This window comes from Globicephala melas, chromosome 12, assembly GCF_963455315.2.
Source record: "Globicephala melas chromosome 12, mGloMel1.2, whole genome shotgun sequence".
Classification (NCBI taxonomy): domain Eukaryota; kingdom Metazoa; phylum Chordata; class Mammalia; order Artiodactyla; family Delphinidae; genus Globicephala; species Globicephala melas.
The window spans coordinates 9,806,551-10,082,500 of record NC_083325.1 but is presented as its reverse complement, the minus strand read 5'-3'; the positions used below and the strand labels follow the sequence as shown (position 1 = coordinate 10,082,500).

The 275,950-nt window shown below is 48.7% G+C and overlaps 8 protein-coding genes, 1 long non-coding RNA gene and 1 other non-coding gene across 21 annotated transcripts; 4 read left to right on the top strand and 6 right to left on the bottom strand.

The window, feature by feature from the left end:
• Nucleotides 1-2,778: 2,778 nt before the first annotated feature.
• Nucleotides 2,779-5,079, bottom strand: DUSP2 (dual specificity phosphatase 2). Its single transcript, XM_030838959.3, has 4 exons — nt 4,599-5,079; nt 4,399-4,511; nt 3,729-3,948; nt 2,779-3,611 (listed from the first exon to the last, which is right to left on the bottom strand). Exons 1-4 carry the CDS (start codon nt 4,984-4,986, stop codon nt 3,397-3,399), a joined length of 936 nt encoding a protein of 311 aa, XP_030694819.1. The 5' UTR covers nt 4,987-5,079; the 3' UTR covers nt 2,779-3,396.
• A 27,412-nt stretch (nt 5,080-32,491) lies between these two features.
• Nucleotides 32,492-55,819, bottom strand: STARD7 (StAR related lipid transfer domain containing 7). The gene is made up of 8 exons (XM_030838957.2): nt 55,053-55,819; nt 44,902-45,110; nt 44,531-44,580; nt 43,182-43,292; nt 43,019-43,101; nt 42,490-42,589; nt 36,642-36,726; nt 32,492-35,815 (listed from the first exon to the last, which is right to left on the bottom strand). The coding sequence occupies exons 1-8, from the start codon at nt 55,376-55,378 to the stop codon at nt 35,631-35,633; spliced, it is 1,149 nt and encodes a 382-aa protein (XP_030694817.1). The 5' UTR covers nt 55,379-55,819; the 3' UTR covers nt 32,492-35,630.
• Nucleotides 55,820-67,525: 11,706 nt separating this feature from the next.
• Nucleotides 67,526-80,163, bottom strand: TMEM127 (transmembrane protein 127). The gene is made up of 4 exons (XM_030838958.2): nt 80,016-80,163; nt 79,276-79,593; nt 70,942-71,106; nt 67,526-69,930 (listed from the first exon to the last, which is right to left on the bottom strand). Exons 2-4 carry the CDS (start codon nt 79,517-79,519, stop codon nt 69,623-69,625), a joined length of 717 nt encoding a protein of 238 aa, XP_030694818.1. The 5' UTR covers nt 79,520-79,593; nt 80,016-80,163; the 3' UTR covers nt 67,526-69,622.
• A 164-nt stretch (nt 80,164-80,327) lies between these two features.
• On the top strand, nt 80,328-86,592 carry CIAO1 (cytosolic iron-sulfur assembly component 1). The gene is made up of 7 exons (XM_030838956.3): nt 80,328-80,618; nt 81,196-81,344; nt 81,508-81,619; nt 81,728-81,816; nt 82,059-82,260; nt 82,906-82,993; nt 83,887-86,592. The coding sequence occupies exons 1-7, from the start codon at nt 80,480-80,482 to the stop codon at nt 84,125-84,127; spliced, it is 1,020 nt and encodes a 339-aa protein (XP_030694816.1). The 5' UTR covers nt 80,328-80,479; the 3' UTR covers nt 84,128-86,592.
• Nucleotides 86,593-87,464: 872 nt separating this feature from the next.
• On the bottom strand, nt 87,465-114,351 carry SNRNP200 (small nuclear ribonucleoprotein U5 subunit 200). The gene is made up of 45 exons (XM_030838955.2): nt 114,211-114,351; nt 113,524-113,687; nt 111,892-112,063; nt 110,725-110,917; nt 109,612-109,667; nt 108,324-108,422; nt 107,766-107,918; nt 107,561-107,660; nt 107,261-107,397; nt 106,590-106,673; nt 106,325-106,498; nt 105,899-106,036; nt 105,514-105,669; nt 104,778-104,948; nt 103,110-103,303; nt 102,768-102,891; nt 101,622-101,771; nt 101,275-101,385; nt 100,583-100,714; nt 100,225-100,413; nt 99,669-99,866; nt 99,116-99,268; nt 98,923-99,003; nt 98,494-98,577; nt 97,736-97,842; nt 97,311-97,429; nt 96,868-97,022; nt 96,564-96,753; nt 96,225-96,398; nt 95,093-95,253; nt 94,555-94,782; nt 94,026-94,217; nt 93,757-93,935; nt 93,413-93,564; nt 92,464-92,572; nt 91,807-91,915; nt 91,106-91,295; nt 90,844-91,008; nt 90,489-90,610; nt 90,068-90,211; nt 89,804-89,980; nt 89,364-89,524; nt 89,200-89,281; nt 87,997-88,089; nt 87,465-87,899 (listed from the first exon to the last, which is right to left on the bottom strand). Exons 1-45 carry the CDS (start codon nt 114,253-114,255, stop codon nt 87,756-87,758), a joined length of 6,411 nt encoding a protein of 2,136 aa, XP_030694815.1. The 5' UTR covers nt 114,256-114,351; the 3' UTR covers nt 87,465-87,755.
• A 76-nt stretch (nt 114,352-114,427) lies between these two features.
• On the top strand, nt 114,428-133,756 carry LOC115843161 (uncharacterized). Its single transcript, XR_004035630.3, has 3 exons — nt 114,428-115,284; nt 128,347-128,440; nt 128,934-133,756. It is a non-coding gene; the product is annotated as an uncharacterized lncRNA (long non-coding RNA).
• Nucleotides 119,221-119,293, bottom strand: TRNAR-CCU (transfer RNA arginine (anticodon CCU)). Its single transcript has one exon. It is a non-coding gene; the product is annotated as a tRNA-Arg (tRNA).
• Nucleotides 133,757-134,492: 736 nt separating the features above from the next.
• ITPRIPL1 (ITPRIP like 1) lies at nt 134,493-140,292 on the top strand. Of its 4 annotated transcripts, none has more exons than XM_030838952.2 (3): nt 134,493-134,739; nt 134,908-135,010; nt 135,908-140,292. In XM_030838952.2, exon 3 carries the CDS (start codon nt 135,910-135,912, stop codon nt 137,518-137,520), a length of 1,611 nt encoding a protein of 536 aa, XP_030694812.2. In that variant the 5' UTR covers nt 134,493-134,739; nt 134,908-135,010; nt 135,908-135,909; the 3' UTR covers nt 137,521-140,292. The 4 variants fall into 4 exon arrangements, with proteins under 4 accessions (XP_030694812.2, XP_030694811.2, XP_030694810.2 ...); XM_030838951.3 differs by having other exon boundaries at nt 135,862-140,291; XM_030838950.3 differs by lacking the exon at nt 134,908-135,010 and having other exon boundaries at nt 135,862-140,291.
• Nucleotides 140,293-143,037: 2,745 nt separating this feature from the next.
• Nucleotides 143,038-178,835, top strand: NCAPH (non-SMC condensin I complex subunit H). 2 transcript variants are annotated; one of them, XM_060309805.1, is made up of 18 exons: nt 143,038-143,093; nt 148,933-149,152; nt 149,295-149,385; nt 150,086-150,178; nt 150,501-150,639; nt 151,116-151,240; nt 161,507-161,696; nt 162,779-162,870; nt 163,626-163,849; nt 167,377-167,525; nt 168,154-168,260; nt 168,611-168,733; nt 171,183-171,293; nt 172,731-172,904; nt 173,871-173,984; nt 175,208-175,296; nt 175,796-175,871; nt 178,350-178,835. In XM_060309805.1, exons 1-18 carry the CDS (start codon nt 143,075-143,077, stop codon nt 178,407-178,409), a joined length of 2,196 nt encoding a protein of 731 aa, XP_060165788.1. In that variant the 5' UTR covers nt 143,038-143,074; the 3' UTR covers nt 178,410-178,835. The 2 variants fall into 2 exon arrangements, with proteins under 2 accessions (XP_060165788.1, XP_030694806.2); XM_030838946.2 differs by lacking the exon at nt 178,350-178,835 and having other exon boundaries at nt 143,071-143,093; nt 148,909-149,152; nt 175,796-175,961.
• Nucleotides 170,075-261,670, bottom strand: NEURL3 (neuralized E3 ubiquitin protein ligase 3). 8 transcript variants are annotated; one of them, XR_009566292.1, is made up of 7 exons: nt 261,576-261,650; nt 257,350-257,483; nt 252,763-253,248; nt 251,719-251,790; nt 216,460-216,637; nt 179,932-180,100; nt 178,486-178,606 (listed from the first exon to the last, which is right to left on the bottom strand). XR_009566292.1 is itself a non-coding variant. In XM_060309808.1 (6 exons), the coding sequence occupies exons 2-5, from the start codon at nt 257,462-257,464 to the stop codon at nt 216,498-216,500; spliced, it is 813 nt and encodes a 270-aa protein (XP_060165791.1). In that variant the 5' UTR covers nt 257,465-257,483; nt 261,576-261,651; the 3' UTR covers nt 170,075-170,179; nt 216,460-216,497. The 8 variants fall into 8 exon arrangements, 7 of the variants coding, with proteins under 7 accessions (XP_060165791.1, XP_030694808.2, XP_060165793.1 ...); XM_060309808.1 differs by lacking the exons at nt 178,486-178,606; nt 179,932-180,100 and adding an exon at nt 170,075-170,179 and having other exon boundaries at nt 261,576-261,651; XM_030838948.2 differs by lacking the exons at nt 178,486-178,606; nt 179,932-180,100 and adding an exon at nt 173,929-174,063.
• Between the last annotated feature and the right edge of the window lie 14,280 nt (nt 261,671-275,950).

Below are 275,950 nucleotides of genomic sequence, written 5' to 3'. Positions count from 1 at the left end.
CGGCGTTTTAGCCCCATTTCCCAGGTGCAGGAATTAAAGCTCCTTACCCATATTCCCCCTCCTCTGTACCCCTTGGCCTCTCAAAAGGCCCATCTTCGGAGCCTGGTCACCAAGGGCCCCCCTGGATTTAAATCCTGGAGTTGAAGGATTTGGGGACACCCTCCCCACCAACGTCCAGTGAAGGGAAATGACAGAGCTGAGGTCGCTCGGCGTCTTGCCCTGGCTGGAATCCACTGTTTCTCAAAAGGTAGGGGTCAGAATCATGGGGAGAACGTGATGAAGACAGGTGGCCCAGCTGCCCAGGCAGGGTGTGAACATTCGTAGGGATGGACAGAGCTGACTGCTTCGGATGAGTGCTCGGTAAACAATCATAGTCACCCTGCCCGGGTAGAGAAACAGATTCGTGGTTAAGAAAGCCAGTTGGTCTTGAGGGCGTTGTGCTCGGTGAAACGAGCCAATCACAACCGGACAATGGTGTAGGAGTCCACTTACATGGGGTATCTGGAGAAGTCAGATTCAGAGGCAGATGGTGGAGCAGTGGTTGCCAGGAGCTGAAGGAGGGGGAAACGGGGAGTTGTTGTCTAACGGGTACAGTTTCAATTCTGCAAGATGGAAAAGTTCTGGAGATCTGTTTCACGATAATGTGAGTGAACACGCTTAACGTTATTGAAGTGCACACTTAAAAATGGTACATTTTGTTACATCTTTTTTACCACAATTTTTAAAATGTTAATAAATAAATTTAAAAGGAAGGGAGGAAGGGAAAGAAACGCAGTTTGCTTGAAAGGCCAACTTAAAAACACGGAGAGGGGAGGGTGCAGTATGGTGGGGTGGAGACAGGATGCAATGAGGCAGGGGTGAGGGGCCATGGACAGCGGCCTCAGCCACCAGTCCTGTTTCGTGTGAGAAGTAGCTGGGGCGCGGGAAGGCTCCGATAACTCAGGGCCCCAGAGGCCCCCCACCCTCCCCGAGCTGGGTGTGGGCCTTGTGGACAGGTCCAAACAGACCCACTCAGGGCCTGCAGAAGCCCTGATAACAACCCCTAGCTCTGCTCAGTCCCCGCCAGGGAGCACCTCACACACCCCCAGAGTAGAGGGAACGAGGCACAGCGGGCAGGCTTTGTCCCTCGTTCGGCCCTGTGGAGTGGGCACCTGCCAGACTCTGGGCACAGGGCCAAGCAGACCACGGGCCCTGCCCTCACCAGCGTCCAGGCAACTACGCACCTGAAAACCTTCGCTTCTCGGACCTTCAGTAACTAACATTTCCTGGGCTAAGCCTTTACCTGGATTGACTGGAGTAACCCTCAACACCACCCTAAGAGGTGGGAGCTAATGACAAAACCCCATTTTACAGACAAGGAAACTAAGACACAGAGAGGCAAAGCAAGACAGGCCCCCTGACTGTCAAACTACACTGCCCTCCTAAGGCGCGCCCTGCCGGGCGCTCAGAACACCCGCAGCAACAGTCGCCATTCTGCAGGGGGGACGCCTGCACCGAGTTTGGAAGGACGAAACAGAGTTAGCCAGATGACACTCCGAGTGGCTGGAGCATCCGAGTGGAGGCTGATGCAGGACCTGCCCACGCTGAGCTGTCCTCAAGGGCCTCAGCACGCCCTGCTCTCGGGCAAATCACAGCACCCCCTTTCCAGCACCGTCCACTTCTGGCTCAGACTGGGCCCATGTCTCATCGGCGGTCCACGCTGGCCACGTAACCAATGTTCAGTGAAGACGTGGTAGTTGATGGGTGTGAAAAACGACTAAGCCCATCCCAGGTGACCTGTCCTCCATACCAGACACCAGGCCACATGCTTTCTGGGGACAGGAAGGAGCTCTGGATCAGGGGTTGCCATGACCCCCGGCAGGGAAAGGCATTCTGAGGCCTGGGGACCCAGCCCGGAGGTGTGGGAGAAGAGGTGACAGGCTGCACTGCCCCAACACGGGCGCACGTTACACACAGCCCAGGGAAGCCACACGCACAGGCACACGCAGACATGCAGGCATGTAGGAACATCTGGGACACATAGGTGTGTGCAGGCCAAGAATAGACACCCACGCCCAGAGGAAGAGCCACACATGTGGCTGCACACACACACGCACACGCACACGCACACGCACACACATCCATCCACATGTTCCAAAAAGGAAGTGGGGTCTAACCAGGGCAGTGCTGAGTCCAGCTCTGAATGGTAAACACAGTCTTCTCCCCCACAGGACCAAAGATGTTAACTGGAATAAGGCTGGAGCCAGCCTCCCAGAAACCATCACTTTCAGCTCTGGAGACAGAAGGCTGCCTAGGAAAGGACACCAGCACAGGGAGGACTGGGCTGTGCGGCGAGGTCACCCCTGCACCTTCCTCCTTCCATTTCCCAGACCCCACCACACAAGGGAAGGGAAGGTCTGATTAAGAAACAGCTTTGGGGGACTTCCCTGGTGGCACAGTGGTTAGGAATCCGCCTGCCAATGTAGGGGACACGGGTCCGAGCCCTGGTCCGGGAGGATCCCACATGCTGCGGAACAGCTAAGCCCGTGCGGCACAACTGCTGAAGCCCGCACGACTAGAACCCATGCTCTGCAACAAGAGAAGCCACCGCAATGAGAAGCCCGCACACCACAACAAAGAGTAGTCCCCACTCACCGCAACTAGAGAAAGCCCGCGCGCAGCAACGAAGACCCAACGCAGCCAAAAATAAATAAATAAACTTATCAAAAAGAGAAAAGAAACAGCTTTTGAGCACTTCCCCAGGCACTGACTTGAGGTCAGACACTTGAGAAGTTGTTTCTTAAACAAAACAATATTTTATTGACACATCCTCAATGTTCTGTATAAATATAAAGTGCTAAGTTTCCCACCCCCGCCCACGGGGCTGGGAGGAAGTGGGGGAGGGAGTGTTAAATGTCAGTTGAACACAAATAACTTTCCAGCGCCAACACAGGCGTGAAACGCTCACGTACACACGCAAGCGAGAGGTCCAGACACAGCACCGCATCCCTTCCCCGAGCGCCACACAGGGCTCCTGGTTGTCACAGCTTGTTCCTTAGAGCCCTCGGCTGTCAAGGGCTCCAACATGGTGATAGGACCAGCGGGAGTCGTGGGTGTAGAGTCCAGTTGGTTTCTGTCAGAGGACAGGGGAGGACGGAAGCAGACACGCCCTCCATCCTCCTTCCGGAATGAGGAATGAGGGTCGGCCCTCAAACCCCCAGCAGAAGAGCACCAGGTGAGAAAGTCCAGCATCGCTGCACCCAGCGTGCCCACCTGGGGGCTTTCTGAACTCCAAGGAAGGGGCAGATCTCCCTGAGGGGAGGGGGACAGTGGGGAACTGGGGCCCCCACTGTCCCCAGGAATCAGGCAGCTCTGTGTGCCTCTGCCCTGGGGGAGCGAGCATGGTGGGACCCAGCCTCAGTGACAGAGCACCTGAGTCTCAAACTGCAGCAGCTGCCCCATGAAACCGAAGTTGGGGGAGATGACTCCCCGGCGTTGCTTAACAAAGTCGAAGGCCTCGTCCAGCCTCACGCGGTGGCTCTGTATCAGGTACGCCAGGCAGATGGTGGCGGAGCGCGAGATGCCCGCCTGGCAGTGCACCAGCACCCGGCCTCCGCTGTTCTTCACCGAGTCTGCAAGGGAAATGGGAGAGGGGGGTCAGACAGGAAGGTGGGCAGGGAAGGAGACAGGTGCCCCAGCCCCTTCCCCTGGAGCTCCAACAGGTCCTGGGGCTGAGGCCCGCCTCTTACCAATGAAGCCAATGGCCTCCTGGAACCAGGCGCTGATCTCCACCATCTGGCTGTCCTCCACCGGGATGCTCTTGTAGCGCAACAGGCCCTCAAAGTGGTTGGGGCAACTGGCTGAGACGTTGAGGACGGCTGTGATGCCGCAAGCCTGCAGCCCCTGCAGGTCCGACGAGTGGCTGCAGCTGCCCAGGTACAGGTAGGGCAAGATCTCCACAGGGCCACCCTGCACGGGAAGGGGGAGGGACAGTGGTGAGGTCTCAGCCCAAGCCTGAAGGGCTTGAACACCAGCGGGACAGAGACAGGGCAGACTGGCCCAGGCAAGAGGAGCTCTTAGCCAGGGATCCCTGTCTAAGGATCAGACTCCGGAATACCAGGAGGACCCAAGGGGACATATGGAGATACACACACAAAGATACACACATTCCCCTCAAACCCCCAAATTTTGCTGCTCACAGGACTTACGCAGACTCACAGAGATGCACACCAGCAATGCACGCCAGGCACACACAAAGGTGTGCTCCCATTTGGGGGCGGAAACACACACACACACACACACACACACCCTTAGGTGACCGTGGACATGGACAGACTCTTACATCCACAAATGGCAGACTCTTTCCCCAGAGGCGCCTACCCTGCATGACACTGACAAGGAGCCCTGATCTCAACTCACCTGGTCATACGAGGGAACCCTGGGGTCGGAGCGGCTGCTTTCGGGTGGCATCGCGGGGCCGGGGGACTCAGAGCACAGATCGGGGCAGCAGGCTTGAAAGCTGTCGAAGCCTCCTGCAAGGAGGACCAAGACACGGTTAGCCGGGAGGGCCCGGCGCGGGTCGGGGACGGGACGGGGGACGAGGGCGGGCCGGCGCTCACCCAGCAGGAAGCACACGGCGGTGGGTCCGGCGTCGGTCTCGTGCAGCAGCGCGGCAAGCAGAGCGTGGGCCGGGCCGTCGGGCTGGATCTCTGCCACCGAGGCGCTGCCCTCGTCCAGCACCACGGCCCGCGCCAGGTCCCCGCGGGCCAGGCGCGCCCGCAGCGCGCGGTCAGGCAGCAGGCAGGCGAGGGCGGCGGCGGGGGCGCCGCGCGCGCGGCGGCGCAGCAGCGCGTTCCAGGGCACCGGCCGCGCGGCGCGCACGTGGCGGCGGCAGAAGGCCAGGAAGGGGCGACAGTCGAGCAGCAGCGTGCGCTCAGCCTCCCGCGGCTCCCGCAGCAGCGCGCCCAGCGCCGTGCAGTCCAACTCTTGCGCCGCCTCCAGCCCCATGTCTGCCGGCCCCGGGCAGCCTCCTCTCCCCTATTCCCGCACCTCTTCCTCTCCTTCCCCCTCTCCCCGCGAGCGCTCCGGACTCCCGCGGCGGCCGCGCTACCCGAACCGTCTGTTCCGGCCGCCCTCTCCAGCGCTAGGGCTTAAGTAGCCGTAGGACGGCCTCCCGGGTCACCATACATGGGCAAAGCAGGAAGGCGCCGGCACCGCCCCCGCGGCCTCACGCGGGGCGCAGGCTGGGCGGGCCCGTGGCTGGGACCGGTTTGGGGGAGGGGGTGCACTGGGAGAGGAACCCGGGCACCAGCTCCGAAGGGAAGGTGTTTGCCCAAACGCCCCCCTCCCGCCTTTGCGCCCCAGGACTCTTCCTGAGTGCTCTCACCCCTGGACCTGCTTCGCGCCGCTTGGTCCTCGGGCACCCGGCTACTCGGATAGATACACGTCCGCATCCCCGGAGACCTCGGAGCCCGTGGTGCCCCTCGCCCCGCTTGCTCTCCCTTTTCCCTGTTCCCTTAACCTCCCAGGGTTTCCCCCCTCCTAGGAATCTGCTACAACAAAAATTGACTTCTGTCTGTTGCCACGGATGATTTCCGCACTGGAAGATGGGGAGCCGTGCTTTGATGTACCTTTTCTCTTCTGCTTAGAGACCCTGGGCCAGAGGGGCTTTATTTCCCCTCCCCCTCCCCCGTTTCATGGCTGAGACCAGCACTCGGGGTTTTGCAGCTGCTCAGTGACCAAGCTAGGCCAGAACGTTGTCCTCTGAGCCCAAGACCCTAAGCGCTGTCATGAGGAGGACCTCTGGGCCTTGGCATGGGGGGAGGCAGGGGGCCTGTGACGACTTTCCAGTTATTAGCGGGACAAGGCTTCTTCCCCCGGAGCTGAGGGAAACCCCAGGGGCCCAGAGTGAAGCACTTCCCCAAGTCGCAGGCCAGCTCTGAAGGGGAACTCTGCTGACGCTGCTGGGCTCTCCCTGGGGCCTTGTGGGAATTTCAGGAGCCTCACCAAGGGGAAGAGGGAGAAGAACTACCAGAATCTGCCTCCCCCACTCTCTCCGCCCACCACTCCCCGCCCCCCCCCCCAGTCCTCCCTAGGCCTGCAGCGGAGCCCCTGGACAGCAGGGACCCAGGACTGGACTGGAGCAAGGCGATGAGCAGTAAGACTGGGAAGCTAGTTAATCCACATCCCTTCTGCCTGCCCCCAACTCAGCTGCCAGCCCTGGGGCCGGATGTGGTGAGCCCCAGGTGTGTGTGGGGGGGATCTGGGCCCCTGCACGGGGGCAAGAGATGTTGGCAGCTGAACTCCTCCAAAGCAGGGACATTCAGGTACGTGGGGACAGTGCCCTGGAGTGGGAGCCACCCCCATCCCCACCTTAGCTGCATGGGATTTCAGAACCCAACCCCCAAGGCCCCCACTCCCCTGAGTCACTACTCTATGCCCTTTGTAAGACCCTTCCAGCCCTACTGCAGACCCCTAGGTCCAGACTGTCTTGGAGGGCTACCACTAGGACCCATCGTGGACCCCCAAGCCCTGCACTTGGATTGTAAACTGTAAACTGTTCCCCGTAGTGTGTTGATGTGTATGTGTGTTGGAGCATCATCTGTTGATGGAGACAGAGCTGGTAGCTTGTGTGTGCTGCGAAGGAGAGGGGATGCGGGGGATAGAAGCCGCAAGGACTCCAAAGAGTCCTGGGGCAGTTCACCCTCTCAGGCCTCAGTGTTCCCACCTATAAGATGGGAGTGTATAATAGACCAACTGCTCACCTACACTGGTTCCGAGGCTCTGAGGCTGTGGCAGTGCCCAGACACCTGCAATGTTCCATCCCTCCCTCCCAGGCCAGTCTGGAGGCTGATGCGGCAGAGCCCACAACAGAGCCGAGGAGTCTGGGCCACAGATCCCAGCGACTGATACGGGCCCTCATCGTTGGCATCAGCCCGGCAAATGACTTAATGGCTGACTCCAGGGGTAAATTACAGACCACACGAAAGGATAGCAGGTCCAGTCTTGCTGACCCATGGGGCTGGTGTCACCTGCTCTGCTGGGAGACATGGGCTTCCAGCTCCACGGGGAGGAGCAGAGAGGACTGGCCAGCTGGGATCCTAGCTCAGGGGTGAAATTCAGTCCAGCTGCGTAGGGGCTGCAGACCCTGGACTCCCACACCGGGCTGAGCCTCTTCCCCTCCTGGGGAGAATGGCGTGCACCTTGCAGTCCCACGTGGGAGTGGGAGTGTGTTGGCAAAGGTTTGCGCTAGCGACACAGTGCCCAGTTGCCCTGCCCAGAGCTCTGGCCAGGACCCGTGATTTCCGCCCAAGGTGACTACATGTATGTACCCCCATCAATGCCACTGGCTTTGGGGTGTCCCCTTTTCAGCTCTGGAACACAGGCTCAAGGAGGCCTGACTTAGCCATGAAGGAGGGGCTCCCCTCAGCCTCTCTCCCCTATTCCCAAACTAGGGAAGCGCCCACCCTCATAACTGGGTGAAAGCCCAAGCTCGGGGTAAGGAGAGAGTGGGAAGAAGATGGAACCCAAGTCCCACCCCCACTTCTCCTCTGACTAAAGATGCCCCCACCCTTGGTGAGTCATGGCCCCGGGATGTCTCTCCCCCTCTGCCACCTCCTCAAGGACCATCGTTTCCCAGCAGAGACGAGGCAGGGGTCGGGACACATGGGTGGAGAAACGGGTGAGAAGGGGTCTCCGTTGCACTGGCTGCCCCACAGGTCGCAGGTCCCGGAGGGATGACCCTCTTCACTAGGTGGTAAAGGGACAGCAGGGGCCGGGGATGGGGGGATGGTACCATACTCGGGTTTTGGGGGGCTTTGTCTCCCTGGCCTGGCTGTTACAGAGCCGACACTATCAAGCAAGTTTGGGGCTCAGCTTTTTTTTTTTAATTAAAATACCCAACTGGAACAAATGATGATTCTGTGTCATTCTTGCTTGTAACCATCTATTCTGATGGCTGTTTACGTGTCACTAGCCTCCTGCCTTTGGGTTTCCGGGTCTTTCCCTGCCCCCACCCGGCCCCCAGCCCCATGCAGAGCGACTTCCCTTCCACAGAAGCCCAAAGCGTTGTGTTGTGTTCTTGTGTTGTCCTCCCTCCTCCTTCCAAACCCATACCCCAAGCAGATGCTCCGGGGAGAGAGGAAGGAATGAATGGTGTGACTATGATCCTTAGGTCAAGGCAGGTGTGAAGGTGAGGGTGACAAGTGACAACCACCCCCAGCCCGCCTGAGCCGTGAGTCAGGATGACGTCAGGCTTCCTGTGCCAGGCCTCTGCCCAAGTGGCATGGTGGCCACTCCCACAGGCTCCTGCCAGGCGGGGACAGTGACTCCATGCTCTGCGAAGACGGCCCTGTCCAGCACAGCGGGGAAGGCGGGGAGGGCCGGTAAAGGAGAGTCCCCTTAGGCAGCCACCTCAGCAAGGCAGACTCAGAAGTGGCCACATGTGGCTGAGGGGGCTGGCGTCTGTCCCCACACGCATGTGTCCCATCACTGGGGCAGCCTTGCTGAGGACCCTCTCCTGGACACGATGGATACATGAAGAATAAAGTCTCCTAGAGAACAGACTGTGGTTGCCAATGGGCGGGGGGATGGGGAGGGATGAACTGGGAGTTTGGGATTAGCAGATGCAGACTCATATAAAGAATGGATAAACAGCAAGGTCCTACTGCATAGCACAGGGAACTATATTCAATATCCTGGGATAAACCATAACGGAAAAGAATATGAAAAGGAATGTGTGTGTGTGTGTGTGTGTGTGTGTGTGTGTGTGTGTATAACTGAATCACTTTGCTGTACAGCAGAAATTAACACAACATTGTAAATCAACTATACTTTGATAAAATAAATTTTAAAAAAAAGAAGAAGAAAGTCTCCATTTGGGGCTGGTGTGGCTTTCATGCCTCTCAAATACTCGCTTTTCCTCATTTTTAAAAAAATATTTATTTATTTGGCTGCGTAGGGTCTTAGTTGCGGCACACGGGATCTTTCGTTGCAGCACGCGGCCTCCTCTCTAGTTGTGGTGCGTGGGGTCCAGAGCACGCAGGCTCAGTAGTTGCACCACGTGGGCTCTCCAGTTGTGGCGCACGGGCTTAGTTGCCCCGTGGCATGTGGGATCTTAGTTCCCTAACCAGGAATCGAACCCACGTCCCCTGCATTAGAAGGCTGATTCTTACCCACTGCACCGCCAGGGAAGTCCCTGCTTTTCCTTGTTTTAACAAAGGCTCTGCACCTTCTCTAAGCATCCACACCCAGGTCACACATTCTTTTCTATATTTACTCACTTACCCGGCCCTTCATTCAAAAAATATATGCTGAGTACCTGTTATATGTCAGGTACTGTTCTGGGTTCTGGAGATACAGCAATAAATCACAAACCACTGCCCTCGGGTAGCTGATGTCACTGTTTGAATATTAATTTGGGGGACCATCTTGTACTCATGGTTATTCACCTAGAGTAATGATATAGTTTCCTTTAAAAATAAATTTTAGGTTTGTGAAAACTGAGTTGGATGGTACAGATGGTACCCAAAGATGTTAAAAAGTGTGATGCACGAAGTAGACGCCAGAGCCTTTGCTCAGGAGGGCAGCCCTGTGGTCCCTTCCAGCTTTGGTGTGATGTGCTTCTGTGGGGTCTGGTTTTCTCTCCTGCCACAGTCTCCCATCAAGAAAGGAGGCTGAGCATCGACATACGAATGGATAAAGAAGATATGGTACATATATACAATGGAATATTATTCAGCCATAAAAAGGAACAAAATTGAGTCATTTGTAGAGACGTGGTTGGACCTAGACAGTGTCATACAGAGTGAAGTAAGTCAGAAAGAGAAAAACAAATACCGTATATTAATGCATATATGTGGAATCTAGCAAAACGGTACAGATGAACCAGTTTGCAGGGCAGAAATAGAGACACAGATGTAGAGAACAAACGTATGGACACTAAGCAGGGGAAAGTGGGGGGGGATGAACTGGGAGATTGGGATTGACATGTATACACTAATATGTAAAAAACAGATAATAAGAACCTGCTGTATAAAAAGAAATAAATAGAATAAAATTCTAAATAATTTTAACTTAAAAAAAAAAAGGAAGAAAAGAAAGGAGGCTGAGGCAGAGGGGAGAGGTGGCCACAGCCCTGAGGAAGGGCATCTGGGAGAGCCCAACCCATTCCAAGGCCAGACATGGCTCTGCTTGTTGGGGTCCCTGCCTGCTCCATGGGCGTGTCCATCAAGGGGAGCTGGGTTTGGCTGCACCCCTAGATGTGCCTGGGGTTGCAGCTAGAGGAGACCCCGCCTCCCTGGTCTCTTCCCCTGTCAGGCACCCACTCCCAGCACACCCCTGGCCCCCAACCCATGGCCACCGCCGCAATTAAACTGGTCCCGTTCCCACCTGTCGGCCAGAGATGCCCTTGGCTTGGGCCCAGGTAGCCAAGAAGGGGAGAGGTTAAGTTGCTAAGGAAGAGCTCTGTCACTAGTGGTAACGATTGGGCAAGTGGTGTGGGATTCTCAGAAATGTGACCACACCGCGGTCACAGGGCTTCCCCACAGCCTGAAGTGGGTGCAGTGTGAGGGGTAGTAAGGGGACTTCGAGGCCCAGAGGATCCAGAGACTACTCCTTCCCACCCCATCACCCCTGACACCTTTACCTCCATCAAAGACCAGGCTGGACCACTCCCCTGAAGACCAGCAATACCATGAACAGTGGGGCAATGGCAACACTGGTGCGCATCAGGGAGCCATGGGGGCTCCGGAGCCACATTGCCTTGGCTCAAACACAGCTGGGCTGCTTCCTTGCTGTGTGGCCTTGGGCAAGTGATTTAACCTCTCTGTGCCTTCTTAAACAATAGCAATTACTAGCACTATGCTAGGTGTCTTCTAGGCATTACTGCCTCTAAGCTTCAGGGCTTGGGGGCGGCATCGTTACCCTCACTTTGCAGATGGGGAAACCGAGGCCTAAAGGGGTTACAGGTGGCTGAACCAAGGCCACCCAGCCTGTAAATGGGAACACTGGGTTTGGAACCTGGGCTTCAACCACTAGATTGCCCTGTGTCTGGGCCCATTTGTGTCTGCATCCACCCCTCCACCAGCGCACACCTCCTGCCAGGTCTCGTCTCTCTTTATCATGACAACCACACAACTAACACTCATCAGCACTCGCCCTGTGCCTGGCCCTGTTCTAAGATCTTTACAGGAGTGACTGCATTTAAACTGCAACGAGCCCTAAGGGGTGGGAATGATTGGTACCCCAAATACAAATGGGGAAACCCAGGCACCAAGGGGCTAACTGACTTAACCCAAACTGTCACAGTTAGTAGGTGGTAGAGCCAGAGTTTGAACTCACAATTTTGTGTCCCTCCTGCCTCTGGAATCCAGGTCCCCACCCCACCTGCCCAGGCTCTTCCCATCCACCTTCCACCCTCACCCAAGCCCTCCTATCTCTGTGCTGGGCTCTGGCCACGCAGGCTGTGCTCTCACGGGACCTTGCTATTTTTAGGTCATCAGTGCTGTCTCCTCAGCTCAGCTACAGACTCCTTGGGGATGCACAGGCCATGGGGAAGCACAGAGCACAGCTCACGGTGGGAGACCGATGATGCATCTCTGGAGATGTGGTGACTTGTCCCCATGCCCTCAGCTAACCGTCAAACAGGAAGTTGATTACAGTTGAAAACCCACAACGTTGGACAAAGGTCAATGTCAGGATGGGGCCCTGCCGCACCCTTCACCCCCAACTTGCCCTGCTCCAGGGCAGAAGAGATGCCCTCAGGTCCCCAGAGCAGAGGATGGTTCCAGAGAGTAAACATGCCAGCATGTGAGGGGAAGAGCCCCCTTGTAACTTGTGCAGGGAGCTAGGTGTCCTGGGTTCAAGAGCGAGCTCTGTCATATAAGGGGGAGGGGGGTGGGAGAGGGTTGGATTGGGAGTTTGGGATTAGCAGATGCAAACTGGTATATACAGAAAGGATAAACAACAAGGTCTTACTGTATAGCACAGGGAACTATATTCAATATCCTATGATAAACCATAATGGAAAAGAATATGAAGAAGAATGTATATATGTGTAACGGAATCTCTTTGCTGTACAGCAGTAATTAACATAACATTGCAACTCAACTATACTTCAATTTTAAAAAATTAAATAAAAAACAAATAAATAAAAGGCATTCTTCACTAAAAAAAAAAAAAGGGCGAGCTCTGCCAGCACAGCTCAGAGGCCCTGGGCTCACTGAGTGCCGCTGGCTTCCCTCGGGTCCCAGCACTCATACGTTCACTGGGTATTCAGAACCAGGCTCCCTTCTGGGGGCTAGGGCTGCACCACGAACAGGACAGATCAGTTTTCTGCCCTCATGGGGCTGACCTTCCAGTGGGGAAACAGAAACTAGACCGGTAAATTTAAATAATAAATTTAAAATTTAATAATAAAACTTATTATTAAATAATAGAAATTAAAATAATAAACTAAAATAATAATAAATGTTAATAAATTTAATAAATAATGGGGGGAGGAGAGAAATAGGTGAGGGAGATTAAGAGGTACAAACTTTCAGTTGCAAAATATATGAGTCACGGGGATGAAGTGAACAGTGTGAGGAACACAGTCAATAATTTGGTAACATCCTTGTAGGGCGACAGATCGTAACTAGACTAGGGTGGTGATCCTTTTGAAATGCAGAGCAATATGGAATCACTCTATTGTGTAAGAGGAACGAACAGCATGTTGTAGTTCAATCATACTTCCAAAAAAATCACACGAACGAACGCACAGAAAAGTAGATCAGATTTGTGGTTACCAGACGTGGGGAGTTGGCAGGGGAGGGGATGAAGACAGTCAAAAAGTACAAGCTGCCAGTTATAAGGTAAATAAGCGCTAGGGACGTAACCTCCAACATGATAAATGTAGTTAACGCTGCTGCATGTTATACACGCAAGTTGTTAGGAGAGTAAGTCCTGAGTTCTCCTCACAAGGAGAAAATATATTTTCTCTGTTTCTCTAGTTTTGTATCTATATAAGATGATGGATAGTCACCAAACTCACTGTGGTCATCTTTTCCCGATGTATGTAAGTCAGATCATGAGGGTGTACGCTGTAAACGTATACAGTGCTGTATGTCAGTTATGTGTCTATAAAACTGGAAGGAAAAAAAAAAAGAGCTAATATCATATAAGGGTAGGTGCTGTGGATATAGCCCCAGAGGGGAAAGAGATAGAGCAGGGGGAGGCCTCTGGGGGGAGTTGCCTTGTAACTTGAGGGATGAGAAGGGGTCGGTCAGGAAGGGGGCAGGGAAGAGCCGGCCAAGCCAGCAAGTGGAGGTACGGGGAGAGGGGAGGGACAAAGGCCCTGGGGTGGGACAAGCTGGCAGGCCCCAAGACTTGCTGGGCGGATGACTGGAGAGACAGGTCCCAGCAGCCTCACAGCCAGCTCCTGTTGGGTCTAGTCGGCCTGTGTGAGTCTGACTTGATTAAAAGGACAATAGGAATCCTTGGAGGGTCTTGATTAAGTGGGGCAACCCAACCAGAAGAGCCCCTCCAGCTGTGGGTGGAGAATGGCTTGTGGCCACAGGGAGGTCAGGGGACCGTGACTGCACAGCGGTGGCAGGGAAAGTGGAGGTGGAATCCAGGGTCAGGTGTGGGGAGAAGGGACAGGAATTATGGACAGAGCAGAGGAGGGCCCCCGGCTTTGGGCTGACTAGGAGAATGAGGAGGCCCAAGCCTTCCTCCCCTCCCTCCTGCCCCTGGCCCTGCCTGGGCACCCACTCCACGCGACCGGGGACTCAGGAGCCGGCGAGGGATGCCGGCTGCTGCGTGCACTCCCGCCACCCCACAACTTGGTTTTACAACTGGAAGAGGGACATTGTGAGGGCAAAGAGCAGAGAATTGAAGTTGCCCACCACGGGGCCACAGCCAGAGAGGAGCTGTGGGCCGAGGCTGGGGTCAGAGCAGCACAGATGGCTGGGGGTCAGAAGCCAGAGAGGAAATGCCCGGAAAGGATTAGGGAGGATTAGGCCTGCACATCGGATTATGCTGCCCTTGAACAGCTCCTGATAAAGCTGAAGCCATCACAGCTCAGAGTCGCCCTGGAGGTCCACAGGCACGTATAGACACACACACACACACTCACACCCCATCCTTGTGCACGCGTTGTCACACACGTTTGAACACATGTTCAAAGCCAAGCCCCTTCCCATCACCCATGGACACTTGCACATGCCACTGGGAAGTGGCTTCCCCAGCCCCAGGACAGCCCGCAGAAGCCCCTCCACGAGCGGTCCTGCCCCAGTGGCTCCAGGGGCCAATCCACAGACCTACCGCATCGTCTCACAGACACCCACCTGCCTGTGCTGCCCGCCAACCTTCACACCTGACCGCCCCCCACAAGACATGCCCCTGCCCACCGGCGCCGCGCCCTGTTTAACACGGAACACCGGTCCGGTCTGGATACAAGTGCCCAGGATCATTTCTCACTCAGTTCAGATGTGACAGTCCCCTTCCCTGTCTGGCTGCCCCACCCTGTCTGCGCTGCCACAGAAAAAAGCTGGCTCTCCTACTGGCAAGGGTCCAAGCGGGGCGATTCCTCCTCTGGAGCCGCACACACACACACACACACACACACACACTCACACACATTCACACACACATTCACTCTCACACACATTCACACTCACACACACATTCACACACAACTTGCAAGGTGGTCCCATCATCAGTGCTGTTCTTTGGCGGGGATGTCACCTTGAGATTAAACAAGACAGCCCGTATTAGTGGTAAGTGCCCCGCTGGGTATCAGGCACTGTGCTAGATGTCCCAGGGACACTTCACTATGAGCTGGGCTTTGTGTCATCCCTACCAACGCAATCCCTTGGAGCCCATCCACTGCCCCAAGTCAGGAACCCTGGCTCCAGGGAAAGGGCGGCCCAGCCAGAGCTGCCCAAGGAGCCAGGCCGCGTCCTCAGCAGACCCTTCTCGAGCATCCCATCCAGGAAAGGTTCTCCCTGCTGCCCCTGCTCCTTTCTGGAGTGTAACTCTCGCCAGCATGACTCACACACAGCCAGGCCTGGGCAAGGAGTGCCTGCCTCAGTTCCCCCAGGGGCAGGGGCAGGGGCAGGGGCAGGGGCAGGCCTCCAATTTAGTCTGAGACAGGAAAGGCCCCTGGAGGCCAGGCCAGGCAGAGGAAGTAGCGACCTAGGCCCAGCTTCCCAGAGCCTGCAGGGGCCAGGCACGGCCAGATGCCCAGTGTTCCTGCCATCATGCGGCTGCAAGATCACCTGGCAGTGGGGAGGGCAGGAGGCCAGAACGAGGCCACAGGCCCCAGGGTGCAGCTCCAAAGACGATAGTAATTAGGCCAGGAATCCAGGCAGCTGGAGCTTCCCCACTGCTGGTCTGGTTGCTGAGGGCGAGGGAGGGACGCCAGGGACACAGGAGGGCCAGGGAGGATGTACTGTCCCTGCCTGGACCCCATAGAAGGACCCACAGAAGCACAGGGGCGGTGCCCCGGGGAGGCATCTCGTGTAGTGTCCAGAAGGGCCTGCAGCTGGGAAGCCACCTGCCCCTCTTCCTTCTCTCTCGGCTCCCTTCACCCATGCTCGGGCTTTCTCCTCTCAGGCGGGTCTCCTCTACTCCTCCCCCCTCCCCCCTCCCCCTCCCCTCCCCTTCTCCCCCTCCCCTCCCCTTCTCCCCCCTCCCCCTCCTTCTCCCCCTCCCCCTCCCCTTCTCCCCCTCCCCCCCTCCCCTTCTCCCTTCCCCTCCTCCCTCAGCCCCTCTCTCCTCCCCGCCTCTTCAGGCTGCTTCCCATCTTCAGTCTTTTTACTAAATATACCGCTTCTGGCAGAGATGGCCAAGGGAGGTGGATGGGGTAGTGAGCTGAGGCAGAGCCCCTGGTCCTGGCAGCCTGGCCCCAATCTCAGCGGGTGACCCTGGGCAAGCCCCTCCCCCCAGGACTGTAGCCTCTTCGTGTGGACAGGAAGGGCTGGGGCCCCTGATGGCAGCGCCTGCCTGGGTGTGGAGCCCACCTCTCCCTGCACAGAGACCATGTGCGGTGACGGGCCAGACCCCACTCCTGGGCCTGGCCTTGAGGGCTCACCATGACCCCATCCCACTCTGCATCCCCACTTCCAAACTCTGCTCTTGCTGTTCCCTGTCCCCAGATCGCTGACACCACCTTCTCCAGGAAAACTTCCCCGTGCCCTAACCCAGCCCCTGCTGATTTCTCCTCGTGCCAGGGTCTCTGGGAGCACCCTCCATCCTGCCCTGTGGCTCCACACCCATTCCAGAACCAGCACAGGTGCCTCTCCAGCCTGGGACACACACCTTGTAGGCAGAGGCGGGTGCGCAGCCTCGGCCAGAGCAGGAGCTCAGCCACCACTCCCTGGGCACCAGCGTCCACCCCAAGCTCAGCCCCAGCCAGGCCTACGCTCAGCCTGAGGCACTTGTCCATTAAGGCAGAAGGGGTGAGAGGAAACCAGCACCATGAGGGACCAAGGTCAGAATGCAGAACTTTCCCCGCCCCCCCATAGGGTAGTTGCCCCAGAGCCTTTTCCCTCTGGGCACTGAAGCCCCTCCTTGAGGCAGGGGGATGGCAAACATGACCTAGACAGGATCCGGCACAGGATGCTCACCAGTAGAGCACGGTTTTTGGTAGTTCCCCAGGCCCCAGAAGTACACTTCCCTGCCCCTTCTCCACCCACCAGGCCCCTCTGCCCAGGCCTCAGACTCCAGACCAGAATGTCCACTTTGCTGATGGGCCCCACTGGGAGCCACCCAGAAGCTCTCCCACATTCCCCAGGTCCTGGAGGCCAGACCGGCGCTTGATACGTCTGGTGCCTGCCTTCTGCAGCCCCACTCGAGAGCCCAGGGGCTTCCTTGACTCTCTGTTCAGCAGCCCCAGGCATCTGGGCATTGCCTCATTCTGGCTGAAAGCAAGAACCACTTGGTGGGGACCTTCCCCCTGGTGGTCCAGTGGTTAGGTCTCCGCGCTTCCACTGCAGGGGGCCTGGGTTCATCCCTGGTCGGGGAGCTAAGATCCTGCAAGCGGCGTGGCACGGCCAAAAAAAAAAAACCACTTGGCAATGTTTTCAAACTCACACTTCTTGTGACCTACCATGTGCTAACTAGCCACATTTCATCACATCCTTATCAGTTTTATGTCACTTTAAGAGACAGGAATTACTCATTCTCCCTGTTTTGCAGATGAAAAAACTGAGGCTCAAAGGTTTTCTCCAGTGTGCTCGGGCTGGGACGCCAGCCCTTTCTTTCCCCACAAAGTCCCTGTGCTCTGTGCATTGGCCCTGCCACTCCAAAAACAGCCAAGGTGTGCCTGGGCCCCAACACCCCGACCCACGGCCTGCAGGAGATACTCCCCGGGGATGGGAGCAGGCCTGATGCACTGTCTTTCCCCGTGGCCCCTGGCAGCCTCTGATCTTGTGGACAGCAGGCACTCCCCTTACCCACCCGAAGGGAGCAGGATCTCACATGTGATTACAAATGAGAGGGGCCAGATTCCATCCTCCAGGGGCTGGGGAACCGCCTCCACCTTGGCTCAGAGAGGAGCCCACCTCACCTCTGCCTCCAGGAAGCCCCCTTGGTAACCCTAGGGGAGAGCTGACTCCCTCTCAGGAGCACTGCTGAGCCCCCAGGGCCTGCTGCCCACTGGAGAACCCCCCTCCCCACACGCAGCTGTCGCCGGCCCACTGCCCTCTCTGCCTACCGGTGCCACTGGGCATAAGGCCGGGGTCAGGGAAGCTGGGGCGACATGACTCACCACGCCTGCCCACCGCCCGCCCGCACAGAGGGGCTGCCCAGCAGCACTCACTGGGAAGGGGAAGACACCCGCCCTGCTGCGTTGGCGGGACCTCACAAAGTGCAGAGTCCTGCCTGCCTTTCCCTTGCCCAGTCCCCACCCCAGGGATTTTCATCAGATGAGGAAACAGAGGCCCAGAGAGGGGAAGTGAGTCCTGCAAGGCCAAGTCCACAGCAGGCGGCCGGTGGGGAGGACCATCCTGTTCCGGCAGCCCAGAGCATCACTCCTTCCCGCCCATGCCTTTGCAGAACTCTCCTGCGCCAGGGCCAACTGCAGAGCCCCATGAGCCTCCCACAAAGGGCCCCATTCCTGACCACAGAGGTGCCCCGTACCAGAGCCAAGCTGGGCCATGGGCTGTGGACAGCTGATAGCCAGGGCTCCTGCGGGGGAGGGGCAGGTCTCAGAGGAGCCGCCAGGCTCATCCTCAATGAAATCCCACCTCCCCATCCAGAGCTCCAGGGGCTGAAAGAGCAGCCGTGGACGGAATGGGCACTGGAGCATCCAGAGACGTGGGGTGGCTGAATGGGTCTGGGGGGCACGGGGCAAGGCAGTGTCCAGCTGCCTGAAAGCCCTGAGGCAAGGCCAGCCTGCAGGGGGCCAGGGCTGCTCCCCTAGACTGGGTCTAGCGGGCATGACAGATCCCAGTGGGGAAGAGGTCCTGCAGGCCCAGTTAACAAATGAAATAGAAACTGCTCACACACCAACAATGGCACTGACACCTTCCCCTTCCCAGTGCGAGCCCTGCTGGGCATCCCCCTGCGGGCAGGCTGGTGAGTCACGTCACCCCAGCTTCAGCCGCCTCCTGGGAAAGGGCCCTGGTCTGGCTATTGTGGGAATTGAATGAGCGGCCATCCAGGAAAGCATTTTGGAAATTATGAAGGGCTGTCCCTGTGTAATAATGTAAATAAGTACGGAACAGCAGGCTCATGAGTGTGGCAAAGTGGGCTGGCCTCCTAGGCCACCCTTCCCTCTGCTCTGGCTCCCTTCACTTCAGGGAAGTTGCAGTCACTTCTGCTTATACCCCTATGGCCAGAGCGTGGTCACCTGGCCACACCTAACTGCCAGGAAGGCTTTGGGTTATCCTGGGCAGCCGTGGGCCTAGCCAACACCCCAGTCTCCACCACACCAAGAAGGCTGGTCAAAAACCTGATACCGTTTAACACTCATCCAAGATAACAGGAAATTCTTAGAACAATAGAAACAGAAAAATGCAAGTCTTCTTAACTCCAGCAAACATCATACTGAATAGTGACACTCTGGGATCATCTCCATGAAGGAGGAACAGGACAAGCGAGCCCCCCAGGACAGCCGCTGTGCCATGTTCTGGGGGTCCTGCCCTTTCAATGGAACAAGAAAGAGATGTAGGGAATTCCCTGGCAGTCCAATGGTTAAGACTCCACAGTTCCACTGCAGGAGGCCCGGGTTTGATCCCTGGTCAGGGAACCAGATCCCGCATGCCGCAGCTAAGAGCCCTAAGAGCCCCAAAATCCCGCGGGCCACAACTAAGACCCAGAGCAGCCAAATAAATAAATAAATATTAAAAAAAAAAAAAAAGAAGAAGAACAGAGAGGGGAGACCCGTCTCACTTGATAGAAAAATAAACTACAAAAGTCTAGTGGTTTTAGGCTTCCCTGGTGGTGCAGTGGTTGAGAGTCCGCCTGCCGATGCAGGGGACACGGGTTCGTGCCCCGGTCCGAGAAGATCCCACATGCCGCGGAGCGGCTGGTCCCGTGAGCCATGGCCGCTGAGCCTGCGCGTCCGGAGCCTGTGCTCCGCAATGGGAGAGGCCACAACAGTGAGAGGCCTGCGTACCGCAAAAAAAAAAAAAAAAAGTCTAGTGGTTTTCAAAGAGTGGTTCTGGTATAGTAATATACAAATGGATCAGTGAAATCTATTAGAAATCCAAACACCCAGTAATGATAAAGGCAGCATTTCAAACCAACAGAGTGAAGATCGGACTCTTCAATATACAACAAGAGTAGAACTGGCTGTCCAAGTAAAAAAAAATTTTTGATCCATATCTCATACCATCCACAAAAATACATTCCACATGGAATAAATCATTCAAAATACTACCGAAATATAAAAGTCTTAGGGAAAATATACACCATATAACTTTATAACTTTGGGGTAAAAAAGCCTGAAGCAAAATGCAGAACACAAAAGCCACATATGAAAATACTGAAAGATTTCACCTCATCAATTAAAATTTTCTCTACACTCAAACTCACCATAAATGAAGGTAAGGAGCAAGTAGCAGACATGGAGAAAATATTTGAAAAACAAATAACGAATAAAAGGTTATTATTCATTCATCCATCCATTCATTCATTCATAGATTAATTAGGGGGCCTACTATGTGCCCAGCGCTGTCCCGGTGCTGGAAACGTTAGCATGAACAAACGACAAAACCCCTGCCCTCCTGGTTCTGACATTCTAACAGGGCAGGGAGGGACAGGCAATGAAGAAATAAACATATAATATGTTGGATGCCAATCATGGAAAAAAATAAAACAGGGAAGGAGGAGGGGGAGTGTGCGGAAGGCAAACAAAGATGTGAGGCCGTCCACAAATGAGTAAGAAAAAATCAAAGAACAGCTACACAGAATTCACGGACCAAGAAATGTAAATAGGGCTTCCCTGGTGGCGCAGTGGTTAAGAATCCGCCTGCCAGTGCAGGGTACATGGGTTCGAGCCCTGGTCCGGGAAGATCCCACATGCCGCAGAGCAACTAAACCCGTACACCACAACTTGCTCTCTAGAGCCCACGCTCCGCAACAATAGATGCCACCGCAATGAGAAGCCTGCGCACCGCAACGAAGAGTAGCCCCTGCTCACCGCAACTAGAGAAAAGCCTGCGTGCAGCAACGAAGATCCAACGCAGCCAAAAATAAATTAATTAAATTTAAAAAAAAAAAAGAAACACAGCTGTCCAGGAAGCATGCGAAACTCATGCTCTCCCCACTGAAGGGATGCCAGGGGTTTATTCGCCCATCAGGTTGGCAAACATTCAGTGCTGAGAGGGTTGTGTAGATGAATAACCTTGTATCTTTTTGGTGGGAGTGTAAGTTGGTATCCTTCTTCAGAGGGCCACTGCGCAGGACCTATCCAAATGTGGGAAGCACATGCCCTTTGACTCCACAATCCCTATTCTGGGTATCACTCTGGAAAGAGAGAATTATACAAAGATTCCCAGTGCAGCATTGTCCATACCGGGGGAAATGGGATACACAGTTTGTATAGTTCCCCTAAGAACTTTTGAAAAGACCTTTTGAAAAGACCACACTGATGCAAAACAAGCTCCAAGACAAGGGGGAAAAAGGTGAGTTGCAAATGAAGGTCGTGCGGTATGATGCCATTTCTATAAAAAAGAAAGTTCTGTATTCTGTATAAACATAAATATGTATGAAACACTCTAGGAGAGAAAAATCTGGTTGCAAACCAAGGAAAAGCGTTGAACCACCAGGAGGTTGATGTTGAGTTGGCGAGAGCCTCAGGGGTGACGCCACCACGGCTGGGCCGGGGAGAGACTTCTGGGGGAAGGTGGGAAGGGGGGTTGCGCTGACTAGGAAAGAGAATGCTGGTGGTAATGCCGGTGAGTGGCCAGGCCAGAGGGGAGATTGCAGGCCCTGAGCAGGCTAAGCAGGTGGGCTCTGGCCAGGTGGGCCAAAAGAAGCCCCTAGTGACACTGAACCATGCACCTTAGGCCAGGTGTCCCCTCAGCACCCTGTGCTGGCTGACCCTGAGTGGGATGCCTTTACCCGGGCTTCAAGACTCCCCTTAGGTCTCGCTTCCTTCAGGAAGCCTTCCCAGATCCTCCGGCTGAAACCAGGGCCTCTCCCAGGGCCTCCCAGAGCCCTGGCTCACTTCTGCCCTCCCAATACTTGGGCCTCCCTGAAGTCAGGCAGCGGGCCCTGGCAGTTTCACTTTCCCTGCTTCTGGCTCGGGCTTGGCCCAGGCAGGTCCTCCATCGGTGTGGGCTGGGTGGATGAGTGAACTGTTCTCCCTGTTCTTCCTTCATTTTTGCTTTCACCCTTGAGTACCAGGCCTCCCTGGGGGAGCTGGGGGCCCTTGTTATAAGACTGAATCCCCATCCTTCCAAAAGGCCACAATCCTGTGCTTCTCTCACCCGGTCCCCCAGCCGAGGAGTCAGACTCTGCCTGTCAGGGAGCCAGGTGGGTGGGGGGAGGCCAGGATGTGACGACTGCCACGCAGCCCAGGGTCTTTTTCCGTGATCAGAACACGCTGTACCAGGTGGCCGCCTTCGCTGGGAGCCGCCTTGTTCTCACGGCCCCCTCTCTGCTCACATCCTGTTTCCACCCCACTGACACCCAGGGCCCCAAGCCCTGGGCCCCCAGCCCCGCCTCCTGGGTTTTCACATTGCCTTTCCTGGGTCGCTGCTCTAGGGGCACCGGCCTCTTCTTTTCAACCCCCGGGGGTGTGAAGGATTTTACACCTGAGTCTGCTGTCCTGAAGGGACAGTCTTACCATGTCAAATGTGGCTCAGCTGAGGCCAGCGCCCAGATCGGGGGGAAGGAGCGTGTGACCTTGGGCCAGGCCCTTAAACGACCCAAGCCCCGCTTTCCTCAGCTTCCAAGTGGGAATCCAAGGGGGTGGCCTCCCCAGTAAAAGGCAGTAACAAAGGCACCCACAGCAGGGCCTGGGAGGCCCTTGAGAATCTAAGTCAGGGCGAAGAGAGCCCAAGTCTTGTCTCCCCCGGGACAGGGGCCTCGTCCATCACACCCACCCTGCACGCACTTGTCACACAATATTTGTTATTTTCCTAGCTGTCCCAGACATCTATTCACACTGTAGAAAACACAGAACAGGGAATTCCCTGGGTGTCCAGTGATTAGGACTCCGCACACCCACTGCCGAGGGCCTGGGTTCCATCCCTGGTTGGGGAACTAAGATCCCACAAGCTGCGTGGTGTGGCCAAAAACAACAAAAAGAAAAATTTTTTAAAAGAAAAAAAAAACCCAACAACATAGAACAAACAGAAAAGAAGGGAGAAGACCAAAAAAAAACGGGAGAAGACAGTAAAACACTGCCCATACCCACCTTGGTTCATTCTTGCGGTCCCTTCCACCCTCTGTGTGAGCCCTTGGCAAGGCTCTCAGTGAGAAGGGGCAGGAAGGGGAATCCATTACTGAAAACAAGGCCCGGTGGGGAGCCCTGGGCGGTGTGCACGGCCCCTCCTCAGGCAGCACGGAGGGACCCGACCCCCCTCCCCTCCCCTCCCCCTTCCTACCCCCGAGCCAGTCCCACCAGCCCCTCCAGGGGCCCCTGCAGTCTCCCCTCATCAATGTCTCCCACTCCAGGGTGGGCCCACGGGAGGCCAGTCCTGACTGGGGACCAGCACTGAACATCCTGCGTGGACAAGCCCTCCGCTGCCAGGTGCCCAGAGCCCGCCCTTCACCCCCCACCCCCGGCCCCCCGAACCTCCACAGTCGGGAGATCCACGTGACTCCGTGACTCAGTGCAGACAAGGAAACGTCACCTCTGGGCTGAGGTGGCACTTTCCAGTCTTGCTCTCTTCCTCTGCCTCTTTCTGATGGAGAGGATGCTCTCCAGGCAGTGCCGCTGCACGGGGGAGGTCTGCGAGGAGCTCAGCATCCCCGCCACCGTGTTAGGAGGTTGGCATCTCCTGACCAGCCCAGCAGTCTGCCTCAGCGGGCAAGCTCCACATCTGCTTCCACTGGGACAAACCCACTCTTGGTGGCCCTGGTCCCCTGCCCCCTCAACTTCCAGGTCATGGCTGGGTCTATCCAATCCCCCTGCTTCCTGCCACCCACCACCATCCTGGGGTGAAGGGGGTCTCACATGCCTGGCCTGAGGGCTGCGCCTTCAGGACAACCCAGCCTTCCCCATGTGGAAGTGCAGCTGCCGCTGGGCCTGACTCTGACTGCCCTCGTCCTAAGAGCCTCCTCCGCCATCAGTCTACTCTGGTCTGTGCCACCTCCAAGAAAGGTGAGAGGGTGGAGGAAAGTCCCCCCATCACATTCAGGCGCTGAGTTACTGCCCAGCAGGAACCAAAGACCCTCGCTGCTGCCCTCAGCACTTCATGCCTACCAGGTCCATTCCAGCCCTCGCCAAGCCCTGAACACCCTTCCCTCCCGGCCCTTCCAACTCTGACACCTGGAAAGCCCTAATGTCCTCTCGATCCAGCTCTCGGCCCTGGCAGCTAAGTGCTGCTGGAGAAAACCACCCCCAGGTCAGACTCAGGGGTCCCCTGATCCCCGTGCCCCTCTCCTGATCCTCGGCTGCCTCACTGCCATGCTAGCGACGTTTAGCACCTAGCGTTGGGAAACCAGGCTGGAAAATGTAAGGTTGGATCCCTATTCACAGCACTTACCTAACAGAGTAAATATCTACATGTAAAAGGTAAAAGTCTAAAGCTAAGAGATGAGTCTGTAAGACACATCTTTTTTACTCTGAGGGAGTAAAGGTTTTAAAAGTACAGACTGTAGTTGAAAAAATGATGGATTCAATCACATAAAAATGAAAGCTCTCGGGACTTCCCTGGCGGTCCAGTGGTTAGGACTCAGTGCTTTCACTGCAGTGGGCCCGGGGTTCCATCCCTGGTCAGGGAACTAAGATCCTGCAAGCTGCGTGGTGCAGCCAGAAAAGAAACAAGAAACAAACCAGATCTCTGTTCAATAAACAACAACTTAGACTTACCACATGGGGGATAGGTTGGGAGAAAATGTTTGCAATGTCTAAAACTGACAATGGTTATTGTATATATATTATATTTAATATCATAAATAAAATAAACTATTAAGGAATTCTAATTTAGCATTTACAAGGAATTTTTGTAAATCAAGGAGAAAAACAGACAAATTACAGAAAAATACTAATAGAGAAGTGGATATAGCCATAATCAGCAACTCATATAAGGGAAATCTGAACAGTTAACAAGTCTGTGAAGAAATACTTAAACTCCTTAGCAATTAGAGAAATCAAAAATAAAACTATGGGCCACAACTACTGAGCCCGCATGCCCTGGAGCCCACGAGCCACAACTAGAGAAGCCTGTGCACCACAGTGAGGAGCCCGTGTACTGCAATGAAGATCCCACGTGCTGCAACTAAGACCTGACGCAGCCAAATAAATAAATAAAACTATGAGGCATCCTTTTACACCATTCAGCTTGGCAAAAAATAAATAAAAATCAAAAGTCAAAGTCAGATAATACCAAATGTTGAGAAGGATGTAGGGAAAACAATGTGGCAGGATTGAGTCAAAAATATATCCCGAATTAGCAAAGTCTCTATGTATCTTTACTCTTAAAAAAAAGAAATGCACAAAAAGACCCCCAAAACTAGAAAACCATCCCTATAACAGGTGTAGGATAGGGTGGGATAGGGTGAGGAGGAGAGAAAAAGCAGGGGAAGAAGGGGAATGACACTCCCATTCTGCCTCATATGAAATATGAAATAACATGCAGTGTGGGTTGATATGTAATAATACAGAACAAAAAATAACTGGAAATATACTCAATGTCAAACATGACTCATACCTCACACCATACATAAAAGTTAACTTGAGCAGATCACAATCCTAAATGTAAAAACCTAAAACTATAAACTATCTAGAAGAAAACATAGGGGAGGGGCTTCCCTGGTGGCGCAGTGGTTAAGAATCTGCCTGCCAATTTAGGGGACACGGGTTTGAGTCCTGGTCCAGGAAGATCCCACATGCCACGGAGCAACTAAGCCCGTCCGCCACAACTACTGAGCCTGCACTCTAGAGCCCATGAGCCACAACTACTGAGCCTACATGCCACAACTACTGAAGCCCACGAGCCTAGAGCCCATGCTCCACAAGAGAAGCCACCACAATGAGAAGCCTGCACACAGCAACAAAGAGTAGCCCCCGCTCGCCACAACTAGAGAAAGCCCGCATGCAGCAACGAAGACCCAACATAGCCAAAAAATACATAAATAAAATTTTTAAAAATAGAAAACATAGGGGAAAAGCTTTGCATCCTTGAGTTAGGCAAAGGTTTCTTAAAACACAAAAGCACAAAACATAAAAGAAAAAATTGATAAGCTAGATTTCATCAAAATTATAAACTTGTGCTCTTTAAAAGATGCCATTTAAAAGATGCCACACACACACACACACAAAAGGCCAGACAAGGAGAAAATATTCCCAACAAATATATCAGAGAGAGGACTTGCATCTAAAATATATGAATATACAACTCAACAATTAAATGACAAATAACCCAATTTAAAATGAACAGAGGTTTTGAACAGATATTCCTCCAAAGGAGATATACAAATGGCCAATAAGCATATGAAAAGATGCTCAAAATCATTAGTCATTGGGGTGATGCCAATCAAAACCACAGTGAGATACCACACCACACCCACTGGGATGACTAGAATTAAAAGACAATAACAAGTGTTGTTCAGAACGTGCAGAAATTGGAACCCCCATAATTTACTAGTGGGGATGTAAAATGGTGCAGCTGCTTTGGAAAACAATTTGGCGTTTCTCAAAAAGTTAAACATAGAGTTACCAGGCTTCCCTGGTGGCACAGTGGTTAAAGAAGAAGCCCGCGCACTGCAATGAAGAGCAGCCCCTGCTCGCCGCAACTAGAGAAAGCCCGCGTAGCAACGAAGACCCAATGCAGCCAAAAATAAAATAAAATAAATACATTTTTAAAAAATCATTAAAAAAAGACCTCTTACAGTGTAATAAGACAAACAACCCAATAAAAAAGGAGCAAATGATTTCAAATGACACTTCATAGAAGAAGATTCTTGAATGCCAATAAGCACATATAGATACTAAATATTATTAGTCATTAGAAGGGACTTCCCTGGTGGTCCAGTGGTTAAGAACCCACACTCCCAATGCAGAGGGACCGGGTTCGCTCCCTGGTTGTGGAATTAAGATCCCGCATCCCGCATGTTGCGGCCATAAATAAATAAATAAATAAATAAATATCATTAGTCATTAGGGAAATGCAAATTAAAAGTATAATGAGAAGACTGGCCATAACAAGTTTTGGCAAGGAGTTGGAGAAACTGGAACACTCATACACTGCTGGTGGGGATATAAAATATTACAACAATTTTGGCAATGGTTTGGTGGTTACCTAAGAATATGTAAACATGCAGCTACAATACAACTAAGCCATTCCTCTTCCAGGTATTTACCAAAAAAAACCCCCAAAACTCAGAAACATATTCACACAAAGACTTGTACATAAATGTTTATAGCAGCTCTATTTATAATAGCAAAAAAACTGGGAGCAATACAAATGCCCCTCAATAGGTGAATATATTTTACGAAATGTAAAATAGATAGCTAGTGGGAAGCAGCTGCATAGCACAGGGAGATCAGCTCAGTGCTTTGTGACCACCTAGAGGGGTGGGATAGGGAGAGTGGGACGGAGAGAGACACAAGAGGGAAGAGATATGGGGACATACGTATATGTATAACTGATTCACTTTGCTATGAAGCAGAAACTAGCACACAATTGTAAAGCAATTATACTCCAATAAAGATGTTAAATAAAAAAAAAAGTCAGGGTGTGGTAATATAAGCCCATTATTTAGAGACCTGGAGGAAAATACCAGTATCATGCCCTTTGAGAGGCAGCCTGGCTGTTCCTGGGTGGGTGGGCGGGCGGGCGGGGGGCGGGGGGAAGTAATAGGAGAGAGGTTTTTGCAACAAACTTTGTAAGAACTATTTGGCTTTTTAGATATGCAAACCACCTACGTGTTCATTGATGGATAAATGGATAAAGAAGATGTGGTATATTTATACAATGGATTATTATAATTCAGCCATTATTCATATTATTCAGCCGTAAAAAAAATGAACTCCTGCCATTTGCAACACGAATTGACTTTGAAGGTATTATGCTAGGTGAAATAAGTCAGATGGAGAAAGACAAATACCGTGTGATTTCACTCGTACAATGGAATCTACAATGGAATCTAAAAAAAACGTAAAACAATAACAAACTCATAGATAACAGAGAACAGATTACTGATTATCAGAGGTGGGGGGTTGGGAGGTGGAGAAATGGGCAAAGGGATCAAGTGTATGGTGAGGGATTATTCTGTAGTGTATACAGATGTTGAACTGCAATGCTGTACACCTGAAACTTATATAATAAACATTTTAAAAGCAAAAAAAAAGAATTATTTGACTTTTTAAACTGTGTACATGAATGCTTAGATAAAACTGCACAAAATTATGTAGAGATGCAAGTAAGTAGGAAAAAGACACTGAATCTCTAACTTGTAAGGATTCTAGATAATTTTTCTTTATATTTTTATGTATAAAATAGATTTATTACCTTTTTAGTCTCATAGGTATTACTTTGGAAAATAAAAGAGTATGAAGGCAAAATCCAAAGGAGTGTCAAGAATGTTCTCAGTGGAGGGGGGTGGGCAGGAGGGATACATTGGGAGACTGGGATGGACATATACACACTACTATATATAAAATAGATAACTAATAAGAACCTACTGTATGGCACAGGGAACTCTACTCAGTACTCTGTAATGACCTATATGGATATATATAGGTCATTAAAAAAGAGTGGATATAAGTATATGTATCACTGACTCACTCAACTATACTCCAGTTAGAAAACAAATTTGGGACTTCCCAGGCGGGCCAGTGGTTAAGACTCCATGCTTCCACTGCAGGGGCTGTGGGTTCGATCCCTGGTTGGGAACTAAGATCCTGCATGCTGTGTGGCACAGCCAAAAAGAAAAAAAAAATTGTAAATCAAGTATACTTCAATTAAAAAGCAAAACCAAAAAGAAACTAAAGAAGCTTTTGAAGAAAAGTCATATTATGTAAAAATTAATAATAATCCAGGAATAAAATCCCAATTTATTTTTAAAAAAAAAAAAAGGTCTCAGTGATGCATCAGCACGACACTGGTTTAAATATGTCCCAGACCATCTGTTGGTCTTGTGAATGGAGTCCCACTCACACCAGCTGCCCTGCCCCTGCCACACAGAACGGGCCACAGAGAACTGGCCACACAGAACAGACCACACAGAACAGGCCCACCGTTGGTTCTCAGTGCTGAGCTGTTTAATTCTGTCCACTCCCATGCCGTCTGCCCAGCTGCTTCACAATTCTCTTCAAAGTCACAGGCACATAGTGGGCGTTCAGTAATTCCTTGCTGAATATCACCACATCCTGCCTTCTTTCTAGGCACAGAAATACAGCCATCGGACAAGCATTATAACAGGAAATGCAGGAATGATAGCTGGAGGATGGAACATCAAACAGCGGGGTCCTCCACTTGGCCTGCCAGCCCTGGCTGGGTCTGGAGAAGCCAACCCTCCTCCTAGCTTGGGACTGGTATTGGCCCCTCAGAGCAGGAAGCCTGGAGGGCAGCAAAGTGGAGCTCTCTCCTCATCCACACCTGTCTCTCCCAGGCGCACACTCCGGCCCAGGCTGGGGCCTGCAAACCTCCACTTGCCCTTGGCCTCCTCTTCCCACCAACCAACACCACACACCCACACAGGCTGTGGTCGTCTGACCCACTTCCTCTCTCGTTTATTCATAGGTCTTGATGCCAGTGCAGGCTTTGAGGGAGGGATGGTGGTGCCCAAGGAGACCGCAGTGAACCATTGGTTTCAATGAGCTGTGAAGTCTTCCAGCACTCACAGGCGGCCTGAGAAATGGCTCCCAGCGGGCAGTGCAGCCCTGCCCCCTGCTGCTGCCACAGTGAAGTTCAGGACAGGTGAGCCAGGCCAGGCAGGGAAGTCGTTCTGGACTCCATGAGGGGTTATTGCTTTTGAAAAGTCATTCTGAAATGGAGTTCTCTGCGATCTCTCCTTGTTACGGGTTGAATTGTGTCCCCTCAAAACTCCTATGTTGAAGTCCTTACCCCCCAACACCACGGAATGTGGCCTTATTTGGAAATAGTGCCATTGAGATGTCATTAGGTTAAGATGAGGTTATACTGGAATAGAATGGGCTTGTCACCAATATGACCAGTGTCCTTACAAAAAGTGGAAATCTGGACATAGACACATGCACAGAGGGAGAATGCCACGTGAGCGTGAAGGCAGAGGTGAGGGGATGCATCTAGAAGCCAAGGGAAGCCAAGGATGGTGCCAACCACCAGAAGCTGGGGGAGGCCAACCCTGCTGACACCTTGATCTCAGACTTCCGGCCTCCAGGACTGGGAAGATGACACATTTCTGTTGCTCAAGCCACTCAGTTTGTGGTACTTTGTTATGGCAGCCCTAGCAAACTAGAATATCTCCTGGCATTTTTGCCTTTTTAACTGAGTCCAGAGTCTTTGAAGTGATGCACTTAAAGTTGTAGGTGTGTCTTAGCTGTAAATTGGCAAAGCCTACCAGCTGCCCCCATTTCCGTTCTCTCCTTCTTCCTCAGCAAAATGACCTCTGAATTTTTTTTTTTTTTTTTGGCTGCGCTGCACGGCTTGCAGGATTTTAGTTCCCCGACCAGGGATCGAACCCGGGCCCTGGCAGTGAAAGTGCCGAGTCCTAACCACTGGACCACCAGGGAATTCCTGATCTCTGAATTTTTACTGGGTACATGGCTGCTCAAAGTATAGTCTACTTCTCAGCAGCTGGGTGTGGTCTTTGGCCTAAGTTCTGGTCCCTGTGGTTTTAAGCAGCAATGATGTGCCACTCTGGGAAGGATCCTCAAGGGGAGAGACATTCTTTTCCCCTTTCTCCTTCCCACTGGCAGAGCACAGACGTGATGGCTGGAGGGGAAGCAGGCCCCACCGGGCACAGAGCAGACACAGGTCCCGTCTTCACGATGCTCACCTGCCAGAGAAGAGTCAAGTGTAGTCCTGGGCTCCACCTTTTAGGAAGAGCACTGACAAACTATAATATATCTAGAATTATAACACAATGCTTGGGTCTCACCCCAGAGATTCTGATGTAACTGAATCCACCTCTGTGTGATGAGGGCAGGACATGACTGTAGGAGCCTGAGTCTGGGACGACCACGGGGCCACCGTGCCAGCCCTGGACCGGCTACATTCAGGAAAGAACATCAACGTTAGTCTTGTTTAGGCCATATTGTGGGTTTCTGTCCCTCAAGGATGAACATAATCCTAACTCATGTTAGAGCAGAGAGTTTTAAGACATGATAAACAGCAGAGTTTTAAGATACGCTAAAATGCATTAACCATAAAAACACCCAAACATTAATTACTACTTTCAAACATCCACCTTACCTTTTTAGGTATGGTGAGGCTCTTTAAAAATAGATGATAAGGGACTTCCCTGGTGGCGCAGTGGTTAAGAATCCGCCTGCCAATGCAAGGGACACGGGTTCGAGCCCTGGTCCGGGAAGGTCCCACATGCCGCGGAGCAACGAAGCCCTTATGCCACAACTACTGAAGCCCGTGTGCCTAGAGCCTGTGCTCCGCAACAAGAGAAGCCACCGCAATGAGAAGCCCGTGCACCGCAACGAAGAATAGCCCCCACTCGCCCCAACTAGAGAAAGCCCGCGCAGCAACGAAGACCCAACCCAGCCAAAAATAAATAAAAAATAAATTTATCAAAAAACAATAGACGTTAGGTCATTTATAAGTTATCTGTCTGAAAAAAATTTTAAATGCATTTGTAGACCAGAATCAACCAGAATGAGGTTATTAAAGCAACTGTGACAGTGTGTGGCCTGGGAGTCCCTTTGGAATGATGCTCTATCAAGTACTACTGAGGTCTGTAAAAACAGGCACATTTTACATCAAAATCACTTCCATCCAGAGGTTATAGTTTAATTTTTTAGATATTTTTCAAGCTTATTTATTAGAAATCAGAGTTCTCAAATTTTATGAAGCATATTTTCATTTTGAAAAGAATTTCCTAGACTCCCCTTGTGGCTCTGTGGTTAAGAATCCGCCTGCCAATGCAGGGGACAGGGGTTCGAGCCCGGTCCGGGAAGATCCCACATGCTGCGGAGCAACTAAGCCCGTACGCCACAACTGCTGAGCCTGCGTGCCACAACTACTTAAGGGGAGTTTGCTAGAGTCATATAGGGGGCAACGGGAAATTTTAATATGGACTGAATTATTAGATATTATGACATTGTTTATCTGTGTGCTAATGGCATTGTGGTTACACAGAATATCCCTATTATAAGAAAGCATGCTCGGGGACTTCCCTGGCAGTCCAGGGGTTAGGACTTCGTGCTTTCACTGCAGGGGGCATGGGTTTGACCCCTGGTCAGGGAACTAAGATCCCGCATACTGCATGGCGCAGGGGGGGGGAAAAAGCATGTTTCAGTATTTAGGGGTGAAATATGTTTGCAACTTAGTTTCAAATGGTCATGAAAAAGTGTATTAATCTAATTAGGCCACCATAACAAAATACCACAGACTAAGTGGCTTAAGCAACAGAAATTTATTTCTCACAGTTCCGGAGGCTGAACATCCAAGATCGAGATGCTAGTCGATTCCATTTCCTGGTGAGAGCTCTCTCTGGCTTTCCAACCTCTGTGTCCTCACACGGTGGAGAGGGAGAACAAGCCTCTGGCAGCTCTTCGTATAAGGGCACTAATTCCATAATGGGGACCCACCCTCATGACCTCATCTAAACCTATCACGTTCCAAAGGCCACATCTCCACCATCACGTTGGAGTTAGGGCCCCAGCATATGAATTTTAGGACACAGTCCAGTCATAGCAAAGTGTAGACAGAGAGGAAGATAAAGCCTTTGTTAACAACCAGCAAAGGTACAGAAAGGGTATATAAGGTTTTTTTTTATTACTCTTTCAACTTTTCTATATGTATGAAATTGTTCAAAATAAAAAGTTGGAGGATTTTTGAAGCTGCTGGTAACATAAAGCCTTGGAAAAGCTGTCACATGAGCACCGTCTTCAAGAATATGAAGCACTAGGGCTTCCCTGGTGGCGCAGTGGTTGACAGTCCGCCTACCGATGCAGGGGACACGGATTCGTGCCCCGGTCCGGGAAGATCCCTCATGCAGCGGAGCGGCTGGGCCCGTGAGCCATGGCCGCTGAGCCTGCGCGTCCGGAGCCTGTGCTCCGCAATGGGAGAGGCCACAACAGTGAGAGGCCCGTGTACGGGAAAAAAAAAAGAATACGAAGCGCTATCCCATGGGAGAGTTTTCAGTGTTGCTCCAAGGACAGGGCTTGACCCATCGGTAGACAGTATGAGGCCCACTTGGTCTCAACGTAAAGAACGTTCTGAAAGCCGGAGCTATCCGCCAACAGAAATGCTGCTCAGTCAAGAACTCAGCTGCTTCTCCGTGGAAGTGTTCACGCAGAGCCTGGAGAATGGCAGGGGTGCTGAGCAGAGGCCTCCACAGCAGGCTGAAGGCCAGTGCGACCAACTCTCTAAATGTGAGGCTACACAGGGACTTCCCTAGTGGTCCAGTGGTTAAGACTCCGTGCTCCCTATGCAGGGGGCCTGGGTTCAATCTCTGGTCGGTGAGCTAGATCCCTCATGCATGCTGCGACTAAGACCCACACAGCCAAATAAATATTCAAAAAACCAAAACAAAACAAAGAAACAAATGTAAGACTATACACACACACGTGCACCCGCAGCATACGACCTCTGACAAGTAGTCTTCCAGCACAGATTTCTTTCCAGAGATTATCTGAGAGCACTGTGGAGGAAAGAGCTGTCGTAGTTTGGATGGGCATCCGTGTTCACCTCTTGTCTCCCACAGGCAAAAATTACACAGAAACTCAAAATTCATGCTATGCTCAGTGTCTCTAACGCATCAATCACCTTGGCACAAATCCACATTCCAGCAGAACTGCCTGTGTGACCTAACCATGCCCTGGGTTTCGCGCTCACCACCCTCCCTCTCCAGCCCCCGGACTCCAGCCCCGGGCCCGAGTCCCCTCCTCTCCTCACTCCCTCCCAGCAAAGCTCTAACTCTGTTTCCTCCAAGTCAATCCTTCTTTTAAAGCAAAGGGTGTGGGTTACTAGGAGATCAAGACAAAGAAGCACAAACAGGTGGTTTGTTTTCAGTTGCCAAACTGGTCACCTGGAAAGGGCTTACAGTCTAGACAAGGTAGTGAGCGGTGTGTCAGTTACCGCCAAGAAAGACCAAGCCCTGCCACTTCCAAGTGCCAACTCTATGAGCAGAAACACACTTCAACTTTATGATCAGGAAGAAATAATAAGCCCAGTATGCAAGATTTCCCCACCAACATCTGTCCAAAGACACACTCTTTCATACCAATCTTTTTATTCACACATTTGATAAAAATGTCACAGGAGTGAAATCATTACAATGACATAAGCAATTGTATAGACCAACCCCAAGTGCAGAGTCAAATTGCCAAAAAGCATATGGGCAACGCCCAGCCCCTTATCACATGTGCACTCACACCACTCACCCACGCCACCCACGTCCCAACAATCACAGGCACTAACTTCCAACGTAACCGTAACTGAGGGACTCTTCCTGGTCTGTCAGGCCCTGGGGATGAGGAGAGAGACACTATCAACGAAAGGAAGCTGGGACTGCCGGATGCATCTCCCTGCTCTGCCAACGACGCAGAGAACGCAAGACTTGAAACACCGGGGCAGGCATTTCCTTGGCACAGTACTTAGGCAACAGAAAGGTCGAGGGGCTTAAAGTTCGTCTCAGGTTTAGCTCCCCTTTCAACAACGCAAAAGGGTAGCGAGTGGGGTGGGGAGCAATCTGGTCATTCAAATTCTAAGAAATAAGGGGAGGGAGGAGGATTTGAAAGCTGCTCCCGATTCTCCAGTCAGACTGATCCCATCTGGTTGTGACTTTATCTGAACAGCGTAGTTTGCTCTTATTTTAGCTTAGAAAAGGAGGAAAAGCTTCTCAGAGGGACAAGAGGGTCACATAAACCACATCCCCCTCTATATTAGCACTTGGGACAAACTTCCATCTAGTTGTTCACACAGCTTGTCTACAGCTCTGAGAGCTCCAAGGGAGGCGCCCAATCCCCACTCCTCTGCCTTTAGCCTTCCAGGACAGGCAAGTGCTGAGCATCCAGTCAAACCTGAAGTGTGAAAAATAACGCCTCAATCAAAATGGTGTTTTCTATACAGACTATGGAAAAATCCTATTCAACTCCCCAATTCCCACTGTTTAACACAAAGGTTAAAAAAAAAATAAACAGAGCTAAAGTGTAATGTGTCGAGCATCTCCACTGATCCCATCAAAAACACTGATGATACAGAGAGCCACCGTCTCCCAGTGTTCTTGGTAATCGGCCTGCGGGAGGAGGCAACGACCCAGATGAATACAGCACACGAATACAGAAGAACTGGTCAACTCAAAGGAAACTGCTCTGGGTAGAGGGAGTCAATGGGGTGTGGATGGGAGGCCAAGAGTGATATTTCTTGGTACAAACTTTATGTCCCTAAAGACAGGAGAAGGTGAGGACGAGGCACTTACACTGCCAAGCAACAGTTCACACCACTCAACACCAGGACTGCAACCAGAGCACTCCCCACTATCCCTCACTGAAGACGCAACCGTCCAGGTGGTCCAGCTGGACCTTCAGAACCGAAGGAAACCCAGAGTGCTGCAGAACCGAGGCTGAGAATGGAATGTGGGCAGAGGAAGTAAAAGATGTTGTCCCCTCTGGCCTGAGGTGAGAGGCTTGTTCCAGATCAGCTCAGCGAAACACCAAATTTCCAAATGCTTGGCCTGAGAATATGACGATGCCCCCTCGGACGCCTCCTTCTTCTGTTTTAATAAACAGCAGTAGGGCTCTGAACAGACCGGACACCAGGATTGAATTATCTTGCACTGGTGGTTACAGCAGACACCTTCAAATACACGTCCTGTTTATTCTGCAACAGAGTGAGTGATAAGACACGGAGACAGGGCTAGAAGCAGCCTGTCCCTACTTATCTGAAAGTCCTTCAGGCGTACTCAATCCGGGCAGGGCCACAGCTACCCTCACTCTTCCGCTCAGAAGATGGGGCGGTGGCCTTGGCTTCACTACCCACTTCCAGAGGCTTAGACGAGATATAGTCCTTTACTTTGATCTCCATGTTCTTGGCTTTCAGAGTGGCCATGTGCAGCTTCTCCAGGAAATCTGGCATGCCTGTTGGGAGAGAGGGAAATCTGGGTAGACTGACACACAAACCAACAGTAGGCTCAAAATTAGAAGGGCCTATCTCTTTCCTGATAAGGAGCCAATGCCTCCTTATAGAGATCACAGATGGACTGAGAGACAACCAAAACTTTTAGGGAGTGAAAACAACCCCTGACCTCTGAGATCCTTTGAAAAGGGGTACTGATCAGGCCACATAAATCCCCAAAGGCTCTCTTACGTGATCAAAATATCATTTATCAGTGGCACAGCGTAAATATCTTCCAATTTTGTTTAGAGAAATGTCAAACGGAAATACCTAAACTCCTCTCCATTCTCCCCCTGAGGTGTAAGAAGCCGCCTACAGAGAACCAGAAGAAAGAAAATCACGTGAGGCTGCTTTTAAGGCAAGAGATTGGAAGGGAAAGATGCAGTCACAGCAGTGATGTGTAGCCTCCGTTATGGTGAAAGGGTGGTGAAAGGGAGAAAGGGTGGTGGCCCCCTTTCTCCAGGTGACTGTCCTATAACCACATTTTCTATGCCAGATTTATGGCTTTCAACACGAAAAAGAAAAATGTTAAATGCATTAATGTACACAGTCCATATTAAGCAAATGTTCTTCAGCTTGCCTCTGGGCATAAGTTCCTTTTTGGGTTTCCAGAATTCTTACCCCTCCAAACCGCAGCTGGAGGCTTTACTACCTTCAAGGTAGTATTCAACAATGAACTCGGAAGGGCTCCAGTGAGACAAGTACTAATCTCCTTGAAGCCACCAAGAAGCTAGAGAAAAACAAAATGTTCAGCCCAGGTCCAGGCCCTGTACACAAGCGCCCACTCACCACTGGAAACCATCCAACTAACGCAGTAGCGAGGAAACACTGTCTGGGGATTGTCACTGTACGTCAGCAAGTAGTCAAAGCCATTCTGGAAAAGAAAAACAGCAAAGATGAAGGTACCTGAACTACCCCCACAGCCTCCGTATCCAGTACCACAGAATAACCAAGATCTGACTCTGAGGCGGAGAGTGGCAGTTTTCCGCTGTGAGCAAAAGAGAGTGAACACTGAAGACCTGAGAGGTTACCATCTCACGAGGTTGGCCCTGGCTGGTGTCTGGGAACTTGGCTCCAGTCAACAGTTAAGTGCTAAGGGTGGCTCCCTGTGTCTCCTCTGCGCAAACAATGCACTTCATACTGAGCACCTGCTTTCCTCCTGGGGGTCTGGGATTTTAGGACACGCTAGGCAGAGGGCGTTCATGTGACCAGCCCCCAGTACAAATCTTGGGCGCTGAGTCTCTACTGGGCTTCCCTGGGTAGAAACATCGCACGCATGTTGCAGCTGGGAGAGGATGTGCTCCGTGGGCCCTCACGGGAGGGAAAGCATGGGGAGACTGCAGTGGGTTCCTCCAGACCCCGCCTGTGTCTTCCCCTTTTGATCCAGCTGTGCATCTTTCCATCACTTAATAAATCTCAGGCATGAGTAAAACTATAAGCTGAGTCCTGCGCGTCCTTTTACTCGATCTTCGAATGGGGTGTGGTCCTGAGGACCCCAACACATACCCCCAATGTTTAAATATCTTAATCTTTACCAAAATGATATGAACTCTACTACTATTACTGCTAACAGCAAACATGTATACAGTACTTAACCACGTGTCAGGAACTGCTTCAACCCCTCACAACGATCCTATAATAGAGGCACCAATATCTCCCATTTTACAGATGAGGAAACTGAGCACAAAGAGGTTAAGGGACTTTGCCCAAGGTCACCCACATACTCAACGAGAGCCAACATGAACCCAGAATTCTGACCACAGGGCCCATGCACCCATTCTCTCTGGCTCAACCTCTCATTGGTACAGTGAAGGACAGGGATTTAAGAGATTTACAGGTGTCCCGATCCCAGGAGAGGTCTGAACCAATTATGCTCCACCCAAAGGGGTAAGAGATCATCCACTACTGCTTATATGGAAAAAAAAGAAGTCAGAACTGAAAACAGTGGTTACCTACAGGAAGAAGGAAGGAACTGGGTAGATGGAACAGGGATATAAGCAAATCACTCTATTTCTTATTTTACATATTTGACTTTGAAAACACAATTTTTTTTATTATTTAATAAAACAAAATTATATTTAAAAAGCAGTTATCTAAAAATCAAAAGTAGACAACAAAGAACCTATGAACTGAGTTGATAGGAAAAACCACGAAGAGAGGACCTATTTCAAGTGACCTTAAAACTCAACATTTTGGGGACTTCCCTGGTGGTCCAGTGGTAAAGAATCCGCCTTACAATGCAGGAGACACAGGTTTGATCCCTGGTCAGGGAACTAAGATCCCACATGCCACAGTGCAACTAAGCCCGTGCACCACAACTAGGGAGCTAGCGCGCCTCAAACTAGAGAGCCTGCGTGCTGCAAAGTACAGAGCTCACGTGCTCTGGACCCCACATGCCACAACTAGAGAAGAGAAAAACCCACACGCCATAACAAAAGATCCCGTGTGCCGCAACAAAGATCCCACGTGCCACAACTAAGGCCCGATGTAGCCAAATATAAATAAAATAAATCTTTAAAAAAAAAAAAGCCTCAACATTTTGCACAGTGCATACATATCCTAAAGACAACAAGACATATACCCTACAGTCCTAAATTTTGAGTTAAAAGTACTCGTGTGCACTTAGGATGTATCTTTAAAACAAACAAACAAACCTTCTGAAAAGGCCTAAAAACAGAGTAGGCCCAGAGCTCTGAGAACTCCTAGAAGCCAAACTGTGGTATTTAAATGACATTTCCTTAGAAGGAACCAGGGCTCCCAGAAGAAATGCTCATTTCCAGGTTTACACCTAAAAATATACAAGGTGAACCTGGAACATCTTATAACACCAGAAACCAGGCGAGTCCTGAGGTCAAGTCAAAAGGACTCCAGGCAGTAAGAAGAGGCTCCTAAAGACCCAAAATGGGACACTTTGAACACCGGTAAGAGTAACTGGGAACGGACTGAAACCAGCCAAGTATGTGTAAATTTGTGAGTTTCTAATGGCATTTCTTAAAAAAAAAAAAAACTTTACCTTTGAAGGACTGCTAGCTGAAAGAACCAATTCATTATTTTAAAAACTAGTAAATGAAGGAAACAAATCAAGCATTTCTTACTTCCCTTTCCTCTGTGAACTATGGGAAACCAAATAGTTAATGAGGAAATTTTCCCTTAAAGTATGTCACCTAATAAATGGAAATAAATGAAAGAATGGAGGATTTACACAATTAATATTTTGTTAACCTCTAATGAAATAGTGGATCTGAGCAATAATCATTAATCACTTCCAAATTCACAAAGAAAGGGACAATCAGACATTATTTCCTTCTAATAAAGTGGTCTTGCCCCAAACAACCTGAATCTGTTCAAGCCTCTAGATCTAAGCACCCATATATAGGAAACACAGGAGACAGAGAAACGTGTTAAGTGACACTATGGACACTATAGGAATATAACCAGCAAGATCCAGGACAAAGAACCTGCTTCTTCAATAAATACAATTGCAAGGGAAAAAAAGGAGGGAGGGACTTCCCTGGTGGTCCAGTGGTTAAGACTTCACCTTCCAATGCAGGGGGCCTGGCTTCGATCCCTGATTGGGAAACTAGATCCCACATGCATGCCGCAACTAAAGATCCTGCATGCTGCAACAAAGGTCCCGTGTGCCGCAACTAAGACCCAGCGCAGCCAAAATAAATTTTTTAAAAAGGAGGAAGAACTCAAGAGATAGATACAAAGCTACAGACAGTATGAACCCATTTCAATGTCTGGATCTTATCCAAATCCTGATTCAAATAAACCAACTACAAAAAAATACATGGACGATCAGGAAAATCTGAACACTACAGATATTTGATATTATGGAATACGATATTATGTTTTCAAAAATCTCTTTTCTTTTTGAGATAAATACTGAAATTTCTATAGAAGAATTCTTCTTTGGTTCTTCTATAGCAAAACTAGAATCTGCTTCAAAATAATCAGGGGAGTGGGAAAGGGAACAGAAAGAGTACAGATAAAACAAGTTTGGTCATTGTCAGAGCTGGGGATGAATACAAAGGGTTCATTCATTATACTCTCTACTTCTTTATCTTTTGTCTACATCTCAAATTTTCCATAAAAACTAGGGAGTTCCCTGTTGCCTAGGAGTTAGGATTCCGGGCTTTCACTGTCATGGCCCGGGTTCAATCCCTGGTCAGGGAACTGAGATCCTGCAAGCCATGCGGCGAGGCCACAAAAAACAAACAAACAAAAAACCTAACAAAACACCATACCTCGGACCAAGGATCTACTTTCCATCTGGCAAACCCAAACTCAGCTGCCTGGTTTTCAAGTACCCTCTGCACATGGTCAAGGTAATTACCACTCCTCCCTAAACTCTGCCCTCCTTTTCAAGCAGTGAGTCAGTCTCTCAACATCCACGGCTCATTCCTATCTTTGTCTTTGGTTGAATCGTGTCTTCTACTTCCAGGGTCCTTCCTGTTTTCCTCTATCCACAGTCTGCCTTTTTATAAGAACCAACTCAAGTCTCACCTTTCTCTTAAGAGCTTGCCACGATATGCTAAAAGACTTACAGATAATTCATACTGCTCCCCCATGCCAGCTGAAAGAAGTTATTTTCTGGGTGCAACACACACTGCTAGGTGCCAAACTCTGCCTTAGCTGTTTCATGGTCAGGGTTTCTAAAGGCAGTAATGCTGGGACTCAAGTCACTTTTTTTTCAAATAGGAAATACACAGACAAAGTTCAAATTTCAAAAGCAACATAAAGGAAAAGAGTGAGGTACAATTCTAATTCCCACCGTCCCCAGCCAGGCTCCCCTTCCTAGAAGCAGCTAGCTACCGACAGCAGCCTTCTTGTCTAGCTGCTAAAGCAAGGACTTTAAAACATTTTTTAACTGTATTTACAACACACTGTAAATACTCCTTTTTACACTGTAACCAAGTTCTCTCTCACTCTCTCTCTCACACACACACTTGTATATACTTATGTAATCAAACAAAAGTTTCATGAAATATGCTTACACTCAGTTTCCATTCTATTTATTCCTTTTCTCTTTAAGCACTAAATTAATTTTGTCTTCCACTAGTGGGCAGCAATGCGTGGTTTGAAAAATACTGCTCTAAACAAAAAATAGAAAAAAAAAATACTGCTCTAGGGCTTCCCCGGTGGCGCAGTGGTTAAGAATCTGCCTGCCAATGCAGGGGACACGGGTTTGAGGCCTGGTCCGGGAAGACCCCACATGCCGCGGAGCAACTAAGCCCGTGCGCCACAACTACTGCAGCCCGTGCTCTAGAGCCTGTGCTCCACAACAAGAGAAGCCACTGCAATGAGAAGCCCGCACACCGCAACAAAGAGTAGCCCCTGCTCGTCGCAACTAGAGAAAGCTCGCATGCAGCAACGAAGAGCCAATATAGCCAAATAAATAAATAAATAAAATATTTTTTAAAAAAAAAGAAAAAAGAAAAATACTGCTCTCAAAATGGTACCGAAGTCAACACACATCTCCCAGTAAAACAAGAGCAAAACATCACACTGACTGAGGCGAACCACCATTTATGTCACTCTTAAAGTCCCACTATAGGTGGTATAGACAAAACAACCTGCTGGAAACAACAAAACCATGGTAAGAGAACAGTCGTACAGCTCTAAAACAAACAAAAGTGATGGGTAGAAACAAAGCCATTATAAAGTAAATAAAACTAAAAGCAGCAACCACTGTAATCAGTATGTGTACTCACCAGAGATTTGGCCAAAAACATGAAAGTAAAACACCACACTAAGTGGAAGAAGATATTCTTCTCAAAGGAAGGTCATAAAATTTTAAAGAAGGCAGGACTTCTCTGGTGGCGCAGTGGCTAAGAATCCACCTGCCAGTGCAGGGGACACGGGTTCGAGCCCTGGTCCAGGAAGATCCCACATGCCATGAAGCAACTAAGCCTGTGCGCCACAACTACTGAGCCTGCGCTCTAGAGCCCGTGAGCCACAACTACTGAAGCCCATGCGCCCAGAGCCCATGCTCCGCAACAAGAGAAGCCACCACAATGAGAAGCCCGTGCACTGCAACGAAGAGTAGCCCCCGCTCGCAGTAACTAGAGAAAGCCTGCACGCAGCAACGAAGACCCAGAGCAGCCTAAATAAATTTAAAAAATTTAAAAAGTAAAAATTGTTTTAAAGAAGGCAGAGAGCATTAGTCTAACTCTCTCATTTTACAGACAAGGAAAGAGGAGCCCAGAAAGGTGGTTAAGTGTTCTGCCCACTGTGGGGAAATTTTGATGGAAACGGTGCTCGCTCTGGTTCCTCAATGCCGCTAATGACCGGCCGATGAGTCAGGGGCTGTCGTCTTCTGCTAACTGTCCCTCAGGTAACGGGAGCCATGGGTCATCACTACGTTGTCTCGGGAGGTCTCCCAGGTACACCACTCTACAGCAGGGGTCCCGAAGTGGGGTTCCCAGGCCAGCGGCAGCAGCCTCACCTGGGAACTTCTCAAAACATGCAAATTCTCAGGCCGCAGCCCAGCACTGTTTTAACAAGCTCCAGCGGAGTGTGGTGCAAGTCAAGTGTGAGAACGACTGCGCCCTCCCCAGTTCAGATCAAAGGCATTCCTTGAGAAAATTCATAAGCCGCTAACACATCACCTCTCGGATGATGCAGAACTCACCTCATCAAATGACTTGTGGGGACGGATAACCATTTGGGATTCATATGATCTGACCCTTACAAATTCCGGAGACTCTGGCACACTAGGGTGCTCCACGGCCCTGGGAGGGAGAGAAGTGAGGGAAACTCTAAGTAATGTCTACATACAGAACAGCATGGGAGCTAAAGTTAAGAGGAAAATCTAAAAGGCAGCCTCTAATTTTTTAAATACATCAGAAAAGTCACAAAGATGAATGAGTATAAACTAGGTACTAAAAACAGTGAGTTAAGTTGGTGATTCCTGGCTCACTAGGCTTTTTGTTGAGGAAGAGAGCATTTCTTTTTTTAATTATCAACATTAAGGAACTAAAGGATTAGTTTAATGAAAAGCCTGTATCCCTTCAATCCTCAGAGATAGTCACCAGTCCCAGCCCACTCACGTTCTAGCTGGGATGCATAGGGCCCGGGCTTGACTCATAAGGCAAACTCCCATCACACATGCATAAATGAAGGACAAGCTAAAGGAACCCAGCAGCAGCCACCACACATACCGTGACACCAACACCATCACGTTGTTTTCCTCATCCACACTATACCGCCGAACATAAACATAATCCCGTGAGTACATTGGATACTAAAGAAAAGGAGGGGCAGGATTAGTGCTCTGCCTCACACGGACATGATAAACGTAAAAGCGGAGGTGAAAATACTCACAGGAAAATGGGTTACCCAGTGAAGAACCTCAGAACCACTAACCACATCCCTCTCGATCACTTCCAGCTTGATCACCAGGGCGTCCCACTTCTTTCTATACTCTGTATCCAGCTGCGGAAACAGAACAGACCATAAAGACCCAAGAGATCCAAAACAAAGCTGCAGGAGACTTCTCCAGATGCTTGGGCCTCTGACCCAAGAATCTTCTGCAACAGTGACCCGACCTAAAAGGCAGTGCCAAAGTGTCAAAGACACGGCTGTGTTTACTATAGACGAGTCTTTTAAAATCCCTTCCTGTAGGCCAATCCCATTACCTTGAAAATGAATCTTAACAAGAAAAAGACAAGTGTAAGAAAAAAATATTGTAATAGACATGTCTGGGGAAAATACAGTAGTCAGTGAGATAAATGTGTATGGGTGAAACGATTCTAAAAAGTTTTAAACAGACAGAAAGTCCAAAAGTATGAGCAGACACCTCACAGAAACACAAGCTGCGTATTTTTAAAAATATGTAGCATCACTAGTAACTACGGAATTTCAAAGTAAGACATATATCATACATATCCAAACCAACAAAAACTCAATACAGATTGACAAAATTCAGTGCTTAGGGGAAAGCATGCACTTGCGTATTAGTAGTGTGTGTTATAACCATCAAACTCAAAGTCCAGTAAAACATGAAAACTCCAGGAAGGAAAAAAAATTTTTTTGTAGAACTCTGGGTAATCCCACCTCCCCTTTCATACATTTCCCCACAAGGAGGAACAGAGTCTTTAAACACATACTCTTCATCTTTATCAAATAAACACCTTCACTGTAGATAAGTTCCAGATTGCTAAATCCTGACTGCATCTGTACTGAAGGAGAAAATGCCATAGAGGACATCGTTGGGCCAGTAGGTAAAACTGGAATACAAAGATTCTGTAAGTGCTGCATCAGTTAAATTTATACTGACTTTGATAATGGTACCATGGCTAGCTAGGAGAATATGTCTAGTTTTAGGAAATATACACTGAAGCATTTTGGAATAAAGGGTATGTAACTTACCCTTAAATTAAGAAAAAAACCCTATAAAGCCATATAAAATATATTCAAGCACTCAAATCCATTCCTCTATTTGATCTTCCCAACAGCCCTGTAAAGGGTAGACCTGGCCTCATCCCTACTGGACAAACAAGTTATAAATCAAAGGTTTACCCAGAGGTCATTTGACGTGAAATGAGGGGTAGAGAAATAGACAGATGGATTGAAGCCAATGTCTTCTGAGTCAGAGAAATTACTCATGTGGACGATGGCAAGTGGACTTCTAGGCTTAGTGGCTCCAGATCTGGGCAGAAAAATGTACTCACCTGAACATTGAAGAACTGCCGAGGTGTCACATCTGTGTAGGTTCCAAAAACTAGAATGACAGGGAAGAATAAGGGATGTTTGCCAGACTCTCGTCACTTAACTGCATTTCAGTTGTAGAGTAATGACTGACAGATCTTAAAGGCAGATTCAGAAACTAGAAGTCATATTGGGGCGGCAAAGTAAGACAAAGGTAACCTGTAGCAAAGTGTAGCAAAGACATGGAGACTCTTGTCATCTGGGAGAGGAAAAACAACAAACAGGGCAATTTTCCCAAGAAACCCCCAGAACGGAAGAGTTTAGAGAGCATAGGAACACAGTGCTGTGCACCTGCCAGCATGAACACTCTTACCAGCAGCCAAGCTGGGCTCACCTCTGTACTGGTAAAGGGGGGTGCCTGTAATGGGGCGCCGCCACAGCTTGAAGTGTTTCTTATCCATCACCATTTCCCACGGTTGCTCTTTGCCTCCTGAATCTTCATCCCTTTCTGTTGGGGATTTTGGTTCTGGAGGGTGGTGGTCAACTCCAGAGCTCCGAAACGTACTTGACATTTCCTCCAACCGTTTCATCTCATCAATGGATCTGGAGAGAAAAACAACAGGCATGGTGCAATGGTTGGAGTCTGCCCTGTGAATTGCAATGGCCACACAAAGACTTGTACAGAACGGTGTGGCTTTAAAACAGTATAAAGTGTAGGGAATAAAAATACGAGTTCCTGAGTCTGAATCCCAGTCCAATATTCATCAACTAGAATATTAAACAACTTAACTAATCCCTATTTCTTAATCTGTAAAATGGGGATAATAATAGTACCTACGTCAAAGGTTGATTATAAAAATTAAAAAAATTTACCTGTAAAGTGCTTAACACCAGGCATATAATTAGCCCTCAAATGTTAACTATTACAATTTATGACTATGAAATGTCATTTGATACCTTTTGTCCGTTTTTTATTGGGTTGTCTTCCTATCACATTATAAGAGTATTTATATATATTTTCCTCCTCTCTTTTAAAGAGATAATTCACATAAGAATCATCCTTTTACTGTATACAAATCAGTGCTTTTTAGTATAGTCCCAAGGTTGTACAGCCATCACCACTAATTCCAGAACACTGTCATCATCTCCAAAAGAAACCTATACTCATCAGCAGTTAACTCCTCATAGCCCCTGATAACTACTAACCTACTTTCTGTCTCTCTGAGCTTGCCTATTCGGAAATTTCATATAAATGGAATATTACAAAATATGGTCTCTTGGATCTGGCTTTTTTCACTTAGCATATTTACAAGGTTCATTCACGCTATACTTTATTCCTTTTATGACTGAATAATATTCCATTGTATGGATGTATCACATTTTGTCTATCCATTCATCAGGTGATGGACATTCAGGTGGTTTCTACTTTATGGCTATTATGAATAACACTGCTATTAATATTTGCATACAACTTTTGTATAGACATAAGCTTTCAGTTTTCTTGGGTAGATTCCTAGGAGTGGACTTGCTGGGTCATGGAAACTCTGTTTAACTTTTTAAGGAAGTGCCAAGTTATTTTCCAAAGCAGCTGTTCCATTTCTATATTCACACCAACAATGTATGAGGGTTCCAACTGCTTCACATCGTTGCCAACACTTGTTATTGTCCCATCTTTTCCAGCAATCCTAGTGGGTGTGAAGTGGTATCTCATTGTGTTCTTCCATTTGTATTCCCCTAATAATGACTATTGACATTGAGCATATTTTTATGTGCTTATGGGCCATTTGTGTATCTTCTTTGGAGAAAGATCTACTGAAATCTTTGTTTTAAATTGGGTTGTCTTTTTACTGTCAAATTTTAAGAGTTCTTTATACATTCTGAATACTAGTCTCTTAACAAATACACAATTTATAAATATTTTCTCTGACTCTGTGGGTCATCCTTCCACTTTCTTGATAGTAAACTTTGATGCACAGAAGTTTTCAATTCTTTTTCTGGCCGCGCCGCGCTGCATGTGGGATGTTAGTTCCCCGACCAGGGATCGAACCTGCATCAGAAGCACAGAGTCTTAACTACTGGGCCACCAGGGAAGTCCCCATAAGTTTTCAATTTTGATGAAGTTAATCTATTTTTTCTTTGATTGTTCAATTTTTTGGTGTTATATCTAAGAAACCAGTGCCTAATCCAGTATCAAAAGAACTTATGCCTATGCTTTCTTTTAAGAGTTTTAGGTTACATTTAGGTCTTTGGTCCATTTTAACTTTGTGTATGGTTTGAGGTAGGGGTGTAAATTCACTATTTTGCATGTGCACCTCCAGTTGTCCCAGCACCATTTGTTGAAGACTATTCTTTCCCCATTGAATTGTCTTGCCACTTTTGTTGAAACTCAAATCGACCACAAAGCTAAGAGTTTATTTCTAAACTCTAAGTTTAATTCCTACAATTTATATATCTATCCTTATGCCAGTACCATTATCATCTTAAGTACTGTAGCTTTGTAGTAAATTCTAAAATTGGAAAGGGTGAGTCCTTCAACTCTGTCCTCCTTTTTCAAGATTGTTTTGACTATTCTGGGTCTTTCATTTCCATGTAAGTATCCTAAGGAATCCACAGGAACTTACTGGAGCTAATAAAGGAGTTCAGCAAGCTTGCAGGATATAAGATCAATTTACAAAAATCGTATTTCTATACAGTAGCAATGAACAATCTGAAAATAAAATTGAGAAAACAATTCTATTTATCATAGCATCAAAAAGAATAAAATAATAAGGAATAAATTTACAAAAGAAGTTGGGCTTCCCTGGTGGCGCAGTAGTTGAGAGTCCGCCTGCTGGTGCAGGGGACACGGGTTCGTGCCCCGGTCCGGTAGGATCCCGCGTGCCGTGGAGTGGCTGGGCCCGTGGGCCATGGCCACTGGGCCTGCGCGTCCGGAGACTGTGCTCCGCAGCGGGACAGGCCACAGCAGTGAGAGGCCCGTGTACAGCAAAAAAAAAAAAAAAAAAAAAAAGAAGTGAAAGACACACTAAAAACTACCAAAAGATCACTGAAAGAAATTTTAAAAGACATAAATGGAAAGATATATTGTGTTCATGGGTTGAAGGCCTTGATATTGTTGAGATGGCAAAACTACCCAAAGTGATCTATAAATTCAACATAATAATTTCTATCAAAATCATAGACTATTTTGTGGAAACTGACCAGCTGATCCCTAGGTAAACAACAAGGGCCTACTGTATAGCACCAGAAACTATACTCAATATCTTGTAATAACCTGTAATGGGAAAGAATCTGAAAAAGAACACACTACTGTATATAAAACAGGTAAACAACAAGGACCTACGGTATATAATCCTTTTTATGTGTTGCTGAATTCAGTTTGTTAGTATTTTGTTCAGAACGGCATAAAGCCTAGAAACATTCAAAACAATACCATATGTCAAAGTATGTGTCATTATATATCATTTAGGGATGTATACATATGTATAAAGACACAGATGGTAATGAAATATAATAAATTGGGATAGTCTGGGGGACAGAGGATATTTCATTGTAAAAGGGTCCAGAGGAGGCTTTAATTGTATTTACAACATTTTAGTTCTTAAATATAACTGTATTTGTAACATTCATGTTTTTCTTTAAACCTTTTTATATATCTGAAACATTAAAAAAAAAATTTTTTTTAAACATGGTTTGTTTTCCCCTTAACCTGGTAGGATGAATTGGGAGATTGGGATTGACATATATACACTAATATGTATAAAATAGATAATTAATAAGAATCAGCTGTATAAAAAATAAATAAAATTCAAAAGAGATGTGGTATGTATATATGATGGAATATTACTTAGCCATAAAAAAGGATGAAATAATGCCATCTGCAGCAACATGGATGGACCTAGAGATTGTCATATTGAGTGAAGTAAGTCAGACACACATAAATATGATATCGCTTATATGTGGAATCTAAAAAAATGGTACAAGTGAACTTATTTACAAAACAGAAATAGAGTCACAGATGTAAAAAACAAACTTATGGTTGCCAAGGGGGTAAGGGGGGGGAGGGATAAATTGGGAGACTGGGAATGACATATACACACTACTATATATAAAATAGATAACTAATAAGAATCTACTGTATAACACAGGGAACTCTACTCAATACTCTAATGACTTATATGGGAAAAGAATCTAAAAGAGTGGATATATGTATAGGTATAACTGATCCACTTTGCTGTGCAGCAGAAACTAACACAACATTGTAAATCACCTATACTCCAATAAAAATGTTTTTAAAAAGCAAAAAAACAAAAAAACATGGTTTGTTTTCCCTTTAACCTTTTTTTTTTTTTTGGCTGCGTTGGGTCTTTGTTGCTGTGCGTGGGCTTTCTCTAGTTGCGGTGAGTGGGGGCTACTCTTTGTTGCGGTGCGTGGGCTTCTTATTGCGGTGGCTTCTCTTGTTGCAGAGCACAGGCTCTAGGTGCACAGGCTTCAGTAGTTGTGGAGAGCAGCCTCAGTAGTTGTGGCACACGGGCTTAGTTACTCTGCAGCATGTGGGATCCTCCCCAACCAGGACTCAAACCCGTGTCCCCTGCACTGGCAGGCGGATTCTTAACACTGCGCCTCCAGGGAAGCCCCTCCCCTTAACCTTTAAACAGCAGTTAGGAAAGCAAGATTGCTGGCTGACTATGTCACTTCTGCAATTCAAGACTGAAGACACCACCTACTGATACATTCTGTCTGAAAGGCCCTTTCATGCCTTTTTAACCCTCAAAAACCCCACAAGGGTCAAGGTTAACTCCCAGGCAGTTAACCATATACATTTACTTTTATTCCTCTACAGAAACATATCACACAATATTATAATTAATCTATCTTTATATCTGCCACCCTTACTAAACTATGAATTCCCTAAAGGCCCAGAATCAGTCTTTTTCATATTTTTATGTCCAGCTCCTAGCAAGTACCTGGTAAACATTACATGCTCAACAAATGTTCACAGTATAAACTGAGTAAATAAATATGGAAGTAGGCCTTAATAATTCAAATTCTTATTAAAAGATTACATTAACACATTGCTTTAAAAGCCAAAAATTCAAAGTTATACTGGTAACCCAAGATTAAAAGTTTAGAGCAATCCAAAGCAATGGTGAGTGTAGAGATCTGTGTTCTAGTCCTGGCTCTGCCAACTAGCGGTGTGATCTTACGCAAGTCATTTTACCTGCAAAGCCTCCCTTGTTCCACCTGTAAGGTGAGGACATTATTTCTCGAAGGTTTCTATTAGCTCTAAAATTCCAATTCTCTGAATTTTAAACTTTGGAATTAAATGAAAATATTTATATACAGGGACATTTGCTGTTTTCACTGCCTGGAATCTTTTCCTACTTGAAGAGAATCCCCAAATAGGTGAGATGCAGCCCCCATCTCAACCCCTAGCAGTTAGCACATGACTCCTAATTAAAGTGAGGTGAATCAGAGACTTCTGGTAGAGGCTTTGAATCTTGAGGAAATAATACAAGGCACAGGACCTTTTAGATTTTTCTCAGTGATCTTGAGGCAGTTGAGAATCCAGCAGTGCAACAGATCTATGGGAAACAATACCAGCAACACTGCCCAAAGAAGAGCATTCCTGTACCAGTAGCAGGCCTTGGCTGTTCTCTTGGCCAACCTGTACTCTGGCCTTCTTGTCAACGCTCTGAATGACCTAACACCTTTTTGGCTTAACTTAACCAATATCAGTTTCTTTGTTTTCAACCAATAACCATAGCCAGTACAATTTATACTGATGTTCTGATGAAAAATGTTTAACCATTTTTTTTTTAAGTTTCAGTTTGAATTAACGTTACAGAACAAGATTGACTGCTACCATTGCAAAAACCATATAGAAATAGGGAAGGAAATTTAGAGTAGGCAATAAGATCTTGCAGAGGAGAAAGTAAAGTCACAGCTTTGCTCCAAGAACAACAATGCAGGCATCATGTGGAACCAATCATGGCACTTTTGAGGACTAGTAAAGCACCCTTCAATAAAAATTAAGCTGGACTTTTGAATATCCTTATCACATAATGAAGAGGGGCAGGAACGTCGTACGTCTTATGAAAAACACATCAGAGGCCCATAAAATTATATAGTAATATGGTTTTAAGAAAATTAAACTATATGACTACAGGCAGTATTTTTAACGGCCTTCTAAGACTCAAGGTGGTACAGAGCTTCTGACTCACTGCTTAATCAGCCTCTCCTATAGGATTAAAGGTCACTAGGTGGCCTTGATTAAACATGAGACTAAGTCCCTAGGGAGGACAGCAATGTCTTGTGAAGGTATGACACTCATTCTTTGAACAGCACAACATGAATGCTAGAGTAAGACTGCATCATGGAAATGATCGTTATGTCTCAGGTTCGAGAATCTCGGAAGGGTCTCAACTTCTAATTGTTGACATGACAGACATCATTAGCACACAGGTGCACAATCACTATCATATATGTAGAGGAAGGAGAAACCTCTCACCGTGTTATCTCCTTAGCCTGCTGTGCCAAACCTTATTTGGAAGGGATGGGTGTCTAAACCTTGGTATCTAAGAGACTTAAGTAATAAGAAGGGAGAAAAGAAGGACAAAAAAGATTATTCCCAAGATAGTAACAGAACCAGATTAGTAAGAGGATCAAAGAAAGAAAGTCAATGCTTTCCTTTCTTCAAAACTAAAATCATTTCAACATTTGAGAAAGACGGGACTGAGAACCATGGAAATTGAGGGCATAAAACCATGAAAACAGAAATATAAGCATAATCATATTTGGCTCATCTATAGGGGGTCCTGCCCTAAGTGGAGAGCTTGATAAAAGGCTCCTAAAATGACTCAAATGAAGCCATTCCTGTAATCGGTAACTTCAGTAAGAGGCTGCCTTGTTTCAATGATGCCCTCTCAAATTCCCAATTATTGTCAAAGTTAGAGACCTTTAAGTACAACTGTCATGGGACTTACCTAAAAGACATCAATTAGTTCATTGCAATTCTGAGCGTAGTTCTGATTATCTAAGAAGGTCTAACAGTAAAAACATCCTTAAGTGACAGTGGCGCAAAAAAAAAAAATTCCTTTAAGCCAAAAGGACTTTTTGTTGATTTATCTAATTAACAGCACATTGAAAAGTTAAAAGACCAAAATGGGAAAATGGCTAATTTTCTTTATGAAACTTTACTGGCACTTATTTACTCAAATTTCTAGAGCAATGAACTGTAACTTTTTTAAAAAAGGGGAGGGAGATTAATAGAACATTTTCCCCTAGGCTCTCATATTTCTTAACTTCCTTCTCCTTTTTGTTCCTGTAATTTTTCTTAATGTCCCAAATCAATAAAAACTTAACTACTGGGACTTCCCTGGTGGCACAGTGGTTAAGAATCTGCCTGCCAATGCAGGGGACACAGGTTCAAGTCCTGGTCCGGGAAGATCCCACATGCCACGGAGCAACTAAGCCCATGCACCACAACTACTGAGCCTGCGCGCCACCACTACTGAGCCCACGTGCCACAACTACTGAATCCCACGTACCTAGAGCCCGTGCTCCACAATAAGAGAAGCCACCGCAATGAGAAGGCTGCACACCGCAAGGAAGAGTAGCCCCCGCTCGCCACAACTAGAAAGACGGCGCGCAGCAACGAAGACCCAACGCAGCCAAAAATAAATAAATAAATAATTTATTTATTTATTTTAAAAAACTTACTACTGTATTTTTCCATAAGATTTGACCTGAGCTCACAGAATGCCAGCTAGCACCAAAAATAATGATTAAAAGTTATATTTTGTCTGATCATTTAATTAAAGCCTATCAGGTAATAACACTAAGCATTAAAAGACCTGATCTCTACACCTGGCCTATCAGTGAGTCAGTCACTTTGTACAAGTTACTTCTTTTCTCTAATTTTCTTGCTGATTCTCGATTAATGAGTTCCTATTTGTTAAGATGTTCTTAAGCACGAGAGAATAGAAAGCAAGGGTTTTTCTTTGTCCTTCTGAACAGAAACTCTACTAACATAAGAAAAAACACACACCACTTCAAGGCACACATTCAAAGAGACATCCTCACACCCCATCACTGTTTGACCAAGACAGCAATGTCTGAATTAGTCTGTACCAGGACAAGTTGGTACAGAAGCAGCACAGAAGAGCCAAAGGCTGTGATTTAGGGGCCATGGGACAATCACGCTCTTCTTCCGTTAACAATGAAAGAAATGCACATGTCCCGCGGCACACTCAACTGTGCTCCATTATGGAAGCTACCCAAAATCATCTCACTAGAACAAACAAAATCTAACATCCTCTAAGCTAGCTATGACAACCTCAGCGTCCTTTAAAGCAAACAGAATACTTAAACACCAAGCCAAAAAAAGTTAACCTATACCCAGAATACCTTATTCAATAAAACACTAGGAATTCCCTGGCGGTCCAGTGACTAGGACTCCATGCTTTCACTGCCGAGGGCATGGGTTCGATCCCTGGTCAGAAAACTGAGATCCAAAACTGAGATCCAGCAAGCTGCGCACGGTGACCCCCCGCAAAATAAATAAATTAGTTAAAAATAAAATATAAACATGACAAGCTATGAGAACAGACCTATGAAGTCACTGTACAAGCAAGATACAGCTGACAGCATATTATTTGCCTCCCTATCAAAATAACATTTAAAAAAATCCTCAGAATGGACTTGATCAAATTTTAAGTACATGACTGAATTCAAGCATGAACTGGACATGTGGTGTTAAATGAGGGCCTTTACTGGAACAACTCTGCAGAGGGTCAAAAAAGGCACCTTAAGTGTTCTTACTGGCCTTCCTCTAAGCTCCTGAAATTCCCAAATGGGTTATCGCAGCTTACCTCTTTAGGAGTTGGATTAGAACCAAGTGCTTCAACTGTCTGATTTCTTTCCGCTACAGTGGGTAATGACTACGGACTCAAGTGTTTACCACATCTATCTCCTATTGTTTTTTCCCCTCTAGCTCCTGCAAATGGGAGACCTACTAAACAGAGGCTCTAGGACGTATGGTTGACAAAAATACATGGAGAAAGACGAAGAACGACATCTATCACCTAGGCCCCAACGCTATTCAACTCCCACCCCCAAAACATCTTCCCTGTCTTTGGCACCCAGGGGCCCTTTCCTGGTCTTTCTCCTCTTCCCCAAACAGATCCAACTGGGAATATTCCCGTCAAACTTCACCACTGTGGAACATGGGTATTTCATCGTCAAAAACAGAATGAAAAGTCAAATAGCTAACTGGTAATTTCTCAATTTAAAAGTTTCCTTCCCGTACATTCTTTTATTTCTCACACCTGAGAACACCATTAGAACAAATGGACAAGTAGCAAAAGAACACTAACAGAAACTAGGCAAACTACCTATCATGCTTTGATATCTTAATTTTTTTGTGAGTAAGGTTGTTTGTGGTTATGATTTTAAATTGCATTTGTAAAATAGTCATCTTTCCTGCTAGGAAAAGTATTACCAGCTCTTAAGATACACTTGCATTTACTCACAACGCACAATGTTACACTAATAGCTGCCTGGCATCTGGGTGCTACACTTCCATACATGTCATTGTGGTAACTTTACTGAAAAACTTCCATTTTTAACCTAACCAAAAATGTGGAATAAAAGAAGAAACAGTTAGAACAAATAGACTTGTGTGGAATTTATCTGGTGTAGGGGACTATCCTAGGTTCTTGCAATCAGTTTCAGAGTTTAGGAAGCAGAGTACGTGTGTGGAGAGAGAACACAATTTAAGAATATCTGTTAAAAAGAAAATACAGCGACAACGTAAAGCAAGACCTAAATCAAGGTTTCCCATGATACTACGTGACAACTGTAAGGGCTCAGTTTAGAACCACAGGTTAACAAATTCAGTCAATGGTACTGCACTTTTTTCACACAGAGGTTTTTGATGATGACAGCGTGATTTCAGAGCCTAATAAAACAGTACTTCCAGAGCTCTAGTGGAAGTAGCAAAAAACTGACCTAATTCTTCCAGGTTAAAATGTCTGGGCTACTGGTTTGTCCCAGGAGGGCAAAATCGCTTCCAGCCTCCTAATTCTGCCATGAGTCACAATGACAAGAGCTCTCTGGGCATTTCAAACGAAATCCCATTCGGAATGAAGTGATTTTGTAAATTGCACAAGTATACCCTCAGGTCAAGTTTAAAACCTGTCTGGAACTTGCACCTTTCTGGATATGTTAAAGATTACGTGAACGATGGCCTACTTCAATACCCATTTTCCACAATGCTACTTCTTTAGTGGCATGCGCCCCAAAGTCTCCCTCCTCCACTAACCTACACTTGCATTTATTTCTAACTCGACAAATCAAGTTAACACACAGAGGCAATGAAGAAACGTGCTTTGCTACGACAGGATCAAGCTACTTGCATCGTCACTTCCAGTGCCACCGGGTCAACGGGAGACACCGCCAAGGCAGGCCCCAGGGTACAACGTTCCCACCTCCCCACCCCACCGCCTCCACCCCAGGGAACAGGCGCGACCTCGCCGCCGAGCCCACCTCTGCAACTCCTCCTCCTGGATCCTCTCCTCGTCCCACGCGAACACGCCGGCGAGCGCCGCCATCAAGGCAGAGGCATGGCCTGGGCGTCCGCGCAGCCGGCGCCAGAGGCGACCAAGGAGGATGCGACGCGAGTTCTCCGAGTAGAGGCGGCCGTAGAGCTGCGCGATCTGCTGCGCCCGCCGCACGCGCAGGCCCGTCACGAAGCGGCACTGATTGGCCAGCAGGGCGAGCAGGCCCCCGCCCCGCGCCCCCGCGCGCCCGGTCGCCGCCGCGCCCACCAGCAGCCAGGCAGCCAGGCCGACCGGCGGCCTCCGGGGAAACATGCTGCCCGCACGCCCCGCCGGGCCCAGATGCTCTCTGAACCCGGCCGCGTGCCCGGACGCGAGCGAGGCCTCGCTCAAGGGGTGAAAGGAACGAGCCCGGGAGGGCGCAGGCGACCTCCTGCCGAGCCCCCCTAGTTGGCCGGCCCCGAAGTCGTCTGACGCTCTAACAGGTTCTTCATCTCTCGGCAGCAACCGCTGAGGAAGTCTCCTTTAGGGGAGAGAGTCGGCCATGGCACCGGCCGCGGAGGGCGAGCCCGCGACCGCTGCAGGAGGTGCTCCGCGGTTCCGGCCGGACAGCCCTGTCGGGTCCCTGCCTCCTCGGCGTCCTCAGGCCGGCGCCAGGGACCTTGGTACAGAGCGCGCGGGAAGCGGCGAGGCTGGCGGCGAGCTCCCCAGCGTTCGGCGTCCGCCACATGCGCTGCCAGCTTGCAACCTATTCCGGTCTCTGCCGCCCGGCCCTGATTGGGCGCGGCCCGGACTCCCGGTGCTGATTGGCGATGCCAAGTGCCCGTCACCGCCCCTTCGCGCGGCGCGCCGGGACCTGTAGCTAGCAAGGTAGGTGGCGCGGCGGCCAGAGTTAGTCAAGGGCGCCTGGGAGGTTGGTCGGTGGACCCAGCCGACGCCGCCATCTTCCGGCCCCCCCCGACCCTGCCCTGTGAGGGGGCACGGCCAGGTGCCTGTTAGACCTCTTCGTGGTGCTCGCTCAGTTGTTCTGAGAGGTCTGCGACCGTCGTCTGGTTGACTGATTTGAGACTAGGGTGGGACGGGGTCTCGGCACTGCGTCTGCGGAACGCTGGGAGTATCCAGTTTGGGGAGTCGGAGGCGGGACAGTGTAGACGCCTTTGGTGAGTGGAGACCCTGCCGAGGCCTGGCGGCCGCTGCCCTCAAAAACCTTCCTCGGCTTCCCCGCTGGCTTTCCCGCAAGCGCCCGGCGCGCCGAGACCACCTCCGAGGCTCGGAGCCTGAGCACTCGGCCTGTCTCTGGGAAGCCTCGACGCGAGAGTGGGCCGGTGTGGCATCCTTAGAGCCCAGGACACTTTCCAGAGAGCTACGTGGGCAGGTGACCCGTCGCAGTCTGGAAATGCGGTAGCCCTTTGGTTAAAGGGACAGCAGAATGGAGTTGTTTGGGGCAGATGCCCCTGGTCGTGTAGTAGCTGTCCTTCTCTCTTTGACCCAAAGGTGGCAGCTTGAGAAGGTAAACAGGTTTCCTAAAACCTACTTTGCACCACCCATGAACAACCTAGCTAAATGATCTTGAAGGGCATTAACTTACTATTCTGTGCCCAACCTCATTAAAATGAAATGCCTGGAGGTCCACTAGGAAGACCTTACGCGAAATTTGTTTCCTTACTTTTTTTAAACTTACACTAAGTGCCTTATTGACAGACAAAATACTGTAAAAGGAAGTCTTCACGTGAGAGCCTGTGCTCATCCCACGGCAGTGCGTTTATAAACTTTACTCTTAATGTACCTGTTTGAGCAATTTTATATGTTCTTAATAAAAGATGTTTCAAAAAAAATGCTTTACTGGGAACTGAAATTTAGATCTCTCCAGACTGTCTGATTTTACTCTGGGATTGGTATTGATGTTTATTTTCCCTTGAAATAAGGAGAAATGTATATAACAGAAAATAGTATTTGCTGCTTTTCTCAATGATGGTAGGATGGCCGGAACGGGGTGTGAGGGTGTATGGTAAGGCCACTCAAGATGGCTGTTCTCTTGCTCTCTGTACATCCCCTGCCCAACCAGTGCTTGTTCACCTACACCCTACTGACTTGATTGACCTTCCTACTTACTTGCCCCAGGCCCCAGCTAATGATAGCTTTTCAAAAGGATGGTCAGGGGCGTGCCCCTCTGCTGGTTTCCCTGGTAACTAATGAGCCAACCTGATGTCATTTCCCCTGTAACTGGAAATCTCCCCTTCCCCTTGGGAGCAAAGACTGCCACCATGTCCTGCCCATATGCGCCGCACATGGTGGGGTGTTGCTCCAGGACCTTGCTTCAGACGTGTAAGTTCCCCCCATCCATTAAACCATTGATGTCTCTTGCTGACTCCAGGCTCTTTCTTGGGTCTTGAAGCTTGGCAAGCACAGGCCTTGTAGGCCCGCGGGGTGCAGCCCAACACAGGGGAAAAGTTGAATTTTCCTACAGTCCTGCTTCCTTTGATTTAAAGGAGCTTAGCACTTCTGCTTGTTCCTTTTTTGTTTTCTGTTTTTGTTTTGTTCTGTTTACCAAAATGAATTCTCAGGTACTCCAGCTGAGCCCCTCTAATCCCCCCATTTTTCCGCATCTCCATTGCTTCTTTCCCCTCAGTACATAAACACAATCAAGTTCATCCTCAAAAGAGCTTTGGGAAGAAAAGAGGCCTTTAACTCTTCCTCTTTCCAGTTACCACCCCGTTATCGTTCCTTTTACAGCTATAATTTTTTCAAAAGATGACATAAACATGCTTGCTGTCTCCATTTCTGTACCTACCTATAAATTCCGCTTTAGAATTTTCAAAATCCATTTCTTCTACACCATTCTCTCTACCACTTGGTTGTTCACACCCTAACAGTACACTCTAGCCTAACTTCTCTTCCAATCCATTATCAACAAACTTTGTTTTGTTTGTGTAACCCCAGAACAATGTTGAGAAACTTTATTCTCTTTGTATATTTTTGAGTTGATCCAAAATTCTTCATCATGGGCTTGTCTTATATAAGTTGGGTTCTGCCTATTAGACCCACCAAAACATAAAGTTGAGTAGGCCCAACAATAATCTATAGTAAGAAGTGGTACATCCAGAATTGGGATGAGCAGGGCCAAGGGCACAGTAAGCCACACAAGCAGATGGCCTAGACATCCATGTCACCTAGCATTTATGCACTGATGCCTCTCCCTCAGCTCACACCTGTGGCTGCATAGGAGATTGGGTCCCTTTATGACCAGCTGACAAAGGAGGAAAAAAAGCAAAGCTTGATTTGCTCATAGGTCAAAGTGGTGTGTGGGTGCAAGCTGAAAATGAACTGCGGCTGCACTAGAGCCCCACCCTAGGGTGATCTTGAAAGACAATGGCAAGGGAAATTCTCCCAATGAATAAATCCTCTCACACTTTGTGTGAACAGAAATGTAGGCAAGGCTGGAGTATATATGGACTCAGGGCACTAGCAGATGGCTTGGCTGGTGGCTCAGGAGCCTGGGAGGAGAAAGAAGATGAAGGACACAGAGGTCTGGGATAGAGGGATGGGAATGGATTATGTGTTTGGGCAAAGGAGTGTGCAGATGCCCACCAGAGAGCACCTACCGTGAAAGAGGTACTAAACAACCAAGTAGGAAGAATGACTCACCAGTTGATATCGGCCAGATGCTATGAGCCACCTCAGTACTAGCAATGAATGGAGTAGCCACGGTGGCAGGGTGAGAACAACACACGGACCCAAGAGCATGGGCTCCCCTTCACAAAGGGTGATGTAGCTACTGCCACTGCTGAATGTCCAGTCTGCCAGCAATGAAACCAGTGCTGAGCCCCCAAAATGGCAGTATGCCCATAGACAACAGCCAGCCACTCGATGACAAGTTGACTGCATTGGATACCTTCCATCCTGGAAACGGCAGCAACTTCTTTTGATTGGAGTCGCTGCGTTCCGGGTACGGTTTGCCTTTTTTGCCTGCCGGGCCTCAGCCAGCACCACTATCTTGAGTGTTTACTGAGTGTCTGACACATTGACACAGGGTCCCACATAACATCGAATCAGACCAAAGGGCCCATTGCACATCAAAGGAGGTGTGACAGTGGCACATGACCATGGAATCCACTGGCCCTACCACATTCTGTACCATCCAAAAGACGCCAGCCTGAACAGAGAGAAGGAGTAGCCTGTGAAGGCACAGCTGAGGTGCCAGCACAGAGATGCTACCAGCTAAGGATGGGCATCATCTCCAGAACACGGTTTATACTCTATCAACAATCAAGAGACTTCCCTGACAGTCCAGGGGTTAAGACTTCACCTTCCAATGCAGTGGGTGCGGGTTTGACCCCTGGTCGGGGAGCTGAGATCTCACATTACCTCATGGCCAAAACAAAAAAAAAGAAACCAAAACATAAAACAGAAGCAATATTGTAACAAATTCAATGAAGATTTTTAAAATGGTCCACATCAAAAAAATCTTAAAAAAAAAAATCAGTATGGTGCTATGTCCCAATAGGAAGAATAAATAGGTCCAGGAACCAAGGGGTGGAAGTAGGAGTGGCTCCATTTACCATTAATCCCAGTGATCCCATTGGGGTATTTACATCACCACAACTCTGAGCTTTGAGGGTTCCCAAAGAGGAAATATTTCCATCCAGAGATGCAGCATAAGTCCCATTGGACTCATTCACAGTTGCCACCAGGCACTTTTGAGCCAAGGGACCAGGAGGCAAGCAGGAGTCACCATCCTGGCAGCAACAACTGACCCTGATCCTCAGAAGAGCCAGGCTGCAGTTTCACAATGGGAGCAAAAAGGAAGATGTGTGGCAAGCAGACGATCCAGCTGGGTGTCTCTCTGTTACACCCTTGCTCGCTTTCGATGGTAAATAGACCGAGTGCAGCAGCCATGACCTAAAAGGGGCGTGGTGACCAGGGACTCTGCAGAGGTGCTTCCTGCGGGTGAGAAGAGTCGAAACCGATAGTAGAGGGAGGTGATGAGTATCAGTTGGGGCCTCAAGACCAGCTGCAGTGGTGGAGGCTATGGTTCATCCCATTAACCATCAGTTTCCCCCCAGAAAAAGCAAAGTTGCTCCCAGAACTTATACAAAGAAGTGGATCTGAGTGGCATAAGAAGTAGCAGACACCAGGATATGCAACCCAGGTGGACCTTCATGACAGAAGGGCTTCTGCCCCTTGCTTCTGGGAGTATTGCTGGAAGACAGCCCTCAGTCATCAGCCCTCTTCAGGAATTGAGTTTCCTCACCCAAAGCCACAGCCTCCTCTCTGGGGACAGCATGCATCCAATGACCGGCTGAAGCTGCGGTGTAAAGGCCTGGTCCCCTCACCCCAACTCAGGACAAGTCAGAAGGCCGTCCCAGTTTCAGAACTCTCTGTGGGGTCAGCTGAGGCCTTTGTCAAGACTACTTGGCACCTCACCTTCTCCATCTGACCAAGCCTGCTTCCTTCCCTTCCTCCATAGGTGTGGAACCTGAGAGCACCCCCAATACCACATGCTCATCTCCATGGCCAAGTCTGCTGCCCAGGGAACCCAGCCTGAATCAGGCTCTGTCATCGAGCTCAATAGAGTATGCCTGCCCACAGAGCTGGTACTGGGAGTTAGGTCACGGGCCCGCTCTCTGCCTGGAAAGTGCTAGGGGCACTGCACACTCCCACCTCCAGCTGTCCTTCTCTGGTGCCCCTTAGCACATGCCCTTGCCCTCCATTCTGCCCTTCCTTAGGGCCTGCAGGTTCCAGGTCCTGAACTGGACATCATCTCTCCCAGTTTCGGAATCTGGCAGAGAGATACGAAGCACCTCTTTATTGGCTTAGCGATGGCATGTATAGAAACCATTTCTCAGGCATTACACCTGAGGACAGGCATTCCCCAGAGGGTTAAATGGACCCATTGTAAGTGAATTAGGGTCAGCTTTGATGCCTATGCCTTAGTCCCTTTTTCCCAAAACTTGGAAAGTAATTTGCTTGAGTCTGACACGACCCCTGGGCTCCAACTGTCAGGACAAAAGATAGCAGTAATTGCCTTCTCGTCCCTTCACAAGGGTGTGTAAACCCAAAGCTCTATCCATCTGTTATTCAGAATGGCAAGTGTTTACCATAGTCATCCACTTATTCACGAGTATGTGAAACCTCTTCATAGCAGGCAATTTCCTCCTACATCCTAACCTAAAAACAATTCATGGAAGCATCTGTTTTTGTCCTCAAGGATGGGGCTGTATGTGTTACTGCAAGACCTAAGACACCTCAGATCAACTCTTCCCAGAACTAGATCAAAATCCCGGGTGAGAATCGTGTTCAGGCAGCCTCCACCAACCCCACTTCTGGAGCAAGGCTTCCCTGCCTCATGTAGGCAAGAATTGCACCTGTTTTCCCAACTGGACAGTGGAGGGCCCGGAGCCCACAGGGTGAAGTGGTACATGACTCCTATTGCTTCCTTCCTTCCCTGCAGTCAGTGCTTTTCTGACTCGGCTCAGGTTACTCTCATCTTCAGCCTGGCCCAGTTCACAGTGGGAAGAAGCCCAGCAGCAGGGGCTGTGCACCTGGCAATGGACCACTCACTGCAGTGTAGGACTGGGATAGGATCTTTGGGTACAGAGACGCACAACCATGTACAAGCAAGTCAAGACCCAAGTACCAGGGTCTAGAGGTGCTGCACTAGAGCAGCCCAGCCAGGAGGCAAGCGTGAGGGCAGTCATTAGGGCCATGAGACAAAGGGGCAACTAGAAACTGCACCTAAGAGTGTTGGCCTGAAGCCTCTCCAGTCCCTTCTGCTTGGGACCCAGGTAGACCCATCTTAAATGCCACCTTCCATAAGGCCATTTCCACCTTTGGAAACCTTACCCGTTTCCTTCCACATGCAAGGAATTCCACTAGGTGTAATACTCCTGTCCTCTCTATACCCCTCTTTATTTACTTTGTCTCAAGGAAAGTAGAAGGTGACCATTCTGGTGGCGGTGTGCGGGGACTGGTCACGCATAGGCCAACGCCACCCCTCCACTCCTCAGTCCTCTTGGGACTGAGCTGCCTGCAGGGTACAGAATCCCACTGTTCTTGCCGAGGTGGGCTCTACCTCCACAGGGGTCAGGGGTCAGGGGAGGCCTTCTCTGGTCTCACGTTGCCACGACTGGGTGGGTTAATCGGCGTCACTATGGGATTTGTATTAGCAGCCCACTTAGCGAACAGACCTAAAACTATGTCCACCAACCCAGCCTCTCTACCAATAATCAAGGGGATGTTTTGGCCTCTGTGGCAACTCCTTTATTTCTCAGACCCTTAAAGAGACCTTAGAACAGCTTTCCTGACCCCTTCAATCTTGCCCTTCTCTGAATTCCCATTGCACTTCTTGGCGTATCTCTAGAGTGACCTTCCATTATTTGGGTAACTATCTTATTTCCTTCCCTTCCCAGCTGAGAAGATCGAAGAGAAGACACTGGAGATCAGCTGAGACAGAGAAGAAAGAAGGGAGTAACTTGAGGAGACAGACCTGGAAACAAACAATGAGGAGGCCATGTCATGAGTGTGCTAATGGGGGTGTTAGACAAGGCTCTGTCAGGGGCGCCAGCGAGGGGAGCCCCGACCCTGCGGGGGAGGGGAAAGCTTCACAAGCCCGGCATCCTCTCTGTTTCTGGGAAACACTGTCTCAGCTGCTCAGCCTCCGTTTTCCCTTCTTTCAGTGAAAGTACTTTGATTTCCTTTTCATGGAACCACACCTCCCATGCCCACTCCCTCCTCTCATCCGAGTGATTCTATTCCCAGCATGGGGGTGGTTGACAATGACCCTAGACCAAGCCGGTCAGGGCATCCGGTCCCCGTAACCGCAGGGACTCATTCAGGAACAAGGTCAGTCCCAAGTTGGTCAAATCAGAGTGAACCCTGGGACATTTGTAAACTTCAGGGAAAGAGAGCTTGCTCTGTTTTCAGTTGAAATTAGTGCTCTGAGGAAGGCCTGAAGCTAAGTAGCCCCTGTATCACCATTAGGGAAGAGCCTGGCTGGGAAACGGAGCCAGCTTCCAGGAGTGGAGCTGAAAGAGTGAAGTGGTCAGGGGGCACCTGTGGAGCTCCTGAATTCACTGCATTACTTGACTTTTCTGGTCCTAAGCCAGTAAATTCCTTTCTTGCATGACCAATTTGTGTTTTTAGTCATTTTTCAACTTAGGTAAGATCAGAAAAGAGGTTTCAACATAAAGAAGGAAAACAAGTGTTGGCGAGAAAATGGAGAAATTGGAAACCTCGTACATTGCTGATAGGAACATAAAATTAGAGTCACCATGACCCAGCAATTCCTCTCTTACACATATACCCAGGAGGACTGAAAACATATGTTCACACAAAGACAAAAATGTTCATGGCTGGGACTTCGCTGGCAGTCCAGTGGTTAAGACTCCGCGCTTCCACTGCTGGGGCACGGGTTCAATCCCTGGTTGGGAACTAAGATCCCGCATGTCATGCGGTGCAGCCAAAAAAAAAAGAAATGTTCATGGCAGCATTATTCACAATAGCCAAAAAGCAGAAACAGCATACGTGTCCATCACCTGATGAATGGATAAACAAGATGTGGTATATACCTATTGTGGAATTTTAGCCATAAAAATCAATGGAGGACTGATACGTATTACAACGTGGATGAGCCTTGAAAACATCTTGCTAAGTGATAGAAGCCAGATACAAAATGCCACGTAGTCCATTTAAAGGAAATGCCCAGAATAGGCAAATGAATTGAGACAGAAGGTAGGTTAGTGGCTGTAAGGGGCTGGGGCAGGGACAGGAATGGGGAGTGACTGCTGAGGGGCACAGGGTTCTCTGGGGGGTGAGAAAAATGTTCTGGAATTAGTGGCGATGGCTGCCCAACCTTGTGAATATATTAAAATCCACTGAATTATACTTCACAAGGGTGCATTTCATGGTAGGTGAATTATATCTTAACAAAAATAAATGTGACAAAATGTTAACAGTTGGTAAATCTAGCTGAGAGGTATATGGGAATTCATTGTCCCATTCTTGCAACTTTTTAGCAAGTACAAATTTTTTTCAAAACGAAGTTATTTTTTAAATGCTTAAAATAGGGGCTTCCCTGGTGGTCCAGTGGTTAAGAATCCGCCTTCCAACACAGGGCGTGCGGGTTCGCTCCCTGGTCGGGGGAACTAAGATCCCACATGCCGCAGGGCAACTAAGCCCGCGCGCCATAACTAGAGAGCCCATGCACCTCAACTACTGAGCCCGTGTGCCGCAATGAAAGATCCTGCGTGGCGCAACTAAGACCCGATGCAGCCAAATAAATAAATATATATATTTTTTAAATGCTTAAAATAAATTCAAAGTCATTCCTTCTTGATCCCTCAGAGTGGATCTGGAGGGTGGGATCCCCCTCTCAGGTAGTTGGAGATTAGGGATGGCAGGAACTTTAAAGTCATCCAGGTCAGCCCCTCATTTACAGATGAGGAAACCGAGTCCCAGAGAGCAGTGCCTTTTAAAGGTCACACCTTGTTGGTAACTATCTCCTCACACGTTTCAGATTGCTATTCCATCCTTTTCTCTAGAGCTGTTTACTTTTCTCCCCATCTTTCATCGACGTAGAATGCTTACCTGGACTCTCTCCAAATTCTCAACATCTTTCTGAAGTACGTAGGTCCAAGGTTGGGGGAGACGTATGTTAGCTACTGAACATGTGGTGAAGAAGGCATCACTCCAAGATCAGAAGAAATTTCAGTTCTGAGGAATTAATGCAAAAACGTACCCTAATGCTGGCACGTGGCATCAGCCCCGCTGCCTTCTGCTCATGCGCTGGGGCCTGCTCCCTCCCCATCCCACTGGGCTGACTTCCAGATGGAGATGGCGGGGTGGGGGGGGTGGGACTGGGTTTATGTGAGTGGTTCCCCCAAACAGCCAGGATGCCTGCAGGCAGTGTCTTCAGGGGTGCCAAGCACCACTCAAGAGAAGCACTGAGCTCAAAGCAGAAAAGAACAAAGACGGGAAAGTCAGAAGCTGGGTGGGCCCGGGAATGGAGGTGGAAGAAAGGGGCAAGTGTAAGAGAGAAGGAAAAGACACAATTCCTGAGGACAGGGCCAGGGTAATCAAGGCCCAGTTTGCCTGTCAGAAGGTGGGCAAGCCTGATTTCAAGGCCCAGACCTGTTCCAAGAAAGATAGGACACACGGAGCTTCTGTAAGAGAGCAGAGCTGGTTGGTGGCCACATGTCCATTGTCACAGTGAGGAAGGCTGAGGGGGAGATTACAGGCATCCCATCTCCACCTCATAGGCTCATGCCAGCAAGGATCTCTGACTGGTGTAGGCCTCGCCCTCACGCTCACACATCCCAACCAACACTGGTGACGCCATCTCTGAATCCAAGACCCCGTGTGTGACCATCCATGTCCCCGGTGACAGGATGAAGCTCCAAGTCCTTGGCCACAGTTTAGGGAAAGGGACATGATCTCAGCTGGGCAGAAGAGACCCATCCTGGTCCTTAAACGAGAGGTTAGTGTCAGCCTGGGGCTGCCGGGGGCCATCTTCACCACCTTTGGAGAGAGACTGCCTGACCAAGGAGCAGAGCCGAGAGACGGAGAGAAATCACGCCTTCACGTCATTGTTTGAGTCCCAAGATCTAGCCAAGTCACCTGTTCAGTTATGGGAACCAGTAAATTCCATTTAATTAAGATGGCTCTGTGTTACGAGTTCCGTATCTTGCAATTGTGTTCTGACAATAACTTTGACATTCCAGACCCACATAGGCTGGGTCCACCCACCTAATCACGCCCCTCCAGTGGGTGTCATCACTGCTCAAAACACCAGCTCGGTGTTCCCTAAAGCCCGTCCCTTTCCACTGACAACATTGTTCTCTCAGGAAAGCCATTCTTCAAGGCCCATATTAAGTGTCTCCATCTCCATGAAGCCTTCCTGTCTCAAGGCTGAGCCTACAGTCTCAAGGGGCTGCCTTCCTGACAGCTGGATCGGAAGGTCCTTTGTGGGGACAGAGCTTTGTGACCCATTAATTTAGTGGCTGAGAGCGTGGACAGCTGTGGGCGAGATGTCAGCTGAAAAGATTCTCTAGTGATCTTGAGAAAACTGCTCTCCCCCAAGACACAACCACCTCTTCCTCTGTTCCCCAAGGTTCTCCCCCTGCTGCCCTTCACATCCCGAGTCTTCTCATGCGTGTGGCCCACTAGGCCTGCGGCTCTGGCTCCGCCTCGCATCGCATGATGGGTCAGCAGGAACTGGGGCTCCTGGGTTCCCTACTCGGTCACCTGGCTGAGACTCCAGGCGCTGGGGGCCAACTGGGCCTGCTCTTCAGGGCCCGGGCCTCCACCCTACTTCCCACCTGTCCCCCACTCCACACACCCTCAGACTCTTCCACTGGACACCAGGCTGACCCTCCTTCACAGTCACCAGTCATTCAAATAAACCCTCCTTTCTCTTCTCAAAATCCCTCCAGGGCTTTCCACTGCTTTTAGTTCCTCAAATGGGGGCCCCCCTTGCCTTTCTCGCCTCTTCTCTCACCACGTCCTGGCCGCCAGATGTGCTTCTGTTCTTGCTTTCCCTCAGCAGGAATTCCCCCCACCCTACTTCCAAACACCTTCTTACACTAAGCTGCCTCGTCCAGGAAGCCTCTCATAATCCCTGAGGTAGGAACCAGCCTCCCCGTTGGGCGCAGCACTTTTCCCAGCTGTCCAGTAGACCACTTACTTCGCTCTACCTTTCCGTGGTCGAGTCCACCTCCCGGGCTAAGAATATGAAATCTTTGGAGACAGGGCCCCTGAAGGTCATCACATTTCTCTCACGGTGCCTAAGCGGTGCTTTGTACACAAGGCGCCTTTCGTAAATGTCTGAAATGAGAGAGCGAACCCATTCCCAGCTCCCGAGAAAGACACGTATTCTTCCTGGGAATAAAAACAGAAACCCAAGTGGGCTGCTCCTCCAGGGGAGCCCTGAGCTCTTTCACTGTGATGCACACTGGGGCCCAGCGTGTCGGCTGAAGGTGTGAATGGACGAAGGGGACGTGGGTAACCGCTGGAGGCGTTGACGTTACACTCCTGGAGCCGTTTGCACTCACATACCTCTCCCTGGAAGTCAGTGGTCATTTCCCGTGGCTTCAAAAGGAAGTGCAGCTTCTTCTGCAAGTCCTGGCCCTGCAGAAGTCTACTTCTCTCCGCACAAGGGCTGGAGTTCAGAAGCCACGCTCTCTCCTGCAGCTCACAGGATGCAGAGGGAAGAGCTCAGGGTCTGAAATCAAGGACTTGGGCGGAGCCACCTATGGCTCCCAGCCTTGGGACCTCCGTGCGGAAGTTGTCAGGATTAGGAGGGTCATTTAGGTGCAGATGCCTTGCATGCAGCAGGCACACTCAAGTCCCTTCTAACTTTTTAAAAATTACGTTCACACTTCCTCAATTTCTCCTGCCTCTCTAAGAGGAAGGGAACGAACCAACTCAGGGAAGCTGCGACAGAAAAAGGACAGGGAGCCATTGGCATTTACATTCTTATTTGTGGTTTCGGGTTTTTTTGTTTTGTTTTGCTTTTAATTTTTTTTTTCTAGAAAATAAAAGGAACACAACCAAGGGAGTTTATATGACAAACTATCAGTGTCAGGAGGGCAGGGGAAAAGAGAAAGAAAGCCCAGAGGCGTGGGTAGCTAATAAAAAGTGGGTTCCGAACCACGCGGAACGGTCCACAGGGTCATGTCTGGGTCCTCATGAGACGACCGGTCACTTTGGCATGCGTGTTCGGTGCCCGGTCTCCTGGTCCGCCTGCTCAGAACCCCAGGGTCAGAGAGAGCTGGCTGCACCCTGGAAATCTGCCAAACTCAGACTTTACAGCAAGTCAAGACTTAATTTAGCTCCTCGGCTTTGTGCTCAGGTATCACACGGCAGTCTTTCTTGCCTAAAAGAAGAGTCTAGAAGAGTGTGAGAGTCACCATGGGACACACTTTGGCATCGCAGTGAACCCCACGTGGCCGCTCACTCAGGCGCAGACATGGCCTACACCACCAAAACAGGCGTCTGTCCAGACATCCTCAGGCAGTCTGGCCAAAGAAGGACAAGGGACATGACGGTCCCCGTCTAGCCACAGGTCAACAATGGTGTCTGTGCTCCAGTCTTACTCTATCGCCTGTGAAGGACACGGGGATCCATCTGCTTTTCGGCTTAACACTGGACACCGATTCCAAAGAAGCTTGGCCATTTGGATCCGCACCGTAGGTCTCTCCGGTTTCTCCCACTTTATGCCCCATATCTCAGGGCAGAAAATTCAGCCGATCCAGAGCCACGTGTGGCCAACAGAACGGCCAGAGCGATGGCCGGGCAAGAAAGCGCCGGCAGCACACTGTGAGACCAGAGTACATTCAAGAAGGGTCCCTGTGGACCGTACATTCAGCTCACAGTCTAGGGGACACACTGAGCCTGAAGGGCACAGCCAGGGCAGCTCGCCTGACAGGGGGTTCTGACACCTCATGCAGCAGGGCCCCCCTGGTCACAGTTCCTACGTGGAGAGCGGTGGGCTCGCTGGCCTGCTGCAGCCCCTGTTCCTGCACGGAGGCCAGGTTACGCCTCAGTGCCGCGGTCCTGAGGAGCACCACGCTGGCCAGCCAGCCAGGCCGATGTGGCTCTGGGTTCCACAGGAAGGCCGCAGGGAGCCGTGGTCACTGGGAGGAGGGGGCAAGGGAGGAGGGCTGCATTCTGCCAGGAGGGATTCGGGGAGGAACTACCAGGGGCTGGAGGGGTCTGCGGGCCCCAAACATGGCAGGGCCAGAAGGGACGGGATAAATAGCTGAAGGACGACAATGACAGTCTTGTCGCTAGTTTAAAAAGAGAGTATTGGTGTTGTTGCTCAGTTTTGTTTTTCCCTTTTAAAACCACTCACATTTTAAAAGGTGACAGGGCTGGGGAGATTTGGCCCCCTTCACACTGATCCTTTCCGGGGGGCCTCAGGCTCACGCCAGGGCGCCGGCCACCAGGCAGGCACGGGTCAGGGAGAGCACGTGCTCTGCTTCCCAGCAGCCACCCCTTCTCCCTGCAGAACCAGAACACACGTGACAGGCAGTCCAAAGACTAAAGTGCAGAGAATTCCACAGAGCGGGCAGCCCGGTACTGGGCACTCCCAGAAGGGGCAGGGGCAGGGCTCAGCCCAGAGCTACGCTGTGGGGCACATGTGGACAGCTATGAGGCGAGCCCGCAGGGCACGGTCCCCTTTCCCTTGGGCCCCGTGGACGCCTCTTCTAGCGGGGACCGTCCACTGTCAACAGCTCCCCAAGGAAAGTCTCAGTCTCAGAGATAGGGCCCACGAAGGGGGAAAACGTGTACGACCATCCCTGGTTGGTAATGACGAGTGACTGTGGAACGAGAGGGGGGTGGAAAGAAGGGAAACAGTGCCATTATCTAAAACCAGTGAACCCCAGGTTTTGAGAGCGGGGATCCATGAACAAACGCTAAAGGCAGAGTCTCTCCCGGGGAAGGTTGGTGAAGACGGTCAGGATCCTCCCGGTGAGGCCCGCTGGGGAAAGGAGCACCTCTGGGTGTGGAGGGCGCTGCAGAGCGGGGAGGGCTGCCAAGGAGGAGGGCCCACGGCTGGCACTAGGGCGTGTAGGCCGGGGGCGGCTGGAACTGGTTGATGACCTCGTACTCTGCCGGGTAAGGCTCGTTCTCCTCCATCTCCGAGAGCAGCTCCAGCGCCTGCTCCTCTTCCTCCGTGGGGTAGTGGCGCAGGAGGTTGGCTGCCGTGGCCAGGATTGAGGCCCCGCCCGCGCCTGCCACCAGGTAGAAGCTAACAGCGAAGGTGACATAAACCTGGGAGCCGTGGTACTTCTTATGTTGCTGCTGCTGGGCCAGGATGAGTTCGGAAGCCCAGTAAGAAAAACCGATGACGGTGGCACACTGCAGGACTGGGGGACAGAGGGACAGCAGAGAAAGGGGGTTAGCAGGCACCCCGCAGCCGGGATGCTTGAGGAATCAACTGCAGTCTCTCTACCCAAACCCCATTTTCAGAGAACCTGCCCGGCCCCAGACACTGCAAGGGGGAGCTCTTGTGGCTGAGGCGGGAGACAGAGGCCTGACCCCACCCGGGCCAACTAGATTCTCTCTGTCTTAAGAATTTGGAATTGGGGACTTCCCTGTGGTCCAGAGGTTAAGACTCTGCACTCCCAATGCAGGGGGCCCGGGTTCGATCCCTGGTCAGGGAACTAGATCCCGTGTGCCACAACTAAAGATCCCGCATGCCGCAACTAAAGATTCCACATGCCAGAACTAAAGATCCTGCCTGTGGCAATGAAGATCCCACGTGCCACAACTAGGACCCGGTGCAGCCAAATAAATAAATATTAAAAAAAAAAAAAAGAATTTGGAATTGGGATACTAGGGCCGCTAGAAGTCATTGGGTGCTTCGAGCGGAATAGACAAGGTCGTGCAGTTTGGGAGCTGGAGTTGCTGATACCCTAGGTCAAATCAACACAGCAGCCCCATCACGAGGGAGGAGAGAAGCCTCGTATGAGCAGAGAAGCCTGGCCTGCAGGGAAGCGGGAGCGGGGGAGAGAGAATCTGAGACCATGTACTCCAGGGAGACACAGGGAGACACTGTAGTTCCTCCCTTGCTCCTTCCAGGCCCATGAGCCTGGCTGAGCTTCACATCCTGTTCTTAGAGAGCCATGATGTCAATCCTAACAATATTCCCTCCCTACAGCTCAGCCGAGTGGGTCTGTGGTCCTGGCGGGCATACGTGCAAATGACGGAAGCCAGCTGCTCTCACACGCCAGCGCTCTGCGAAAGGCTAGAGCTGAAATGAGCGTCGGGAACAGGGTCTGCTCACGACACCCCTTCGCCCCCACCTGCAACTCCAGACAGGATGCCGCCCCCGCCCTGTGGCAGTTCCTCCCCGACTGGGAGTAGCCCGAGCTTACCTGTGAGGATGTGGGCGAAGGCATAGCGACGGGTGATCTTCAGGGCTGGATGCTTGGGCCCGAAGACATCCAGAAGGAAGGCGGAGAGACTACACAGGATGCCCAGGAAGCAGAAGGCGGCGATGACCCGCAGGAGCAGGACTGTCTGGGGATTCATGCAGAAATCTGTAGGGGGAGGAGCAGATCCTCAGGCTCCCAGGCAGCACCCTGGGGCAGGAAGCCCCCCCTCCACCACAGGCCGGCGAGCCAGGGGAGGACTGGAGGGGGGCGTGGTCTCAGCTCCCGCTCCCAGTGGGGCTGCAGAGGGGGTGGAGGAGCCTCCCTATTCAAAGACAGGACCCCTGGGTCACTGCTCCCGTGTGCCTCGAGTCCTTCCTCGCTTTCCAACAAGACTAGTCCAAGTGCAGGGCTCCACTTCAGTGTGCGGTTGACCCTTGAACAGCATGGGTTTGAACGGTGAGGGCCCACTTATGTGTGGACTTCTTTTTCAGTAGTAAACACTACGGTACTACACGATCGGGGTTGGTTAAGTCTGCAACGTGGAACCACGGATCCGGAGGGCCAACTATAAATTACACAAATTATACACAGATTTTCAACTGCTGGGAGGGTCAGCATCCCTAACCCCATTGTCGTTCAAGGGTTAACTGTACTTGCCACGCTCTCCTAACCATTTTTAAGGATCCTGACAATTAATCAGACATGTTAACCCATTCTGCTAAAGCATGCTTTGGGCTGGCAGGAAAAGCCAAAGGGACGAAGGCCAGAGGCCCATTCAAGTCCATGCTCTATCCAGTCACTCACTCACAGCCCTTTTGTTCAAAAAGAAGCTGAAGCAGTTTAGAGAACCTTGTAATGACAAGAGAGGACTAAATAGATGGGGAAAGCTGGTAGACTGGACCTCCACATTTATCTTTGCTCCCTCCCGAACCCTACTAAAACAAAAGAAAAAAAATTAAGACATAAACCCACACAAAGAGAAGAAGGGCAAAACAAAATTCTGGAAACTGGGAAGTAACGGGACTCAGAACTAGAACTGACTTGAGAGAATAGATAAACTGAAGTATAAGCCGGAAATGGGAAAAGGTAAGAAGCAGCTAGGTTTACACCACAAAAGCCTGAAAGGCTCAGAAACTGACAGCCCCAAATACCTTCTAAAATGAGGGCAAAGCCATTGGGGGGTGCTCGCTCTACCAGAATGAGGGAATGATCCAAGAAAAAGGAAGATACTAAAACAGGAGACCCAACATTCAAAGAGTAAAGAGCCCCCAGGGTCATAGTGAACGATACCAGGAGGACAGCTACACACCAGATCCCATCAAGCAACCTACATTTCCCTCTAGGACTTTAATACCATTCTTTCCTTTTTTCTTTTTTCTTTTTTTTATTCCATCTAGACCACACTGTCAGCTCCCTTTGATATCTACGCAAACTGCCACAGTTCTAGAAACACACAGACAGAATAAAGGCTGGTCCAAAAAGATACCATTTTAAGCTTTGATAAAAAGTAGGAAATGGGCCTTAACTTCCTCTATTCAGCCACTGGCAAGTTCTTCTTTTATTTGGGCCATGGGTCACCAAGTGACTTGGGAAAATTTGAAAAGGGCTGGCAAGACTTACACTGTAGGCTCCTTTCCCGAGTTTTTTTTTTTTTGGAGGTGGGGAACCACAAGCTTTATTGGCTGAAAGTTCTCCTCAGGAGCCTGGCCTGCTGGGCTTTCCTGAGTTTTGATCTCAGGCTGAGAGGCTGTTGGACGGTGGTTATCACTCTCTCGTGCACAGGAGAATCCCCAGGGTGCTGGTTGAGAGCATGTTCCCAAGCTCCAGAGATTCTGAGCTCTTGGTCTGGAGCAGGGCCTAGGAATCTGGATTTTTACCAGCAGCGCAGGGGGCCTAAGCCTTACACCCCAAGAAACACTGATCCTGGACCTAGAGGGAGATGAACTGATGAAGAAGAGTCCGAAAACCTGGGGAGGGCACCTGAGATCAACAAAGCAGCCTCAAACCAGCCGACGTTGATCGGCATCATGGCGTCCTGGACAGAGGGCGCAGCCTCCCACGCGGAAAAACCAGACCAGATATGCAGAGGCCCCGGGCCTTTGTGACAGCGTGCACTCCCTACCGCCTCAGGCTCAGAATTCACCAGGCAGATGTTGCCTGGGCCCACACATGATTCATACGCTTTGATCTGGCTTCAGAGCTACCTGTCACTCTCTTGTCAGCTAACCATCTGTTTTGGGGCCCAATCATCCAGCCTGAGGGATCGCCTGCTGCTAGCAGGCTTGCCTGTGCATTAGCTCTGCCAGCAACCAGGTCCAGCCTCCATTTAATCCGGCCCTGCGGGCCTGAAGGGGTCTAGAAACCCAAAGGGCCTCTCTGAAACCAAAGCTCCTGGAGACGGGGGCTGTTTCCTGGCTGCATTCTGAATATTGCTGAAAGCTCTCTGAGACAGTTCTTCTGGGGTCCACGTGGCACGTGGCAGGGATGGGGCAGGACGAAAGTGTTCTTCTAGTGCTTCCAAGAATAACCTGCGAGTGGCAGGGTATAGGGGCTTACATCACACTCCGCTCTGCAGCAGGCCGTGTTCAGATTCCTCCAGCATTACTCAACGTGACCAGGACCTCTGAGTGATGCTTTAATTGTAGTACTTAAAGTCAACTCAGTGTTGTTTATTTTTAATTAATTAATTTATTCATTTATTTAATTTTTGGCTGCATTGGGTCTTCACTGCTGCATGTGGGTTTTCTCTAGTTGCTGAGAGCGGGGGCTACTCTTTGTTGCGGTGCACGGGCTTCTCATTGCGGTGGCTTCTCTTGTTGCAGAGCATGGGCTCTAGGTGCGCGGGCCTCAGTAGTTGTGGCACGCGGGCTCAGTATTTGTGGCTCACGGGCTCTAGAGCACAGGCTCAGTAGTTGTGGCACGCGGGCATTAGTTGCTCCATGGCATGTGGGATCTTCCCGGGCCAGGGCTCGAACCCGTGCCCCCTGCGTCGGCAGGCGGATTCTTAACCACTGCACCACCAGGGAAGCCCTCAACTCCGTTTTAATTTAGCAACTAGTTTTAACTGAAAAATGTAACACACAGGGCTTCAACGATACTATCTTTGGCTGCATAAGTGAGTATAGGATGTTCACTTGATTATCATCCTTTAAAACGTACATCCGCTGGATACACTTCTACGTGTCTTATGTTTCAGAATACACTTATCTTAGGAATAAGGAGGACTTGCACAGATGTCCAGCTGCCCCTCCCAAGAGACAAACATTGTTGGTAGTTTTTTGTGTGCCCCTCCAGGTATTCCTGCTTGTGCACGCAGATGGGGCAAACGTCATCTTAGTTAAGCCTCACTCCACTCTGGGGGATTCATCACATGGTTCAGATGAGGAATTGGAGCCTCCAGGAGGTTAAGTGACTTCCTGCAGGTCACACGGCACAGAGCTAGACTCCAAATCCGGGTCAGGCTCCCTTGCATCGTGAGTTAGCCGTTTAGCACCAGGGTTAGCCGTTTTAATTTTTCCTCGCTGGAGCTAATCAATCAAATCCTAAAGAGCTGTATTTGAATGAAAGGTCAAAGGTGGCTATGAATGCTGGCAGAGCCATCGCCAGTGCCAGCAGCTGCTGAGCTCACTAAGGGAACAGCTGGAAGCATGAAATCTCTTCTAGGCAGAAAAGGTTTGGGTCGTTAAGCAAACCTTAAAAGGTTTGAAAGGAACTCATACTGGGAATTACTGGGCAAAACCTGCTGGGTGTGGTCTAAGCTTCTGCAGTCCTCAGAGTCTGGCTCTGAAAAGCAGAAGTCACTGGATTTGGCACCCAATCCTAGCTCTCCCACAGATTGTATGTCACCTTGAGCAAGTCACTGAATGCCCTTGGCCTCTGCGCTCACCCTGTCAAAGGGAAGCTATAACACATGCCCCGCCTGCACAGGGGTGCGTGGGGAGGGTCAAAGCACAAAGTGCTGGGGATGAGCCGCCCCACTCCCTCTGCGCTGGGCGGCCACAGCAGTGTCTCTTCTCTGGCGTGCCTTTCCTCCTTACACCGAAACTGCTCCGTCCACACACGTCAGCCAGTGTGGGCCAAAGGAGGAGCCCACTAATGCCAGACTGAGGACCTGTGCCACCAGGGTGACGATGCAGTACAGAGAAGGGGCTTTGGACCCACAATTCAAACAGGTTTTGTTTCTACGTGACGCCTTCTGCCTTTCTCTACTCCAAAGCTCTGAGCAAACCTTCAGGCTCAGCGGGGAAGCCAAGTGGGGACTTTCCTTGGAGTGGTGCTAAGAGATACCCCAGGAGCCTGCCCTACATCCCTCAGCGGTCTCAGAGCACACAGGGAAGACAGGCAGCGTTATCCCTGACACGCTTAGAACCCAGCTCAGACTCTCCTGGGGTCGGGATCTCAATGTCCCTTTCTTTCCTCCCTGTCAGACATCAGTATGGCAGGGAGGGCAATGAATATCTGCTCCATTGAGAGGGCTGCCAAAGAGAAGCAAAATCCTCAGATGTTACATGTGTGTTACTTTATTTGTGGAGAGAAATGGCACATGGAGCAGGGTCCTAATTTTAAACTCAAACCAGTGGTGCAGGGAACTCCCTGGTGGTCCAGTGGTTAGGACTCTGTGCTGCACTGCTGGGGGCCCAGGTTTGATCCCTGGTCGGGGAACTAGGATCCCACAAGCCGTGTGGCACAAACAAATAAACAAACAAAAATTGTTTAAAAAAAAACAAAACAGTGGTGCACCCACTACACTCCAGTAAGACAGAATACATCCTACCCCCCAGTTGTGCTGTGTGGCCTGTTTATTTTGGTAACTATTGCTTGACTGTTCCCTCCAGTCACTGGGGAAGAGGGCAGCTGCTGTGTAACAGGATCCCAAGGAGCTGACTTTGCCCAAGGTCATTGGTAAGTCACTGGGCTGGATTTGTTTTGAAGGCCCTGGCTCTTCCTGTCTACCTGCCCATGGCTCTCACCCCTCCTGACCCAAAGAGGCTGCAGGCAGGACGCTTCAAGTGGCTTCTGGCCAGTTCCCTTCTGTCCCGTGTCCTATTTCCCCCCTCACTGGAGTCCCTGAGTCAGAGGCACGTCCCCGGGGGCCCCAGTCCTTCCAGCACCCACCTGCGCAGCCACTGCCCGGTGTGACTTTTTTTTCCAACCGAGGCTTCTGACACAAGACTCGAAGAGGGCCCTCCAGTGCCTGGCTGGGTCATCCCACAGATACCAATGGTCCTAGCCCAGCTGCCTCTGAGGACAGGCCCCACGGGATTGGGAAATGCCAGCTGCATCGGTCACCACCCCTCAGACACTCCGGCCCTTCCTGGAAGGCCCTTGATCTTCCTGTGGCTTGCTGTCAACCGTGATTCCCCTGACTTCACATCCTAAACTCCCTCATTCTCCAGAGATGCTTCCTGAGGCTGTGGTCCCTGCTGCCCTTTGCTGGGCACGCTTGAGAGGCAGAGAGGGACTGGGGCTCAGAAGGAGTGATTCTCTGGGCTCCCCTGCTGGGGGCCACTATCGGTCTGGGCACATCTCTGCCCGCACCCCGGGCCCAGACTGAAGAAGAGCTTTGTGAGGAGCAGGGGAGTGGCAGAGTTCTGGTGGATCTTTTAAGCCAACGGCATTTGTTAAAGCCTTCAAGGGCTCTGGGAATGACAGCGGGAGGATGAGTGGCTTTGCCTCAGCTCACCAACGTAAGGTGATGAGGAATAAAAAGGCGCAGCTTTGCCTAGGCTTGTGATGAAAACTCAGCTAGAATGGGGAAATAAGAGGCCTGGGACAGCTCTGATGGAAGGAGAAAGCAGCTCAGTGTGCGCTAAGGTACAGTGGTGAGCGTGGAGTCCACACCACTCAGATCAGCTGTGTGTCCCTGAGCAAGTGACCTGACCTCCCTGAGCCCGAGACGTGTGTGTGTGTGTTGGGGCGGGGGGTGGGGTGATGACAGTCCCTACCAAATAAAGATGTTGTTTAGGAGACACTACAGCCAGGCGTGAAGTGGGTTTACACAATGCCTGGCACTCAGGCAGGGGGCCAAGAAATGGGAAGACACCGTCCCAAAGCCTGCTGGCCCTGGCCGCTCCCTGTCGCCTGCAGAGACCTGGCAGAGTCTGTTCTCCCTCTGGAAGCATCTACAGGCACCGGATCTGTACCCCATAGCTCTGCTCCCTCCTGAGATGGGGAATATCCCAGGCTTCCATGCTAGGGTATCTGCCAGGCCCTGAGGCTCAGTACAATCCCACAGAATAGCGTACATCTGAAGGCCCACTGGGCACCGAAAAGCCAACTGGTACAAAGAAGAAGAAGAGAAACAGGGACCTTTGGATTCCTCGCCTTCTTCTGTGGTAGCTCATGAGGTAGCACTGTCAACTCCTTTATTAATGGACACCAAGCGTTCCCAGCTTGTAATGGCCAAGAAGATGGCCAAGGAAAACCAGGCCGAAACTATTCATGGGTTAAGATTCCTAAACACACGAGCAGGCATAATGTAAAGGTGAAGGCAACGTGCTTTAGAAAACACAAAACCTGGCTTGGATAATTTCTCAGAAGAGGTAAATGTATGTGTAAACAAAGGAGAACTGCACCAAGAATTTATTCTTACTTTTGACATGGCTTTGACAAGGATGCACGCCAGAGTGGACTGAACGATCGTGAGATCATTCCTTATGACGGCTGAAGTAAAGCAAAGGTTAAAAAACATAAACGAGACAGCGTCACTTTAAACTGGAGTCAACGGTGAGGTACACTCAGCTATGCCACTCCCAGCTGTGTGGCCCTGGAGAGATCACTTCACCTCTCTGAGACACCAGTTTCCTGGACCTTTGGAATGAGGACACGGGATCAGACGGCCCCTCCCCTCATGGCATGAATTTTAAGAGCCTCCCTAGGAATGAAATGAAATGGAGAAGCATCGTGAACTCTCTCCCAGTTTGGAAATGACACCAAGCCCTTGAAACACTGACCATCAGGGGATCGATCAACTGCCACGGTCTGGGTGAAGCGGTGGAAAGGTGGCAGCTGTTCCTCAAAAAAAGGCAAGTACAGGGGAACACGCTAAGGGAAAAACCATTCAACTCAAGCTTGATGGGCTTTCTGTCACCAGCTACACGCCACAGAAAAAGCTGCACGTCACACGGCCTCCATCGTGTGGATAACTTTGCTCGTAATGAGCCAACGCAGAGAAAGCGATCATCAAGGTGAAATCTAGAAACAAACCAGAAGCCCCCTACCTGCTCTCTACAAAATCATCCTAAAGCTTCAAAGACTCAAGAGAAATGCAAAACAGCAAAAGAACTCTCAGCGAAAGACAAGATTAGGCCACAAGGATACGGCTTTTCAGCCACAACCTGCATAAGTGGTATATATGATCCAAGTTCTCCAAAGGAAAACTTGACCTTTTCACCAAATCCCAGAGCCTGAATCCGTAAAAAGGCAACGTGAAGATATCTAACAGGACGGGCTTCTGATACATGGGGCAGTAAACATCTGGAATGAATTACAGCCAGGGAGTGGCACAGGGAGAAAGCATTCACGAATGGTTCAAAAGGCCTTGCGGGTAATGAACTCCGCTGTTACTAAGGGCTGTTTGGAATCCACTGACCATTTTCCCTGTAAAAGCCAGGCAGTGCCATCCTGACCCCCACACCACACAGCCTTTACCCTTCATTACTACAGACAGGGTGGGCAGGATGAGCTACAGGCCTCCCCTGGGTCCAGTAAAGACCACGGTCCCTTTCCCCTTTCCTCTGCCTCCCTGGCTGAGAAGCAGGATGACGAACAAAGCAAACTTACCTCATTCGGGCACACTTGTGAGGGTTCCAAGAACCAAATTCCTATTGTTTTACTGAGGGTGGCAATGGAACTGACTTCTGGTTATTGAAAATACCATAGACTCCCTTTGTCTCTAACAACAATCAAATTACTGTACAACTCAAAAACATCTTTTAAACTCTAGCCATATTTAAAAGTTCCTTTTTCTCCATCAATCAGGCTGTCCCAAAGAAACCTTCCTGTATCCCAGAGGCTCCTCAGAAGGAGACAGCTGATTGTGATGCCTAGCACCCTTATCTTCTCTCCATATACGGCGCCCTTCGCCCGGCAGACGCCTAAAATAGCAGTCCAGATTAGCATGGCGTTGAGGAGTGGGTGCTTGGCTGAATAACATTAGAATTAATGAGGGGCTGGACCCCAAACAGAGCCACCTGGTGGGCATGAACACCAGGCACGAATGGGGCTGTTTCCTTCAACCAAGTGCCTGCCCCAGGCTATCTCAGCTCCAGCCGGCACCCTACCGAGGAGGCCCTGTCGTCCAGAAAGAAGAGGGCCGGCGCGCAGCGCCCTCACCTTTCAGCAGGTCCGGGTGCACGGAGCCCAGCACGTCGGAGACCCCCAGCTCCTGGCGGGAACAGGTGCCTCCGTGGATGTGCAGCCAGGCAGGCTCGGCGAGGGCAGTGCACAGCGCGGTGATGGACAGGGCACCCGGCAGGGCCGAGGCCAGGCTACGCTCCGGCTGCTTGGGCAGAGCGCTGCCTCCCGGGTTCCTCCGCCGGCGCCCGCCAGGCAGCCCTGCGCCTCCGGGGGCGTACATGCCCGGGGCCGCCCGCCGTCGCTCCGCGGTCGCTGCTGGTCGCCGCCGACCTCCGCCGAGCGCACAGAGCCTGCCTGTCCGGGGGGAGGAGAGCAACGCGCTGGGTTCGCAGAGGTGAGGCTGGCGCAAGGCTGTCAGGGCCGACACCGGAGGATGGGGGTGGGACCGAGGGCAGAGCAGAGACAGGAGAGCTGCAGAGGTTCGGGGGGCGGGGACAGGGTCCCTGGAGTGGGGCTGCGGAGGTGCAGGATGATGACCCGGAGAGGGCTGGGGGCCCGCTGGATCTTGGCAGAGCAGAGTGGGGAGAGGGGCTGGGGCGGAGTTATCTGTTAGTGGTGGAAGAGAGACCCGGCCTAGGAGTCTTGGCCAGAGGGTGCCGAGGGGCGGAGGACCAGGCTGGGCCGCAGGGATCGGGGACCCAGGATCTGGGAACAGCGATCTGGGGTGCGACCTGTGTCCAGAGAGGACCCACCCCTCACCGACTCCTGATCCTCACCGGTCAGCAGGCCTCAGTGCCGGGATGGCGTCGCTCCGTCCCGTCACGGGCTCCTCAGCTGCCACGGTCCGAGCGATCCCAGGCCACAAACCCGCAACGCCCGAACCAACCCGGGCACGATCCACTTCCGGCTTCCTCCACCTCTGCCCCCGCCTCCTCCGGCTCCCCGCCCCGTCCCCCGCGCGCGACACAGCCCGGGCGCGTCGCCGGCTCCCTGCGCAAGGCCTCACGGGACTTGTAGTTTCAGGCAGTCCCGTGATGCTTTCCGATGGGGGTGGGGGGCTGTGGGGGAGGGGGGAGTGAAAGGCCGACTACAACTCCCAGAGGGCAGCACGGCAGAAGCCGCGGGTGCTTTAGTTCCAAGGAGGACCCCGGCCCTCAGGAGGAAGAGGATTTGCCTGGTGGGAGCCGCAGTCGGCGCGGCTGGCTCTGCTCACCTCTGCCTTCTCCTGAGCCGGGCAGCCATGAAGGACTCGCTGGTGCTGCTTGGCCGTATCCTGGCGCACCCGGACTCCCGCTGCTGGTTCCTGGCCTGGAACCCCGCGGGAACCTTGCTGGCCTCGTGCGGGGGCGACCGGAGTGTCCGCATCTGGGGCAGGGAGGGTAAGGCCCGGCTGCGCGACCGCTGCCGCCGAGGGGTCTACGTGCGCTTGGTGTGGGTGCCAGGCTCGGGGAGTGCGCAGCCTGCGGGGCAGGCATACCCTGGACGGGGGTCGCAGGCCAAGGGAGAGGGTGGAGGGGCCTCCTTAGCCACTCTGAGAAAGCTTTTCTGGCAAAGGAGTCGACAAATACTAGAAGCTAAAATGTCAATAGGCTGAAACTGTTGAGGGAATTGTGATAGTTGCTGAGGTAGGAAAATGCAGAGAGAAGAAGGAAAGTAGCCTGCAGAGTAATTTGCTATAGATGATGAAGTTTAAATTTTATCCCAAGGGCGTTTGGGCGCTATTGACAGTTTTAAATTGGGAGGGTGACTCCTTCGATTTGACTTAGAAGGATGCCTCCAGAGGAAGTGGAGTCAATTAATATACTGACTTTCTGAAAGCATGTTATTAAACACACCCACTGAGCTTTGCCCCCCAGCTTGGCTCCAATACTGGTCCCCATTACCCAATGGCATTGATATGCTTCAGCACTTTCTCGTGCACCCAGCTCCAGAGCCTGGCCTGTCCTCTGCTTTTAGGTGACAGCTGGATCTGCAAATCTGTCCTTTGTGAAGGCCACCAGCGCACCGTGCGGAAGGTGGCCTGGTCTCCCTGTGGGAATTACCTGGCCTCTGCCAGCTTTGATGCTACCACTTGCATTTGGAAGAAGAAGAATGATGACTTTGAGGTAACCGGGCTGGATGGGACCAGGATTGTTGCCTGTTCCCTGCCCCCCCAGCCAGGGCTGGTTGAGGAACATGAGCCAGCCTGGGCCAGTGGGGCTGTGCCCATGAGAAGGACCGCAGGGGTCTTAGCTGCTGCTGATTCTTGTCCCTCTTCCCGGTTCACAGTGTGTAACCACTCTGGAGGGCCATGAAAATGAGGTCAAGTCGGTAGCCTGGGCCCCATCTGGCAACCTCCTTGCCACCTGCAGCCGAGATAAGAGTGTGTGGGTCTGGGAAGGTGAGTCCAGGTCCCTCCAGATGCAGTTGGGAACCTGCCACCAGATCTCCCCCTGTGTCCCTGACAGGGTCGGTCAGCTCAAGGACTCCTTTCTTTTCTCTTGCACAGTTGATGAAGAAGACGAGTATGAATGTGTTAGTGTCCTCAACTCTCACACACAGGATGTCAAGCATGTGGTTTGGCACCCGAGCCAGGAGGTGAGAGTCAGATATCTTGGTGGGAAGGAATTCTGATGTGGAGGGTTGTATCCAGCCTTCTTCTGCTCTTCTGCCTCAACCTGGCTTTTCCAGGGATCTCGATCTGTGACCCAGACACATCAATCCCTTTATAAAAGCAGACCCCTGGGACTCTCCTGTCCTGGGAGGGAGAAATGTTGGAACCACAGACACTTCTTGGGCCCTACAGACATGTGCTGTGTTTTCCCTGGCCTCTCCCACAGCTGTTAGCCTCTGCCAGCTATGACGACACAGTGAAGCTCTACCGGGAGGAAGAGGATGACTGGGTATGCTGTGCCACCCTCGAAGGCCACGAATCCACCGTGTGGAGCTTGGCCTTTGACCCCAGTGGCCAGCGCCTGGCCTCTTGCAGTGATGACCGTACCGTGCGCATCTGGCACCAGTATCTACCGGGCAATGAGCAAGGTGAGGGCCCAGCCTGGGAGCTAAGGAAGACCCATCTCTCACGAGGCTTAGTCTACTGAGGGGCTGAGACACACAGATGAGTCCCAGGAGACTGGGGTAGAAAGGCAGGTGTGCCACCAGAGGCCTCCAGGTATCGTGCCGAAAGAGTCGGGAGCGTCTGAGGAAGGGGGGCCATTTCATCTGGACTTGAAAGAGTGTGCGGGATTTTAACACGAGAAGAGAATTCTAGGTGCAGACAACACGAGCAAAGGCATTGAAGGTAAAGACAGCCTAGACTTATGCCAGGAACAGTGACTCGTGTCGTTGGAGCATAAGCATAAAGGGTTTGGAGAGAAATGAGGTGGGTTGGGCTGGCTGGTGGGCGGCCTTGAAAGGCAGGCTAACCCATCAGACGTAGTCGGCAGCAAAAGGGTTTTGAGGAACAGGACATACGCTTCTCAGAATTCTGCTGTAAAAATGCCAGTCTGGCTGCAGTGTGTAAGGCAGATCAGTGAGGACAGAGACAGAGCAATGAAGATGAGGCCTCATGACTGAGGGTGGGCTGGGGCGCAGCAAATTAGGGTCTCCTCTGGGGCGGGTTAGATACTCTCCTGAGATGCCCAGGACACGGACATGCCTGAGGCTCAAGAGAAGTCTGTCATGCAGGGGTGGCGTGCAGCGGCTCTGACCCTAGCTGGAAATGTATCTGCACCTTGTCAGGCTTCCACTCCAGGACCATTTACGATGTCGCTTGGTAAGACCTCCCCACCGCCTCCACCCTGCCACCCCAACCATTGGAGAGGTTTTAGAGAAGTCAGAAGCCTGTGCTGCTCCCTTTCACCTTTGGGAATACATGGGGATAGAGAGCAGCCACCCTCGGGTCTTCAGATCAGGCCAGACTGTCTCCATGCTGGCTCAGAGCTGGCCGGTCTGGGGTACGCAGGAGCGGGGAGAGGCTTAGACCCAGGCCTGCACCTGTGATAAGATTCCAGGCTATGAAGGCAGCTCCAGCCTTTGGGGGTCACACAGCATCATACCATCCAGAAATATTTATTCTTGAAACTGTGGATTCATGGCTGGAGAATCCAGCCATGAATCCACAGGGCCGTTTCTACCCTTATGGGGTCTAGAAAAACGACACCATTCATATAGGAGAGTCGATGAGAGGGCAGTTCTGGCCCTGAAAATCTATCCCTTGGAAATAATCCTAAATAATGGAAAAACCTGATGTGCATCTAAGTTTTATTTATATTGGCAAACATTTGGGAATAGCAAATATGGACTCAAGAAAAAGTATGGTAGAATTCAGTGGCCTATCGTATCACTTTTTAAAAAATGGTCAAAGAATACTTTATGACAGGGAAACTGCTTATTCCAAGTGAGAAAAGTACAATTCAGAGTTATTTGTAGTTTTTTAGGTTAATTGTATTGGAGGAAAACCTAGATGGCAGCCCTTGAAGCTTGGGGTGATGTTTGTGGCTACATATTTGTTAGGGAGGCTCTTCGATAAGACACTTACAGCTGAGGCCTGAAGTTTGGGACGGGAGCAGGCCAGGGGGACTATAGAACCCATCCCTCCTACCTGATTTGCCAGGTTGGGGAGGGAGGAGCCACCTGCATACTCACTGATGCACATGTTCACCCCAGGTGTCAGCTGACAGGGGCCCTGGCTACCGCCTGTGGGGATGATGCCATCCGAGTATTTGAGGAGGATCCCGGCTCAGATCTGCAGCAGCCCACCTTCTCCGTGACGGCCCACGTGCCTCAGGCCCATTCCCAGGATGTCAACTGTGTGGCCTGGAATCCCAAGGAGCGGGGGCTCCTGGCCTCCTGCAGTGACGATGGAGAGTTGGCCTTCTGGAAATATCAGCCGTCTGAAGGCCTCTGAGCCACCTTGACTTTGGACAGAATCATGGTTCCCCAGAAAATGTCACAAGACTTTCCCAGCCCCTGAGAGGACCCAGAGGAGCATCCCTGACCTTCCTTTAACTTGGCCCTCCTCCATGCAGACTTGGGTAGAAGTGCAGGCCACAGAACTACTCACTCCTTCCCGTCCTTTGACACGGAGTCCTTGGTAAAGAGCTACAGAACATCAGTCTATTGTACTTAAGCCAGATTTTGCTTGCTTTAGGGCACAGTGTTAAATTTGGGGGTGGTGGTGAGTATACTATTTATAATCATCATATCTATATGTAGGAGGGATATATCTCAGCCCTTTCTGAAACTGTAAGCTTTATGGAAATAATCCATCTGAGTCCCAAGTCCTGTTTTGTAAGGACATTCACAATCTAAAAGAATTCCATGGTGAGTCCTTTTCTGAAGTAGGTCCTGCTTTCTCGATTTCTGGGCAAACCCTTGCATTTAAGACATTCAGTCAATACTGAAGGAAATTTTTTTTTTTTTTTTTTTTTTTGGCTGTGTTGGGTCTTCGTTGCTGCGGGTGGGCTTTCTCTAGTTGCGGCGAGCGGGGGGCTACTCTTTGTTGCGGTGAGCAGATTTCTCATTGCAGTGGCTTCTCTTGTTGGGGAGCACGGGTTCTAGGCGCGCGGGCTTCAGTTGTGGCACGCGGGCTCAGTAGTTGTGGCTCGCGGGCTCTAATACGCAGGCTCAGTAGTTGTGGCGGGCTTAGTTGCTCCATGGCATGTGGGATCTTCCCGGACCAGGGCTCGAACCCGTGTCCGCTGCATTGGCCGGCGGATTCTTAATCACTGCACCACCAGGGAAGGCCTGAAGGAAATTTTTTGATGTAGGTTGGTTTAGAGTGAGAAACACCTCTGCTTTCCCTTTGAAACCCTTAACGTTAACCTTCTGTGCTATGTGCTGTGATGACAGCTGGGAAGTGCTGAGAAATAAATGGGGAGGACATGACCCCTAGAAGGGAGAGTTATTGGTGGCCACAGGGCATGCATTCTCAGTGGGGATGAAAACTGGATCTTGGGTGAGGGGCAAAAAAAAATCTTAGAGACAGTAATTTGTGGCCCTCAGAAGGACCACGGTATGTAAACATGCTGTGGTCTGTCGTATTAGATTTTCATGGTGGGGGTGAGGAGTAAAAAGATGCCGATTCAGGCCCCTTAAGGCAATGATGATGAAAAAATGGTAGAGAAACACTGGCGCAGGTAGTCAGCGCTTTAGTCTCACGTTATCCTCTGACAGGCACTTCCAAGTGGGTTTTGACTTGAGGCCTGTCTTCAAGCCCACAGCCTTCACTTGATTTTTTACACCACAGAAATCATGACCTTAGATTTTGAAGACAGCTGGGGCAGTACCTAGAGCAGTGGTTCTCAAGATGTGGTCTGCCAGTCACTGGAAATTCCTAGATTTTTTCAGCAATTGGTGCCTGGGCAGGAAGCAAGGCAATGGCACCAACTACTACAGTCGTGTCTCCATGCCTAGGTCTCACAGTGAAAAAATTGCCAACTTCCCTGAGAAATGTCCTCAACAGAACTAATAAGAGATAAATTGTATTAAATCTGGACCCTTGAGCATACAGCTCATGTTCTGCAATGACGGGAAGCACACACGAGCACTCCTGCGCACTGAGGTGTGGCTGTCTTGAGGAAAAGCAGTTGTGCAACACAACTGTGTTGTTCATGGCATAACCATTTCTACTTGAAAGAACGAGCAAATTATGGTATTTAGACTTGGCTATTTGGGAGACATTTTCCGGAAAACGAACGGAATGAGCCTTTCACTTCAAGGGAAACTGATAGTGTTGCCAATGATAAAAGCTTTCAAGCGAAACTTAGAATCTTTGAAAACTTGTATTGCCGCCATGAGCTTGACACGTTCTCAATGCTTAGACTTTTCTGAGGGGACTGGTGGTGATAAGAACAAACGTGATCTGTATGATGAAATGTATTGACATTTGGAAGATTTGCATAATTCAGTGAATGAGCATTTTCCAAATGCCTAATGCATGATGTTATAAAATCAGTCATGGGTAAGACTCATTAAAAGTGTAAGGCCAGTGGGTTTTAATGTAAGAGTATAAAAAGCTCATTGATAAGGTTTCAGATCCACATTGCCTTTAAGAAACTGCCACCTGTGGAGTGGTGACGTAGCATCACATAGACTCAATTACCTGAGAAGCCTATTTAAAAACTTTTTCCAACTTCATATCTGTGTGAATTCAGCTTTACGTCAGCACAACACACAACAGGTTGTGGAAGCAGCTATGAGAATCCAACTGTCTTCTATTAAGCCAGACATGAAAGAGATCTGCAAAAATGTAAAATGCCACTCTTCTCCCTGGATTTGTTTTGGAAGTTGTTTTTCATAAAAAGTTAACATAAGTTACTGTTGTTTTAAAATGCATTTACTATAGTAAATAAACATCAATGGCTATAACCCAGATAATAAAGGCTGTTTGGGGCTCTTAATTTTTTGTAGTGTAAAGGGGTCCTGAGACTAAATTTGAAAACTGCTAACCTAGGGAAATTACCCTTCAGAATCATTTTCTAATTTTATGCACACTTATTTCTAAAAAAACCAGAAGGCAAGAATTTGAGAAAAACATTTGTAGATCTGGATCTTAAAATCGGTTTAAGCACCCAGTTGGTGCTGCCTCATTATGGGATGGGACACTGCTGGTCTTGAGAAAGTTCTAACCTGTTGATCTCTCCAGCAAAGTTAGTTCCTGCAGTAGGGCAGATACAGAGGAAGGGACCAAAGGCACAAGCCTGACTGAACAGAAGCTACCAACACTGTTCCCTCTGCGCTGACTGAAATGGTGCAGGCGGCAGCCCAACTGAAGAGCAGCCTCGTCCTCTAGAAGTGCTCACTGTGAGCAAGTTCACTGGCTGAAAAAAATAATCCTTAGGTTGGAGAAACGAAACTTTTTTTTTTTGGCTGCATTGGGTCTTCGTTGCTGTGCACAGGCTTCCTCTAGTTGCGGTGACTGGGAGCTACTCTCTGTTGTGGCGCGCGGGCTTCCCATCGCGGTGGCTTCTCTACTTGCGGAGCACAGGCTCTAGGTGCATGGGCTTCAGTAGTTGTGGCTCGTGAGCTGTAGAGCGCAGGCTCAGTAGTTGTGGCTTGCAGGCTCTAGAGCGCAGGCTCAGTAGTTGTGGCGCATGGACTTAGTTGCTCTGCGGCATGTGGTATCTTCCCGGACCAGGGCTTGAACCCGTGTCCCCTGCACCAGCAGGCAGATTCTGAACCAATGTACCACCAGGGAAGTCCGAGAAAGGAAACTTTTAATCTGGAATCACTGCAAAGACAAATGGTTTCTCCAAATCATTTTATTAGAATGTGTTACTCAAAAGGAACTGCAAAGAACATGCCTAAAAATGGTGTACACAGTTTATGCTTGACACCTGCAGACACTAGATCCGAAGTTTGGATGGCAAGGGAGCCGGAGGGGAAAGTAGTAGGGTGGGCTGGGACCACGGCGGCACTGGCTGGCCAGACCTCACACAGACAGACCAGGCCTCCAAGACTGAGGTCCCATGACAGCGTACATGTACCAAACTCAGGTTCAACTCTTCTCTCTGCAAGAGCAAAGGCCTCTGGACTCAGTCTGAGTCACTGTCTGTCTCAGCTTCTTTCACATCCACGCTGAATTTGTACTCCTGGTCACATCCCATGTAAGCGTCGCTCATGAAGTACAGAGTGTAGTTGTGGGCGCCAGTGGCCGGGGCCACAAAGTCGAGCTTCACCTGGAGAGAGCAGGCAAAACTCAGGGCCAGCTCAGACACAGGAAGAGCTCTCAGCCTGCCCCGTCTCACAGCACACGGGGGCCACGGACACACTCACCTTGGCCTTCTGCTGCAGGGTCAGCCTCTTGATGGAAATGAGGCTGTTCGACTTGGCATCTCCGATCACCACCCACCAGCCCTCTTCACGTTTCTGTAGTGACCAAAAGCCAACAAAGTCAGCACATAAAATTTGATGATCATGACACCAAGAGAAAAGTTACAAAAGTAAGAAACCAGAAACCAGAAAGAAAGCTTTCTAAAACTTCTTCCCAAACTACAATTGGATATACCTAAGATTTTAAACTGCCTGAGGTGTCTCACATGAATCTTTAAGTAGGCAGATGAACTCATTTGTTGGTTCTGCCTCATTTCCTTGTCCCAAAGTACCTTCTCCCATTTAGTACCTGACACTAAATCCAAGATTCCACTATTAGACATCTAGTCTTTGGGGCCTCGCAGCTTTGAGTTCCTCAGAGACCCTTTTAAATAAAAGGCATATATGCCGGAGGAGAAAAACACATTAACATGGAGGTGAGCCTGCCAGCAGAGAGGATCCAAAGTAGGCCTTGTATCTACCAAGAATCCCCCTCTGCTGGCCGCTCCACTGTCAGAAAACCCAAGCATTCCACTTTAAAGCACTCTTTCCTCAGAGCCTATTAAACGAATAGTTCGTAAACTTAAAACATTACAGTGTATCTGGTTTCTCCTTTCAGCCTTCAATTATTCTCCCATATAAGGGATCAGATTTCCTTTTTGGTGGTAAAGAACCAAGCACTGGAAGCAGAGTAAGTAGCTGTGAGAAACGAGAGCGAAGAAACACCAACTAGAAAAGCCCAACTGTCCTGGAGACCTTGGTTTTTTTTTTGGCCAAGTGACACGTGGGATCTTAGTTCCCCAATCAGGGATCAAACCCGTGCCCGCCCCCTGCATTGGTAGCAGAGAGTCTTAACCACTGGACCGCCAGGGAAGTCCCCCTGGAGCCATTTAGAGTTAAAGATAAATGCTGCTTCACAGCCACGGACCTCAACAACTGCGTGACTGGGGCGTTCAATAACGACCAGTCACCTAAATTGCCTTAAAGCAAAACACCACCAAAAACTCCCACAGAAAACACCCATGGCCCCAAGACTAATCCTCAGGCTTGTGGCTTCATTATTACTCTAAATTTCCTCCGTCAGTGACTATGCACCCTTATAGCCCAGCCTCTAGCCAGTCGGTAGGGCCTCAAGTGGACCCCTGGGAAGCCACGCCCAGGACGCACCTGTGGGAAGAGAGGCGCAATCACGGGGCCTGTGACTTCCTCCTCTCGCTCCAGCTGCACCAGCACCACAACCGGCCCGCCACTGTGGGGAGAAACGCAGGTTGCACGTCACAGCTGTGCCCAGCAAGGACCCGGGGCGGGGCACCTGGCCCTCTCTGGCTCACCTGCGGATGCTGTCCTTGTCCACCACCTCGTAGGACAGCTCGATGTTGGGGTAGCGGTTACAGAAGCGGGCCACGTCTGCGATCTGGCTATCGGACAGCTGAAGCAATGCGTTGCGCTCTTCATCCTCCATCTCCATGATGTCAAAAACGCTCTCCACCCCCTGCAGTGGGTGTCAGAGGTCAGGGAAGAAGAGAGAATGCACACTAGCAGCAGAGGAAAGTGGCTCCAAAGAGCGGCTACTTTTACTTCCTAAGCCATCAGATCATCTAAAGAAGACACGGCTTCAGAAAGAACATGGCCCACAACCGTCAGGCTCTCTAGCAGCTCCACGGCTAACACCTCCAGAGAGGCCAGAATGAGAAGGCTCCCCTCCACAACCGCCCCCAGTGCAAGACGCTCGGCTCCCAGCCTCAGCCACCCGGGTCCAGGCCCGGCTCACCTTGTCTGTGCAACGTTTGATGTGCTCTGAGGTGAAGTGTGGCAGCTGTTTCAGGTATGAGTCCTTGGACCACATAGCTTGGGTGACCATCTGGGCCAGCTCCATGGCTGCCAGAGCTGGGCTGAGCCACCCGTTGCTGGAGAGGACATCCACACAGGCCTGGATGAGCCGGATGGCCTGAACAGGGACAGGAGAGCAAGAGCAGGCAGGGTTGGAACTGCTGCTTCACAGGCCACACGGGCTTCCCCCCGCCCCCCTCGATACCTTGCTAAGGATCTCCTCTGTATCCGACTGCAGCTCAGCACTCAGCTGCATGCGGGACAGGTGAGCCTGCAGAAGCAGGTTGGTCTTGACGTGCGGGTCATTGAACTTAGGGTTATTCAACTTGTGGGGGACCTTCTGGGCCAACTGGAAAGTGGAAGAAAAAGAGCCGATGATGAAGAGGTGACCCTACCTGAGACCTATTCTCAGGCAGCACCTATCCCAGTCTCACAACCCTTCAAGACTCAGAGGGGTGGCTGGGTGCCTGGGGGGTGGGGTGGGGCTGAGACGTGTGGAGGTGCGTGAGGGACGTCGGGGCAGGAGGGGTCGGTGTCTTCCTGTGGTGACCGGGCATCGCGTGCTCTGGGCACACGGGCCAAGTTTCAGCTCCGAGGAAGTTCTCCTGAAGCTGAGGTGCCCTCACCTGCCGCAGGAGGTTGTCTTCATGGTGCCGGATGGGAATGTTCTCATACTCGGCCGCATTCGAGATGATCTCAATAAGCCCTCGCACCTTGGTCTTGGCATTCAGGGACATGCTGAAGAGCTCTGAGAGAGGTAGGGAAGGAGATTTGAGAGCAGTCAAAGCAGGCAGAAAAGGAGCAGAGAGGAGAGAGTTAACTCCTGGGCTACCCCAGCTCCACCCTGTGATGCGTGCCTCTGACAAACACCAGATGGGGCACTGGAAGCATCATCATCTCTCATCCACCATGGGCTGCAGACCCTGCCTGAGATCCCTCTAGCTCAGGCTCTGCACAGACCCAGCCCCTGCTGGCCCTCACCAATGGTGGTGTAGTTGATGTAATAGTAGGCAGCGATCATGCCCAGGTTCAGAGGCGCCACGTCCATCTCGTCCTCAATGCTGATGCACTTGGACTGCTCCAGGTCACTCAGGGTTTGTTCCACGAGCTCCGACAAGTGGTCAGACAGGTGACGATGGGAGATGCCTGTGAAGGTGACAGCCAAGTGGGGAGTCACAGGGAGATGGCGAGCAAGGGCTGTGAAAACCGCAAAAGGATAAGGTTATGTTCCAAAGCCACTGACCCTGCAGGTTGTAATAATTGGGGTTCTGTGTCATGCGGCGGTACAGAAAGGTCCAGGTGAGGTAGTCCACGGCGTCCTGCTTGTTCTCAATGGTCTTGGTGACAATCTCAGCATTGAAGTGGTCATGCATACAGTGGTCCAGGTGAGACTCTACTGGCAAAGGCTCATATAAGAACTTTTTGAAGAAATCCTATGGGAAAGAAGATAATAGAGAGTCAATGACAATATGGTCACAGAGATAGATCAAGGGGAAAAAAAAGCCAAGGGAAAACGCGGCCCCTATGTGACAGACAGACACAGCTAATCAAAATAGAAGAAACCAGTTGCACAGACAAGGTGAGCTGGGTCTGGACCTGGAGAGTTGGGTGTGTATGCCTGTTCCCACTGGCATCACTGGTTATTTCTACAGCAGAGACAGGGGGTACCCCAAGTCCCACATGCTGAGCAAAGCATGAGGGAAGATGGAACCAGCCAGAGCGAGAAGACGTCAACGCACAGAGTCAACAGCAGTAGCAAAAACCAAAGGCTACAAAATTCTACGCAGCCAAGAGGCTTGTTACAAAAGCAACATGGAAGATAAAAGAGGCAGAAGTTGACAGACAGAATGTAAAAAAATAAGTAAACACATCTATCGAAAGAGAAACTAAAGAATCTGTTCTGAGGCCCAGGATCAAAAGACAGTGCAAGAGGCCCAGGCTGACCTTTTTGGAGCCCTGGCACATGATGACGCAGCGCCCCTCGTCATCCTGCAAAGGGCGGTTGGCGTGTCCCACCATCTGCAGCACGTCGTAGATGGGGTAATCCACGTACCTAGAGACAGGAGGGGAGAGGAGGCAAAGCCACAGCAACAGACACTCAGGAAGCTGACTCCCTAAATGTCAAAGAATAAAGTGCAAACACGGGGAGACGTGGGCCAATCACAGCAAAACTCTGTTTACGAGTTCCCACGCTCAGGCACTAGTTTCACGTATCATCTATACATCACTTTAGTTTTCAAGTGTAAGAGTCATTACTTTGTTGCTCAGTGTCCTTGAACCAAAGCTATTAACCCATCTGATGCCAACAGCCAAATAACTCCCCATTAAAGGATCTAATATGTAAGGCAGGCTTCCAAACTTTACAGCTATATAGTTCATAAGTAATGAAGTCACCCGACTCAAATCCAAATCTAGAAGCAAGTTCAGACATTAAAAATAAGTCCATATAAATAAAACCCTGGCTGGGGTGGAATCTCGGCTAGCTGTTTATTTCCCTAACATCTTTTCTTCACAATAGTGAACTTCTGGATTTGCAGGTATTACGTTCATCTTAGGAAGGAAGGTCCCGCTAACACAGAGCAAGTGCACGGCTGTACTCACGCGTGGATCTTGCCGTTGTAGTACTGGGTATCCATGATGATCACCAGGTGGGCGGCCACATTCATGCCCCAGCAGAGACTCCGAGAAGCCACCACCACCTGGATAGCCCCTGAGCAGCAGAAGGGAGGAGACTAAGCACAGGGCTCCCTGGCTGAGGCAGGACGTGCTGCCTCCTGGGCAGGTAGTGGCTTATCTTGTGCTACATTTCAGAACTCAGAGCAAAGGTTTAATGACTAAAGGGCTAACTCGGTACTACAGGAGGTGGCTCTATGTCACTGTTGCTCTGCTGGGGGGGCTACCCTGGAGGAAACGAGGTAATCCTGGAACAGAATCCCAAGCCCAGGGAAAGCTAGGCTCACACTCCTGCCTGACAGATAGGCCTTGCTGGCTGGAAAGTGCTAAGGCTGACTCAGCCACGGGCTGGCTCAGTACATGGTAGCAAAATCGAGCTCTGAAGGTGCCACAAACCAGACAGATTCAGGGGTCAAAGGGTGACAGTAATGATTCTGGCAGGAGCATCTCCACTGCAGCTCCACTAAGCACTGTCAAAATAATACTCTGCGTGAAATGCCTGACGTCAACAAGGGACAGAGGCACACAGCCACCCAAGGGAAACAGGGGCCCAAACACTTTGCTGAGCCTGGAATCCGTAGAAAACCAGGTCTAGTGGCCAAATGTCCTGGTCTGAAAAACCAGGTTCTGAAAGAGCACAACCTTATGTGCCTGCCTGCTTTCTTATCTAGAAAGTAGGGGTAATATCTGTCCCACCTTCACCACAAGGGTACTGAAATCAAATGAGGTAACAGACAAAATAATCTGGTAAGTATCAATATTTTGAAAATGACCAATGTGCTGTAAAGAAATATCACCCACGCCCAGAAGTTCAACACATGCCCCCGTGACACCTCTGGATCTAGTCTCACTCTGCGCCTCAAGGCTTGCTCTCTACCTGAGCTGAAGAGCTGCTCCACCAGGCGCCGCTCCATGGGGCTGAGCCCCTCGTGCAGGTAGCCCACCCCGTTTAGCAGCGTCTCCTTGAGCGTGCTGTCACTCAGCTTCTCCAGGTAGGGGATCAGGTCCTTCTCCGTGCAATGCAGGAACCTGGGCGGCATGAGCACTGACTCAGCCCGGAGCGCTTCCACCCCCCAGAGACCCTTCCAGCTGTGCGTCGCCCAGTCCCGAGCCAGGCGGGGGCCACCCCACCCTTGTGAACAGAACACCCGGCAGGAGGCCGGTCTCACTTGAGCCAACCCTCACCTCCCCACGGGCCCCCGGGAGCCAGGCCCCGCCCACCTCTGCCGCTGGATGTCGGCCGCACACGTGGTGAGGATGTCGATGGCGGTGAGGCGCGTCTGCTTGCGAGATGGAACGAAGACAATGACGGGCTTCTTGGGCGAGTGCTTGGTGATGGCGTGGTACACAGGCTTGGCCATGGACAGCAGGCGAGTCTGCGTGTGGCTAATGTTGAAGCCCTGGAGACCGAGGAGGAAGAAAGGAGGTTACAAACCCAGGGAGCCCAGGACGTCATGAGGCCACGTGGGAACGGGAAGAGCGGGTCCCACCTGGATGTGCAGCTCCAAGGGCACGGGGCGCACGTTCGGGTGGAAGTTGAAGGTGGAGGTGGCGCTGCACCCCAGCCAGTGGGCCACGTCCTTTGCGTTCGAGAGCGAGGAGCTGAGGGCCACGATGCGAATGGGCCTCTCGATCTGGGAGGAGATGTAGCGCATCCGGGAGCAGATCACCTCCAGCACGGGCTGAAAAGGGGTGGGAGTCACTGCAGGCCCGGCGCTCCATCCTCAGCCCTGAGCTACCTTCGTGTGGAGCCCAACAACCTCGAGATGATCTCCTAACTCTTCCTTGTGATTAGGGGCTCTCCCGTCTTTGGGTCCACCTCCTCCACAGCCAATCTCCACTAAGCAATGGTACTCTCCAAGAAAACTACAGAAAAGTCTCAGATCATCCTTTCAGAATAAGGTGATGGGCAGAATCCTCTTGGGAGAAGCCCTAGTCTCTGGCCCTCACCTAAGGCCCAAGGCCAAGGCTACTCTGCTGGTCCCAGCCCCGCTCCTATGCTGCAAGGTCAAGCCATACCCCATTCTCGCCCCCGATAAGGTGGACCTCATCCACCACAAAGAGGTTGATGTTCTGGACATTCTTGCGCTGCTTCCACCGCCGGGAAAGGATGTCCCACTTCTCGGGGGTGCTGATGATGATGTTGCCTTTGCCCAGAAGCTTCAGGTCTGTGCTGGTCTCCCCCGTCAGGAGCACCACCTTCTTGTTGAGCCTATCCTGGAACTTCTCGTACCAGTCCATGTACACCTGGCAGGCGGGCAGCGGGAGGGCAGAAAAACATCAGGCCACGTCAGGCTTCAGTTCATGAATTATGAGAAAAACATGGGAAGCCAAACACAGAGGCCTGTCGCCCTGGAGATCTCAAGCTAAATACTTCATAATCACACACCAACCTATAAGTGACCGGAGAGCTTCCCTTTAGTATACGACTGCGGAAATGGCCACCAGCAGGCAAACAGTCTTGCCCCAGTTGGCTCTGCAAATTTCAGGGCTCAGAAAACCTTGATGTGGACTCAGAGATGAAAACAGTTTCTGGGAAAATTCACACGTGACACACCTGCTCCGCCAGAGCCTCCATGGGGGTGATGTAGACACAGCGCCCCTCCGAGTTCTGCAGCAGCATCCGCAGGATGGCGAACTCCGCACAGATGGTCTTCCCGCTGCCCGTGGGGGCCCCCACAAACACGTTGTCATCGCTGTTGTACACGGTGTTAAACACTGAGAAGCGACAGAGAGGCAGCGTGAACACGGAGAGACTCGGACGCACAGGAAACTCAGCCAGTCAGCCCAGAATGGCAACCATGAGAGGTGATAGCACACGGCCCCCAGCTGCAGTCGGGCCTGCGACATCTCTCCCCTTCATCCGCTCCTTCCCACACAAGAGGAGGAAAAGGGACCAAGATCAAGAGTTCAGGGCCCCTGGAGATTTGCGGGAGGACAACAGAAGCAAAGGAGGTCAGGGCTCCCTCCTTGCTTCTCAGGGACAGGATGCCGAACCAAGGGGAACTGCCTCCCCTCCTCTGCCCCTCCAACCCTCTCCTCTGTTTCCTGGAAAGAGTCAAGTACACAGAGAAGGTAAAAAGCCTAATACGTAAGCCCTGGCATCCAGACTGGGTTAAAATCAAGTTCTACTATTTATTAGCTGGTTCAATTGGGGTGCCTCTCCCTGCCTCGGTTTCCTCATCTGTAGAACAGGACACTGATGGTAGTATCTCAAATGGTAAATCCCTGTTTGCTGGTATCTCAAAAAACAGGATTATGGAAGGAATGAAAGAGAAAACACTTGGGGTGCACCCAGCCCAGAGTACTTAAAACATGGGGCGTGCTCTGCGAACACAGCTGTCATTTACAGCAATGAAGGCAGAGGAGGCCTCGGTCAACGCTGCACACTCTGGTTCAATACTGGAGCCTCCTGAGCCTGAGAAATGACAGTGCACCGTGATAGTAAGACGTGCTCTACCAACCCTCCTCAGGGAGACGTGCAAAGAAGTGAAGCAAATCTGATAGTAACCAAGGGCTTCTGAGAACGGAAAACGTCCTGGCTGCTCCAACAGTTGGCACTGATGAGCTCCCACTCCTGCCAAGCACCTGAGGGCCCTCCTCCCCCTCCTCCTGCAGAACCTACCTGTCTCCCGGGGACCTTAAAAGGCCTCCAAAGGAACCGCCCACCTGGAAATGGAAACACCTACCCTGGGTCTGGATGGGGTTGAAGAAAGGAAATTTATCTTGGTAAAGGCTCTCAAAGGCACTGTTTCTCAGGGCAGACACGGGCAAGGGCTGCAGGTCCAGAAGCTCGGTTGGGGGTGGGTACTTCTCTGGTAGGATCAGGTGCCGGAAAGAGACAGGCAGTTGGGTCTCACAAGCTGCCAGAAAAGAAACGGGAAGGGCAGTCAGCACACTGGGAACCCCAAGGCAGCATACACAGCACTCTCCCCAACCAAGTCTGGCCCAGTACAAGGGGCAAGACACTCATCTAACTGCCCCGGGAGGACCTGGCCCAGGGGACCCTGCGGAGGAGACGCACTCACAGAGCCAGCGGTCAGACACCACACGGATGAAGTACTGAGGGGGCAGCGGTTCAAAGACAGGCACGAAGAACGTAATGAGGTGCTCGTCCTGCGCATACTTGGCCTTGAGTAGGAAGTACTCGTGGTGCAGGATCACCTCGCTGTCCACATCCTCCACCAGAATCCAGAACGCCTCTGAGGAACCATGGACCTGCCCACAGGGGCACAAGTGACAGGAGCATGAGCTGGCGGTAACTCAGCCCTCCAATCCCGTTCTCCTCAAGACCCCTCTGAAACCAGGCCCCTGCGCCTCACACAGCCTGACCTTTTCATCCCACTGGAAGTCAGGTGTGATGGTCAGCTCCACCTTCAGCGTGGAGCGCGTGATAGGCTGCAGATGCACCGACAACTCCAGCTTGGGGAACAGGTGGACGTATTTGTGGATGGTCTTCCCCATCTTGGGCATGCGGATAAGCTCCCCTACGAGGACACAAGAGAGCACGGGGCTGCAGCCCAGCCTGCCTGCAAACGCAGCCCTGAGGGCCACCAAGGGGAACAGGCGGATTCCACTCCAGAAGGGCAGGCTCTTCCCTCCACTCTCAGTGGGCCCAGAAGATTCAAAGCCCCGAGACCAAGAGCAAGCCTACTGCTAGTGGGACAAGACAAGCGAGCGCAGGATGTCAGGGCACGAGGCCTAGGAACTGGAAAGCAGGCAGGCTTAGGGAGACATCTGAGCTGTGCGGATGAGCAGGATGGCTTCCCACGCACCTATCTCATTGTGATTCAGGTCATACAGACGCTCAAAAGGGAAGTTTTTCTTCTCGATCTTCTTCACTACTTCCTCAGGGAGTTTCCGGAACTGGCGCAGAGGACACATGGACTGCCACCTGTCCAGGAAGGAAACAGAGCTATCAGTCCCTTGTGCGGAGCCTGGAACCAACTGCCGTCCTCACGGCTTCCAACGGATGAGCTGTGACCCACAGAACACGAATGCTGAAGACAGACATTTCCAACTATGCCACCCTCCCCGACTCCTCAGCTGCACCCCAAAGGGCCTGCCCCCTTCTCAACTTTCACCCAGCTGCATATTTCACACATCAGGGCGAGATCTGATGCGCTCTAAGGCTTTCCCACCACACCCTCGGCCCGGGGACCCCCACCCTGTGACCAGCTTCCAGCTCACTGGGCCTTACATGCGTTTGTCAATCATCTTGCAGAGGTTCAGGGTCTTGTCTGTAAGCTGCGCCCAGCCTCGGTTCAGGACAATTTCAAAGATGGCACGCATCAACCGGCCAGCCGACTGGGGAAAGATGAAGCATTCCCCCTGTCAAGTCCACACTGTCCCCAGACCTAATAATGCAGCCACCCGACACAGGGTTTAATTACCTCAAGCTCTGACACGACCAGCTACACCAACTCAAAACCCAAGTCCCTCTGTCATGACCCACCCCCACCCCCAGCAGACGCTGGCTGATGCAGGACAGTCAGAGAAATGCAGCTAGAGCTCCGCGCCCAGCATTGTAACCTTCCACTCACTGCCTGGTCTTAAGGCTTTTGACTCATTTAGCATTTAGAGTCCTAGCAAAAGTAAGGGTGTTAGTGACTTGCCCTGAGAAAAAGACAAAGAGTAGTTATTAAAGCCTTTTGCCATTTCTGGGTGTATTTAGGAGTCCAGCAGCCATAATGGGAAGTCCCTCTCCACAGGGAAGCAGACACCGTGTCTTGCGATCTCCAGATGGAGCCTCCCCAGCATCTCTGTAAAGGCCTCACCTTCCCACGTGCTCAAGATCAGTAAAACAGAGCGGCCATACCACACGCGCACCAGCCAACAAGGCACCTGGGGCACAACTCAGCATTCCTTCTCCCTCACTAGTGTCAGGCCTACTTTTTACCAGACACACACAGAACACGGGATGGGAACTTATCAGGGGTGGCACAACCCTGCCCTCACCTGGGTAACATATACCATGTCGGCCATCAACGCAAAGCCCTCCAATTTCAGTTGCGAGATGAAAGCTTGGAGAAGCACATTGATCTGGAAAAAAGTAAAATCAGCCAGAAGGAGGCCGATCACTGATTGAACCATCCGAAAAAGTGAATACATTTCTGCTCTGGGCAACCATGCCAGGTAAGACCTTCTAGAGCTCTTGATTTGCAGACATTAAATAATCGTTACTCCATGTAAAAAAGAACATGTGAGAAGGATGCAGAAACTCGGAGAACTGAGCAGATTACCAAGAACAAACCCAAACTCAAGGGTCATCTTTTATTTTTATTTATTTTATCTTTTTATTTTTTAAATTCTTTTCTAAGGTTCATCTTTTAGAAGATCAGGAAAACCACCTGACCCTTACCCCAAGCAGAGAGGAGCTGGGCTCACCTTCGCACTGGGTTCCTCAATGCTCTCCTTTACAGGGATGGGCACCCTCTCCAGCAACTTCTGCAGCTCCAGCTTCTCCTCCTGCCACAAGAAGGAAACAAGTCAAGAAAAAGCCAGGAGGCCAAGGAGAGAACCAACCAGTGACGTGGCAGTGGGTACCAACTTCCAGTTCCAACACGCTGAGTGGACTCACTTCTCTCACAGTGATGTTCTTGAACTCTGAGGACAAGGAGAAGACTCTGAAAAGCTCAATCTCACTCAGGGTGGGCTTTAGCAGCTGGTTGTAGGTCTGTACCGTATCATTGGTGATGTAGTAGTGGCTGGCTATACGACCGAGTTCTGTCACCTACAAAGAAGGAAGACTCAATCCAAAGCTGATCATTAACAAGCGGCAACCTCTCACTGTGGACAAGAGGTGCCCACCGAGTGAACACACAGCAATACAAGTGCCTGGCCCAAGCACAGGAAGGATGGCCCAATAAACTGACCTATAGTGTGACTTGATGCCCACACAGACAAGAGAGCTAGATCAGCTGCCACAGCTCAAGATACGGAAAGGAAGCACCATCAGGTTTTACACTATTTTAGAAGTTCCTAGGTTCAAAGGGCACAGTCCAATGCCACTTGTTTTTCTGCTGTTCCAAGCAGTGGGCAATTAGGCAGTACTTGAATCAAGACAGTGATCTGAAAAATTGTCTCCTGGGGCTACAACTTCTGCAGGGACCTCTGTCCCTCAGCCCACTCACCTGGAAGTTGCCCGTCTTCTTGTCGTACTTGACCAGATTGTTCTTATCCAGCATCAAGGCAGCAGTATGAACCAGATCCAGTCGGCGCTGGTCCAGCAGGGGATCTCCCTTGAGGTCATCATGAGAGATGCCATAGAGGGTTGGGGATCGGAGCATTCGGATATACAGGTAGGCGTAGCCCAGCCAGTTCACTGCATCCTGTAAGAAACAGATCATGGGCCTTAGCATGCAGAGCTGATGTCCAAGTGAAAAGCTCCCACAGAGCACTTAGATGTTAATTCCCAACTATGACGATACGTATTATACTGTCTTGTGAACGTTTATAATATTTCATTATTAAGAAAACAGAGTCCTTTCTAAGATTTTGGCAACAAGGGAAATTGTCAGCCAGAGACCCAAGAAGGCTGAGAGCCTGCTTACACTGAGAGACGTGGGGCCCAGGGCTGGAGGACCCCGGTGCTGAGGCCCACAGCACAATGACCGAGACCACCTCACTCCTGGCACCCTGGCCTCTCTGGAGAAGATAAGAGGCGCCAAGGACAGAGCCCTCCCCTACCTTTGCGTTCTGGACGTTCCCCAGCACGATTTCCGCGTTGAGCATGTCAGGCAGCTTTGATACCATCTGGCTCTCAATAGGAAGCTGCTGATTGAGGAGGGACAGGTAGTACTGCAGCTCCCCATGAGAAGTGATGAGTATGCCTTCGCCCTTGGTGTCATACTGAGGTCTTCCTGCTCGTCCCAGCATCTATAGGTCAGAGAGAGCAACCAAGACGGCTATGGCCACAGAGCTCCTGGGTTTGATTCCAGGCTTCTACATTATGGAACCTCGCCTTCCATCTGCCATCTTTTGGACCTCCTGTGTATAAAACACAGCATGCTTTTCCCCACTGAGAATAAACTCAAAAGCTCCATACCTGCAGGATGTCCAGTGCCCCCAGCTCTGTCCAGCGCCCCTTCTCTGGACTGTACACCTGGGTGCCTTTGATGATGACGGTATGCGCGGGGAGATTCACACCCCAAGCCAGGGTTGCCGTGGAAACTAAAACCTACAGAGGCAAGGCATGGTAATAAGGAAAACGGACGTTACCACCATGGATTACTATCCTCAACTTCTCCAGGCAACTGGCCTCAGAGCTTCTAGCAGCATCAAGGTGGGTCCCATACTTGCCAACGTAACACCAGAATAAAGAGGAAAGGAGTCCTTGGGTTCCTCATCTCTTCGAGAATCAACATTTCAAGGTTCTAGAGACACTTAAGAGACAGATATGCAGACCTATATGAATCAACTTAGGGTTACTAAACAAGTCAAGGTATGGGCTCTCCTGAGACAGGGAATGAACAAGGTCCTGACCTATGTCTGACAATATCTGGAGTCACCAACATGCTTGCTCTGCTGGGCTTCTCAGGTGCTTTCCTGAACTCACTCATCTTCCCGCATGCAGGATGTGAAGAGATGGGAGAGGTGGTATGACACTACACTGACTGTACCTACCCAACCCTCCGACCTGGTTTACCTGAGCCTGAAACAACGAAGTACCAGGCACAAACATACGGCACAACCTCCGATGTTTCCCATCTTCTCCATCTGTGCTTTGCCCACCCTCACCTGAATGTGTTTATCAGCAAAAAGATCCTCTACGAGTGTCCGGTCAACTCTGGTCATGCCCGCGTGATGAATAGCAAAGCCATAGGGCAGGAGATCCTTCAGCTCCAGGTTCTGGGAAACAGAAGAGAACAGGTGATGAGGTGAGCCTTCCTGAAGCAACTCCCCCAGAGACGAACCAAATCTCTTCAGCTGAGACTCTGCCCCTCACCTATCCACATATCCACAGCCAATCAAACCTCACCCTATGTGAAAGAGCACCACCTCACACTCCTGGAGGACCACTGGGACAACTCGGATTGAGCCAGTTACCATGTAGGAATGAGAGAGCTGGGCCTGTCTCGCCTCACCTTGCACTGCTCGGCTTCTGTCCGAAGGACTTCTGTGGAGGCCGAGCCCTCTCTCAGAAACAGACCCAGCGTGTCCTTCTCCAGGCACATGTCCCGGATGGCCCTGGCCGTCTTCCCAGTCTCTTTCCGGGAGTGGACAAACACCAGCACCTGAGTAGAAGCCACAGTTTTCCACAGTCAAGAGACACACTCTGACGGTCACCCCCACGCCCCTGAGGAACCAGCAGCAGAAGTAGAGGCTGCACCACGATCAGGCAAGAAACTGAGGTCTGGCTCAGAAGCCTAACAGTGCCCGTAAGACCCTAAGCGAACGAACCTACCAAGCACAGTGATGAGGGTCCTGTAACTGGGACACTAAACTAACTCTTGGCACCCCATCTTTTAACAGCAAGTTTAGATATAATATGAATGCACATTCAGGAATCTCAATTAATTTGTGTTCAGGTACCTGATGAGATTCTCAGCTGCTAAAATGTTATATAAAATAACGGGCACTGGCCTTTATAAATGGACTTAGGAAGTAAGTCTCAGTATGAGACAGGCACTATTTTGTAGGAAATAAAGTCCTCCAAGTATTTAGTGCCAAGAAAAGATTTGTGTCTTCATGTAAATTCTTATGTTTTTTTAATCAGGCAAAATATTCAATGTTCCATAAAAAAATCAGATCATACTTACTAGTAAAATGCCCTTTCACTAGTTTTTAATTTTTATCTTTGTTTTTGCTATGTTTTTAGTATAAGTCACCCAAATCTTTTATGGAAGAACCTTTGATAATGTAGATAGACAAATTAATTATTTGTGCCTGGTGATTTCCTTTTTGAGTTTTTAAATTACAAATTCAATTTCTTTAATGGTTACAGGACAATTCAGATTATCTATTTCATCAAGGCTGTTTTGGTAGTTGGTTGTTTTTGAGAAATAGGCCCATTTCCTTTAGGCTGTCAAATCCATGTGTAAAGTTGTTCACAGTATTCCTTTACTATCCTTTCAAATGTAACAGATTCTGTAGTAATACCCCATTTCGTTTCTGGTACTGGTGATTTGTTTTGTGTCTTCTCTCTTTATCTTAGTCAGTCTTGCTTGGCTATCAGTAAGTCAAAAATTCAAAAGAACAGAGTTCAAGAATAATGAGAAACCATGACAGACCTGATTTTTTCCAGCATGTTCCATGATTTTCTCATAGACAATTTCGTTCATGATCTGGAAACGCTTGATAGCTTTTTTCTCCGTAATGCCCACGTAAGTCTGTTCTAGAGGCACTGGGCGGAAGCTAGAAGTTCAACAGTTAGACAAATTAGGCTTCTGAGACAAAAGTACTGAGGAAATAAACAGTCCTTTTCGCTGCCAGGGAGCAATATTCCTCTTTTTGGATTCGTATCACATCAAAACCCAAAGGCCATTCTAAAACCCAATCTAATAGAGCTCCTTGGAAAAGAAGGACAGCAGGAAGGTCACCCTGGTTAAACTTCTCCCAGTCTTTTCTTATACCTGTTGTCGAAGTAGAAGAGGCCCTTGGCAGGGTCCACACGCAGAAAGGTGGCCACATCTTCATAGTTGGGGAGGGTGGCACTAAGACCGATGAGTCGGACATCCTCTTGGGTCATCTCAATGTTCCGGATGGTCCTGGCCACCAACGCTTCTAAGACAGGACCTCTGTCATCGTGGAGAAGATGGATCTCATCCTAAGGAATGGGAGGGCAGCAAATTACCTGTAGGACTAGAGAAATGTGGCCCCCTTTCCTGAAGAGTATTCCCATTTTGTAGGTATACACCTAATATGCCAAATAAAGAAGACAAGAAAAGGGATCCCAAGGCCAGGGAAACCCAAAGGATGAGATGATATTCACCATGAAATACCCCAGGAAATAACATGCTCCAACCACGGGCTGCTTTGCTACAGTTCAGTGAAACAATGCTTTACGGTAAGAAAATCTGATACTTCGGGTAAATGAATTCATAACTCCACTCAAAGGAAAATTCCTTTACTAAAGATAAAGCTTCTGATCAGACCATATTTATATCAAATAAGGTTTTACCTCTGGGCAGTTATCTTTACCAAGAACGAATTGTATCAAATGAAGACTCTGAATCATCAAATGAAGGATCCACATAGCCTAAGGCAGTGCTTCTCAAATTGCAGCAGGCATACAAGGCAGGAGGGGATCTTATTAAAATGCAGATTGTATTTCAGCAAGTGGGAGTGGGGACAGGGACTCTGCATTTCTTTCCTTTTTAAAAAAAATATTTATTTTGGCTGTGCTGGGTCTTAGTTGTGGCACGCAGGATCTTTCTTGCAGCACGTGGGAATCTTTAGTTGCAGCATGCTGACTTCTTAGTTGCAGCATGCGGACTCTTGGTTGAGGCATGGATGTGGGATCTAGTTCCCTGACCAAGGATCAAACCCAGACCCACTGCATTGGGAGCACGGAGTCTTATCCACTGTGCCACCAGGGAAGTCCCAGGACTCTGAATTTCTAACAAGACTTTGAGTAGCAGACTCTAAGCAGGGGCTAGCAAATTTTTTCTTGAAGGCCAGAGAGTCAGTATTTTAGGCTTGTGGGCCATACAGTCTCTGTTACAAATACTCAATTCTGTCACTGCAGCACAAAAGTAACTGTGAACAATATGCAAATGGGTATGGCTGTGTTCCAATAAAACAAAAATCAGTAGCCACAGATTGCCAACCCTGCTCTAGAATGCTGCAAATCAACATGCAAGGTCTCCTTTCTGCTTCCCCAGACAACCAAAAGAAACCGCACTCAGACTGTCATTCCTCCCTGGGGGCTTCTGTGTATACAGGACACAATATCCTGACTCCTTACTCATTCTCTCTGAGAATGGATTCTTTATAAAGCCCTTTAATGTTCTGGGAGGACATAAGTATCAATAGTTTTTTCAATTGTCTGTTTACATTTATTTCAAAATATTTGACATAAAAAAAGTATAAATGATATGGCAAAGAGCATGCACCTACTGGGAAGTGTTTCAATTCGGTGCAGATTCTCATTTAGCAGTAAGAGCAATGCGGACAATAGCTGCCATTACGAAGGCCAGTAACTGGAGGAAAGGCACTGAAGAAAAGTTTAGCATTAAAACCCAGCAACCCCTCCTCAACCAGGCCTGGGCTCTGTGTTCCCACAAGGACCCCCTACTCACCAGGATGATGAGTCGCACGAGCTGGGTGTAGGTCCGCTCCCCACCCTTGCGGGTAATGATGTCCCACTTCTCAGGGGTGCAGACGATGATCTGAGTGGCGCTGATCTCCTCCTTGCACAGCTGGTGGTCTCCAGTCAGTTCTGCAACAGTGATGCCGTACGTGGCCAGGCGCTGGGTGTAGGAAAGGCACATCAGGCAAAAATGCTTGGAGGGGGCCTGGACTCCACACTCTCTGTCTGTGAAGTCTGAGTGTGGGGTACTGGAGGTAGGTATCAACCCTTCAGGGAAATATCAAGTGTATGAGGTTGAGCATATGAACATTTATTTATAAAACAAATCCAAGTTTACACGCAGGGTAAGGAAGCAGAAAAATGCTCGCTGGGAGCTCTGCACACAATAGGGGGAAATGGAAGCTTGCAGACAAAAGACCTGCAATAACACTAGATCTATTATCAACCACCCATGTAAGTGTTTCATAAATACTCCAATAATGCAAATGATACCAACTGCAGAAAATTGCTAAGGAGAAGATTAAAAAGATGGTAAACCCTTGTAAAAGCCCAAAAGAGATCCAGGACTTTCTCCTTTCACAAACACTCTGTACTTGGGTCAAGTTCCACCTTCGAAGGAGAAAAAAACACCACACAAGGCATTCCAGAAATGCCCTAATGTAAGAAGCAGAGAAGCACCAGGCCTGTCCCCCAATATCTTCTGGAGAAAGGTTCTATCCCCTTACCTTTCCAAAACTGCCCACCATCTCCTGCACCAAAGACCGCATGGGGGCGATGTAGATGATCTTGAAGTCATCCACGTTGATAGTGCCATCCATGTTAATGTGCTTCCCTATCTCTCGGAGCATAGACATCAGGGCCACGTTGGTCTTACCAGCACCCTATGAGAGGTCAAGGACAAGAAGGCCTGTGTACCTCGTTATGCTCACTACCCCAATTTCTAAGGGCTTATCACCAAAACAGAGCATGTCCTGAGGATTTTACCCTACCATTTAACATCTCCTCCACCAAAGAATAAAGAATTAGGGGGTAAGGATGGAGATGAACTATATTGCCACCTAAAATATACACCGCATTCCACGAGAAAAAAGCAGGCAGGGCAGTGCTTACGGTAGGAGCGCAGAGCAGCAGATTCTCATCCGTCTCCAGAGCAGCACGGTAGAGCTTACTCTGGATCCGATTCAGTGTTTTGAAGCCCTCAAATCCAGCCTGGGCATACTTGGGCAGTTTCTCCACTGGAAGAAGTTGCTAGGAAAAAATGCCACGCACATCACATTAGCAGCACCCTTGAGCAGACTGTGGTTTTGCGAGATTGCACTTCCTGGCAACATCCCTGCATAACGCTCCACTAATGGCCAGACCAGAGAGATCAGTATTGTCCCCAGGGCTCAAAATCAAAACGGGAAAACTCTGCAGCAGCGTCCACTTCTGGAATAAACTATCTGTGAGACAAGGCCACACTGTGGTCAATGGGTGGAAATCCGAACTGGAAGGGAGGCGAAGTGAGCAGAAAACTTAGAAAAGCAATTCACTCACTTCTTCAGAGCCGAAGGGCTTGGGCTTCAGAGCAGGCACATGCACCTCTTCATAGCCCTTGCGCTGGCGACGGAAGGATCCGTCAGGAAGCTGACAGCGTTTGTTGGCCATGAAGTGGCTCCCCTGGGTAAAAACTAGGTCCTCCAAGTCCAGAACCTGTCGCGGAGCCAGTGCCTGGGAGTATGAAAAACAAGAATATAAAGTGAGCAAGCTGAGCAAAGGAGTTTCCATCCCTCACAGCCTTCGAAATGGCCTTGGTACCTACCTCTCCACCCTGGTCCAGATCCATGGTTTCCAGATCTGTGTCCATCCGGGACTGACGCACTCGCTCTCTCCGGGACCTCTCCTCCTGTGATGCGGAAAGACAGAAAGAATAGCAACGATTCATCACCATCCCAGCTTCTTGTCCTTTCCAGTCCCTTGGCTGAGCTTGACTCACAGGTGCTGACTAGTAAGTCCTGAAACAGAAAGGTGGCCCTTTACGTTCAGACAGTTGAGGACCACCAGAATGATGAAATCAAACCACTTTCAAGGGACAATACATAGTCCTGGGATTTCAAAAGTCGACGTTCAACAATGCAGCATCAAGGGCTATCCTTAAGGGACAGAGTGTGGGTTCTGTGTTCAGCAAACATGCACTGTATTCCTGTACTACCAGCAGACACCATGACTTATTGTGTGAACAAGCAGCAAAGGGCCCAGGTGCTGGTGACGACAGCAGCAGGTCAGCAGTCTCTCGACCACACCAGCGTGAAGGTGTTGATTCCACACTGTACCAATGACCAAACTCAAAGAATCTGGAGAAATAATTCACTTCTTCAACTTCCTGCTTTAACAGGAATTTATCTTTTTGCTGCAATCTTCTAACTAGTGTCTCTTTTCCAAAGCAAACACTCTAGCTCAGGAGTCAGACAGACAAACCAACCCAGCCCTTACCCGGATCAGATCCTCCTTCTCCGTTTCGTGGAGCTGGTAGAGGAACTTGGACAGCTCTGGGTCAGCTTCCATCTTTCCCATGATCCTTTCCTTTTCAGCTTCACTCTGTGCACTGGCCAGCAAGGTACAGTATAAAACTGTCAACAGCAAAAGGAAGAAAGGGAAGGTGAGATACAAAATCAACCTTCAACCCTGGGGTAGAAAGAAAAATACGTGAAACAAGTGGTGAGGCTATGAAAGCAACACAACCTCTACCGCACACCTACCTACGACACAAAAGCGTTCTCCATACATACTCACTCATCATCCTGTGCTGCCGCAACACCTTAATAAAATCAAAAGTGTTGAAACCAAGGAGCAGAACCAGCTGGTTCTCACATTCCCGGTCATCACTGGCCGTCTGCAGGGAGAAGATAACACCACGATTAAGGACACAGCCATCTGCTTCCTACACTGTCCCATCTGCTAAGACACACGGAACACAAAAACATTATCCCGGCTGTACCTTCAAAATCTCCAAGACTTCATCTGCCTTCTTCTGCGACACAATGGCATCATCATAGAAGCGACTGAGCTGCCGCTGGAGCCAAAAGGCATCAATATCCCGAGGGTGCAAATCCTTCTTCTTGGAACTCATCAGTTCCCCTGAGGCCACAAGCTACAAAGTAACCAGGCACTGAGCTCACTGTGTCTCCATCTGCCCCACGTGCTTTCTTATCATCCAGCAACAAAGCTCTGCAGGCCACCCACCCACAGCCTACCCTCTTCTGAGGACTTTCCGGTGGGGGCGGGGGGTGGTGGTGGGGTGGGGGGATGACGACTCCGCTATACTGAGTTCATGAGCACACCAAACCCACCAAGACTTCATCAACACATGCCTTTGAGAAAGAAGGTGACTGACTGAAACCTTAAGAAAAATCAAGACACGAAATGTTTATCACAGCTCACCCTATGAAAAGGTAGCTTAATAAATAATACATGACAGGACCTAGGTATGGGAAAGAAGTGCTACACCCAGAAATAACCTGCCCTGCAGGGGCGGGCAAGAGCAAGCTGTACTCACATTAGCCGAGAGGGTGCAGCGCACCACTGCCTCGTCCCCTTCCATGTCGTCATCCGATGCCTCTTCTCGAACCTCCCCGTACACATCTTCATCACCTTCCTGTGGAAACAGCCCCAACCCCAACTCGTGACCTGGAGCTGATCCTGGCATCACCACAGAACCTCTCCCTCAAGTCACTTAAAATAAGATCCATGGTTAGAGCAAAAGCTTCTGCGGTGGAACCAACAACTTACTGGAACCAGGGTCAGCCTCATTCCAGAGTACATTTACCAGAAGGACCAATACAGAAGCACACTTGGGAAAGCACACAGTGACCAGAAATGTAGAGGCCACACTTCGCTTGCTCACTACTGTCTTTACGCACATACCTGCCTACAGGTGTACTATGTACTGAGCACAGGGTCATGTTAAAAGCAGGTCCTTAATAATAAGCATTTGTTCAATGAATGAATGCTATGAGCAAAGCATTCTTTTAGTTTGTTGCTACTTAAAATTAAGAAATTCTACTAACTCTACTGGAGGAAGGGTCTCAGCAGTCATCTACTTCAATCATATCGTTTGAAAGCTGGAGACACTGAAGCAAAACGACCTGTCCGATACAGGACCAAAATTCAGCCCTCTAGGCTCCCAGTTTGGTGCTCTCTCCTGACTCTCCTTTGCTACCCCTTCTTCCTGTCCTAGTTTATGATATCCCAAAGCTGGCGTTTTACCTTTCAGGAAGCCAAACACACCCAATGAGAACTCGAATGCAGCTCTGCACATTTTTTCAAGTGCCCCACTTGTTCCTATTAGTTATATTCAAGAAATTCTAATTAGATGGTAAACCTCAGTGGCTGCTGCAACTGTTACTGAAACAACCACGTACAAAATATGCCCATGCTCTGCGGCAAATGTGCATTTTTTTTTGAAATTGGCAGTAGGACACAGTACTGGAAAGAGGAAAATTATCACAGTATGGTTAAAATGCAGTAAAACGGGACAACACATTCCCGAAATGAAGTATACGCTATACTTACCTTTTTTTCTTTCTTTTTGCTGACCCACTTGGTTTATGTTCAATTATTGTATTAATTTACATTTATAAGTTCAAATTTGCTTTATAAAGCCAGAAAATAACCATAACAATTTTTCAGCGAAATAATATTTATGCCCAAGTTTGACACCAATACAACACATAAAACTTATCTGGCTTAAATTAGGGCACTTCTTTACATCAGAAGTGGTCCCCTCACCTTAACAACTAAAAAAAAAAAAAAGACGAGACTGGGTCTGTTTGCTTATCACTTACCTCCTCATCAGACTCAAACTGTACATTCACACCATACGTCTCATCAATGTTGTCATCTGAAACGGTGAGGGATTAGAAAAAGAGGACAGGGAACAGTTAGTAAAATGAGGCACTAGGGAGTTAATTTCCTCCCTAACTGCCTGACTTGCCTCTCCTCAGGACAGACCTAAGGTCTAAGGACTAACAGACAAATGATCAACATAAGAGAGCCTGGGGCTTCCCTGGTGGCGCAGTGGTTAAGAATCCGCCTGCCAATGCAGGGGACATGGGTTTGATCCCTGGTCCAGGAAGATCCCACATGCAACAGAGCAACTAAGCCCATGCGCCATAGCTACTGAGCCTGATCTCTGGAGCTCACGAGCCACAACTACTGAGCCCACGTGCCACAACTAACGAAGCCCACGCGCCTAGAGCCCGTGCTCCACAACAAGAGAAGCCATTGCAATGAGAAACACACGCACCACAACGAAGAGTAGCCCCCGCTCGATGCAACCAGAGAAAGCCCACGCACGGCAACGATCATCCAACGCAGCCAAAAATAAATAAAATTAATTTACAAAAAAAAAAAAGAGAGAGCCTTCTGTGCTGCCACCAGCAAGGCCTGCTCCAATCTGCCGGCCGTAGAAACGGCCCTGCTCTGCCTGTCCACCCTCCACCCAGGCCCTCTCCAAGTTTTCTCCCATGTTCTATACAATAAAATGGTCTCAGAATAAGAAATGGCTCCCGGAATCAAGGGATTCTGGCATCCATCAATCATAACCCCTCCAAAAACACCAAATAGGTTATGGAAACCTTTTTTTTTTTTTTTTGCGGTACGCGGGCCTCTCACTGTTGTGGCCTCTCCCGTTGCGGAGCACAGGCTCTGGAAACGCAGGCTCAGCGGCCATGGCTCACGGGCCCAGCCGCTCTGCGGCATGTGGGATCTTCCCGGACCGGGGCACAAACCTGTGTCCCCTGCATCGGCAGGTGGACTCTCAACCACTGAGCCACCAGGGAAGCCCTGGAAACCTTTTAAAGCATCTTTCAGATGCTTTAATGGCTGAGGCTAGAAGATCACATTAGGGGTCAACGAGCACCCAGTTCATATGGTCAGGACACAAACAGCTCACTTACCCATATTCTGGATTTCCTTGTCTCCACCATAGTCTGTGATCTTTTTACCCAGGTTCACTAACACATGGTATCTTGTATCATCTGTCTGACCCAGCAGCAGATCAATCTCCTTTCTCCTTTCCTTGTCCCGAAGCTTTTCATTCTTTAAAACAGCTAGAACTTCATCAGCTGCCCCACAAAGGATATCACGTGGCTGGCAAAAAAAAAAAAAGAAAAATTTAGAACAACGAGACAAAGACATAGAACATCACTGACCAGCTTTACGCGACAATAGGATGTGAAGAGCTGTATCTCTTTAAAACCTGCATACCAGGTTCCCACCATTTTCACTCATGTTAATTTAAAAATGCCACATGGGGCTTCCCTGGTGGCGCAGTGGTTGAGAGTCCGCCTGCCGATGCAGGGGACGCGGGTTCGTGCCCCGGTCTGGCAGGGTCCCACATGCCGCAGAGCGGCTGGGCCCCTGAGCCATGGCCGCTGGGCCAGCGTGTCCAGGGCCTGTGCTCCGCAGCGGGAGAGGCCGCAGCGGTGAGAGGCCCGCGTACCGCAAGGAAAAGAAAAAAAAAAACTGCCACAAAAGGTCACACAATTGAAGGAAGACTCATCTGTTTCAAAAAATCAGGTAAGTGGTCTTAGGAAGACAGACACGGCTTCCACAGCAGTGTGCCACATCTCTCCCGACGGGAGAGGCGCTCTGCAGTCCTGCCCTAGCCTGCCTAACTTGCGGTGATTCTTTATCCTCACCTCCTCTAGCAGCCACCTCACCAGCGTCTCTCAGAGACTCACAGAGCTCCTTAATCTAATTACACGTATAATGCTAAGAGCACAGATTCTGGATATAAACTACCTGGGCTTACATCCTGGGTCTGCCAAACACTACTCTGTGACTTGGGAAGATTACTTAAGTATCCTTTGCCTCACACCTCTCTTCTGTAGAATGGAAAGTAAGTATTAATAGCACCTAGTCATAGAGCTAACATGAGAACTGAAAGAGAGAAGACATGTAAAATGCTATCCCATATAAAGTAAGTGCTCTATAAATACGAGCCACTTCTGCGTATCAGTATGGCCCACACAGGAAAATACACAGACAAGGTTCCTCTGGTGCCTCCCAGGTGTGACTTCCTCCCTCTCCAAAAACATGGCTTCACCCTCTGGCTGCCTCACCTGGTCCCCAAGTGCAGCCTGGATGAAGCTGAGCAGCACTTCGTAGGTCTCCCGGGTCTCTTTAGTTTTGGGCTTGTAGATGATGCCCACCATCTCATCAATGCCCTCCGAGAGCAGAGTATAACCCTTCATCTTGTTGATGTCATGCCGGTCCTCATCACGCTTTCTTCGCCTAATGGACAGAGTATGATGTTGAACGGGCAGAACCTTCCCTCTCAAAGGCAAGACTAAAAGAAGCCCACCCCACCCTCCTCCCCTCAGCTCCATGACACACAGGTAATATAAAACCACAAATCTGTACCTCAGCAAGTGATTCCCATTTGGCCTTAGTCACTTGCACGAGTATTTCTTTATGGGAACACAGTAACACAAAGGGACTACTCTGTCATTCTCTCACTAGATGCACTAAATGTTACAATGAGACATCCTCCACGTTCATTTAAAAGAGACAACCCTTTCTACTTTGTATGACAATATATGATTGGATTTTGACTAGCTTTTTATCCCTCAGACATATTTTCTTTTTCTACCCAGAAAACCGAAGCTCCAAAGGAATCTACTGCCATCAATTCCTGGAAAAGAAGTCACACTCCGCAAAGTGGAGGACCAATGATACGTAACTCATTTCAAATACAACTGCTTTAATCAAAACCGGGCCTACGAATTTCTGAGACTTCATCATGAGAGAAGAGGAAGACACAGACGATCAGGGTCGAAAGATAACAGTGAGATAAAGTTCAATGATTTTTTTTAAGTTTGGAAATATATCACCCCGCAAAAGTAAAAAAACAACAAAAAAGCAAAACAAAACACCTGCCTTTCATGCTTGAATGGTAGTTTATAACAACAAAACTGGAAGTGGGCAACAGCAGACAAAAGAAGTAGGGGTGGTAAGTTAGTAATAACAGAGAAGAGTGAGAAGAGTTACTGAGACAAGAGTTTAACGGGACTTCCCGGGTGGCACAGTGGTTAAGAATCCGCCTGCCAATGCAGGGGACACGGGTTCGAGCCCTGGTCCGGGAAGATCCCACATGCTGCAGAGTAGCTAAGCCCGTGTGCCACAACTACTGAGCCTGCGCTCTCCTGCGAGCCACAACTACTGAGCCCACGTGCCACAACTACGGAGCTTGCGCTCTAGAACCTGTGAGCCACAACTACTGAGCCCGCACGCTTAGAGCCCGTGCTCCGCAACAAGAGAAGCCACCGCAATGAGAAGCCCATGCACCGCAACAAAGAGTAGCCCCCGTGCGCAGCAACGAAGACCCAACGCAGCCAAAAAAAAAAAAAGGGGGGGTAACAGATACAAACTACTATATGTACAATAGATAAACAAAAACAAAAAAAAGAGTTTACCAAGAATCTTCAAAATACCATGAAGAAAATTAAGATCTCTCTATGGATGAGAAACACATGCTGAAAAAAGATCTAAAAGTTGTTTTCCACTTCAGATACACTTGTTTAGGCCAAAGAACCTTTCGATTCTTATGATTCTGCTTTTATCTTTACTGAATTGTTTTAATGTCACTGACATCTCACTTGCACCAAGCAATTCAGCAAAAAAAACACTGCTCAAATGCCAAGGGAAAATGGACTTAGGGTCTGAAGAAAAATCATTTTCCCCCTGCTACTCACTTGGCTCTTCTTTCCTCTTGCATCTGTGGTTTCGTCCGTTGAGCCTTATCTCCCATCCGGGTGCCCTCGAGCTTCCCAACCAGGGACAGAACCTCTCCTGTGGGTTCATCCCGGCGGGTCCGGTCAATGAGAGAGCGGTCAGCTTGGAGGACAAGATTCGAGTTCTGAAAAGATCACAGTGTTATCGAAACTCTGACAGGAGCAGGACCAATGCCGGTACCAAAGGGATACCAGCTGATAACAAAGGAAGTTATCTTCTTTGGGGCAAAGAAGTGACAAAAATCACTAGTCGGAATAAAAAGATGTTTTCCTTAAGAAGCGCATCATATAACTGCGCATGAGCGAAGGGCAATCATATCGTTAGAACAATCCTTGCTCCTAACACTGCTCATAACTCCGCCCAGGGAACACTGTCGGGCACGTTGGAGATGACATACGAAAGGGGTCGGGACCAGGGCCGAGGGGACAGGGAACAGACACTCCTAGCAGAGCTCTTAGCCCATCCCGCTCGCCCCAGTCACCAGTGGGGTTATTCATATCGTCGTGTACCCCCTCCTTCGCCTGAACCTGATTTCCCCTCTGCTTTCGCGGTTCTCCCGTAGGCCTTCAGAGTAAAACTCCCTTCCTCAGCCTCCCGCTCCCCACCGGCCTCCTCAGCCCAGAGCCCTCCGCCGAGCCCACACGCACCGCCTTGTACTCGTACTGCAGGCTACGAGCGGTCACATCCGCCATGGCGTCGGACGCTGGGGGGCCTCAGAGCTCCGCTCCCCCCACCACACGCTACAGACAGCCGCCGATCTCCTTTACCGCCGCGCCTGACGCAGGAAAGACGCACAGGAAGGAGAATGAGACTGGCTCCCTTCCGCTTCCGGGTCGTGCGCCGGGAAGTGCTGGTGAGGCATATCTCCGGGGTATGCGCTCCGGTTTTCTGCGACCGTGTGGGCTCGGTGGGCGGGACCGGCAAATCCAGGGACTCGCGAAACACGGTTCCGGACCAGTACTCTCTCCCTATCTCGGGTTCCGGCCTTCGTCCCGCAGGACTCCTCACATCTTATGCCTGCTTAGCCCGCTATCCTGTCCCACGCGCTTCTTCCCCTGGTAACAGTCCTGTGAGCTCTGCAGGCAAGGAGGGGCTAATGAGCCCCATTTCCGGCTGAGGAAACTCAAGCACCTTGCGAGGGACTGAACTGTGTTGTGTGTGTGTTTCTGGTATCTGGTATCTTCCTTTGGGTTTTTCCTCTATATTAAACAATTGAAAAAAAGCTCTGTTCCCCCCCTCCCCATCCCATCTAAAACCCGTGCCTCCGAAACCCTCGTTCTGGGCATCCGGGAAACCCCATTTTGCTCCCAAAACGCTTGTCCCATTCCACAGCAGGGCCCTCTCCACCGCCCAAGGAACAACAGGGAGCCAACTCCTTGAAGACAGTGATTTAATTTCCTCTCCAACAACAAAGCCCCCCAGGGCCAGAAGGCACCCCTGCCCTCCCCGAATCAACCAGTTCTGCTCTGTGGAATGGCAACGAATAGCTGAATGGTTACCTCATTTAGAGCCTGTTTGCTTTTTTTTTTTTTTTTTTGCGGTATGCGGACCTCTCACTGTTGTGGCCTCTCCCGTTGCGGAGCACAGGCTCCGGACGCGCAGGCTCAGCGGTCATGGCTCACGGGCCCAGCCGCTCCGCGGCATGTGGGATCTTCCCGGACCGGGGCACGAACCCGTGTCCCCTGTATCGGCAGGCGGATTCTCAACCACTGCGCCACCAGGTAAGCCCGTTTTTTTCTTTTTTTAAATAAATTTATTTATTTTTGACTGTGTTGGGTCTTCATTGCTGCGCGCAGGCTTTTCTCTAATTGTGGCGAGCGGGAGCTACTCTTCGTTGCGGTGCGTGGGCTTCTCATTGCGGTGGCTTCTCTTGTTGCGGAGCACGGGCTCTAGGCGTCGGGGCTTCAGTAGTTGTGGCTCGCGGGCTCTAGAGTGCAGGCTCAGTAGTTGTGGCGCACAGGCTTAGTTGCTCCGCAGCATGTGGAATCTTTCCGGACCAGGGCTCGAACCCGTGTCCCCTTACACTGGCAGGCGGATTCTTTAACCACTGTGCCACCAGGGAAGTCCAGCCTGTTTGCTTTTGAAAGATGAATGAAGGGAAGCTAAAGGAATTCATCCTCAATAGCCGTCTGCTGGGCCAAATTTGACCTGTGTGGGTATTTTGCTTGACTCATTATTGGTGCCTTATTAAAAAATTGGGATAGTTCACACAATCTGGATTGCCAGCATCTAGGAAAGAATCTGAATACGAGCCACATGAGACACACGTTCCTACGTGGCTGCTTGCCCAGGGCTTATCAGCAACTGCCACCCTTAGAGGATGTGTATGCGCCTCCCACCGCACCTGTTTTCTTACTTGAAGCCCTCACTCCTTGGTGTTAGCTGCCTGGTCCCTGTAGGCCTGGAGTTTGCAACCCTGACCGTGTTTTTGTACATCTAACTGGGCCTTCCAAGGCACAGTCAAGTCCTTTGACGGCTCTTCTCCTCAGCAGCTGTGTGACTTTGAGTAGCTACCTTGTCTCTTTAAGAGAGTGTCATTTTGCCATCCTTAAAATTGAGGCAATGGAACTTTCTTCTGAGGACTTTTATGATTAAATGAGGTGGTGTGATTAAAAGCAGATACAAAGTGCCTGGCTCAAGGTGGGGGCTCACTGAAGATTATTTAAATCTGAATCCTCAGGACTGCCTTTCATTCCGTGGCCATGCTGTGGATCACACAGATGACACAAAAGGGTCTGAAAAGTATTTTAGGGATTCTGCTCTGCATTTAGATAGAAGTGGTACTCAGGTTCACAGTTGAGCCTGGGCCACTGGCAAATCTGTGAAGCAGGGAAAAAAGGAAAATTCCCCATCTTTCCTTTTCCTCTCTAAGCAAGCTCTATCAAATATAATTTTCCAGTTAGTAATTTAGATGGATTTGGACATCAGAACTGGAAGGAGCTTTGGAGATGGAGTAGTTCAGCTTCCCACATGAGGAGGCTGCAGCCAAAAGAGGATTGTCACACTGAAACAGGAAGAAAAATATTGTGACTTAGAAAACAAGATGCAAACTGTGCTTCCTCACTCTAGGGAAGGGGCAGTGTTTACGTCAGAGATGGGAGTTCTTCTGTTGGGGGAAACGCTTGGGAAAACTTCATAGGCCTTTTTATTAGAAAGGGTGAGGCTGGGGAGTTTTGGTGAAGGTAAGTCAAGGAGAGAATTAAAGTGCCCTTCATCAGAAAAGGAGGAGTGGGGGTTGGAGGCTGACATGTAGAGAGGGCAAGAGAAAGGTATCCAGGGAATGGGAGAAAATATTTGCAAACGAAGCAACTGACAAAGGATTAATCTCCAAAATATATAAGCAGCTTATGCGGCTCAATATTAAAAAAACAAACAACCCAATCTGAAAATGGACAGAAGACCTAAATAGACACTTCTCCAAAGAAGATATACAGATTGCCAAGAAACACATGAAAAGATGCTCAACATCTCTAATCATTAGAGAAATGCAAATCAAAACTACAATGAGATATCATCTCACACTGGTCAGAATGACCATCATCAAAAAATCTACAAACAATAAATGCTGGAGAAGGTGTGGAGAAAAGGGAACCCTCCTGCACTGTTGGTGGGAATGTAAATTTATACAGCCACTATGGAGAACAGTATGGAGGTTCCTTAAACTAAAAATAGAACTACCATATGACCCAGCAATCCCACTACTGGGTATATACCCTGAGAAAACCATAATTCAAAAAGAGTCATGTACCACAATGTTCATTGAAACACTATTTACAATAGCCAGGAAATGGAAGCAACCTAAGTGTCCATCCACAGATGAATGGATAAAGAAAATGTGGCACATATATACAATGGAATATTACTCAGCCATAAAAAGAAACGAAACTGAGTTATTTGTAGTGAGGTGGATGGACCTAGAGTCTGTCATACAGAGTGAAGTAAGTCAGAAAGAGAAAAACAAATACTGTATGCTAACACATATATATAGAATCTAAAAAAAAAGAAAAGGTTCAGGACAGGAATAAAGACGCAGACGTAGAGAATGGACTTGAGGACACGGGGAGGGGGAAGGGTAAGCTGGGACGCAGTGAGAGAGTGCATTAACATATATACACACTACCAAATGTAAAATAGATAGCTAGTGGGAAGCAACTGCATAGCACAGGGAGATCAGCTCAGTGCTTTGCGACCACCTAGAGGTGTGGGATAAGGAGGGTGAGGGAGACGCAAGAGGAAGGGGATATGGGAATATACGTATACATAGAGCTGATTCACTTTGTTATACAGCAGAAACTAACACAACATTGTAAAGTAATGTTAAAGGAAAAAAGAAAAAAAAAAAAGAAAGGTATCCAGGAAGCAAGAGAGCCCAGGAAGATGACAATTAGCCAGGACCTAAAGGAGTCACAAACAAGGAAAAATTTACCATCACGGAAACTGGCTGATGCACTTTTAGGCAGTGATATCTAAATTGTTTTTCTAAGTTGCTGCCTATATGAACTCTTAAAGATTCTCCATTCATTTACTCAAATCCTGAGTAGGAGTTTGCCACACACTAATGTGTTTGTGGTACTCTAGGGCATGAAGGAATAGAGGTGGTATCCAGGGAAAGTTGAAATGGAGTGGGAAGAGCTAGGTTATAGAAGACAGGACTCAAAGCTGAGAGAGAAATCAGTGAAAACAAGGAATTGGTACAAGAGGTAAGGGGGGCAGGGAATGTGTCCCTGAGAATTCCCAGCCCCCTGGCAGTGGGGAAAAGCTGTTGTCCTCATAACATGTAGAATGACGCTTGATCCAATGTGTTGTAAATTTGAAAGAGAGATAAGCACATAGCTCAATGGAATAGAATCAAGAATCCAAAAATAAAATAAACCCCTGCATTTATGGGCAATTGATTTTTTTTTTTTTTTTTTTTTTTTTTGTATTTTGGTCACGCCATGCCACTTGGCACATGGGATGGTTCCCCAACCAGTGATCAAACCCGGGCCTCCACAGTGAAAGTGCTGAATCCTAACCACTAGGCTACCAGGGAACTCCCTGGGCAATTGATTTTTGACAAGGGTACCAAGACAGTGTGATGAGAAAAGTTTTTTTACCAAATGGTTTTAGGACAACTGGATATTCACATGCAAAAGGATGAATTTATACCCCCTTTTGTTGAACCCAAGTTTGTGTGCCTGATGCACAGTAAGGTCAAACAAACCAAAATGTTGGAGTTTGGAGCAGAGAAAGTTTTATTGCAAGGGCCAAGCAAGGAGAAGGGGTGGCTAGTGCTCAAAAGACCCGAACTCCTAGATAGTTTTCAGGGAAGAGTTTTTAAAGGCAAAATTTGTGGTTAGGGCTGCAGAGTGTGTGACTTTCTTCTGATTGCCTGGTGGTGAGGTAACAGGGCGGTGCTCCAGGAATCTTGTCCTCAGCCTGAAGTTACCATCCTCCACCTGGGTGGGGGCCTTAGTTTCTGCAGAAGAACTCAAAGATATATTGTTTTATTTATTTGTTTGTTTATTTATTATTTTATTTGTTTATTTTGGCCACGCTGGGTCTTAGTTGTGGCATGCAGGATCTTTAGTTGTGGCACGTGGACTCTTAGTTGCAGCATGCAGACTTCTCAGGTGCGGCATGCAGACTCTTAGTTGAAGCATGCATGCAGGATCTAGTTCCCCAACCAGGGATCGAACCTGGGCCCCCTGCATTAGGAGCGCAGAGTCTTACCCATCGGACCACCAGGGAAGTTCCAATGTATTGTTATGTATATCCCTTGAGGAGGAACTAGGACTCTGCTTTACTGCTGTACTATTGTTCCTTTTTTAAAAATAAATTAATTTATTTATTTTTGGCTGTGTTGGGTCTTTGTTGCTGTGTGCGGGCTTTCTCTAGTTGTGGCGAGCGGCAGCTACACTTTCTTTGCGGTATGCAGGCTTCTCATTGCGGTAGCTTCTCTTGTTGCGGAGCACAGACTCTAGGTACACGGATTTCAGTAGTTGTGGCACGTGGGCTCAGCAGCTGTGGCTCACGGGCTCTAGACCACAGGCTCAGTAGTTGTGGCGCACGGTCTTAGTTGCTCCACGGCATGTGGGATCTTCCCGGACCAGGGCTCAAACCCGTGTCCCCTGCACTGGCAGGCAGATTCTTAACCACTGTGCCACCAGGGAAGCCCACTATTGTTTCTTGACTGTTTTTCCTTTGGTTCTGCATTCCCTCCCTTTCCTAATTAGTAACTGTTTGCATCTGCATTTTGGAACTCAGGGAAAGTCTAGGAGGCTGAAGCCTTTTTCCTACAAATAAGAAACAGGAGACACGTAAAGGCTTTTGTACCTGGGAGGGCCCCACAGGGTCCTGCTCAGTTGCACTACTCCCTCATATCATACACAAACATTAATTCAAAATGGATCAGACCTAGATGTAAGAGCTAAAACTGTAAAATTATTACAAGACATAGGTGTTAATCTTCATGACCTTGAGTTAGGCAATGATTTCTTAGATATGATGCCAAAAGAACAAGCAGCAAAAGAAAAAATTGATAAATTAGACTTCATCAAAATTGAAAATGTTTGGGCTTCCCTGGTGGCGCAGTGGTTGAGAGTCCGCCTGCCGATGCAGGGGACACGGGTTCGTGCCCCGGTCCGGGAGGATCCCACGTGCCGCGGAGCGGCTGGGCCCGTGAGCCATGGCCGCTGAGCCTGCGCTCCGCAACGGGAGAGGCCACAACAGCGAGAGGCCCGCGTACCAAAAAATAAAAAAAAGCGGAATGCAGTCAGTGCCACAAGGGGGCATTGGAAGATCAGAGAGCTCACTTCTAATTTAGGAGACTGGCTGAGGCTTTGCAGTTGTGATGTAAAAAGGCCGACCAGGATTTCAGCAGAGGCAGGGAGCGGAGGAGATTTCAGGGGGACACAGAAAAAGCAAAAGTATAAATGTGGAAAGACAAAGGCAAGTCCCAGGAACTGTTAAGAGTTCAATTCAGCTGAGTGGAAGGCAAATGTAAGGAATGGAACAATGTGACATAATTTGGGTAGATATAACTTAGAATCCCTTGAAAAAATAATGTCATTGTAAAGAGATTTTGCTTTATCATAGGAGACAATAGTAAGTGTTAGCAAGTTTCTGGTTTGGGAGGTTTTGTTTCTTGCAGCTTTATAGCAGGTGTTTGATTAGAGGGACCAACATTTAGATTACGCAAAGGAAAAAAAATACTATTGATCATGTGGCAAGCTTTTGCAAAGTACTTTATTTATTTTTAATTAATTAATTAATTAATTTGGCTGCACCGGGTCTTAGTTGTGGCATGTGGGATCTAGTTCCGCCCAGGGTCTTACCCACCAGGGAAGTCCCTGCAAAATACTTTAGCGCACGTAATCTCATTTAATTGCCATAAAGTTCTATGAAATATATTGATTTTTTTCCCATTTTACCAAGGAAGGAACTGAGGCCCATAGAAGATAACTGACTTGCCTGGCTTCATCTGCCTCAAAGCCGGGCCATCTCATTGCAGATCCTCTTTACAGGGGTTTCCTCACAGAGCTAGTTATGGAGAAGGTGATGCTGACAGTGCCAGGTAAGATGGATTGTGGGAGGGCTTCCCTGGTGGCACAGTGGTTGAGAGTCCGCCTGCCGATGCAGGGGACACGAGTTCGTGCCCCGGTCCGGGAAGATCCCACATGCCGCGGAGTGGCTGGGCCCGTGAGCCATGGCCGCTGAGCCTGCGCGTCCGGAGCCTGTGCTCCACGATGGGAGAGGCCACAACAGTGAGAGGCCTGCGTACCGCAAAAAAAAAAGATGGATAGTGGGAGAGTCAGCGGTGGGGGAACCAGAGACAGGGAGTAGAGCCGGGAGGCTATTGCAGGAGGTAGAGCAGGAGATTAGGTACACCTGATGGAAGGACCATGGGTAGGGGTTATGGAATGTTAGAAATGAGAGTGAAACACCAAGGGACTAGGTGATTGTCTTTGGTGTATCCAGGAAGCCTTTAAGTTGCCTGAATTCTTGGGGCTGAGAAAGAGGAGTGCTGGGTCACCCTTAAAAGCCCTTTAAAGGTAACTTGCATATTGGATGGTGAAATGGCTCCTGACCTAGGATTGAACATGCCCCTTATAGGGTTAGAGTGAGGCTAAATCAGATGACTCCAGGAAACACAATGTCCTACATCAAGAGGGAATCAATAAATGATACTGCCCTCTTTATTTGCCTAGAATATCAGTTCACCCAGTAATGCATGCTGTGAACTACTTTATTCATTCACTCACTTCTTCATGTAGCAAAATTTACTCTCTCCTATGTGCCAGTCACTATACTAGTTCCAGGACTGTACCAGGAAACGAGACAGAATTCATATATATTTTTATATATATATATATGTATATATATATGATTTAAGTATGTAGAGACAAAATTGATTTTCTAATTATTTCATCTGGTGCATGTTTCTAAAAAAGCTTTGTTCCCTTCCAGGCAGTTTGATGTAGTGATTAAAAGCATGGAATCTTGGGACTTCACTGGCAATCCAGTGGTTAAAACTTCGCCTTCCAATGCAGGGGGTGCAGGTTCGATCCCTGGTCTGGGAGCTAAGATCCCCCATTCCTTGGGGCCAAAAAACCAAAACATAAAACAGAAGCAATATTGTAACAACTTCAATAAAGACTTTAAAAATGGTCCACATCAAAAAAAAATTTTTTTTTTAAAGCATGGAGTCTTGTGTCAGGCTGCCTGGGTTCAAATCCCAGGTTCACCCCTTACTAGCAGTGCAATCTTGGGTAAGTTCTTTTGTTTGGCCGCGCTTCGCGGCTTGGGAGATCTTAGTTCCCTGACCAGGGATTGAACCCGGGCCCCCTGCAGTGAAAGCACAAAGTCCTAACCGCTGGACTGCCAGGGAATTCCCTTGGGTAAGTTCTTAGTGACTCTGTGCCTCAGGTGCATCGTCTGTGTAACGGGGATAGTTTTACCTACTCCATAGGGCTGCTGGGCACCTAGAACTATGCCAGGAAATAGTGCTTGGAGACAGTTTGTGACTCAAACACAGGAAGACTGCCTCATTCTTTGCCATATCCTTCTTTTCTTATCCCAAATGGTCCTACCAAACCTGATGGCCCTTCCACACAGTGCACTGGGTTCTGAATGACCCTTGGCCCTTCCCCAAACTACAGCCCTCACAGAGATGGCAGTTTGCCGGCATCAAGTATATCCAGCGGCATGGCTGTAGGTTGGGCGGCTGTACCAGAATGCACTGTTGGGCTGAATATGTGGCCTCTCCAGGCGATTGACTTGAAGGGACTGAGAATTCATTTTTGTCTGCAGATTGCCATATGCTCGTTTAAAAATGAAATAATGTCATAACTATATAGAAATGTTGACCCCCTGCAAAGGCAGTCACGTGTTAAGGCATGGCTCATACTGGCTCCTTGATAGAACCAATCAGGCAGCTGGTGGCTTGCAGTTTCGAGGACTGGTTTCTATCACAGACGGAGGACAGACTTGTGACCGGCTGAATCTCCTACTGGGCAGATCCTCTCTCGGGCTCCCCGATTCCTACCGTGCTATTCCCTCCAATTTCTATGGCAGAGTGGAGCCTTTAAAGAAAAAAACCATACTTGCATTGCATCTTACTGCACTCCTGCCCACCTTTCTCTCTGGGCACCAATTTGGTTTCATCTTGGCAGCTCCAAGCCCCCAGCCCAGACTGCCGGTTTGGATGAACTCCAGATCCCAAGCCCTAATAATATTTTCCTGAGGCACCATAGTCTTCCCAACTGTGTATCAAACCAACTTTTTTTTTTTTTTCCTGTGGCACCGCACAGCTTGTGGGATATTAGTTCCCTGACCAGGGACTGACCCTGGGCCCTCAACAGTGAAAGCGTAGAGTCCTAACCACTGAACTTCCCGTAGAACTCCCTGCAGCCAACTTTTTAATAAGCCAACAAGCATGGACACAATACCTGCCATGTACTCGTGACTGTGCCCGTTGTGAGGAGGATCACCAAGCGTAAACCCTTCTCAGAGGCAGGCACAGCTGAGGGCAGGCTTAGGGAAGGCTTGGAGTACTAATTCCTGCCAGAGACCAAGGTGCCAAGGAAATAGGAAAAGAGATGATACACCTATGTGCCCATCACCCTAGAACCTCAGAAACCCCATGGGGGGCCTCCAGTGGTTCCTCCCACTCCCCCCACCAGAAGTAACCACTTTCCTGACTTTTATGTGAGCCATTCTTTATAAATTTACTACTTGTATATGATCTGTAATCAATATATTGCTCAGGGGGCTTCCCTGGTGGTGCCGTGGTTAAGAATCTGCCTGCCAATGCAGGGGACAAGGGTTCGAGCGCTGGTCTGGGAAGATCCCACCTGCCACGGGGCAACTAAGCCCGTGTGCCACAACTAGTGAGCCCGCGTGCCACAACTACTGAGCCCGCGTGCCACAACTACTGAAGCCCGCGCAACTAGAGTCCATGCTCCGCAACAAGAGAAGCCACCACCATGAGGAGCCCTTGCACTGCAATGAAGAGTAGCCCCCGCTCGCTGCAGCTAGAGAAAGCCCGTGTGCAGCAACGAAGACCCAATGCAGCCAAAAAAATAAAATAAATAACTTTATTTTTAAAATATATATATTGCTCAGTTTTGAGAAAACGGGTAGCAAGCACAAACCCAGCTGTGCAAAGAAAGGGCAATGTGGTCCCAATAGATGGAGGCACCAGGAGAAGGTCAGATGAGGCAGAATGTCTGCGTAAGAGGCTGGCCTCAGCTTCCCTGGGCATCTACCAAGCAGGCGAGGCCACAAGGAGGCCTGGAAGCGCAGGCAGTTGGGCAGCCAGCAAGGTGGTGGTTTCAGCTTCTTGAAAAGGGGTACAGGGAATTCCCTGGCAGTCCAGTGGTTACGACTCCGTGCTTCTACTGCAGGGGCCTGGGTTCGACCCCTGGCCTGGGAACTAAGATCCCACAAGCTCTGCAGTCAAAAAAAATGAAAAAATAAAAGGTATGAAACTAATACTCAACACAGCATATAGTAGGTGAAGTGCTCAAAGACTGGTAGAATTCAACAAAAAAAAGAAAGAAAGAAAAGGGATACATGGGAGGTTGTGTTTTCTTTTTAAACCTTGTATGGCTAAAACCCTCTTTATTCCTACTCTCTTGTTTGGTAATTTGCCTGAGCATAAAATTCTAGACTTGGAAACCATTTTCCTTCAGAACTTTGAAGGCATTGTTCTTTCATCTCTTTGCTTCTAATGCTGTGCTGAGAAGTCTGACACCATTCTTTCTGATCCTGTGTATGTGACCTGTTTCTGTCTAGAAACTTGTAGAATCCTCTGTTTGTCCTGAGGGTTCTGAAGATACCTTGGTGTGGGTTTATTTTCATCCATGTGCTGGGCACTCAGCTTCAATCTGAAAACTCATGTCCTCCAGTTATGGGTACTTGTTTCATTATTTCTTTGATGAGATTTCCTCCTTTCCTTTTTCCCTGTTCTTTCTGGGACATCAAATTGTCATATGTTGGACCTACTTGGCGGACCCTTGTAATTTTTCTCTACTCTTTTCCAGCCCTTTGCATGTTCACTGTAACTTGGGGAGATTTCTTTGGTTTTATCGTTCAGTCTCTCTATGGAGTTTTTCATTTCTATTATCAAGTTTTTAATTTCCAAAAAATCCTTTTGGATTCTAATTTGTTTTTAATTGAATATAGTTGATTTACAATGTTGTGTTATTTCAGGTGCATAGCAAAGTGATTCAGTTATATATACACACATATACATATATATTCTTTTCCAGATTCTGTTCCATTACAGGTTATTACAAGATATTGAATATAGTGCCCTGTGTTATACAGTAGGTCCTTGCTGCTTATCTGTTTTAGTGTGTATCTGTTAATTCCAAACTCCTAATTTATCCCTCCCTCCCCAGGACTCTAATTTTTTAAAGGGTATCTTGTTCTAGTTTCATAGATAAAATGTCCTCTCGTAAATCTTTGAGGGTATTAATGAGAGTTCTTTCATGAAGCATTCTTCTCACTGCTTTGTAATGAATTCAGAATTAATTGAAATATGTAATAGTGGTTTAGTTAATTACATTAATCTATAGAATATGATATTACAATGATTACAATTATAGAAAAGACTAATAACATAGGATTATCATGATACATCTTAGAGCAGAAACAGCAAGTTAGTACCACAGTATTATATATTATTTTCCCCATGTTTTATATATTATGAAAAATTTTAGTCATACCAAAAAACTGAAAGAATTTTATGATGAACACTACCTCAATTCTAACATTAACATTTTACTATACTTGCTTTATTGCACATCTATCCAACCCTCTATCCATCCATCAATCCACCTTATTTTTTGATGCATTTTGAAGTAAATTACAGGCACCAGTATACTTTCCCCTAAATACTTTAGCATGAACATCATTAACAATATTTCAATATTTGCTTACAGTTTTTTGTTCATTTGAAATAAAATTTACATGTAATGAAATGCACGGACCTTAAGTGTAAAATTCTCAGTGTTTTGACAAACTCATAAATTTGTGTAAATTCAACCCCCCACCAAGGTATAGAACATTATCATTACCCCAGAAAGTTCCCTCATGCCCTTCTTAATCAATCTCTGTCCCTAGGGGGATTCACTGTTATGATTTTTTTCTACTATAGGTTAGTTTTACCTGTTACAGTATTTCAGGTTTTTTTTTTTTAATTAATTAATTTATTTTGGCTGTGCCGTGTCTTAGTCGTGGCACAGGGGATCTTCGTTGTCGCATGGGGGGATCTTTTAGCTGCAGCATGCAGACTCTTAGCTGTGGCATGCATGTGGGATCTAGTTCCCTCACCAGGGATCGAATCTGGGCCCCCTGTTTTGGGAGTGCAGAGTCTTACCCACTGGACCACCAGGGAAGTCCCAGTATTTGTTTTAAAAAAAGAAGAGAAAAAGAAAATTTATGTTAACATGCATATTGTTCTGCCATACGCCAGGCATTGTTCTAAAGTGCTTTAGAAATATTAACTCACTTACTTATATCAATACTTTGAGCAAGGTAGTAGTATTTTCTCCATTTTACAGATAAAGAAAACTGAGATGTAAAGTGGCCAAATAGCTTAGCCAAGGCCTCACGACTGAAGAATGGGGGTAGGGCCGGCCCTACAGCCACACTGTTAAAGACACTTCAGCCTCTGTGTGAACATCCTTCAGACCTATGTCAACTTCAAAACGCTTACAGCAGTTATCTTGGGTGGTAGGGTTGTGGGTGATTTTTATTTTCTTCCTTTTGCTTACCTGTATTTTCTAAGATTTCGTCAATGAACATATATTACACCTCTTGCTTGTATACCTAAAACTCCAAAAGTTATTTTAAAATATTCCTGATATGGCCCAACACTACTCTTTTCTAAGTCATGACACCCCTCTCACCCGATTTCTCTTCACACTCACAGCCAAATCTTTGAATATAGCCAGGCTGAAGTATGGTCACATTCTGCATCACAGTGTGTCTTCCCAAGGTTCACTTTTGTGTGATATTCATGTGATCGATCATTTCAACCAACAGACATGCAAACATCCAGTGTCACGTGAGAACCATGTCTGTTAGTTGACAGATGTCACCATGGGTGGGTGAGAGGCAGGAAGTGACTAATTCAGCGTGGTTTCTGAATGTGTGCTCTTCTTAAAATGAAGCATAGAGCAAGAGGGAGGAAGTATGGGGATATATGGATATGTATAGCTGATTCACTTCGTTATACAGCAGAAACTAACACACCATTGTAAAGCAATTATACTCCAATAAAGATGTTAAAAATAAATAAATAAAGTCACAACTTCTACCTGAAATAAATAAATAGAAACTAAAATGAAGCATAGAATTTCTCTAAAGTGTAACATGTTTGCTTAAGATGTGTTCTGCATTTTGAAATTAATACTTTAAAGTGTTAATATAGATAAAATTCATTTTTCTTTTTTAAAATTTTATTTTGAAGTAATTTCAAACTTAAATGTACCCTTTATTCACATTAAGCAATTATTAATATTTTGCCACATTTGTTTTTACTATTTTCTATATGTTTCCTTCTGAAATAACTTAAAGTTGCATACATCATGCCCCTTTAATCCTTAATACAGCAGTGTGGATTTCTTAAGAATAAGGACATTTTCTTACCTATCCATTTTCTCACCTAACAGTAATGCAATACTGTCACCATATTCTAATTTTGACAGTTATCTCAATAATGTCTTTTATAGCACTTTTTCAGCTTCCAATATCCAATGCAGAATTATACATCTCACTAATTGTCTTATCTCTTTAGTTTTCTTAAATCTGGAGCTATTCCTCTCTCAGCATTTTTTTTTTTTTTTTGGCTGCACCATACAGCTTTCAGGATCTTAGTTCCCCAATCTGGGATGGAACCCGTGCCCCCTGCAGTGGAAGCTCAGAGTCCTAACCACTGGATAGCCAGGGAATTCCCTTTTTTGTCTTTCTTGACACTGTCATTTTGAAGGGTGAACACCAGTTATTTTGTAAAATATATTTATATTTGATTTTATGTTTCCCCACAGTACGGGTTATACAAGTTATGCACTTTTGGCAAGAATATTATGTGGGCGATGTTGTGTCCTTTCTGTGTCCCAGGAAGCACATCATCATGATGTTAATTTTGATCTCTTGACAGATCTCTCTGCTGTGAAGCTACTATTTTTCCTTTTGTAATTAATAATCAATTTGTGGGGAGATAGAATGTCTTTGACCAGTATTTACTTGATAAAAATGTTTATGCATTTTTTGAATGTTTGTTTTATTCAAAGGCTTAAATATTTAAGAAATGTATAAATGGCTGAAAATCTACAAAAGAACTCTAAAAAACTTCGGGAAAATGCTAATGAAACACGAGAAGAAAAAGTAAGTAGATCAGAATATGGAAAGAAAACTCTGTAATGATGAAGAACAGAACATTAGGAGAGAGAAGTATGGTAGTTAGCAAACTGGGAGCAAGATGGGAGAACAAACCGGAAATATGTGTGTATAGGTGAGATCCTTGCTGAGGACTTAGATCCTGTTCTCATACCTTTCATTGTATCTGATCCAAACGTACTTTCCATGGTTATAAAATATGCTCAAATAAATATTTTTGAACGAATGAACAATTCATCATGATAGACTTTGGACAGAATCTGCTTACATCTTGAAATCTCCATTTAATCATTAGCATCTATTTGTTGTACTCCCAGCAGTACAAGTGCTACATCTGAGAGGAAGAGCCTGTTGTTTTTCTGAAGAAATATATGAGAAGTAAATAATGTGCAATGATATGCCATTCAGATTGATTAAGCAGGAGTGGTGCATTTTATGCACAGGTAGCAGCTCTTCTATTAATAATTCTCCTCCTCCACAGGGCATTCCTGGATGACTGAAAACAAGGAAGCAATTTTCGACTTCCCCTTTACGTTCAGAAGCATCAACAACATACAAGTCTGTCCACACAGGCCTTGACTGCACAGCAAGCTTCAAAAAATGTTTGTCACCAGAGCAAGATAATTTTTGCAACTTGTGATAATAAGAAGCTGGTTTGATGAAAACCTTGCAGTTGTGAAAAAAAATGATTTTTTGAAATTTGTGGTTGATAAAAATGGTTTCTCACATAGTTGTTTACTGTATCCCCGTTATCTTGCCTTGGTTTCCATGATCTACCACCCATAGCCCCCAAACCAAATATTTTATTTAAGATCTAAATGTTTGTTTATTTGCTTATCTAATTCTTGGCCATAGACCCAATTTCTGCATCATCCTGGTCAGGATTCTGTGTGGATCCTAGGCTTGCTTCCTGTAAGTTATCTCTAACTTCCAAACAGCCTATAAAAGCAAAAAGGTACGATCCCTACCCTACCCAAGCACTCTCCTATTTTTCATGGCTGGAACACTGTATTATTTATTCAAACCTGTGTCATTCATTTATTCCATTCGTTCATTCAAAAACACTTAGCTGTTGCACAACCAGAACTGAACTAGGTCTAATTTTAGTCTTTGCCCTTGAAGTTCTCAGAATTTCATTAGAGATACCAACAGATAACCAACTCAGGAAGGTGTAGATTTCTGTGGTAAATGCCGTATTTTGTAATGTGAACACAGATGAGATATCAACACCCAGGAGGTGCGGGTGACTAATCCGTGAGCAAGGCCCTCTAAAATATATGGGGTTATTTAATCTGCACACTGACCTTAAAAGGAAAGGACTTTTATTGTCGTGTTTATCAGATGAGGAAGCTGAGGCTTTGGGAGGTTCAGAACTTTCCAGGCCCCAGATAACAGGCAGCGAGACATGGCTTAGAGACCCAGTCCCTGTGCTCTTTATCCTGCCAACCTGGAAGGATGGATCATGCAAAGGAGGAGTTTTCTTCGCCCCCTCGGGGACTGGCAAGGGGACTCGCTGAGCTCCCAGCAATGTCCGGCCCCCGGGGCGAGAGCTGGCGTCTGGATAGGGGGACCAGATCCACGCGAGGGCTCTCAGTCCTTCCGCCTCGTCTTTCCTTGGTTCTGCCCCCAGGCCTTCTGTTGACCTGGGTTTGCAACCTGAGACTCCTCATTTCCAGATCCGGACTACAAGGGTCTTCCTTTGGGGGCGCAGGTCCCTCGGAGGAAGGACCCGCCCCTGCTGTTAGCGGCCGCCCAGAAGAAAGCACGCCTTTTTTATCCTGAAATGAAATTTGTCATTAGTTAAAACGCTCGTCCGGGCTTCCCTGCTGGCGCAGTGGTTAAGAATCCACCTGCCAATGCAGGGGAAAGGGTTCAAGCCCTGGTCTGGGAAGATCCCACATGCCGCGGAGCAAGTAAGCCCGTGCGCCACAACTACTGAGCCTGCGCTCTAGAGCACTCAAGCCACAACTACTGAACCCACGTGCCACAACTACTGAAGCCCGCGCGCCTAGAGCCCGTGCTCTGCAACAAGGGAAGCCACCGCAATGAGAAGCCCACGCACAGCACCACCCAATGCAGCCAAAAATAAATAATTTTAAAAAAACAACCGCTCCTCACGGACAGTATTTAAACGAAGTGCTAACTGCAACACAATCAGAACTAGAAGGAAAGTAATTTACAACACCATAGTGAGAACTTCGACATGTCGCAGCCGGGGAAGATCGCCCGGAAGGCGCAGGGGCGAGCCGAGCTGCAGGGGTCGGGGTGGGAGCTGGCATTCCCGGGAAAGTCCGCGAAGGTTCCCCCGCAGAAGTACTCTGCTCGTTAGTGCAGTGCAGGGAAGTGATGGCTCAGACCCTCATTCACAGGCTCTCCACTTTCGGGAGGGTCGCGAGCTCCTCGCAACCATGCACCCCATCACTGTGAGCCCCCAATCTCGCCCGCGGTGACCGGTGTGTCCCGGAGGAGCGGACCCGGCTGAGAGCACGGAGATGGGGGGGCTTGGGCGTAGGAGGGTGCAGGCGCGGCTCCGGGTACAGTTGCCTCTGAGGGGCGAGGGAAGGGCGCTCGTGGAGCCCCAGAACTGACCGGGAGGAGGAAGCCCCTTTCCCGGGTCTCCGGAACCGGGAGAACGCCGCTCAGGCACAAATCAGGTCCTGGGTTACACATGCCAGCTTGGGCGCACCTGTTTAGAAAACGCATTTTGAGCTCCATTCGAGTAAGACACACCAGAGCCCATTCATTCATGATTTGGGCATTGTCTGAATGTTATCTTTATATTGTGAAAATAGTACCTGCTCATTGTTAAACAGTTCAAAAGCATAGAAAGAGGTAAAAGTCACCCGTAATCAATCCCTACACCCTTAGAAGATCACTGTAAATATTTTGGAATTCACCCTTTGAAACTTTTTTCCTAAGCATATTTCCTAGGTAGTATATACACACAACACGTAACACAGTGGTATTAAACCATAGCATGCTTTTCTAACCGGCTTTCCCCCCACCACACACTTAATATATTATGGTCTATTTTCCATGTTGATGTAGATTTACACATTCTATTTTTTATATATACAGTATATTTGTATGTTTTTATAGGTGTGTGATGACCAAAACATGAGTGTAAGATTTATGTAGTATTATTTTTGGTAAACATACTGGAAATACGTGGGTGCCCCACAAGACTCTTTTACGAAAACTTTATGGTTTGTGTATCATTTTAAAATATCTTCACAGACCTATGGCTCAGCTTATCCCAATGATCATAATTATCTTTTCACGAATAATCTGCCATCCACTCTAGCAGTGGGTGTCTTCTCTGTGTGGCCTCTTTCCACCTTCTATAACATCACCCGAGACAGGCTAATAGTGGCTCCCTCTCTTTTTTTTTAATTAATTAATTTTATTTATTTATTTTTGGATCTGTTGGGTCTTCATTGCTGTGCGCGGGCTTTCTCTAGTTGCGGCAAGCGGGAGCTACTCTTCCTTGCGCTGCACAGGCTTCTCATTTCGGTGGCTTCCCTTGTTGCGGAGCATGGGCTCTAGGCTCATGGGCTTTGGTAGTTGCAGCACACGGGCTCAGTAGTTGTGGCACATGGGCTTAGTTGCTCCGCGGCATGTGGGATCTTCCCGGACCAGGGATCAAACCCGTGTTCCCTGCATTGGCAGGCAGATTCTTTTTTTTTTTTTTGGCAGGCAGATTCTTAACCACTGCACCACCAGCGAAGTCCCTCAACTCTGAAATATTTTTGCCTCTAGTTGTCCCATGCAGACTATTCATAAAATCTACTTCTTCAGTAACTACAAACTCTGCTTTGGTTTCTTGAATAAACAGCAACAACTGAACAGTATTGGTAACATCTGTAGATCCATCAAGCCTAGGAAAACCACTCAAAACTGTTTACCATGTTTTTTAATTGATGACTGATGTTTCTCCCAATGTTCTCAAGTCTTTGAGCAACCGTTCTCCCCAAAAGGCTAATAGTCTTCAACAAATTTTAGGTTTTGCAGACCAGGAGGCAGAATCAAGTAATTATGTAGGTACTTACTTTCCACATATTTATTTTTTTGTGATGAAAATAAATTTATTGAATTTATTTTTGGGGAAAATGACCATATTTGTTAAATGAGTGACCGCTGCTATAGTTTACTCATGTGTCATTTGTGTACAATCACCAATTAGTGTGAATGACAAGGTGTCCGAATGACTTGGTTTCCTATTAATCCACTCACTAAGCCAACTTCATGTTGAAGAAGAAAAATCACCAAAAATAGACCAAGAAATGTCCACTGCTAGAGGGCTTTTTGTTTATTTAAGTGTAATCTTTCAATGGATTAGTAGTTCTCTAGCTTGGAGTCTCTAATTTGATATAGCAACCAACTTAATTTCTGTGCAGACCATGAATTAGCAAATGTCTTCTAACCCGACAATCACTTTAAAAGCAAACCCTTAGTTGATCATGAAAACACACCTTTAAACACATGGCTCTAAACACCATTGTTTTGCCCACTCTGAAATGTATTTTTTTCATCCTGACACTGTCATGTCATAACTTTTAAAATGATAATCTCATTATTGCTCAATTGCACTGATGCTTAGTAGGAGTAGCCTGTGGTCTATTCTTCATCATGCAAGTTTATAAAAAAGTAAGTTTGGAACTTCAATCATGGTCAGGGTCTTTCTTTCCCCCTCCACAATTAAATACATCGGTATTTTTGGAAGTACTGTCCAAATTGTTTGACGTCCCCTCTGCATTGACCCTGGATAAGGAAGCGTGAAACTTGATTGTTTTTCAGCAGAAGGACTTTAATTGGTAATTATGGAGAGATCATTACTTCCTTTTCTCCTTGGACAGCTGACACAGGACAGGAAGGAAGGTTGGGGTTCCTTCTGAGACTCTAAAGATCCTTTTCAAAAAGCCCATTCCATTCGCATTTCTTAGCGAATAAGCTCATCCGGTCTCCACACTTTATAAAGTTCTCCTTTACACACCCATCTTATCACCCGAGTCATCCGGTAGATTTAGGATTCTTATTCCCAAGCGGCTAGTAAGGCCTCAGGCCAGGTCTTTGGGTGCTGTCTGTTTTTTTCATGAGAGTCACTTTGATAGGAGAAAGGGATTGGGGAAAGACACCTGAGTCTGGTGAGGCACATTAAGGATGCTGACCACACACCTCACCTGCTGTACTGAGACAGAGGGGACCTGGGATCCTTTGCTGCAGTGCTTGCACCTGCAAACATTTCCTCCGCAACAGAATACAAAGAAACTATAAGGAACTAAAAATGACTGCATGCATGTGGCACTTGAGGCAAATTATAAACAAGATACAAAAAGACCAAAAACCCAACTGCCACTTCTGAGGTGTCCCAGCAAAAGCAGGGTCCTGGGCAAGATTCCTGCAAAGGGCACCACCAAGGGGGTGGGCAGACCACCCAAGCCCCCTCCCCCCAAACCCCTGAACCTGCCCCTACCCTCACCCCATTTAAAAAACCAGCTCCCCCACGCCCTCAGGGAATGAGCAAGGGAACCTGTTGCTTGTTTTCTCTCTCTCCTGCTGCAGCAGGAGTCCCAATAAAGCCTTGCCTGAATTTCTCGTCCGGCCTTTTACAATTTTCTATTGATTAAAGAGTCCAAGGACACCGGTTGGGAACTACCATTTTGCGCAGGGCCAGCCTGAAGTGGGAATGACGGTCCCTCCATGCTTTCTTGGTTATGCAACCATCATCCTCACTGTAAGTGTATTCTAAAATCCCATTAAGTGTATTCTCTATTGAACCCAGCTGAGTGAAGAGGACAGCCGGCCCTGCAGTGCCCCCTTGCGCGACTCTAGGGAGGCTGATCGCCTGCGGCGTGAGCGCCCCTCAGCAGCGAGTCTGTGGCCACAGCCCCTCCGCAGGGCCTTGGGAGGCAAAGTGGTGGACACATTGCGCGCGCCGACGAGAAGGGTCACCCGGCCTCAGGGTTGGACTCCTGCTGCGCGCTCGCTGCACGGCGGGGATTTGGGTGGGCGGGGCTGGGCGGGGCTGGGCGGAGCCTGGACCGCGGGAGCGCGTTGTCCGGCTGGCGCCCTTTGAGCGGCGCGCGGCACCGTGGGGTCTCGGGGCCCGCCGCTCACAGACAGTCGGACCCTTGGATAAACATGGTGTGCTCCCCGGGAGAGGGGAGCGGGGCCACGTCCGCGGGCGGACCCGGCGAGGAACCCGGAGCCCCCACCGTGCGGGGGAGAAGGCGGGGACGGTCAGGCCGCGCGGGCTCTTTAAGACCATGTTCGTGCTAACGCCTACCGTGAGTAACCTGGTCCCAGGTCCCGGGAGAAACGAGTTGGCTTGGTCTAAATAGGCGGATGAGAGTTCAGATCTCTAGGCGTGGAATTTGGGGAAGCTATGAATGGGGGGGGTGGGGAGGCACATGGCTTTGAGCCAAAGCCCCCAGGTACGTTGTAAATTTTAACAGGGCTCCTGGAGAGGGCGGTGAGACTAAGCAAGGACGAATTCCAAAGGGAGGAGAGTCCCCCACCTGGCTTCAGCGCCCACGCGGCTGGTCCTTCATGATCTCGGTAAGCCCAGTAGCTTGTGAACAGGTGGGGTGAGTGCAGGAAGCATCAGGCCTTTGTGGTGGATGGGTAGGCAGAGGAACCCACTCCTGCGGGCTCTCAGGAGGCCTTGGGCATCCGGTTCTTCACGAAGTTTCCTGGGCCAAGAGGTGGAGCTGTGCCTGCCTTTGGGCCTGGCCCACCAATGCGGTATCCGGCAGCCCCGGTAGGACCTCAGAGAGCACAGCAGCAGGAGTGGAGAAGTGGCTGGTGGCACTGTGCCTCCTTGGCAGCCCCCCCCCGGGGGGTTGGCCCACTGGGCACGGGAGTGGAGGAGCTGCTGGGTGGTCTGATGACACAGGCTGAGCTGAATGAGGATTGTGACGTCACAGAGGAAGTAGGATGCTACAGCATCCCACTTGGCGTGGGGCTGACGGCCTGGCAAGGAGAAAGATGTTGCCCAGGCGGACCAGTGCTTTCTGCCCATGGAAGGGAGCCTCTGGGATAAGCAGGGCACACCTGGTGCCCATGGTGGCCTGATGAGTTGGGTGAAGCCACCCTGGAACAGGGTCCCCCTCCCCATCCTAGGAGTGAAGAGAGTCCCATGTCCACATTCTGGAAACCTAAATACCACCCACACCATGTGGAAGGAAAGCAGTAGAGAGGCTGGGTGGTACATCCCGCTGCCCCCCTTTTTCCCCAGATCCTCCCAGGCAGGCCGCCCTTGCTCTGTCCAACCCCAGCTCTGTGAGCTTTCTGTTCCTCCTGAGTAGCTGACTTCCAGGATTTGGGGTTCCAGCGCTATGGGGAATACACGCTGGAGAGCAGATGAGTCCCGAAGATCACCACTAACTCCCATCCTCCTACTTGTCTAGATGCAGAGGCCTCCAATGGCTGTGATAAGCCTTCTGTTCTTGGCAGTGATGTATGTCGTGCACCACCCTTTGATGGTCAGTGACCGGATGGACCTGGACACACTAGCCAGAAGTCGGCAGCTGGAGAAGCGGATGAGCGAGGAGATGCGCCAGTTAGAACTAGAGTTTGAAGAGAGGAAGCGAGCAGCTGAGGAGCAGCAGAAGGCAGAGAACTTCTGGAGAGGAGACACATCCAGTGACCAGTTAGTGCCGGGGAAGAAAGACAGGGGGCGGCCGTTCCAGGCGGATGGCCACGAGGGGCCGCTGGGCTGGATGCTGGGAAACCTGTGGAACGCTGGCCTCTTTTGCTTTTTTCTCATCTTTGAGCTCCTGCGACAGAACATGCAGCACGAGCCGGCCTTTGATTCCAGCAGCGATGATGAGACGGAGGAGGTCCGTGTCGTGCCTGTCACCTCCTACAACTGGTTTACCGACTTCCCCCCGAGGGAGGCCCTGGAATCCTTTCACAAACACCAGATCCAGAACGTCACCCGGGACCTGCCCTGCACCTGCGAGTTCGTGGAGAGCTTTGTGGACGACCTCATCAAGGCCTGTCAGGTGCTCAGCCGCCGGGAGGCTCACCCACAGTTGGAGGACTGCCTGGGCATCGGGGCTGCCTTCGAGAAATGGGGAACCCTCCACGAGACCCAGAAATTTGACATCCTGGTGCCCATTGTTCCCCCCCAGGGCACTATGTTTGCGCTGGAGATGAGGGATCTGGCCCTAGGCCGCCGCTGTGGCCGCGTGCGGGTCGAGTCGGAATGCGTGTGCAAGCGCGAGAAGCTTCTGGGGGACGTGTTGTGCCTGGTGCACCACCACAGGGACCACTCAGCCCTCCTGGGCAAGTGTAACAGCTCCATCAAGGCGGCTGTCTGCACCGGCTCCTACCTGGATGTGTGTAAGACCGTGCAGTGGTTCACGAACATGGTGGGCAACGCCTGGGCCCTCGTGGCCCACAAGTATGACTTCAAGCTCAGCCTGCCGCCGTCCACCACCTCCTGCAAGCTCAGGCTGGACTACCGCTCAGGCCGCTTTCTCTCAATCCGCCTGGTCCTGGGTGTGCAACAGGAAGACTCCTTGGTCTACCTGGTGAGTCAGGCCCCTGACCAGGAACAGCTCACCAGCGTGGACTGGCCCGAGTCCTTTGCAGCCTGTGAGCACTTGTTCCTAAAGCTGGTCGGGCGTTTTGCTCCCGAGAACACCTGTCACCTCAAGTGCCTCCAGATCATTTTGAGTCTCCGGGACCTTCAGAGTTTACCCCAGGGAGCATCCCACCCCATCCTCACCTCTTACCACTTCAAAACAGCCCTCATGCACCTGTTGCTGCAGCTGCCCCTCACAGACTGGCAGCATGGCATGCTCTCCCAGCGGCTCCAGGACATCCTCTGGTTCTTGGGCCAAGGCCTCCAGAGAAGGTCCCTCCATCATTTCCTCATTGGTAACACCTTCCTGCCCCTGACCATCCCGATCCCTAAGACATTTCGTAATGCTGAGCCCGTCAATCTCTTCCAACACCTGGTGCTAAACCCCATGGCACATTCACAGGCAGTGGAAGAGTTCCACAACCTTCTGACCCAGGTGAAAGCTCTGCCCTGTGCCCCGCTGGCTGGGGCACATTAATGTACAGGCCATTAAAAAGGGGGAGAAGGTATTTCTGATTGTCAGGCTGCAGAAGAGTTTATTTTTCAGACACATCAGCAGTCTACGTGATCTTCACCTTGCCTGTGGGGACTATGATAGACTAAGACACTTAGCAGTACGTGAAGAGGTCGTGAGGAGGGGTCCAGTCTGCAGGGCCTAATCAAGGCTGGGTCTTTGAAGTTTTCTTCTCCTGACTTAACTTTCATCATGACCCCAAGAGGGCCCAGGGTAACAGATGTTATGGGAGGATCTTGCTGCTAAAGAGTTGAGATCCAGAAGAGGCCTGTGAAGTTGGGTTTTGTAGCAACACTGGAAGTCAGAGAACCAGAGAATACTTCCATTCCAGCTTATTCCTTCTTTTGTGAACAACTCCGAGCACATCCCTTGTAAACTGGTTTCCTTATTGAACTCAGCTCAACTCATATCCAAGCTGATAGCACTCCATTTTATCCCAAATACTGTGATGGTAGCTTCTCGTATTTTAGGATCGAATTTTTCAGACCTCCACTATTTGAAGATATAACCAAGATGTTTATTTGCCATTTTCTTAATTTAGCCCCATTTTCATATGATATGTGCAATATAATACAGCTGTTTTATGCATCTGAAAAGAACTCCAATACTACCCAAATAACTTGACTCACAGACAAATATTAAGTCAACAGTGGCCTGTCCCATAGTTGAAATAATGTATTTACTAAAATTAATTACATCGTCAACATCTGATGACCTCCTCAGTGCCTGGAAACATTATAAAACCCTTAAGGAGGACAGTCTTTTGGGGGGCTCTGAGATGAACAATTACGGTTTCTGAGGGGAGCCACTTATTTGTTAAATGGAAAGAAGGTTTAGCTACCACGTGCAGCTGTGCTTTTTCTCAGTCTGGTAATGCCTTTGTATTCTCTTTTCAAAGAAGACAAAGGGATTATTTGAACTGCATGTGTGGGTTTGCAAAGCGGGGTCATCACAATCCAGGCCCACTGCCAGGGCTGGACAGGAAGGGACTGTGAATCAGTTCAGCTCTAACAAAGTCATAATTCTGGCGATATGATTGGTATATTTCCCCTTCTTTCAAAACCCTGGGCATCCTGGGGAGGAGTGTTAAGAAATGTGACTCTAGTTGTGGGTGTGGTTGTTTTGGAAATACCAGTGCTGTTCCTACCCAGCACTGCCAGGAAGATCTTCGGGGGAGGAGAACCTTGCCCCACATTTAATGTGACCTCATGGGGGGTTTAGGTGCTGGCCTCGTAGGCTTTGGTTATAGAATCCACACCCTCCCCGCAGCAAAAATCAATTACAAGTGTCCCGGAAGCTGATGCCAGCCAATATTTGGGGCTCCCACTGCTGCACGAGAGCTGCTGTGTTCTCGCATTGTCTACTGCTATCTGCCAGGTACAGCTTTCAAGTGCAGATGCGATGATGGTTGGTTCTATGCTGGTGGGATTTTGGTGTTTTAAAAACATCCACATGTTTTTTGGGATTTCCCTGGTGGTGCAGTGGTTGAGAATCTGTCTGCCAATGCAGGGGACACGGGTTCGAGCCCTGGTCTGGGAAGATCCCACATGCCGCGGAGCAACTAAGTCCGTGTGCCACAACTACTGAGCCTGCACTCTAGAGCCCGCGAGCCACAACTACTGAGCCCGCGTGCCACAACTACTGAAGCCCACGCGCCTACAGCCTGTGCTCCGCAACAAGAGAAGCCACTGCAGTGAGAAGGCCGCGCACCGCAACGAAGAGTAGCTCCCCTCACCGCAACTAGACAAAGCCCACGTGCAGCAACAAAGACCCAACGCAGCCAAAAATAAATTAATTAATTAAAAAATACATATGCTTTTTGTTTAGAAAATAATTTGCTGGTGTTTTACTTCCAAATCAATAAAGAAGATTATTTTCTGTATCGGTCGGAATCTGCAATACCAGCAGATCAGCATTCTCACATGCCTGTTCCCAAGAAGTTCACGTTACCCTGATCGCTTCATCCAGTACATCCTGGTGTTTCTCAGCGTACTTTGAACCAGTCTGCCCTGTGGTTTCCCAGTGGCATGGCCGGTAACCAGGAAAGAGTAATTCAGAATCTTAAGGAACACCTAAGTTATTCGTTTTCATGGTGTCCAAACCAAAATATCAGCCAAATTAAAAGGTCTTAATGTCTACAAACAACATATATAAACTCCAGAGGGCACAGTCCTGTCAGGTAGAAAGAAGGTGGTATGATCTAGGACTGGGTGGTTTCTAGTCTAGTACAAGACAAGGAAGAAAATGTAAAGTTATGAGTGGGCGGAAGAATACAAAGGGAACAGTCAGCAAAGCTTGGGTGGGGCACAGAGTATAAGAAAGAGTATAGAAAAAACAAGTATTAATGGGAAGAACAGAGCTGTTGTGCTCTGGGAATACTCTTACAATGAAAGGGGAAGCTTCCAGATACTCAGGAAACTCAATTTTATTCTAAACAATACCTGGCTGGCACCCAGGATATAACAGCGATTATAGTAATGGGAATACTTAGCATTCATCGAGCATTGCCAATGGTCCAGGCACAGTTCTGCACATCTGGTAACTCATTTAATCTTCACACTATAACCCCACGAAGTGGGTGCTTTAACCCCTCCATTTTGCCTACGAGGAAACAGGCTTAGAAGGAGTATACATAGCTCATAAGTGGCAGAGCCTGGAAGAAAGTACCCGTCCTAGCAACCTTCCAGCACGATCTTGGGAATAAGATGTAGGGGTTACAGTGTTTTGAAAAGCAAAAAGCATTATATTAATTTTAAGAGAAACTATATTAATTTTAACATAAAGGGTGGTATGTTATTGTTTGGGAATTCTGGAAGATAGAAATTGTTGGTTCGTAATCCAGTCCTTAGGAGGTCAGGAATTTTATATCACATACAAAAATTAAAGGCATTTGCTCAGAGGCCAAAACAAATGCAAAGCCATTTCAACTACATGCCCTGTTGAACCCCAGTGACTTGGTGGTTTATATCATGAACTACATTGATATAAGCCAGCTGCAGGCTGGAAGGTCAGGGCAAATTTCAGCCAAAAGACTGTTCAGGTAGCCAGCTGATAACACTGTTATTCCTCACCTAAACTAAGGCTATTTGGCGTCCATTTTGGGGAATTAGAATCTGGGTGAGGAGTGAAAAATAGGGAAGGGGAATGGCTCCAGCACTTTTCTGGCAGATGAGGGGTGGAGGAGGGGCCCCACTACTTTTGTGGACAGAAGAGTTGAGCTTTGCAGGCCACTGATACCAGTGTTGAACGGATCTCTTGGCACCCGCCTAGGAGTCCTAATCCCCGCAGACAAAGAAGACATTCAGAACGGGAGGTGAAAGACCTGCCTGCACCAGGCGGGCCTGGCCTACAGAAATGCACGGGGTGCAGTTGGCACTGCACACCGAGTCCCAGGCACTCAGCTCAGGAGGCTCCACTACAACCACCAGACAGCTTCACACCGCAGCCAATGGCTGATGGGTCTCCTAGGAGCCTTCCTCTGCTAAGAGTTCCAAGCCAGTTCAAAGCCCAGTGCGGGGGTGGGGGGGGTATTATCATCACTGTTTTATAAATAGAGAAGAAAATGGGGCCCAGAGAGGTTAAGACGCCCAATCCAGGATTAAACTTTTCTTCGAACTTTGCTCATTCAATACATATTTAAGCACTTGCTGTATCCGGGGCTAGCATCAGGCCCTGGGAAAACAATGGTGAGCAAAGACACGCTTTGTCCTCATGGGGCTGACAGTCTATACAGGAGACAGATATGAAATAGTCACCCCAGCAGATGTAAAAGGTTACCTATATGGGAAAAGAATCTAAAAAAAGTGGATATATGTATAACTGATTCACTTTACTGTACACCTGAAACTCACACAACATTGTAAATCAACTATACTCCAGTGAAAATTAACAAAAAAAACAAGGGTGACAAGTTCCACTAAAGCCTCCAGTAAGGACACTTGAGCCTATCAGGGAAGGCCTCCCTGAGGAAGTGATATGAGCTGAAATCTGACAGGAGTTAACCGGGTGAAGATGAGGATGGAGAGGATCCTACGTAGAAGACGTGGCACATGCAGAGGCCCCGTGGTGAGAGCTGGCACCGTGAAAGGAGGCCCAGTGACTGGAGGGCAAGGAGAAAATGGAGGCAAGGTGCAAAGTGAGGCTGGAAAGGCTGTGGGGACCAGGCCCAGGAGGGCCTTGTAGATCATTTTAGAATCTCCCTGAGCAATGGCACCTTTGAAGCATTTTGGACTTTGGGAGGAAGCGACAGGTCGGTTTTGTACTTAGCAACCACCACCCTGGGCCCAAGGAGAAGCGGGTCAGAGCAGGTTTGGGGCTGCTGCAGACCAGCGAGAAGGAAATATGGATGAAAAGAGATGCGGGATAGAAGAGATTTTTAGGAAGTAAAAAGAGCTCAGCAATGGATTGTGTGTGAAGAGTGAGGGAGAGGGAGGCGTCCAGGATGACCCCTGGGTGCTGATTTGGGTTCCTGGGTAAACTTGTTTTCTTTCTTCTATCCCACACTGCCTTACACTAAAGATTTGAAGGTGGTCACTGGGAGAACAACTTGGTGCAAAAAATAAATAGGCTTAAAAAGTCGTTTTCAACAAGGTGGTACTTCTTTGGTTGCCAAAACGATTGAGGGGCACCGTTGGCATTTAGCGAGAAAATCGTGTCAGGGACGCTGAGCAGGAGTCCCACAGGCCAAGCGTTGTTTCACCCTGAATGCCAACAGCACCTTGGAGAAGAAGCACTGTATAAAATGCCATACGTGTGTTAAGACATTATAGGATGTTCGAGGGATATTTGGGGGAATCGCCCTGTAATACAGTTCTTTTTCTCCTGTAATACAGTTCTTGGGATGAGATGAAGCAGAATGAACAGATGGGTGGCACATTACACTCGTCTCACTTCCGACCTTAACCTTATTTTTTTTGAAAGGGAGGAAGATATCCGGGAATCTTTTCGCAAGAATCAATAAAAACGATGGTCTTCATTAAAAAAAAAATGTACACACATTTTGCATCTGTTCTTTCCTCATTCCGGTGTCGGCTACCTCTCACCTCCATCCCACACCCCATCATCACTTTCTACCTCCTAGTGTTTTGCTGCCCTTATAGCACAGGTCGCGTTAGGAAAATCAACCTTTGTTTCCTCAGTCACCTGCCTCCCCGATTAGTATGTAAATTACGTGAAAGTAGAGCCCTTGCCCGCTCCGCTCCACGCTGGGTGGGTCCTAGCGCCCAGTTCTGCGTCTAGCGCTCGAAAGGAGGGAGTTTTCATACTATTTCCGGGGAGGTGGCGGGGGCGTCCATGGATCCATTACAGTCCACCCCCAGCACCCGAGCTCGGAGCGCTCAATCCCGGCCGTCTCACTTCCACGCGGCGCGTCACGACCCTTTTCGCGCGGAGGAAGGACCAAGGCGGTCTGCGCAGGCGCGCCTCTGGCCCCGCCCACGGTGGCGTCATCACGGCCGTTATTACGCTCAGGCGTCTCGGCGGGCGATTTAAAACCAACTCTGGAGACGCGGAGGACAAGATGGGACCTCCCTGGCTCGGTGAGGCTGAGTGGGTGGGAGGCGGGCGGGAAGGGCCCGGTGCGAAGAGGTGCTCCGGGTGGCGGGGCTGGCGGGCTGGCCTGAGCCGGAAGAGCGGCTATTCTCGGCCTTGTCGTTGGCCTTGTTCTCCGCCGGCTGAAGTAGAGGCAGGCGGGCTGGGGGAGAGGAGGGCCGGCGCAGGGTGGGCGGGCGGGTGCGTTCGGCCAATCAGGACGCGGCTTCGGCCCGCGCCGCTCTTGCCGCTGTGAGCCGGATGTGGGACGCCTTACTCTCTGGGTTCCTACATTTTGCGCGGTGTCTCTTCCTTTAAAAGGAGGTTTTCCTGGAATGCACGTTAGTTCAGGGCCATGGAAGTATTGTGGTTACTGCTGTATGCTTAATACGCATGTATTTATTTTTACATTCATTCAACTAGTATTGAGGGCCCCCTTCGGGCCAGAACCTTTTTTTTTTTTTTTTTTTTTTTTTTTTTTTGCGGTACGCGGGCCTCTCACTGTTGTGGTCTCTCCCGTTGCGGAGCACAGGCTCCGGACGCGCTGGCTCAGCGGCCATGGCTCACGGGCCCAGCCGCTCCGCGGCATGTGGGATCCTCCCGGACCGGGGCACGAACCCTGTCCCCTGCATCGGCAGGCGGACTCTCCACCACTGCGCCACCAGGGAAGCCCCGGGCCAGAACTTTTGTCAGATGCATAGATATAGCAAAGAACAAAACAGATAAGATCCCACCCTCTTAGAGCATGTGTTTTAGTTCGGGAGGCAGACAGGAAACGAAATAATTACAGATGAGGCTGAGTACTCAGATTGAGAAAAGCAGAGTCGGGGGAAGGTCCCTTTAGATTAGGGAGTCAGGCAAGATCTTTAAGCAGATTCTGGGGAACGTGTTCAGGCAAGAAGGAGCCAGTACAAAAAACAGGCAAAAGAGAAAGAGACTGACATGGGCGAGGACCAGGATTTTGTAACTGAACAGTGAGTGAGGTCGGGCAGGTAGTCAGGGCCTTTGTAGGTCTTGGTAAGAGGTTTGGAAATTTAGTTACATTTTGGACGTGGTAAGTGACTTACCTGAGTCAGGTGAAAGGGTCAGTAATCACGTGGATAAGAGCTTGACACTCAGGGCAGTGATATGGGCTGCTCAGGGAAGTGGCCTGTGGACTGAGAAGTAAATTTGGTCATCATCATCATATAGATGGCAGAAACATGGGAACAGGTGAGAACACTAGGAAGACCCTGTAGAGAAAATACTTGGGACCAACATTTAGAAGCTGGTTAGAGAAGGAAGAGCTAGAAAAACTCAGGAAAGAGTGGTGTTGTAGAAGCCAAGAGTGTTTCAAGAAGCAGAGTGTTGTCAACTGTTTCAAGTGCTGCTGACTCTCAAGAGGGATGAAGCCCAAAAAGTGACGATTGGTTTTGGCAACATGAAGCTGTGGTGGTGGGCGTGGGAGCCAGATCAGAGGGGTTGAAAAATGAGTAGGAGTTGAGGAAATGGATACCGAAAGTGTTTTTGAGTTCAGTAACCATCTGCTGAATGAATGAATGTATAATGGGAAGGGAAGGAGAGAAATGGGGAGGGAATGTAAAGGGAAGGAGAGAAATCAGGGAAAGACAATTCTGAGAAATAAGGCGTGCTTCTAATTCCCATTTTGAGTTCCCCTCTTAGACAAATTCCTCCTTTAGTGCTTTCTATTTGTTTTTCTCTTGTCCCAAGGTCCATCTCCCTTCCTTACATTGGTTGCAGTGCCCACATTCAAGTAGTCACAAGTCCTCTTGATTCAGTCTCTAAAAATGTCCCTTGCCTCCTTCCTATTTTTACTTTCTTCTTTTTTGTTTGTTTTGACCTCAGCTGAGAGTTATGTTAATCATACTCTTTAGCTTGTGGGAAGCTATCAGGGAAACATGTGAAGTTGTTCTTGTATTTTTAATTCTCTTTTATCCCCACTCTTCATTCTTTCCCTTCCCCTTACATGGGCAAACTTGTAGTGTTTGTTGTGTGTCACTATTTTTAATGTGTTCCTATAAAATGTGTGTTATATTATGCATATTTTTTTCATATCACCAATTCTGAACCAGCTGAGATATACATTCTTATTCTCCTTTGGAGGATAAAGAAGCAAAGCCTTAGAGCATTTACTTAAAATTTCTCCAGTTAGTAAGTGAAGGAGCTGGAGTTTGAAGCCAAGCCTTCTGATTCTTAAATCTGGAAACTCTCCCCCCATGTCTCTCAGTTCCTTCATCTGTGCCTTCCAAGGATCTTGTTTCTTGGCCTACTCTCATAGGCCATAGCCACTCACCACCGTGGTCACACCCTAGACCTTGTCGCTGCACCACTCTGTCATCTCAGTGCACCCTGCCTCTCAATCACTCCTGTCTTTCCAGCTTACTCCCTCTTGTTCCCCGACTCCAACAATCCTTTGACCCAGCAGACCTGTATTCTTCTACTTTTCACTGTCTCACCTCTCTGCCCTTGTTCCCTCCTTACTTAGCTTACATTCAGGGGTCATTTGGTGTAATCACTCCCTTTCATATGCCCAAAACCCCTTGCCCTCTTCTTGCCTCCTTACACTTGCTTGACAAAATCACAACTCTGGTTAATCCCAACTCTGCCTACTCTGCTTGCACCCAGTGGTCTCAAGGGGACCCTAAAGCTGCCCAGCATTCATGCTGTATTCCCTGGTTCATCCACTCTCCTTTTAGATGATTTCGTATCTTCCTTTCTCTCCTGAAATCTCCAGTACCTCCTCCCCAGCCTTCACCCTTACCTGCTGAGTTTTTGGTTTTTAGCTGCTTCCTTTCATTTTTAAAAGAATATTTATTTATTTATTTGTTTTGGTTGCTCCGGGTCTTAGTTGCGGCATGTGGACTTCTTAGTCGTGGCATGCATGAGGGATCTAGTTCCCTGTCCAGGTATCAAACTCTGGCCCCCTGCATTGGGAGCGTGGAGTCTTACCCACTGGACCGCCAGGGAAGTCCCTAGCGGCTTCCTATTTTACTAAGAAAATAAAAGCAATCAAAAGATATCCGCGGGCTTCCCTGGTGGCGCAGCGGTTGGGAGTCCGCCTGCCAATGCAGGGGACACGGGTTCGTGCCCCGGTCCGGGAGGATCCCACATGCCGCGGAGCGGCTGGGCCCGTGAGCCATGGACGCTCACATGGGCCACAACAGTGAGAGGCCCGCGTACCGCAAAAAAAAAAAAAAAAAGATATCCGCAAGTCCACCAGTGCACCTTCTCCCCTACCTGCGTCTTTGCCTGTGTTCTCAGTCTTCCTTCCTTTCGCTGTGGATGGACTCTATGCTCTCAGCAAGGCAGCCCCTTTACCTGCTTGAGTACATTGTTCAGCAACTTTTACCCTTTCTTCTGCATGATCTCTGTGAATAACGGCCCTCTCAAAGATATCTGGAACCTGTGAGTATGTTGTTTTACATGGTAAAAGGGACTTTGTGGATATGATTTTTAAACATTTTTTAAACTAAATTTTATTGTAGTATAGTTGATTTACAATGTTGTGTTAGTTTCTGCTGTACAGCAAAGTGAATCAGTTATACATATACATATATCCACTCTTTTTTAGATTCTGTTCCTATATAGGTCATTACAGAGTGTTGAGTAGAGTTCCCTGTGCTGTACAGTAGGTTCTTATTAGTTATCTGTTTTATATATAGTAGTGTGTATATGTCATTCCCAATCGCCCAGTTTATCCCTCCCGCCCACATTTCCCCCTTGGTAACCATAAATTTGTTTTCTACATCTGTGACTATTTCTGTTCTGTAAGTAGGTTCATTTGTACCATATTTTTAGATTCCACATATAAGCAATATCATATATTTGTCTTTCTCTGTATGACTTACTTCACTCATTATGACAATCTCTAGGTCCATCCATGTCACTGCAAATGCCATTATTTCATTCTTTTTTATGGCTGAGTTCTGGTTTGGTATCAGGGTGATGGTGGCCTCTCAGAATGAGCTTGGGAGTGTTCCTTCCTCTGCAGTTTTTTGGAATAGTTTGAGAAGGAGAGGTGCTAACTCTTCTCTAAATGTTTGATAGAATTTGCCTGTGAAACCATCTAGTCCTGGACTTCTGTTTGTTGGAAGTTTTTTTTTTTTTTTTTTTTTTTAGTCAGTTGAGGTGATATGAGTGCCAAAGAAGAATAGAATTTAGAGCATACATTTATTCAGGGGCAGGAGAAAGAAGGAAAGACAGGAAATGAACAAGGGAGTGGCAAAGAGGAGGAGGCAGTGCCTGAGGCTCAAGGAAGCTGGAGACTGTACGCGGGCCACTCACTGTTGTGGCCTCTCCCGCTGTGGAGCACAGGCTCTGGACACGCAGGCTCAGCAGCCATGGCTCACGCGCCCAGCCGCTCCGCGGCATGTGGGATCTTCCTGTACCAGGGCACGAACCTGTGTCCCCTGCATCGGCAGGCGGACTCTCAACCACTGCGCCACCAGGGAAGCTCTCCCAATGGCTTTTATCTCCATCTAACATGCCATCCATTTCCTAACTTCTTATTATGAAAGTGTTCAAACATACAGGGACGTTGAAAGACTTAAATAGCCTCACACTCACAACTTAAACCCAATTGTTAACATTTTGCCATATTTTTCCTCTCTATCACTCACTCACACACACACACACACACACACACACACACACACACACACACACACACACACACACACACACACACTGTTTTGGCTGATTCATTTGAAAGTTGCACACACCATGTCATATCACCCCTAAGTTGTTTCCTATGCATCTTCCAAAAGTAAAGATATTCTTCTACATACCATTATATCATTATCACACCTAAGAAAATAAAAATCAATTCCCTAATGTTCCCTGATATCCAGACTATATTCCAGATTTCGCTGTTTATCCCCAAAATGTTGTTTATAGTTAATTTTTTTGTTTGACCAAGGATTGGCTGAAAGTTCAGAGATTATTTTTGGTTTGTATGACTCTTTGGTTTCTTTTGCTCAAGAAGAATCCCCTACTTTTTTTTTCTTTTTTTTGACATTGAATTTTTAAGAGCTAACTGTCCCATATTCTGGAATTGTCTAAATGTTTGTTTCTGATATCATTTAACTTGTTCTCTAGCCCTTATATTTCTTATAAACTGGAAGTTAGATTTAAAGTCTTGGTTAAATTTAGGTTAAGCATATTTGGCAAAGTATTTTACGGATGATGCTCTGAATTTCATATTTTGTCCCGTAAGGAGATGAGTAAGTTTCAAGTTGTCTCATTTTTAGAGAGGCTACATCTGATTGTTTGGTTAACGTGGTTACTGCTAGATCTTTCGTTGTAAAAGACATTTTTCCCTTTGCAGTTAGCAAGTAATCTGTGGGCAGTTCTTTGGAATATTCGATTTAGTTTACAAATTTGTGTTGCTTATTCTGTCTCCCTGCTGGGATTAGAACCTAGTCTGTCTGACATGATAGCCCATCCCTCACCCTTATGTCAGCATCTTATCTTTTCTCTCTTGCCTGTCATCACGGTTATATATATCTGTTGTTCTGCTGGTTTGTGAGCTGATCAGAGGCAGCGACTTTTTCTTACCACTGTTATATCCCATATAGTGCTTTAGGTTTACAGTAGCTGCGTAGTTGATATTTGTCCAGATTGGCAGGAAGCATCAGAAACCCATCACCCCCCAAGAAACCTGAACTACAGAGGTTCTAGCCATAGAATATTAGAGTTGGAAAAGATCTTGGTGGGAAATGTGCTGTGAACTTCCACCCTGGGACAGGTCCCAGCCCCTGTTTAGACGTAGGAAATGTCCTGCTTAAGGTTTCCTGAGCAAGTGTTTTGTTCCACTGCTGTCAGCCACAATGAAGAACTCTCCTTCAGGGACCCGTGAATGCGACCACAGCACCTCCTCACCCTCAGAGCACGTGTTCTCCATGGCCCTGCCCAGGAAGGCCCCTCTCAATACTCCTGGCACCCCAGTCCTTGAAGACTTTCCTCAGAATGACGACGAGAAGGAGCGGCTGCAGCGGAGGCGCTCCAGGGTCTTTGACCTGCAGTTCAGCACAGACTCGCCTCATTTGCTGGCCTCCCCCTCCAGTAGGTGAGTGGGCGCTGGGCTGCCTTGTTGTGGTGGGTTACGTGGGTTTGCATTACCACAATACCTTGTGGATTCTGGGTCTGGATTTTGAAAAGATCCAGTGTCGTTGATCCTTGCCAGAGTTGTTTTTTTTTCTTTCCTTTAGGAATGTTGATGTTTCAGCTACGATTCCTAAGTTTACAAACACGCAGATTACTGAGCATTACTCCACCTGTATCAAACTGTCTGCTGAAAACGTGAGTATCTGCCGGTTTAAGCAGTGACGATTTTGCAGCTTGATCAGAGAGGAGATCTAGTCTTCTTGATTCTGTAGAGAATGCATGATCAGTGATTGTGCACTTTTATTCTCTAGTGACTCTTCTCAGTGCTGGTGTTTTCAATGTGGTTTTACTGTTTCTTACAGACCTTTGGTGTCCCTCTGACAAGTTGCCTGCCCCCTGCGGTGTGTCACGAGGCAGCACCCTAGGGGTTAATAGTGCAGTTCTGGAGCTAGATAGTAGATAGATAGTAGGGTTGTGGGCTAATTGTGAGCCCTAGATGTAGCCTGAGTTGGAATCCTGTCACTTACAAAGCTGCGTGGCCTTGGCAGGTCACTCAGCCACTGTGCTGCAGGGTGGTCCTCCTCTGTAAAATGGGAATGAGAATAGTCCTTGCCTGAGAGTCGTTCTGAGGGTCACTGAGCCCCTCTGTGTCAGTGCTTAGAAGAGGACCTGCACACAGGAACACTCAGGAATTGTGTGCTGTCACTCCAGACCTTGAGAATGAGGAAGTACACACATGGATTTAGCTGTATCACCAGATGTTTGTGGGAATGGATATCTGTGTTGAGATGTGGGATATTCCTGTTTAAAAGTTCAGCTTCCCATGACAGGGTAGCATTATTTATGTGAGCATAGGCTATAAATAACAAACCTTTCTAAAACTTTCTGTTTTCAGAAAATCACCACCAAGAATGCTTTTGGCTTGCACTTGATTGATTTCATGTCAGAGATTCTTAAACAGAAAGATGCCGAACCGACCAACTTTAAAGTAAGAAGGATGTTCACCTTCTCTTGCATCTGAATTAATGCTAGTGATTGCTAATCCTTAGCATAGCACAATAATTGAATTCTACAAATACATGAGAGCCTTCCTTGTTTAAGACATTTTATTAGCTACTTTACTTTCTTTCCTTAACTGATGAAATGTAGAGAAAATATCTGTTACGTTTTTTTTTATTCCCTGTGTTAGGGGAATCTTTTTCATTCTTTTCTTAAAGGCAAGTACATATTTTATGCAGATTGCTTTGTTTTGCCGTTCAGCTGCTCCTTCTTTATGATCACCATGAATACAGCTCTGCTTGTTTGACTAGGTGGCTGCTGGCACTCTGGATGCCAGCACCAAGATCTATGCTGTGCGCGTAGATGCCGTCCATGCTGATGTATACAGAGTCCTTGGTGGGCTGGGCAAGGATGCACCATCTCCGGAAGAAGAAGAGGGCCATGGTGCAGGTACATGGGTTGGGATCTGGATGTAAGGGGCTTTTTTAAAGGGTGTTGCAGGTAGTTATTTGAGTAACATACTGAAATGAAGTCACAAGAAATCACTTCTCTCATTCTGTTGAAGACATGGATGTTTTCAGAATTATATTTGAGAAGATACTCAAACACTAGATATGTTTTTCTTTGGAAAAGAGAAGGACCTTATAAAAGCTTTTAGATTTTATTTAGACAAGATTGAGTAAACATCACCAACTAGGGAGCTTCTGATTTGGGGAGTCTTTGGAAATTGACTTGTATCAGAAACCAAATACTTAGTCTAGTAGTTTGGTTTCTCCCTAAGCTGCGGATTAGACGTGCCTGCTGCTTTGAGGGGATGGCATGTGTTTTAATTACGATCACTCTCTAAGTTTTGAAGAACTTGAATTGATAAGTTCAGTTACGTGCTCCAAAGCAGCCCCTGCAGTGCACGGTCTTACTCCTTGTAGATGGAAGTGCAACCGAAACAGGAACAACCAAGAAGGCTCCAAAGCCAAGGAAGAAGCACTTGTACAAAACCATCGAGCCGAATATAAACAACCTCAACGTCTCCGAAGCAGATCGAAAGTGTGAGGTGAGAAACTGTGTGCCCAGTGTAGTCTCTGACTAATTCAGAGGCTCAGTGGCAGAAACTTGCTGCTATGTGCTTGTTCAGGCCTCCAGGGAGTAAAATATTCAACTGGTGTCTCTGCATTGTCATCCTTTAGCTTTACAGCGAAGACTGACAGGGGTAGGTCCCTGCTTTTCCCTCAATATTTCAGAATGATTGAGTAGAACGAGATGGCAAATTACTGAGAAAACCAATTGATTAAAATATTAATTTTCTTCTGTAGTACATGCAGCGGTGGTGATGACAGCTAACATTTATTGTGTGTCTACCAGGCACACCGTGCTGCCCAAGGCCCGTGTCCTGTGTTAACCCATTCTGTCCTTACAACATCCTTGCTACATTTTATGAAGAGGTAATTGAGGTTCAGGGCTGTGGAGTAACTTGTCCAAGATGACGTAATTAGTAAGTAAACTGGGATTTGAAACTAAGTGGTCTGGCTCCAGAGTCCATGCTCTAAACAACCTTACATGATTTAGCAAATCCTGAGGAATCTGCTTAAAGGAATGGTACCAGAGGCCTCTATAAATTAGCAGTTAATTTAAAGCAAACAGATGTTGCTACAATTTAAAAAAATTTTTGCTATTAAAAACAATTTCAAAAAAAAAAAAACAATTTCAGTGAACATTCTTGTACCTGTTTGCATTCTTCTGGGAGTATATTTGTAAGAAAATTCTGAGACATGAAATTTCCATTGCCCTCACAAAAAGGTTATACCAACCTACTCTCCCACCAATGATGGACTAGATTATTTCTTTCTCTTACTTGCATCCCACCAACGATGGACTAGATTATTTCTTTCTCTTACCTTTCTCTTTCTTTCTCTTACCTTAGTAATTAAGGTCACGAGACTGGAATTGATCACCAAGGGAATAAGTGTATGTGGAAAAAGGACTGGGCCCGGATACCCCTGTCTTAACAGTTCAGAGAGCTGAATAAGCAATGTCCAGTAGGTGGGGGAAGGCCAGGAGAATGTGGTATTGAAATGAGTGTTTTAGGGAGGATGGAGTGGTCAGCCACGTCAAATATGGCAGCCTGAGGCCATGGTGAGCTTGGCGAAGGGGCCCTGGGGAGCTGCAGCTCAGACCTCCAAGGAAGGGGTGCTGCTTGGCTGATGCTGGTGTCCCTGAGTTTGGAGGAGGGGCTTAGGGGCCCAGGACCCAGACTTCTGAGGAGGGAATGCCCACTGGTGCTGGTGTCTCTTATTGGCACCCGGCGCGGTTGGTTCTGTGGGTATAAGGAAAAAGTACAAGTTAAATTCAGCTACTGCCCAGGTAGGACCTGCTGCTGCTGGGTTGGTGAATCACTGCTGGGTGACACTCCCAGGAACAGGAATCCTGCAGAAAGAAGCCTGTCCCTTCTCCTTCCTCCAGCCTTGCCATCTCCCTCTAGTGCCCCCTTTTGGTGGAGCCCAATAGGGAGCTGCTGGCACAGCTGAAGTGTGGTCTCCAACTCAGCATCACAGAGCAAAGTATAGAAGGTAGGTTTGGAGCTGAGTGGCAATAGCTTAATAACTGCCAGAGAGGCAAAGTCTTGCAATATCTACTTCCAAGAAGGTTGGAAGTTACTATGTATAAAATAAATAAGCTACAAGAATATATTGTACAGCACAGGGAATAGAGCCATGTTACCTGTTACCTGTTCCCACCAGGTAACATTTTTCATATTTGCTTTACAAATATGGGAGTACAGGGAGAAAGGGTACAGGGAGAAAGCAAATGTGAAAAATGTTACCTGTTGGGAAATCTAGGTAAAAGTTACACAGAGATTCATATTACTATTTCAACATTCTTGTAGGTTTGAAATTTTTCAAAATGAATTGGGCAGGGGGAAATAAATGAGAAGGGAGGCAGTTTTTTTTTTTGGGGGGGGGAGGCAGTTTTTTAGAAGAGTTTTGCTATAAATTGGGGCAGAGTAATGGAATGGCAAGGGAAAGTAAGGTCCTGAGTCTTTTTGTTTTTGATTTTTTAAAGAATGATGTTGTAGTATTTATTGACATGGGAATATTTGCACAGTATATTCTTTTTTTAATTTTTAAAAATTATTTTTGAGGTGTAATTTATTTACAATGTTATATTAGTTTCAGGTGTACAACACAGTGATTCAAAATTTTTATAGATTATACTTCATTTAAAGTTATAAAATATTGGCTCTATTCCCTGTGCTGTACAATATATTCTTGTAGCTTATTTATTTTATACATAGTAATTTGTACCTCTTAATCCCCTACCTCTATCTTGCCCCTTCCCTTTCCCTCTCCCCACTGGTAAACACTAGTTTGTTCTCTATATCTTTGAGTCTGTTTCTATTTTGTTATATACATTCCTTTGTTTTATTTTTTAGATTTCACATGTAAGTGATAACATACAGTATTTGTCTTTCTCTGTCTGGCTTATTTCACTAAGCATAATAACCTCCAGCCATGTCGAGGTCCAGCCATGTTGTTGCAAACAGTGAAACATCATTTTTTTTATGGCCAAGTAGTATTCCATTGTGTGTGTGTGTACGTACACACACACACACATATACACAGCATCTTCTTTATCCATTCATCTGTTGACGGATACTTAAGTTGCTTCCATATCTCGGCTCTTGTAAATAATGCCTCTACGAACATTGGGATGCATGTATCTTTTCAAATCAGTGTTTTCGTTTTCAGATATATACCCAGGAGTGGAATTGCTGGATCAAATGGTAGTTTTGTTTTTAGTGTTTTGGAAACCCTCCATAGTGGCTGCACTAATTTACATTCTCACCAACTATATACAAGGGTTTCCTTTTCTCCACATCCTTATCAGCATTTGTTATTTGTGGTCTTTTTTTTTTTTAATTTATTTATTTTATTTTATTTTTGGCTGCCTTGGGTCTTTCTTGCACACAGGCTTTCTCTAGTTGCAGTCAGTGGGGCCTGCTCTTCACTGCAGTGCCCGGGCCTCTCATTGCAGTGGCTTCTCTTGTTGTGGAGCATGGGCTCTAGGCATGCGGGCTTCAGTAGTTGTGGTGCACGGACTTAGTTGCTCCGCGGCATGTGGGATATTCCCAGACCAGGGCTTGAACCCGTGTCCCCTGCATTGGCAGGCAGATTCTTAACCACTGCGCCACCAGGGAAGTCCCTGTTTATCGTCTTTTTTTTTTTTTTTTTGCGGTATGCTGGCCTCTCACTGTTGTGGCCTCTCCTGTTGCGGAGCACAGGCTCCGGACACGCAAGCTCAGCGGCCATGGCTCACGGGCCCAGCTGCTCCGCAGCATGTGGGATCTTCCCGGACCGGGGCACGAACCCGTGTCCCCTGCATCGGCAGGTGAACTCTCAACCACTGCACCACCAGGGAAGCCCTCTCATTTTAGTTTTTTAGTTTTGTTTTCTTTTGTTTTGTTTGTTTGTTTGTTTGTTGCGGTACGCGGGCCTCTCACTGCTGTGGCCTCTCCCGTTGCGGAGCACAGGCTCTGGATGTGCAGGCTCAGCGGCCATGGCTCACGGGGCCAGCCGCTCCGCGGCATGTGGGATCTTCCCGGACCGGGGCACGAACCCGTGTCCCCTGCATCGGCAGGCAGACTCCCAACCACTGCACCACCAGGGAAGCCCCTCATTTTAGTTTTGATTTGCATTTCTCTGATGATTAGCATTGCTGAACGTCTTTTCATGTGTCTGTTTGTTATCTGTGTGTCTTCTTTGGAAAAATGTCTGTTTACATCTTCTGCCCATTTTTTGATTGGGTTGTTTGTTTTTTTTGATATTGAGTTGTATGAGCTGTTTATATATTTTGGATATTAACCCCTTATCGGTCATATTATTTGCAGTTATTTCCTCCCAGTCAAGTAGGTTGTCTTTTCATTTTGTCGATGGTTCCCTTTGCTGTGCAAAAGCGTTTGAGTTTAATTAGGTCTCATTTGTTTATTTTTGCTTTTGTTTCCTTTGCCTTAGGAGACAGATCCAAAAAAATAACTGCTACAATTTATGTCAAAGAGTGTTCTGGCTGTGTATTCTTCTAGGAGTTTCATGGTTTCCAGTCTTACGTTTAGGTCTTTAATCCATTTTGTGTTTATTTTTGTGTATGGTGTTAGAGAGTGTTCTAACTTCATTCTTTTGTATGTAGCTGTCCAGTTTTCCCACCACAAATTATTGAAGAGATCATTTTTTTCCCTATTGTTATTCTTGCCTCCTTTGTCATAGATTAATTGACCATAAGTGCGTGGGTTTATTTCTGGGCTTTCTATCCTGTTCCACTGATCTATGTGTCTGTTTTTTGTGCCAATACCATACTGTTTAGATTACTGTAGCTTTGTAGTATAGTCTGAAGTCTGGGAGTGTGAATCCTCCAGCTCTGTTTTTCTTTCTCAGGATTGTTTCGGCTATTTGGGGTCTTTCCATACAAAATTTATAATTATTTGTTCTAGTTCTGTGAAAAATGCCTTTTTGTTGTTTTTTTAAATGGGAGAATTAACAGCATGTTTACTTGTTGATGGCTACAGTCTAGTGGAGAAGGAATTATTGATGACACGGTAAAGGGAGGAGAAATGCTAGGGTGGTGTTTGAGCAGGTGAGAAGGGCAAGGATTGGATGGCTTGGATGGGTCTTGTCTGAGGAGCACAGTGGCTGATGAGAGGTGGGGCTTGAGTGTGTGCACATGGGTGCATTCTGGATATTCTCTTCTGGTTGTGCTTCCCCTTCCACCCCCCACTCCCACCCCCATCAGTGAAATAAGCCAGATCTTCAACTGACAGTATAGAGGAGGAAAGTGTTGGAGGTTTGAAGAGAGGATAAGGTAGTAGGGAGTCATCTAGGAGGATGGGAGAGTGGAGGGACTAGGGAAATGTAGTTTGATGGCTAGACAACACTTAGGGTTTCCCTGAGGGCACTGGAGGATGGATTTATAGTGAGGTCAGTCAGCATGACTTTGTGTCTTTTTTTTTTGGCTCTGTCGGGTCTTTGTTGCGGTACATGGGATCTTCATTGCAGCATGCGGGTCTTTCGTTGAGGTGCGCAGGCTCTTCATTGTGACGCGTGGGCTTCTCTCTAGTTGTGGCGCACAGGCTCCAAAACACATGGGCTCAGTAGTTGTGGTGCGCAGGCTTAGTTGCCCCGCAGCATGTGGGATCTTAGTTCCCCAACCAGGGATGGAACCTGCATCCCCTGTATTGAAAGGTGGATTCTTAACCACTGAACCACCAGGGAAATCCCATGACTTTGTGTCTTTCTCCAGCCATGACTGGCTGTGTGGGTGCAAGCATGGAGTAGGCAGAAAGTTAGATTTAACAAAGGATTGTGTTTAGCTGAGTGAATGTGACACAGCTGAAAGGGGCGCTGGAGCTGAGAGTGTGTGCAAGGGGGTGGTTGTGATCATTGATTGTGGAATTTTAGCTGGGAAAAGAGGTGTGTGAAGGACAGTGTAAAACCATGTGACCAGTAGACTGTAGGGCCTGATGGGACCAAAGGCTTCTTGGCGTTGGAGACAAGAAAGTGTAGTCTGGAAAGACAAGAGGTGGTTGTCAGAGAGGGGCACTTGGAATTGAGCATACAGAGAGGTTGCAGTCCTGGTTAATGATTCAATTCGGAAAGCAGGCCAGGGAGCAAAAGGCAGAGGAGGCAGGGGGTCATGCTAGAATCCCATGCGTCTTGGGGTTCTTAGGATGAAGCACAAGACCACTGAAGGAGAGGATATCAAGGAACTGAGAGGCCAGAATATTGGATGGGTCTACATGGATAGTGAAATTACTGGAAACCACGACAGCAGTAAAGTTGGAGAACAGGAGTGAGTCAGAGATAATATTAAAATCTTCTAGGAAGGGGGTGGGGTTGTAACCTGGGGGCTAGAAGGTGATTGCAACAGGGTGGTAGAGTCTGATGTTACATTCAGAGGTGAGGGTTGTAGGAATTGGGAAGGAGAATATAGTCTGGAAGCTGCAATGAGGCGCAAGGAAATTACCTATCTGACGTCTAGGCCAGCGGTGTGAGGGCTGCGGGAGAGGAAGCAGCCGTGCTGGGGAGACGGTGTCCTCGGGCAATACCGTGTTTCCTTAGAGCAGTGCTTCCCAGGCTTTTGTCATGACACTCCCACACACACACCACTGAGCCTTTTTAGATGTTTTGTTCCTATCCCTCTTCATTGAAATTAATTCCAAAGGAATACAGTTTTGCAAGTAAGGTCAAGGTTGGAGAGGCACAAATTATTGTAATTTCTAAGATATTTCTCACCTTCCCCCAGAAACCAGTTCCCAACCCCTTGAGAGGATATCGTCTCAGGCAGATGGTAGTGGTGAGGCTGAGTGTGTGGTGGCTGGGAGTGAGGGGCCTGGCTGCGTTCACTCTGGCTGATGGGGTCCGGGCAGGACGGTTCTCCAGCCCGTGCTGGGGTGAGGACTGTGTGCGGATGGGGATGGCTGGGGCAGGGCCCCGAGGCCAAAGCCCAAGAGCTAGGGTAGAGGTGAGGGGGCCAGGCTTTTTAGGGGAGGGAGTTGTATTCTTTTTTTCTATCTATGGGTCAGCATTGGAGGCAGACCATGTAAAGTTCAGATCCTGGTTTTACTGTCTTAGTTGTGTGGAAAAGTCTCCAAATCTCACTTTGTCAAACTAAAAACAGATAATCCCTGAGTTTTGTGTTAGTGGGTTATATTTGTCAAAGTGCTTTATCCATGGCAATATGTTGTACACATCTGAAGGGGAGCCATAAAATCCTCTCCCACCTAACCTTCCCTTCCCCAATTCTCCTTGTTTTTTCACCTTCGCAGGTAATCTGAATATTTACTTCACCATCATTCTTGCTTGTGCTTTTGGTTCTACACTGAACTGTTCAATTCAGCAGCAGGGTTGGAAATTCTCTTCCTACCATCTTGTGTCTTCCCAGGTAGACTCAGTTCTAGGGAGCCTGAGGAGGCTTGCACTGGCCGCTCCCATTGTTCTAAAGTGGACGAAAGGGCAGCAAGCTGCTGCCTTCAGGCCTGCGGCTTCGGGCTTTGGTCTATGTACGCAAGTGGAGACAACAGGATCTGGTCTAGTCTATGTATGCAAGTGAAGACAACAGGATCTTGAAGAAACGCCGAGAACCTCAGTCCTGGGAAGCTTTTTTTGCTCTGTAATCTGTGGTAAACGTAGAATAAGTGAAAGTTTGGAAGCTAAAAAAGAAGGGGGGTGGTGGGTACAAACTTAGAATCTGAAGTTTCAGCTATTCATTGAACCTGCATTCTCTTGGCAATGGCGGGAGATTAGACAGCAGGTGTTCTGTGGGTGTGTCTGGACCAGCTGAGAACCCTTGTTTGTATATGAGCTGATCTATTTTGTACACAGCTGTCTGCTGTGTGCAGAATTCTTGCTGTCACAGGGATTCCAGCCTGATTATGCTCCAGTGCTTCAGACCAGGAGGGCACAAATAGACACAATGTAAGGAAGGTCAAGGCACATACTCAGGAGACCAGAGTGGGTGGAGATCAGAGTTTCCAGAAGAGGTGAGATTTGAACTGGGCTGTGAAGGGAGGGTAGGTGTTTGTCAGGTGGTGGCAAGAAGGTGATTCTAGGCAGAGGCGTAAGCAAAGGCCATGAAGCAGGAAAAGTTCTGGTTCCTTAGGAAGCTGGACAGTGTGCACGTTGGGCTAGAGCTGTGGATTTTCTCATGAGGCTGAAACAACCCTAGGCTTTGTCATGTAGTCTGCTGTCTACCAAGGCCTTCTCTTACTGTTTCTCTTCCTTGCTGGGATCCTTGTTTCAAAAAGTTCATTTATCCAGACTGTACAGTCAGCAATAATTCATTTTCCCACAAATCACTCAAAGATGTAAGTCAAATCTAATTGACATGAAAGAACCATTGTTCTCACACTGACATGATCTAATTCTAGGCAAAAGTGAGGAAAGTTATCTTAGCGTTTCAGCTTTAATGTGGGCCAGTGTACAGTTTCCGTGTTGACTCTTTGAAAGGCTGAGTTTCATTAACTACATGAGACCTCTAGGGGTGCTGGGGTCCAGGTGGGAAACCATTGCTCTGGTGAGCATTTGAGGAAGGGAATGGGAATAGCACCACTGGTATTTTTAGGAAAAGAAGTAGGAGAGACCAGAGACAAGGGTTATACCTTACCCCTCAACTCAGGCGAGGGTTATACTGGTGGCAGGGAGGATGGGAAGAAGGGGTAGGTGGTAGAGACACACTGGGAGGAAAACCCACCAGGCCATGTAACTAACCGGTTGAGGAGACAGGGAGAACGTGGAGGTGCCGTATGTGCTGCTCTGGGACTAGCTTATCGGGAGGCGAGAGAAGACTCAGTTCTGGTGAGGTTGGGCTCAGGGTTAAGGGGGCCGGAAAAGAGCCAGAGAGCAACACCTGTCCTCAGAATTAAGGGCCCCTCTTTCCATAGTAGCCACATCCTGAGACATGAGGAAGACCTGTGAACCTGGTACCTGACCTTTTTCCTGTCACCAGGCCTCCTGTGGAGTCCCAGGTGGCTTCTGCCCTCTTGCCACACATGCATGTGCCTTGCCCTGTTCTCTTTTGGGGCTTGGTGACATGTGGTTATGCCACTCCTGCTCCTCGACCCCAGCCTTAGGGGTCTTCTGACAACCTCTCCCATGTTTAACCCGGACATCTAACCCTGCGGACTCTGCCTGTCCTTTGCCCGGATCTCTTACTCGTGTTCTTCCAATTCTTTGAAAATATTTCTGTTCAGAGGAGTGATGGGATTCTGTGAACAGATCCATCACACAGGCTTTTTAAGTCAGCAGAATTTGTTGTGGTAGCATTCTACTAGAGATAGACGTTTAAAAACGGTGGCCGTGGAAAGAGGCCAACAGAAGGATACTGTCCAGGTATATTGTAAATAACCAGATTTTTTAAAAATTAATTTTTATTGGAGTATAGTTGCTTTACAATGTTGTGTTAGTTTCTGCTGTACAGCAAAGTGAATCAGCTATACGTATATATATATATATATATATATCCCCTCTTTTTTGGATTTCCTCCCCATTTAGGTCACCACAGAGCATTGAGTAGAGTTCCCTGTGCTGTACAGTATGTTCTCATTAGTTATCTTTTTTTGTGTGTGGTACGCAGGCCTCTCACTGTTGTGGCCTCTCCCGTTGCGGAGCACAGGCTCTGGACGCGCAGGCTCAGCGGCCATGGCTCACGGGCCCAGCCGCTCCGCGGCATGTGGGATCTTCCCGGACCGGGGCACGAACCCGTGTCCCCTGCATCGGCAGGCGGACTGTCAACCACTGCGCCACCAGGGAAGCCCTAGTTATCTATTTTATACATAGTATCAATAGTGTATATATGTCAATCCCAATCTCCCAATTCATCCCACACCCACTTCCCCTCCAGCTACGTTTGTGTCTCTATTTCTGCTTTGCAAATAAGTTCATCTATATTGTTTTTCTAGATTCCACATATAAGTGATAGTATACAATATTTTTCTCTTTCTGACTTCACTCTGTTTGACAATCTGTAGGTTGATCCACATCTCTGCAGATTGCACAATTTCCTTCCTTTTTATGGCTCAATAATATTCCATTGTATATATGTACCACATCTTCTTTATCCATTCTTCTGTTGATGGACATTTAGGTTGCTTCCATGTCCTGGCTATTGTAATTAGTGCTGCAATGAACATTGGGGTGTATGTATCTTTTTGAATTATGGTTTTCTCCGGGTCTATGCCCAGGAGTGGGATTGCTGGGTCAAGTGGTAGTTCTATTTTTAGTTTTTTAAGGAACCTCCATTCTGTTCTCCATAGTGGCTGTATCAATTTACATTCCCACCAACAGTGTAAGAGGGTTCCCTTTTCTCCACACCCTCTCCAGCATTTATTGTTTGTGGATTTTTAGGTGATTGCCATTCTCACCAGTGTGAGGTGATACCTCATTGTAGTTTTGATTTGCATTTCTCTAATAATTAGATGTTGAGCATCTTTTCATGTGTCTGTTGGCCATCTGTATGTCTTCTTTGGAGAAATGTCTATTTAAGTCTTCTGCCCATTTTTTGATTGGGTTGTTTGTAAACAAACAGATTGACACAGTATAAGCTTGTCACCATTTACTGTGTACATTTATCCATCTGACCATGTACAGCCCTCCTTTTGAACTGGGATGGGATTTTACCTGGTCAGTTAGAAAGGCCCTCCCCCTTTTTTGATCATGTGCAGAGACATTTCAATCCAGTATATGCAGCTGCGAATGAGCAGGGTCCAGTGAATGAGATTTTCTATTTCCTTTGGCTACCTCCCATAATTCTGGGTTCCCTCTGTTTTTGTGCTCAGATTGATCCCATGTTCCAGAAGACAGCAGCCTCGTTTGATGAGTGCAGTACAGCAGGGGTGTTTCTCTCCACCCTCCACTGCCACGACTATAGAAGTGAGCTGCTCTTTCCCTCCGATGTCCAGACTCTCTCCACTGGAGAACCTCTTGACTTGCCGGATTTAGGTTGGGTGGAAATGACCGATTTAAAAGGTAGGTCCACGTGATGCCTTTTAGCAGAGCAGTTCAGTCATCAGAGAAGTTTCTACATAACCATGGGTGTAGTAAGCCCATCATGCTCTTCTGTTGCTTATTTGCCCAGAAGGTTCCTCTGGAATGACAAAGTGGGCATTTTTTGGGAGAAACTAAGTTTTCAGCCTGTTTGCAGCATGGAGTCTTCAACAGTAGTAGCCAGTGCTCGTGGTCTGTATGTGCCACGTCCTTCAGTTGCCCTGCTAGCAGTCACCCTGGAGTGTCAGAGTTTTGGACTTGGGAGAGGGGCTTTAAGAGACTTGTTGAGCCAGAGGCCTGTTACTAACCCAGGGGATCCCGAGGAGAAGAGGGCTTTGTGAACTGTTTTCAGAATCCTCCGTGGTGGTCTGAGAACAGATCTGTCTTGTTGTCAGTCCCTCATACAGGCTTGGCAGCGATTTTACCCCCCCTTCCACACCCCTCTCTGGGAGATCCTCTGAGGACAGGCCCAGGGTGGTGTGAGGGCCAGGCGCTGTTCTCCCGTGGAATGATTTTCGTGTGTTACATGAAATTGTTCCTCCCCTCTGCAGGGCTACGCAGATGTTACGGGGCCCATTCTCCTGTTTATTCTTGTCTAAAATTTGCTGAGTATAATTATTTTGTACTAACAATTGTCCAGGTGTATGCACTCAACTGAGGTAGGTAATCTATACCTAGTTTAATTTGGGACTAGAATAAGTGGCATTGCACAATTGGCTGTGCACTTACTATGCTTTAAGGATGGGTTTTTGATTTCCCAACTCTAGCTTAGGGCACAGAGTCGATTTCAGAGTCAAAGTCTGTGCTTCGGGTTTCTGCTCTAGTGTTTTCCTCATTCCTGGGATGCCAGTGTGGAGCCTGCCTCTAGTGTGGGCATGTGCCTGAGTGCACGCCCTGTGCCAGGAGAGTGATCTGCAAACAGATCGGCTGCCAGCCAGCCTCTTCCCGAGAAACAGGAGGTGGCTGTGCCCCTCCCTCCATGGTGCTGCTCTGGTCATCTTGAGGGGGTGAGGTGTGTCTCCATCCTGCTCTGAACCCTCTTTGTGATCTTCCTGTCCTCCCAGCACCCCTGCAGCAGTGTGTGGAAGACCGTCAGATCTGCCCTTCCCTGGCGGGGTTCCAGTTCACTAAATGGGACAGTGAAACACATAATGAGGTGTGGTCAATTTCTGGATTTCTGAGGGCTCTGGGCATTTCTCCAACAGCTTGTGGTTTCAGTGAGATGGCCTAAGATTAGTTCTGCCCAATGGGAACCAAAACTGTGGCATCGTTTTTATTTAGCCAGCAGTACAGAAAATATTTCCTTTGGCTCCTCCGTAGGGACTAAGCCCTGGGGCAGGGGTGGGAGTGGTATTGTGTGCTGCAGCAGGCTCACTAGCCAGCTGGGATTAGAGTACTGGGATCAACTTCATGTCTGCTTCCCCAGGGTAAGGCAATCCTTCCATTCCTCGGTGCTCGATTTTTATCAGATTTACTCTCAAACATGGTTGTCCCAGTGGCCTCTGGTCTCTTAGGCTGCTGTCAAGCTTGAGGAATTTCCTGCTCTTCAGGGTTGAGTCCCTTGGCACAGAGTTTCCTGAGAAATTATCATGTGTAAAGCTTTCCTCTGTGTATTTTTAGCCTGGCCCCCTTTAGCCTACTTACTACAACCTCCAAAATAAATGGTTTCCATGGAAAACTGTCTTCTCTAAACATGTAGTTAAAGGATGCAGATTCCTGTTCCATGTTTTACAAAATGTGCCTAACGACAATACAGCTTCATCCTGTGCCGCACAATATAAACTTCCTCAGCGCTTTGCTGTTGTGAGAACACTGGCTCCAGGGAGTGCGGGCGGGGGGGGCGGTCCTCCAGCAGTGGCGGGGGTGGTGACGGGAATGCAGGGAACTGGGGGCTCTCTTTGTCCCTTCCAGTCGGTGTCGGCCCTGGTGGACAAGTTTAAGAAGAACGATCAGGTGTTTGACATCAATGCCGAGGTGGAGGAGAGCGACTGCGGGGACTTCCGTATTGGGGCCTTGGAGGACGACTTTGATGCCAATGATGAACCGGACTACACCGCAGTTGGGGACCACACCGCAGCTGGGGATCACACCAAGTTCGGGAGCTGGAAGGAGCCCTGCCATGTTCAGAGCTTCCAGTAAGGCGCTCAGGGCCACGGGAAATGTTCCTGTAGGAGTTTTCCCAGATTTCCTGCTGGGACAGTCTAATTTCGTCTCTCTGATTGGCTGGGCTTCTGTGCTGTTGTCACACAGGCTGAGCCATTCTGACTCACCGTGGAATCAATCTGCCTTTGAATGTCAGCTCAGCCACTTATTGGGCATAAATCTGACATTGCAGGAGTCCATAAGCATAGAACTAAAATGCATAAAGTGCTGGGTTATAGTAGCTACTTCATTGGTGGCTGTCCTCACCACCTCCATTTTGGTAGCATGGAGGGTGCTCCCTTTCGACACCCTGCACATGGTCTGGCTTTTGGCTGAATCACTCCATATCAGTTATAGACAGAAAACAGGCTTATGTGTTGATTACCAGAAGAAAGTGGCCCCTGCCTAAAGGGCAGAGATGGGTCTGGGCAGTGTTGGTCGTTAGATAGGTAGACCGGGGATGAGCAAAGCAAGGAAAACTAAAAAAGCATGTAGAAATGAGCATATGGGGTGTGGGAGACGGTAGGATTGGCCTCTAGTCATTTAGATTCTTGATTAGTCTAATAGCGCCATAAGGCAGTCTGAACTTTGTTGGCCTTTATTATATGTACTTAATAGGTTAGTATCATTTTAATTTTGAATATGGTCTGCAAGCAGGATCCCACAATCCTGCAGTGCCGAGGGCCTCTAAAGGTCTTGAATGGGCCTGGGTGTAGCAGATTCCACGAGACTAGAACAAACAGATCCTCTGATAACCCTGTGCCTGTAGCAGCAGCTTGGAAAACCTGGGAGTGGGGACAGGCAAGCTGGTTTAGTATGTGCGAAACTTTAGAAGTTGTCCAGTATAATTTCCCACCGAGGCAAAGATCCCTTCAAGAGCGTTGCTTGAGTGTCTCCAGGATGAGATTGCTTTCTTGAGCTCACTTTGTCTCCCCATGGGGGGAATGATTAGATTGATAATGCCTCTTCAGATCTGAGTAGAAGTCAAGGGGCTGAAAGTCTGGACCTCAAGGAAAAATTACCCCCTAGGCCCTTTTAGAACCCGCCCCTCCTGATTTTTACTATTACCAGACCTGTGATTTTGTCCCTTTTCCCATCCTATCTTCTAAGAAGTGGGAAATGGTAGGCAGGTTGGAGGAATGAGGTCTTTTAATACCATTTTCAAATGTCAGAGAAGAGCTATCACTTTTGCTAAACAATGAGGTGACATCTGAGGAACTGGTGTAGTGAAGGACTTTAGTCACTTCCATTTTGTTATTTTGTTGTAACCGTATAACCATAGATGGTTATTTTGAACAGATGTCTCCATTTCTCTCCCCAGTTCCAGACAGAACAAAATCTTAGACTCCATCCTACTGAGCGAGCACATTAGGGGCAGGGGACTTAGGTTCTAGTCTAGGGTTTTGTCCATCTTGAAATCCTTACCCGTGGCATAAGGATAGGGAGCTTCCTGGGAGCTCAGCAAGTGTTTGCACTGAAGGAAGCCTGACCCTGCTGTGGATGGCTGTGAGATGTGGGACAAGTGGCATGATCTTTGGGGTCTTTGTTTTCTCACCCATAAAGTGAACGGTTGGGACTAGATGATAATAGTAGTATCTGATGTTTACTGAGCTCATTATTATCCTGACTTCGTGCCAGACACTCTGCCAGGTGCCTTACCTGAGTTATTTCAAATAATTTATATAATATATAAAGTACAATCACTTAATCCTTACAACAGCCTTATAATTAGGTCCTGTTATCCCCGTTTTACAGGTGAGGAAACAGGCTTAGAGAGGGTAGGAAATGGGGTGGAGCTGGGAGTTGCCCAGCACCCTTGGCCAATCCTGGCCTCACGTAATGAGCTGTGGATGGAAGGATCCACCCCAGAGCACTTAACTGGGGAGACCTTTAACCTGCAGGTAGTAGTGCAGCATGACTGAGCTGGCGTTACATTGAAGGAGGGGACTTGTGGTTGTGGGGGTGGGTAGAAGAAACAAAGACTCCCTCCAGAGGGCAGAGAGAAGCCTGCCTGATGGAGGAGTGGGCTGTGGATTAAGTTAGTTGGTGAGTGGGGGAGTTGGGACCAGTAGGGTGCCTGCCACATAGCATTGTGTATTGAAAGAATTATTAAAAGGCTAGAGTTCAAGCCCCAAGGGCCTCAGTCTGGTTCTGGCCCACAGACTCTCAGAAGATGGGAGCCAAGCTCTTTAGAGCTTTGCCCGTAAGTTCCCAATAAATTGCCCTCCCAATCGCCCTCGCTTTAACAGGAGAGTATCTGAGAATTGAGTGGGGATGCTCCTGAAGCTGTCTTCTTTCTCCCTCTGGGGGAAATGCAGTACAATGCAGTACAGTTATTACTTAACAACACAGGCTAGGCAGTTACAGACTAGAAGTGGGGATTTTTAAGTATATTTTAATTTAATTTTTAAATTAATAATGAGGCTGCGCTGGGTCGTAGTTGTGGCACACGGGCTCTTAATTCGGGCATGCGGGATCTCGTTCCCTGACCAGGGATCAAACCCAGGCCCCCTGCATTGGGAGCGAGGAGTCTTAACCACTGCGCCACCAGGGAAGTCCCTAGTATAGTTTAATTTTAAAAATTAAGTTTTCATCACACAGTAAATATACAGATACAGTTTACTGGTTTTTAAAAAAAGATTCTATAGATAAAGGCAAATTCCTTCTTTTAAAGCTTTTTTAGCTTATTCCATAGGCTTGATGTAAAGGAGATTTTTATATATGGCTCAATACAGGTGAAAAGGTCCTCGCTGTGTGAAGTTTCCTCACTGCCGTTACCCTTAGAGGGCATTACAGCAGCACTGACCTGGCAGGGGCCTTCAGGTGAAAGCTACCTCACACATTCTAGTACCTTGCAGAGAGGGCGAAAAACCAACCCAAAATTGCCATGCTGGACGAGCCAGTTAGGCACTTCACACGCAGCAAAGAGTAAAGCTAGATGGTTTAACAGATCGATTATAAGGGGGGCCCCAATCATGTGGGGAACATAAATTAGAATAACATGTTTTTCACTTTCAGTAGGAACTACAGCAGTGTTAGCGGAGCCCTCATTTATGGAAGCATGGTGAAGAAGGAACGCGGTTACCATGTCATGTGGCAGGAAACCTTGTGTGTGGAAAGACCCTGAGGCTGGGATTCAGGGGATGGTGTCCAGCTCCCAGTTCTGGCTTTTACTAGCTGTGCAGTCTTATATAAAAACTCAACTTTCTGTTTTCTTGTCTCTCAAACGGGTAAACTTCATTTTATGAAGCACTTTGAAACATCTAAAGTACTTATATAGATATGATCGTATTATAAAATGAAGAGAAGCAAAAGCACTGATTAAGTAAAAACTAATGGCTTATTAATGATGAAGTATTTATGTTGGACTTACTCTTAGAAATGTTGCCCATTTGTGGAAAAGTAGGTAGAGTCTGCAGCTGCGTCATATGCTGCTTTACATGTAAATACACAGTTGTCTTGTATATATCAACACATGCATGACTGTACATGTTAAAACATGACTTCACATGTGTTGCAGAGAAGAAATGACTCCCCTCGGGGATGGAGACGTTTGGAGCTTGTGTCCCCTTCTATCCATGAAACCTGGAGAGTATTCCTACTTTAGCCCCCGAACCATGTCGATGTGGGCTGGCCCGGAGCACTGGCGCTTTAGACTCCGGCACAAACGTATGTACTTCTAGACGGAACTCTAAGAAGAGAGAGTGCAGGTGACCAGCCAGTCAGCAGTTCAGCCTAAGAAGGGAAATGCCGGTCACTGTCTTGTACCTCCTGACAAGCTGTAGAAATACACAGATAAGGAGCCTCCTGGTTGGACAGTCAGTTGGCCTGGCCTGGGATGAGGGGTCAGTTAAGACTGAAGCCTGTGAGTGGGAAGAGTGAGTGGACCCTCCCCAGGGTCAGGAGAGCTGGCTTGTGACTTTCTCCTCCCCCAGCACCCATGTGACTTCAAACAGTGGCTAGAGGTGGGAATGCACCCCCAGGCTCCAGAGGGCCATGCGAGTTACTGCACCGGCAGCACTGTGCAGCCCTCTGAAGTGCTGTGCCAGTGTTAAATGTTTGCATTCTCTCTTTGAAAAGAAGTGATTAATTAGCATATCTTTTTAGTATTGTTTTCTTGTCAAAAACACAAACTATAGGGATAAATATTAGGTGTATGATTTGCCTTTCCTAGTGCTGATATGATGCTCAGACACAAATGCTGTCTTGTGGTTGGTAAGGCTGTCAAGTGATCTTGCAAGATGAGTAAATAGGCCACAGAAGTGAGCAGTGTTGACATCTGTGTTCGTTTCTGCAGAAGATACTACCTCGCACTCAGAGAACAGAAAGAAGACCACAAAGAAGGATTTTGAAATCGACTTTGACGATGATATTGACTTTGATGTATATTTTCGAAAAACAAAGGTTTGTGCTGGATTTATTATCAGTTGTGCTTTCTTAAATTACTCTTTGCACTCCTCTTTCCCTTTTAGATGTGTTTTTTAAAAATTCATTATAAATTTAACTCTTAGAGTAAATGGATGGCTTCATTCTCCCTCAATCCCTGAAGGAATTAATAGTCCCAAACTCAGTGGCAGAGAGAATCAATATGAGTAAGGTCTAACAGAATCACTCCTTTACACCGAAGTAGGAAGATCAGTGCTGCTCAAACTCTTCCCAAGCTACTTCCAAAAAAAAAAAAAAAGTGTGTATATATACCATTTTTATTAAAGATGTCAAAAAACTACCTTTTCTTTTTTTTTTTAAATTAATAGGCTGCTACTGTTCTGACCAAGTCCACTTTGGAGAACCAGAATTGGAGAGCCACAACTCTTCCTACAGATTTCCACTATGAGACTGAAAATCTTGTCCAGCTGCATCTCAAACCAGGCACCAGGGTAAGGCTATTCTTAGGTTCCTTGAGGTCATGTTGTTGTTGAACCTGTTCTTAGCATCAGAGGTATCAAGTGGCGGGTAGTGTGATTGTCAGCGCCCTTCAGGAGAAGGAGAACGTGTGAGGAGGAATTCATGTTAGCCCAGGGGAGTTACCGGGAGATCGCATGGGTAAGGCAGAGCCGGAGGGAAAAACTCACAGGACAGATGCACACTCAAGACTTGGAAATACCTCACCTGGTTGGACTTCTGGACACTCTGGCCTACTTGCCGAAATGCAAGGGGGATAAACAACCTTTTGTCAAGGCTTTTACAAGCTGTTGGTCATTTCTTGATTCTTTCACCTTCTCATGATAGTTGTGGATCTACTAGCCAGGTGCTTTCCCCAGCCCACATTGCCTCCCCATGATCAAGGTGTAGACGTGAGCCCACTGTGACATGCAGGGCGACGTAGGTGCCGGTCCTCGGGGGCTCCCTAGCACTGCACAGCCTGCCTGCTCTCCTTCTATGACTGTTCCGGTGAGCTCTCTAGACTAGCCAGTGTGCACCCCAGTCGCTATCCACTTCATTTGCCTGTGGCCTCTCTGGGGATGCTAAGCAGCAAGAGGGTGTTCCCGTTGCCAGGGTAACCAGGCAGTGGGTCATGCTAAGTTCTGTTTTATCTGGACCCTCTACTCATTTGCATTCCTGGTTGTTTTACTCTTGTGGTGTCAAGTATACAAACAGTCTACAGTTTCCTCTTCCTTATTTTGCCTGTCTCTCCACAAGGCTTAATGATATGTATACAGTTCCCTGAATTCGCTGATATCTCACATTCTGTTTTTATAATCCAACACTCATAATTTTCTTTATAATCAATACTGTTCACTTAGCAAAAATACTCTTAAAAATGCAGAAAGAAGTAATTTACTGTTACATGTCAATTATACCTCAATTTTAAAAAAGAGAAAAAATGCAGAAAGATACAGAGTTGCAGCAGTAGTAGTAACTGTGGTCATGGTTCAGTATCGGTTAGATGCCAGCAGCTGCTTGCTGTAATCAGAACATAGAGCCCTGGGGCGGAGGAGCAGAGCCAGGCTGCTGGGGAGCTGAAGGGAGAGGTAGGACACTTCCACCAAGCCCGGCCCAGCTCCAGCTGCTTTCCATGGCCACAAGCCACCTTCTCCTTCCTCAGGCCCTTACTATGAACATTGAAGAATGTGGCTTAGGTGGTAATTTGCATATTCAGATGTGAAGGTTGTAGAACAAAGTCATTTGATTCTTGCACTCCAGGAGTTTTCTGTGTTTTTTTTTCCATAATTGTTTCTTATAGAGGAAAGAACTCCTGCTTCTGATTATCCACAGGGACAAATTTCCCTGCATGTGTAGTAGGGCAGCCAGGCAGCAGGATCCCGAGATTCCTCACCTTGTCCTTCCAGGAGGTGTCCTTCTCGGACAATGGCTATTAAACACTGGAAAGTAAACACTGGACTATTAACACTCAGTCTGGCTAGAGACCATACAGGTCAACCACCCATCCAGTTTAAGATCTTAAAGGGTGATTCTAATGGCAACCACCCAATACATGAGGGGGGTCACGTACCCTTCCTGAAACATTTCTTGTAGACTATGGACAATTTAGAGTGTGTCCAGAGGAGAGTATTATTCTAAATGGAGAGGGATCTAGAAATTGTGTCATATGAAGGAAAGTGGAAGAAAGTGGGCATTTCTTAATAAATATCTATTGTTTATTTTTGGATTTGTAATACAAAACCACTGAGAGGTTTTGGGGGGCTACTTTTGGAGTATATATTTATATTAAAATATTCAATGTGCTTCTGTAAACTGTACACACCTTTAATTCCATTTCCTTCACCCCAAAGACACACACCCCAGATGAGGATCAGTGGCCTAAGGGCCTGCAAATCTGAAGGGCTCTGGTCGACAGGCACTTCCAAAAGAGGAGGCAGACCTGCTCTGTGAGGCCCTCACAGGCGGAACAAGAGCCGCAGATGTGGTGGCAGGGAGCAGAGCTCGGGTTTCTCCCTGTAGCTATGTGGGGAACAGTGATGGCCCAGGAATGGGACCAGCTGCCTGTGAATTAAAGTAGTGATTGAGTTTTCTGTCAGAATTCTTCAAGCAGCAACAAGTGGACTTCTTTTCAGATAGTTGTAGGTGGCTTTGTTTTTAGTGAAGGAACACTTTCAAATAAAGTTGTGTGCAGACCTAATTGCAAACCGGCTGCTCTGGTGTATTTGGGATGGAAGGTGGCTCGGAGCCTTGCTGCACTGGGCTTGCTCTAGAGTGGAGTTGTGTGGTTAGTTGGAAGTTGGCTGGATTAGATGACCTCTTAGGGCCCTTAAAATCCTAATGTTCTGGGACATGATCGCAGGAACTAAGGTTATCTCCCCAACCTAGTTTACTAGCTGCTTTTCTAGAAATTGCTTTCTGCAGTTGTTTTTTCCTTCATTCTAGTTACTTAAGATGGCCCAAGGCCAGAGGGCAGGGACCGAGCATTGTGAAGAAATTGACGACTATGATTACAACAACCCTAATGACACCTCCAACTTCTGCCCTGGATCACAGGTAAACGGGGGCAAGAGCTCTGTCCTCCCTTCTAAGCAGTAGGGTGTTTCTCTCCTGCTTCCTTTCTTGCCCTTTCCTGTATGGCAGATGACTATAGGAAATTCTGAATCAGGTGGGGGTTTGTGGATGCTTGCCCTGCCCCAGGCATCAGAGAACTGAGCAGAGCTGAGGCAACAGCCAGAACCTTGGCCTGCCTTACTCTAACCTCTGTACACAGGAAAAAAGTGGACATACTCCAGTAAACTGTCAAAATGCGGATGGAATCTTGAGCCTGTACAAAGCACTTACCTTGGCTCTTTTGGGATTTCAAAGGAAAAGAAACACTCTTCTTACTCTTACAAGCTAATATTTTTTGGCTGGGGAGACATAACACATAGACATGTGAAGACGGTGTGTCCTAATGGGGAAAAAGAAAGTGTAGAGGGTGGATCTCAGGGGACCAGGTTTGTAGCTCTGATTTTGGTTCTCACATTGTGAACTTGTACAAACTACTCCCCATCTTTAGATCTTAGTTAGACTAAATAATCTCAAAATCCCTTCTATGACTCTATGAATGAGATAGCAGATGGAAATATAACAGAAAGGGGGGAAATATTAGGTTCCATCTGTGTCCCTGCAAGTGAGGAGAAGGGAAAGCATTGGAAGAATAGCTTATTCACCTTATTTTCTTGCTTGGAAGAGAATTAGGTTGTTACATTTTAATTTTTTTTTTTTTTTTTTTTTTTGCGGTACGCGGGCCTCTCCCTGCTGTGGCCTCTCCCGTTGTGGAGCACAGGCTTCGGACGCGCAGGCTCAGTGGCCGTGGCTCACGGGCCCAGCTGCTCCGTGGCATGTGGGATCTTCCCGGACCGGGGCACGAACCCACGTCCCCTGCATCGGCAGGTGGACTCTCAACCACTGCGCCACCAGGACAGCCTGGTTGTTACATTTTAGTAAAAATCCAGACTGGCCTCTCGCCCAATGCTCCTCAAGCTCAGTAGGCCTAAGAGTCACCCAGAGAGCCTGTTACCCAGTTCCTGGGCCCCACCCCAGAGACCTGGTCTGTTCCTGCTGGGCTCAGTCCAAGAATGACTTTCTCACTGGCTCCCAGCAGGACCCCTGCTTGTGGCCAGCCGACAGGTCACGTCTCTGGTATTTCAGGAGTGCTTTCTGTAAAATGAAATCCTAAATCCATTAGAAGCAGAGGGACACTGGCTGTTGTGATTACTGAATTCCTTTTAACTCTCACTCCAGAGGGCTTAGTTAACAGATGCCTCTCTAGTAGGGTGTATGTGCAACAGGAAGATGACTAGAGGACCTAGAAGTCCATTCTAGGTTTGACTCAATGTCACGAACTCTCGGGTGCTCTGCTCTTGCTGTGTACGGAATCTGTTTCAAGGATATTTCTAAGCCCCTCAAACAGCTCTGCCGAACTTGAAGAGCTATTTCCTTGCTCAGGCTGCTGACAGTGACTATGAAGAGTCAGATGACTTATTTGTGGGACCAGTTGGGACCTTTGACCATTCTGGCCATCCACCTACGACAACACAAGACAACGATGACGCGCCTGAAGTCCAAGGATTAGATATCACCACTTACGGGGAGTCAAATCTGGTAGCTGAGCCCCAGAAGGTAAAGAGGAAGCCAAGAATTATATCTGATATTGTTTGCCCGAGATCTGTTTAATTTGTATCTTTCATGAGAGTCACATTGGTCTGAGCTTGATTTTTTTCCTTCTCGATTTTAACCCATTGCTCTCTAAGTGGCTGATTCATTCATTCATTCATTCATTTATATATTTATTTATTTATGGCTGCATTGGGTCTTCATTGCTGCGCGCAGGCTTTCACTAGTTGCGATGAGCAGGGGCTACTCTTAGTTGCAGTGCGTGGGCTTCTCAATGCAGTGGCTTCTCTTGTTGTGGAGCACGGGCTCTAGGCGCAGGCTTCAGTGGTTGTGGCTCGCGGGCTCTAGAGTGCAGGCTCAGTAGTTATGGCGCACGAGCTTAGTTGCTCCGTGGCATGTGGGATCTTGCCGGACCAGGGATCAAATGCATGTCCCCTGCATTGGCAGGCGGATTCTTAACCACTGCACCACTGGACTAATTATGCTAATTGTGTTTGTGTGGAACTAGCCATCTCTCCAAAGATTGTGATAAGCCATATGACTAGGGGTGAGCCAGTCACACAAGCAAACTATGTGAATGAAGGGTGCAGGCAGACAAAATGGGTTTCTATGCTGGTTGGGTAAGGCTAGCTACTTGGCTCTGGAAAACCTTGGCCAGATTCAACTCATATTAAATTATCATACATCAGGCATCTATTCCCTACCAAGTGATAGGCTTGGTGCTTTCATATACATTTGATTCACTTATCTCTTACACTGGAATTCCAGGATATCCTTAACGAAGACTGTACTTGATCAAAAATAAATTAGATTGAAATGAAGGACTCTGTGTATGTCCAAAGAAAGCTCTATAACTCTGTGGTATAAACTAGATTTTTTCATTATTTGAACTCCAGACTTTCTTTTTACAAAGAGCTGGTGGTAAATGCTTCTTTATTATGCTTATTTTTACTCGTCACATACCTATTTCAGGTAAATAAAATTGAAATTCAGTATGCTAAGGCTGCCAAAAAGATGGACATGAAGAAGTTGAAGCAGAGCATGTGGAGTTTGCTGATGGAGATCCCCAAGCAGGCGGATGCAGAGGTAACGGGTTCCACTCATTCTGTAGGTGCCCAGCATGGAAGAGGGTGCGGCTTGTGTCTGAGCTCCTAGATGAGTAGCGCTAACGTGGAAAGCATTCATTCAGAAATACAAGAAAGACATCACACCTCTGAAATGAACCAAGTATATGAACAGGCAGGTCACACAAAAGGTGATACAGATGGTAGACTAGCGTATGGGACATTACTCAGTCTTGCTCGTAATCAAAAAATACAAATGATGGCATCTTTATGCTGCTTTAAAATAACAGCTTTAGCAATTAAACAACATTTTTCAGTATGGAGTTAGAGGAAGAACTGGAGTACTTATTCGCTGCTGGTGCAAATTAAGTTGATAAATAACCCTTTTGGAAAGCAGCTTCTAACATCTCAGGTACCCTAAAATGTTTAAGCTCTTTGATCTAATAATTCTGATTTGGGAAAGTAGGAAAGTAGTTCTATATATTATGTATACATATATATGTATATATATGATGCTGTCAAATTGTCTCTCCTTTAGAGCAAAGTGAAACCCTGATTAACTTGTTCCAACTAAATGGAACTTTCTGGTTAACTAGAATCCTTCCATCTCCTCTTCTAGACTTCTGCTCAGACAATGTTCTGAGCTTTCCAAACTCAACACATTCTATTATACCTTCCCCTGCTGGTTGAGAAGTGAAAATGCATGATTTGATTAAGGACCCTGAGCTGTAGTCTTGGATGTCAGATAAAGCTTCAGTCATATTCATAAGGTTTTATCAATTAAAATGGGATGGGATGCAAATATAAGAGAAATGTACTTTTAAAAAGTAGGAAGAGGGTTCTGTTTAACCTTTGAATTTAAATGACTCCTAATACCCTGTCCTCCAGGGATTCTGGTTAATATAGATTTATTTAAACAAACTCTTTCTAATGACGGTATTCAAAAGTAGAAAATAGTATAGTCAATGACCACTTCAGTGCCCATTATCAATGTTTCATCTATATTATCACCCAGTCCTGCCCACCCGCCCACCCCCACCCCTGTCGATGTCAGTGTTAGGGTCTAGGGCTGAGCTACTGGGTCCCTCTATGGATCCTTTTTCTTCAAAATGTACCGAAGAAATTGTTTTGGTTTCATTCTGATGTAGGCTTTTCTTTTTAGAGATACAGCTTTATAAGCTTATGTTGCTCTCTCAAAAGTGAACTGGGCCTAGTCTGATCTCTAAGTGTCCTTTCTTCTGTCAGGCAAACCACAGAGAAAATGGAGAAGCAGGGGACCCAGTACAGGTGGCTGACAAGAAGCTCAGTGGGCTCACAAAGGACCTGCAGAAGAGGTGCTTGCCAACAGACTCCTCCCCTCCCCTCCCCACTCCCTTCCCCCTCCCCACTCCCTTCCCCCTCCCCACTCCCTTCCCCCTCCCCACTCCCTTCCTCCTCCCCTCCCCACTCCCCCCCTTCCCCCAGCCCCCTCCTCCTCCGAGCCCCAGCTGAGGGAGCGCCAGCCCAGGCTGTTGGTATGACAGACCCCTCTGCACACAACCTGCCATTTTCACACTTCTCACAGTTTTTCTGTTTCTTCTCTGCATTGATAAATGAGTTAATGTAGCCCACCTTTAAAAAGGCATTTTTCTGCACCAGTGGCTGGAATGGAACAGGAAATATTTTATTTCCAAATAAGAAACTGGAAAAACCTGCTTCTAAAAGGCATCTGAAATGTTTCTTTATTTCTCATTAGTTTATTCACTGACCATGTGTATTCATACTTGATGAAAGAGCCTTTGTTCCTGGAATTGCAGTGACAGCTAAATACTTACTAGCCTCTTTGTTTTACAGCCTGCCTCCCCTTATGGCTCAGAACCTCTCCATACCTCTGGCCTTTGCATGTCTGCTACATTTAGCCAATGAAAAGGTGGGTAAAGCTGGTAAGCGTGGGCGTGTTCTCTGTGCCAACCTGCTGGAGCTTTCTGTCACTCATGAGCGGCCTCATAGGACACCTTAAATACAGCAACTTATGTGGTACCTTCAACCCACAGGATTAACCAGACACCTAAAAGTAACTTATAAAAAGGCCAACAGGTATGATTAGAAATGAAAATTATGAGGAGGACCCAAATGGGAAAATTTTAGATGCTGAAATTGTGATCTTTCAGTTCCCAACTTGAAACATAAGGTGCTTTTGCATCACTGGGTGTCAAAGGCTTTAAAGGCCAAATCCTGCCAGTGCTAACGTCAGGACACGCGGGAAATGTGGTGGAGAAAAGAGGGGAGAGATGAGGCTGGATGGAAACAGACTCAGGGAGAGAGCAGAGACGTAGAGGCAGCGCCAGCAATGCTGAGCCGCCATGGGCTATGAAGGATGTCTCGGGACTAGAGATGTCTTTCGCAGGAGGGAGACAGCAGGAGTGCTGACTGTGACAGTGTGCCGGCTCCTCCTTGTGCCCGGCCAGCCGACGGCTGAGCGGCTGTGGGGCAGTCACTGAGGAGCAGGCGAGACCCATCTTCTCAGGGGCTGGTGGCACTCCCGCTTCCCGGGAGGCACCCCAGCGAGGCAGCCAGCAAGCCCATGCGTTTGTTGCTGCCTGAGACTTGGTGTCCTTTAGTGTCCCCAGGACTGTGGGCTGGGCTGTAGCATATGCCGTGAGCATCTCTAGTGCTGGGGCTAGACACGTTCAAAGTAACGCTGCTAAGCTTTTTGTTGTTGTTGTTATAAATTTATTTTTTATTTTTATTTTTGGCTGCATTGGGCCTTCGTTGCTGTGCGTGGGCTTTCTCTAGTTGCGCAAGTGGGGGCTACTCTTCATTGCAGTGTGTGGGCTACTCATTGTGGTTTCTTGTCTTGTTGCAGAGCATGGGCTCTAGGTGTGCGGGTTTCAGTAGATGTGGAGCACGGGCTCAGTAGTTGTGGCTCGCAGGCTCAGTAGTTTCGACGCACAGGCTTAGTTGTTCTGCGGCATGTGGGATCTTCCCAGACCAGGGCTTGAACCCGTGTCCCCTGCCTTGGCAGGCGGATTCTTAACTACTGCGCCACCAGGGTAGTCCCTGCTAAGCTTTTCTGAGTGAGGTTGGAATCTCACAGCATCCTAGTGGGCGTAGGTGCTGATGGACTCTCCCACTGGGTGTGTTCCCCTAGCCCGCGCAGTCCCCTAAAATGTTGGGTGCCACCAAAGCTCAGAAACTTACCCTGAGTCCAAATTCTATGTGTTAGTGACTTCACTCAGTCGCAGCAGCTGGAGGATCAGTGCTGCCCTGGGCCGCGTGTCTCTGCTGTGAGAGAGCAGCTTCAGCGCCTCCGCTCGGTTCCCAGTAGACTGGGGCCAAGCAGACACACGGCTGGAAAGCATGAGGGACTCCAGGCTTCACTGAGGTCCATGTGCTCTGGCTCTGGCACCACCCCGCCTCCCCCAGCGGCAGAGCCAGCTTCTCTTGCTTTGCTGCGACCAAATCTCTCTAAGGGGCCCCAGGGGGCTCAGCATTTGAAGAATCAGGAGATGGCCCACAGACCATGACCTGTTGGGCTGAGCTTTGGGCTATTTGACAAGATCTGACTGGTAACGCTGGCCAGCAGTTACCAGATAATCTGCAGGGACCTGGGGTAACTCAGAGCTTAGAGCCACCAAGAGAAATCTTACAACACCTTGTGCCAGAATGTGACCCCTTTTAGGCCTGCCTGCTCCCAGGTTTTCACGCCCATCTGGACTCTTCATCTACCGCTCTGGTAACGAGCTCCCCCTCAGCTGTCACCTGGGAGGTGAGGTTTGTGCTTTCCATCTTTAGCAGGAGAGGAAGGTGTGCCACCACACCATGCCTACCTCCAGTGCCAGGCAAGGGAGCGATGGTCCTGGTGCAGTTGGGCTTCCGTGTGAGGAAGGGCTGACAGCTCTTTAGTCCTGAGGGGACGGTTGCCTGGGGCTGGTGAAGGATCCGGGGGATGGGAGGATCAGGGAGGCAGTGGGAGCAGGGAAGAGGCCTGTGCAGAGATGGGAGGGAGAGCGTGGCCGTCATGGCCATCGCCAAGGTTTGAGCTTCCCGAGCACTGAGGGAAGGGCCTGGAGAAGGTCATTCATGGCAGGGCTGATACACGTGTGCCATGGCCCCTGGTGGCCTCCCTATCACTTCCCACAGCTCCTTCCAGGGCCGAGAGCTTAGCTCTTAGACGGTTGACGGAGATTGTTGCGGAAATCAGAGCAGGCTTGCTTTTTTCCCCCTGCAGTTGGCAAGGATTTGGAACCAGCTTTTTCATGCAGATTATATTTGCTGTGACAGTTTTACTTATAGTCATGGGACAAACCTCGTTCTTTGTAGTCACCACCTCGTTTCCCCCGAGTTTGTTTTCTGATTCTTGTATCCTGTGGATACCAAAGTTCACGTGTGTTTGATCTTCCTTCAGAATCTAAAGCTGGAAGGAACTGAGGACCTTTCCGATGTTCTGGTGCGGCAGGGGGATTGAGTCCGTGGGGAGAGAAGCCCGTGCTTCCTCAGTGGCCAGGATGCCTGCACTTGGTGCTTCAGTGCCGTGGGCTGGTGGCAAGGCTGCAGCTGACTGCGCTGTGTGTCTGCTGCTCTTCCCTTCTCTCCTTCACTGTCTAGGAACCAGCTGCCTGACGCTCTGTCCTTGATTAAAGTTTTCTGTTCTGTGGTGACCACCTAGGAGGGAGGAGAGAGTCCTTACTATCCTTGATTAGGCAACTGTGTCCATTCTTTGTATCCATGTATAATAGTTTGTCTCCTAAATTGCTCTGTTTCCATACTTTATTCTTGTAGAAAGGAATTTCCCAGTAGGCACTTGTCCTTTAACAGCTACCAAATCCATGTGTATAAAATACATCACAAATGTGCTTATAAATGTATATATAATGCTTAAAAATAAAATCATTTGGAATAATTTGCTTGGTAAACTATTTGAGTGCCCACTACATGAGTATCAGACCATGTCCTTATGCTCAAGGGGGGGCAGACTTGTTAGCTGGACCAGAGACCCACGTGTCAGTATAAGGCAGGAAGTGCTTAAGGGCTGAGGTGATTTGTCTTGTAGCAGAGTGGGGATTTCAAGATTGGGTCCATTTGGCCTATCAATTCTGCTAAAGGGTGATAATAGTAAAAATTGCAAACATTAAGTGGCTACTAAGTACCTTCTGTGGATGACTTTTTCGGCCTTCTTAGCATCCCTGTGAGGAACGTAACTGTTACGGCTCCCATTTTACAGAGGAGAAACAGGTGCACGAAGGTAAAGTAATTCACATAAGAGCAGACAGCTGTCAAGAGGTTGGCCTTGAACCAGGAAATCTGCTTCTAGATCTTTACTCTTAGCTACTACACTATATGTGCTCAAGTCACAGGCTCAATACTTGTAGATGTTGATCCAAGTATCCTGTCACCATTCATTGGGTAAACAGCTTGGATGATAGGTCAGAAGCAGTGAAGGATATAATTGGTAATTACTCCTGATAATAAAGAACTTGCTCCTAGGCCAAAAATGACACAAAACAAAAACCAATCCCTTCCCCTTAGGAACGTGCTTTCCAAATCGTGGCCAAAATATTAGCCACTCTGCTGTATTGAGAGGATTAGACTTGTGGACATGCTTTAGTAGGAAAAGCAGTGATGCCGAGTGAGAATCCATACCCTGTCCTGGACTTCCCCGGTGGCACAGTGGTTAAGAAACCACCTGCCAATGCAGAGGACACGGGTTCGAGCCCTGGTCTGGGAAGATCCCACATGCCGCAGAGCAACGAAGCCCATGCGCCACAGCTACTGAGCCTGCGTTCTACAGCCCGTGAGCCACAACTACTGAGCCCATGTGCCACAACTGCTGAAGCCCACGCACCTAGAGCCTGTGCTCTGCAACAAGAGAAGCCACCGCAATGAGAAGCCTGCGCACTGCAATGAAGAGTAGCCCCTGCTCACCACAACTAGAGAAAGCCCGCGCACAGCAATGAAGACCCAACGCAGCTAAATAAATAAATTCATACCCTGTCCTGCTGGCTGAAGCCTCCAGCATCTTCTCCCAGGCCGGGGGAGCGCTGGTCCTCTTGCTTTGCTCTTATTCCCAGGATTAGAACTAGCCAAGCCCGCCCCTTCTCTCAGTCCAGCATACTTCTCTGTAGTGGGGTCTAGGCAGGGGCCGAGCTGCCGATAAAACTGGCAAGAGTGTTAACAGCTTCTTCAGTGAACTCCCCTCCCCTCCACTCTGCTTCTCGCAAGCTTCTCCCTCATTTATATGGTTGCTGTGTCAGAATTCATTTGGCTGCGTATAATTAAAAACCCAAATAAGTGGGTATGTGAGATAGTTTATTTCATGTAAAGTACATTAGGAGGTGGGTAGTTCAGAGCTAATGTGGTGGTTCCATGAACTCATAAAGAGACCAAGGATCATTCCAGCATTCCAGCTTCTTCTCTGCCATCCCTAATGTGTAACCCTCATCCTTGTGTGTCAATGTGGCTGCTGGAATCTAGCCATCACATTATATTCTAGGCAGCAAGATAAGGGGTTGTGAGGGGAAGGCAACCATTAACCTAGTTTCTGTCTACAGATTTGCCTCTTCAGGACATTTCATATAAATAAAATCATAACACAATATGTGGTCTTTTTTTGTTAATTAATTAATTTTTATTTTTGGCTGCCTCGGGTCTTTGTTGCTGCACGTGGGCTTTTCTCTAGTTGTGGCGAGTGGGGGCTACTCTTTGCTGCGGTTCGTGGGCTTCTCATTGGGTGGCTTCTCTTGTTGCAGAGCATGGGCTCTAGGCGCACAGGCTTCAGTAGTTGTGGTACTCGGGCTCAGTAGTTGCGGCTCACGGGCCCTAGAGCGCAGGCTCAGTAGTTGTGGCGCACGGGCTCATTTGCTCCGCGGCATGTGAGATCTTCCTGGACCAGGGATCGAACCTACGCCCCCTGCATTAGCAGATGGATTCTTAACCATTGCGCCACCAGGGAAGTCCCTGAACATACTTTCTTTTTAATTCTTTCAACATATTTGTAAAAGCTACTTTGAAGTCTTTGCGAAATCCAACATCCAGGCCCATTTAGCATTAATTTCTATTGAATGCTCTTTTTCCTTAATATAGATTATATAATCCTGTTTCTTTGCATGTTTAGTACTTTTTGGTTGAAAATCGGATATCAGATAAAACGTTGTAGTGACTTTGGATTCTATCATGTTCTTCTGAAGATGCTTAGATATTTACTCAAGTAAGAGTTGGATTCAAACTGCTAACTTTGTATCCCCTATGGTATGAAGTTATTGGTATCTGTTCTTATAGCTACCCACTGTTGCTTTTAAGGCCTGATTCCATAGGTCTTCCCTCTGCCTGCAAAATTTGGAGATTGACCAAGGATCTGGGCAGAGATGGGATCATCCTCTCCGTGACTTCCTTGTTAGGATAGAGATTCCCCCATCTTCGAGCTCCTCCACCCCCTCTGGGCTCTGTCCTTCCAGCCCATCCAGCTTCAGATTTTTTTCCAGGTGAGATGCAAGTAGTTGGGGAATGCACCAGGGGGAGGAGCATCAAACTCACAGCTCTTGCTCCGCATAGCTCTCTCCCAAGAGTAAGCTTCTCTTCACCAGGTGTCCCCCCATAGACACCTAGTTGAACTGTCAGCTGGGGAAGGCAGCCGATGCTCAAGCGTTTCTATCTTTTTTCTGCCGAGGGTCTCACACTGCCAGGATTTCTCCCTTTCAAATTCCCAGCTGCTTTCCCTAAGCCTGAACTCTGAGTTCTGGCCCCTTTAGCCAACAACACACCGTCTTCCACAGCCATAGCTGTGCAATCGGGCAGCTCCCTTGGGCCAGTAAACCACAAATTTGCAACGCGTACATTTTCCAGGTGCAGTTGGGTTTTATTTGCTTTGTGTTTAATTAAAAATCTCTTCTGATTAATATTGTTAAAATGGCCACGCTACCCAAAACAATCTACAGATTTAAAGCAATCCCTATCAAATTACCCATGACACTTTTCACAGAACCAGAACAAATAATTCTAAAATTTATATGGAACCATAAAAGACCCAGAATTGCCAAAGTAATCCTGAGGAAAAAGAACAAGGCAGGAGGCAATAACCCTCCCAGACTTCAGACAATACTACAAAGTTACAGTAGGCAAAACAGCATGGTATTGGCACAAAAATAGACATATGGATCAATGGAACAGAATAGAGAGCCCAGAAATAAACCCACACACCTAGAGTCAATCTTTGTCAAAGGAGGCAAGAATATACAATGGAGAGAAGACAGTCTCTTCAGAAAGTGGTGTTGGGAAAGCTAGACAGCCAATGTAAATAAATGAAATTAGAACATACCTTCACACCACACAAAAAAATAAACTCAAAATGGATTAAAGACAAATACAAGACATGACACCATAAAACTCTTGGGACATAGGCAAAACATTCTCTGATGTAAAGTGAACCAATGTTTTCTTAGGGTAGTAGAAATAAAAGCAAAAATAAACAAATGGGACCTAATCAAACTTACAAGCTTTTGCACAGCCAAAGGAAACCATAAACAAAACGAAAAGACAGCCTACAAACTGGGCGAAAATATTTGCAAACAATGCTACCGACGAGGGCTTAATTTCCAAAATATACAAACAGTTCATACAACTCAATAACAACAACAAAACACCCAACCCAATCAAAAAATGGGCAGAAGACCTAATTAGACATTTCTCCAATGAAGACATACAGATGGCCAACAGGCACATGAAAAGATGCTCACCATTGCTAATTATTAGAGAAATGCAAATTAAAACTACAAAGAGGTACCACCTCACGTTGGTCAGAATGGCCATCATCATTAAAAAGTCTACAAATAACAAATGCTGGAGAGGGTGTGGAGAAAAGGGAACCCTCCTACACTGTTGGTGGGAATGTAAATCGGTGCAGTCACTATGGAGAACAGTATGGAGGTTCCCTAAAAAACTAAAATAGCGTTACCATATGATCCAGCAATTTCACTCCTGTGCATATATCCAGAGAAAACTATAATAGGAAAAGATACATGTACCCCAGTGTTCACTGAAGCACTATTTATAATAGCCAAGACATGGAAGCAACCTAAATGTCCATCAACAGACGAATGAATAAGGAAGATGTGGTATATATATATACACAATAGAATATTACTTAGCCATAAAAAGAATGAAATGATGCCATTGCAGCAACATGGATGGACCTAGAGATTATCATACTAAGTGAATTAAGTCAGATAAAGACAACTATATATCACATGAGGAATCTAAAAAAATGATACAGGGATTTTCCTGGTGGTCCAGTAGTTGGGGGCTCAGGTGTTCCCAATGCAGGGGGCCCAGGTTCGATCCCTGGTCAGGGAACTAGATCCCACATGCATGCTGCAACTAAGAGTTAGCATGCCGAAACTAAAAAAGATCCCACATGCTACAACTGAAGGATGCTGCATGCTGCAACAAAGAAAGATCCCACATGCTGCAACTAAGACCCAGTGCAGCCAAATAAATAAATATATATTTTTTAAAAATTAAAAAATGATACAAATGAACTTATTGACAAAACAGAAATAGACTCACAGACATTGAAAAGAAACATATGGTTATCAAAGGGGCAAGTAGGGAGGGATATATTAGGAGTCTGGAATTAACAGATACACACTACTATATATAAAATAAACAAGAACCTACTGTATAGCACTGGAAACTATATTCAATACCTTGTAATAACCTATAATGGAAAAGAATCTGAAAAAGAGTATGTGTGTGTATGTATATATTATATATAATATATATTATATTATATATATTATATAATATATAATATATATTATATTTTATATATTATATTATATATAATATATATTATATATATATAATCTCCAAGTCATTTTGCTGTACACCTGAAAGTAACACAACATTGTAAATCAACTATTCTTCAATTAAAAAAGAAAAAAGAGAAACGTACAGAGTAGTACTCAATAAATGTGTGTTGAGGGCTTCCCTGGTGGCGCAGTGGCAAAGAATCTGCCTGCCAATGCAGGAGACATGGGTTCGAGCCCTGGTCTGGGAGGATCCCACATGCCATGGAGCAACTAAGCCCGTGCACCACAACTACTGCGCCTGCGCTTTAGAGCCCGCAAGCCACAACTACTGAAGCCCGCGTGCCCAGAGCCCATGCTCCTCAACAAGAGAAGCCACCGCAATGAGAGGCCCAACACTGCAACGAAGAGTAGCCCCCGCTCTCTGCAACTAGAGAAAGCCCGCGCAGCAACGAAGACCCAATGCAGCCAAAAATAAACAAACAAATGTGTTGAATGAATAAGTGATCCCTTTGTAAAACTGAAAAAACAAAATGTGACAATCAGTGAACAACCATAGAACACAAGACGGGTGTGTGTGTGTGTAATCATAGCTCTAAAAGGACCCAGCAATGGGAAGCTGGACCAGACCCCTAACCTCTCTGTGCCTCAGTTTCCTCAACTGTCAAATCGGCATAATCATCCCTTCTTTGCCTAATTCACAGGCCTAGTATGTAGAGAGGTTGTCTGGGGAAAGTTGAAGTTGTACAAGCATAATGATACCTATTAGAGGACCTTCTGCACTAATTTTACAGGCGTAACACTCCTTTTTTTTTTTGTAATATTCTTTCTTAATCCCCTGCTGAGGCAAACAGGAAGTTCATTGCTTCCTACTAGAATTTGCTCCACATTTGCTATTCTGTAAGACTAGGACTCCAGGATCGGAGTTTCCAGGCCAGGGTCCTGTTTCCTAGTGATGATTCAAAGCAGAGAGGAAGTCTCCGTTTACTCATCAGCACCTCAGATGTGCTGGGTGCACTGTTGACATCTGACTAAAGAAGCAACCCGCCTTCCTCTGGACTCCACCATCAACACAGTTCACCTTGGATTCTTGTGACAGCCCTGACTTCATCACATTTTTTTTTTCATTAAAAATGATTTATGAGGGGGCTTCCCTGGTGGCGCAGCGGTTGAGAGTCCGCCTGCCGATGCGGGGGACGCGGGTTCGTGCCCCGGTCCGGGAGGGTCCCGCGTGCCGCGGGGTGGTTGGGCCCGTGGGCCGTGGCCGCTGGGCCTGCGCGTCCGGGGCCTGTGATCCGCGGCAGGGGAGGCCACAATGGTGAGCGGCCCGCGTACCGCAAAAAAAAAAAAAAAAGGGAAAAATTATTTATGAGGGATTTCCCTGGTGGCGCAGTAGTTAAGAATCCGCCTGCCAATGCAGGGGATGTGGGTTCGATCCCTGGTCTGGGAAGATCCCACATGCTGCAGAGCAACTAACCCCGTGCGCCACAACTACTGAGCCTGTGCACCGCAACTACTGAACCTGCATGCCGCAACTACTGAAGCCCACACGCTCTAGGGCCCAAGTGCCGCAACTACTGAAGCCCATGTGCCTAGAGCCTGTGCTCCACAACAAAAGAAGCCACCGCAATGAGAAGCCTGCGCACCGCAACCAAGAGTAGCCCCCGCTCGCTGCAACTAGAGAAAGCCCGCACGCAGCAACGAAGACCCAATGCAGCCAAAAAAAAAAAAAGGTTTATGAAACAAAAGGTTGGGATTGCATTTCTGTCCCTTTGTAAGATTTTCACATGAATAAATCCTCAAATCAGGGAGGGAAAAACTCTTTGTCAGATTAAATGGGACAATATCACATTTGTATCTCTCTAGCAGAACTCTGACAGGCCATGCGGGGCCTCTCTCTCAGTGGGTTGATATCTCAACCCTGTTCATTCTGGATTAAATGTCTCTTCTTGTTTATGATATCCCTGCCCCATCTCAGCAGTGGAGCTGCAGTGGGCAGTTGGGGTCACATTTCCAATGTAAATAAACTTCCTTTGTTTTTTGGGGATGGTTGGCTAGAAAGTTTCCTTCTGGAGCTCTGCTACACAAGCTTATTTTATTTCCCCAGGAAGGAAACAGAACAGTCTTCCAAATTTCCTTGCTTGCCAGGAGGCTCTGGGGCAAATTGTTCAGATCTTCTGAATCCAAGCCCAGAGTTATTTTTCCTAACAGAAATCTTTCTCCTAGAGATACTTTTCCCTGGATGAGAATGAATGGAATTCGTATACAACTGGGTTTGCCCAAGTGGAATCTGGTGCCAGTTCCTCAGGAGTTAAAAATATTGCAGAACCAGAGAAGAGGGGGACCCTGCCCTGGAGGGCAAGGTGGAGGGATCAGAGCTGCCCTCCCTCTTGCCGAAGGAGCAATTGGGGCAGGAACACAGGTCATGGGGAGAGAGTGGGCACCTGTAGACATGAAGGTGGAAAGTCCCCGTGTGCCAGTAGGAGAGGCGGCCAGTGTGGAAAGAAAGGAGGACACTGAGATGGACATGCTGAGCTACACGGTGGCATCCTTGCTACACTTTGTCAATATGGAGGCCCAGCAGGAAGAGGGATACATTGGGAGACTGGGATGGACATATACACACTACTATATATAAAATAGATAACTAATAAGGACCTACTGTAGAGCACAGGGAACTCTACTCAATACTCTGTAATGACCTATATGGGAACAGAATCTAAAAAAGAGTGGATATATGTATAACTGATTCACTTTGCTGTACGGCAGAAACTAACACAACATTGTAAATCAACTATATGCCAATAAAAATTAATTTAAAAAAAAAGGAAGCCCAGTTGGGAAACCATCTCTGTTCTTACAGATGAATAAGAGCACTGAATTCATGGTACTGCCTCTGGATCTCAGTCACCTCCTATGTTAAAATCGAGATGGGTGTTGTTTCAGCAAGTGTCTAGTCAGGAGACAGAAACCTGATACATGTACAGGGAACTTACCTGTAACAAGAACTGCTCACTGGGTATAAAGAGTTGTTGATATTGAAAGGGTAAAAAGAGAACTCTCACTCTAAGGTATCGGGTAAGTAGCAACTCCCAAAAGCACCCACCCCAAGGGCTGGGAAAGCCAGGGAGGGGAACAAAGAGAAAAACTCAGAGACTTCGAAGAGGGGCTCCAGAGAGTGGAGACTCTGACCCCCGAGGGGTGCTGCTCGGCTAATGCTAGTGTCTTCCACAGGACACGGTGAAGCTGGGTCTGAGGGTTAGAAAAGCTGCCAACTGCAGCCTCAGGAAGGAACAGCCGCTGCTGGGGGTGGGTAAGAAGGGTGGCTGGGGACCCTCACAGGGTGGGGAGGTGGGTCACGGGGCAGGTCCCTTTCCCGCCAGCCCTGCAGTCTCCCTCACATGCCTCTCCTAGGCATAAACTGACAGGGAGTGGCTGGCAAGGCAGAAACGTGATTTGCAGAGCACCAGACGCAGCATCACCCAGCAGAGAATAGGCGGTGGGTTTGGAGCTGAGAGATGGTTACTTCATATCTGACACAGGGTGGGTCTCATCTCTAAGGATTTCTAAAACCCTTCCTTCCATTGCCAAAAAATTAATCAACAGTCGATCTAAATAGAGTATCTTACTGGAGCCAACCTGGGAGACAGTCTTTCAGAAAACTCTTGAAGACGGTTCCGCCTGTTAGAAGTCGAAGGCACAATCATATCCATTTTCAAGACAAGGGATTGTACACCAAATAGCACACTGACATTTTACATAACGTTCACTAAAGACCAGATCTGCCTGTACAAGGTGAAGTAGGTGACCATGACCCCTTTCAGGATTAGGAAGGGAAAATTCATCTTGTAAGGAGTTAAACTGCTGGCATGAGAAGAAGGATAATAAAACACTGATCTTTTCGGTGGAGCAGGCATTCCCACCTTTGAGGAGGTCTGATTAATGCACAATGCAGATGCACGTTAGGGAGGGCCCAATACGGGCAGGGAATATGTTATGCTTAAATTTTCTTGTCCTGCGGTAAAATATAAACTTTATCCATCACTTCCTACTTTTGTTTGAAATAGTATTTATTTGTATTTGTTTACCTACTCTTGACCACGGAGAATAGGTATAAGTATACATCTTGGGTTGGCCAAAAAGGTATGGAAAAACCCAAATGAACTTTTTGGCCAACGCAATATAAATAAAGATAAATGCCCATCTGCCTTTGCAGGGCAGAGACTGGCCAAGGGTGTTCCAGGCTGACAGTAGGAGCAGAGGCACTGAATGAGGGGTGCGGACCTCGCTGGGGCACTGCAGCCCTTTGCCATCCCCATCCCCAGGCACAGGCTCCTTCCCTCTTCCAGCTGCCCCACCCTCTTCCCTCATCTTTTCAAGCCTAGAACATCTCTTCTGTTAATCTCCACTACTGCGCCAGCGAAAAGCTCCATGTGCCCGGCCCCAGTTCATCTGGGTTTCCCTTCCGGCCTCTCTCCCCCGGCTCCCCTCCGCTCCCGCTTACACTCTTGTGCTTCGGAGAAGCCTGTCTCGAGTCCCAGACAGGAGCCGATGTGGGCCCTGTGCCCCGTTGAGCCACCCACCCCTCCCCCACCTCAGAGGCTCTCCTGGTGAAGGCGCCCCCGAGGGACCTCAAACACCTCCACCGTCTGCCTTGGTTCCCCAGCCTCCCTCCGAAGGACTGCTGCCATGCACCGCAACTCCAGGGAGAGCCTCAGGCCCCTGATGGTCCCGCTGGGCCCCACCCACATTCCCTCCCAGCCTCTGCTCTAATCTAACCTCACCTTCCACTGCCGGGGCTAGCGGCCTGGGACTACGTTATCTGTTCTCAGCAGTCACGCCCCTTGACTCCAGGTGCAGAGTGTCCCGGGGGCTGCTCTCCTGCCCCCTCCATCCTCCTCCCCGCAGGCCTTCTCATCGCTGGGGTGCTGGGGCCCCCCGCAAGCATTGCTGCTGTCGGAGGGAACCCTGCTCTTGAGACAGGAAGGAGGTGCTGTGGGAAGTGGAAGAGCCCCTTCCCTTGTCACTCGCCGTTACCGCCAGGCCCTGATCCAACACGCCTACAACTCTTTCCAGTTTCCTCATTCTTTGAGAACAGGACAGGATCCTGGGGCAATGACTGCTGTCACTTACCCATTACCCAGCCCCTCTTCCTGGCAGTGTACCCAGCTGGAAAACTACAATTCCCAGACTCCCTGCACCTAAGTGGGTCATGTGACTCAGTTCTGGCCAGTGTCTTGTCAGTGGGACCAACAGAAAAGTTCTTTAAAAGAGCCTGTCCTGAAGACACGGAGATCACCTTCCTCCCCACAGATACACCAGAAATATATCTACACGTGGAACAACTCCTACAGAACACCCACTGAACGCTGGCAGAAAACCTCAGACCTCCCAAAAGGCAAGAAACTCCCCATGTACCTGGGTAGGGCAAAAGAAAAAACAGAGACAAAAGAATAAGGACGGGACCTGCACCAGTGGGAGGGAGCTGTGAAGGAGGAAAGGTTTCCACACTAGGAAGCCGCTTCGCGGGCGGAGACTGCGGGAGGCGGAGGGGGAAAGCTTCGGAGCAGCGGAGGAGAGCGCAGCCACAGGGGTGCAGAGGGCAAAGCGGAGAGATTCCCGCACAGAGGATCAGGGCCGACTAGCACTCACCAGCCCGAGAGACTTGTCTGCTCACCCGCCGGGGCGGGCGGGGCTGGGAGCTGAGGCTGGGGCATCGGTCAGAGCGCAGGGAGAGGACTGGGGTTGGCGGCGTGAACGCAGCCTGCCGGGGGTTAGTGCACCACGGCTAGCCGGGAGGGAGCCTGGGAAACTGGACCCGCTGAAGAGGCAAGAGACTTTTTCTTCCCTCTTTGTCTCCTGGTGCGCGAGGAGAGGGGATTAAGAGCTCTGCTTAAAGGAGCTCCAGAGACGGGCGCGAGCCGCGGCTAAAAGCGCGGACCCCAGAGACGGGCATGAGATGCTAAGGCTGCTGCTGCCGCCACCAAGAAGCCTGTGTGCGAGCACAGGTCACTATCCACACCCCCTCCCGGGAGCCTGTGCTGCCCGCCACTGCCAGGGTCCCGGGATCCAGGGACAACTACCCGGGGAGAACGCACGGCGCGCCTCAGGCTGGTTCAACGTCACGCCGGCCTCTGCCGCGGCAGGCTCACCCCGCACTCCGTGCCCCTCCCTCCCCCCCCGCCCCCGGCCTGAGTGAGCCAGAGGCCCCGAATCAGCGGCTCCTTTAACCCCATCCTGTCTGAGCGAAGAACAGACGCCCTCCGGCGACCTACACGTAGAGGCGGGGCCTAAATCCAAAGCTGAGCCCCTGGGAGCCGTGAGAACAAAGAAGAGGAAGGGAAATCTCCCCCAGCAGCCTCAGAAGCAGCGGATTAAATCTCCACAATCAACTTGATGTACCTGCATCTGTGGAATACCTGAATAGACAACAAATCATCCCAAATTGAGGAGGTGGACTTTGAGAGCAAGATTTATGATTTTTTCCCCTTTTCCTCTTTTTGTGAGTGTGTATGTGTATGCTTCTGTGTGAGATTTTTTCTGTATAGCTTTGCTTCCACCATTTGTCCTACGGTTCTATCCGTTTTTTTCTTAATAATTATTTTTTTATTTTAATAACTTTATTATATTTTATCTTATTTTATTTTACTTTATCTTTCTTTTTTTCCTTCCTTCCTCCCTCCCTCCTTTCTTTTTTTCCTTCTTTCTTTCTACTTCTACTAATTCTTTCTACTTTTTCTCCCTTTTATTCTGAGCCATGTGGATGAAAGGCTCTTGGTGCTGCAGTCAGGAGTCAGTGCTGTGCCTCTGAGGTGGGAGAGCCAACTTCAGGACACTGGTCCACAAGAGACTTCCCAGCTCCACATAATATCAAACAGCGAAAAATCTCCCAGAGATCTCCATCTCAACACCAGCACCCAGCTTCACTCAATGACCAGCAAGCTACAGTGCTGGACACCCTATGCCAAACTAGCAAGACAGGAACACAACCGCACCCATTAACAGAGAGCCTGCCTAAAATCATAATAAGTCCACAGACACCCGAAAACACACCACCAGACGTGGACCTGCCCACCAGAAAGACAAGATCCAGCCTCATCCACCAGAACACAGGCACTAGTCCCCTCCACCAGGAAGCCTACACAACCCACTGAACCAACCTTAGCCACTGGGGACAGACACCAAAAACAACGGGAACTACGAACCTGCAGCCTCCAAAAAGGAGACCCCAAACACAGTAAGATAGGCAAAATGAGAAGACAGAAAAACACACAGCAGATGAAGGAGCAAGATAAAAACCCACCAGACCTAACAAATGAAGAGGGAATAGGCAGTCTACCTGAAAAAGAATTCAGAATAATGATAGTAAAGATGATCCAAAATCTTGGAAATAGAATAGACAAAATGCAAGAAACATTTAACAAGGACCTAGAAGAACTAAAGATGAAACAAACAATGATGAACAGCACAATAAATGAAATTAAAAATACTCTAGATGGAATCAATAGGAAAATAACTGAGGCAGAAGAACGGATAAGTGACCTGGAAGATAAAATAGTGGAAATAACTACTGCAGAGCAGAATAAAGAAAAAAGAATGAAAAGAATTGAGGACAGTCTCAGAGACCTCTGGGACAACATTAAATGCACCAACACTCGAATTATAGGGGTTCCAGAAGAAGAAGAGAAAAGGAAAGGGACTGAGAAAATATTTGAAGAGATTATAGTTGAAAACTTCCCTAATATGGGAAAGGAAATAGTTAATCAAGTCCAGGAAGCACAGAGAGTCCCATACAGGATAAATCCAAGGAGAAATACGCCAAGACACATATTAATCAAACTGTCAAAAATTAAATACAAAGAAAACATATTAAAAGCAGCAAGGGAAAAACAACAAATAACACACAAGGGAATCTCCATAAGGTTAACAGCTGATCTTTCAGCAGAAACTCTGCAAGCCAGAAGGGACTGGCAGGACATATTTTAAGTGATGAAGGGGAAAAACCTGCAACCAAGATTACTCTACCCAGCAAGGATCTCATTCAGATTTGATGGAGAAATTAAAACCTTTACAGACAAGCAAAAGCTGAGAGACTTCAGCACCACCAAACCAGCTTTACAACAAATGCTAAAGGAACTTCTCTAGGCAAGAAACACAAGAGAAGGAAAAGACCTACAATAACGAACCCCAAACAATTAAGAAAATGGGAATAGGAACATACATATTGATAATTACCTTAAACATAAATGGACTAAATGCTCCCACCAAAAGACAAAGATTGGCTAAATGGATACAAAAACAAGACCCATATATAAGCTGTCTACAAGAGACCCACTTCAGACCTAGAGACACATACAGACTGAAAGTAAGGGGATGGAAAAAGATATTCCATGCAAATGGAAACCAAAAGAAAGGTGGAGTAGCAATTCTCATATCAGACAAAATAGACTTTAAAATAAAAACTATTAGAAGAGACAAAGAAGGACACTACATAATGATCAAGGGATCAATCCAACAAGAAGATATAACAATTGTAAATATTTATGCACCCAACGTAGGAGCACCTCAATACATAAGGCAAATACTAACAGCCATAAAAGGGGAAATCGACAGTAACACATTCATAGTAGGGGACTTTAACACCCCACTTTCACCAATGGACAGATCATCCCAAATGAAAATAAAAAAGGAAACACAAGCTTTAAATGATACATTAAACAAGATGGACTTAATTGATATTTATAGGACATTCCATCCAAAAACAACAGAATACACATTTTTCTCAAGTGCTCATGGAACATTCTCCAGGATAGATCATATCTTGGGTCACAAATCAAGCCTTGGTAAATTTAAGAAAATTGAAATTGTATCAAGTATCTTTTCCGACCACAACGCTATGAGACTAGATATCAATTACAGGAAAAGATCTATAAAAAATACAAACACATAGAGGCTAAATAATACACTACTTAATAACGAAGTGATCACTGAAGAAATCAAAAAATACCTAAAAACAAATGACAATGGAGACACGACGACCCAAAACCTATGGGATGCAGCAAAAGCAGTTCTAAGAGAGAAATTTATAGCAATACAATCCTACGTTAAGAAACAGGAACCATCTCGAATAAACAACCTAACCTTGCACCTAAAGCAATTAGAGAAAGAAGAACAAAAAAAAACCCAAAGTTAGCAGAAGGAAAGAAATCATAAAAATCAGATCAGAAATAAATGAAAAAGAAATGAAGGAAATGACAGCAAAGATCAATAAAACTAAAAGGTGGTTCTTTGAGAAGATAAACGAAATTGATAAACCATTAGCCAGACTCATCAAGAAAAAAAGGGAGAAGACTCAAATCAATAGAATTAGAAATGAAAAAGGAGAAGTAACAACTGACACTGGAGAAATACAAAAGATCATGAGAGATTACTACAAGCAACTCTATGCCAATAAAATGGACAAACTGGAAGAAATGGACAAATTCTTAGAAATGCACAACCTGCCAAGACTGAATCAGGAAGAAATAGAAAATATGAACAGACCAATCACAAGCACTGAAGTTGAAACTGTGATTAAAAATCTTCCAACACACAAAAGCCCAGGACCAGATGGCTTCACAGGCGAATTCTATCAAATATTTAGAGAAGAGGTAACACCTATCCTTCTCAAACTCTTCCAAAATATAGCAGAGGGAGGAACACTCCCAAATTCATTCTACAAGGCCACCATCACCTTGATACCAAAACCAGACAAGATGTCACAAATAAAGAAAACTACAGGTCAATATCACTGATGAACATAGATGCAAAACTCCTTAATAAAATACTAGCAAACAGAATCCAACAGCACATTAAAAGGATCATACACCATGATCAAGTGGGGTTTATTCCAGGAATGCAAGTATTCTTCAATATATGCAAATCAATCAATGTGATAAACCATATTAACAAACTGAAGGAGAAAAACCATATGATCATCTCAATTGATGCAGAGAAAGCTTTCGACAAAATTCAACACCCATTTATGATAAAAACCCTGCAGAAAGTAGCCATAGAGGGAACTTTCCTCAACATAATAAAGGCCATATATGACAAACCCACAGCCAACATCATCCTCAATGGTGAAAAACTGAAAGCATTTCCACGAAGATCAGGAACAAGACAAGGTTGCCTACTCTCACCGCTCTTATTCAACATAGTTTTGGAAGTTTTAGCCACAGCAATCAAAGAAAAGGAAATAAAAGGAATCCAAATCGGAAAAGAAGAAGTAAAGCTGTCACTGTTTGCAGATGACATGATACTATACATAGAGAATCCTAAAGATGCTACCAGAAAACTACTAGAGCTAATCAATGAATTTGGAAAAGTTGCAGGATACAAAATTAATGCACAGAAATCTCTGGCATTCCTATACACTAATGATGAAAAATCTGAAAGTGAAATCAAGAAAACACTCCCGTTTACCATTGCAACAAAAAGAATAAAATATCTAGGAATAAACCTACCTAAGGAGACAAAAGACCTGTATGCAGAAAATTATAAGACACTGATGAAAGAAATTAAAGATGATACAAATAGATGGAGAGATATACCATGTTCTTGGATTGGAAGAATCAACATTGTGAAAATGACTACTACCCAGAGCAATCTACAGATTCAATGCAATCCCTATCAAACTACCACTGGCATTTTTCACAGAATAGAACAAAAAATTTCAAATTTGTATGGAAACACAAAAGACCCCAAACAGCCAAAGCAAACTTGAGAAAGAAAAACAGAGCTGGAGGAATCAGGCTCCCTGACTTCAGACTATACTACAAAGCTACAGTAATCAAGACAGTATGGTACTGGCACAAAAACAGAAAGATCAATGGAACAGGATAGAAAGCCCAGAGATAAACCCATGCACATATGGTCACCTTATCTTTGATAAAGGAGGCAGGAATGTACAGTGGAGAAAGGACAGCCTCTTCAATAAGTGGTGCTGGGAAAACTGGACAGGTACATGTAAAAGTATGAGATTAGATCACTCCCTAACACCATACACAAAAATAAACTCAAAATGGATTAAAGATCTAAATATAAGGCCAGACACTATCAAACTCTTAGAGGAAAACATAGGCAGAACACTCTATGACATAAATCACAGCAAGATCCTTTTTGACCCACCTCCTAGAGAAATGGAAATAAAAACAAAAATAAACAAATGGGACCTAATGAAACTTCAAAGCTTCTGCACAGCAAAGGAAACCAGAAACAAGACCAAAAGACAACCCTCAGCATGGGAGAAAATATTTGCAAACGAAGCAACTGACAAAGGATTAATCTCCAAAATTTATATGCAGCTCAATAACAAAAAACCAAACAAACCAATCCAAAAATGGGCAGAAGACCTAAACAGACATTTCTCCAAAGAAGATATACAGATTGCCAACAAACACATGAAAGAATGCTAAACATCATTAATCACTAGAGTAATGCAAATCAAAACTACAATGAGATATCACCTCACACCAGTCAGAATGGCCATCATCAAAAAATCTAGAAACAATAAATGCTGGAGAGGGTGTGGAGAAAAGGGAACATTCTTACACTGCTGGTGGGAATGTGAATTGGTACAGCCAGTATGGAGAAGAGTATGGAGGTTCCTTTAAAAAACTACAAATAGAACTACCATACGACCCAGCAATCCCACTACTGGGCATACACCCTGAGAGAACCATAATTCAAAAAGAGTCATGTACCAGAATGTTCATTGCAGCTCTATTTACAATAGCCCGGCGATGGAAACAACCTAAGTGCCCGTCTTCGGATGAATGGATAAAGAAGATGTGGCACATATATACGATGGAATATTACTCAGCCATAAAAGAAACAAAATTGAGCTATTTGTAATGAGGTGGATAGACCTAGAGTCTGTCATACAGAGTGAAGTCAGAAAGAGAAAGACAAATACCGTATGCTAACACATATATATGGAATTTAAGAAAAAAAAGTCATGAAGAACCTAGGGATAAGACAGGAATAAAGAGACAGACCTACTAGAGAACGGACTTGAGGATATGGGGAGGGGGAAGGGTGAGCTGTGACAAAGCGAGAGAGAGGCATGGACATATATATACTACCAAACGTAAGGTAGATAGCTAGTGGGAAGCAGCCGCATGGCACAGGGAGATCAGCTCGGTGCTTTGTGACCGTCTGGAGGGGTGGGATAGGGAGGGTGGGTGGGAGGGAGACGCAAGAGGGAAGAGATATGGGAACATACATATATGTATAACTGATTCACTTTGTTATAAAGCAGAAACTAACACACCATTGTAAAGCAATTATACTCTAATAAAGATGTTAAAAAAAAAAAAAAAAGAAAGAGCCTGTCCTCTGTTTCCTCCTAACCACAGTTTAGACTGTGGGTGTGAGGTGATCCTGAGGCAACCATGAGCGTGGAAGCCACATACTAAGGATGCAGAAGACACAGAAAGACAGAAGGAATCCAGGTCCTAGTGACCCTGGAGCTACCAAGCCAGCCCCCCAAGGCCTATGATAGGATCCTTTTGATGTGAAAACAAAACAAAACACATATGGGTTTAAACCACTGTGACATTGTCCTTTCTGTTAAATGCAACAGAATCTCATCCTCAGTGACACAGATGCAAACAGGCCGTTCACCCCAGAGGCCATCCCAAGAGCAGGTGAGAAGATGCAGGCCAGCATGGGAAAACAAATCAAGGCCGCAAAGGGATCAAACCACAGGGAATGAGAGCTAATACCATCAAGGGTTTGCAGGATTGTGGCAAAACTGGTGGAAGTGGAAGTGGGTGCAGCCTCTTTGGAGGACAACTGGGCAGTAGATATTTCATAATAGAAACGCACACACCCTCCAACTCAACAGTGACATTTCTAGATCTTTAGAGACACACTCAGATGCACAGAGAAGCTTGTACAGAAGATTCTTTGCTTGAAATATCCAAATAGCGAAATGTCTACCTACCATTGGTGAAGCTGTTAAATAAACATCCGTCTCACGTACTAACACGCAGCAGCTCAAATGAACATCCTGAGGTGGAAAGAGCTCCAAGACATACTGTTCCGTGAAAAAAAAAAATTGTAAAAGAGTGTACTGTTTATGTAAAAAAACAAAACATAAACAATATATTTTTGTATATATGAATATGGGTTATGGGTTGAATCGTGTCCTAAAAGAGATGTTGACGTCCCCCAGTACCTGTTATTGTGACCTGCTTTGGAAAGAGGGTCTTTGCATCTTAACCATCAAGTTAAGGTGAAGCCGTTAAGGTGGGCCCTAATCCGATGTGACTGATGTCCTTACAGAAAGAGGACCACCTCACACCCATTAGGGTCGCTACTATCCAAAAAAATAGAGAAGATAAGTTCTGGCGAGGATGTGGAGAAGCTGGAACCCTAGGCACTGCTAGTGGGAATGGAAAACCGTACAGCCGCCGTGGAAAACAGTATGGTGGTTCCTCAAAAAGTTAAAAATAGAACTATCGTAGGATCCAGCCATCCCACTTCTGGGTATGTACCCCAACGAATTAAAAGCAAGGTCTTGAAGAGATATTTGCACATCCATGTTCACTGCAGCATTATTCACAATAGCCCAAAGGTGGAAGCAACCCAAATGTCCATCTGGGATGGCCACACTGAAAGTTATCTTGGTGCAGAATGGAGGGAGTTTCCTGGGCAAGCCCTGGCTCTGCCTCCAGCTCGTTCTGTGACATGGGCAAGTCACTTCCTGTGGCTCTGACCCTCAGCTCTTCATCTGTAAACACTGGGGTCGAATGGACCTCTTCCAACGGGCCTGATTTTCATCTATTGAAAACAATGGCCCCAGTGTACCAGCCAGGCAAAAGCATGCCTTTCGTGCCTCAGACTCATTCAGCCTCAGGAACTGCGGGGCCCAGGGTGGCCCAGGGACACTGGTGTCAGACCGGTGACGTCAGCATCCACAACTGGCTGAAAGTTATAACTGGCCTGTGCCCTCCAGGCTCAAGTTATAACTAAACGGTTATCTGAAAGGACACTGTGATGCTGGAATGAAGGTCCCTCCTCTGCTTTCCTGCATACAATGCAGTCAGCCTTGTGCCCAGCGCCCACCAGGCAGGCCCTGCCCTCAGGGGTCCTGCCCCTGTGCCCCTCTGCTCAGTTGATCCAGGCTGGCCCCTCCCACAGGGCACTGAGAGTCGGTGGGGCTCCTAGCTAGGCTGGCAATGGCCTTAACTTGGCCTCCTACAGTCCAGCCTCCTTCTGCTTTGTCCTGTCCTCTTGTTCTCAAGGATGACTCCATATGTCTGAATCCTGCTGTCCCTGGTTTCCAACTGGCCACTCTGCCCTGGAGTGCATGCAGACCTCTGGAGCCCAGAGCCTGTGCTCAGGGCCTGCGTGAGCCAGTGGATGGGATCAGAGGGCCAAGGAGGGGCTCCTCCCAAGAACTCGGGGGCAGCCTTGGAGAAGGCGGTGTTGGGAAAATATAATAAAAAGTGAAAGCTTCTCCCAACCCGTAACACTCCACAGAGGTAGTAGGAAAAGAAAAACAGTTTTATTATAGAATAAGCATTAAGCCAGTGAAGGAAATCAGAACGTCACTCCAAAATAAGACTTTTGACATAAAAATAATTTGGAGCCGAAGGCAATGAAGAGACATCAAATGCAGAAAAGCTGTCTCTATCCCCCCTTTTACCTAAAGGCAGGTCATAAATTCTTTTACTGGAGACAGACTCTTACCAGCCCAGAGGTGGTACCAGAGGAATCTGCAAGCAAACCTCACTCCATTATTTCCTCCCATATGTTTACCTTCCCACAGTTTGGAAGGCTTTCCTTGGTCCTGTCATTTCTCCACAAGTTGACTGTTCTTTGTTGAAGATGCTCTATAACCTAGAGTTCTATGCCACCACTCTGAGTTACTCTTCACGTGGGTTTCTCCCCCGTGCAGGCTAATACACTGTTTTTCTTTGTTAATCTGTCTTTTTTTTTAATAAACTTATTTATTTCAGTTATTTATTTTTGGCTGTGTTGGGTCTTCATTGCTTTGCATGGGCTTTCTCTAGTTGTGGCAAGTAGGGGCTACTCTTCATTGTGGTGCGTAGGCTTCTCATTGTGGTGGCTTCTCTTGCTGCGGAGCATGGGCTCTAGGTGTGTGGGCTTCAGTAGTTGTGGCTCATGGGCTCTAGAGCACAGGCTCAGTAGTTGTGGCGCACAGGCTTTGTTGCTCCGCGGCACGTGGGATCTTCCTGGACCAGGGCTTGAACCCATGTCCCCATGTCCCCTGCATTGGCAGGCAGATTCTCAACCACTGCGCCACCAAGGAAGCCCTAATCTGTCTTTTTGTTAAAAAGTCCCAGCTGAAAAGTGGTGTTGGGAAAGCTGGACAGCTGCATGTAAATCAATGAAGTTAGAACACTCCCTCACACCATACACAAAAATAAGCTCAAAATGGCTTAAAGACTTAAATATAAGACATGACACCATAAAACTCCTAGAAGAGAACATAGGCAAAATATTCTCTGACATAAATCGTATCAGTGCTTTCTTAGGTCAGTCTCCCAAACAATCGAAATAAAAGCAAAAACAAACAAATGGGACCTAAGCAAATTTCCAAGCTTTTGCACAGCAAAGGAAACCATAAATGAAATGAAAAGAAAACCTACAGACTGGGAGAAAATATTTGCAAATGATGTGACCGACAAGGGCTTAATTTCCAAAATATAAAAACAGCTCCTACAATTCAATAACAAAAAAACAAACAACCCAACTGAAAAATATGCAGAAGACATAAATAGACATTTCTCCAAAGAAGACATACAGATGGCCAGTAGGCACACGAAAAGATGCTCACCATCGTTAATTATTAGAGAAATGCAAATCAAAACTACAATGAGGTATCACCTCACACCAGTCAGAATGGCCATCATTAAAAAGTCTACAAATAATACATGCTGGAGAGGGTGTAGAGAAAAGGGAACCCTCTTACACTGTTGGAAGGAATGTAAATTGGTGCAGCCACTATCGAAAACAGTACAGAGGTTCCTCAAAAAACTAAAAATAGAGTTGCCATATGATACAGCAATCCCACTCCTGGGCAAATATGCAGACAAAACTATAATCTGAAAAGATACATGCACCCCAATGTTCACAGCAGCGCTATTCACAATAGCCAAGACATGGAAACAACCTAAATGTCCATCGATGGAGGAATGGATAAAGAAGATGTGGTATATACACATACAATGGAATACTGCTCAGCCATTAAAAAGAATGAAATAATGCTATTTGCGGCAACATGGATGCAACTAGAGATTGTCATACTAAGTGAAGTAAGTCAGAAAGAGAAAGACAAATACCATATGATATCACATATATGTGGAATCTAAAATACAACACAAACGAACATATCTATGAAACAGAAACAGACTCACAAATATAGAGAATAGACTTGTAGTTGCCAAGGGGGAGGAGAACTGGGGGAGGGAAGGATTCAGAGTGTGGGATTAACAGATGCAAACTATTATAAATAGGAGGATAAACAACAACAAGGTCCTACTGTAGAGCACAGGGCACTAGATTCAATATTCTGTGATAAACCATAATGGAAAAAATATGGAAAATAATATAGATGTATAACTGAATCACTTTGCTGTACAGCAGAAATTAAACACAACATTGTAAATCGACTATACTTCAAAAAAAGTTTTTTTTAAATGAGCCTTAATATCAAAAGTATGCTGGTGCAAAACTAGAATTTAGTCTTCTCTGTCAGAATGACAACGTTTTCTTGGATTATTGGTCTGCTCTTAGTAAGAGATTGTAAAAGATCTTTTCTTTACCTTTCGAGTGATGTGCCTATGACACCAAGATCTTATGTCTTTTCCGAATAACTTCCCATGCTTTATGCTAGTCTTTTTCATGTACTCAATTATTAAAGAGAACCGAGACGTCTCACTTTTAAAAGAGCTAAGGGTTTTTACATTTTTGACGATGTTGTCTTCCCAAATAAAATTCTAAATGAAGTTTTTTGGCCTTGAACTAACTTCGGGATTTCGCAGAGGGTTCCTGGAAAATCTCAAAGGCTTTGCTCCTTCACCTTGTTAAGAGAGAGCTGTTAAACTACTTAGGTTTGTTTGACACGTTAAATTGCATGAAAAGGCATTTATTAAATAAGAAGAGATGCTTTAAGCTTTCCTAGGTTACATTTGTACGTGCAAACATTATTAATATAACTATTTCAGAAGTTGTATAAAGTTCACAGAAATTTAATACCCTGCCGTCCACATGATATGTCCTGGTATAATGCTATCATTCATACTTCTGATTATTTTTATTGTGTGTCACAGAAACAACCAAATTTTCTTGTCAAATAAACTCTTTATCAGATATTTAGAAGCTGACGGGATCAAGAAACTGCTAAGCCAGAATCGAGCAGAACAAGAGTTGATTACATGGGACGGAATAAGCTGATCAAGGATGATTAGGGTTATTGTTTTGAAACATTGCTGGTTCTTTAAAGTTCTATTTTTCAGACATAAGGAATCCCTCTCACTTAGGCTATCTATAACAGTTTAGTAGCTTATACTTTTTTTTTTTTGGTTGCATCAGGTCTTAGTTGCAACAGGCAGACTCCTTGGTTGCAGCACATGAGCTCCTTAGTTGCAGCAGGCAGTCTCCTTAGTTGTGCCATGTGAACTCTTAGTTGTGGCACGCATGTGGGATCTAGTTCCCGGACCAGGGATCAAACCCGGGCCCCCTGCATTGGGAGCTCAGAGTCTTAACCACTGTGCCACCAGGGGAGTCCTAGCTTATACTTTTGTTAACAGAAATAAAACACTTATCTTTTCTCCCTACCTGATCCCTCCAGAATTTAGAAACTCTTATTGAACATTCTTCTTTCCATGGCAATATAATTATTTGCATAAGTTCAATAAGAATCTGTTCTCTTTTTTATGTATATAGTTATCTTTATTAATGAATATATTAGAAACTGACATGGATCTAGATTCTCATGGGCATTTGCTTTCCACTCGTTAGAAAAATCCACTGCTGGGGACTTTCCCTGGCGGTCCAGTGGTTAAGACTTTGCCTTCCAGTGCAGGGGGTGCGGGTTTGATTCCTGGTTGGGGAGCTAAGATCCCACATGCCTCGTGGCCAAAAAACCAAAAACATAAAACAGAAGCAATATTGTAACAAATTCAATAAAGACTTTAAAAGAAATGGCCCACATGAAAAAAATCTTAAAAAAAAAAATCCATTGTTTACTTGAGAATGGTTTAAAAAAAAAAAGCCAATATCTTAGTGTCATTATGACAAGTCTTCACCTCATAGGAAATGTGAAAGGGTCCCTGGGCACCCCAGTTATGAGACTATACTGTCTTAGCAGACCTGCCCACCCTCAAGTGTCTTCTGGAATTTCTTATAAATTTCAATGGGCACCTGGGCAACAGAACATTCTATTACTCTGCTGGTTTTGAAGGTGCAGTTCCAGGGTTAAATACTGTGCCCATACTTACCATTTTCAAGCTGTCCAGGCTTATCTTCCAAAAAGAGTGTATTACTATTACCAACTCTCCCTGCCAAACAGAGGACCCGAAAGCATTAAATGTTAACTGCAAAGAAGTTAGGTGAGGCCCCTCTTCTCTCCCCAAATCAAGTTATTTAGAACCCCAAGCGAATGCAAGCACTGCAAACACAGGGCAATAGTCTTTCCTGAAAAGCTGTTCTCCTTTTAACGGGACATAACTGGAAACACTGGTTAAAGAACCAGGGTTTTGAGTGGAGTGTCATATTTCAGAATGGTGCATAGAATCACATATGACCAGACAGTTCTAGGGAACCAAGGTTGACTGTGGAGCCAAGGCTTACAAAGGCGTCTTAGAAAAACGGGCTTGACGCCTTGTTTACAGGTGAGTAAGGAAGGTCCCTTCCCGAGGGGCCCAGGAACCTCAGGATACCTTGGGGACTTGAGAAGAGAGGATTACATCCAAATCTATAGGCACTGCAAAAGGGAAATCTGCTGGAGAGTTCCTAGACTGGCTTCCTAGCCACCAGAGGGTTTTAAAAGTTTAACCTGAGATTCCTTATGAAAAGTTCCAGCAAAGCAAACTCAAAACTGCTTATGTGGCCAATTATCATTCTTGCTGCACGTATGGAAACAATCAAGCCAAGTCTAACGAGACCAGGCTCATTGGGTAAAGAAGGATCTAAAGGGGGTAACCGTAGAGGAATTTTTATGTTTTAATGCAGGGGTCACCAACCCCCGGGCCACGGACCAGTAGCGGTCCGTGGCCTGTTAGGAACTGAGCCACACAGAAGGAGGTGAGTGGCAGCGGGCGAGCCAGCAAAGCTTCATCTGTATTTACAGCTGCTCCCCATCGCGCACATTGTGGCCTGAACTCCTCCTCCTGTCAGATCAGCAGCCGCATTAGATTCTCATAGGAGCGCGAACCCTACTGTGAACTGCGCATGTGAGAAATCTAGGTTGCGCGCTCCTTATGAGAATTTAATGCCTGGTGATCTGAGGTGGAGCTGAGGCGGTGATGCTAGTGCTGGGGAGCGGCTGCAAATACAGATTATCATTAGCAGAGAGGTTTGACTGCACAGAGACCATAATAAATCGATTGCTTGCAGACACGTATCAAAACCCTATCAGTGGGGGCTTCCCTGGTGGTGCAGTGGTTAAGAATCCGCCTGCCAATGCAGGGGACACAGGTTCTCGCCCTGGTCCGGGAAGATCCCACATGCTGCGGAGCAACTAAGCCCGTGAGCCACGACTACTGAGTCCACGCGCCTAGAGCCCGCGCTCTGCAACAAAGAGTAGCCCCCGCTCGCCACTACTAGAGAAGGTCTACGCGCAGCAATGAAGACCCAATGCAGCCAAAAATAAAATAAATAAAATAAATAAATTAAAAAAAAAAGAAAATTGTAAAAAAAAAACCAAACCCTATCAGTGAGTGGCAAGTGGAAACAAGCTCAGGTCTCCCACTGATTCTGCCTTATGGTGAGTTGTATATTTCATTATATATTACAATGTAATAATAATAGAAATAAAGTGCACAATAAATGTAATGCGCTTTAATCATTCTAAAACCATCCTCCCCCATCCCCCAGTCCGTGGAAAAATTGTCTTCCATGAAACCGGTCCCTGGTGTTAAAAAGGTTGGGGACCGCTGTTTTCATGGAAAACTAGAGCGCACCCTTGTGGATTCCACCTTGCACATTTTGCCAGTTCTAACCAAGTTCTTAATTTTTCTACTTTCCCCCAATATCCGGCTACAACTCTCCGAACTAACGTTTCCAATTTTTCTACCACCCTCCTGACCTGGCATCACTGAGAACTAAAACTGCCCTTTTCCCAAAGCCCTGCGAGCCAGGCTAGATGGCTTGATAGAAACTTCAAAGAAACCACCTTCACGCCTGCTGCTGTGGGGGCCACTCAGAAACCTCACCACATCACCACCGCCATCACCAAGGTCAATCACATTGAAGACCAAGAAATTCGTTGGATTGCCGCTCCCATCCTCGAGCCCAGCCTCTGGAAATCTCAACTGGCAACGGCCCATCCTTGACGGGTGATAAGCAGAGATGGAAGAGGCTCACCTCACACAATGCAGACCCTGATCCATTGGCTCTCCCTGACGGGAGATTTCTGAGAGCGATAGAGGTTCAACCCTCAAATCTTGTAGTGGCTGGGACCCCGATCATCACCATACTCTCACCTTTATTTCCCTGCCGCCAAGAGAGGTCCTGTCAAAAACTGGCTGAAGCAGCAGATTTCTATATAAACCCGTGAGTTCAAGTCCCACAGACTTATATACTCGTGGGTGAGGGTCCCACCTGTGGCTGCAGTCTCACAGACGACGTACAACTGGCTGGTTGCCAGACTTGATCACCCCGGTGGGCAGACTGGTGCTGCAACAGACAGCCACAGGGGGCAGGGTGAACCAGCAATCCCTTTCTCTCTCTCTGTCTTTTCTGTTCCTCCTCCCTTTACTCTTCTCTTGGTCCTCATACCTACACTCCCGTCCCTTTCATCCTGGAGACTCCTTGTTTGTGTCACTAACTCTGGGGAGGGAATTCCGTGACCCCCTTTGTCTTTATGCTAGGCTTCAACCCATCCACATCTCCCCACCCTGATTTCTCGTTGTTAGCCCCCAGATTTATTTGTTAACATGGAAAACACTCAGGGAATCCCCAGAGATTCTCCTGTGTGTGGCATTCCTAACAGCTGGGGACAATTTAAATTAGACGGTTCAAAAAGGAATAGCTGATTTTCTTTTGCAACACAGCCTGGCCCCAATATGCCTTGGGTGACCAGGAGAAGTGGCCAGAGCATGAATCCCTTAACTTTACTTACTTAATTTATTTAGGGCTGTGCTTGTGGCTTGCAGGATCTTAGGTCCCCGACCAGGGATTGAACCCAGGCCCCCTGCTCAGAGTGGAAGCTTGGACCGCCAGCGAAGTCCCCCAGATCCCTTCACTTTAACACCATTTCACAACTGGACCTATTTTATAAGCAGTCCCCAAAATGGGGAGAGGTCCCGTATGTGCAGGCCTTTATGAAGCTTTATCGAGACCCCAATCCTAGGGATTTCTGTTGTGTGTGTGTAGCCTCTATTCCTGTGTCACCCCCAGAAGAGTCGGAGCCAGACCTTCTCACGGACTCCCCTCTTTCAACTGCCAACTACCCACTGGCACATTAAGCCTCCTTCTCAGGCCCCTGTTTCCTCCCCTCCACCATCATCTTCGGTCCCCGGGACCCCCAGCTTACCCTGTCAAATCAGAAACCCCAAAATTGGAGCCCCCAGTGCTTTCCCCAGTGGGGCTCCGATCAGGTTCAAAATGAGCACCCACTTCTGCCCCACAAGGCCTTTACCCCCTCCGGGAGGCAACTGATAAGAACAGAGGGATGACTAGAGTACATGTCCCCTTTTCAGTGGGGGACCTAGGAATCTGTAAGGAGGGGTTTGGGAGGGTCTCAGAGAACCCTGACGAGTTTAGGGATGAATTTATCAGTCTGGGGTTCTCCCTGACCTGGCAGGACATCATGGTTATTCTGGTCCACTGTTGCACCCTGGATGAAAAGGAGCGTGTACGGAAAAAGGCCGAGGAACACACAGAGAGCCTACTGGCTACCAATCCGCACCAGCAAATTTATCAAGCAGGTGGCGACGCGTTTCCAGATCATGACTCACACTGGGGCTAGGAAGATCACGTAGGCCAGGCCAGGATGAGACATGACATTACTTGTCTATCAGAAGGAATGAAAAGGCATATGGTGAAGCCTGTAAATTATGAGAAGGTCCAAGAAGTGACACAGGAAAAAAGATGAACACTTGATGGTCTTCCTGAGCTGGGTGACAGAGGCATTTAGGAAGGACGCCAGTACAGACCCTGAGTCTGCAGAAGGGAGGTGGCTATCAGCTGTGTATCTATCACCTAGTCCGCTGCAGATACCAGGGCAAAATTACAAAAGCTTGAGGCTGGGCCCCAAACCCCACTGTCAACCTCGGCAGAGGAGGCCTTCAAGGTCTATCATCACCGAGACTTAACAGGAGGCCAAGAAGGAAAAGAGGCTACTGAAGAAAAGCAGAGCCTCGGGTCACCCTCGATGTGTCAGACAGGAGAAGTGAATTTCTTGTAGACACTGGAGCTGCCTGCTCTGCTCTGACTTGGCCGGCCGACCCCCTTTCCAACCAAGACTGTGCTGTGGCGGGAGTCGATGGACAGCCAAACGGAAGGCGATTTACATCCCCCCTTGCCTGCAGAGTCAGATCCATTATTTTTACTCACTCCTCTTTGTAAAGGCCAGAATGCCCTGTCACCCTCCTTGGAAGAGATCTGCTAAATAAATTAGGAGCTATTATAGTCTTAGGACAGGGTGAAGTCCAAGAAGGTAGAGAATTCAAACAGAGAATGCATCTACTAGTAGCCCCAGATGACCCACCTGCTGGTCATCAAAATATTCCCCAAGACATCCCCCAAGAAATTACAGAGTAAGTAGATCCTGCAATTTGGGATAATTCAGTGCCAGGAAGGGCAAAACGTGTTCCCCCAATAGAAATAAGATTAAGGCCTGGGGAAAGGAACACCTGAAAATGACAGTATCCTTTAAAGCCTGAGGCTCTGAGGGGGATCCAACGCTACTCAGCAAATTCCTAGAACACACTCATTAGGCCCTGCCAATCCCCTCGCAACAGACCGATCTTCCCTGTTCACAAGCCTAACGGGGAATATCAGTTGAAGCAAGACTTACAAGAAGCAAATGAGGCCGTCAGCCCTATTCACCCATTGGTACCAAACCCATATACCCTCCTGGCCCAAACTGCAGACAGCACTCAGTAGTTCTCTCTGTTGGACCTCAAAGATGCGTCTTTCTGTATTTCCCCATATCCCGACTCTCAATACCTTTAAATAGAGGGACCCTGACACCCTGGAGGCTACCCAATATACTGGGACAGTGCTGCCACAGGGTTTTAGGGACAGGCCCCATCTTTTTGGAAACGTGTTAGCAAGGGAGCTGAGGGAACTGAGACTTGAAAAGGGAACTCTGCTATAATATGATGATTTATTAAGTATTGAGACAAAGAAAGATTCATATCAGAATACTGTTAAGGTCCTCAATTTTCTGACAGAAAGGGGATATAAAATCTCTCCAACCAAGGCTCAGATCTCACAGCAACGGGTTCAGCGTTTAGGAAGTATTTTGACCCCAGGGGCACGAGCCCTGGCCATAGACTGAAGAACAGCAATGAGTGCATTACCATCTCTAACCACAAGGAGGCAGCTCTGAGGCTTTCTCAGGATGGCTGGGTTCTGACATATCTGGATTCCAAATTATGGCCTTATAGTCAGACCCCTATATGAGGATCTAAATGAAAAAGAAAGGGAGCCCCTTCAATGGAATAAGGACCAGCGGGCCTTTGAGACTCTAAAGACTGAGCTGAGCACAGCACCAGCAAGGGGGCTTCCACATTTGGACAAGCCCTTCACCCTGTATGTTCACGAGAGGTCAGGGACATCACTAGGAGTCCTGACCCGAAAGCTGGGACTGGATCAGAGACCAGTGGTTTACCTTTCATCACAGCTGAATTCAATAGCCCTGGGATGGCCAAGCTGCCTGCGGGCAGTAGAAGCCACAGCCCTGTTGGTTAATGAGTCTCCCAAGCTCACCCTGTGTTGACCCCTCATCAGGTACAATCTGTGCTGGAAGTCAAAGAACATCATTGGTTGACAGGGGGAAGGTTAACAAGATACCGGGCCCTCCTGATGGACACCCTGACACTACCTAAAGGTGTGCCAAACGCTGAACCCAGCAACTCTGCTTCCAGGTGCCAGGAGTGCGGACTTACTGCATCAGTGTATAGAGACCAGAGAACAAACTTATTCCTGATCTTCTAGATGAGCCTCTTGACAGCCCTGAGGTCGGATGGTTTACTGATGGGAGCAGTTTTACAGAAACGGAAACCCAAAAGGTGGGGTATGCCTTAGTCTAGATGAAGTCATAGAAGCGGAGGGCCTGCCACCCCAGACATCGGCCCAGAGGGCCGAACTAATTGCAGAGATGACAGCTTCTTTACAATTAGGGAAGGATAAGGTATCAGGTATTTTTACTGACTCTAAATATGGGCTCCACATGCTCATACTGCCATTTGGAAAGAAAGAGGAACGTTAACTGCTAAAAATTCTCCCATAGGGCTTCCCTGGTGGCGCTGTGGTTGAGAGTCCGCCTGCCGATGCAGGGGACACGGGCTCATGCTTCGGTCCGGGAGGATCCCACGTGCCGCGGAGCGGCTGGGCCTGTGAGCCATGGCCGCTGAGCCTGCGCGTCCGGAGCCTGTGCTCTGCAATGGGAGAGGCCACAGCAGTGAGAGGCCTGCGTACTGCAAAAAGAAAAAGAAAAATTCTCCCATAAAACAAAGATTGAATTCTTGACTTAAAAACAGGGCAGCTCCCGACCCAGCTGGCAGTAATACACTCTAGGGAGTATCAGAGGGATGGAGCTCTTGTGAGCCACGGGAAGAGAAAAGGTGTTTGAACTGCAAAACAGGCAGCTTGACTGCAGAAGCCTGAGCAAGTTATGGCCCTAGTGATTGCCCCCCCCGAACTCCCTAGCCTCCCCCAGCATTCCCCATAGAACAAGAAAATGCTGAGAAATAGGGCTATGAGAAGGAAGCACAGGCTGGTATTAAAAGGATAACAAGGTTCTAACTAACCACTGAGGCCCAACAATGGAAACTTGTTAAGAGCTTACATGATGCCACCCACTATGGGAGGGATGCACCATGGGACTTAATGCAAAAGGAAAGGGGCTCAGGGAAGGGGCTCAAAAGGACAGTAAAACAAGCGACGCTTGCCTGGTATTTGTGTGCCGGTAATAACCCACAGGCCCATCCAATCCTCCCTTCGCTACTCAGGCCATACCTGGGGGAAGACTGGCAGTTCCTTCACAAATAAACCCTGGGGACCAAGTTCTTCTTAAAACCTGGAAAAAAGGGGTCTCCTGAAGACCAACTGTTGCCAAAGTAGAAGGGCCCCTATAAAGCAATTTCAGCCCCTCTCAGGGAGCGAGCAAGGGCACCTGTTACTTGTTTTCACTCCCTCGTGCTGCAGCATGAATCGCATTAAAGCCTTAGGCTCAGCTCCTCGTCTGGCCTCATCGATTTCTATTGATTAACGAACCCAGGTCGGTAACATTTTGATAGATACACGGATGTCTTGCTCTCCTGGCCCTGGGCTCCTCCTCTGGGTCTTACAAGAGTGAGCACAGCTTCCTGCCTCACGGCTTGGCTCCCGGGAAGAAAATCCAAGGCGTTTGCACGGAGGTTGCAAACTGGCAACCCCCAGGCTGATTCTGGCCCATGGACATGTTTTGATAGGTCTGCACTAGCGCAAGCAGTGAATAAATTTGCCATTAAAAAATTGGAAGGTTTTCCATATAAACCTGGACTTCTAGATTTTCTTTAAAAAAAAAAAAAAAGATTTGGCAACACTGGGCCCTGATTCTGGCAACAAGTGTGTGGAGCTGAGCAGTGGCTGCCCTCAGGGTCCCCACAGTCCCCATCACCCCTGGCTCCCTACCTGACATCCCCACTCAGCTGCACTGCCCACCTGGCCCTTGTGGCACCCGAGTTTGCTGCTACAGCTGGGGCCCCGGTTAGGACAGCAGCACCCACGATCCTTGAGGAGATGTCCCCCTGGGCAGAGGTTTCTAAGCCCTGTGGCCTCCCTGTCAGGCCACCCTGCCTGCCCAGCACTGAAGCCTGGCCCTGGCCAGAGGGTGGCAGTGCAGTGTATGGAATGGCATTCTGGGCTGAGGCCCATGGCCAAGGGTTCTCCACCTCTGTCCCTGGCTGGCAGTGGCCCAGGGCAGGCTCATTCTCACCCAGGGTGCAGCTTCCCCTCAGGTGAGGAATACTCACTGTTGGATTTTCCGAATCAGCTCTGAGGTATAATTGACATACAGTTCACTGCATATATTTATATCATGCAATTTGACAAATTCTGCCATACATATACGCCTGTAAAACTATTACCACCATCAAGATCATGAACATGGCAATTACTCCCCAAAGTTCCCTTCTGCCTCTCCTCACCCCTCACAGGTTTGTTTCCATTTTTTAGAAATTTTTGTCTGTTTTCTTTCACTTGCCGTTATTAGAGATTCATCCCTGTGGTTGCTTTTTTTTCTTTCTTTTTGGTACGCGGGCCTCTCACTGTCGTGGCCTCTCCCGTTGCGGAGCACAGGCTCCGGACGCACAGGCTCAGTGGCCATGGCTCACGGGCCCAGCCGCTCCGCGGCACGTGGGGTCTTCCCAGACCGGGGCACGAACCCGTGTCCCCTACACCGACAGGTGGACTCTCAACCACTGCACCACCAGGGAAGCCCTGGTTGCTTTTATAATAGTTTTATTTATTTATTTTTGCCCAGTATCATTCCCATGTGTGGATATACCTTAATGTGTAGATGGACCTGTGAGTTATTTCCAATTTGGGGCAATTACAAATGAAGCTGCTATAAGTATTCGTGCACAAGTCTCCGTGTGGGCATCTGCTTTCCTCCTCTGGAGTAAACAGTGAGGAGTGGAACGGCTGGACCTGACGTATGTCACTTTTAAACAAAACGCCAAACTGGTTCTGGTTCAAGATGGCCGCGTGGGAGGATCCTGAACTCACCCCCTCCCGTAGAAACACTGAATCTGCAGCCATATAGGGAACATTTTCTTCTGAGAGAAACCCAACTCCTACACATCGGATAAATGAGAAAAAAATTCCCTTGGAAGCCGGCAGGAAAGGCTGAGACGCAATCTTGTGATTACCCCGCTTCCTACACCGTAACCCACGAGCAGGAGGTCAAAACCCAGAGCTTGGGCTTCCCTGGTGGCGCAGTGGTTGAGAGTCCGCCTGCCGATGCAGGGGACACGGGTTCGTGCCCCGGTCCGGGAAGATCCCACATGCTGCGGAGCGGCTGGGCCCGTGAGACATGGCGGCTGAGCCTGCGCGTCCGGAGCCTGTGCTCCGCAGCGGGAGAGGCCACAACAGTGACAGGCCCGCGTACCGCAAAAAACAAAAACAAAAACAGAGCTTCTCCCTGAGGAGCGAAGGGCTTGAACCTCACACCTGGTGCCTCAACTTTTACGACCTGCCCCTGAGAGACAAGCCCCCCCAAACATCTAGCTTTAAAAGCCCACGGGACTTATATCACAAGCCCTGCACGGTTATAGCAAACAGAGAAACGGTTCTGAAAGGGAGCATGTGGACTCACCAGCACTGAGGAGCAGAGCAGAGGCAACGACTGAAAAGCGCCCAGACTTGCTGTGAAAGAGTCTTATCTGCTGGTCTTTAAAGCTTTGGCCTGAGGGGGCAGGCATCTAATTTAACACACCTGGGGCCAACAGAAACACTCCGCGAAGACCGAGGCAGGTGGGCGCCATCTCTGCGCTCTCCCGCTGCCTCTCTCCAGGTGACTCGCAGCTCCCGGAAAGGAGCCGGTATCCTTGTCTGGAGCCCTGGTCTTTGCAGCTTCTGCCCAGGGGCTGCCCCTTGACTGCCTGGCTCTAGCGGCCAGTAAGGCCACATCTTTTGTTTTCCGTTTCTCAGGGGTTACTGTCTTTCATTGTCTGCTGTCCAACATATTGAAAAACCATTCTTTTTTTTTTTTTTTTTTTGCGGTATGCGGGCCTCTCCCTGCTGTGGCCTCTCCCATTGTGGAGCACAGGCTCCGGACACGCAGGCTCAGCGGCCATGGCTCACAGGCCCAGCCGCTCCGCGGCACGTGGGATCTTCCTGGACCGGGTCACAAACCTGTGTCCCCTGCATCGGCAGGCGGACTCTCAACCACTGCGCCACTAGGGAAGCCCCCCATTCTTTTATATATTGTGTCTTTTTTTCTTTTCAGTTGTTTCATCCAGGAGGGTAATCTAATCTAGTTCCTGTGACTCTTGGAAGCATGTAAGTCTCCACTGATTGGTTTTAATCAAGTCAACTAGACTTGCAAAGAAATGAGTTCAGGTACAGATGACTAGTGCTGTTGGTCACGGAAGCCTCCTGTGCTGGAAAACATGCCTCCGAAGCCTCCTTTTGCTCCCATCTCCAGTCACTGCCTCCTTGAAGTTCAATTTCAAGGGCTCAGTGATGTCAGTGTTTGAAATTCAGAAACGAATCTCCATAATAGCTAACAACAGCTAACCGTGGTTTGGCTTCATTCTGTTACCGACCTGGGTCCTCGGACTCTTTAATCAATAGAAATTGATGAGGCCAGACGAGGAACTCAGGCAAGGCGTTCCTGGGAACCTGTGCTGCAGCATGACGGAGCGAAAATAAGTCACAGGTGCCCCTGCTCGTTCCCTGAGGGTGAGGAGGGGCGAGCTTAAATGGGGCGAGGGTAGGGGCGGATCTATGGGTGGGGCCAGAGGGGGGGCTTAGGTGATCGGCCCCTCCCCTTGGTGGTGCTGTTGAAACCAAGCAGAACCCTGTACCACCCCTCCCCCAAGCACAAAGGCCCCTCCCTGTCCCCTGCCTCCTGTTTGTAGAAAAGCTGAAGTCCATTCCCGAGTTGTTTTACAGATACCACGACTGCCACCCGAGGGAAAAAGTTATCTGCGTGATGACCAGACTATAGCCGTGACATAAGCCGTCCCAGCCTCAGCAATGCTGAATCCACTGCTGGCACAATTCCAAGAACTGGCCTCAAGAGAATGGCATTAACATTACCGCTCATAATAATATGTATCTTTGTGGCCATCAAAATAATTGTAGCTGGCTCTGCCTGTATATGTAAGCAGGCAACTTAAACTGTCAACAAACAGATGCAACAGACCCATGTCCGCATCTTCCACTCTGAGAATATGGTGCCCTATGTTGGCAGGAAGAAAGTACAGAAGATGAACTATTGCCCCTAACCCCACAGACATGGAACAATGTCTGGCAAGTGGGCATTTGTAAGCAGCTCTTTTGCCCCTTTCCTGTTTGCCTATTTCTCTTCCCCTTAAACCTTAATTATAGAAATGAGATCACTAGGTAACCTTTAACCTAATTCCTGACTTATGCTCTATTCAGTGCACACAATGCCTTGCCTAACCTGTTGATTCTTTTCTTAGATTAAAAGAAGTAGGAATGGCTTCCCTGGTGGTGCAGTGGTTGAGAGTCCGCCTGCCGATGCAGGGGACACGGGTTCGTGCCCCGGTCCGGGAAGATCCCACGTGCCGCGGAGCGGCTGGGCCCGTGAGCCATGGCCACTGAGCCTGCGCGTCCGGAGCCTGTGCCCCGCAACGGGAGTGGCCACAACAGTGAAAGGCCCGCATACCGCAAAAAAAAAAAAAAAAAAGTAGCAATGAAGAATTAAGTAGTTAAAGGATGACTAGCTCTCTACCCTCAGCAGCCCCCTTAGCAATCCTGGAGTCAGACCACACAGACAAGATAACATCTGAAGCAAGAGAAATCAGCCAGCCTGCATGCAATGGAAAACGACGCACAGCTTGACCTCCTGCCTTGATGATTCACGGAGATCCTTTCCCCCTTCTCCCTTTAAAAACTGTCACGGCTGAGCAGAATCTTGAGAGTTGGTTTTGGGGACACGAGTCAGTCTTCCCCCCAGATTGCCAGCTTTCTGGTTAAAGCAACTTTCCTTTCTACCAACACTTGCCTCGTGAGTACTGGCTTTCCAGTGGCGAGCAGCCTAACCTGAGTTTGGTAACACTGCACAGGAATCATGCCCAGGACCCTGCTTTTGCTCCCGGCACCTCAGAAGTGGCAGTTGGTTTGCGGCCTTTTTGCATCTTATTCTTCATAATTGCCCCAACCGGGCATGTGTACAGTTATTTTTAGTCCCTTATAGTTTCTTTGTACTCTGTTGCTTGAGATGTTTGTCCAGGTGCAAGCACTGCAGCAAAGGGTCCAAGGTCCTAGCCTATCTCATCTCTATGCCTGTTCTTAGAATTTTTTTTTAATTATTTATTTTATTTATTTATTTTTGGCTGCATTGGGTCTTCGTTTGCTGCACGCTGGCTTTCTCTAGTTGCGGCTAGTGGGGGCTACTCTTCGTTGTGGTGCGTGGGCTTCTCATTGCGGCGGCTTCTCTTGTTGCGGAGCACAGGGTCTAGGTGTGCGGGCTCAGTAGTTGTGGCTCGCGGGCTCTAGAGCGCAGGCTCAGCAGTTGTGGTGCACGCGCTTAGTTGCTCCGCGGCATGTGGGATCTTCCCGGACCAGGGATCGAACCTGTGTCCCCTGCATTGGCAGGCGGATTCTCAACCACTGCACCACCAGGGAAGTCCCTGTTCTTAGAATTTTCACATTATTAACTTGTGAGCCCTCACACTATCCCCAGGGTTTAGGCCCTGCTATAATCTTTATTTTCATTTGAGAATGCTGAACCTCAGAAAGGCTAAGTAACACGGCTAAGTTACATGGCTGGCAATCCCAGATCTTCCACTTCCTAGCTGTGTGACCTTGGACACTTTCTTCACTGACCTCCGTGCCCTCAGCTGTAACAGGAAGATGCTAATAACCATATGTACATCACAGGACTGAGAGGACATGGCTGACTCAGTGTCTGGCTCATTGTAAGTGCTCAGGAAATGCTGGATATATTATTATTGCATATGGCTGCAGAATTAAACCATTAGGTGGACTGTTGGACTAAGGGGGCATCTGGACCGTCTGTTTCAAGGAGTCCTGCTGAGCCCTGCGACCTTAAGCAAGTCAGTGTTCCTCTTGATGAGACAGGCTGGGACCTGGGACTCTTTACTGGAGTACTTGCACCTGGACAAATGTCTCCTCCAGCAACAGAATACAAAGAAACGATAAGGGACTAAAAATAACTGCACCCACGTGCAGTTGTGGCAATGATGAATAATACCATGCAAAAGGCCAAAACCCAACTGCCTCTTGTGAGGTACGGGAAGCAAAAGCAGGGAACTGCACGTGATCCCTGCACACAGCACCACCAAGGGGGTGGGCAGACCACCTAAGCCCCACCCACCTCAACAAGCCCCACCCACCAATCCACCCTCATCCCATTTAAGGGACCAGCTCACCCCACCCCCTCAACGAGTGAGCAAGGGCACCTGTTACTTGCTTTCGCTCCCTCGCGCTGCAGCATGAGTCTCAATAAATAAAGCCTGGCCTGAATTTCTCGTCTGGCCTCATCAATTTCTATTGATTAAGGAGTTCAAGGACCCGAGTCGGTAACAGGAGTACCTCCCTCCAGGACGTCAGGACCACCTTCTCTTTGTACCTTTTCACTCTCATTTCATTCCCATGCTCCTGAGGGCTCGTCACCCCCTCCCAAGCCCATAACGCAGTTCCCACCGCTCCCCTGTCATCTGAGTCCCTGGTTCCTGGGCCCTGTCGCCTTGGCTGCCCTTCCGGAGCAGCTTCTGCCGAGGGTTCTGCCTCACTACATGGGGTCCCTGGCCAGCTCCAGTGTCAGGCGTCCTTGCTGCCCAGTGCCGGGCACACAGCAGTGGCCTCCATAACAACCTTATGGAACGACCCAGTGGGCATGTGCACTGGGAGGTCAGGCCTTCCTGCCATCGCTGCCGGTTTAAGCCTCATGCACTCTGGGCCCCACCTCCCTGAGGCCCCTAACCTCCAGCTGGACACTTCCTCTGTAGCCAGAGCACCTGGCTTAGCACAGCCGCAGGGCAGGGACCCGGTGCTCCCCTGTGCACAGTAATGTCCAGCAGGCAGTCCGTAGGGTACGCTGTAGCGATCGGAAATTAATCGGATCACAGAAAGCACAGGCCTCCCTTAAGCCTATGGGAAAGGCAGTACCATTTGGGGTACGTAGCTGGGTGCCTGGGGAGCCTGGGGAGTGCTCCAACAATCCAGGGGTGTTCCTGGTGGCACTGCTAGGGGACTGGCTCTGGGCTGTTGTATCCCAGGAGCAGGATGCCAAGGAGGAGTGCCCGGCATACAAAGGACTTTGACCATATCTGACCCTGCGGTGAGGGTAGGGTGGGGGAGGGAACCCGGTTCCAGAAAGGAAAATGCCATGGCCTGGCTGTCACTCACGCAGGGCCTGCCCTTCTTCCTCCCCACACTCCTCTGGACTGCTGCCTTGACCAAGAGCTGCTGCTGCGGACCATGGACGCAAGCGTGCTGAAAATGGGAGGAGAGGGGGTTTCACTTCCGCCCAACCTGCACCCCCAGCTCCCTTGGGTGGGTAATGCACCCATCTCCAGGGGCAAACACGCATTCCTTGGAGGTGCCCACCTGGGACCATGCTGCTGGCTGTGAGGGATGAGGGTCTCTTATAAGAAGAGGAGTTCTCTCTCTGTCTCTCTCTCTCTCACAGTGAGATTCTGTAAGTGCTGGAGTCTGCAAGCCAGGAACCAGGTCCACACAAGAGACTGACCGCAACGCTCTGATCTTGGACTTCCAGCCTCCAAAACTGAAAGAAAATAAATTTCTGTCATTTAAGCCATCCAGTCTGTGGCATTTTGTTATGGCAGCCTGAGCAGACTAAGACATATCAAATTATATGCGTCCCAGGAATTCAAAGATAGTTTGACATTAGACAGCCATGCCCTGTCAGTCACCCATGACCAGACCAGGGCCCTGAGCCTCGGGGACGCCTCTGCCAGCCTCTCTGCAGGGACAAGGAGACGTTCCCCCAGGGGCCAGTCCCTGGATGCTGGAAGTTCAAGATCGAACAGCCTCATGCCTTCTGCCAGGTCCTTGCAGACCTCTGCTCTGCATGCATCCTCCGAGGAGGACCGTGTTGCCAGAGGACACGCCCCTGTGCCAGGGGCCCCTGTTTGCAGGGTGGCCGCTGTGCGACAACGAGTGGGCTGGGTGTTCACATACATGTCTGTGGACCCCTCGTGATGCAGGATGGAGCAGAGACTGGGCCATGGCCAAGGGTGCCAGTAAGGAAATCCGAGGAATCCAAGAATCCTAGATTGGACCCGGCCTTCCAGGCTGGCTGAAGGCGTATTTGTCAAGGTTGGAGAAGAAGAACGTATTTCAATTAGCTAGACGTAAACTTTCCATACCGAGACCTAGGAGGCATGGGTCTGAGTCCCACAGATGTTAGGAGCAGGGCTGAGCCCAGGACACCAGTAAGTAGCTCAGGCAAGTTCCAGCCCCTTTCTGCACCCCCGTGTCCTCATCTGTAAGTGGGGGTAATAAGAGGACCGATGTGTTGAGAAGATTGCGTTCATCTTCATAAAGCGCTTTGCACTGTGCTGGGCGCGGAGCAGGCTCTTGGTGACCGTCTGCTGTTATTATCACAGTGGAACCTGTAACCAGCCCGACACCCAGCTTCCAGGGACTGCACTGGTGGGTATGGGACACTGCCAGCCCAGGTTCCAGAAAAGTCTGCATGTGGGAAAGCTGAGGGGAGGTGGGCACAGCGAGGTGGGTTGGGGCCAGCACTTGGACAGTGAGGAAAACATAGGAAAGTGAAGATTTAATAGGAATTTTTACTTCCTGCCCTTATCCCTCATGGCGGGATGGTGGCGGAGATTTCCTTTCTCTGAAATGACAGCCTCAGTGATGCAGTGGTCCCAGTGCATTGCTCAGAGGCACCTAACCCTCAACACAGGGAGCTGCTGCCACCTGGGGGCTCAGAGGATGTGAAAGGAGAGGCACGTGTCCCCTGGGCCACGACAGTCCTCCCCAAAGCGCCCGCTAATACAACATTTACAGCCTCTGAAGGAGATGCTTCCAAAAGGTGTTCTGTACCAATAAATAGAGTGAACTCTCCTTGTTTGTAGTAGTTCTAAAGTCACGTGGCCAACGCCGCCTCGACAGGAAGTCAGGTTCCTGCGAGCCTCTGGCTGCAGTGGTTACCTTGTCTGATGTGTGTTTCTGTTTACAGACATCATGTCTAATACATGGTTGATTGATTAACACTGGACTCCCGGCCAGCTGAGCTGTAACTCACGTCTGACTGAAGATTATCTCACGTGTATTTCCTCTGGGAGGCACACCCGGGCCTTCCCGAGCTTAGGAGCACCAGGTGGCACTTTCCACAGTGAAATCATCAACAAAAAGCACAAAAATGCAAAGAAGAAAAACGTAGCCCCAAATAGACCCTGAAAAGGACGCTTGTTTACAGTATGAGCTGAAACAGGAAGGCAGGGCACTGCCTGTTCAAACTCAAGCTGGGAACACACCCAACAAATGTCCGCCACACGCACGCGCCCTTAAAGGGATCTTCGGGGAGCACCCAGGGCCCACGTGAGTTTTCCACTCCCACTGGGCCTGGAGGTGAGGACACAGCCCCCCCGCCCCCCAGGAGTGGGGCTTCTCGCACCCCATCCAGGACGTGGTTGGCCTGCGGGAGACCAGGGAGGGCCAGGCATGGCTGCGATGAAGACAGGATCATTCCCGAGGGAAACTAGACTTGAGGATATGGGGAAGGGGAAGGGGAAGCTGTGACAAAGCGAGAGAGAGGCATGGACATATATACACTACCAAACGTGAGGCAGATAGCTAGTGGGAAGCAGCCACATAGCACAGGGAGATCAGCTCGGTGCTTTGTGACCACATAGAGGGGTGGGATAGGGAGGGTGGGAGGGAGACGCAAGAGGGAGGAGATATGGGGACATATGAATATGTGTAGCTGATTCACTTTGTTATAAAGCAGAAACTAACACACCATTGTAAAGCAATTATACTCCAATAAAGATGTTAAAGGAAAAAAAAAAAAGAGCAGGAAGGGAGTCCAGGCTTCCGGAGGGAGCACAAACGCGGGGTACAGCTGCGGAAGGGAAGACAGTGCGGTGTTGGCAGAGGAAAGGACAGATGGGGGGGGATGCAGCAGAGCACAGAAAGAGCCCCGTCCCTGCAGGAAACTGACAGATAATCACGTGTTTTGTACCCGCTCTCCTGGGTCAGCCAGAGCCTACGGAGGCACAGGAACCAAGGCTGGGGGTCCTGGAGGCAAGGTTGGGACCTGGGGTCTAGCTGGTTCTCTGCGGGGGTGAAGAGGACGCTTCACTGATGGAAATTCCTCAGGATTCGTCCCCTCTCTTGGCTCAGGTGACTTGCGCACTGAGCACCCTCCTGGCTCCTAACTCACCTTCCCAGGTTCTCTGCTTGATACCGAGGGGGTTCTCAGTGGGGGGACAAGCGCAGAAAGACATGCGCTTCCCCTGAAAGTTAACACCTGGCCAGCTGGCTTACAGGTCCTGTGTGACTGACCAGCCTGGATTCCCCGACCCAACGGATGGTGGGCAAGGCTGTGGGCTGGGTGACTCCTGGGGGGCCTTGAAGGGGGTCAAGGGAGGGCAGGGCTCACCTATGGCAGTGGGCTCAGAAAGTCCCTGGAGAGCTCCCTGCTCCAGCACCCACGCTGCTGGCCCAGCCCTCCCTCAGGAGCCCAGCCTGCGCCATCTCTGGGCACCCGGTGGAGGACCTCCCCTCCTGCAGCAGCTGGGCCCTTTCATCCGGGGCTGGAAGAGCTCCCTGGAGGTTGAGGAGCTGAGGGTTTCCTGGAGGAGAAGGGCCAGAGAGGGGACACATGAGCCCCTGCCTCTGCGCTGGGGTGCCAGGAGCCAGCAGGAGCCCTGGGGAGGTGCCAAGACACCACAGCTGCGACCGGCTTCCTGGTAAATGGCCACATGCCCTTAGGCAAGTCCCTCTCCTCCCTGGGCCTCAGTTTCCTCATCTGTCAAATGGCCCAGGCTCCAAGCCCAGCCCCAAATTGTCCCCATTCCTGCCTCTTGGGGAGGGGGCAGACCCCTCGTCTCCATAATCCCAGCTTAGAATGAAAGAACTCAAGAGCAGAGGGGCCCTTACGTGCCTCTCCCCTGGTGCTGTCACCCCTTCCTTTGATACATGGGACGTGGGTCTCTGAGGTACGATATACAAGACGAGGGTCAGACAGGGCTCCTCTCCACGCTGAACTAAATGACCCTCTGGGGGTGCTCCTGCCTGGTGGGTTGGTAGAAGTGTGGACATCGTCGGAGTGCGCTGGGCAACGGGCTTACTTCACCACTCTTCAGGCTTATCTTAAACTCCAGGCTCCAGAACTGCTGGGGAAACCGAGGAATCAGGAAGACATGACTTTCTGAGTTTTTTAATGCATGTAAGCACATACAAATATAGCGTCTTACTTTTCTTCTTAATACTCCGTTCTATACCTTGGAGACATTTTCTTGTGTGTAAACACACGTATATTTTGGACCTTCTGATGTGGTTCTAATTTCTCTTTTCTCAGTTTAAGGCAAGTGAAGCACAGCCCAACTTTGCATCTCACGGTCACCAGAACATCTGGGGGCGTGTTGAACAGGGAATGTTCCCGAAGCGAGTTGTGGGAACGCCGATGCACACTCTTTGATCCAAGTACACCTCCCTCTCCCCCAAGTGCATATACTAAGGAAGCAAATCCCCAGACAGAAAAAGATTTCTGCACAAAGAAGGCTAATTGCAAGAGTGGTAGACAGCTGCTCACTGCAATGCAAATCCAAATACTGGAAAACTGGCAACAGCCTTAAATTTCAACAAATATTTGGGAAGGATCAATGGAAGATACACAGACCGCTGTTCTTTTAGCTCAAGGCCAGCCAAACCCCAGTAATGCTGGTCATACCAACCCTGGAGAATTTAAAGTTCATGGTCAAATCCAAACATAAGAGACACACATTCAGGGTCCCGCGGTTACCCCTGCAGAGCTGCACCTCTGAGTCTCTCCAGGCACACGCCCTGGCCCTATCTGCCATATTCCCAGAACATGAGATGTTCAAAAACATTTGCCTGGGACTTCCCTGGTGGTCCAGTGGTTAAGACTCCGTGCTCCCAATGCAGGGGGTCCGGCTTCGATCTCTGGTCAGGGAACTACATCCTGCATGCCACAACTAAAGATCCCCCGTGCTGCAACTAAAGATCCCACACGCGGCAACAAAGCTCTTGCATGCTGCAGTTAAGAGTAAGCACAGGGCTGCCCCGGTGGCGCAGTGGTTGAGAGTCCGCCTGCCGATGCAGGGGACACGGGTTCGTGCCCCGGTCCGGGAAGATCCCACATGCCGCGGAGTGGCTGGGCCCGTGAGCCATGGCCACTGAGCCTGCGCGTCCGGAGCCTGCGCTCCGCAACAGGAGAGGCCACAACAGTGAGATCCCCGCGTACCGCAAAAAAAAAAAAAAAAAAAAGAGTAAGCACAGCCAAATAAATAAATAAATACTAAAAAAAAAATTTGCCTAATGAATGGAGCCCCCGGTGCCCATAAGTTCATAGCCCTTTATTAAGTCCCGTAGGAGAAAGCGCTCTTGCCATCAGGCCCCGGAAAACCTGACTTTCTCTCCAGCACCCAGGTTGTTTACTGTGTGGTTGCTGAACTTACCGGTGCCGGGGATCCCAGGGCTCGCTGTGCGGAAGTGGGGTGACCTTAGGAAGCAGAAGAGGGGAGGCCACACCACTGCTGGGGTGGGGACAGAGCGAAGTGTGGTGCTCCAAGGACAAAGGACGTCCCTTCCTGAAAAAGTTTCAGCGGTACACCCCCCTACCAGACTCTTAATCGCCCTCCCTACCATGTTACCATGGTTACGAAATTCCTGAGTCCACCTGGCCGATGGGACCTGTCCCAAACAAGGAAAGGCATCTGCCCTGTCCCACTCCCACCCTATAGAAGGAAGGTATATGTGCCTTAACCAATCAGTAAAAGCAATTTTCACCTCAGACCATTCCTTTGTTTTCTGGCTATAGAAAGTGATCAATAGCACAGGTTCGGGCTCGACTCTCCCAGACTACTAGGAAGTTGGCCCTCTCTTCCGGCAGCGACCCTTCCCTCTAATAAATTCTATCTTCTTTACATTCTGCCTTATGTCTGGAAATTCTTTTCCAACCCGCATTTGGACCACGACAAATGGTCGTGGAAGGACCCACCGCTGTTCTGAGTGAGGGAGGTGGGAGCATACGCGATTGTTACCTGGGGGGTGGAGAGGGGCGAGTGCAGCCAGCCTTTTCACTGGGGAGGGAAGGAGGGTGGCTTATTCTTACCCTGTGGGCTGGGAGGGAGAAGGCAGGTGGTTAGGTGGGTATGAGGGGAGGGAACATTCACCACTGCTGGGGGGCAGGACTCCCCTTTTCTCTGGGGCAGATGAGGGCACTCACCATGCCCCGACCTCCACCACCCAGGCAGCCTGGAGTGAGCGGGAGGGTCGTGAGACCTTGAGCTGTACGGGGTGTGGGGTCCAACAGGCGGTGCAGGGCTCCATCGCCATCAACTAATACTCAGGAAGCGCTGTCAGCTCTCTGACAACAGGGTGCCTCCTGGGCGGTCTCGCTCTGACCCCCGCAGGTGCTGTCCCCGAGTGGCCACCTGCTCCGTCCTCCCCTCCCAGCGCCCACCCACTTCCAGGGCTGCCCCACAGTCCAGGATGAGCTGGTGGCCTCACCAGCAGGGTGCTCTGATGCAAAGGTCCTGGTGTCGCGTAAGCAGACATTCAGCAGAGATCCCCAAATGCAGAAGGGGGGACAGCTCTCAGGGGGAGGGCCTTTCCTGGTCCCGGGGGGCCGTGTGACTGCGATGATTCCCTGGTGTCCGGCTCTGCCCAGCTCCCCTTCCCTGGCCCTCCTTAGCTCAGAGCTCTCTCTGATCTCTTCAGTTCCCAGACCACAGTCACGCAGACCCCTTCCCCGGACACTCCCCTGTGCCATGGTTTTGCAGGGCTACTGAACACCCCAGTTGCTGTCTTGTCCCCTGGAGAGCCTGTGAACTCTGTTAGGACAGGACCTCAGAGTGGCCATCTCAGGACTACGCACCTTGCATACAGTAGGTGCTCACTGCAGGCCAGTCAGTGTGATGCGCCCACACTGGGGGCCGGCAGGTGTGGACGAGCACTGTCTCCACCCTCCTCTGTGACTGGCCCCCAGGGATGGGCTGGGCCGGGCCAGCAGGGTCGTCTCTGTTCTCAGCCCTGAGGGCCCCGGTACCCAAGTTACAGGTGAGAGTGGGGTTGCAGGAAGCTGAGAAGACTCAGCTGCCATCCCGAACCTAGAGGCTCATTCCCTGCACAAATTTGGGATCAGGGACCCCTTGGGCAGGGGAGCCTGGCCCTCGAGACTTCTGACTCTGGCCTCTGCCCCGGGGGACCTTTGAGGGCCTCGGGGGGCACAGCTGGGCTTCCAGACCCTCCTCCTCCTCAGGGAGGTGTGCACCCCAGGCTGCCGCTCTGGGAATGAAACCCATGCACACACACACACACTCACATACCCTCTGAACACTTGCACACTCACAGTGCTCACATTCATCCCCACTCACACACTCACATTTACACGGTGCTCACATACACTATGTGATCACACTGTACACACTCGGGGACACAGACATTCTCACACACACACACACACACACACACACACACACACCAGCTTTACTGAGATATAATTGACATGTCATCTTCTGTAAGTTTAAGGCGTACAATGCGATGATTTGATACACGCATATACTGTGAAATGTTCACCAAAACAGGGTCAGTTAACACCTCCTTTACCTCATATAATTACCATGTTGTTGTTTTTACAGTGAGAACACTAAAACGCTAGTCTCATGGCAACTTTCAAGCACACGATACAATGTTGTACATTAGATCCTGGAACTCATTCATCTCATAACTGCAAGTTTGTACTCTTTGACCAACAACTCCCCACCTGTCCCTGGCAACCACCATTTCACTTCCTGTTTCTATGAGTTCAATATTTTTGATTCCATATATGAGATCATACAGTAGTATCTGTCTTTCTCTAATTTATTTCACTTAGTTCATTCCTCAAGGTCCACCCACATTGTAGCAAACGGCAGGATTTCCTTCTTTCTCATGACTGAATAATGTCCCATGGTGTATATGCACCACATCTTCATCCATTCACCTGGCCATGGACACTTAGATTGTTTCCATGTCTCGGCTATTGTGAAAAATGCTGTAGCGAACACGGGAGTGGAGATATCCCTTTGAGATAGTGATTTCATCTCTTTCAGATATATATGCAGAAGTGGGATGGCTGGATCACAGGGAAGCTCTATTTTTAATTTTTTGAGGAACCTCCATACGGTTTTCCATAGTGGCTGCACCGAATTACATTCCCACCAACAACGCACAACGGTTTCCTTTTCTCCACATCCTTATCAGCGTTCGTTATTTGTGGTCTTTTTAATGATAGCCATTCTAACAGGTGTGAGGTGATTATCTCACTGCGGTTTTAATGTGCATTTCCCTGATTAACGATGTTGAGCACCTTTTCATGTATCTGCTGTCTATTTACATGCCTTCTTTGAAAAGAGGTCAAGTTCTCTGCCCATTTTTTAACCGGACTTTTTTTTTTCCTATGGAGTTGTATGAGTTCTTTGTATATTTTGGATGTTAACCCCTCATCGGATATATAATTTACCAACGTTTTCTCCCATTTAGTAGGTTGCCTTTTCATTTTGTTAATTGTTCCTTTAGCTGTGTAGAAACTTTCTAGTTTGATGCAGTCCCACTTGTTGATTACTGGTTTTGTTCCTTGGGCTTCTGATGTCATATCCCCCCCCGCAAAAAAAAAAAAAAAAAAAAAAAAATCATTGCCAAGACTGATGTCAAGGGGCTTTTTCTCTCTGTTTCTTCTAGAAATTTTATGGGCTCAGGTTTTCCGTTTAAGTCCTTAATCCATTTTGAGTTAATTTTTGTGAGTGGTGTAAGACAGGGATCTGATTTCATTGTTTGCATGCTGTATATCCAGTCTTCCCAACACCATTTACTGAAGAGACTCTCTCTTCCCCATTGAGTGTTCTTGGCTCCCTTGCCAAATATTGACAATATATGTGTGGCTTTGTTTCTGGGCTCTCGGTACTGCTCTGTTTGCCCATGTGTGTTTTTTGTTTTGGGGGGTTTTGTTTTGTATTTTCCTAGAAAATAATGCAATTCGTCTAGGTTTTCTGTTTGATTGGTACTGAGTTGTACAAAGTAGTCTCTTTTGATTTTTAAAATTTTCTGTTTCATTGGTTCCCACCTCATTTTTATTTCTTTTTTTGTTTCTTATTGTGCTTCCTACCTTTATTAGATTAACTACTGGTTTATATAGTTTGTTGATTTCTTTTTACAAAGAACCAGCTTTTTGGTTTATTAGTTTCTACTATTTTTCTGTTATCTACTTCATTCCTTTTGCTTTTAACTTTATTTCCTTCCTTGTTCCTTCTTCTACTTTGTTGCTCTTTTCTAATTTTTAGAATGGGAGCTCAATTTATTTGTTTTCATTATTTGATTTTATTTTTGTTTTTGCTGCTCAAGGATTTAAGGCTACATATTTTCTGTGATCACTTGTTTAACTATCCTCTATTGATTTTGTGTTTTCATTATGATTCTTTTTTAGAAATTCTGCAATTAAAACTTTTCCCCTTTCATCCCAAGAGCTGTTTAATAGAGGATTTTTAAATTTCCAAGTCGAATTTCTAGTTTTAGAAAGAGCAGAGGAGCAAAACACGGAGATGAAGAAGTTTGCTCCACTTCAGGCTTCCGGAAGTTTTAATTTTGAACGAAATTGAAAAGTTTTATTATTTCTTGAAACTGCATTTTTTAAATTTCCAATATAATGGGACAATTTGTATATTATCTAAGAGTGATCAGAAGAGCTATGGGAATTACCCGAAGTTGCATCCAAGGGCAAGAAAGCAGTAAATGTACCGAGCAAACTAATGGAAAGTGATGAGGAACAATAAAATCGATTTGTGATTGCATCTTGACTTTCCTTAGCTCATTTTTTTCCCCAACTTGGAAGTTTTCTTTTCCCTCAGCATTATTGAGATATAATTGACATATAATATTGTTTAAGTTTAAGGTATACAACATGTTGATTTGATACATACTGCAAAATGATTACCACCGTAGTGTTACCTGACACCCGCATCACGTCCATTAATTACCTTTTATTTTTGTGGTGAGAACATTTAAGGCCTACTCTCTTAGCAACTTTCAAGTATATAATAGTTTTTTGGTTGTTTTTTTTTTTTTGTCCACACCATGCGGCATGCAGGATCCTAGTTCCCTGACCAGGGACTGAACCCGTGCCCCCCACAGTGGAAGTGCAGAGCCCTAACCACTTGACTGCCAGGGAAGTCCCTTATAATACAGTATTAGTAACTATAATCACTATGCTGTACATTAAATCCTCAAAGCATTCATTTTATAACTGTAAGTTTATACTCTTTGAGCAACATCATCCCCCACCCGGCCAGCCCCTGACAACCATTATTCTACTCTGTCTCTTTGAGTTCACCATTTTTAGAGTACGCATATAAGTGAGATAATACAGTATTTGTCTTCCTCTAACTTATTTCACTCAGCCTAATGCCTCAAGGTCCATGCATGTTGTCACAAACAGTAGGATGTCCTTCTTTCTCATGACTGAATATATTCTATTATATATAACTATATATCTATACCGATCTCACATTTTTTAAATCCATGGTACTTTGTGCCAGTACCATACTGTTTTGATTACTATAGCTTTGTAATATAGTTTGAAATCAGGAAGTGTGATGCCTCCAGCTCTGTTCTTTCTTAAGACTGCACACTTCCTCTTTTTGACACGTTGCATGTCCAGCTGTGGTCCATACAGAGCTGGGACACAGGAAGGCCGGCTGGTAGCTGGCCAGGCTAGACTCAGAGGCTCTGCTGTGGACTTGGGCTCTCTAAACCTCCCTCCTTTCCAGCTCTCTACAACACCAGCTGGATAGTTACTAAGGGAGCATCTCAGCTCCTAGAGGCAGAATCTGGGGCTCAGTTACTCAAAGTGTGGGTGGAGGCCCCCGTACAACAGAAACACCTGAGAAGCTTTAAAAATGCAGATTTGCAGGCCAGGCCATGGCCCACCAAATCATTCCGCAGATCATTCCTGATTGCTTTCTATGCCAGGCACTGTCTTGGGGCTGAGAAGTCAGCCACGAATTAAACAGAAAAAAATCCTTACCCTCCCGGAACACACTTTCGATGGAGGACACCCCGGTGGTGAGGCCTGGAACTCTGCATTTTTACAAACACCCTCCAGAAATTCCAAGGTCTGCTGTACTTTGAGAGCCAGTGGCATAAGGCTCTGACCACCTCCCCCCATCCCTGCTTGGGGCACTCGAGACCCTTTCCCATCAAACAAAGGAGCTCCACTTGGCTTCTCTCTGGTTCCTGAGTCTCAGCCAGTGGTATCAGAACACTGAGTGAAGGGCTTGCCACCAGGAAGGACCTGCCAGAGGTCTGGAGCAGGCCCTGCAGGTAGAAAAGGAACAAGAGGGGACTTCCCAGGTGGTCCAGTGGTTAAGACTCCACACTTCCACCATAGGGGGAGCAGGTTCGATCCCTGGTCCGGGAACAACTACGTTGCTGCATGCCGTGTGGTGTGGCCAAAGAAAAGAAAAGAAAGAAATGGAACAAGAAGGTCCAGAGACAAGCACAGACCCTCCTCAGAAGCCCCTGGAAGTGGTCCTCCACACCTGTGTGGGTCATGCCCACACAGAGTCTTCCCAGGCCCTGTCCTCCCGGAGCCCTCGGGGAGGAAGCCAGCTGAGCCTGCCCCATCACACACAGCCCTGGGCACACACCTGGATGCTAATGGCTCTCGGTTTGAGTACCTGCTTTCTGAGTCCACAAACAGCCCCCATCCTGGTAAGGTGTGGGAGATGCACTGAGCTGCCCTGGCTGGGCACAACTTCCTCCTTGCCTGCCCCAGACCCTTCCAGGTTTACTCTGTTCTTGGCTATGCCTTGTGTCCCCCGCCCAATTCTTATGTTGAAGTCCCAACCCCCAGTACCTCAGAGTGTGACTGTATTGGAGACAGGGCCTTTAAAGAGGTCATTACGGTGAAACAAGGTCATACGAATGGGCCCTAATCCAGTATGACTGGGTCCTTATAAGAAGAGGCAATTAGGACACAGACACACACAGAGGGAAGACTGAGGAGAAGATGGGCATCTACAAGCCAAAGAGAGAGGTTCAGAGAAAACCAACCCTGATGACACTTTTGTCTTGGACTTCCAGCTTCCAGAATTGTGGGGAAATAAATGTCTCTTATTTAAGCCCCTCAGCTTGTGGTATTTGTTATGGCAACCCTAGCAGACTAACACAGCCTCCCAGGTAGAGGGTAACAGTGTGCCTATGGTCACCGCTGGCCAAAATGTCCATCTCTGCCACGTGGTCCTCCAGCTCCTGCTCACTCAGTCACTCGATTCTCAACCTTGGCTGTACTTTAGAACCAGCTGGAACACTTAAAAAATACCTCGGCCTGGGCCCAACTCCGGACAGATTATGTTCGAATGTCTTAGCGGGGGCCCTGGCATGGGAATCGTTTGAAATTTCCCCAGTTCATTCTAATGTGCAGCCAGGGTTGAGAACAGGGCTATTAATGGAACGTGGTAAGTGCTGGTTCCTGCAGGGAGAGGGACGGTCAGTGTCCTAGCCCGGTGCTCACCTCTGCAGTCTTGCTGTCATGAAGATGCGTAAGGCAGCAACAGCCATCAAAGCCCAAGCCGTTCAGCGATGATCTGACCACTCTATCGCCCCCTCCTGAGAACCCCATGGGTGGCTCTGTGCAGACCCCCTACCCAGGCTGCTTTAATGGCCAGTCTCTTGCTGATGACTGGATAGGAAATGCTGTAAAATAATAATGCAAATGGCTGCAAAATGGAAATGGAAATCCTGCAAAAGATGCTGGAAAGTCACCAAGTGGGTGAGAATGCTATGCGGGAACTGCCTGAGCCAACACAAAGCCACTGATAAATGAGGGTCCATCAGAGTTAGAAAAATTAACCATTAAAGAAGAGGAAAGCTTTGACGAGATGGTGGTGTCATCGGGGCTTTGAAACAGAGTTATTTGGGGACTTCCCTGGTGGTCCAGCGGTTAAGACTCTGCGTTTCCACTGCAGGGGGCATGGGTTTGATCCCTGGTCGGGGAACTAAGATCCCACATCCCACATGGCATGGCCAAAAGAAAAACAAAACAAAACAACTCTTGATCGATGCACTGTCCAGGCCACCCCCAGAGCTGCTGGAGAAACAGGGTGACCTGCCGGCAGGGGGTGCTGTTGAAGTTGTGAGGGGGGGTCCCTGGTGGCCTCCCAGTCCCAAGCAGCCTTTGAAGAGGAGGACGGGGTAACCCAGGGCCCCTCCACACTGGGAGTGGGGACAGGGACCTGCTCCCTGTGCCCCAGGCTACTGTGACCTCCCCACCCAGGGCAGTCAGCGCAGGACGCCGGGGAGGTCTGCAATGTCGGCTGCAGGTGCCAGCTGGAAGCGCTCCCTCCAGCCTCCAGGACACCGCAGGGACCAAGGCCAGGTTGGTGGGAGTCCTTCCCCCACATCAGTGGGGCGCCCAGGAATCCGGGGAGGTGGCCTGGGACCAAATGGCTCCCGCCTCTTACTCTGGCCGGGCAGCTGAGGTCAACACCATGGAGTGCGGGAATAGGCATAACTGTGCACAAAGAAAAATAAGCCAAAAGGAACAAAAAGGGAACACAATGAAAAAGTGAGCTCCACCCCGCCCCTTCCCAGCACACCTTCATCAGCACGGCTGTTAACAACCTTTCTGACCTCTGTCAGTCTTATGCATGAAAGCTACTTCCTTCAGTTTTAATTCTCCTTTCTCTTGAGTTGAGTATTGTTTCATATGTTAAAGCCATTTGTGATTACTCTATGATCCAGCAATTCCACTTCCAAAAGAACTGAAAGCAGGGACTTGAACAGATATTTGTGTACCAATGTTCTTAGCAGTATTCACAATAGCCAAAAGGTGGAAACAACCCAAGTGTCCATGGGCAGATGAATGGTAACAAATTGTGGCCTATACATACAATGAAATATTATCCAACCTTAAAAAGGAAAGAAATTCTGATACATGCTACAACAGGGATGAACTTTGAGGACATTATGCTAAATGAAATAAGCCAGACACAAAAGGACGAATATTATATAATCCCACTTATATGAAATATGTAGGCAGGCAAATTCATTGAGATAGAAAATAGAATGATGGGGGCTGTGAGGAGGTGGGAATGGGGAGTTACTGTTTAATGGGATGTTATTGTTCAATTAGGGATGATGGAAAAGTTCTGGAGATGGATAGCATTGACGGTTGCACAACAATGTGAATGTACTTAATGCTACCAACTGTACACTTAAAAATAGTTAAAACGGTAAAATTTATGATATGTGTATTTTACCACAATAAAAAAGATAATTGACCATTTAAATAAAAGTATTAACAATGGAAAAAAGAAGCCATTTGTATTGCCTTCTCCTTGAACTGTATGTTCACAGTGTCATGAAAGAGATTTTGCATTGTGGGTCAAATTATTTGTTTTAAAAATTGGCGTAAACCTCTGCAAAGAAGAAACGCTTTTCCTATTCCTGGAGATTCCACACAGTTTTTATATTGGTTGGGTTAATTATATCAGAAGCATTGATGTATCCCTCACTTTTTGAAAGTTCGCTTTCCACCAACTGGCTTTTACTGAAGACCTACGTTAGTGCCTGTTTTCATTAACCAAGAGAAATCCTAACAGGATTTTTGCTTTTGGAAAAAAGACGAAAATCGAAACTAGCGTTCAGCTTTTGTTCTGCAGCAGCCGTTACAGAGAGGGGCGGGGGGCACCCTGAGCACTGAGAGAGGCTCTGCCAAGCTCCTTGCCTGGGAACCACACTCAGCATTGCAGCATCAAGCTGGCATAGCTCTGGACTGTGTCTGTGAGCACCTGTGTTTTATCTCGATTTATTTTAAGTATCCGTTGGCATGATGAGTCCTAAGCCTTCTTCACTCTACACCTTTTTGGCTTATGAAAGATTTCACAGGAACGCTCTACTTCCAAACAGTGGTGGAAACCTGTCTTATGAACTATAACAAACATACTTTAACTCTGAAATAAAAACACAATTACCTATAACACATTAACCAGTGCCATTTCCTATAACAAACATACATTGCAAACACACTGAAATTACTCTCTTGGGTTAAAGGTTACATTAGATAAGAGAATAATAAGAAACCTATTTCTTTTTATTTTTAATTTAATTTATTTTTTGGCTGCGTTGGGTCTTCATTGTTGCACGTGGGTTTTCTCTAGTTGCGGCGAGCGGGGTCTACTCTTCATTGCGGTGCACGGGCTTCTCATTGCGGTGGCTTCTCTTGTTGTGGAGCACAGGCTCTAGGCGCGCAGGCTTCAGTAGTTGTGGCACGCAGGCTCAGCATTTGTGGCTCGCGGGCTCTAGAGCGCAGGTTCAGTAATTGTGGCGCATGGGCTTAGTTGCTCCGCGGCACATGGGATCTTCCCGGACCAGGGCTCGTACCCGCGTCCCCTGCATTGGCAGGCAGATTCTCAACCACTTCGCCACCAGGGAAGCCCCATATCCCACCACATTTTTTTAAAGTATTTATTTATTTATTTGGCTGTATCAGGTCTTAGTTGCAGCACGCGGGATCTTCATTGCGGCATACAGGATCTTTTGTTGCAGTGCGGGCTCTTCAGTGCAGCGCGAAGAGCCCGCGGGCTTCTCTCTAGTTGTGGTGTGTGGGCTAGAGCATGCAGGCTTAGTTGCCCCATAGCATGTGGGATCTTAGTTCCCTCACCAGGGATCGAACCCGTGTCCCCTGCATTGGAAGGCGGATTCTTAACCACTGGACCACCAGGGAAGTCCCTACCCCACCACATTTTATCCTTCACTCTTCCAGATTGGTAACTTCTAACCACCACAAATAACGCTACAGTCAGGACTAGCAACATCGTTGGCAGGACCCAGTGCAAAATGAAATGCAAGGCCCCTTGATCAAAAATCATTGAGAATTTCAAGATGGCGACACAGAGCACACCCATGGAGCTGGCCCTGGCTACAGTGAACATTCTTACGTATCTCTCTAAGGACCAGGTTGGGAATATCTCTGGAATAGTTACTCAGGAGCAGAACTGCTGGATCATACGGTACATATATATCAATATTTACTTTGACCAAGTACTGCCAGATGGACTCCTGAATGGTGGTGTCTGTCTACATGCCCTCCCCACACGCCCCCAGCAGTGCCTGCGAGTTCCTACCCCCCAAATCTCCAACAAAGACTGCATTATCCAGCTAATTTTTGCCAGTTTGTAGGTCTAATTTCCTCATTGCTGTTTTGATTTGCCTTTTTCTGATTACTAATGAGTCTAAGCACCCCTTCTTTTTTTGTTGTTTTTTTGTTTTTTTGCGGTACGCGGGCCTCTCTCCACCGTGGCCTCTCCCACCGCGGAGCAACAGGCTCCGGACGCGCAGGCTCAGCGGCCATGGCCCATGGGCGCAGCCGCTCCGCGGCACGCGGGACCCTCCTGGACCGGGGCACGAACCCGCGTCCCCCGCATCGGCAGGCGGACCCTCAACCACTGCGCCACCAGGGAAGCACCCCTTCTTATGTTTACTAGCCTCGGGGGTTTACTCTTGGATAACTGGATATAACCTTTGCCTATTTTTCGGTTGCCGTTCCTATCTTCTTCTTGATGATGTGTAGGAGTTGCTTGTATACCTCTAGACCTGTACCATCCAATAGGGTCATCACTAGGCAGATGTGACTAAGTTTAAATTAATTAAAACTCAAGAAAATTTAAAAATTCAGTTCCTGGTTCACTCTAGCCACAATTCAAGCGCTCAACAGGCACATGTGGCTAGTGGCTGCCCCAGTGGACAGCGCAGGTATAGAACACTTACTTCATTGCAGAGTTCTACTGGACAGTGCTATTCTAGACTAACGTTCTAGATAGTAGGCCCTAGAAATTGCAAATCTCTTTCCCCAGTTTGCACCAATCTTTAAAATTTGTCCACAGAGCCCTTTGTTGAACAGAAATCTTTAAATCTGACGTGACCAAAAATTAGTTTTTTCCCTTATAATTTCTGCTTTTGATATTTTAAGTCCTTCCATACCTAAGTCACAAAAGATATTCTCTTACATCTCCTTCTATTAGTTGTATGGTTTTAGGTCTTTATTTCATCAGGAATACAACTTTTTAATATGGCTTTAGGTAGGGATTCAGTTTTATTTTTTTCCTATACTGAGTCAATTAAAAACATTTTTTTTCTTAATTGAAGTATGGTTGATTTACATAGCCACTGTTATTTATTTATTTGCCACGCCCTGCGGCATGCAGGATCTTAGTTCCCCAACCAGGGATTGAACCCATGCCCCCTGCATTGGGAGTGCAGTCTTATCCACTGGACCACCAGGGAAGTCCCCTGAGTCAATTTTTTTTTTTTTTTTTTTTTTTTTGCCGTTCGCGGGCCTCTCACCGCTCCAGCCTCTCACCGCTGCGGCCCCTCCCGCTGCGGAGCACAGGCTCCGGACACGCAGGCTCAGCCGCCATGTCTCACGGGCCCAGCCGCTCCGCAGCATGTGGGATCTTCCCGGAGCAGGGCACGAACCCGTGTCCCCTGCATCGCAGGCGGACCCTCAACCACTGCGCCACCAGGGAAGCCCCTGAGTCAGTTTTTTAACATCAAATACTAGACAATCATTTCTTTCCCCTTTTTATATACTAAATCCTCCTTTATGCATAGGTCTGTCTCTAATATTTCGATTCTATTCTGTTTCATGTTCTGTTCGACTGTACTTATTCCAGCACCGAACTTTTTAGTTGTGTATCTTACTCTCTGGTAGGACATTTTAACTGCTTGTGGAGCTTTAGTCTTCTAGATACATTTCAGCGTTAGTGCATCCATCTCCTAGGGCTGCTGTCATAAAGTGCCACAAACCTGGCGGCTTAAACCAACAGCAATTTCTTCTCCCATAGATTTCTTCTCTCCTGGAGGCCGGGAGTCTGAAATCAAGGTGTCAGCAAGGCCACGCTTGGAACCAAAGGCTACAAGGAAGACCCTTTCTTTGCCTCCTCCAGCTTCTGTGGCTGTCGCTAGTCCGCATTCCCTGGCTTGTAGCTGCATCACTTCACTCTCTGCCGCCATCTTCACATGGCCCTCATAGAGACACCAGTGATTGGATTTAGGGCCTATGCTCATCCAGTATGACCTCAGCTTTACTAATTACATCTGCAAAGAACTTTTTTCCTAATAAGGTCGCCTGGGGTTCCAGGCGACATGCATTTTGATGGGACACTATTTAATCCAGTGTAGTAAATTTCTCAATTAAAAAAAAATTCAACTGGAAGTTGTATTGGATTGTACTGAATTTATGGATTAATTTCTGAGAATCAATATTTTTATAATATTAAACTTCCCATTCAGGGTTTTTTAGATCAACTTATTATATCTTTTATTAAAGTATTTTCTATACAGATCTCTTGGTTAATTCCCTGATCCTTTATGGTTTTGTCAATATTAAAACCTGTATCTTATATTTTATTAAAACTTTTAGTTGGCAATTGCCACCACAGGTTGATCTTGAATCCAGCAAGATCCTTACTAGTTGGTAAAGATTCGTAATTGTTCTAAAAGTTTGTTGATTTTGTTTTTCTAGGGAGGTGTCATATCATTTACAAATTATGATAGCTGATTCTCTGCTCTTGTAATTCTTAACAATTTTATTTATTTTTCTCTTCTGAATGCTTTTTTCTTAAATTTATTTATTTATTTTTGGCAGTGTTGGGTCTTCGTTTCTGTGCAAGGGCTTTCTCCAGTTGTGGCGAGCGGGGGGCCACTCTTCATCGCGGTGCGCGGGCCTCTCACTGTCATGGCCTCTCCCGTTGTGGAGCACAGGCTCCAGACGCGCAGGCTCAGTAGTTGTGGCTGACAGGCTTAGTAGCTCCGCGGCATGTGGGATCTTCCCAGACCAGGGCTCGAACCCGTGTCCCCTGCATTGGCAGGCAGATTCTTAACCACTGTGCCACCAGGGAAGCCCTCTGAATGCTTTCGATCAAAGTTGTTCCTGAGCCTCGAGAAAATCCATGTAAAATTTCTCTATTAAGTATATTATATACTATAAATTTTAATATTATAATCTTTACCAAGTTTAGGAAGTTCCTTTTTTAGTCCTAGTTTGCTCAGAATTTTTAATTGTAAATTGTGTTGAACTTTATTAAATGATTTTTTCTACATTGAGATAATCGTATCTCCTATTTCAGCTGCGTAATGTGGTGAATTACATGAGTAGATTTTCTGACATCTTTGTATTTCTGGGACAAACCTACTGGATTATCATGAATCTTTTAAAACATGCACTATTGAATTCAGTTAGATAATTTTTTATTTTTACATTTACTTTTTTAAAAGATTTATTGTTTATTTATTTATTTATTTATTTTGGCTGCGTCAGGTCTTACTTGCGACGCACGGGCTCTTTGCTGTGGCGTGGTGGCTTCTCTCTAGTTGTGGCATGCAGGTTTTCTCTTCTCTAGTTGTGGCACACAGGGTCCAGGGCACGTGGGCTCCGTAGTTTGCGGCACACAGGCTCTCTAGTTGAGGCGCGCAAGCTCAGTAGTTGTGGCGCGTGGGCTTAGTTGCCCCACAGCATGTGGGATCTTAGTTCCTTGACCAGGGATGGAACACATGTCCCCTGCATTGGAAGGCGGATTCTCTACCACTGGATCACCAAGGAAGTCCCTACATTTACATTTTTAAGTGAAATAATCACATAATTTTCTTATCTCATCCTATTTAGTTTTGGAATCAACATTAGCCTCATAAAACTAACTGGGGAGGCTTGGCTATTTTTCTGTTTTCTAGAACTACTTTTATAAGAAGATTTTACTGTTTCTTGAAATTTTAGAAGCACTCAACAGTAAAATCAACTGGGCCTTTTTTGAAAAGGGCATCTTTGTTTAGTATTTCTGTTTTAAAAAGACACTGTCCTGGGCTTCCCTGGTGGCGCAGTGGTTGAGAGTCGGCCTGCCGATGTGGGGGATGCGGGTTCGTGCCCCGGTCCGGGAAGATCCCATATGCCGCGGAGCGGCTGGGCCCACGAGCCATGGCCGCTGAGCCTGCATGTCCGGAGCCTGCATGTCCTGTGCATCCGGAGCCTGTGCTCCGCAACGGGAGAGGCCACAGCAGTGAGAGTCCCATGTACCGCAAAAAAAAAAAAAAAGACACTGTCCTATTCTGGTTCTCTATTTCTTCTTGTGTCACTTTTTCAATTTTTATATTTTTTTCTAAAATTATACTCATTTTATCTAGCTTATTAATGTAAAGTTATTCATATTAGTCTTTTATTGTTTTTCACATATCTATTGTATGTCTTGCTATTTCCCCTTTTCTTTCTTTATTTGCATCTTCTGTTTTTCTTGATAGTTTTGCCAAAGATATTATAGTTATTCTTAAGAATCAGCTTTCTATTTTTATTAACCTTCTCTTTGGTACACTTTGACGCTCTTTTCCAAATTTTTGAATTGAATGTTTAGCTCATTTAGTTTTTTTTTTTAAATTAAAAAAAATTTTTGGCTGCGTTGGGTCTTCGTTGCTGCGTGGCCTTTCTCTAGTTGTGGCGAGTGGGGGCTACTCTTCATTGCGGTGCGCAGGTTTCTCATTGCGGTGGCTTCTCTTGTTGTGAAGCATGGGCTCCAGGTGTGCAGGCTTCAGTAGTTGCAGCATGCGGGCTCAGTAGTTGTGGCGCACCAGCTCTAGAGCACAGGCTCAGTAGTTGAGGTGCATGGGCTTAGCTGCTCCGTGGCATGTGGGATCTTCCCAGACCAGGAATCGAACACATGTCCCCTGCACTGGCAGGCAGATTCCTAACGACTGTGCCACCAGGCAAGTCCCACATTTAGTTTTAAACTTTCTTGCTTCCAGGTGAATGTAATATAAAGTTATGACTTTCCCTCTATATACAGCTTTAGCTATAGCCCACAAATTTTGAGTATTTTTTTTGTGTGTGTGTGTGGTACGCGGGCCTCTCACTGTTGTGGCCTCTCCCATTGCGGAGCACAGGCTCCGGACGCGCAGGCTCAGTGGCCATGGCTCATGGGCCCAGCCGCTCAGCGGCATGTGGTATCTTCCCGGACCGGGGCACGAACCCGTGTCCCCTGCATCGGCAGGCGGACTCTCAACCACTGCGCCACCAGGGAAGCCCTGAGTAGTAGTTTTATTATCATTCAGTTCATTCACTCCTTGATATGCTCTGGCATCTTCAATTAAATTGGCATCTCTCACCAATGCTTTGGGGGTAGATTTTCTCCTGGAAAAATCTCAAAAAGTGACAAATCCTGGACTTGCCTGGTAGTCCAGTGGTTACAACTCCACACTTCCAATGCAGGTAGTCCAGTGGTTAAAACTCCACACTTCCAATGCAGGGGGTGCGGGTTCGATCCCGGGTTGGGGAACTAAGATCCCACATGCCACGTGGTGTAGCCCTCCCCCCAAAAAAGCAACAAATCCTGCTTCAAAGTAGGTGTGAAGTAAAAATAGGGTTACCTGAGGGAAATCATAACACAGAAATTGCACAAAATACAGATGTGCATTTTTTCATTTAGGATAAAGTAACTACTCTACTTCCCCACTGAGCTTCCACCTAGTCTTTGTTTATATTTCATCAGAACTTGATCAAGATCGAATCTGGAAATTCCTAGAGATAAGGACATAAAGCAAATGGAGTTTTTATTCTTAAAATAGCTGTCTGAAAATTATGCAATTCTGGAGTGAACAAACACACCCAGGAAACCTTATAGAAATGGCCTGACTTACTGTTTTCCAGAAGATCGCCTTCTGGTTTGTCTTTCTATTCAATACAGGAGATTAGATCATAAGGGGCCATGCTTTGAATGTCCCCAGGTCAAGCTTCAGAGTGAGATGGCCTGGTTCCAGCCACTGGGCAGGAATCAAAACTTCATTTGGAGCCAGACAGAACTAAGTTCTGTAGTGGCTCCTCCTCTTCCAGTGACCTTTGCTCTCCTCCAGAAAAGGAGATGATTGCGAGGATGTAATGAGAGCACTGTGGAAAGGGACTGGCATGGTGTCAGCAGCACAACAGGGGCTGTACTCCCATTTCTTTCCTCCTGTTGGCTCCCAACCTCGAAGTTAGGCACAGGTGGTCCTCAGCCCACCTGGCTCCATCACCTCCCCAGGAAGCAAACAAACAAGCTTTTCCCCCTTATTTCCTTCCAGAGGACTGATGCCTCTGACATGGATTCCAAGCAGAATTCATGACTATATCATGCCCTTCCCAGACACGCAATTTCTTCTAATTGCCTCTGCCAGCTTTTGTTGGCCTGAAGGACGTTAGAGCCAGGGAAAACCACAAGAGAGATGCAGATACCATGACAATGTCCATTAAATATCTAAGGGAGGTGTGGTCCTCCAGAGAGAAAAACAGAATTAAAGTAAATAAAAAGAATGGTGATGGTAGATGCTTACTATATGGGAGGCACAATACTCAATGTTTTACACTGGTTGATTGTTCACAGTATCCTGTGAAGGAGGCATTATCATCATCCTCTTTTTTTTTTTTTTCGGTACGGGGGCCTCTCACTGTTGTGGCCTCTCCCGTTGCGGGGCACAGGGTCCGGACGCGCAGGCTCAGCGGCCATGGCTCACGGGCCCAGCCACTCCGCGGCACGTGGGATCCTCCCGGACCGGGGCACGAACCCGCGTCCCCCACATCGGCAGGCGGACTCTCAACCACTGCGCCACCAGGGAAGCCCCAAGCCTGCATTTTTACTCACCTAAAATTTTAAAAATTACTTAAAAATTTAAAATAAACATTATTTTTAAATGTTTAATATTTTTGACGTATTTTACATTTTTGTTTTGTATATCCTTAACTACTTATTGTAGATATAGATGATTTTACTACTTTTGTCTTTTAACCTTCCTACTAGCTTTATAAGTGGTTGATCTAACTACTTTTATTGTATATTTGCCTTTACCAAAGAGCTTTTTCCTTTCATAATTTTCATATTTCTAGTTGTGGTCTTTCTTTTCTGCTTCAAGAAGTCTAACATTTCTTGTAAAGCCAGTTGAGTGGTGCTGAATGCAGTGGTGCTGAATGAGTGGTCTACTTCATGCAGACCTGAGAGGGACAGGCTGGCTGACCAGAGGATCACAACGTCACCACTTCCAGGCTCATGACGGAACCCCTACTTTCTCCTCCTCGGGCAGCTGGAAGACAGGACGCTGATCTGGTGTGCGGGTCCATGGAGGAACGAGACAGCACCTCGTTCTCCTCACTCTGCCGCAGGCTCAGGGATTATCCCCCACGGCCCTCCTCAGCCTTTGCTTGTGGACTTCTTCCAAGTGGAATTTCCTGAACTGGTTATCAGCAAGCAGGAAGCCTCTGCGTGTGCGGGGTTGGGGGTAGGGGTGGGAAGCAGGTATTAGGCAATAATGCTGGGGGGGGGCACTGAAGATGGTGGCGTGCTGGGGCCATGTGAGGCGCTGGGGGATGGACAGGGGACACAGTGGTCCTGGTCCCTGGAGGGGCGGCTTGTTATTCCCCAGACTGATGTCTCACGCCCCAGTCGTGTAACAGGAAGCTTCATCTGAAAGCCACCTGAGCGAGGGAATTTTTCTGTCTCTGGGAAAGCCCCCTAGCAGGTCCCTGGTCCAGCCCAGGCTGGCTTCCTGCTTAAGCCAAGCAAATATTGACAATCCTTCGTTGCACTTTTACTTTCCTTTCGCTCTATATTATCCTCATGATGATGATTCATTATACACTACCTCTGTTTGCTTTGATCCAGTGACTTCTTATCACAACCTAGAAATCTTGGATTTCTAGGTAAGTGAAACTGAGCAGGGGCCTGTTTCTCTCCTCAGATGCCTTACAAGCAGAGTGTGTTTGACTGAGGTGAGACGGGCCCACTGACAGATTAGCCCTCCTGCAGCCAGCCTGGACCTCAAAGGCACCCCCTGCAGCCACTCGTCGGCGGGCAGAGCTCTCAACGGCTGGCCCCAGCCCACCTTCCCCTTGGACTCCTTTGCGGCTTCCTGCTCCTTCTGCTTTGGCCAGTGTGACCTCCCCATAATTCCCCAGACACGTCCTGCACTTGTCCATCTTTGCATGTGCTGTGCTCCCTATGTGGAATACCTTTCCCCTCCTCCCTGCCTTCAAAATAGCCATTAGCCCTGTAAGAACAAATACTGACACGTATGCTAACACATATATATGGAATCTAAGAAAAAAAGAAAAAAAAAAAGGTCATGAAGAACCTAGGGGCAAGACGGGAATAAAGACACAGACCTACTAGAGAATGGACTTGATGATACGGAGAGGGGGAAGGGTAAGCCGTGACAAAGTGAGAGAGTGGCATGGACATATATACACTACCAAACGTAGAATAGATAGCTAGTGGGAAGCAGCCGCATAGCACAGGGAGATCAGCTCGGTGCTTTGTGACCACCTAGAGGGGTGGGATAGGGAGGGTGGGTGGGAGGGAGGGAGACGCAAGAAGGAAGAGATATGTGAACATATGTATATGTGTAACTGATTCACTTTGTTATAAAGCAGAAACTAACACAGCATTGTAAAGCAATTATACTCCAATAAAGATGTTAAAAAAAAAAAGAACAGTTTAAATGTGGCTTCTTCTTTGAAGATTTTCCTGCTCCCAGGGCTAACATTCCCTTCTTTTTCTTCCACTAGCACATCTCTATTCATCTATTTTGGTGTGTAGCTTCTTTTTCATAATTTTAAAGTTGGATATAACTCACATGCCGTAACACCCATCCCTTTGAAGTGTGCAGTCCGGTGGTTTTTAGCATATCCACAAAGTGTGCAACCATCATCCAAATCAATTTTAAAACCTCTTCCTTGTCCCCCCATAGCCCTTAGCTGTCACTCCCCACTCCTCCCTCCCTCGAGCCCCTGGCACCTGTACTAATCCGCTTTCTGTCTCTATGGATTTGCCTATTCCGGACATTTCCTAGGGATGGAATTATTCAATTATGTGGCCATTTGCCACTGGCTTCCCTCTCTCAGCATGTTTTCAAGGTTCATCCATGTTGTAGCATGTAGCAGCATGAATCAGCACTTCATTCCTTTTTTTGTTTTTGTTTTTGTTTTTGTTTTTGTTTTTGTTTTGCGGTACGCAGCCTCCCACTGTTGTGGCCTCTCCCATCGCGGAGCAGGCTCAGCGGCCATGGCTCACGGGCCCAGCCGCTCCGCGGCATGTGGAATCCTCCCGGACCGGGACACGAACCCGTGTCCCCTGCATCGGCAGGCGGACTCTCAACCACTGCGCCACCAGGGAAGCCCTTCATTCCTTTTTTTAATGGTCAAATAACATTCCGTTGTATGGACAGGGCACATTTGTTTATCCATTCATCAGCTGATGGACAACTAGATTGTCTTCCACTTTGGCACTATTATGAATAATTCTTTTTATAATCATATTTATTTATATTTTTTACTTTATTGATGTACAGTTGATTTACAATGTTGTGTTAATTACTGCTGTACAGCAAAGTGATTCAGTTACACATATATATACATTCCTTTTTTTAAAATATTCTTTTCCATATGGTTTATCATAGGATATTGAATATAGTTCTCTGTGCTCTACACTAGAACCTTGCTGCTTATCCATTCTATATATAAAAGCTCACATGTGCTAACCCCAGCCTCCCATTGCATTCCTCCCCCAACCCCCTCCCCCTTGGCAACGACCAGTCTGTTCCCTATGTCCATGAGTCTGTTTCTGTTTCTTTCTTTCTTTCTTTTAATAGTTATTTATTTACTTGGCTGCTCCGGATCTTAGTTGCGGCATGCGGGATCTAGTTCCCTGACCAGGGATCGAACCCGGGCCCCCTGCATTGGGAGCATGGAGTCTTAACCACTGGACCACCAGGGAAGTCCCTGTTTCCCAGGGAAGTCCCAGGGAAGTCCCTGTTTCATAGATAGGTTCATTTGTGTCATATTTTAGGTTCCACATATAAGTGATATCATATGGTATTTGTCTTTCTCTTTCTGACTTACTTTACTTAGTATGATAATCGCTAGTTGAATTCCCTCCTTATCCCCTATAATCTTTTTTTTCTCTTAAATTCTAGTTTGTCTGATGCTAATACAGCTACAACTGAGCAGAAGCTAAGACCAAGGAGCCTAATCTGTCTTTTATGATGAACAAGGATAATGACTTGGACCTAGTTTAAGGAAACTTTTACTTTTGGTTTACAAATAACTAGATCAAAGGATTTACATAGGATATTGATTCAGGGGGGGAGGTGGCTCTTGGTTGCCCACTTATGTCTCAAGAGATATGCCCAAAATTTGATGGTCTTAAATGGAGTAAGATGTATGAGAAGTGTAGAATCATGGTCTCACTTCAGTATCAAAAACAATCAACACTACATACACAGCAGAACTTCAACCCATCAGGGAGCGTGGTCCCCAGCCTGATACCTGGGCTCTTTCTGAGTCAGCACTGGGCAATCTCTTCCTATCTGCTCTTATGCTGCAAGGCCCAGGCATTTTCCATTTATGTTACCTTGAGGGATCTCCAAGGCAAGCCTGATCATGGGCTGCCACCATGTGTTTGTTTGTTCTTCATATTTGCTTGGTATATTTTTCTTTTCCTTTATTTTTAGTCTTCTTGGATTTTGTTTTAGGTCCACCTCTCAGAGATAGAATGTAACAGGATTGTATTTTTTAAATTTATTTATATTTTTTATTTGCCCAAACTCAAAATCCTTGTCAACTGAGAGGTGAATTTAACCCATTCACATTTACTATTAGTACTGCTCTGTCTGGACTTGTACCTATCTACTTTACTTTTTATTCTTTTATCTCCTATCCTGCCTTTTGTTGGATTGTTGAAATTGGAGTTCTATTATTTTAATGATTTGGAATTTATATATTCTGTTTGTAGTCTTCTACACTCTGTATGTTCTTCAACATATCAATTCAACTTACATTTTTCTCATTTTGTTGTTTATTTCTTCCTAGTGAGAAAAGAAACTTAGCATGCTTTTGCTTCCCCTCGCTCCATCCAAAATGATACTGACTGTGGTTTTCACTCCAGATTTTTATTGATTTTTTTTTTAATGACTAACACGTATTTAGACTCAACTTTTTGTGCTTTCATTGATCACAAAAAGTTAACTTTTCTTGTTTTTTCTTATGAAGCAATTTCTCTAAAAATTCTTTCATAAAGTATTGGTGAGTGAAAAACCAAGTTTATATCTGAAAATTTCATTTTTCTCTCATGCTTGAATGAGAGAGTAGTTGCTTGGAGAATTTTAAATTTCAAAATTACTCCCTCATCAAAATGAAGACTTAAGATCTGTACATTTTAGTGTATGTAAACTATACCTTAATAAAATTTAAAAACTCTCTGAACCTTGAAGATATTATTCCATTGTCTTTCAACATCCAGTATAGTTGAGGAAAAGTCTACTGTTAATTTGATTCACATTCTTTGTATGTGATCTATTTTTTTCCTCCTTGGGTCTTCTCTTTACCCCCAATGCTCTGAAATTTCATCAGTATGTGTGAAGATGAAGGTTTTTTGGGGTTTTTTTTCATGTATTCTGTTTGGCAACTAACATGCTTTCTCAGTATGAAGAGTCATGTCTTTCCTCAATATAAATTTTCCTTTCTGCTTTGAGTATTCTTTTTCCTCCATTTTCTCTATTTTCCCCTGAAATTTTGGATATTTGAACTTCTGCATCTATTCTCTTTTATTTCATATATTTCATCTCTTTGTAACTTTGCAGTCCATTCTGGTTGCTTCCAGATCATGAATTATTTTTCAGCTATAATCTTTCTGCTGTTCAGTCCATCTAATAAGTTTTTATTTCAATGATTTAGTTTTTTGTTTCCAAGGTACCTAGATTTTTTTTTTGTACCTAGATTTTTTGATGCAATATCTTTTTGCATCTAATTATATTTGTCTTAAAGCCCAGGTCTGTCTGCTCTATTAACTGTGTATTTTTTTTCAGGTATGAAGTCCTCTTTTTGCTGAGTTGGATGCCTTTTCCCCCATGATGTTAGCTTTCCTCAAGTACTTGGCTTTTCTTGGGTGTCATCTCCCCTGGAACTGAGATTCCTGGTTAGCCTGGGTGCCTTGCTTGCAAAGAATAGAATATTCAGCTGTGAATTACACCGCATCTGCCTAAAGTGATAATGAGAAATGGAATGTATGTACTGCTGGACAAGATGAGTCAACAATTAGCTTTCTGGGGCTTCCCTGGTGGCACAGTGGTTAAGAATGTGCCTGCCAATGCAGGAGACACAGGTTCGAGCCCCGGTACGGGAAGATCCCACGTGCTGCGGAGCAACTAAGTCCGTGCACCACAACTACTGAGCCTGTGCTCTAGAGTCAGTGAGCCACAACTACTGAAGCCCACGAGCCAAAACTACTGAAGCCTGCGCACCTACGGCCTGTGCTCCGCAACAAGAGAAGCCACCGCAATGAGAAGCCCACGCACAGCAACGAAGAGTAGCTCCCTCTCACCGCAACTAGAGAAAGCCCACGCACAGCAACGAAGACCCAACGCAGCCAAAGATAGATAGATAAATAGATAAATAAATACATTTTATTTTAAAAAATTAGCCTTCCAGATATAGAGGCTTCTGTTGCCTTACGGAACTTTCAGTATCTGGGGTTTTGCCTTAATTCTTTGACCCAGACATCCAGCCCAACTACTCCTGCCCATGGTCAGACACACTGTGGCTCACTGCCTGCCTGAGATAAACATTCCTGGCTGTCCTTGTTTGTCTCAACTGGTATCACGGTTTCAGGCAGCTGCAATGTTAAACAACTGAAGCTGATGATGTTTGACAAATGCCCTGGGAATAGGGGTTTTCCCATGGAGAGGGTTCCAAGTTGGGTTAAGTAATGACAGCACCCTATAAATGAAGACTTTCCAGGGAAGTGTAGTACAGGCCAAACAGTGATGATGCTCTGGTGGTAGAGCTTTCTGAGGAGTTCCCAACACACCCTGTCCCCTCTGGTGGCCGCAAGGCTGCTGGTTTTTAAGGCTACCGTGGAGCTGAGGTTAGAGGGATGGGAGCAGGCCAGGTTAAACCACCACAAACCCCACTGCTCTTACCGAAATTGAGTAAATTCTCTTCGATAAACCTTGTTAGCCTTTGGTTAATATCCAGAGTTCTGGAAACGTTGAATTTTATAATCTTGCCAATATTTCTGTTGCTTTTATGGAGAAAAGCCTTTACAGAAGTCCTTATGCCACCACTCCAGAAGTCCCCCCCTCTGGTTATATCATTTCAAAGGCTTCGCTAGGTGTTAACTAATAAGGAGGCATTCGCTGGAAGTAGGATTAAAGTGCTACCCTCGCCTTGGAGGTATTTGGGTTTTAAAAAAAAAAAAAAGACACTTCGGGCTTCCCTAGTGGCACAGTGGTTGAGAATCTGCCTGCCAATGCAGGGGACACGGGTTCGAGCCCTGGTCTGGGAAGATCCCACATGCCGCGGAGCAACTAGGCCCGTGAGCCACAACTGCTGAGCCTGCGCGTCTGGAGCTTGTGCTCCGCAACAAGAGAGGCCGCGACAGTGAGAGCCCCGCGCACCGCGATGAGGAGTGGCCCCCGCTCGCCGCAACTGGAGAAAGCCCTCGCACAGAAACGAAGACCCAACACAGCCAAAAATAAATAAATAAAATTAAAAAAAAAAAAGACACTTAAAAGATGAAAAAAGTTGCCTTAGGGTCCACAGGAATCATTCCAAAATACTGAGGTGATGTGGGAGCCGCCGGGACCACCCCCCAGACCCCGACCGCCAGCCCAGTGATCTGTTGGCTGCTTCTCCTGGGAGATGCCTTTTCCAGGGGAAGGAAGCTGCCGTATTTTGAGTACTTCCTCTAAGCTACAAGTTTCATTCATTCATTCACTATCCTCACAACGTACCAGCAAAGAAAATTATCTTATTTCCACTTTACAGATGAAGAAACTGAGGCTCACGTGACCAAGGTTAGAACACTCAAGGGTGGCAGAGAGGAGATCCCACTCGAGTGAAAGCTATTCTGGGGTCACCTAACCCAAAGTCTTGACCCTCTGGCTGGCCATGGTGCAGGGATGCCGTTTGTGGAGGTGCCCATCATCATGATCTTGGGCACAAGAGGTTCAAACTCCCTATTAGCTCTCTCCCTCGCCAGTCATGAAGCAGGAACCAGAGCAAAGTAACAGGTATGGCTTGTCCTCCTCCATCCCCCGCCACAAACACCGGCTGACGAGGGGGTCCCCAGGTCACCTCCTCCCTTCACTCAAGAGCCAGAGCCTCCAGGAAGTCCTCACAAGTCAAGAGTGGCAAGGGCAGAGCCCGGTTGTAGCTGTAGGACTATCCCCTTCACATGCTCAGCAACACAGAGTCCAGAGTCCACAGGCCTGAGGGCCCAGACCCTGCCTAGTCCACTGCAAGCCCAAGATGTCTCTGTGGAGAAGAGGAAGGCATGTCCCCACGCCCCTGCAACCTGACCAGTCCCCAGCCCTACTCACTCCCACTGACTGCAACAGAGGGGACATACACATTACAAAATCATTCATAAAAGACAAACTTTATTTTGATATCTCAGAAACTGGCAAGGAAAGAAGCCCAATGGTAACAGCGCACTCTCACATGCTCACTCATCTTCAGATGCACGATCTCACTGGGACCTCACAACCGCCCTGCAAGGAAGGCGGGGCAGGTGGCTGCTGATTGCCTTTACAGAGGACTTGTTAAAGTGACCCAGCTTCCATACAGACTGTCAACATTCTACCAGGAGGACAGCGGCCAAGACGGCAGAGTAGAAAGACCCTGAGCTCATCCCCTCTCACGAGCACACCAAAATCACAACTATATACAGAACAACCATTGATGAAAAAGCCCAGACCTACCAGAAAAGATCTTCTACAACTACAGACATAAAGAAGGAACCATACTGAGATGGGTAGGAGGGGCAGACTCACCATATAATCAAGTCCCATGCCCTTGGGTGGGCAACCCACAAGCTGGAGAGGAACTGCAAAGGTTCCTCTCACAGGAGTAAGAGCTCTGAGCCTGATGTCAAGATCCCCAGCCTGAGGGTCGGGCACCGAGAAGACAAGCCCCCAGTACATTTGGCTTTGAAGGCCAGCAGGGCTTAATTTCCGGAGTCCCAGAGGACGGGGGGAAACAGGGACCTCACTCTTAAAGGGCGCATGCAAAATCCCACCCACGCTGGGACCCAGGGCAGAAGCAGTAACGTGATAGGAGCCTGGGCCAGACCTACCTGCTGGTCTCGGAGAGTCTCCTGGAGAGGCGGGGGCAGGGGGGCGGCTGTGGCTCACCCTGGGGACATAGACACTGACAGCAGATATTTTGGGGCACTCATTCTACCGCGTGAACACTGCTGCCGGTGGCTGCCATCTTGGCTCACTAACAGGCCAACACAAGCTTCGGGACACCTTGGACTCCATACCCAACTGTGTCAGGGACCAGCCCTTTCCCTCACCCCACCGGCAATCCGACACCAGCTCCAGGATCCCTGGGCTCTGCAGCCAGACTCCAGGACCCAGCTCTGCCTGCCAGTCATCTAGCACCAACCCTAGAACCTGGCTTCATTCACCAGTGGGCAGGCAACAACCCCAGAGTCTTCTGGACGCTAACTCTGCCCACCAGTGAGCCAACACTAGCCCCAGGGCCCCCTGGAGTTCCTCAGCCAGCTGCCGCATGACCAAGCCTTGCTAACCAGCAGCCAGCAGCATGCACGCAGGGCAGGGCCAACCAAGCCTGTACCAGACTGCTCACGTAGTCAGCCTACCACAATGGAAGGACCCACACAGCCCTCTTAGGGGGAACCCCTAAAACATATAGCTTGGGTGATGAGAGGGGAGTAAGTACACTGCTGGCACACACAGGACGTCTCCTACAGGAGGCCACTTCTCCAAGGTCGAGAAATGTAACTAACCTACCACATACATAAAAATACAAATAGCACTTTAGACAAAGTGAGGCACCAGAAGAACACGTCCCAGACGAAGGAACAAAATAAAACCCCAAGAAGAAGAACTAAGTAAAATGGAGAGAGGCAACCTACTGAAGAAAACGTTCAGAGCGGCGATCGTAAAGACGATCAAAACACTCGGGAGAAAAATGGATGCGCAGAACAAGCAGTTAGGGGTTTTCAACAAAGAGTTAGAAAATATAAAGAACCAAACAGAGACAAAGAATACAACAACTGAAACGAAAAATACACTAGAAGGAATCAACAGCAGACCAAATGATACAGAGGAACAGGTCAGTGAGTTGGAAGACAGAGTACTGGAAATCACTGCCACTGAACAGAAAAAAGAAAAAAGAATGAAAAGAAATTAGGATAGTTTAAGAGCCCTCTAGGACAACATCAAATGCACTAATATTCACATTATATGGGCCTCAGAAGCGGAAGAGAGAAAGGGGCTGAAAACATATTTGAAAACACAATAGCTGAAAAATTCCCTAACCTGGGAAAGGAAACAGTCACTCAAGTCTAGGACACACAGGGAGTTCCATACAGGATTAACCCAAAGAGGAACATACCAAGACACACTGTAGTTAAAATGGCAAAAATTAAAGACAGAGAATATTAAAAGCAGCAAGGGCAAAGCAACAAATAACATACAGGGAAATCCCATAAGGCTATCAGCTGATATGTCAACAGAAACTCTGCAGGCCAGAAGGAGTGACATGATATACTTAAAGTAATGAAAGAGAAAAACCAACAACCAAGAGTACTCTACCCAGCAAGGCTCTCGTTCAGACTCAATGGAGACATCAAAAGCTTTACAGACAAGCAAAAGCTAAAGGAGTTCAACACCACCAAACCAGCTTTACAACAAATGTTAAAGGAACTTCTCTAGGTTAAAAAGAAAAGGCCACAGCTAGCAACAAGGAAATTATGAAATGAGGAAGCTCACTGGTAAAGGCAAACATACAGTAAAGGTAGGAAATCATCCACACACAAAGCTAGTAGGGAGGTTAGAAGACAAAAGTAGTAAAATCATCTCTATCCACATAAGCAGCTAAGGGATACACAAAATAATTATATGCAAAATGCAACATCAGAAACAGTCATTGTGAGGGGAAGAGAGTGCAAATGCAGGGTTTTTAAAATGCATTTCTTTTTTTTTTTTTAATTGGGGTATAGCTGTTTTACAATGCTTTGTTAGTTTCTACTGTACAGTGAAGTGGAGTTACCTGTGCTATACAGCAGGTTCTCATTAGTTATCTATTTTATACATATTAGTGTATATATGTCAATCCCAATCTCCTAATTCATCCCACCTCCCCTTTCCCCCCCTTGGTGTCCATACGTTTGTTCTCTATGTCTGCTAAAATGTTTCAAATTAAGCAATCAGCAACTTGAAACAACCATATATATACATATATATGTATGTGTGTGTATATATATATATATGTATGTATGTATGGACTCATGGTAACCACAAACCAAAAATCATGGTAACCACAAACCAAAAATCTATAACAGATATACACACAAAAAAGAAAAAGGAATCCAAACATAACACTAAAGATAGTCATCAAATATCAAGAGAACAAAACAAGAAGAAAGGAAGAAAAAAGACCTACAAAAACAAACCCAAAACAATTAACAAAATGGCAATAAGAACACATATTGATAATTACCTTAAATGTAAATGGACTAAATTTACAACCAAAAGACAGAGTAGCTGAGGGATACAAAACCAAGACCCATATGTGCTGCCTTACAAGAGACTTATTTCAGATACAGAGACACACACAGACTGAAAAGATACATGCACCCCAATGTTCACAGCAGCCTTATTTACAATTGTCAAGATATGGAAGCAACCTAGGTGTCCATCAACAGACGAATGGATAAAGAAGTTATGGTATACATATACAATGGAATACTACTCGGCCATAAAAAAGAATGGTATTTTGCCATTTGCAGCAAAATGGATGTACTTGGAGGACATAATGCTAAGTGAAATAAGTCAGACAGAGAAAGACAAATACTGTATGATTTCATTTATATATGGAATCTAAAAAAATACAACAAATTAGTTAATATAACAAAAAAGCAGACTCACAGATATAGAGAACAAACTAGTGGTTACCAGTAGGGAGAAGGAACAGGGAGGGGCAATTTAGGGGTAGATGATTAAGAGGTACAAACTATTAGGTACAAAATAAGCTACAAGGATATACTATACAACAGGGGGAAGACAACCAATAGTTCTATAATAACTATAAATGGAGTATAACATTTAAAAATTGTGAATCTCTACATTGTACATCTATAACTTATTAATACTGTATAACAACTATACTTCAATTTAAAAAAATAAATAAATAAACAAAATTCCACCCAGATGCTCCCTGCATCTGGTCCAGGCTCCTCAATACCCCGGGGTGGGCAGGGCTTCACCAGACACGCGCAGGTACCTTAACTTCCTTAGCCATAAAACCAGGGATCAGGCTGCCCCCTCTCTACACAAAGGCCCTTCTCATTGGCACATGTGGGTTCCTGGGACTCCAGTGTACCGGGGATTGCTAGGTTCATGGTGGCTGAACCAGGTGACCCGCCAAAAGCCTTGGCAGGCAAAAATGAACGAGGAGCTAGGCAGAGGGGTGAGAACCCCGCTGGCCCATTGCTGAGCCACTTTCTCCAGCCAGACGCCCACCAGGGAGGTAGTTCCGGTGTGGGCAGAAAGGGGCACCTCCTTGGTCCACTGGCCCCCTCCTGCTGAGGAGTGGGAAGAGCCATTGCGGCCCTGACTCTATCTCTCCGCCACACCTGTCGCTAACCAGGCTTTCTGACTCTTCTCCAGAAAGTGGGCAGAGCTGCACCTCGTCCCTTGGCAGGGGCCGGGCTCAGAGCCGAGCACCTACACCAGGGCCCAGAGCAGGAGAGTCCCAAGCCGAGGCCACCGCCTCAATCTCCCAGCGACACACGGGGCATTTGGCCGTGTCCCTGAAGACCCGCCAGGCACAGCAGCTGCAGAAGTGTGTGTGGCCGCAGGGGACAAGGCAGGTGTTGGCAGCCTGGTGGAAGCAGATGGCACACTCCTCTCCTGCTGTGGCTGGGAAAGGGGACAACAGAGGTCAGGGGCGCTTGGGGGCAAGGGGTGGGCAGCCCACTCATGATATAACCACAGGACAGAGAACTCTGCAGTCGGATTCTGAAGAATATTACCTTGTAAGAAAATGCTCACAATGTAATCAAGTGAAAAAGGTTGGGACGAAAACCATAAGGTACAAACATACATATAATAAGATTCCACTTTAGAAAAAAGGAAAACAAAGCACAAATAACTCCCCATATATAAGTCCACAAAATACTGGGAGGAAATCCACCTAACAGGTAATGCAAGGTTTGGGAGGTGTTTTTTTGTTTTTGTTTTACTTCCTTCTTTATCCTTTAATACGTATTTTATTTCTGTTTGGCAAATTACTATGAACGTGGATTGCTTTTTTAAAAGCAGACGGACAAAATAACACCTGTTCATGAATGTGCTCCAGTAACTTGTGAAGTTAGCCAATGTTCTAGAAGGCAGAGCTGTCAAATTGCTTTTAGGTTTCCAGGGGCGGAGCCAAATCTTTCTGGCCTAAAGCCCGTGGGAGACTTGATAGGACTTGGAAAGACTTAACTGAGTTCCCAGGGCTGGGGCCTCCCCCAGCTCCCCTAGTGCTGGAGTCCTGGGGAGTCCCTGGGGCTCGGGGAAGCCACTCACCTTTGAACTCAGGCAGAGCCTCATCACTGAGGACCCACGGCATGGCTGGGGTCGGGGCGCTGACTGTAGGATCTAAGGCAGAAAGGGAAAGTCAGGGCCTGGGGAAAGCAAAGTCAGGGTGTCCTCGTTCCCTCCCACCTCCCCAGCCCCTGCCCCTAAAGCAAAGTGTCCATCCCCTTTCTTTTCTGGGGTGCAATGCTGGAGCTCCAAGCTGGTCACCCAGCCCTGTGTGGCCGCCCCTTTCCCAGTTGAACCCAGCAGAGAATTTGTAGAACTGCAGGTTCCTCCTGCTAATCCGTCCTTCCTTTAGACAGCTCCCCTCTGCCCTACTTCCGCTGCTTGAGCGGAGACCTTCCTCATTATTCACGGTCCCCAACCCAGATGTGCTTCAAAATCCCCCAGGAGGGAAAACAGGTGCTTGGGGCTCCACTCCAGACCTACCAATTCAGGGGCTCCAGAGGTGAGGCTCCAGCAGCTGTGACAAGCAGTGTGAAAAACAAACGCGCGGGGGTGTCTGGAAAGCTGGTGCAGGCCCATGGAACACCAGCCCAGAATGCCAAAATTTCTTTTTATGAGTGTTCCTATCTCCTTCCTCTCCTGAAATCCTCTCTCCTTTCAGGTGGTCCTTGTTTCCCCACCCAGTGCCTGAACATCTCACCTTTGCCCCCCAGGCTGCCTTCCTGCTCTCCTCTAACTCTCACACTTATGTTCCCTTTGTTGCCACCCCTGTCTCAGCAAACTCCTACTTAGACTGCAAAGCCTAGCCCCCAAATTTCTTCCTTTGTGAAAGAGATTAGCCCTCTAACAGATGTTTGGGGTGCTGAGCACGTCTTCTCATTCTTCAGAGATGAGGCTGCCCTCCCTATGACTAGGTCTTGTCCCCAGTGCCCATCTTCATACCCTGACATGAGCTGATGGAAAAACTGGCTGCATATGAATGAAACAACAGTTCTCCCCGCGGCTCTGGATGCCCGTGAAGTACCGCCCGAGCCTCCACCTCCCCCCGCCCAGGGGAGGAGCCTGGGTCCCCACCCGTGGCCTCACCCAGCAGTTCGATGGCCTTCGTGGTCCCGTACACGTCCATCACGGCCCAGAGCGGGGCGCCCATGAGCACGTCCTTACGCAGCAGGAGCCGGGGGCCCGCGTTTACCTGGGCGAAGAGCCGGCCCAGGCGGTTCACCCAGAAGCGCACCACGTCCCCGGTGAGCCCGCAGCCATCGGGCAGCATGGCCGCCCACGTCGGGCTCTGCTGCTCCAGGTCCGGGCACACGAAGGGGGGCAGGCCGGACGCGGTCACCCGCTCGGGGTCCAGGCGCGTGAAGCCCACGCGGAGGCCGCCAACCCAGCCGCACTCGTGACACAGCACGCGCAGCTCCACGCGCTCTCCGGGCCTCACCGGCCGCTGGCTGAACACGATGCCGTCGCGGAATGTGGCGCGCCTGCGCGCGGTGCTCCGCTGCGCGTCCAGACGCACCTGCGCGCCCACGGCCTCGGCGTGGAAACGGAGCGCCTCTCGGGGCATCTCGGCGTCTGCGGGGGCGGGAGGTGTCAGTGCGGGGCGGGGCGGGCCGGACCCACGGGCTGCAAAGGCCATCACAGCACCCCCCACTCCCAGGGGAGGGGGCGTTTCCACCAGCCCTCGCTCTCCGGTGCCACTGTCCCCGCTCTTCCCCCACCACCTCTCCCCACCCCCACCCCCCCACCTCTCCCCACCCCGACATTAGAACCAGTGAGGAGCCCGCTTTGCCTATCAGGGATCTTAGTTCCCTCGTGAATCTCCCCAAGCCTCAGTTCCCCTCCCGTAGGGAATGTTGTAAAAATTAAAGGAACCGCAGTTCCTTTAATGGCAGCACCGGCTCTGGATACCTGGTAATGGCTCTTAATGCCGTTAACTAGAAAGAGCAGGTTTTAGAACGGTAGACAGAATATGACCCTGGTTTTGACACATACATTTATACGTTTACTATATACATGTATATCTCATCTGTTTCTAGAAACAGCCTGAAAGGAACTGGACTGACATGCTGTGTGTATGGTCGTCTCTGGTGCTGTGTTTTCCTCTCTGCTTGTGTGACTTTCTGATTTTCCCACAGAGAACCTGCGTGACTTGTGAAGCCCATGGACCCCAAAGAGGGTGACTTTCTTGTCCTGGGAGAGAAGGTGCCTGACAACTCCCAATCCAGTGAGGGGGCAAAGCCTGCAGAGGGGGAGTCCCAGGTCAGCCCCTCAGAATCGTGGGCTGGGCCCAGCCAAGTCCTGGGTAGGCTTTGAAATCACGGGATTTCCTGACCTGACTCCACTTGGCAGCCGGGAAGGTTAAGTTCCTTGCTGGGCAGCTCTTTCTCTCAGCCCCAGAGGCCTGGAGGAAGCTGGCAGAGCTTTCTGCCCCCAGAACGGCTCTTATCTCCATAGGCCTTATCTCTCTCTCCCCATCCCCTCCTCCTCCCCTCCTGGCCCTGCTCTTTCTGGGTTGGAAGAGGGAAATAGAAAATTAAAAGAGGTGAATTCAGTCAAAACTTGAGCCAGGCAGTGGTTAAGAATCCGCCTGCCAATGCAGGGGACACAGGTTCGAGCCCTGGTCCGGGAAGATCCCACATGCCGCGGAGCAACTAAGCCCGTGTGCCACAACTGCTGAGCCTGCACTCTAGAGCCCGCGAGCCACAACTACTGAGGCCACATACCACAATTACTGAAGCCTGTGCGCCTAGAGCCCGTGCTCCGCAACAAGAGAAGCCACTGCAATGAGAAGCCCGCGCACCACAACAAAGAGTAGCCCCCGCTCACTGCAACTAGAGAAAACCCGCGCACAGCAACGAAGACCCGATGCAGCCAAAAAAAAAAAAAAAACACTTGAGCCAGACCCCAGCCCTCCTCTCTGACACCCACATGCCTGCAAGTTTCCAGCCCAGCACAAGGAGGGGAGGCTCCTGGTCAGGCACAAGGGACAGCCTTAAGGTCACAGTGAATCCATCCCTGACCTCCAAAGGCCAAAGACAAGCCTGGCACGGTTCCCTCACCCAACGTGTGAGGGACAAGCGCTCACCCTGGCTCGGGGGCCCTCTGAACCCACCCTACTATCCAAGCTCACCCCTCCCTCAGCCTCACCCACGCCCCTGCCCACGCCACCACCCCTTCCTGGAATGCCCTGGTCTCTCCCTCCCTTCCCAAAGGGTTGGCCCAGCCAGAGTTGAGGGTCCTGACATCAGGTGGATCTGTCCTTGCATCCACTCAAGTTGCTGGGGCAGCCAGGAGACCCTGTGGAGGGCAGTGAGGACCGACACCCGGATTCTAGCCGTGGCTCTGCTGCGGACCTAGGCAGGTTACTGCCCCTCTGGGTTTGGTCCCTTATCCACAGTGGGAATGATGTGCCTGACAGCCCAGGCCTGGAGTCTCCAGGCACTTGTCTGGGGATCCTGAACGTGAGGACTTCAGTGCCCACCTGGACAGGCGTCGGGCTGGGAGCGGGGGGCAGGTGGGGCTCCTGATGCAATCAGCCGTAACCCACCCTGGAGGGTGGGGGCCACCCCCCTCACTTGGCTGGGTCACCGCCCAACCCTGAGGTCGGGACTGGAGGGGAGCCCTGGAGTGGGCTCGGTGTGGGTGGTGAGCAGGACCCTAAGCCTCTCCACACACCACCGCATCCAGCCCTGCCACCACGCGGCAAGGCCTGACAGCGGTGAGCAGCAAGGGCAGAGCTGGGCTTCGAACAGGGATCACCTCAGCCTCACCCAGTGCAGCCCCTGCAGGGAAAGGGGCCCACCCTCGGGTCGGGGCGACGGGAGACCCATCAGGCCCCGCTCGTGGCCCGAGACGGTACCCAGTGGAGATGACCCTGTCCTGGCCGACAGCTGACTCCCCTCCCTCGGCAAGGGGTCAGTGGATGGAGTCCCCCCCAATCCCCCGCACAGCTGCCGTGGACAGGGGCTGACGCAGGCAGGATTGGCTCTGGGGACAGTGGGATGGGGCATGGGGGGAAGCAGAGGAGCCAGGGAAATCGGCCTGTGGGAGCTATGTCCTCATGTCACCAAGTAGAGGAGGGAGGCTGAGAGGACACAAGTGCTGCACAGGACACCAGGGGCCAGTGGACTGTGCTCCCTTCTCCCAGCTGCACAGGCCGAGGTTGAGTGGCACTGACAGCCACCCTTGTCCTGCCGGCCGGGCAGAGAGCCTGCAAGACTGCATCCGCCTGCGCGGCCCCTTCCTCTGCTTTGCATGGGGCTCTGCGCCTGAGTTTGGAGTTGGCTCTGGGTGGCGTCTCCTTCCACTGGGCAGGCTGGCAGGGCTCCTCCCATTCTTTGACCCAGGCTACCCAGTCCCCCCCACCCCGCTCCTGGGCCGGGGAGAGGCAGAGGTGGGTACAGGCCAAGTGTGGCTCTCCAAGTGGGCCTGTCCCCAGCCGGCTGGGCAGGGGGTTCTGAGCTCCTCATGCCCGTAGGTGGCTGTTCTTCTCATCAGCCGCATTTTCAGGCAGCATCCTGAGGCTCCAGAAGCTGAGTGGCCCATGGAGGACCCTCCCCAGTTACGCCGCCTGACTCCTTCACTCCCCCACCGTGCACTGGGCTTGGCAACGAGGACTCCCTGGGCTGCTGGGGCTCAGGGAGCACAGTCATGGCCTTCTGGATGTCCCACCCGCTGGACAGGTGGATTCCAACCCGAGAATCTTCGCAGCAAGGCTCTTGGAATCTAAGTGACCTGGGGTCAGGCCCCCATGCAGTGAGGACCTCCCTGGGTCTTCATTGTCATCACCGCCCCTCCAGCCATCCAGCCTCTCCTGGCACCGGGCACCCACTAAGTGCCTTCCAGTCTCCCCACCACCCCACAGAGAAGCACTCTAAGGAAACGGAGCATGGGGAGGTGTTGGTGCAGCCAGAAGTGAGGGATCCCGGGCCACACCCCTGCGCTGCCCCCTTCGTGGCACCATCATCACCTGGAATCCAAACAGTTGCCACTGCAGCAGCAGCATCGGTGTCTCCTGCCGCCTGGGAGGGAGCGGAGCCCAGGCTCTGGAAGCAGGAACGCGCGGGCTGGCTCTCTGCTGGTAAAAGACCCGGTTCTCCATCTCCTGCCCCGCACACTAAGGGAACGCTGTGGCCTCAGGTGAGGCTGGCAGAGAACCACGGTGCCTGGTGACCTTGTGGTTCGTGCTTCTGGCAGCTCTGTAACTGGCAAGGCGTGTTGCTTGGCCCCCCAGCCTGCGGGTGAGGAAACTGAGGTCCCAGGGAGAAGTGACTCACCCAAGGTCCCACAGGTCCATGGGGCAGAGCTGGGACCCCTGGTCTTCCACCAGGCCCCCTACACTCTACCCTGTTCCCACCCCAGCCACTCTTCACTCTGCACAACAGGATCTGAAGGCAAATGGGTCATGTGGGTCATCGCATCACTGCAGGGATTCTGGACCCGAGTCACTCAGCCTCTCTTGGATTCTTGCAAGGAAAGGAAGTTCGCTACCTCGCTGCCTCCTAATAGCTCACTACCTAGGTCAGCCCAGCCTGTATCAGAAACTCCTCCTGAGCGATATTTACACTGATTCTACCTCTGCCTCCCGAGACTCCTTCCCCAGCAATAACACAGAGCACCCCCTCTGCTTCCTGCACTCCTGGTCCAGGGACCAAGCGCGGGGCTCCCACTTACCAGCCTGGCAGCAGATCTGAGCCCCCATCAGCCTGGGGTCCTCGGACACTGGTGCCTGGGTCTGAAGAAGGTCGGTGGACAGGTTTCCGAAGGATTCAGCAGGTCCCCTTGTCATGGGCCGGGATCATATTACACTGTTGATGATTAATTAGAGATTGCAGTCACAGGTTGCCATGTCCAGGGAGTTTCCTGATGACTTCCTCTGGCTTGCAACAGGCCCGCTGCAGCTGGCTGGCCTGGAGGAAGCGGACACTGAGGAGGTGGCCTGGGTAGGATTTGGGTAGATTTCTCTCTTACTTTTGGCCAGTTGCCCTCAACCCGGCTGTGCATTATAATTGCCTGAGTCACGTTAATAAGTACCTGTCCCCAGACCTGCCCCCAGAGACCTTGATGCCAGTGGCCTGGGGTGGGACCCAGCACCGGCATGTCTAAATAGCACCCCAGGGACTTCCCTGGTGGTCCAGTGGTTAAGACTCCGTGCTCCCACTGCAGGAGACACGGGTTCGATCCCTGGTCAGGGAACTAAGATCCCAGAAGCCGTGCAGCGTGGCCAAAAAGTAAAAACTAAAATAAAATAAAAAACAAACTAATAAGAATAAAAGCACCACAGATGATTCTAATGTACAGCCGGGGTAGCAATGATTCACTGCTACTGACCCCAGCATACAGGAGGCGCTTAATCAGTGTTGGTGAAGTGGACTGAATTGAATTAGCTGCATTCCAGGACCTGTGAAGTTGCCCCAGGCCTGGGTCTCCGGCCAAGAGGAGAGGGCCCAGCAAAACGGAAAGGGAGAGGTGTCTATCGCTCCTCAGCTTTGCTGGAGCTGGAATTCCACTTCCCAGAATCCCCCACAAAACGCAGAGAGTCCCGCAGGAGGTCACGCCCAAGGCCTTGCTCCCAGGGTGTTAGAGGTGGAAAAGAGGTCAGAGATCTTCTGCCCCTTCCGTGAGAGAAACTGAGGCTGGTGACGGGAAAGTGGCTTTTGCTCTAACAGAGCGCCTCTCAGACTGCAATGTGCACGTGAACCTAGCGCGGGGATCTTATTCAGATGAAGATTGATTCAGAAGCTCTGGGGCACCTGTGGGATTCTGCTTCTCAAACAAGGTGGTTCTGCAGACCCCACTTTAGGTGACAAGCCCTAGGTTAGTTTGGAGGCATGCGGGTACCCTGGCCCTCGACCTCCAGGCTAAGGCCCTCCCAAGACCCTCAGTAGAGCCCCCTCAGTAGTGTTTGTTAAATGAAGTCCAAGTATTAACTTGCTAATCCTCATGGCAACTTCTTGAAAAGGTTCTATTTATTGTAGTCATTCTCATTTTATAAATGGGGAAACTGAGGCACAAAGAGGTGAAGCAACTTGTCCACAAATACAAGTGACAGGCCAGGGCGTGGCCCAGGCTGTTTGGCTGGAGAGCGGGTGCCCTACCCGCCATGATGTGCCGCCTCCACCATCCTCTTTCAGGCCACGGCTCCTCTGGGCATTTTAACGTCTTCCCGTTCAACTGACACTAGTAGGGAGAGTTGCTGACTGGTTGCCCGAGTGTGAGGCAGAGGCCATCCCACGATGGAGACTGCACCCTACTCTCCCTTCCAGGCCACCCACCTGGCCGCAAGGCCTCTGCAAACGTTTGTTCCTGGAAGGCAATGACTGGCCCTCCAAGAGAAGGGCAGTCTCTGAGGCGCCCCCTACTGGCTGTAGCAGGTACTGCAGGAGGTGCGAGCCCGTGAGCCCTCAGAAATAGGATGGGCGCCCCCAGGACCAGAGGTCAGAGGGGCTGAGGCTTCTGAGACCTCTGCCCCTCTTCCCCCCACCTTGAAGGTCCCCACAGTCCCTCCCTCCCCACCCAGGGTCCCCTCACTAGCAGTCAACTCTCAGTTTGCCCAGACCCCTATCATTACAAAGGGCTGTCCCACAGGTCATCTCCTAAGATGCCTCAAGTGCTCTGAGAAGCTTCTGGACAGCTGCTTCAGCCTCCACCACACAGCCGAGGAAGCTGAGCTCTTGCCCAGGGTTCACACCAGCCTGCAGTCAAGCGGAAGTGGGTAGCCAGTGGGAATCCAGACCAACCTGGGACCCCGCTAGGCAGCCCAGCCCCTGAGGCCTGAGGTGTCTCCTGAGGCCCCTTGCCTGTGCTCAACTGTTCTCCATCAAGCCAAAATTTCGGACGGCAGGGGGCTGCCAGGCCTGGAGACCAGCCCCTAGAACAATCAGGGCCGTGTGCACAGGAGGCGGTCAGCAAGGATTTGTCAGTGCCAAACAGTGCAGTGTTGCAGTTTCTTTAAAAATTGTCCATCAGCTTACCTAACAACCCAGCAATTCCACTCCTGGGTGAATACCTGACTGATTTTGAGTGAGCTGATGAATGGTCCTGCGTCCACACTCCCTTGGAAAAACCTCCGCCCTGGAAGCCAGAGGGCTTGGCTAGCACTGCCACCTGGTGGAGAGAAATGGAACTGACCGTGGATCTGATACCCTGGAAGGAAATGGTTGGGACCGCAGTGGCTCCCAAATGTGTCCCCCCGCAGTGGCTCTCTCTGCCCACTCGCTTCCTGCCAGTGAGCCCCCTAGCACTTCCGGGGGTCAATCAAATCCTCTTGGTCAATAGCTGGACCCGACCCAGAGGTCCAGAGGTCAGAGAGGGAGGCTAGGGCGTGCCCACAAAGTAGCCAGCCCCGAGTTAGGTCTGTGCTCTTACGTCCACACACTTCTGCTCCGTGCAGATCTTCCTGGGCCCTGAATTTGCTACAGCTTCCACTGCCCTGGGCCCCCTGGCTCCTGCCGTGCCGGCACTAGAGCATCCTCCACCCTGTGAGTGTGAAGCCCGCCGGAGAGGGGAGCCGGGGTGGGGACGGGGGAGAGGAGGCACCGCTGCAAGGCCAGTGTGGCAGCTCAGAGATGAGGGAAAGGGGGAAGGGAGAGGCATGCCCTCTCCCCTTTTGGTTTCCTGTTTTCCTTCTCCCTGTGCCTACCTTGGGGCTGATAGGAGGACTGAAGTGTGAGTGCTTGGCACAGGCAAAGGAACTGTCAGTAGATATCAGCTCTTACCATTAAAGGAGCAGTAAGGGCCGCCCCTTACTGAAGGGGACATCAGTGCCTTTCCTGGGGCCTTGCGAGTGCCCTACGGTCTTGCTGCTGCGGGGCAGGGTACCCAGAGCCCCATGTGAGCTCGCTGGGGAGTGAGTCACCAGCACTGTGCATCTCCAGGGCCCTGAGGACCTCTGACCCAGCAGCCCCTGGCTCGGCCAAACCTCCCAGGCAGGAGCCCCAGCAGCCCAGGCTGGTGGATCGGGAAGGGAGATATGTACGTGCCAGGACACAGCCGAGCAGGAGGGTGAGGGCCAGCCGTGCGCCCCACAGACATGACTCTAAGGAGACCCAGCCCCATTTTGGAAAATAAAAAAAACATAACAATTGCTGGCGCAGAGGGAGAAAGTCCAGCCAGCCATCATGAGCAGAGCAGTGGCCCACATACGTTTGCACGAGCCCAGCGTACGGCATGGGCAACGTCCAGCCAGGAAAAAAGGCCCGGCTTGGAGTCTGAGTGGACAGGACCCCACCGCTCAGCCCAGAAATCCCCCCTTCCATTTAGAAGGCCAACCTAGCCCTTAACCCCAAAATGATCTCAGACAGAACTTTGGAGAAACTAACATGTCAGGGACAAGCACAGGAATAAAGGCCCTCAAAGGACACGGAGAGGGACGTCAGAGACACGGGAGGTGCAAGGAGCGTGACATCCCGAAGCTAAGGATGGGCGAGGGGAAGGAGCAGGAGGCTGCCAAGCTCACCCCAGGTGTCCGGCGGGATGGCAGCTGGGAAGAGGCCATGGGTTTGTCGGGAAGGAGGTGAGTGGTTGGAGAGGAGGGGTGGAGGCAGAAGCCAGTGGCAGCTGCTGGAGACATGGGTTCGTATGTGTACCTGTATCTGATAGGCTGTGAGGGCAGCTGCCCGTGACAGAGGCTCAAAATTGCTCAAGACTGAGGTTCATTTCCTTCCAAGTCCAAGTCTGGAGGGTGGGGACTCCGCTCTATGAAGTCATCATACCGGCCAGGCCACTTCCAACTTTTGTTTATCCTCCCTGGGGTCCTGCTCTCTCCACGTGGCCCAGAGTGCTTGCCCCATAGCCATGGGCAGCAGCAGGAGGAAGGGGCCCAGGTAGGGCACAGCTTGCTCCTTCCCTTTTAGGGCACAGCCAGGAAGGTTCACACAACCCCTCTTACTTCAGCTCACCTCCCACTGGCCACATCCAGCTACAGGGACTAGGAATATAGCCTTTATTCTGGAAAGTTCTGTGCCCATCTAGGAATGGGAGCCAGCCATTATCCTAGGAGAGAAGGAGAGAATGGATATTGGGGGGGGGAGCAATCACAGGGTGCAGGGAAAAGGGGGTGGCAGCTAGGGGGAGGGGTGAAGGGAAGAGAGAGCTTTGAGCATGGAACACCTGCGAGCAAGGGTGCAGAGATGGGACCCCAGAGGTCTGGCACCAGAGTGGTCTCCGGCCTATTCTACCTCCCTAGGGGCCTCTCCACCCTCCCCTTGAGCTTTCAGACGCAGGATAAGAACTGACCCATTCCCCCCTCCCCGGGTATGAAGGGGTTAACAGCAGGGTGTCTCTGCCCTCGCTGGGCTGTGCACCCATTGACTTCTGCCGCCTCTCGCAGCTTCCCATTATGTGTGAAAACATGCACGAGGGAAGGAAGACAGGTCCTCGAATTCTGTCTTGTGGGTCTAGCTCATCCTGAGGGTTGATTTTGAGGGCGGGGTGGGGGGCTTTTTGGTAACAACTGCAGACAAGTGCTCCGGGCATCCCCCTGCACTTCATTCTCTCCATCTGTGAGAGGACGCGCATCCCTTGTGTGTGCGGCCTTACCAGGAACTTCGTTAACTCATTGAGTCCTTCGGTGGGACAGTCAGCAGACCTTCCCAGGGTCCTGTGCTAAGTACACAGGATAGCTTAGTGCCATCACAGAGCTGGGTCTCTGCCACCACTGGCCGTGTGACCTGGGTGCGTTTCAGATGGGGAAACTGAGGCTCAAGCTTGAGTAGCTAGTAGAGGTTACACCGGAACTGATTCCAAAGTTCTCCACCCCTTTAATAATTCTAAAATAAAGATAACTAGTCACCTGAGTAAATGTCCCAAAGGCGTTTGAAAAATGTGCCGAAGTTCAGTACATGGAGGGACTTCCCTGGTGGTCCAATGGTTAGGACTCTGTGCTTCCACTGCAGGGGGCCCGGGTTCCATCCCTGGTCAGGGAACTAAGATCCTGCATGCTGCACGGTGTGGCCAAAAGAAAAAAAAAAAAAAAAAAAACCAAAAGAATGATGCTGTCAAAAGTAGAAATGTGTACAATAAATTCTACTATCAAGTGAAATATTAAAAAAAAAAAAAAAGCTCAGTACATGTTCTTGGCACCATGTATATTTTTAACCACATTTCCTTGTTCTCAGGTGTGTTCCGGAGAGATGAGATGGCTAAACCTCAGGCTTCTGGGTAAGCAAGGTGTTGCCTCTGCGGATGGAGCCTGTGTCTGTGGGGCCCATCTGTGAGCTCCCCCAGGCCTCACCCAGTGGGCTGTGCTACTCAGAGCGGAGGTAAAACTCCAGAGAGGAACCCAGTGCCTCCCCTCAAAGACTCCAGGGACCCCAGGGAGAGGTTAACAAAGTACCCTCCCCCTCCCCCCAGTTCTTGCCCATTGCCTCCTTCTGCTGAATCCTCCTCTCCTGTCTCCTTTCCTGTGGACGTTTTCTTCCCTGTAGCCCAGCACACCCCAGATAGGCTCTTTTTCTTTGATTTTACTCAGGTACCACTGACCCAGGCGTTTGTGAGCGACTTGAAGGTAGCAGTCACCGGGTACGTGATGGGGGAGTGGGGATTTACAGTGCTGCTTGGCACAGAGAACAAAGTTAAACCAAAGCCCAATCAAACGGTATTTTCGCGGTCCTGTTTCTGCCCCTGGGGTGTCTCACTGTTCCTACTGTACAAGCCTCGAACTCCCTTCGTACACCAGGTCTTTCCGCCCACTCCCACACCTGGCGGCCTGAGGGATCTTAGCTCCCCGACCAGAGATCGAACCCATGGCCCCTGCAGTGGAAGCACGGAGCCCTAACCACTGGACCGCCAGGGACGTCCCTACCCCCAGGCCCTTTATTCTTCCCCTCTCCTCACCCTGCCGTCTCTGTTTATTTCTCACGCAGAGATGTTCAGCTCTCCCTCTGAACCGATACTCTCCTCAGGACCAGTTTTTCAGGCCCCCAAACCCCCCCACCAGGGGCTCCGCCAAACACCAAGACCACTGCTTTCAGGTTCTGGCAACACCATGGACAGAAATAACACTGAGAAAACACTGAGAAATTCAGAATAGACATTCGAACCACAGGAGAATTTGTAAAAAGGGTGGGGAGACAACCCGGTATTGAGTGTATAGAGAAGACTGGGTGTCAGAATTGAGCTTTGACCCTGGCCACACAGGGTCAAGAGGTATGGCCTTAAGAAGAAAAGGAACTGTGGGACTTCCCTGGTGGCTCAGCGGTTAAGAATCTACCTGCCAATTCAGGGGACACAGGTTTGAGCCCTGATCCAGGAAGATCCCACATGCCATGGAGCAACTAAGCCCGTGCGCCACAACTACGGAGCCTGCGTGCCACAACTACTGAAGCCTGTGTGCCTAGAGCCCATGCTCTGCAACAAGAGAGGCCACCGCAATAAGAAGCTTGCGCACTGCAATGAAGAGTAGCCCCTGCTCACCGCAAGTAGAGAAAGCCGCGGCCAGGAACATAGACCCAATGCAGCCAAAAATAAATAAATAAATACATTTTAAAAAAGAAGAAGAAGAAAAGGAACTGAGACCGCTATATAAGCTAGAACCCTGGAAAGGCTGCCTTTCAGGAAAGAATCTACTCAACAACCTAGGCAATGGACAGTAAATCTGGTTTTGCCTTATGGCTCTGGGCGGGAGAAAAGATTCCTGGGAAAGATCAGAGCTGAAAACCCAAACTATGCATGGAGGTGGCATCCAAACTTACACTCTCCATGGGGCGAAGCATTCCCAAGCTGAAAAATTTACACAAAAATACTCCCCTGATGAGCCCTTGGAGCAGTTGGCATGAAAAAATACAAAACAGACCTCTGAGGCCATTGTCACAGCCCAGGACACACAGGACTCCCACAGAGCAAAACAATCTCACTGAAGAGGAGCTCACAAACACCAATTAAATCACACAAAGAAACTATCTACCATGAGAAAGAGTCAGCAGTACAGCAAATAGGAACATCATCTCTGAGAACTTGGGGTAACAGGACAAGCTGAAAGAGATCAAATCGGTATGTTAAAAATTAAACATGTGAAGGGAGGAATAAAAATGACAGTGAAAGAGCAGGCTACTATGAAAAAGATTTGAAAAGGAGGAAACAGATTTGAAAAGGAAGCAAGGAAATGAAAGACATAGACACTGAATTTGTAAACAGATTGGACAGGCAAGCCAGCAGATTAGACATAGTCAAATTGACTGGAAGGCAAACCTGAGAAAATTAATCAGAATGCAACACTCTGGCAAAGGACTAGAACATTTGAAAGAAAGGTTGAGACATAGATGCTAAAATGATATGGTTCAATATACAACAAATAGAAGTTGCAGAAGAAAAAATCAGAATGAATGGGACAGGAATAATATTTGCAATATTCAAAGCAAAAATGGATGAAAAATTTCTAGAATGGAAAAAAAGGCATGAATCTTCAGATTGAAGAGGCACACTGAGTCCTAGGCAGGATCAATAAAAGTCAATCCACATAGGAGAAAAGGGAACCCTCCTGCACTGTTGGTGGGAATGTAAATTGATGCAGCCACTATAGAAAACAATATGGAGGTTCCTCAAAAAATTAAGAATAGGGCTACCACACAATCCAGCTCTTCCTCTTCTGTGCTTTTATCCAGAGAAAACAAAAACACTAATTCCGAAAGATATATGACCCCCATGTTCACTGCGGCATTAATTACAATAGCCAAGATATGGAAACAACCTAAGTGCCCATCGATGGATGAATAAAGATGTGGTTTATGTATGCAATGGAATATTACTCCGCCATGAAAAAGATGCAATCTTGCCATTTGCGACACACGGATGACCTCGAGGATCTTGTGCTAAGTGAAATAAGTCAGATAAAGAAAGACAAATACTGTATGATTTCAATCCTATGTGGAATCTAAAAACAAACAAAAACAAATTAAATGAACAAACCAAACCAAACAAAAACAAACATGTAGATACATAGAACAGACTAGTGTTTACCAGAGGGGAAGTGGGGCGGGGGAAGCCAGGGGCAGGTGAAATGGGTAAAGGGCTCAACTGTATGGTGACAAGTGGAAACTAAACTTGCTGGTGAGCACACTATAGGGTAAACAGGAGCTGACATCTACATCGCCATCGGGTGGGCTGTGTGGAGCGAGAAGTGGAGAGACTGAGCTGGACGGGGACCCTGGAGGGACTGAACACAGACGAGGATTAGAGAAAGCCTTTGTCCCCAGCCCAGAAACCAAAGCCTACGGTGTCCCGCCCTGGGTCTGGAAGACCCTGCCCGCCCCAGGGCCGGATGCAGCTCTGCCCAGCCCTGAGAAGAGGGCTGTCAGCCTAGAGACCCCATGAGGCTGACTTCTCACACATCAATCTCACTGTCTTCACGTCAACACCAAGAAGTAAGTGTTCCCATTTTACAGATGAGGAGAGTGAGGCCCAGAGGCGGAGTGGCGTGCCCAAGGCCACGCGGTAAGGGGCAGGGCTGGCAGCTGCTCTGACTCGGAGCTCATTCTTTTCATCAAAGGTGGGCACTGTGCCTCCTACTCGCGGCACCAGCAGCCTCCGGCCCGGCAGGGTGGGGTGCCTGGTGGCCACCCTCCCTGTCTATGGCTGCCTCCTTCCCATCCACAGATGGCAAGAGCAATGCTATGGAGCTCGGGCTCCTGTAGGCTCCCCACCTCAGGGAAGCCCCCTCAACTCCTCAATCTGACGGCCAGTCGGAAAAAGCTTCCCAGAAGTCACCAAGCCATGACGGAGACCTGGACCTCCCCAAACACCCCCAGCACCCCCTACACTTGCTGGGAACCCACAGCCCTCCCAGGACCTTCACCCCAGAGCTTCCTTCCTTCTCAGTGGTCAGCCAAGGCCCCCCATTCCCTGTCTCTTTCCCAGCGGGCCCTCAGCAAGGGGGTGGGTCCTGGGTCGTGTGCAGGGAGGATGGGAAAGGATGGGGGTGCGATGGCATGACGGGAAGGCTGAGCCCCAGCCCTGCACTCTATCTGTGGACCCCTTCCCAGATAAAGACAGCATTCAGGCTCCCAGCAGACCGGGAGTCCTTGGTTCGCTGCTGGCAGCCCTGACCGCACAGGCTTTTATGAGAAAGCGGCAAATCGTAAGAAACCCATCTCCTTGGGAGGACTTAGTTGGGACAGAAACGGCAGATGGATGCCAGTTCTGGTCAATCGCCACATCAGCGTGTACAGAATGCACAATGGATTCCAAACCATAATCCTAAAGGCGGGCAAAGAGCCTCAGGCGACCAGCCGCTCCTTTGACTCACTGAGAACGATAACAACAGTGAGGGCGGCTCCATCGCTCGAGCACGTGCTCATCTTTCTAGTGCCTTTCACAGCCTAGAGAGGCAGCACTGGGTGCATTTTACAGATAAGGAAACTGAGGTTACTGAGGTTAGGTAACTTGACCAAGGTCACATATTTAGAAAGTGGTGGAACTTTTCAAAATACTCAGTTGGGGAAATGCTCGTCATTTGTAGAAAAAATTTCAACAAGGCATAAGAACACAGGTTTCCAGTTAACCCTCAGTTACCCAGAAAAGTCATTTCCCCCACACACACGACTGTGTGTGTCTGCACGCACTTGAATTGTCTGATTCACAGAGTTCTTGATGAATAGGCCAGACCACAGGGGCGGAAAATGTACAGAAACCAGCAACTATATTCCCTGAATTCAGTCGTGTGCTTGGAGAGCCCCAGGTAAAAGGGAACAAAACATACCTCATTCAAAGCAACTATCAGGGAAAGGATAGGAAGCGCGGGCCACCATCAGGGGCACAGCATCTATCTGGGTCCCCCCTCCAACCCCTTGCTCTCACAGGTGGCTGACCCGGGGGTGATGGGCCACCTACCTGTGCTCACTGCAAGGCTGAAGGAAAAGCAGGAGACTGGTGGATACAGGCAGAGCTCAGCCACCAATCTGCTGTGTGGCCTTTCTGGAGCTTAGTTTTCCCATGTGTAAAATCATGAGTCAGCAAACTTTTTATGAAAAGGGCCAGATAGTGAATACTCGGGGCTTTAGATCTCAGTCACATAGTCTTCATTTTTGTTTGTTTTTTGTTTTTGCACAACCTCTTAAAAATAGAAAACCCTACAAAAATGGAACAAGGCCAGAGAGGCTTCCCAGAGTGTACCAGAAGAAGGCAGAAGCACCTCTGCTCCCCGCATCGTAACTCCAAGTTCTCACTCGGCCCCTTAAAATGGAGATGCTCCCAGCTTTTTCTTGGCAGCCAGGGCTCTCTTCGCCCCTCTGGATTAACAGTCATTCCCCTGCTCTAAAGTACTGATTAAAAACAAAAACCAGACAAGTCTTCTGTAAAACGGAGGCCTTGTCCAGGGGTTGGCCACACTCAAATCCCTCCTGGGGATAACAAAACTGACAAAGCCTGGTGACAAATGGCCTCAGAGTGGGGAGGCCATCCAGGGGATTGAGGGAACCACAGAGCGTCCACCCGACGGCGGAGGGGCAGCTGCTACTCAGGCCCCATCAGGGCACTGTGGCTGGTGAGGCGGATCTGATTTTAAGAGAAGTCCAAGGTCTAGAATTTTATACAGTACTTCCCCACCCCGGCCCCTGCTTTTGTTTTTTTTTTTTTTCATGTTGACAATTAGATTAAAAACAAAACAAAACAAAAACTGTTGGAGTTTTGAGATAAAATTTCTCTGGGCCTTATTTGCCTGAGTCTTCCACATGCACCTAATCGGCCAGTCCCTCCCCAAACAAAAGAGAAACCTCAGGGAGTTATATGATGACCCCAGAACCCCGTCCTTTGGGAGACTCCCCTGTCCAGAGGGCTTTTGGAAGTGGGAGCATTCACAGGAAGTGATCCCTGAGGTCTCTTCTCTCCTCCCTCCACAAGGCTTCCTGGACGGGGGGCAGCTCCGGCCCTGCAGCTGGCAGACAGCCTGGTATTCTCGGTCACCCCTGATCTCCACTTCCTTTTCATGGGGTTAGAATTAATCTGAAACAGTGACCGCTAAACACAGAGGAAAGATGCTCCCAGGCACAGAGGTGGGTCCGACAGTTGATGCGGGAGCATGTTGGACGTGCGGATTTGTGCATGTGTGTGTCTCCACCGCTGGCCAGAGCACGATGTTCTAAAGGGGAGCTGCGGGAACCCCAGACTTGCCCACAACACAGCAACCACAGGGAGGTAATGCCAGGTTAATGCCAGGTGTTCTGATGGGTCAGTGGCCATGCTGACCCCGCCCTGCCAGCCCTGCCCATGAGCCTGTGTGTGTTGGGTGCTGGAGGGGGGAGCCTGTGTCCTCCTCACATGCTCAGCTGACCCTGCATGACCCTGACCTTGGGCATGTTCTGTGCTTGTCCTTGTGTGTTGTGTGTACCAGCCAGGCCCTCTATGCCACAGGCATCTTGCTGTCTACAGGGCTCTTCCTCAGAAGGCCAGCTGGCCCTGCGTGGGAGCTCATGACGGTCCTGCTTACAGGGCGAATTTTGTGCTGAGTCGGCGAGCTGGGCTGAGGCAGCAGCACAGCAGAGGCCAGGCCAGGTGTTCTGGGTGGCCCAGGAAGATGAACCAGCAGCATCTCCTTTCCACACCTGTCCTGAGGTCAGAACGAACTTGGGTCCAACAGGGTCCCTGAGCCAGAGAGTTTCTGTGACTGCAAAGGCTGAGGAAGCTGAGTTGGAAGGGTCAGAATCCAGTGGGGCCCCCCAACCCACTCCCCACTGGAAGTCCAGCCTGAAAAAATAATGACTAGCTACTACGTATAGATCAACGCTTCTCTCACTGTTAACGTCAGTTCAAAAAACCTTGTTTAAAAAAAAAAAAAAAAAAAAAACCTTGTTAATTTGGGCCTCACTGTGTCCACTAGGATGCTGGCCAGAGGACAAGCCCTGCTGAGCTAAGGGGCCTGGCAGTGAAATCGAGGGGAGGGGGCCAGTGTCGGGGATTTTGAACCTAGTTCAGGGGTTCTTTTCAAGTTGGTTTCAAGCAGGTCTCTACGATGCGAAGCCAGGCGTGTTCTAAGAGGAGATAGAGGTCCCAGGAGGGTCAATATGAGACTCCCAGAAATTTTTCTGTAAAGCTTCACATCTCTGCCCCCAGGAGGGTGTGCAAGGATTTGCGAGCCGGTGGAGAGGGAAAAGTAGAAGGAACCTAGGGTGCAGATGCACAGAGGCATGAGGGACTTCTTGAACGACCTGAGAAGGGCCTACTGGGGCAGGAGAGGGAGGCCTCACTCACCTCTGACAGAGAGCCCCAATCATCTGGGCCTCAAGGAGGGTCGGGGAGGGTCCTGGGGACCCGGCAGAGCCTGTGGGGCTGGAGGAAGCAACCTCCCCTCAGTCTGCCCTTTCTGCCTTTAGCCCCCATGGTCCCTTTTCTGGGGAAAAGAGGAACTACTTGGGGGCCCGGGGCTTTCAGCGAAGCCCGAGGGGCCAGCGATGCTCCGGCTCTGCAGCTCCCTGCCTGGCAAACATTGGGACCCCAGAGAAATACTGGCGGCCTTGGCTAGAAGAATTACTCTTTCGGTTTGAACCAGCTCCCCCTTTTGACTCAGATCCGGCTGAGCAAAGAAAGCGCTTTCTGGAACCCCCGCCCGTCTCCCCTGGCTCAATGCGCCAGGGGGAGGGTGGCCGGGCCGCGCCGCGGGTCAGCTCGGGCAGCGTTCCCCGCCCCGGAACCCCGGCTCGGCTCCCCGGGGCGGCGCCCCCCGCGGACCCCGCAGTCCCCGCGCCCGGGTGGAGCGGCGCCGAAGGCAGGCGCGGCGGGGGCGCTCGCTTCCCGGAGCAGGCGAGGCAGCTCTCCCGCGTCGGTGAGGACCCGCGCGCGGGCCTGGTTGGAAAGAGAAAGCTGCCCGTCACTTCCCCAAAGCACGTGCTTAAGGCACCAAAATAGAAAAAGAAAAATGCTTGGAAAGAATTCGATATTTCCAAGCGAGCATCGAAATCACCGTTCCGGGAAAAGCCAGTCTTGTGGGACTTCCTTACACTAACTGAACCATTCGGAGTTGTTTTTATTCCGAATTCCGCGGGCGGGTGGCATCGTGATCCTTTTAGGGTTTAGCTCTCAGGCCTCCGTGCCTCACCAGCGCACCCTAACATTTCGGAGCCCCCATTTCAGATGCTGGGGTCACAGGGCTGCCCAGCTGTTATTCTGCAGTTTCTAGCACGGCAGCCCACTAGGAGTTCTGCTTCACGCTCCTGCCTCTGACTCACAAGGGGAGGAGGGGATTTCTGAGTTGTTTCAAAACTTAACCAGAATAGTAGGGGTTTCAGGCAGCCCTTGTTTATTATAAAAAAAAAAAAAAAAAAGCCCCAAGCCAACAAAATATGACACACTGACACATAGAAACAGAAGGAGGGTAGGTGGGGGAGGACCGCCCTGTCTGCTACCTTGGAGCAGGACCTGGATCCCAGGTTTCCTGTGCCCCTCCCCCAGCCCCGGCTCACCCCATGCCTTCTGCTTTGTCCCAGGCTGTGGATAAGAGCTAATATTTATGGAGATCTTCCTCCCACCAGGCACAGTTCTAAGCTCTTTATAAGAAATAATTCATCCAGTGCACCTAACTGCACTAGCAGGTGTGCGGGCTTTTATTATGCCATGCCCATTTTATAGATGAGAAAACTGAGCATGAAGAACTTAACAGATTTCGGGCACTCAGTCTTCGTATGGAGAATGGCCATCACTTTCCCCACTCCACGGAGGAGTCAGAGCCCTCTCAGACACAAGGAGGCCTCACTCACCAGAGTGCAGCTAGTGGGTGTCTGGAACCTCCCTCTTGCAGATTTCTGTGGGTCAGGGTCTGGGAGGCTCTGAGTCCCCTAGAGGATTGAGCAGGAGCTGCCCAGAGTGGAGTCCAAGGCCCCAGATCCTACTCGCCGCCCCACTGAGGGTCCAGCAGCAGCGGGGATACCCAGTGTAGGGGCTCTGATCCCAGCTGCCAGCCTGGGGTCGGAGGGATGGCATGACCACCAGACCTGTAGAGCTACCTGGCCCGGGGGCTCCAGAAAGACGGGAACATGTGCTACCTCAAGGCCAAAGTATCACAGACTATCCTGCCCTTGAAAATTAGGAAGTGCTGCCCTGGGGAAGGGCTGGATGGTACATGGTGATGTGAGGAAGCCAGTGCGAGGAGGTGGGAATGGATATCCTGCCCCTTCCTCTTCCCTTCTTCTCCTGCGTGTCCTCATCCCGCTTCTATGGACCTCCACTGAGCACCTACTATCTGCCCGCCCTCTGTGGCCTCTCACTTCCCCCTCTTCCTTCCCAATTCCTTTGTCCACCGGCTTTAGGATCTCCTGAACCTACTGCGGGAGCTCAGACAAGTCCCTTCCATCCCCGAACATGGGTCTCCTCTCCGGAAGAGCAGAGGCCTGGGGCTGTGGCCCTGCCAACAGCATGGCGCTGGCTGATAGGAAGGACCACTCCTCACTGGGGACAGGCGCTCAGTAGATGCTGGCCAGTCACATAATGGCATGGGACAGGCCACGGGAGCCTCACTGTGGCAAATGTCAAGCAGAGGTGTATGCTGGAAGCGCTGGGACACAGAGGGGGTGTGGATGTGTGCTTTGGGGGGAGCCTTGAAGGATGAGCAGAGGTTCGTTCTCTAGGTGGATAAGGTGGGAACTCCCAAGCCAGCGAAGGGCACTTGGGCAGAGGGAACAGCGCGTGCAAACACTTGGTGTCGGGAACAGAACTTGGGACATGAGGAGGACAGTCCTCCCAGTGTGACCATATTGTCAGATCTGGCAGGGAGGGGTGGACGCCAAGCTACCACCATGCCCAGAAGCTGTCCTTACCCCAGGTCGATGCCCAGGGAAACCACCTACATGCAGCCCTCTCCCTTCAGATGTGGCCTGGTAGAACCTGCTGAGGCCAAGGCAGGGAGAGAAGGCAGTTGCCACAGAGGAAACTCTCACAGGCCAGCCCCATGCTGGAGACGCCGAGGCACAGGTGGGCAGCTGAGGAGAGGCGGGGGGGCTGGACAACCATGTGATCCCTTTCAGCATTCCCAAGGTAGGCCAAGGTGGTGCCCCAGATGTGGAAAAGGAAGCCTCAGGGGCTGTGGGCTCTCAGGTGAGTTACAGGTGAGTGTGTATGTGTGCGTCTATGTGTGAGCTACAGGCTCCTCGAAATGCAGGATGCACGTCAGATACACAGGTGCACATGGGTTTGAACACATGCTCCTGGGTATGCAAGAGCAGAAAGGATGTACACTAGGTGTGGGGAGAATTGGAGCGCTTGGTTGGCAGAGTGGGAAGGAAGGAGGGCCTGGGGTATAGACAGAACCATTTAGACCTGAGTTCCCCTTGGGTTCTCCCTGTCAACAAACATTGTGGGATGTCAGGAAGGGACGGCAGTACCCCACGCTCCTCACCCCGTGGCAGTTTCATCACCGAGAAGATGAAAGCAGAGACCTGACCTTCAGGTGTGGGATTGGGTGTGGGGAGAGGGGCAGGGAGAGCATGAAATTTCTAAGCGATCTTGAATTCTTAGAGCCAATGTTCCCCAGACAACCCCAAGCCTAGAAGCTTTTTATTGACTACGTTGGGACTTCGTTGCAGTGTGTGGGCTTCTCATTGCAGTGGTTTGTCTTGTTGCAGAGCATGGGCTCTAGGTGCACGGGCTTCAGTAGTTGTGGCACGTGGGCTGTGGAGCGCAGGCTCAGTAGTTGTGCCGCATGGGCTTAGTTGCTCCACAGCATGTGGAATCATCCCGGACCAGGGATCAAACCCATGTCCCTGCATTGGCAGGCAGATCTTAACCACTGCGCCACCAGGGAAGTCTAGAAGCTTTCACTGTGATATCAGCAAAGTCCCATGAGTTCGTTTGGGGAGCAGGAATTAGAGCAGCAATGCCCCCCCAACCCAAGCCTAGGCTTCCAACACTGAAGGGGTTAATGGGGCCCACTCAAGTTGGAGAGAAATCATTTACCTTGAGCACAATTTCTCCCAGCACTCTGGCATCCTGGCCAAACCCTAAGACCCCAACTGGGGACCTCAGGACCTTGAAGCTGCTACCTGCAAACATAGAAAACCTGATCAGATGGGGAGTCTCAGGGCCCAGCCCAGGTCACTAAGGCCAGGGCTTGGGGTGCACACAGGGCAGCGCTGTGCAGGGGAGCCAGCAGTGTGACCAGGGCTCAGTCCCCTGGTGTAGGGAAGATGCCTGCTGTGCTAAGAGATCATTGGGTTTGGGGGGGCGGGACTTAAGTATTTACTTCTTTCTTCCACAGGCTCAGAAATACGTAGAATCTGCTTGGTCGGAGGCTATTTTCACATAACACCACCGACACAACAGAAGGTGTTTGTTGAAGGCCGTTGTTTCTAACCCTCACAGTAATCTTGCAAGGTAGGTATTGCTAAACCCATTTTACATGTGGGAAAATTGAGGACTAGAGATGATGAGTCACTCATCCAAGGTCACCTGAAAGTGAGGGCACCAGGACTGGGGAGCAGTCAGCTTGACCCCAGAGCCTCGGAGGCTCCTGTTCCAGTGGACTGGCTGAGCGGGAGTGCAGCCTCCTGGGAAGTCGTGAACCTCTCCATGCCTCCCTCTGTCCTTCGGTGAAAAGGGAATATCAAAAGTGCCCAATTGGGCTTCCCTGGTGGCACAGTGGTTGAGAGTCCGCCTGCCGATGCAGGGGACACGGGTTCGTGCCCCGGTCCGGGAAGATCCCACATGCCGCGGAGCAGCTGGGCCCGTGAGCCATGGCCGCTGAGCCTGCGCGTCCGGAGCCTGTGCTCCGCAACGGGAGAGGCCACAACAATGAGAGGCCCGCGTACCGCAACAAAACAAAACAAAACAAAAAACAAACTGCACAATTCGTTGCAAGAGTGAACGTGCGTAAGGAGCTTAAAGCTGGGTCTGGCCTGCCTCAAGCGTTCAGCTGTAAGCTTGAGTTACTCTCTACTGCTTTGGGGACTGGTGTGAGAAGCCAGTGGGAAGACTCTGAGGCCCAGTAGCCTTATCTGCCAAGGGTCCAGGTTAGGGTCACCGAGGGGGAGATGATACCTGTGTCTGGCTCATGGCTAGGCCCCAGTTCATGTTGTTGGCCCTGGAGCGGGGCTTAGGGGGCAAGCTCTAGAGGCAGCTTTTTTTTTTTTTGGCCACACTGCAGCAGCATACTGGATTTTAGTTCCCCGACCAGGGATGGAACTTGCGCCTCCTGCAGTGGAAGAGTGGAGTCTTTTTTTTTTATTTTAAATATTTATTTATTTATTTGGCTGCACCGGGTTTTAGTTGCGGCATGAGGGATCTTTAGCTGTGGCATGCAGGATCTTAGTTCCCTGACCAGGGATGGAACCCATGCCCCCCTGCAGTGGAAGCACAAAGTCTTAACCGCTGGACTGCAGAGGCAGCTTCTTGATCAGCTCGCCCTACCCAAATTCATCACAATCCTGACCTCGGGATGCCAAAAACCTTGATGACTCCTGCAGTCTAGGGCAAAATTGGCACCTCCGTGAGGTTCGGTTCACCCCCTCCAAGTGTCGCCAGCCCTTTGCCCCTGCAGCTATCGAGATATGAACTCTGGAATCCGGGAGAAAGGGGGGACACTGAAGACAAGGGAACCCTAGCCCCGTCTGGCCTAGGCCCCTGGCCCTCATTCACCTCGCAGGACCGCCCCCACGAGGGCACAGATTCTCCTGAGAGGAGGCAGCCCCAAACCTTCCTCGAAGCCCTTAACAATGAGGTAAAGTGAGGCCTAGCGTGCCGCTCCCCCGCCACCCCCTAGCTAGCTGCCAGGCCGAGCCCAGGGCCCAGCTGTCAAGGCGCTGGCGTCCAGCCTCCGCCCCGGGCAGGGCCGAGCGGCGGAGGCGCGCCAGCCGCGCTCCCTCCTGGCTGCGCTCCCGCCCGGGGCCCCTGGAGTCTGCCTCTCCCCCTCTGATGTAAGCTGATATTTTAATTCTCTTACAAGCAATGGTGTTTAGAGAAATGACTTAACCGGATTACTCATCGTCTATAATGACTTGGCCTGGCTTCGAGGCTATTCCTAGACGTGACGCTCGAGGCTTTGATTCTTTCTTTTCTTTTGCTACTTTTTTTTTTTAATACCAAGAAATGACAGCCTTGTGCTCGCACGGCCCCGCCCCTACACTCCCCTCGCACGGCATCCTGGGAGACGTAGTTCTCTCCGGCCCGGGCGCGGGCCCCTCCCCCCGCCCCCGCCTCCGCCCCCGCCTCGTAGTCCTGGGAACCTGCGGGTGGTAAGAAACCCTGTGGCAGGAACCCCGGTTGTGCCGTCTTTGGGCAAGTTACTTAAGCAATTCATGCCTCGGTTTACTTATCTGTCACATGGGAGACAGTCATACGACAGGGATGAAAGGTTAGCGGA

Coding starts and splice junctions, on each gene's coding strand:
- DUSP2 (XM_030838959.3), bottom strand. CDS start 4,986: ATGGGGCTGGAGGCGGCGCAAGAGTTGGACTGCACGGCGCTGGGCGCG. Junction 4,512..4,598: donor CGCCGTGTGCTTCCTGCTGG/GTGAGCGCCGGC, acceptor TCCTCCTTGCAG/GAGGCTTCGACAGCTTTCAA. Junction 3,612..3,728: donor GGAGGCCATTGGCTTCATTG/GTAAGAGGCGGG, acceptor TTTCCCTTGCAG/ACTCGGTGAAGAACAGCGGA.
- STARD7 (XM_030838957.2), bottom strand. CDS start 55,378: ATGTTTCCCCGGAGGCCGCCGGTCGGCCTGGCTGCCTGGCTGCTGGTG. Junction 43,293..44,530: donor GGCAGTTCTTCAATGTTCAG/GTGAGTACATTT, acceptor CTGTTTCCGCAG/CTGGATACAGAGTATAGAAA. Junction 36,727..42,489: donor CCCACAAGTCATTTGATGAG/GTGAGTTCTGCA, acceptor TTTCTTTTCCAG/AATGGCTTTGACTACTTGCT.
- TMEM127 (XM_030838958.2), bottom strand. CDS start 79,519: ATGTACGCCCCCGGAGGCGCAGGGCTGCCTGGCGGGCGCCGGCGGAGG. Junction 71,107..79,275: donor GCACCCGGACCTGCTGAAAG/GTGAGGGCGCTG, acceptor CTCCCCCTACAG/ATTTCTGCATGAATCCCCAG. Junction 69,931..70,941: donor CTTCGCCCACATCCTCACAG/GTAAGCTCGGGC, acceptor TCTGTCCCCCAG/TCCTGCAGTGTGCCACCGTC.
- CIAO1 (XM_030838956.3), top strand. CDS start 80,480: ATGAAGGACTCGCTGGTGCTGCTTGGCCGTATCCTGGCGCACCCGGAC. Junction 80,619..81,195: donor CCGCATCTGGGGCAGGGAGG/GTAAGGCCCGGC, acceptor CTCTGCTTTTAG/GTGACAGCTGGATCTGCAAA. Junction 81,817..82,058: donor TTTGGCACCCGAGCCAGGAG/GTGAGAGTCAGA, acceptor CCTCTCCCACAG/CTGTTAGCCTCTGCCAGCTA.
- SNRNP200 (XM_030838955.2), bottom strand. CDS start 114,255: ATGGCGGATGTGACCGCTCGTAGCCTGCAGTACGAGTACAAGGCG. Junction 103,304..104,777: donor TCGTGCGACTCATCATCCTG/GTGAGTAGGGGG, acceptor CCCATTCCTTAG/GATGAGATCCATCTTCTCCA. Junction 93,565..93,756: donor GCCGACATCCAGCGGCAGAG/GTGGGCGGGGCC, acceptor CATGCCGCCCAG/GTTCCTGCATTGCACGGAGA.
- ITPRIPL1 (XM_030838950.3), top strand. CDS start 134,719: ATGTTCGTGCTAACGCCTACC. Junction 134,740..135,861: donor TGTTCGTGCTAACGCCTACC/GTGAGTAACCTG, acceptor CTACTTGTCTAG/ATGCAGAGGCCTCCAATGGC.
- NCAPH (XM_030838946.2), top strand. Junction 161,697..162,778: donor GGAAATGACCGATTTAAAAG/GTAGGTCCACGT, acceptor CTGTCCTCCCAG/CACCCCTGCAGCAGTGTGTG. Junction 168,734..171,182: donor ATCTCAAACCAGGCACCAGG/GTAAGGCTATTC, acceptor CCTTCATTCTAG/TTACTTAAGATGGCCCAAGG.
- NEURL3 (XM_030838947.2), bottom strand. CDS start 257,464: ATGACAAGGGGACCTGCTGAATCCTTCGGAAACCTGTCCACCGACCTT. Junction 253,249..257,349: donor TCAGATCTGCTGCCAGGCTG/GTAAGTGGGAGC, acceptor CCGCCCCCGCAG/ACGCCGAGATGCCCCGAGAG. Junction 251,791..252,762: donor GAAGGCCATCGAACTGCTGG/GTGAGGCCACGG, acceptor TTTCTGCCTTAG/ATCCTACAGTCAGCGCCCCG.